The following is a 288,358-nucleotide window of genomic DNA, read 5'->3' as shown; positions in this document are numbered from 1 at the left end:
AAGCTCTTGAAGTAGGATCAAAGCTGTATATGTAGATGAGTTTGAAAACAGGAGAGTTTGCAGATGTTTCCTTATGAGATGTATTCTTTGTGTTATGATGTTACTTGTTAGACCTATGGGAAGTTTCTGTCCTTTATACCAATGTTAATTTCCTTGCATATTTCACTTTAATTGTCTTAAGAAAGCAATTTGTTTCATTTTGAAATTAGAATTTTAAAAGTGATATCCATAGGTGCTGGTGATACATTTTTATTTTTAAAAAATTACTATAATAAAGCTTATTTATTATTTTCTGAGTATTTGCCTCTGTTCTTCATTGACACTTAGAGTGGTGTTATGAACTTGCAAAATTTTGATTAAAAGTTTTTTGACTTCTCATGTTTGGTTTTCCCATTTCATTCTGTGTCTAAACAATACACCAATCACTTTGAAGCCTAATGAATTTTCAGATTTAAGGCCCTGATTTTGGGTTGTGGCAGACTTGACCTTGGTTTATCCCTAACGGTAGAGATGGTATCTTTATGAACCTTTGCACCTCCTGGATTCTGGGCAGCTGGGGGCTGGTTTTGTCCCAGAGACAAGTAATTGCCCAGTAGCCTAGAATAAACAGAGGGAGCACAGATTGTTCCAGCTGTGCCTTCTTCTGTTGTGCACCCTTCTGTGATTTCAGATAGTATTTCTTTCTAACATTCATTTATTTTCTAGATTTAAATGAGCATGCATGGTGGCAACAAATACTTGTTATGAGAAAATTGTCACCCATGCAGAAAACAGCAGTATATGGTAATTATTCATTTATATAAATAATTATATGGTACCACTAGATGGCAGCAGAGCCCACGGTATCAGACTATAATGCAGGGGTAGGCAACCTATGGCACGCATGCCGATTTTCAGTGGCACTCACACTGCCTGGGTCCTGGCCACCGATCTAGGGGGGATCTGCATTTTAATTTAATTTTAAATTAAGCTTCTTAAACATTTTAGAAACCTTATTTACTTTATATACAATAGTTTAGTTATATATTATAGACTTATAGAAAAAGACCTTCTAAAAACGTTAAAATGTGTTACTGGCACGCAAAACCTTAAATTAGAGTGAATAAATGAAGACTCGGCACAGCACTTCTGAAAGGTTGCTGACCCCTGCTCTAGTGTATGCCCCTGTTAGCTAAAGGACATGGTCAGTTTAAACATCACATTGTTTTGTTGGTGACACCTTTAGATTATTTTTAAAAAGAACTGTTAACACTGAATTTACTTTTAACTATTTATGCTGTTTATTTTTTGCATTCCTCTTGCTTCAGACAAGGAAAATAGAGTAGTCAGATTTGCTTTGGTTATGAATACTGCAAGTGAAGGTTTGGTTTTTTTAATTTTTTTTAATTAATGGAAGCATTCCTGTTAATCTTAATTTTGGAAAAGCTTGTTTTAAAAAAAAAATCTAAATTTGGGACCAAACTTGACCTGACAGCATCCCTTCAAACTGTGAATGGCTGAGGCCCCAATCCTACAAACACGCATTAATTTGTTCTTAACTCAGCACAAGTTGTCCCATGGAAGTAAATGGTATTACTCAGATGCTTCATGTTAAGCATGTGAATAAGTGTTCACAGGACTGACACCTGTTTTAATTGCTTGATGAAAGGATGCTATGAGAACCTTTAGGAAACCCTATATTCAGATTGTTGTCAACATTGAACCTGCATTATTTAGATATTCTGCATTACAGAGCATCTGAAAGATGGGAAGAGGAGTTTGAAGATTTGAAACATCATTTAGTGCTTGGCTTCCTTTCACTCACCGTTAGTACATTTTGAGAATTTTTATTTCACTGAACTTTTCTCAAGTTAGAAAAGAAACATATTTTTTTATTTCATTCAGAGGTTAGCCAGCACATTTTATTACATTACAAATCAATTTTCTGTTTTTTAAAGAAAGTAGGGAACATCTTTTTATGTGTTTGTACACTGCCTAGCACAATGGTACTGGTGTCTCTAAGTGCTACGTTAGAACAATTAATAATTAGGCATCAGCTTCCTACTTTATATTTTCATTTGGTTATTTAACTACCGGATAGAAAGTGCCTTGTATCCAAAATAAAATGTAGTATATATTGTGCTAGATTTATTTAGTATCCATAGATTTTCATGGCTCTTTATGGAGATTAAAAACAAATTCCCAACATAAGTAATTTAAGAGCTATTCTAGTGTGACAAGGTGATTACTTTCTGCTGGGAAATGTAAGGGAAGAAATTATATAGTGAAATTTTAATTAGAGAAAAAAGTACCTGATGTTAAGGCTCAAATCCATAAAGGTATTTTGCGTTCTAACTTCCATTGATTTATGAATCTGGGCCTAAGTCTCTTTGTTTAGGCTTTGCATGACTTAAAAAAAAAAGTAAACTTCCTAAAAAATTCAGTTTTGTTTTGTTTTAGCATTCCCTCCAATGTTGGTAACCCCAAGACTGAAGCATTATTACTCCACTGGGGTCCTAGCAGTCTGTTGATGGTGGAATTTCTCATTAGACCATTACAACTGGATCCCTTTACCCTCTCAGTTTGTCATATCAGCATTGTCTAATAAAACTGATTCTGCCCTGCAATCAGATTCATTCCTTTCTTCTTCTCATATCACCCCCATCTTCTAAACTGTCCACCAGTAAACTTCCTCAGTGTATCCTTTCCCTATCCCTCATCCAGTTATTTCTTCAGTCTTACTGAGGTACCAAACCATTCTCTGTGGAACTCACACACGTTCTTGAGAGAGAGAAGAGGTGAGTGAGGTAATACCTTTTATTGCACTAACTTATGTTGGTGAAAGAGACAGCTTTTGAGCGACACAGAACTCTTCTTCAGGTCATTGTGTAGAGAGCTCTGTGTTGCTCAAAAGCTTGTCTCTATTACCAGCAGATGTGGAGGAATAGAAGAAAATTCCTCACCCACCTTGTCTCTCTCATATGCTGAGACCAGCATAGCTACAACAACACAGCAAACAACATGATCTCTAGTGGGTTTTAAAGAAAAGGGCACCACAGCAAAATATGTATGTTGGTGGTTATGTTAAAAAAAAAGTTAAATAAATGGATTGTTTTTGAAGTGCTGAAAACAGTTTTTGGAGAGAGACATCGGACCATAAAGATCTTCCTCACTCATCAACAGGTTCTCATATTTTAGAATAATTTCAGGGAAACAAAGTTTTTAACACCAAGAAAAACAGATTTTGATTCCCCAAAGCTATGCTATTATTATGCTAACATTAAACAGCTAAGATAGGAAAAGCAGGAAACCTACCGTATATGTAATATATGTTGTTATAGGAAAACTGGTCTTAATATGGCCAAAGTGCTTGTAAATCTGCACTGAAGTTAATAGAAAAAAGACATCCTAAATATAAGGAATGAGAAGAAAAACCTGTAATGGATCAATGAAAATGCAGTTAACATAATGCTAACTGAAAATCCTAAACTTGCTTTTAAATTGCCCATATCATTCTTTTAAAGCCCATGCCTGACAGTGATTGTAAATAATAATAATAATGAAGGGTGGCTTCTTTGCACAGGCTCTTCAGAATCCACCCCAATACAGTTACTGATGTCAAGGTCAAAGTTAAGCTATCTGAGTGGTAAATTGCTCCAAATAATACTTTAGGGAGGTAATAGCCCCGAGATGCTGGAAGTCAGACTTTCTTGTTGAAAATGGAATGCACTTGAATCTGATTTCAGAGATAAGAACATGGTCCAAAGGGGAGGCCAAATTGTATGCAGTTGCATATTATATGTGTTTGAGCTAAGGAGATCCTGTGTACCACGCCACCCAGACCCAGTTGGCTTGTAAGCACCTGGAACCCAGCTATTGGGGCCACTCATAACCAACTGGTGCCATACAACATAATACTAGGCCAAGTTGCAACAGAAGGCAGTGCAGTAGAGGTAGTAAAGAGGAGGGAGTAGCTGTATAGGATACTAAAATTAGAAAATTAATGTGTAGTTGTGTCAAATTGTGAGCTCTTTGTTGTGCTGAGTGAAAACAAGTCTGGAGATGCCCAAAGATAGCCTACTATAATGCATTCAGACCACTGCTCTGCCCAGGTGTTTGACAGCTCGTTGAAAGACTAACACTAAAAGCCATCAAGAACACAATCTGAAGTGATCCACCTGGAAGACTCAACTGCTGTCTTCCTCCACCATGGAACAACAGTTTTTTTGCACTGGTGGGGTACACATGACTGGGCAAGGCGACTGGAGCTTTCCTGTGGGGCACATCACAGAGGAGAGACCCTACTAAAGACTGGGTTCTGTTCAGTGCAGGGTGTCTAACAATCACTATATGTAAGCAGAACAGGCAGGAGAGAGGGCTGATGATTCTTGGACTCACAGGAGGAGTGAGATCAGATTAGGGGAGAGTGCATCTGAGAACTTTTGTTGTTTTCAAAGCTCTGGAACTCTCAAGTGCTTTAAGAGTAAAGTTTCTGTGGTTAAAAAATTCCTTGCCTAAGCCTGTATTCCTTGCTTTCTTGCTATGTTGTCCCTGTGGGGGTTAAACTAGAAACACAAAGTGCCCAGCACCTAGGCAGAGCTCTGGGGGAGTGTAAACAGCTGGGGGGGGGGGAGGAATTTTGGAGAAACACTCTGCTTTCACAGCCTAGGGAGGTTGGTTGGCAGTGACCCAACTCCCAAGGGAGGACGTCAGACAGGCAGTCTGAGCCTGTGAATGAGCCTAGAGTCCTAGAGCTAGAAACAGTGACTAGAGTTCATCCAGACCCAGTTGGCTTGGATACATGTGAAACCAAATGATTGAGTTTACTCACAACTAGGATGACCAGATAGCAACGGTGAAAAAACGGGACGGGGGTAGGGGGTAATAGGCGCCTATATAAGAAAAAGTCCCAAAAAACGGGACTGTCCTTTTAAAAACGGAATATCTGGTCACCCTACTCACAACCAAATGGTGACCGTACAGAATGGTAGTGGGCCAGGCTGCAATAGAAGACAGTGTTAGTAGGTATAATATTTGGATTTTATTGAAACATGAGGACTTAGCAATGTCTCATGAAATCCTACTTAGAAAATCTAGTTGTCTTGGGTATTATTACCACTGCCTCCTGGTCTGTAAACTGGATGAAGGACCATATAAAGTAAACTAAGGGCAATGATGTTGTTACAGTTGGCAATGGACTTTGGAGAATTTATGTAGAAGGATGCTGCAAGGATCAAATGTTAAATCCACTCTTACTGTATCTTAATTTGGAAGTGTGACTACACAACATGCTGGGTGCAGTGTTGTAGCCATGTGGGCCACAGGATATTAGAGAGACAAGGTGGGTGAGGTAATATCTTTTATTGGCCCAACTTGGTGATAGAGACAAGCTTTCGAGCTTAAGAGCTCTGTATAAGCTGCAAAGTTTGTCTCTCTCACCAACAGAAGTTGGTCCAATAAAAGATATTATTCACCCGCCTTGTCTTTCTACACACTATGTTAACAGAATTTGCAGGTGCTGATGACAGAGAGAGAGGTTAGTTTGGAGTCTTGGTCAATCTGAGCCCCATTTAAACTTACTGATTGCATCAGGCATATGATTGTGAGATCCTTTTCCCACTTCCCTCTGCAAAACCTTTAATTTATGTAGAGATAGTTATACAACAAGAGGATGGATGCCAGGTGTTGTAGATCACCTCCATATTGTCTCTTTGCCTCTTCCTCTCTGATTCTCAAGCATCTGTGTTTTTAGAAGGTATTTACCCAAGTCCTGCCTCACCTAGGATTTTAAAGGTCACCCTTGTTTGTGATTCTATTTTCATTAAATTTTGTTACATCTTGGCTTCAGATCACACTGCTAAATTAGTTCATGAGATTCTAACACATCATGCTTTATGATGACATGTTTGTGATGTGAAAATCAGAAAGTTTTGTCCTCAACTTCATGAACAGTGATATGCATCCCATGACACAGAGACAAGAAAAAAGTTTTTAATGATTTCTGATAATTAAATCATAAAGTAGAAATCCATTCTATTAACCATATCACACATTGCTATTCTTCTATCAAGCTATATTCATGTGTGATAACGGTACATTTATTTGTGTCTTTAGCTGCACTTCATTACATTTTTGATTGCAAAAATAGCCTTCAAAACTCTACCAGAAACCTTTATTACCTATCTTATCCTAAGGAAGAAGCACAAAGAGAAATATTCCAGGGAGAATAATGCTTCCATGGCTTATAACTTTTAGAAATTACCTGCCGAGTGTGTAATTTTAAAGTGATTGTCTTCCATTAGGGCTACAATAAACAGCACGGTGGAAAAATTCAATCTGATTAGCTTTTCTAATGAGCTGTAGGAGGTCGTGGAGGCCAGAGCAGAAGAAAACTAAACATTTCATCATTCTGACTACAAACATGCCTTTGACTTAAAGAGATAATGAAGTGCATGGTCTTAATGAACCCGCTGCTTATCAACAAATTATCAATGACCCCCATGGGCTTTTGCTGTGCTGAAACTCATTCTTTCCAAGATTTCCTAAAATAGTGAGGTTGCAAACAGCATACATATTTCATCTGATATATAAATAAATAAAAGTTATAAAGGTCACTGGAAGTCAACCTCATAGTTAAGGTTGCAGAATGATTTCCATTATAACCTTGTTTCCATTTACTCATAAGTTGATGAAACTTCCCTGTTTGGTCTTCTGGTTGGTGGTTGTTATCTAAGAGTCAATTTGGCCAGGACACTAAGATTTAACACCATGAGTTAAATTCCATTGTCTAGTCTATTGACACAACCCCACTGACTACAGCCTCGTTGAAGTCAATGGCTTTCTATCAGTGCAAATGAGAGCAGAATTTGTTTCATGTGCTGCATGCTGGGTAATAACAGGAGACGATTCCATGTTTCTAAAATCAATTTGGCACTTTATTAAGAGTACTATAGAGAAAGATGGTGCAATTGTAACTATGTTACAATTCCAGCCATGTGCTGATTTACTGGTACCACCTCCCAATTCTTCCCTCCTGCAATCTGTGCTCCTCCCTCCCACTTCCATGCAGGTTACTACAGAATTTAACTAGATATTTGCATTTTACAACAGAAAAACTTATACCGGTACCTGAATGTTGTTTTTTCTAGCTAGGCGGGATGATATACATAGGGAAAAATAAATAGCATTGGAGTATAACACTATGTTTATGGTTTTAGCAACATCAGCATTTCCCAGTGAGGATTAACCCCATGACTGCACCTAAGCAGACTAATATAAATTCTTGTGAGACAGGGAACTAGAACTCGGTTTGAAGCATAAAGAGAAATTGCCTCAATCGCTGTTATTTCTGTGTTTTGGGACATTCTGCTCTTGGGATCTCTGTTCAATTTCTGCTTTGTCACCACCATAATCCTTCGTTGCTTTCTGGATAACAATCATATATCCTCCATTTAGAATACAAATTAAGAAACTAAAATGCTATAGGCAAGCCTTTCAGTTAAATGATCACTTATTGATTGATAGAGTACATTTCACTTGCATTTTTAACAGGCTGCTGTGCAAAATAATGTTTCAGTTTGACAGCACCTTTCATCCAAAGATCTCAAAGGGCTTCACAAACATTACTGACTCAAGCCTCATAACACACCCCTATCAGCTAGGTGATAGTATTGCCCATTTACAGTCGATAAACAAGTAGACCCTTCCCTGGACACAGTTGAACTCCTGAACAGTACACAGGTGCCATGTATCTTCATTTATTTGTCTTCAGAATTAATCAGATAGAGTCATTACTTAGGGTATGTCTACACCCAGCTGCTAGTTCGGCGGCTGGCAATCGAAGTTCTGGGTTCAACTTATCGCGTCTTGTCTGGACGCGATAAGTTGAACCCAGAAGTGCTCGCCGTCGACTGCGGTACTCCAGCTAGACGAGAGGAGTACCGCGGAGTCGACGGGGGAGCCTGCCTGCCGCGTGTGGACCGAGGTAAGATCGAACTAAGGTACTTTGAACTTCAGCTACGTTATTCATGTAGCTGAAGTTGCGTACCTTAGTTCGATTTGGGGGGTGAGTGTAGACCAAGCCTTAGAGATCTTGTGCTATATCCTTCCACCTATTGTTCCTGTATGTTTTTAGCTGAGAGCAGACTTTGTATTTATTGTTAGCCTATTCCCTCCATGGTACTGTAGAACCCTACCACTCACTGAGAGCAGACTTTGTATTTACTGTTAGCCTATTCCCTCCGTGGTACTGTAGAACCCCACCACTCACACTATTCTGCTTCCAGTTTCCTTCTTTGGTGTTTCAGATACAGGAGCTAATCTATTGGGAAATCCTGCTGGTTTTTCTGTAACAGACATAGACTAAAGCACATTTTTGATGCAGCTAAATGACCAAATCACAGGGAACTGGGAAATTCACGAGGCCTATTTTACATTTGTTTTTCAATTCACTTAAGAGCAGAACTGATGGCACGTCACTACAGAAAGTGAAAATGTAGAATCATTAGAATGAATTGACTTCTATTTTATATTATGCCAATATTTTCCGCTTAATTCCAGAAGCGTGGTTACATCTAAACAATGAAAATAAGTTAGAGGAAAAACTGTATTTTAAAAAGGTTTTATTTAAAAGTCCGTTAGAACTTAGCTTCCTTTTGTCTTTTCTTGTATGAGGACAAATAAAATCCCCAAGCCCCAACCAAAGACTTTCATTTTGGTTTCTTAGACTTTGAGTTATCCTACTTAAATGTAACTCTCAGGGAGGGACTTCATTTCATTATTTTTCTGAATGTCCATACATGTACCCATACTGTGGGCTACTGGCATCCAATACGTAACTTTGTTGCCTTAAGCTCTGACCCCGCAATGAGATCCATGCAGATGGACCTCTGTCTATCTCAGAGCCCTACTGAAGAGCTTCTCAGGGACATAGAGCTCTGCCTGAATGGAGCTCATTGCAGGATCTGAACTATATTCATTAAACTCTATTATACAAGCTTGTTCTTGTCCCCTTAGGGTCTTCAGTTGTCTGAACCAGTTGACCAAAGAACGCAACTCACTTATGTCTTTCACTGGATGGAAAAATATTAATATAGATGAATACTGACCCTCCTCCAGAGGACCTTTACTTTCCTGCTCTATAGTGATGTCACAAGGGCGTGAGGATGGGGATGAAAAAATGTAATGTCTTTAAAAACCAGTTTAATCTAATCTGGGGCCACAAAATAGAAACATCTTAATCATAATGCTATTGCATGATGTCTCTACAGGGCAGAGTTAAGGTTGTTTGGGAACCTTGACTGTCCATTACTTACCTTTAAAGTCTCTGGGTTTCTTTTGACTGTAGCCTTAATTCTGAATTATCTGGTTTATAATTCTTGGCTTGGGGGTAATTACATCATCCTCACAATGCTTTTTACCCTTACATTACTGATATATACATTCAACCTTAGCTCCATCTTAACACATTTTTTTTTTTTAGTCTGGGATAGATATAGCCTATCAGAAACATGGGCCCTCTTAATCTCAGGGGCCAATATCATCGCTTCAGCCCCAGTTCCTCAATAGGGTCCCCTGCTTGTCACCTAGATTATTATTGTATCAGGGTGTCGACTTTGCTAAATGGATATATGAAACAGAAATAAAAGCAATTATGTGAGATTTATATTGTTTTAAATAAGCAATTGGGTGCTGTTTGCACCTGAGAGAGAGAGTATTAACTTGCCTTTTTATTTGTGAACATTGTTGTTAGAGCTGAGTAGATGCATTGTTTGATTGCAAAATTGTTCATTATTTGAGTTTATTTTCAAATATCATAGGGGTTGTTGTGAATTCATTAAAAAAAATCAAACAAATATTAACAGAAAACTTTTACATTCACAGCTCTAGTAGTGGAACAATAACATTAATAACTCCCCAGTTTTATCTGTTTTGTTATCTTAAATGGTTGTCTCTTTGATTAAACTTTTTAAATATTATGTATTACTCCTTTTCTTATAAAAACATATCAACATTTTTCTTTCTATCCCAGTTGCTTGTGTTGGTTTAAAGGGGAGGAGGTAGTTACAGGACTATCACAGAAAGAAACAGAAGCCGTCAGTCACATGGGCTAAATCATTATCTCATTGAAGTCAATCGGAGTTTTGCCATCAAGTGCAGTTGGACCATGATTTGGCCTAGCTGCTTGGAAAGTGACTACTCTGTTTTAATTCCTGTTTATTGCTTATTTGTCCATGACATGATTTAGCCTGCAATGTCCAGCATGTGTGTTTTGACTACACTGCTTTTAACTACAGAAAACTCTGGAAATCAAAGGTGCTTCAAATGGACATACCAGGGTTCCTTTATAAAGCAAGATTAGCAAGTAATTTAATTTTTATCTCAATTACTGATTTACAGAGGCTCAGAGTCACTGTGGGGTTGAAGTTGGCAGATTACTTTTGAAAGTAGCTTCTATTAACCATTTTTATTGAAGAGAGGGAATAAGTCAACTTTTGCTGCTATAGACATTTTGCAGGTTATTGCTATAATCAGTGAACCACTGAATGCTCGTATGCCTTTAAATGGTTGTATGAACATGTTCTAAGTATGATACCTCTGAGATTCTGAAAGGATATAAACACAAGAGGTCAACTAAACCAATAGATATGTAATTGCATCTAGAAATGGACTGGGCTAACCGTGAAACTCTTAGAAAATAATTTCATTTTTTCTTTCAATTGCAGATAACATATTGCTCACTGCAGGATTGAAAGTGACATATGGCTCTTAAAAATGGTTTTGTGAGAAGTCTGTGTAAGCTGCTTCATTGCTGCTGAGTTTTGATGAGAGGCTTCATTTATAAGAGGCAGAAAAGAAAAAGTTGGGGCTTCAGCAAACTCTGTCAGGAACACATTTCAATGACCCTTATGAGAACAGCCAGTATTGTATTAGACACCATCAAAAGTGAAATGGAAACACAGCAGCAGAACAAGGACTATTTTTTGAGCAAACTTTTTAAAAAGTGAGAACTTGCTTTCCAGAGGTGCTGAGCACCCACAGATCTCACTGACTCCAACTAAAGCGATGCATACTCAGCACTTCTGAATATCAGATCCTAAGTAAATGTAATAGCAGACAATCAAGATGACCAAGAATTGATACCTATGTTTTACAAACGAATAGTCAAAAGGTAAAAAGGTTTGTCCCTATAATGGTGCTTCTCCACATTTATACAAGTGTAGCTGCCTAGGTTCAGAATTTGGCACATGGTCTAAATATAGGATGAACAGAAACCAAAAGAACGTGCACACATTTCTCTGTATATGTGCTCATTTGAGTTCAACTATCTGGGGGAGCAGCTCCTTGTTACACTGGCTTGATTTTTCCCCTTTTGCTTACATAAACAAACACACACACACACACACACACACACACACACACACTGTCTCTTTGCAGGAAATCTCTAATGTGGTTAAAACAACTTGCAGATATAAAATAGTTATATTATTTTTTGTTTCTTAACTGACCTGCCATCATCACTTCTATTAAAATTAGCTTTTTATATAAAACAGGTTTCCTAGAAAGTTGAGACACATAATCTGCCTTTCACCTTCCCAAGTTTTGTAAAGGGACTCCCCAGTGCAAGAAATTAGTCTACTCACAGGACTGCAGGGTGGGAAACTTGCTGCTTAATTTAACCCCCGTAGAGGGGGGGTAGAGGAACTCCCACTGCCTAAAACAGGAAAGAAGGGAAGGGTGGAGTACAGTTTCATCCCATGATACTCTGGATAACTCCGGTTCAGCCTATCATGACCACCTTACTAACGAGGGTTGTCAAGCCTCCAGGCTTGTCCTGGAGTCTCCAGGAATTAAAGATTAATCTTTAATTAAAGATTATATTGTGTGATGAAACCTCCAGGAATATGTCCAACCAAAATTGGCAACCCTAACTACACCAAGTACTTCGAATATTGAACCTATGACTTCGGTTCACACCTGCCAGATCATATAATGTCATAGAATGGTCATGATTAGAGCTCCCTTTTGGGTATTTAAAATCCAGATCTGAGTTTTGCAGCTTGACCCATCTCTAGATATTTCTGGTGCTTCCTACTGGCTAGAAACTCACAAGAACAGCACCTTCTCATAGTATTTTGGAACTTTGGCTTCCAGACCTCATCAGAACCAGGAAGTAGGGCTATGCACAAATGTGAAATAATTGTAAAATAGGAGTTAGCTTTTTGAAGCCTCTGCAAATAAATATTCACTTCAAATTCAGTTCATGTTGAAGGAGGTGATTTGGGGTTTGTATTTTTTAGAGACCTTCTTATCCCTGAAGGGGGAAATAATTGCAGCCTGCTGAAGCTGGGAGTTACATTCACATTTGCTGCCCTAGTCTAGCCCCACTGAATGTTCCCATTGACTTCAAAGAGGTCATGATTTGGTCCTTGATTTTAAGTCTTCCTTCCCAGTATTGCTCGCATTTGAAATACTTATTCAATCCTAAGCAACTAGTAACCTTTCTGCAGTTCCCTTTGGAGTTATGCCATAAAACAGTTCTCTCCCCATTCCAGCCTTGTACAGCAGAAGTTGTCCACGCTCTGAGAATTTATTTCGGGGAGAGCTGGGGAGTGCTGCTCCAAGTCACTGAGGGAAGGAATTCATTCTTGATTTTAAAACTAATTAAAATGATCATAAAACAAAGAACAAATGAACTTCTCCGGGGATTGGCTGATAAACACGAACAGGATGGTCATGACTTTGTCCCTTTTAATGCTGGCCTCCGTGCTTTGCCATGCTTGCATAGAGACAGTACTGCAATCCTTACTTTTAGAGGATAGAGAAAGATAAAATAATTTAAGAGTTTAATTACAATGGTCTCACTATACCAGTATAATTATATAGGTATAACTGTACACATTTCCTGTGAAGATATATAGTCCAGACTCTATACATAGCTTCCTTCTCTCTGCATTTCAATGTGCTTCCTCTTTCTTGTCTTGTCACTTACTACTTCACACACCTTTACCCAAAACAATACCTAGTGAAGCCCTCCACTCACATATTCTAATTCCTGGATAGACTTCCCTGTACCTTTGTTTTAGGTGGGGGCTGCTATAAAGGAGCTTAATTGTTCTTACAGCTATCTTCAATGAAGGGCTGCAGTTACACCCCCCAGCTTCAAGTATGTTTCATTCATCCCACAACTATAGTAATTATAATACACAAGCGGCCGGGGCCAAATTCACTGCTGTTGTACACAAGCACGACTCCATTGGTTTGATTGGAGTTGTGCCCTTTTACCAGTGGTTACTAAATCTATTTGCCCAAATACGTTCTAAAACTCTCAAAAAGTCTAGTCACATGACAAGCGACTGCTCGCTAGATTAACTGCTCACACAAATTTGTATGACCTGACTGACACACTGTCACTAATCACTTCAGGTCTGTTGGAACCTTGGGACATGGGGCTGTTTTTTCAGTCATGCAGAACTGTGAAGGTTGCATGTCAAACACTCAAGCTGAACAAAATGACTCACATGCCACTTTTTAAATATATAGCTCTATAAATCTCAGTATGGCCTTTTGAACTGCATCTTACGATATCACTGTGGGAAAACCCCTTTGGTGAGAGAAATGACACAGTTGATATTTATCATTGCAAAGTCCGTTGCAACATACCGTATCTTTCCATTGAAAAAAATGCTTTTGAATTACAATATTCAAACATATTCACACCCAAAGCGAAACCAACATATTTCTGGCTTTTTGCCAGTATCAGCATGTGTGTGAAATTCTTGATGTTTTACATTAGGTTTTTTTTGTTTTGGGTTTTTTTTTTACAGTAACAAAAGCACTTTTTCCCAACAGAAAACTCCTCTGCCACCTGGCACATGCCACTGGGCTTTGGGCTAGTGTATACAGAGTGGAATGACTCTGTAGGCCCCAGGGCTGGAAAGAGCGGTAGTACAGGGCTTTGTACCGCTTCATCTTAAGTACACTGCCAGTTAATAGAAGCCACCATGGAACAATCCTCTACCTCACCTGGGGACTTGACACCCTGGAAACTTGGTGACCATGTTTTTACTTTAAAACAACCAGGATATTAAATGCAAGATCTATATTAAGACAAACTGCACAGTTAAAATAGTCAGGAAACACGAGTGTTAACATTCTAATAGCCCAATATATGAAGCCACATTGCACATCCTGAGTATTTTGAGGTATGTATTTAGAAAGAGTTATATTAAGCTACACATGTAACCAGTAAAACAAGAATAGGCAGTACTGCATGTGTGCATATGTGGATGAGTTTACACTGACATAGAACCGTACATCCGTATTTCCCAAATCTCTAACTGTGCAACCTTAATGTTGCATTAACGTCTCTTTCTGTGTTTATTTGTAATACAGTTTTTTGTTTTTTTTTGTAATATAACATTTGCTTCCTTTGGGGAAGGAGACATTTCATCAAACTGGAAGAGAGGGCAATAGGCTTGGAACAGGGATCAGAGCCTTATAAGGAGCAAGTTCTAAGTTCAGTTGTAATACTTTCACTTAAATATTTCTGGTAACATGCATATTCATTCCAATATGACAGATCTTTATTTTGCCTAGGAAGGGTAAGGATTCCTCTGTTACAAGAAACCAAGAGTAAACCCTATAAAATGGGACCTCTGGCACAATGAAGAGTGAAGATGTTGGACAAATCCGCAAGGAACAGTTGTAACAGTAACTAACAGCTTTCAGATTGTTCAGATGTCCTCATACCAATAGTGGGATTCCTAAACCTTACTATGACACTGCTTGGGAGGCAGATCACAGCCTTCACTCTGCTTGTGACTTCATGCCTAGACAGTTACATGCTTTTTTCTCTTTCCTTTGAGAAGCCAGAATCTCTTCATGTGCACCAGTAAGTAACTGGCCTCTCTGTTTTCCCAAGCGCCAAAGCCTCTCTAAGTTCACCCTTCTTTCAGGTCCAGGACTCACAGGACTCTTCCCCTGGAATCCCCAAATCAAAAGTAAAAAATTAAACTGACTTCTGCCCTCCTCAGACTTGACCTTTCATCCCTCTTCAGTTTCCCCTGCTGCATTCCTGAACTGAATAGCTTCCAGAGCTCTCTCTCCCTAGAAGTCCAGATCCTGCCCTATTAGTGCTCACCAGTGGAGCTTGCCCCATCCCAGAAAGTGCTCTGTGTCTCTCTTGACCTCCTGACAGACTTCTTTACTCAGGAGAGTATCCCAAGGCCAACTCTCCCCCTCGGACTCCTCTTCAACTCTGCCAGTCTCACCGCCTTCTAGTACCAAGAGCAGGACTACAAAGTCCTTTCCCTCTCTCTCTGTAGCCAACCTTCTACTCTGAGCTTCCTTTCTTTATACTAACCACCCAGCTCCACCCCAGCTGGGATTCATCTTTACTTGGGTCTGGCCCATCCTCCAAGCGTAACTAGGTGCCTTAACTGAGCACGCCAGCTCCAGTTAACCCATTCATTATGCATATGGTGTACATTCCCCATCACAGTACCCATGACTAGACACATTACCAGAGCATTCTGAGTGGTGAACAAGTCCAGAATATTCCCCAACTTTAAGAGGTGGGAATTCTAAGCCTTTCTTATGGCAGGTTGGAGCATCCTTCCCCGATATGCCTGTGAACTTAAGAACTCCTTATGCCCAGAAGATTTAAGTGTAAAAAAGTTCTGTTTTACAAGTGAACTATTACAAAATTAATCAACCAATTAATTAATTAATTAAAAATCCCTATAAAGAACATATAATATATTAATGAAATTGCATTGGCATCTCTTAAGTCTACCGGGGCTTGCTTACGAGCTTATCATAATAGAATCTCTTCTCCTATTCACTGAACATGGTAACACTCATGGCCAAGAAACAATGATGCACGTCCGCCTGCAGCGTGCAAGTGGATGGGAAATGTGACAAAATGAGTTTGCCCATTTCTCATTCACACAGGCACAAGAAAGCAAATAAAGGAAAGTAAATGTAGGTGGGAGAGAGAGAGGACCCACACAAGGTTCCAGCATAATACAGTATGGCTTTAAATGGCTACAGTGTTTCTACTGACTGCATTTCACATTGACAAGGCAGACCTTTGGGTCAGCATATAAAGTACCTTGCACGTGCAGAGGATAAACGAGAACAAAAGACAGTGTGAAGCATGCATTGGCCGCACGCTGCCTGAAATGCTGAAAGCCACTTTGTAGGACACAATCTGCAGAAAAATAAAAAACTTTACAAACTTCTTTATGAGACAGTTAAATGGTTGGGGGCGGGGGCTTCCCTCTAACTGACTTATAAGAACAAAAAGAATCTGAGGAATGGGCAAAGACCTTAAGGCCCAACATGCTTGACCTCATTTGGGTTAATGGCACTGCTGGTTCTCTCACTATAACCTTCAGCTGGGGCACCGTCCCTAGAAATCATTTAAACTTTTTGCTTCAGTTGCCTTTGTTAGTGTCTTAGGCAATAATTTTATAATGCTTTTTTGTAAAATAGCCCTGCCGGAGTGCCCTAATGTTCAGCGTATGCCTCTTAGGTTTTAACCCTTTACTGGCAGTGGCATGAACATGTCTAAGAACTTTGTCAGTACCTCCCATAAATTTGCTAACATTCCTCTGGTCGCCTCCAAGTTGCCTCTTTCCTTTCAGAATAAGCCCACCTCCGTTAACATTTTCCCTCCTAGCGTCTTTCCTACTGAAGCGATTCTCACGCCTAATGTTACATGCTCTCCAAGGCAACAGTATACTTCCTGTGGGATGGTGACCAAGACCAGTGGCAGATTAGCCACTGGGCCAGTGGGGCCCGTGCCCAGGGGCCCCGGCCAATTGGGGGCCCCCAGAAAAATGGGCACCCCTGTGCCCTAACCTGCTCCGCCTGCCCAGTGCTCCTGCCAGGGAGCATGGTTGAGGTGTGGGGGCTTGCCCTGCCCTACCCACCCGGCGCTCCTGCTGGGGAGTGGGGGGGGAAGTGCCATTGCCCCGACCCCATTTCCCCAGCAGGAGTGCTGGGGGGGACTGCAGACAGAAGAGGTGGGGAGGGGCCCCCACTTGCTCTGGCCCAGAGCCCCACAAACCCCAATCTGCCTCTAACCAGGACTAAATGAATGATTCCAATTAGGAGATCTAAGGGCTTGGCTAGATGAACAGTTAGCATGCCACAAGCAGGGGTATGAATCTACCCTCCAATAGCTTGCCTCCCACTAACTGTCCATGTGGACCATTCTGCCATGCACTAAACATTCCCTCATGCACTTTGATCACCTGTGCTTCGAAATGGGAGTAGATCAAAGTGCAAGGGAGCAAAGCAATTAGTATGCAGCGGCACCACTAGTGCACTGTAGATTTACACCCGAGCTTGTCACGCCGTATTTGTCTAGACAGGGCCTAAAATCCTAAATATATACAGGAAGGGCCAAATCAGGAGAAGTGGAGAGCACCCACAACTCCTCTCAATTCAGGTTTGACCCGAACACTATCCCCTCTTTTCCTCAGTATTCCATCCTTCTGCTGATGTAACATAGTGTTTGTCTTTTTATCTGTGGTCATACACATTAATGGCTACAGTGATTTTTCTGTAACAATCCCCAGATCTTTTTCCTCCTTCATGTACATGATGGTGGCTGAATTTTGAACATACCCTCTCACTTAGTTCCTTGCCTTTGGACTAAGCATTTTACATGTCTACATTGAACAGCATTATCCCTCTCCTGACCCAGTCACCAGTGCCATCCAAATCATTCTGAATCTGGCTTTCTTTGTTTCATGATTATTTCCCTCTGTTTTTAATATCAAGATTATCTATGAAGTTTTGGTTCGTGTTCTCTATAGAAAGACAAATGCTTTCCTCTTTGATTCCTTTGCAGAGAGTGCTCAAGCCAACCTGCAATTCAATTTGCCACCACTTTTGTTCATGAAATCTGAACGAAATGCAAACTTGGGTCAAAACAGCAGTGAACACTTGGCAATTTGGCTTTAAACTTAGGTCAGCAGCTCTAGTTCAAGCCCAGGCTCTTCTCACGGTTTTAACTTGAGCTGCTAATTTGCATTAAAAGATGAATTGCTAAGTCTTCACTGCTATTTGGAGTTCGCTCACCTGAGTTAAGAACACACCGGGGTTTTTTTTTCAGTGCAGACAGACTGAAGCAGCGAAAACCCCTGTTTGAATCTATTTGTGGGCTCATTTTTTCGTTTTTAATAGTAACACCACTGCAACGCTAGAAGCTCCCACAACCTATTTACAATGGGGTCATAGGGGAGCAGAAGGGGTGGAAGTAGGCACTGGTCCTGATTCTGCCCTGCTCTTCCCCCTGTGTGGGACACCCATTTTGTACATATGTAACAGATCACCCAAGATGCAGCACAGAGGAGAACAGCTCCGTCTTGCCTTCCTAAGACACTACGTTGCTGAGGTGGCAGGGGAACATGTTGGGTAGTGGGACTGTTACACCTGCCCAGCAGTGTCCCCTTAGTGCAGGCCCACCCAGAGGAGCCCCCTCTGGCTATTGGGTTACAACCTTTCAAATGCAAAAAAACCCAGCCTCCCCCACCACAACCTCAACCCCCGACCACAAGACAAGTCCGGAACCCCCCCTTTCAACAGCTTCTTATAGTATCCAGAGCGATAACACATACAGGTGAGATTGATACCATCACAGGTCTCCTCACTCTCCTGTGACTCAAACCCTCTCTCACACGCACACACGTGCAGTGCACTTGCATGTTGGTGGGCAGACAGCTGCTGTATTGTCAACAGTGTTAATCTGTCAAGTATCAGGGGGTAGCCATGTTAGTCTGTATCTACAAAAACAACAAGGAGTCTGGTGGCACCTTAAAGACTAACAGATTTATTTGGGCATAAGCTTTCGTGAGTTAAAACCTCACTTCTTCGGATGCATAGAGTGAAAGTTACAGATGCAGGCATTATATACTGACACATGGAGAGCAGGGAGTTACTTCACTGCTCTCCATGTGTCTGTATATAATGCCTGCATCTGTAACTTTCACTCTATGCATCCGAAGAAGTGAGGTTTTAACTCACGAAAGCTTATGCCCAAATAAATCTGTTAGTCTTTAAGGTGCCACCAGACTCCTTGTTGTTAGTGTTAATCTGTTATCTCTTAAACTGCGGCAATGGTAACGCAACAGCATCTTTAGCCGGACACACAAATGTTTAACATTAGATATCCCAGTGCATTGTGATAAGAATGCAAATCTTTAGACCCATTTTAAAAAAAGAAACCAGCAGATTAAATTATTTTTCTGGCAATTTGTAAATCCATAAAAGAACTGGCCAGGCTGGTCAAATACTGGCCAGGTGGTAGCTCTAGCTCTAGCCCTCTCCAGTCAAATGAGAGCAGCCTCTTTTGCATGTGCTAAGGTGTTGGAAAGGGATCCCTGAATCTTCTTCCCCCAGTGCACCGGAACCGAAATTAAAATAATTTGTCCCATATCAGTTTCTGCACAGAAACTCCTGAGTTTTACTCCTGGCTGTAACACTGTCAGTATCGCCGTGGCCCTGGGTTAAGTGACAACCTTTCTGCCTCGGTTTCCCCATCTGTAAAATGAGAATAACTGGGTTTACCTACCTCTTAGGAGGTTTGGGGAGGATTAATTACAGGCTTGTAAAGTGCTTTGAAGATGAAAATGGCATTGTACAGTAAGTGCTAAGTATTAATTATTAAATGGCAGTCAGACTTCAGGAGCTTTATAACAGGGAAAGGTTAAGAGAGTGTAATAACAGAGATACCTGTAATGAAGCACTGCACTGCCCTCTAATAGTGCATGTAAAAGCTAATAACCCACAGCAACAATTCCCTCTCTGTGGCCTGTGCAGAATATTCTGCTCTTCTGCTATAATGATGACACTTAGAATTAGACCGACATAACCCACAGAGCTCTGGGGACTCATCATCTCTGAGATTTCACTTAATTATTGGCAAACTCTGTCATTTAGTATCCTGAGCAGGCTGCGCTATGTATAACCAACACATCTAATTTGATTTCATCTTGAATTGCTCCTATGAGTGGTCTTGAATGGAACCACATCTGGTATCTTGGCAACATCTCTTTTTTTCTTGGAGAGAGCTGTCCTTGATGCTATAAAATGGATCTCTCAAACAGGGGGTGTGTGAAATACCCCCCGCCCCCGAGAGCATGATGGAAGGCTTTGCTCACATGTACATTTGATCAGTTTAGGCTTTTAATCATTTTGTCTAGGTAAATTAAGTCCATGAATGTTTGTGTAAGTGAGTTTAAGCCAGGATGGCAGCTTTTAAAACGCATTGAGGCTTCTTTGTCTTTAACTGGAGCTTTGAAAACAGATTTGGCTGCTGCTATGCATGGTATGAAATGCTCCTGATTTCCCCTCTTTGCAATATACACTTATAGGGGAGAAAATCAAGTGTATGAATGAAGAAAAAAAAGACTTAAAAACATGTTCAGAACTCGATGGCTCAGTTTTGAAATGTCACCTAATGAAGTCCAGAATGTTCATATACTCAGGGCCAGCCTTGCGCACAAGGAACCACTTGGGGTTTGCACTTGGCCACTCACTGTCCAGCCTGCTCTCCCCTCCAGCAGAAAGTCTGCAGGGGAAGGAAACTCTCCCCATCCATATCCTCCTTCTCCCTTTATCTGCCAGACAGAAGCGGGAGGCAATTCATAACTCAGTTCCTTCCCCAGCACTTTGGACCCTGGTTTTGCTTGGGGACCTGTGGAATGTAAAATGAGCCCTGGTGAACGAATGAGGATAGAACAATTTTTTAAAGCAGAGACCTCACCTCTGCACTCACCTGCTCTGATTCCATATTGTGGGAAAAGCGTAACTGTAACATACACAAAAGCTATTTCCGTCACTTCCTGAGTTTCTATTTCTCCTTGTGAAACTGCAGAGTAAGAGCTTCCTCCGTGATACCCAGCTTCCTTGCCTTTCAGTTATGATAGACTTATGAAGTCATTAGATTTTCTTTAGAATCACACCCATTCCTAGTTTGCAATAAGAATTGGTCCCACAAATCTGAAACACGAGGATTTATTTCTTTATTTATTTTAGCACTACTGGCCCTCCACAGGGAATTCCAATCAGCTTTATAACGGGACTAGGATTGTGACTCTAATTATGGAAAGACTGTCCCCGCTCCATAATAAACTGCACACGCCTGCAGAGGCAGATTTGGAAGTGTTCTCCCAGCTCCAGAAAACAGGTCCCTGCTACCTGAGCAGAAGGAAGATCTCTTGGCTGGTATTTATCGAAATAGTCTGATGTTCCTTCTAATCTGCACCAACCAAGAGAAACGTCTTTGCACAAAAATATAGAGCCCCAATCCTGCTCCCACTGAAGTAATGGCAGAATACTCCCAATGACATCAATAGGAGTAGGAGCTGGCCCTGAATTAATAATAACTTCGGTTAATTTCTTCCTATTTTCTTCAAACATAGACAAAGGCACCTGTTTTCAAGGAAGTTTAACTAGCTACAAGTTTGAAGGGGTAGAAATAAACTGTTGTTGAGCTGGAAGGAGAAATAAACTTCAGGGGGAAAAATAAAAAATGAACCGGAGTTGAAATGTTAACGCCCTGTAACTCAGAAACCATTTGATTTGGGGTTGCTTTTTTCCAGACTACTCTTTTGCCTTCAGACTAAATACAGCAATTTTCAGGCCAAACCAATGTTCCACATTAAAGTTATAATGGGACAAGAATCAGGGAAGAGGGTCGCAACCTTAGTTATGGAGAGGCTGTTGCCTAGTTTATAAACAAATTTTCCTGTAATATCAGTCCTTTCTTTCCTCAATGGTGATCCACCATTTCTGTACCGAAAGGGAAACCTGTGCTATCTTTCATGGGAAGATAGAAGAGATCCTCTTAAAAGCTAGGATGACATAAGTCGTCATATGCAATATCTACTGACTCTTCCTCTCCTCCCCCACACCCTGTCACAACCTCTCCTAAGCAGACTGCATCACCAGTAACATTGGCATTCGTTTAAACCCGCAGTGTTTGAGTGGGCCAAGTGCATTCCCCAATCCCTAATAACAATAATACTTGGCACTTGCATTCTGGATTTACATCTTCAAAGCACTGGACAGACATTCATTAGTTAATGTGCATGAGCTAAGCAGGTACTAGCATTACAAACCCTCCTGTGACATTAACATGAGGACTCTGGAGCTGTGGGATGCTGGAAGGATGATATTAGGATAGTAGAGTGACATACTGTACAGTTCAACAGACTCAGCCAAGGAGTGGCATACCTTCACCCAGGCAAATGAGGAATTAATAATCAAAACATGGTCTCTTCAATTCGTGTTCTTTTATGCAATTATACCTTTCACTTAAAGGACATCTTCCTGACTGGTTACCCTCCTGCATCATTACAGCCTGCTTCTTTCAGGTGTGGGATGGTCATTACTATTTATAATTTTTTTGTGGCTGTGGTTTGGCACAGTATCGTTCCATGGCCTCTCAGATAATCTTAGGAAATAAAAATGGCATAGGCCCGATGTGATTTCTGATCAAGTCTGAAGGGAAGAAACATCTGGAATGAACCTGGACTTGGTTATGCTGCTCATATAGTTCACATCGAAGTGTAACCTCCCCAGGGTACGCTTCAGGAAGCCAGTGAAGTGATGCTATGGATGAAAATGGCACTTCCAATTTAAACATAGACTCCACAGTTCATGTCGGTGTACACCTAGTCTAACCAATGCTCGCAACATATTCCAAAAGTCAGGTTAGTCAGCAGAGTCCCAAGTCTGAATAGAGCTAGGAGACTTGTGCTTGGTTTTAGTAGCGATCGGCCTGATCCAAAACTTTTGAAATTTTAGATCCAAATCTGGATACAAACTGTGTCTAGTTTGGAGCGACCTTTCACTTCAAATCTGGCTAGAACACAGTAGCTGATGTATTATACAGTAGTTTCATACTAGGGATGGTGCAACAAGGCAAGTCCTCCTTAAGTGCCCCAAGCATGGCAGGAAAGTACCCTGTAAGTGCTCAGCCTCAGTTTCCCCCTTCCTGGGATCCCTCCAAATCCTCCTCCAACACTCTCTGGGGCAGAGAACACCCTTGTCACATCTCAAAGGCATCACCCTTTTTCTTTAGAAGAGAATTCCTTCACCCGCATTCCTTCAGCTTGTCCCTCTTCCAGTTCTCCTGTCTCTCCATGTATTAGTGATAGAATCATAGAATCATAGAACTGGAAGGGAACTCGAGGCGTCATCTAGTGCAGACCCCTGCCCTCAAGGCAGGATTAAGTATTAGCTAGACCATCCCTGACAGGTGTTTGTCTAACCTGCTCTTAAAAATCCCCAATGATGGAGATTCCACAACCTCCCTAGGCAATTTATTTCGGTGCTTAACTACTCTGACAGGAAGCTTTTCCTAATGTCCAACCTAAACCACCCTTGCTGCAGTTTAAGACCATTGCTTCTTGTCCTATCCACAGAGGTTAAGAAGAACAAATTTTCTCCCTCCTCCTTGTAACAACCTTTTATATACTTAAAAACTGTTATCATGTCCCCTCTCAGTCTTCTCTTCTCCAGACTAAACAAACCCAATTTTTTCACTCTTCCCTCATAGGTTATGTTTTCTAGACCTTTAATCATTTTTGTCGCTCTTCTCTGGACTTTCTCCAATTTGTCCACATCTTTCCTGAAATGTGGCGCCCAGAACTGGACACAATACTCCAGTTGAGACCTAATCAATGTGAAGTAGAGCGGAAGAATTACTTCTCGTGTCTTGTTTACTATACTCCTGCTAATACATCCCAGAATGATGTTTGCTTTTTTTGCAACAGTGTAAAACTGTTGACTCATATTTAGCTTGTGATCCTCTATGACCGCCAGATCCCTTTTTTGCAGTACTCCTTCCTAGGCAGTCATTTCCCATTTTGTATGTGTGCAACTGATTGTTCCTTCCTAAGTGGAGTACTTTGCATTTATCCTTATTTAATTTCATCCTATTTACTTCAGACCATCGCATACATCGCATATATCTTCCCATGGCTCCCTGGAAGGGTCCATGTTTTTGCTCCATGCCCTAGATCACTGTTCACAATCTTTTATTTCAAAAATCCCTTTCAATTCACTGAAGAAGTTAGTACATGAAAAGAAAAAGTGGCTGGTTTGCTATGTAGGAAAAGGGAAGTGATTTTGCTGAAGAGCAGTTGGGTTTCAGTAGGAAGTGATAGCTTTCTGATTGGCCAGCTGTGCTCAAACTGGGGTTTGTGAAAACTTCCTAGCATGCAGGCATCCCAAAAGTACCAGATTTTTTCTTTAAAACTTGCGCATTTCCTGAAAATCATGATGAACTGAAATGGGGAAAGGCTGCGATTTTTTAAAAGCATTAGCAGATAAAGTTCCTCAACAGCAGCAGCATCTGAGACACAATGTTCTTCCATATACGGAGCTGTATTATCATTTCAGGGCAAATGTCACAGATTTTAGATCAACAGGAACAAAGCCAACCTAACAAAAACAAAAAAAGTGATGTATTCCTGGGAGAGCATCGTGAATACGTCCTTTGTAACACTCAGCGTTCAGTCCGCCTCTCTAATTACAGCTGCCCACAAACAGGGAGCCGCCTTCAAAATGGAAAGATGTACTAAAGAGAAAACAGTCATATCAGTCACCTAGAGACAGTATAGATACCTCAGCAAACCCTCGCAGTGCTGCATGCTGCCATTTTGTTGCTGACAGTACTTTGAATCATAACCATGAGCTGGGACTCAGTATGTGATGGGAAAGTGTCCCCATGCTTATCTCTGGTGGCTGTATGCCTCCACCTATTGTGTCGTTATAAATCTACTTTATGTGCCATATTCCTATGTGAGAGACAGAGACCTGAGGCTAAATACACACACACACACACACACACACACACACACAAAATCACAGAGACACAGACTTGCATTCTAGCTAGGAAATATTACTTCATTTTGGAGTGCAGAGCAATAAGAGTGCATAACTCAACCACACCAGATTTCAAGACAGAGTCAGCGTACTGATTTGTTTTATTGGCTTGAGCTACAATACTTCTATAGTCTCTTTCACCCTAGCACCAGGAGAGGGTGCTCTTAACAAGCATTGTAAGAGACCTCCAGTTAAGCAGAAGGGGGAAGCAAAAGCCAGTACCATATTATGAATCTTGCACTTAATATTTGCAATTTAAACACACTGTTCTTGTTGGCCTGTTTATTTTCCATTCACCTGATGGGCACTCACTGATCTGGGATGCACCTAGGAAAAATTAACTTTCTGAAGAAAAGCATAAAAGCTCATTCTACAGTTAGCCTCTCTGACTTACAGTCAGGATGTATTCTGTTTGCCAAAGAAAACAACGATCCCCTCCCACCCCCCCCCACCACCACCAAGCTATTGCTTTAACTGCACTAACTGGGTTCACTACTGGTGCATTAGCGCTGTGACTCTGAGTTCATTATTTACTCAGAAATGTGGAGATGCACAAATCCTTGCTTTTATGGAGCAGGTGAGAATTCCAGGGTCTCATTCTGCTCTCCAAGTCCCCTCCCCAAATCCTTCTCTTTATTGCTTGCCTTTCACTACTAACCGGCCACCCCGTCTCACATCATCATCCTGTCACTTAGCTTATATTACAATTTAACCATTAAAGACAAATGTTTAAGAAGCCATTGGAACTAGGAGGACATCTCTGCTCAGTCGCTCTCCTTTTAGGTTGCATCCTGCATTGCTGTTAGCGTGTGCATTTAGACTGTGAGCTCCTTGGGGCAGGGACTGTATCTTCTGACCTGTCTGTGAACCATGTGTACAGATGGCAACATTGTCACAAGTGGTCTCTGCCTTTGGGTGCTGAGGCTGAGACACGCTGTGCCTGATTTTCAAAGGGTGCCGAGCATCCGCAGTTCCCACTGACTTTACTCGGAAACGCGCGTGCTCAGCACTTCTGGAAACAGATTGTCAGGTGTCTCAAGCTGAGTGTCTGAAAATCGAGGCGGCCAAATTCACTTATGACAATTTGGGCCCAGGTGAATAATATTGTTGGAGATGCATACCCAACCTTAGGAATTTTCCTTTGAGTGCTTAATACATTGGTTCCTAGAAAAGGCTGAAAGGAGAATCTAGATTCTCTACATTTTTGCTCTATATTTGAGATCTTGTTTTGAAAAATGCAGTCTGTGTTCAAAGGCACATGCTCACCCTGCAGTAAAAACATGCTTGCTTTTGCCCTTAAGTGAGCAGATGCATGTGCTGTGTACCAGGGTGAGTAAGTGGTTCACGGTCTGGCCCTGAGCTTCATTTAACAGCACAGCTGTCTGAGGGTTGACTCTTTAATAATGGTTTTTGTTTTGGTTTTCCCTCTCAGGCTGTAGCTCTCTCCACCTTTTGAGTCCCATCTTCTCCCCTCCCCTCACCTCAGGGAAATTACTTCAGGATTTTGCCAGGGGTTGGGGATGGGAGGGAGCACAGATTGGGGAGGAAAGGAAGAGAAGTATCAACCTTTTCTCCCCGACGTGATTCTAAACTGTTCTCGCTCATAACAAACCTTCTTGCTATTTACTAATTAGATTATTGCCTCCCACAAGTAAACATTAAAAAGAGGAAGGAGTCACTTTCCCTCTTAAGCATTTAGGAAATATGGTGCATTTTAGAAGTAAACCCTGAAGAAGAAGCAGGAGGGCTTTGGGCTGACCTGCCCCACTGAAAGCAATGTGAGTGGGATCAAGCTGGACCTGAGCCATCACTCTGAGTGGGAGCTTGGCCCACCCATAGATTGATTCCTCCAGTGGGAGAGGACATCACACTGACACCCCACCCTGAAGATTGTACTCCTGCCAGAGGAACGGAAAACTCTTCCCTTCCCCTGCCACGTAACCTCTGGGAGAAAACCGAAGAGAATAAAAACAAATATGGGCTGGCTCTGGGGAAATAAATTTAACAAAAATGAAAAAATGGCATCATGTGTGGTGGGGAAATAGTTCCTCCAGCTGTGCATATTCCTCCAGCTGTGTATATTACACCTCTTATAATAGGTTCTGTTCAATATTTTCATCAATGATTTAGATAATGGCACAGAGAGTACACTTACAAAGTTTGCAGATGATACCCAGCTGGGAGGGGTTGCAAGTGCTTTGGAGGATAGAATTAAAATCCAAAATGATTTGGACAAAGTGGAGAAATGGGCTGAAGTAAATAAGATGAAATTCAATAAGGAGAAATGCAAAGTATTCTACTTAGGAAGGAATAATCAGTTGCACACATACAAAAAGGGAAATGATTGCCTAGGAAGGAGTACTGTGGAAAGGGACCTGGGGGTCATAGTGGACCACAAGCTAAATATAAGATTCATAGATTCATAGATTCTAGGACTGGAAGGGACCTCGAGAGGTCATCGAGTCCAGTCCCCTGCCCGCATGGCAGGACCAAATACCATCTAGACCATCCCTGATAGACATTTATCTAACCTACTCTTAAATATCTCAAGAGATGGAGATTCCACAACCTCCCTAGGCAATTTATTCCAGTGTTTAACCACCCTGACAGTTAGGAACTTTTTCCTAATGTCCAACCTAGACCTCCCTTGCTGCAGTTTAAACCCATTGCTTCTGGTTCTATCCTTAGAGGCTAAGGTGAACAAGTTTTCTCCCTCCTCCTTATGACACCCTTTTAAATACCTGAAAACTGCTATCATGTCCCCTCTCAGTCTTCTCTTTTCCAAACTAAACAAACCCAATTCTTTCAGCCTTCCTTCATAGGTCATGTTCTCAAGACCTTTAATCATTCTTGTTGCTCTTCTCTGGACCCTTTCCAATTTCTCCACATCTTTTTTAAAATGCAGTGCCCAGAACTGGACACAATACTCCAGCTGAGGCCTAACCAGAGCAGAGTAGAGCGGAAGAATGACTTCTCGTGTCTTGCTCACAACACACCTGTTAATACATCCCAGAATCATGTTTGCTTTTTTTGCAACAGCATCACACTGTTGACTCATATTTAGCTTGTGGTCCACTATAACCCCTAGATCCCTTTCTGCCGTACTCCTTCCTAGACAGTCTCTTCCCATTCTGTATGTGTGAAACTGATTTTTCCTTCCTAAGTGGAGCACTTTGCATTTGTCTTTGTTAAACTTCATCCTGTTTACCTCAGCCCATTTCTCCAATTTGTCCAGATCATTTTGAATTATGACCCTGTCCTCCAAAGCAGTTGCAGTCCCTCCCAGTTTGGTATCATCCGCAAACTTAATAAGCGTACTTTCTATGCCAATATCTAAGTCGTTGATGAAGATATTGAACAGCGCCGGTCCCAAAACAGAACCCTGCGGTACCCCACTCGTTATGCCTTTCCAGCAGGATTGGGAACCATTAATAACAACTCTCTGAGTACGGTTATCCAGCCAGTTATGCACCCACCTTATAGTAGCCCCATCTAAATTGTATTTGCCTAGTTTATCGATAAGAATATCACGCGAGACCGTATCAACACTGTTGCAAAAAAAAAAAAGCAAACATCATTGTGGGATGTATTAGCAGGAGTGTTGTAAATAAGACACGAGAAGTAATTCTTCCATTCTACTCTGCGCTGATTAGGCCTCAACTGGAGTGTTGTGTTTAGTTCTGGGCGCCACATTTCAGGAAAGATGCGGAAAAATTGGAGAAAGTCCAGAGAAAAGCAACAAAAATGATTAAAGGTCTAGAAAACGTGACCTATGAGGGAAGATTGAAAAAAAATTGGTTTATTTGGTCTGGAGAAGAGAAGACTGAGAGGGGACATGATAACAGTTTTCAAGTACATAATAGGTTGTTACAAGGAGGAGGGAGAAAAATTGTTCTCCTTAACCTCTGAGGATAGGACAAGAAGCAATGGTCTTAAACTGCAGCAAGGGTGGTTTAGGTTGGACATTAAGAAAAACTTCCTAACTGTCAGGATGGCTAAATACTGGAGTAAATTGCCTAGGGAGGCTGTGGAATCTCCATCATTGGAGATTTTAAACAGCAGATTAGACAAACACCTGTCAGGGATGATCTATAAAATACTTAGTCCTGCCATGAATGCAGGGGACTGGACTAGATGACCTCTCAAGGTGCCTTCCAGTCCTACGATTCTATGATTGTCCAAAAATCCCAGTCTCAGGAGCTGTTTGTGTTTACCTGTGGGTCAGATTCTACCACCAGTTACAGCAGTACAAGCCTCGGGTAACTCCACTGACATGTAGATCAGACTCTGGCCCAGTACAGATGTGCAAAAGGGTATCAGTCTATTGCTGATTGTTATTTTAAAATCTCAAACTTCTGATTCTTATGTGTCCCACAACTTGGAAATAAACCCGACTCGCTTGTGGAGGGATTTTTTCTTCTTCTTCTTCTTAAGAGACACGGGACAGATTGCAAACAAAGAGCCTGCTCCTGCCCCCACTGAGGGAATGGGATTACACACAAAAGTTCATTGCATGTTCCTCTGTGGGATCTCTGATACGAAGAAATAAGTCAGAGCCATAGAAGGTAAGAAGGCGAGCACTGACATGCTAGCAGCCCGCTGATCGCCTTGGAGGGAAGAAATTCTGATATATTTGTACATATATAAATTCACCTTCCCTTTAATGAAAATGAACAAATTCCAAAGAGTTTCTTCCTCTGTCTGCTTTGCAATCTGCTTCAGCTTCATTTCACATGCTGTCTCACACAATAGCCTCCAGGGATTCTCAGAGGAAACATTTAGCTGCCTCACCTTCCATACCCAACTCTTGCCTTACTGCATGAAACTTATTTGCTTCTTTCCCAACAAACCAGCTTTAGTTATCACTGTAGTTAAGACTATGTCAACATGTCTTGTTCTAAGCTTTTCTTTTCGGGAATTTACAAGTTGGTTGTAAAAATTCCCTTTGGACTGAATCTTGGCATAGCCCGTGAAAGGCTCAGAGCACATTATTAAAAAAAAAAAAATTATTTGTTTTTAACCTGTTCGAAGAACTGTACATTTCAGTATTAAGGGTACACACTGTATCATCAGGCATAGAGTTAAAGTAACAACCCAAGCCACAGTTGTAGTGTGTAACCTCCATTAAAATAAGTCACCTTGGAATGTTCTGTGTTATCAGGCCTCTGTAGTATTGACAATACGGGAATTTTCATATACTGAGTAGTGTAACAGGAATGAGAATACCTCCTCCCATGCTCTTTACGCAGTAATAAATACACTGCAAATTATCCTATTTATCTACAGCTAAATCCTGTCTTCCATGCTAAGCAGCTGGTTTAAGGCGGGGAAGAGGGGCTCTCTGGAGCTGAGGAACAATTATTTACATCTCTATCTTAGGTACAAATATGGCTCCCCCCTCACCATCCCAGCACCTCACAATCACTAATGACTACCCTTGCAACACCCTTTGTGTCACAGAAGGGCTGTTATCCCCATTTTACAGATGGCTTACTGAGACCCCCCCATGTCTATACTGCAGTCATAGAGTGCAATCACAGTTTGCGTAGACCTACTCGAGCTTTAATCTAGCTAGCTCAGGTCCTGAGCAGTGAAGACATGGTGAAATGTGCTTCAGCAAAGGCTGTAGAAGCCTGCCTGGAACCCTGGGTAATTATTTGCACAGCTAGCCTGTGCTGAAACGTGTGTTGCCACAGGCTAGATTAAAGCTTGCTCAGGTACATTACTTGAGCTTGCACTCACACCCTGTGATTGCAGGATAGACACTCAGTGGCCTGCCCCAGGGCACCGAGGGCATCTGTGACAGAGCAGGGAATTGAACCCAGGTGTTCAGCTAGCACCCTAACAACTAGAGCATCCTTTCTCTCATGGAGGGTGGGGGGTGGCAGAGCAACTCATGGCCCTTAATATAGCACTGATGCTGCTGACTTGGGTTCAGGGGCTTGGGCTGCAAGGCTAAAAGCTGCTATGTAGACATTTGGGCTCAGGAATCTGGACTCTGGGACCCTCCCTTTGCACATGGTCCCAGAGCTCAGCCTCCAGCTCAAGCCCGGATGTCTACACAGCAATTTGACAGCCCCACAGCCAAAGCCTGGCAAGCCCAAGTCAGCTGACCCGGGCCAGCTTTAACTGCTGTGTAGATGTACCCAGTGAGTACAAGTGACTTCAGTGGGACTGTAGGCCTGATTCTCATCTCACCTTGGTGTAAATCAAGAATTCATGCCATTGAAGTCTGTATAAAAGCAGTGTGAGATCAGAATGGGGCCCAATAAGAGTAAAAGAAATGTACAAAGCATGCTTTTGAGTGATAGGGTCGAATAGCTTTTAATAATAAAAATCACATTGTAAATGGCCAAGAAATTAATCTTTAAAAAGGCTGCAGTATCCCCTGTGTATTAACTATTTTTCAAAGACATTTCTTCTGGATTTTTGGTTACCTCCTTTAATATGTGTTGCTAGCTAGCAGAGCTGTTATGCTCTGTGGAGTAAATATAATATGCATTTTTAAAACATTTATAAATATGTATTCACCCTATGGACCAGAATGGCCTTGTACGAGCTGGGTTCTGATCTGTCTTGAGAGTAATGCAATCTTTAAAAATAATTATAAATATACTGAGGTATATGCTCAACACAATGCACGGGGATTTAGCCACATAAATTTCATTAACACTAATGAGAGGTGTGCGGCTAAAGCCCAGCTATCAAGACGTCGTGCATAAAGAAAAGCCTGCCTAATGATATATTTACTTATTAAATCAGCACAGCTCTGAAGGGCATGAATGTTGATCTATTTTTATTTATTCTTTTTAAAAATGAAATTAACCCCACACACAGGTGGGCACTGTAGAACTGAAATTACTGACTGAACATTCATTTTTGCTCTATTCATGAATTTGAAAAAAAATCAGTGAAAATGACTCTTCAGCAGTTATTTTTGGCAATCGGCAAGTGGCAAGCATCTTCTGTGGAGGCTGCTTTGGAACATGCGTTGCAAATAATTCAGTGTAAATACGGTCCCGGTCGCTTTTGTACTAGAATAAACAGACACTAATGTAAAGAGGACTCTGGTATATTTTGGTATTGTTGAGGTTCTGGGCACACGCCACTCAAAGCTGGGAAATTCACACTTCCGGCTCATTTATAGTTCAGCTCACTCACTCTCTGATGCCTTTTAAAAACGTTCTTCTTTCAGGAATAGTGTAAATAAAGTGCAGAGTGTCCTTGTTAACTGAATGCCCTGTTTTTAGTGCATGCACTTGGGTCACAAACTCGGGGATTCTGTCACTACACTTTTGTTAATTTCTGGACATGAAAGAATGCATCGTTATTTTGGTTGTAGTATCAAAAGCAATTTGCTTATTTACTTCACTATATTACAAGTGGTCCCTTTGTTCAATGGATACCACATACGTTTGCTGCCAAGTTCAGGGTCTTAACATGTTGCTCCAATGTATCATTTGAAGACTTCGGTGCCATCTACTAGATCATTGTGTTATGGGGCCAAGTAAGGGCCAGCAGGGTAAAGGCAATTTATAACCCACATTGTGACATCAATCTAACCTAGCAACCTCCTTAGCAACACTGCCAAAGCATCACAATGTGGCCCCCATCACTCAGATGATATGAAGATAGCAGCATTGTTAGGGTGGGAGGCTGCCACTTTGGCCTAGCAACAAACAACTGCCTGACCTTGGGATCTATTGAAAGCTGAGAAGCCAAGCAGAACAGAGAGAGCACCACCAAATGAACCCCCCCGGGTTTCTGCCTGTTTCTTTTATTTAACCTAAACAAATTCTTCAGTGAAAAAAATATGGCTATCCATCCAGACAGTCTGCATGTGTATATTCAAGATTGCCTTTCCATATTGATGGGTCTTCTGCATTGTGATTCTGAAATCTTAAAATCAATACATACACACCAGGAAAAATAATCACTGAAAAAAATTCTCAATGTGACAAACAAGTTAAATATTATTATTACAGTGCACTAGCTATGCTAGGTCTTATATTTCAGGTGCTGAGCATTGAGCTCTAGCAGCTACAAAGAGGGTATTTGCCCACGGAAGAAAGCCAGTTGTAGCCAGTTTGTGGATAAGCATTCTGTCACTTAAAATAACTAAATGGACATAAATCACAGGTTTTCCTCTTCTCTTTCCTCTTGTTACTTATTCAAATGAGCCCCCTACACATGCCATTGTGTCAATTCTTCTCCACATGCAGCTGCTGATGTAAGGTAACATTTTTCTCTTTCGCTTATACACACACACACACACAAGCATAGAATCACTTTAATATCTGCTACTGTACATCCCCTGTTGGGAGGCTAACTATATTCTGGAGATGTAAGGAGAAAGACGACCTAATTGGTCTTTTCAGTAGCTAACTATGATATTCCTAAAATGGGGAGGAGGGACGTTGTATTTTTAAGTTAAATGCCACTTCTTAAAGTGTGGCCACACTTACAATGATTTGACAGGAAATTGAGAGAGAAACAAATACTAATTATAGGGGAAAAAGTCAAAGAAATGTTCTGAGAACTATGTATTTCTAGACAGGTGGCGCTGAGTCAATATGAGACGCTGTATATTCTCCGGGAGACTCAGCTTCTAGCCTGGTGCAGAAGCTAGCCTTCTAAGTGAAATTCAGCTAGTAATATCAACACAGCAGTACTTCCCAGTGAGTAATAACCCATCTTCTAACAAAGCCACCTTGTACTCTGGCTAGTTCAAGGACCAAGTTAGTGAGGACAACTCACCCCTCCCCCACTTTAGCTGGCCAGTGCAAAGAAGTGCAAATCGCAGCTGCCTTTACCCTGTTTAGCATTCGAGAGAAACCGATGACTTTAGTTTGCAGCAGCAAGACATGTCGTGACAACCATTACATTTTCATAAGTGTGAATTGTTTCTGTCAAGGAAATTCACACTTGTACAGACTGTGTGTTTATATAGATATGAGAAATCTCTACACCTAATTATAAATATTTGAAAGGGAATTTCTTTGAGCATTTAATAATTTCCATTTGATTACATGTTTGTTTTATTTAACACTTGGTAATCATCTTCAGTTTATAACCTGTCTTAAGAGAGTAGCCACAAGTCACAGTCAGTTGCACATTAGTGGTAGACTTTAAAGGGTTAATATAGTTAAACTTGAAAGCTGACTTTGGTGATATTGTAAAGTGCTTGCATAAGACTTAGGTACCTTAATATAGGCAACCATTAGCATAGGTTTCATTGTGGTATATTGCATATGTTTATTGGATCAAATTTCAGCTCTGAGCCCTGGCAAACCCACTGAACTTAAGAGGGTTGGTTGTATGATGTGACAGAGAGCAGAATCTGATTCATAAAGTACATACGTTCTATGAATTTAAAATGGGTTCACACAGGAGCCGAGGCTGGGAGAAATCTCTTGCGTTATTTAGTCCGGTTTCAGAAACTACCAGAGTTTTTAAATTGGAAAACTGGCTAATTTTGTAATAGTGAGTCCAATTGCATCCCCCTACAGGAAAGTCCACAGCAGGGGCTTCCTGGCCTAGGAGTGAGAGTTTCCTCCAAGTCCCCCTGCGAAGTGATGGGAGGAGGGTATTAGCCAAGGAACCAGTGGGTTTAACTCCTATCCCTGCAAATCAGCTGGGATTCACACAGATCCTGGGGGAACTGCTGCCTCTCCATGGCTTCCTAGCCCCTTGCAGTTATCCCCCACCGCCAGGCTGCCCTGCACATTGTCACTTTCCCTAGACACAAAAATGTCAATATAACCTCTGGCTCTCTTACTTGTCTGGGCTTGACAGGGAACAGTATGCATCCCCCCTGGCCCAAACTCTGGCCTTCCTGCTCACAGCCTGCCCCCTCTTTGGCTCCGAGAGCGGGGGGAGGGACAGTGCCACAGAGGTAACTGAGCCCCCACCCTCTGTGGGATGGAGTACGCCTCCCTGTCTGGACTTCAGAGGGATTTTGTGCATAGTGTAGTTTATCTATTTTCCCATGTATGGTAATCTGGCCATCTGTAGTAGATAACATGTGCAATGCACTTTGTAAAATATATGAGAAGCATCTTATCTCCCCACCTAGTACTCAACACACAGCACCTCTGCATAATACTCACATCACGGGCAGTCTGAGCTCTCTCCAGTTCCGGTGTTGGTATTCTCCGGGGGCTCCGAATCTGGCTAGGGCTGTTTTCTCTAATTGCCAGTGCAGTGCCATTCACGAGCTAAAACTCCAGTGTGATGAATAACAAGAGGGAGACCCAGTGGGACCCAGACACCAAGAAGGTGACTTGCTCTCTGTGCTTGTGATTATTCAGTATGGTTCATTCCTTTCCAGCTTCTGAAACAGAGTAATTGGGGCAAAGACCAAAGTCAGGAACAACTGTTCAGAAGAAGGATAAAAGATTCCTTCATGAATCCATTCAAGAATGAGACGATGCTTTCAGGTGACAGATAGTAGATAATGTTTTCACACCTCAGCTCTATTATGCATACATTTGACTTTTTAGAAAGCTGTAAATTTCGATTGTTTGTAACAACAATGGATTTTTAAACAAAAAGCTAAATTAATCCTTAAAAATTTAAATCTTTATCTCATGCTCTTAAAATTGCTGGTTCCCCCAGAGTGAGATGAATGAAGCTGGGCCATTGAAGCCAAAAGGAATTATTTATATTCTACGGAGGGAAAATAAAATCCCGTGTCTCTACTGAAGGCCAACACCAACCTGAGAAATAATGAATTTCTGGGGCAAAGATGAGGGAGGAAATCTGGAAAAGCTTGGGATGTTTGGATCCGGGGTCTTTGGTTGATTCATTAAAGGCAGGGTGGCAGGCCCAGATTCTGAATCCAATTCAGCTCCCAGATTTAGCTTTGCAGCCATCTCTGGTGTACAGCATGTTAAGTCCATATGTAAGCACCTAGGAAGATGCAGCGTCACTTGAACACATACGTGCTTTCGGGGTGGAGGGGGAAGCAATCCAGCATTTGAGAGAGGCTATATATAAATATAAGGATCTTCAGTGCCTGTGGCTGTAGTTAATGCCAAGGTCAACTTTTTCAGCTGACACTTGTGCCTTCAGCCTGGGTGGGGTGGGGGGTATTAGTTGTATTGTGCAGTGAAGCCACAAGATGTCAGGAGACCGCTGCTCTGTTTCACTAATGTGTTAGCTGGGTACAGTGTGTTTTAAGGGATGAAAAGAGGCTGCAAGGTTTTATCCTCATTTTTAATGCTGGTCTACTTCTTAACTATGTTGTCCGGCCTAGTTCCCCGCACCCCTTCTGTTTCTCAGTGCAAAGGAGCGAGCAAACAAATGAGAAATTCTCCATCTTGGGATAGCTGTTCTCAGCCCCTTATTTCCTTGGCTTGCTGACTCCCTACTTGTATGTCTCTAGACATGTTTCTTCCTTTTTAACTGTACTTTGGTTACTGGTGGACACTTCCATTTGAGGTCCTGTCAGTTGCAGCATATTACACAATCATTGACTAACCCACTGTTTTAAGCAACCTGCATCGTATTCACTTACAGTTCCCCCATGTGAAATTCAAAACTGGGCTCGTCACGTACAAGAGAGCAGCAGTTTGCTAGAACAATCACATTAATAAAAATTTGAACACAATCTTACAAACTGGTCATGAAACTGCTGGGACCTGCATCCGAATTCACCATGTTGTGCCTGAATGGCGTTAAAAATAAAGGAAAGTGAATAATGTGTAGCACATTGGCAGTATGTGTCCTTCTAGTGCGAACTGTGATGCTAGTTAACATCCTGAGTGAAATGTGAAAATACTGCAGGATTCTGCTTAGGGGATAAACCCTTTCCCTGCAGGTAGAGTGCATTCATTTGGGGCTTATTAGCTGTTTGTGCCTAAGGTAGATTGCAGTTTCTGCCCATAGTTCACAATGAGAAATACCCTGTTTGCATGGTTCAATCCCTATGCAGTAGTTAGGATTCGGGTAATTGCTGTTCCTTGGACAGAAATTACACATGGGCCAAGAGAAAGCATTCCTTTTAATCCAGACCGATCACAGAGCTAACATCTGGAATTTTTGTGCGGCATTATCCAAGGGAGCACTAATAGCAACCATTTTGTTGCTTTCTATTAGAGCAAGAACAAAATGGTGGCCTGGAAAACCTGCCTCATCTCTCTCTCACCCGCATACATTCAGACATGCACTTGTCTATACATGCAGAACGAAACCCTCTTATGGAGAAGTCTTTTTTTCCCACAGAACCGCCTTACTGTAAGCAGAGTTTACTGTAACCAGGACCTGCACAGTGCAGTGTGTGAAACAATCTGGGACCTTCAGGGCCCAGTTCTCCACTGCTTTGCTCCCTTTGTAAACGGCTCACACAGGTGCAGACTGGCTGCAAACTGCTGCTGTTCTGAATTGGTAACAAGTAACATTTTACACTCATTTTGCACAGGAGTAAATGGCGACACAAGGGACAAGGCAGCAGAAAGCCACTCCCACATTCTACCACGCTATAACTCAAGTTTTACTACAGGAAAAGGTGTACAAAAGATCATCCTTCTTAGGCAATCTCCTGCCTTAAGGTACCTTCCCTTAGATATTGAGTCTGGTTCACCAGGCTGTTACATCAGTTTTATGACAGCGTAACGCCTTTGATTTAAATGGAGCTACACTAACGTAAATGGAGTCATACCAGTATAAAGCTGGTGTAATGGAGTGGTGAATCAGGCCCATTGAGTGCAGCTGAACTCCGTCTTTGAAGACTAACTGTGCTCACTGAGTCTCTCAATCCCTTGAGTCATCACAAGTCAGGTTTCGCTGTATATCCAACTTCCCTAAAAAGTGCTAGTTCTGTGGATAAAACTGTGCACGTATGCACCAGTTATTCCTTTCACATTGCCCCACAGCTACCCCATTCCTGTCACATGAAATCTCATGTGCTATTTTTTGTGGTTGCTGCAAAAGATCATTTTAAAAGAGTGTAATAATCTGTTAAAATGATCATTCAAATTTGAAAGTAGTACAGTGTTCTGAACCCCTTGACCGCTTTGGGTGCGCACACCAGGTACGTTCTTGATTTTGCTACATGCTTTGCTGGCTGGATCTAGCTGGCTCACCATGCAGGTCATGGTCTTTGTCTTCTGTCTTCTGACTCTGGTCCTAGAGCTGGGTGGATATTGGATGAACAGAGTGAGGCCTCCTCTCTGAGATCAAGCAGCCGGTGTGAGCAGTTGCATGCCCCCCGACTCATGGCTACCTGTATACAACCCACAAGTGAAACAACTAGACCATGGGCTCTTCTGATGCTCCCTAGCCAAGACATAACTGACCAGTTTGCAGCTGAGCATGGCTCTTTGTTAGCATCCCCTACTGATCCCTAACACACACCACCACTAAATAATACTTTACTCTAATTATTCCAAAGGCATTTAAGGCTAAGCATGAAATGTTTTTCCTCCTATACCTTCTCCTCCCCATTTTTTAATGTGAAATGGGGGCTCCATAGGTTAAGACAGGGCCTATGGCAGCCATTGTGCAGGCTTCGGGCACTTGAAATATTCTTACCATAATGGAGTACTGGGACAGAACTGAGGGTATGGCTACACGACATCCACTTCAGGGGCATAACTACGATACTGCCTCTGTGCTGCTATAGTACCATCGTCTAGATATCTCCTACATCAACAGAAAGGATTTTCCCATCGATATAGTTATTCCTCCTGTCCCCCAGGCAGTAGCTAGGTCAATGAAGAATTCTTCTGTCGACCTAGCTGCAGAACTCAGGACACTCAATTTTTCACGGCCCTGAGCAAGGTAGTGAGGTCAATGTAATTTTTAAGTGTTGAGCAGGCTTCTGTATAAAAGTATGAGTGCCGGAGGTTTGGAACTCTAAAGATGAGAGACAACAATCTCTGTTTTTCTGGTCGTAAATGACAATGTTACAGCTGCAATTTTTTACTTATTTTTGACACTGCTGAGGGCCTATCGAGAGGTCAAAACATATGGTGAAGCCAGGATTATTTAGTATAAATTATTAGTAGGAAATATTTGGGGGAAAGGGGAAGGTGGTATGGAAAGAGATCATGTAATACCCAGGGGTCAAGCCGGTCAAAGGACAGATCAGTGATCAGAGTTCCCACAAGAGGTCCGATAGGCAGGAGATGCAATCCAAGAGGAAGGTACAACAAGGCAGCTGGCAGGGTCAAGCAGGGTCCAAACAGCTGCTAGCAGGCAATGGCTTGTTGTTCAGACAAGGCCAGAAAGAAAGCAGGAAGTTTATATATGGTCACCAGCCAGTCAGGGTGAAGACCATGTGCCCAATCAGGAAGCAGATCGCAGAACCCTAGAAACTGGCCCATCCAAGTCTGTGAATTCCCTGGTATGTAGACAAGTTGATGTGGCATGATGGCCCAAGCTGCTTCTCAAGAACCCCGTGGGTCTGGGCTCAAGACCAGAGTCCTGAGCGATTGGCTAAGTAAGGGACTGTGGCACTGTAGCTGTGCCAGCATAACTCTGTTGTGCAGATGCAGCCTACAGCAACAGTAGGGGTTTTCATGTCGCTGTAGGAACACCACCTCCCTGATCAACATTAGTTAGGCTGATAGAAGTATTCTTCGGTCAGCCTAGTTGTGTCTCCAGTGGGGGTTAGGCTGGCATAGCTACACAAGTCAGGAGTGTGAATAGCTATGTTGACCTACATTTTAAGTACAGACCAGTCCTTAGTTAGAATCAGTCACCTAATGGCATGAAATGCTTTCTAATGAAGTATCTGATCAATGAATGGATTGTTCAATCCATCACGGGCAGTGGCCATTCAAGTATGCACCCAGAGTCCTAGGTAGGCAGGGATAGCCTGTACTGCTGGGCTTCACTATTATTGTTACACAAGCTATCTTTGATCTAGCTTTCTCTAGCGCTGCTGCAGTCACACCTCCAGACCGCAGTGGAGACATGTGAATGAAAAGTGAATGAAAAGTATGCACAGTGTTAAAATGACACCTACTTTGCCAGAGTAACATGAAGAAATCTGACACACGGAATAGTTTATCTCCATTTGCTTATCTTCCAGTCCCAGTAAGGGTCAATGACAATGGATCTTGGAGTGGGAGGTTTAAATATGGGCTCAGGTCCTGGGTACTGGGATAGACTTTAACTCTTAGGAGACTGGTTCAGTTTTGGGCCTGGTAGTGAATGGAAATAATCCAATTGTTTGTCAGCAACTTATATGAAATGACTTGTAGGCCAACAAGTTCTTATGGACATGTGTCCAATCTTGGCCCCCTTTATGTCAATACCAAAACTCTCATTGATTCCAATAGGATCGTGACTTCACCTGAACACAAAAACTGTCCTTTCTATTCTAGAGGTTGGTGCTATCTGTCAGGACCGAGGCTCATTAGTGAAGTAGCACCGAGAAGCTTGCACTGTCCCGGTACATTCTGCAACTGCCGTGGCTAGTAGATTTAGATTTCGAGTGCAACCAATCTAGGATCTTTCACCAGCGCACAGTCAAGTTTTTTTTAAAAGCCTCTTCTCTTTTCATAACTTTAGAAAATATGGACTTTCCAGTTTTTTCCTCTGTTTTCAACCACTGGTCAGGCAACCAATAAACGGGTGGATACCACAAAGTGGAGAGTAGTAAATGTAAGCATTTACTTAAGGCTCTAATCATGCCCTCCTTTTTGTTAATGTTTCACTGCAGTAAATAGGAATACCCATATGAGTAAAACTTGCTATTTGAGTAATGGTGGCAGAACTGGGCTGTACAGCTTTAGGTATCTACAGAATTCAGAACTGCCATGCAATGGTTCACATCCTGCATTTGGTATTGTAATCAGAGTATTTCAATTAATTAAAATATATGCATATTTTAATGACAACGTAGGGCATATAGATGATTTTTACTGTGTTATCTTACACTTGCAAATTCAAGGAACATCAGGGAGGCAAGGAGTGCAGCCTTCAAGTCTGTTAAGTTTTAGAGACTGTATACACTTGCCAAGGTACAGCTTCACTGTGTTTTGCCACAGCAACCTTATTTATGTGGTCACCCTGTAGACCACAACTCTGTCAACAAAAGAGCACTGTGTCAATTAGCAGAGGGGTAGCTGTGTTAGTCTGGATCTGTAAAAGCAGCAAAGAGTCCTGTGGCACCTTATAGAGTAACAGACGTATTGGAGCATGAGCTTTCGTGGGTGAATACCCACTTGCATCCGATGAAGTGGGCATTCACCCACGAAAGCTCATGGTCCAATACGTCTGTTAGTCTATAAGGTGCCACAGGACTCTTTGCTGCTGTGTCAATTAGGATACCTCAGGAAATTACAGTGCTTCCATTTTATCTTAACAGCACATTTCCCAAAACTATATGGAGAAAAAGGACTAGAGACAAAGGGATGCCTCTTCCTAGGTGGATCTTGCTTTTATTTCAAAGAGAATTGGGGGATAAAAATAATAGTAATGAGATATGGAAATTGTTACACATCTTAGCAGTTATCTTTTACATGTGCTTGTGTCCCAGGCTCTCTCATTGGTAAGGTACTGTTTTGGCATGCCAGAATTAGGATGTGTGCCATACAGCATGGTCTGCAAACAGACTGGAGAAGTAGGAGATTGATTTCTATGGTGACCAAAACAAAGTCAGGTGTGCAAATAGCTTCATACAGTATCGATAGGTAACATTCCCAAGCATTCAAGTGTGGATTGTACCTCCACTTACAAATGAAGATTCTGATTCTACAGAGCCTGGTTCCCCTTTCTCCTACTTGATAGTTTTCTACGTATTTTGAGATATATTTCTAGTTTCTTGCAACAGAAGCCAGTTGGGGTTTTGTAAATTTACAATTAGTTATTAAACCAAGACAGAATGTTTTAAGGTGTTTAGATCCCTGGAAATTAACTAGATTCCTCTACTTCTACTGATTATGTTCCTTCTGTCCCTTTTGAGACCTTCCTTCCCTTGAGCCAATCGCACACCTCACTAAGCTGCACATCTCAAGCATTGTGTTTGGAGCCAGACAAAACTTTTCTGTCAAAAGTTTTTGAGTGAAAAATGCAGATTCCGCAACATTGAAGTGTTTTGCGAACGTATGTTGGTTCAACATTTTAGAAACAAAATATTTTGGTTTTGGGGGTCAAAATAACTTTTTTTTCAAAATTTCCTTCAATTTTTAAAAAGTGCAACAAAAAGAGAGCTTGAAATCAGAATGAAATATTTGTTCAAGTCAAAGAAAATTTTCCTTCAGCTTTTCAATTTGCTGAAAAATTCATTTTTTGGGTCAATGGGAAATGATTTTTATTATTATTTTTCTTTTTATTAATCAGAACCGTCAGCAAACCAAAAATCCCGTTAGTCACACATCTCTAACTGTGTCACCTTGTCATCGGTGTTGACATTTGCTTGCAGAGAATGTAGAAAATACAGGGAGACGGCAGATTTCCTGAGGATGGAAGTCAAGACTGAATCCAGCTGAACAGCTCTGCCTAAGCAAACTGCATCACTGGAGCCAACTGAAGTTGCTGCAGGCATTCCAAGGTGCAAAGGGATACTTTATAAGAAAGAAAGAACTTGAACATGAAGTAATGTCCCTAAGTGAACATTAACAATAACTGAATGATGACGTTGTTTTGACTGAACCAAAAACTCCTAAGTGATTATGTGTAGGATTGTCTGATTTTACAATGCAGACAAGTGACAGGTCAAAAAGAATGACACTGTTTTTCTGTCCAACAGAGTTTAGATCTAGGCATTAATTTATTGTCTTGTGGAAGAGAATACAAAGAAGCAGATTTTGCCAGATGAATCAGAATTTTCTTTTAAATAGTTGCAAACTATTTTTTCCAAGAAAAATACTGTCATTGCTATTTGATTATTCACTAATAGTATTGTTTTCAGCATATACATCACTGAACTTTGTATTAAATGCACTTGTGGGTACAGAATATAGTGATCGAGCACTTTTATTTTTCACTTTCTGGGAATGTTCTTCTTGCAAAACTAGCTGACTCAAACTGAGTGCTCACGTGATGATGGATCATTTTAAAAATAAATATTAAAAGAACCTGTGTTCCATCCGCTCAACCATTTCACAGAGGAACAAGGACAGCAATGTGTTAGGACTGCAGCATGGAGTAGTGTGGTTTCATGCTTCACATTAGCGGAAAAAACAAGTAGACGCCAGCACAATTTGTAAACCAATTACAGCCTCTGGAATTGATGGTCTTGTGCTGCCAACTAGAGTTCTAAGAGAATCAGGTGTTTGACTGCAGCAATGGCCAAACAAGGAGAGACAGTAAATTAAGTGCCATTCAGAACGGCAAAGAGAATATTAAGTTTCTTACTAACAGCGAGTCATTAATTAAAACTTTGAAGTTTTACTTAGAGCACAGAGCAGTATGTAGCATTGTGACCAGTTTGCTGGAAGAAGCAACGATGCTAGATTAAAAAAAAACCTCAAAGTCAAAAAATTCTCTCTTAAATGTAACCTTGGGGCGTGCATTGAAGAGACCACAAACTCAGTTAGCATTTCCCATTGGATCATGTGATGTACCTAACCCTGCCTGAAGACCATGCATTATCACGGACATTATTGGCTACACACATGACCTCACCAAAAAAAAAGTACTTCTGCAAAAAAGGAAATTTTCCTCATTCAGAAATGGGAACTAGGAGTTTTGCATTCTTCCCAAAAGAGAACTAAGCTTTTCTCTTGCACTAGTGATTGGATTAAGTAATGACTAATTAGATGAGGTCACCACATTTGATGTGGTCACATACGGACAATATTGATGGAGAATTTGCTCATTCTAATTAACAAAGTAGAAATCGTTTCATTTTCCTGAAATTAAGAGCCTTGAATTTGTTCCACTTTTGATCTTTCTTCGGTGGCTATGTTTGCTTTACATTAAAATAACTTGGAACATTCCCATTAAGGATAATCCCACCAGCAGCCACAGTATGATATTTCTATATTCATCTTTTCAGCATTTTAGAAAAGCAAGGTTTCATGTTTTAATAATCACAGTGTTTTTCTCCAAGGAGTTGTAAAAATTTATGGGGCCTTTCTATCCTATTTGACTTCTACATCTTTAGAGTTTGGTGCTAATGGCCCATTCAGCCAGCTTACTCTTTGACTCCCTTTTTATTTCTTTTTCATCTTCTTGCAAAAGAAAAATTGCTTTCACGGCGTACGCTGTTGCAGATCCTATTCAAGTGGTAAGTAATTTCAACCCAACTAGATGAAAAAATATAGTTTACCCTCCCCTCAAAATCACTTGGGGGCGGGGTCTTCACTGTACATGTGTGCATATAGACCCTTTAATTCTTAATTACAAAGACAGTAATTACTTTTAAAACAAGGCCAACAGATTTCCATGCATTTTTTATTAGGGCACTGTCTTTTTTTTTTTAATATCTTTTCTCATTTTCCTTCAATCTCAGAATCTCACTCCTGGATTCTGAGTAGCAAAGTAACAGGAATAGAGGCCAGATATTTGTTTATTGTGATATTTTAAAAGACTAAAAGAAGTGCCTCTGCAATACCCCTAAGAGCCTTCACAGGTGCTAAAATGTTGCACACAACATTTTAAAATACAGAAAATCATTCAAGCCAACGAAATCCAGACATTCAATGACACCCCACCTTTCCAAATATCCAGGAAAATACATCGTCTCAGTAGCATGCCCTGAAGGTCAACACATTTAAGCCATTTTGGACCAAAAGGGAGCAGTAATTCCAAAATGGAAGGAGAATGGCTTGCCAGCAACTCCCTGTTACATAAATCAAGTGGGCTCTGGCTCGATTGCCTCTGGTGATCGGTAGGTGGAACTTGTTCTCCTCACCTCCATCTTATTTTGATTGAACTTCAGCCAGTTATCCTTCACCCATGACGCAAGATTCAGTTGCACCAGCATGATTAGTTAACATGAAGGTATAGAAGTGAGTGACATCAACATACTGATGCCGCCACCAGTCATGTCTCCGCTCTATCTCACTTACTTGCCCCACATACATACCGAACAAGAGGGTTGATAAGATGGAACCCCGCAGCATCCTGCAGGACATCAATGAACAGTTTCCTGATACAGTCTTCTGAGACCTAATTATGACTGCAGGTGAGTCAACATCACCTCATGATTAGCAGTACTAAAAGCAGCCGAAACATCTAATACTATCACCATGGACACTTCAGAAGACCATTGACCCGTGTGATAAGTGTAGTTTCTGAAGCATATCCAGTACTGTAACCCTACTGACATGGGTCTAGAACAGAAGTTTTCAACCTGTGGTCCGCGCACCCCTGGGGGGTCCACAGACTATGTCTAAGATTTCCAAAGGGATATGCACCTCCATTTGACATTTTTTAGGGGTTGGCAAATGAAAAAAGGTTGAAAACCACTGAACTAGAAGATCTGAGGCAGCTTTTATTAATTATTATTATTATTACCATAGTGCCATAGTGTTGTTTTACCGTTCCAGATGTGAAAGGCCCTTGTTCACCTGCATACTGGAAGTAAGAATTTGTCCACATTTGTGGAATAATGAGGATAATATTTACTGCCCTGTATCTTAGAAGGCTGTCTGCTTAGAAAACTTAGCTACTGTCTGCTGAAAAGCACTATGTAAATGCTACATTTTATTTATGATACAGAGATATATTTTTTGCAATTATTGTTCATGATGTCAACGTTCTCTCTCTCTCTCTCCTACATCAACTTTGATCTTTACTCAGGTTTTAGATTAAGCAGAATATCACCTGGCAACATGTTATACAGTTTGCAAATATTACACCAGGGAAACGTGTTAGCATAAAGAGTTAACAGACTCTACCCCTTCTCCCCCGCAGAGATCCAAGCTGGAAGCCTGCTGAGCACCTCTTGCTGCAGTTACTTTACTAACAGCCTGAAAGTATGGCCATGATAAACCGGTATGCAGCGCTCCGTCCTCCCCTGCGTCTGAACTCCACTTTGCACAGGAAGCGGGGGAAATGTAAGGGAGCCAGTTACAGCTCCCTGATTCTGCACCAGCTTGGCCCCAGCATCAGTTAGAGATGGGGTGGCTTTAGTGTGGGTTCAATTGCACCCACAGAAATCACACAACCAAGGGTGCCAAATCTAAGTGGCGCTGCAACCCCATGTGCCAGGTTGCAATGTCTGAAGTGGCGAGCCAGGCCCAGCCTTGTGGGACAGGAGGTGCCGCTGTTGGATGAGTGCAGAGAGGGCTCACTGTCCTGCCCCACCACAGCCCATGGCCTTCCGCCACCGCACCAGGCCAGGATTAGGATTGCAGTGCCCGGGCAGTGGGTGCTGCTGTGGGTGGTCAGTGCCCTCCTTCACTACAACTCAAAATGATGTCCAAGAAGCTATTATTTGATTTACTGCAATTACACTAGAGTTTAGTACAGTGCACCCATTGAGTCAGGAGACTTCGTTCTCCCCTGGTTAGAGCAAACTGGGGGAAGCTCTATCTGACACTACTAACATATGATCCCTAAGAGAGGGTCCAGGGACCACACTGCATGGCATACGCCTTGTGTGCCTTCTTCAGCTTCTTAGCACTTCATGTTGTACTTGAATGTGAGGGCAATGCCATGTTCTTTCTGTCTTAAAGAAAAATAGAATACAAATCTTAATGAGAGAAAAGAAAAAATTAATAACTGGAGTTCTGTCCCCACACTATCAACCCTGGACTGGTATCCCACACCCAAAGCCAGTCAGAAAGCCACACTCATACCACGGTGCCAACGCAGACAATCAGGAGACTAACCCTTTCCAGACACTCATAACCAGTCTTCTTTCTGTCGGCAGCTGAATAAAACCCCAACCCCTTTATTCTTTGTCCCCTGAACTATAGTCACCTTCCATTACACGGTATGAAATGACTTGCAAGGCTTTCCATGGTGATCAGCATTAATCACAGAAGATGACTTTCAAAACTGACCCTAAGTGTTTATAACCTCATTTAAACCACATCAAACACTTGGCTGGATTCTCCTCTGACATACACCAGGGTAACTCCATGGATGCCAGTAGAGTTACTCCTGATTTCCACCAGTAACAGTGATATCAGGATCAGACGGGAGGGTGGTTTTGGAAGACAAGAAGAAAACAGTTCAAAATCAACAGAAGGGAAAGTCTCAGTGAAGCTATTTTCTCCTTTGTCAGGTGCATTCGACTGCCTCAGCCTCTCAAATTAGCAGAGCATCTGGTAGAGTAAGGCGGTCTGGCCTCCAAGGCAAATCCTCTGCCAACATAAAGCAACACATACTCCACACCCATATTTTTGCATTAACATTTTAGGTCATAATAAACACATTCTGCTCTGGTGCCAAACAAGATGACTCACTGTTGGTACAGAGGCTTGAATCCTCAGTCAGTGCCGTCCTGTTGGCAAAAGGACATATGGATTTTATTAGCATTCAGCAGCCTTTGTTACCGTTAGCCACTAGGTGTTGCTGACCTGCCAATGGGCACTTTCACAGGTGGAGAAGTAGCCACTCTGTAACTGTCACCCACTCTTGTCAGTGTGTTTGCACATTGCGTGTTCTAATTCATATGAAGGTGCAGGAGACTGAACTCATTGCTGGGCGTGGAGTAGCCCCTCGGTCCTCTTTAGCACCCACTGCAGGGAATCGCTCTGTTCCTGTGCAGGTCTCTTTTCCTGCGACTTGACCCAGTGGACAGGTAAAAGAAAATCCAACGGGAAATCCAGTGTCTTTACACCTAGTCCGCTCCACCTCTTGATCCCGTGGTCTTCTCTCACGGCTTTAAATTGTCCTTGCTCCCTCATGTCAGGGGGCTTCGCAGCACCTTCCTGCAGGGTGGTAGGGGAACCCAGGCTCACCCAGTACACTACACTGGGTTCCAGTCCAGGATCCCAAGGACAAGCAGCCATGTTTTGCTCCATCAGACACCTCACCATTGCCTCCCATGACTCCTTCCTACCATTAGCCGTCTACAGGCCTTCCCCCCATCCCCTTCCTGAGCTCTTTGTGACCAGAGCGCCCCCCCAAGACTTCTCCCCAGAGGTCTGGTTTCTACCCTTGTGTCAGGGTCATGCACAGGAGCTTGCTCCAATCCTGCGTCTTCCAGGTGTCTTTTCCCCTTTCACCCCAGGCTTCCTGCTCACCTGCAGGAGCCTTCCTGGTTCCCACAGGTCTCTCTACTCTCCGCTACCGAGAGAGTGACTGGTCACGGCAGAATTCTCCTCTCTCCTTACAGCCCCCCCTCTGCTCCCGACTTCCTCTCCTTATAGCACCAACCAGATCCTCTCCAGCTGGGTTTAATCCTTAATTAGGCCTGACCCACCCTCCAGGTGCAACCAGGTGATTAACTGACCCCTCAAGCCAACATTAACCCTTTCACCACCTGTATGGAGTAGACCCCATTGCAAAGAGTAACACAGAGTATCCAGAAAAAAAGGTTGATGGAAGAGAGTCAGATAAAGATTATGGATGAAATTCTGATTCCATTGAAGTCAATGGCAGAACTCCACAGAGTCCAGGATTTCACCCTACAGGCATATAATGAGACAGAGAAAGTGATGTTTGCATCTCTATGGATATTAAAAAGCAGCTTTTGCCATGCAGCTGCAGTGCAATATGTCCTAACATGCCAGGATCCTCTTTGCATGTAATTGAACCTCATAGAATCTTCCTTGTTCATCTCATCTGTCTCTGGTGACTATCTTCTTCACCATCTTAATTCAGAAGACTGCTTTGGATTGTCCAAGCCTGGAGCATTTCCTGAATCTTTCATTCAGTTCTGGACAATTTTCCCCACCCTTTTGGGGCTTGTTATTGAGGGCTCTTCTCTTTGGCTACATTTTTGCTGCAAGATAGGTGTGTTTGTACAATGAGTTAGCTATCTCCATGTAAAACCCTAGAGCAGACACGCACAGGTAGTTTTTACCTCAGAGTAGCTAGTCAAGATCAACCCCAGGTAGAGGGGTATAAGGTTGACCTCCATTAGATACATTGAGGTAAAAACTGCCTGTGACATGTCTCCAGTAGGATTTTACACTAAGGCTACATCTACACTACAGCACTTACAGTGGCACAGCTTGTGGTGGAGTGGAGATGCTTTAAGCTGACAAGAGAGAGCTCTCCCATCAACATAGCGCTGTCCACACTGGCACTTAGGTCAGTATAACTGATGTCGCTCAGGGATCTGGATTATTGACACCCCCTGAGCAATGTAAGTTATACTGAAATAACCTGTAGTGTAGACAAGGTCTGAGATAGCTAACCCAATGTAAGAACACATCTCTTTTTGCAGTGCAGACATAGCCTTTGTGTTCCTCTTCTGGAATAAATTCTATTTCTTCCATCACACTTACACCAGTGAATGAGCCATCTCACACCATTCCGCAAATAGGTTCCAAAGCATTCAGGCAAAACCAGTACTTTAAATTCCACCTAGACATCAGCTGGCAACCAGTGTACTGTTCTCCAATACATGTTACTTCATAATGCACTCCTACTGTTGGAATTGCTTCCTTGACCATCTTATCTACTTTACCTCCATCTTCTGATAGGTTAATCTTTCAGCATGCAATCTTAATTACTCCTATAAGCAGTACACACATTCATTCAAACAGGTACACACACAAAGAAAGTAAAAAAGCATTTATTTATTGTTGTATTTGCTTTTGTAATATTTATTTCTAACATGTAGACAGAGAGAGATTAATTCTAGGCTACATATAATCTGAAAATCCTCTCCACAGGTATTTCAGAAGACCTGCATTTTAACAAGCACTTGCTGGTTCTATGGTTTGTGATAGACAATGTAAAATACCACTTAGTACTCCTATCTTAGCAAAAACGCTAACCAAAGATGTTATAAGTACAAAAATAAAAGTAGAACTGAGCAAATCAGTCTGAAATTTGTACACGCACTTACTGATCACTTGTCTTCCGCCTGTGATATTGTGTACCCATAGTCTAATGGAGATACACCACTGCACAGACTATAACCGCTAACATGGCAGACATAGGTATTTTGCAGTGCATTAATAAAATGTTTGGTGTAAAACAAAAGAACTCGTCTTATAGTAATACAACTGTCCCTCCTTCTCCCAAAGAAATTAAAATACTATATCATTGTGTATATGATATTGGACTGTTTGCAAAGAGAATCTTCCAAATCTGAACCAGTGCTGGACCGGGCCACTGAGTTTACAGCTAGGCAGACAAAAACAATAGCTCTGAGAGGTTGGACCTAACCAATTCATCTCTTCACTAGATAGCTCTGGATTCATATTATGTTTTCAGGAAAGTTTTCTTCTAAATTAAACACGTGTTTCTTAAAAACTTGTGTTTTGCCTTTCAATTCCATTGGAACAAAGCTCCAGGAAAAATGAAAGTGAAATTCCAGCACTGTCTAGAATGTAATTATTAAAGAATTTTTTTTAGAGGTGGAGGTTTTTATATGCAAGGGTAAAAAAGTAATTTTCCTGCAAGCATCCATCATGCAATAATAATTCGAGCCGCAATAACCCACAAAAAGGGGTTGGAAATTGAAATAACCTAATTATGAAGAGGTCTTAGTGAGAATAGTCTAATAGTGCATAGATGTATTTACAGCTGAAGAGCTAGAAGAGATGGAGAAGCTTTTCAAATACATCTTGGCATAAAACAGTCTCCTTCATGGCCATTCTGGAGTGTCTGTTGTTGAGTGGGTTAGTGAACATGCCTTCCAGGGGCTTATGGTCTGATTGTAGAAGGACCTCTTTGTCAGACATTGGTACGACTACATTGTATATACTATTACCAACAGGTCTTTTTCCACTTGAGCACAATTCGCACAGTTGTCTAGGTCAGAACTTCAGTACCAATGCCTAAAAAGATGCATTTCAGTTGCTCGTAGGCAATCTTATGTTCTCATCCTCATATCATTAAGAAACAGTTTTTTCAGTGGGACGCTTAGTCTTCTCCCATTCGGGATGCAGTAAATCAGGCAGCAGACCATGCCTAGGAAATGTTGTAGCCACTTCTTGTCTTTGTGGAGCTGGTAGGTTAGCTATTGCCTGTATTTTCCTTTCACTCATACCTTTGGTGGTATGATTATTTGCCCCCATGTACTTTGCTTCCTTCCTAGAACTGCATTTGATTCCTGATTTAGTTCAAAATTTTCTTCCTTTGTACATTTTATACCCTGCCGTCCTTTGCAGTCAGATTATTTTCTATGTTGCATCTGCAATAAAGACATTGCAATAAGCCAATGAAGTGGCTCTCTTGTACCTCTCTGAAAGTTTCACTGCTGGAAAATTTCCCTTGCTGCCTAACAGCAAAAAGTGATTATTTAAATCTGCACCTGCATACAAGGTGCAGAAAGAGAACACAGTGTCGAGTTTAACTCACCCATACCCACCCTTTTCATTCACTATTGTAAACAACTGCTTTGCCTGCTAGGTGGCACTGGACATCCACTGCCGTTGGAAGAGGTGGTGCTGAATGGCTGTCAGGGCACAGGGGCACACCAGCTCCGGAGTCCTCTTTATTTTCTGCAGTGACATGTTCTTTTCTGTGATGGCTTCACTGCTGACGCACAGGGTAGGGATTCAGCTCTACACATCTCAGCAATGTCCTCCTGCCTTTTTACCAAGAGCATAAGCCAGCCATCAGCATAGCTTTGAAAGGCTGGCTTTAAAGTCCATCCATGGGTGGCAAGTGCCTTTAAACTCACTACAGCCCTGAAAACCCTCTGAGGTTTCATCTACCAACTCTTGTTTTGAACCTAAATATTTTGCCTGCAGCATCTTCATCTTGTATTTAATATTAAGGTCCACAAATGCTTCTCTGCCCAGAAACAGTGTCACTGAGACATTTATGAGGAAGGGCTGGAGACTAGAAATTTTATGGAGATATCCCATCTCCTAGAACTGGAAGGGACCTTGAAAGGTCATCGAGTCCAGCCCCCTGCCTTCACTAGCAGGACCAAGTACTGATTTTGCCCCAGATCCCCAAGTGGCCCCCTCAAGGATTGAACTCACAACCCTGGGTTTAGCAAGCCAATGCTCAAACCACTGAGCTATCCAGTAGGGGATATAATTCCAACTAGGTTTACTAGCTCTTCAGGTTCTCTGCTGAACTATTAATACACTACTAGGATGAAATCTGTTTGTTCTACTTGCATCGGCTCCAGAGTCTTCAACATATTCACCACGATCCACAGGACAAGGTCAGTGTCTTTGTATGTGTCTGTACAGCACCTGGCACAATGGGTCCCAATCCTGATTGGGGCCTCAGAGGGCTGCTGCAGCATATATATATTAAAAAATAACAGTTATAAGCACCAGTATCTGATTAGAACTGGAATGGTTATCCTCTTCAAGATATTACTGAGTACCAAACATCTCTCAAAACTTACTCATATGTGCCACATCACAGTCCCCAGGAACAATGTATTTATGGCAGAGTTGTCTTTCTCATTTGGTCTTGGCCCTGACATTGCTGCTGTCCATGCCTGAGTAGTACTTTTACTGGGCACATGTACCCAATGCTAGACATGCCCACAGTGGGTGTGTTTGGGGGGCACTGTTTGTTTGGATGGCAACATCCATGGCTGTGTGCCTTGTTTGGACACACTATAAGTATCTTGGTATCTCTCTTGTATGCCTGTAAGTCTTGTTCAGATGGAGGTGTAGTCATAGCCCTGTGCCCTACTTGTTCCAGCAGATACTCAGATATCAACAGTTTTAATGGAAGGTCCAGGTCTAGCTTTCTCATTAGCCCCTCTTTAGCCATATAACTCTTACATATATATTAAGCTGAACACAGATGTGTGTCCTATCGTAGCATTTTCTACTGTGCCAACCTCCTAATTTATAGTTTTTTGTCTCAGCTCCATTTGATATTTGTCTCTGTCTCCATTTCCTTAGAGTGGATGTGTCCAGAATGGATGGTCCCCAAACCTATGGAGATTTGGGATGAAAGTAATTTCTAAACTTGGCTAAAACAGCTTCCAGATTTGTTTCTCTTCCCTGCTAAATTCACATGCCACAAGGATTGGGTATTATCCTACAACTCCTCCAGCACAGCATGGAGTGAGATAGCTGCACCTCTCTAGCTTTTTGCAAGGCCACTAGCTTTAAAATACAGCTGGAAACCAGTCCCATCACCATTAGTGAAGCAGGAGTCTTGAACTGATCTCTATCTAATTCGCTGTGTCTTGTACTCACAGTCAGTTCTGCTGTTCTCTCCACTGCTGAGGATTTCTGCTCTTTACTGAGTGTATGGTGAGAGTACTGCAAGTCCAGACCCTTCTGACACTCTGTTGTGATCTGTCTTATCTTTATTTGTCTATTCAGGCCTCTATGGTGGGACTGAGAGACCTCTGTGGCAAAAACTTTGAACCCCAGGTGAACAACTATGAAAGGAACTTTATCATCAGACAAGGCTAATGTAGGCTGTGGGGCTATGATGGAGCTTAACTGCCTGGATCTGCACAAGAAGCCCCTGAAATACTTGATATTGCTAGGGCTACCATCAAATTCTCAGAGACATTACAAATTACAGGATCAACGTAATTAACGTAATCACCCTGCCCAATGTAAAAGGGACTTGGGTCCTGGGCGATATTGAGGACTTTGCTTCTTAGAGGCAAAACCCCCTTGGCACAATAATTTCCTCCTTTATTAATAAATATATAACATATCATATAAAAAGAAAACATTATCTCACACTTGCAAATATTCCAATTATTTCTATGTGGGAGCAAAAGAATCTTATATCTAATTGCCATAATATATGGTCATATATGTTGCTTCATTATTAGAGGTTAATTAGCTAAGTTCTGTATAACATTTTGAAAATGTAACACATTTGAAAATGTAATACTAAATATTATTCCTATTCAGCGTTACATGCATGTTGCTGGCCATGCGCATCAATGTGGAAAAGTTGAAGCTTATCTATCGGTTCACATTTTTAAAATTAAAGACCTAATCCTAAAATAAATTATGCACATGGTCAATTTAAGCACTTAGTCCCATTTTGTTCAAGGGAATTACTCTTGTGCTTAAAATTAAACAGGTGTAAATTCTTGCAGGACTGAGAATGTAAATCCCAAACAACTTTCCCCTCCAATATAGTTCCAATAAATAAAATAAATCTTAAATTCCTATTGACTCCTTGGGGCAAGGGCTATGTCTCTATTTGTATCTTGTATGATACAGAACACACTGGCAGTGCTTAAATAATGGTAATAATAAACTAACAACATACAGATTGCATTGTAAATTTTTCTGGTTTTGCATACAGCATGAAACTCATTTTTTAAAAAGAAAATCTCAACACATTTACAGGTTATATTCCCTATCATTCTTTTACAGACAGTCTAGATCTCACTAGGAGAGAAAAAAATAATCTTCACAAATGCCTTTTTAATTACTGAAAATCGGAGCGTGGGTAGCAATATTTAGATTGCCATAAACTAGGGCTAGGATTGCGGGGTTGAATTCGGAGGTGTGGGTGGTAGGGGAAGGGGGTGGGGGAAGCCTGCGTCCTTTAATGGGAATTACAAAGCTCTCTGTCCCTCTCTCCCAGCTCCGCTGCTGCAACATTTATTGCAAAAGCAGGAAATTGCTTATTACTAAACTAGCTGGCAAGAGGGCAGGAGCTGATGTGTTATTGGCGCAGCACTTGCTTAGCTGTTGCCTTTCTCTCTCTCCTTCTCTTTCTTTTTGTTCTTCCCCCTCTCCCTCTCTCTTCCCCCTTCTCCTCCTTTTCTTTTCTTTCTTTCTCCCCCCCCCTTTTTTTTTTCATTTTGGCTTCTATTCAAATGTGGGTCAGGGGTGAGCAGCTCCCAACGTCACAAGCTTGCAAGATGGCGCTGGGAGGAAGGCTGTGAGATGAGGAACAGGCTGGTATAGCCCGAGAGCCGAAGGGGAAGGGGGAGCAAAGCGGCTGCTACCGATGCAATAATAATAAAAAAAGGTAACGAGACAAAGTGGCCGTGCAGGGTCCGGGGCTCGCGGGGCTCCCCGGTCGGGGGCCGGACGCGGCAGGCAGGCTCTCCGCCCAGCCTGGCTGCCCCCTGCTCTTTATGTGCCCACTGCATGGGTGCAAGGGGGGGGGCCCACGCTCAGGGAGTGGGGGGTGTCCCCTGCCTTGCAGTGCCCGTGTCTGGCAGCCGCTGCTCTCTCCCCCCATGTGCTGTCCCCGCTGCAGGGAAAGGGGGCGGGGAAGGGGGTGCATTTGGATGGATCTCGGGATGGTAAATCGTTGCGATTTGGTCGCAGCGGCTGGAAAGTTTTTGCCCCCCCGGTGCTCTGCCCCTCTTGCTTGATGCCTGGCGCTCGGGGGGAGGGGGCACTGGGAAGCTTGCGGCAGCTGCTGCCTGGAGGAGCCCAGGGGGACCAGCAGCCCCCGGAGTCGCTAGCTGCCCTAACCCCCTCCCCGCCCCCTGCTTGGAGATAGCGATGGAGCCATTCTTGGGCAGGGAGGGAGCCGTGCATTGGGGTGGGGGGGTGTTTTGCATTTGTCTGTATTGTGCTGGGGGGTTCCGTGAAGATCCCCGTCCCCACGGTCCACCTATTTCCACCCCCCACCTCCCCGGGGGAGCGCTAAGGAGGGAGAGCGAGACACGGGTGGCAATCGCCGGCTTCGGTTCTTCTTCCCTGCCGCTCTCTGGAGCCCAGAGGCCAGGGTTCCTACCCCTGACCCCTTCCCCCAAACAGGCACCCCTACCGCTCAGTGGGATCGCATTGAACTTTTGCCCCATCTCCTCCTCTCCGCCGCCCTTAGATCAAGGAGGGACGGACGGAGGAGCCGCCGCTGCTGTGTGTGTGTGTGTGTAGGGGGGTGTCTCTGGCTTTTGTTACCGACTGCACCGTCTCCAATGCAATGGACGGAGCAGAGGATCGTACGCAGCCCCACTGTTTGGGGCTCGCTAGGACCCGGCTTCCCGGTGCATCCCCCTCCCCCATCCATTTAGTCCCCGAGCTACCTGGGGGAAAGATTTAAAGCCTGGCCAAGCTGCTGTTAAATCAGACCGGAGCGTAACATTTTATATTCCACGGAGTGGGGCTTCTGCCCCCCTTCAGCTGTATACCCCCCCCTCGTTACAAAGCAAGACCCGGTGGGATCCCCATGGCTAAGCCGTGAACTCTTCTTTTTCTCAATGGGGGCGCCGAGGCTTACGTGGGTTCCCTCTTCCCAGATCAATAAGAATTGTAAAAAAGTGTGAGTCAATCTTTTACCCCCGCCGAATTCTGAATGAAAATCTCTCGCGCCTGGGAAATGACCACGCTCGGCAGCTGCTGCGGGGCGATCTCTCGTAAGTCGCCCATTATGTTCGCTGCAGTTCGGGGCGTGTTGCAAACACCCAGTCGGAGTTGATAGTGACCATGCTACAGGGGAGAAGTCAATAATTTACTTCTGTTTGAACTTGTCCCACGTAGAAGTGGGCATCTTAGTGAGGGGTGGAGGGTTTTCCAGCGTGTCTGTTTATCCCTTTATCAGTGCTGCCAGCTGGGCGCTCTTATTTGGTCATTTTACAGCAGTGCTGGATACCGTGCATAGAGTGTGGCTAATGCAAGCAGAGAGCCTTTTATTTAGGCGCAGCTTTGAGTCTTTTGTGTAAATTATAATATACTCTGGGATTTGATAACTTCGGCAAACTTTTTGCTAGGAAGACTTGCAATTTAGAAACACAACAACAGCTACTTCTTGTTACTGAGGGAGCTGTAAGTTTGCATTCAATGTCTGTGAGTGTAAGGGTGTAGAGCTCTACATAAAATTAATGAATTATATATGAAACCAAGTATGTACCAGAGGGCTACTCAAATCCCACTGGATACGACTTAATTATGGAATATATTCATGCAAGAAGCCAAAAACCAATAAGAACATAATTTATTACAAAACTACTGTTTTATCTTTTGATTGAAGGAAGCTTAAAATACTGCAAAATGCTGTTTGAATTTGAATCATCTGGTTGAATGTATACACCGACTAAGGGAGAAAACAATATGCTACTCCTAACAATTGTTTTCACTGGAAAAACATCCTGAAGTTTGAACAAATATTGAATTTTGATGTTTAATAAATGCCCTGTACATCTAAATAGCACAGTCAGAAGAATTCTTTGTGACTTCAAGCTATTGCTTATGCTGCTGCAGTTCTGGAGAGAGAACCATAAATGGCTCCTTAGGATCATATCACAGTAGCTCTGCTTGGAGAAAATGACATATGAAAGGAAAATTGACTTATTTCCACAACTGCAAGTGGCCTCTTTTTTGTGCCTTTTCATTAGCAATCTAATCCGAAAAGCATTAGGAGCAATTATTTGTGGTGGTGCCTGACATTCTAGGTCTAATTATTTAAATCAGTTTAACTCTTGATGGTTGACCCATTAGGTCAAATCTGGCTGCCCTTTGTTGTAATATTTATTAAAAAGAAAGAAAGAAAAGAAACAACTCCCATCCCCCCTCAAACTTGCCACCTGCCACTGGCATATCATTTTAGTTATAGGGGAGGTCAGCATTAAGAATAAACTGCTGCTTACATTTGTTACTTTCTAGTCAAACGTGGTGAAAAGACACCAATCACAAATGCCTTGTTCTCTGGGGTCTAAAATATATTGCTTGATCTACGTGTGGTTGGGTGCAAAAGGGAGTAAGTGGCGAGTGTGAACCTGTAGCACGCGTTCTCTTAGTTTAGCCTCTCTATTCTGAGTGAAATGAAGAAAAAATACAAAAGCATCTCTCCCCACACTTTTAAAAACAACTCTCTTGCCAAAGATCTGGGAGAGATTTACATCTTCAATGCAATAACTCATGTTAGTATCCACATACATTGCTGTGCAAAATGACTTATAGACATGTAGATAGTAATAAATATCGTAAGATGCTTGAAGCACTTGTTATCACGTGGTGTGTTGTAGTGGCAGTACTGAATTGTTTGGCAGAGGCCAATGTGTGAAAGGATAAAGGGGGTGAGCAGGCATCAGTCCTGGAGGTTGCATGGCTCAATTTACTTCGATTAGTATCGTGTCACCCCTCCCCCCCTTTTTTTTAATTGCTAGTCCGTTTTGGTGTGGAATAGATTGAAAAGACCCAAACAGCCACTGCAATCCAAAAATACTGATCAAATTTGAATATCCAAATTTTGACTAGAGGATGTTGCTGTAAGTTCTTAGATTCCAGCATTTTTAAAGCTTGTAGTGATAAACCTAAAGTGCATATTACTAATTCTTATGACCTTGTAGAAAATGGAATGTATAGCTCTGTTTTGATTCCCACCCACACTCCTGGCTAATAGGTATAGAGAAATATGATTTAAAAAAAAAACAAGGAAAAATCATGGAGGAGGTCCTCAAGGAATCAATTCTGAAGCACTTAGAGGAGAGGAAAGTGATCAGGAAAAGTCAGTATAGATTCACCAAGGGCAAGTCATGCCTGACTAACCTGATTGCCTTCTATGATGAGATAACTGGCACTGTGGATGAGGGGGAAGCCGTGGATGTGTTATTCCTTGACTTTAGCAAAGTTTTTGGTACAGTCTCCCACAGTATTCTTGCCAGCAAGGTAAAGAAGTATGGGCTGGATGAATGGAGTATAAGGTGGATAGAAAGTTAGCTAGATTGTCAGGCTCAATGGGTAGTGATCAATGGCTCCATGTCTAGTTGGCAGCCGGTAGCAAGCGGAGTGCCCCAAAGATCGGTCCTGGGGCCGGTTTTGTTCAATATCTTCATTAATGATCTGGAGGATGGCGTGGACTGCACCCTCAGCAAGTTTGCAGATGACACTAACCTGGGAGGAATGGTAGATACGCTGGAGGGTAGGGGTAGGATACAGAGGGACCTAGACAAAATAGAGGATTGGGCCAAAAGAAATCTGATGAGATTCAACAAGGACAAGTGCAGAGTCCTGCACTTAGGACGGAAGAATCCCATGCACTGCTACAGACTAGGGACAAAGTGGCTAGGCAGCAGTTCTGCAGAAAAGGACCTAGGGGTTACAGTGGACGAGAAGCTGGATGAGAGTCAACAGTGTGTCCTTGTTACCAAGAAAGCTAACGGCATTTTGGGCTGTATAAGTAGGGGCATTGCCAGCAGATCGAGGGACGTGATCGTTCCCCTCTATTTGACATTGGTGAGGCTTCATCTGGAGTACTGTGTCCAGTTTTGGGCCCCACATTACAAGAAGGATGTGGAAAAATTGGAAAGAGTCCAGCGGAGGGCAACAAAAATGATTAGGGGGCTGGAGCACATGACTTATGAGGAGAGGCTGAGGGAACTGGGATTGTTTAGTCTGCAGAAGAGAAGAATGAGGGGGACTTTGATAGCTGCTTTCAACTACCTGAAAGGGGGTTCCAAAGAGGATGGATCTAGACTGTTCTCAGTGGTATCAGATGACAGAACAAGGAGTAATGGTCTCAAGTTGCAATGGGGGAGGTGTAAGTTGCATATTAGGAAAAACTTATTCACTAGGAGGGTGGTGAAGCACTAGAATGGGTTACCTAGGGAGGTGGTGGAATGTCCTTCCTTAGAGGTTTTTAAGGTCAGGCTTGACAAAGCCCTGGCTGGGATGATTTAGTTAGGGATTGGTCCTGCTTTGAGCAGGGGGTTGGACTAGATGACCTCCCGAGGCCCCTTCCAGCCCTGATATTCTATGATGATGCTTTTTAGTGGATGCACAGTTGCTTTAGAATCAGAATTCCTATTTGCATTGATTATGATGTTTTGCACTGCCATTGAGTTTGATGGCTGTATCGTGGCTTGATAGATAGCAGGTCTTGGTACTGCTAGAAAGATGGTTTTCAGTTTCCCCACCATAGGACACCAAACTTTTGGTCCACTAGCGAAATCTGACTTTATTGTCACTTAATGATTCATTGTACCCCAAAGCTGCTGCTGCATCTTGTGATTTAATGGCAGTCAACAATACTTGCCACAAAGTGATTCAGTGGGTTTCAACACAGCATACAGTCTCAGAGTGGGAGAAAATGGAATTGCATTTGCGATGCAGCCATTACATAGGCTGTTCTGTGACAGGCAAAGCTCGGTGAGAAGTGGGACCATTTCAGCATCAGTGGACATGCCTACCCTGCTGGGCTTGGAGAAAAATTAACAGGGCTCAGCTGTGGAATTGCTTACAACACTAGAGTCCTGGCCCAACCACAAGCAGAAGACTATTTTTAAAAAAAAATATTTTAAAAAGCCTTCCCTGTTGGGTTGGCTGTGGTTGAAAATGACTGACTGTATCACTGAGGCTGCTTAAGTGAGTTTACAATACACTCTCCATGAGGGATAGTGCATTGCAATAGAGATTTCTGTCTCCTGCACTGCAGCTTCGGTGCTAAAGCAACTATTTTAAGCTGCCGCAATGGTACATGTAATTATTTTTTCTTCTGCCTGGAGTAGTTCAAAATCTGCCTCAAAATATTCTTTCAAGTTGCATTTTCCTGTTAAATTGGCCCATCAAACTTCCACCAGAATGCCAATTTGAAGACCAGAATATTTTCCCTGAAGAGTATGTGCATTAGAAGCTAGCTGTCAAAATTTGTAAGAGTTAGTCACTTTTTATTTGCAATTTTGTGGAAGGAAAATTCACCCTCCATTGCTGGTTGTTGGCAAAACAAGAAAGAAACAAAATAATGAGGTCATCATGAATGTGAAACTGATATAAAAGTGATTGTTACAATAGCTGTAGGAGACAGACTACAACACTGCAATAATTGTACCTGCTTTAAGTGACAGGTGGGAGAAAACTTCGCTTCTTGTCATCAGTGTTTGGATGAAGGCCCAGTGTTGGCCACAAACTGCAATCCAGGATTAATCCCCAGTGTTTTCTTTCTATATATCAGATTTCCTATTTTGTTAATGAGCACAGCCTACTATGTACTTGAAGTCAGCTGTTCTGGAGTGCAAGCAACAGGGTTTTGCATTATTGAAATGACAACCCTCGTGCCTTCCTAGAGCCTATATTGTTTAAGGATGAAGGGGTGGAGAGTGATCCTGGTAATTGCTGATCCCAAACAAGGGCTTTACTTGCAGATCTGAGTTATTGAAAAAGTTTGGAAAGCAGTGGGGAATCTGACTTACCTAAGCCTACATCTCTTATATTTCAGGTTGCCTGATGTGCATATTGCAGGACTTGAAGGGACAAGGCTGCACTTACATAGTAACTAAAATTGTAACCTGAGAGCCAAAGGCCCTGTCTCTGCTAGTGAACAGACCTGTTGTAGAAAATGGTAGTCAGAAATGGGGCCGCTTCAGCCAATGCTGAAAGGGTTTCTATTGCTAGCATAGATGGAACAAACTGTTCATCTCCATCACACTTTCTGTTACAGAGTTGATGTTCTACCAGGCTCAACAGTCAGCATGATGGAGATACTGATGCATTCTGTCTCCCCACTCTGGCAATTCAGCTGGCGTTGAAAACTGTTTACAGAAAAGCAGGAAGTCCACTTCTGAAAACCATTGTCATCAGTGGATCATTTTCCTAATACCACTGGACCCAAAACTGGGATGCATCATTATTCGCTTTTTCCTTCCTTTGCAGAAAGCTTTGAGATGTATTGATAGTGCTGTCCAAGAGCTAGGTATGATTCTACCCATTAGTTAAAGCAGGTGTCGTCTGGCAGGACTAGGTTTTAAAAACTTTCCACTGTTGCCCTAGCTCATCCTCTGGTTGAGAGAGGTAGAAAGCATTGCACTTTAGCAGGCTGGCCTGAGGCATTATCTGTCCTTCAGTCTCTTGGGTAAAGGGAGAAGGGGTAACTTTCAATAATACATGAACTTATCAAACCAAAGCAGCTCTTCTTATATTCCAAGGCCAGAAGGGACCATTGTGGTCATCTTGTCTGACCTTGTGTAGAACACAGGCCATAGAACTTCCCCAAAATAATACCTAGAGCAGATGTTTTAGAAAAACATCCAATCTTGATTTAAAAATTGTCCATGGTGGAGAATCCACCACGAATCTTGGTAAATTGTTCCAATGGTTAATTATCCTCATTAGTTTAAAATAAGTGTCTGTCTTATTTGCAGTCTGAATTAATCTAGCTTCAGCTTCCAGCATTGAATTGTGTTACACCTTCCTCTGCTAGATTGAAGAGCCCATTATTAAATATTTGTTCCCTATGTACATACAGTACTTCTAGACTGTAATCAAGTCACCTATTAACTCCCTCTTTGTTTAGCTAAGTAGACGCAAGGAGCTCAATCGGTCACTATAAGGCATGTTTTCTAATACTTTAATCATCCTCATAGCTCTTCCTGGAACCCTCTCCAATTTATCAACATCCTCCTTGAATTTTGAACACCAGAACTGGACACAGTATTCCACCAGTGGTTGCACCAGTGCCAAATACAGAGGAGAAAACCTCTCTGCTCCTACTCGAGGTTCTCCTATTTACGTATCCATGAATTTCATTAACCCTTTTGGTCACAGCATTGCACTGGGGGCTCATGTTCAGCTGATTATCCACCACGTCCCTCCACATCTTATTCTGAGTGACTGCTTCCCTGGAGAGAATTTCCCATCTTGTAAGTATGGCCTATGTTCTTAGATACATACTTTTTACATGTAGCCATATTAAAATACATTGTTTGGTTGCACCCAGTTTACCAAGCAAACCAGATCGCTCTGTCAGTGACCTGTCCTCTTCATTATTTACCACTCCCCTCATTTTTATAATATCTTCAAACTTTATCAGTGATGATTTTATTTTCTTCCAGGTCACTCACAAAAATGTTATACAGATGAGGGCCAAGTACTGCTCACTGGGGAAACCTCCAGAAGCACCTCCTCAATGGTGATTCCCTGTTTAGTTATTTTAAGATCAATCAATTAGCCACTTTTTAATCTATTTAACATGTGCCATGTTAATTTGATATCTTTCTAGTTTTTTAATCAAAATGTTGTGCTATACCAAATGTCTTACAGAAGTCTAAGTAGATTACATCAACACTATTACCTTTATCAACCAAACTTGTAATCTCATTTAAAAAAAAAAATCAAGTTAATTTGATGGGCTCCATTTTCCACAAACCCATGTGGCATTAACAATATTATCACCCCTTTAATTCTTAATTAATCTAGTCCCATATCAGTGTCTCCACTATCTTGCCTAGGATCAATATCAGACTGAAAGACCTATAATTACTCACATCATGCAGCTTGCCCTTCTTAACTATTGTCACATTAGCTTTCTTCTAGTCTTTTGAAGTTCCCCAGTATTCCACAACTTCCTGAAAATCAAACATTAACTGTCCAGCAAGCTCTTCAGCCAGCTCTTTTAAAATTCTTAGATGCAAATTATCTGAATCTGCTGATTTAAAGAGGTCTAACTTTAATAGCTGCTGTTTGCAGCATTGCAGCTGTGTGGATCCCAGGATGTGAGAGAGACATGGTAGGGGAGGTAATATATTTTATTGGTGAAAGAGAGGGTTCTGTCCCCTTAGTGGCTGCTGTTTAATGTCCTCCTGAGATACTAGTGCAATGGAAAGAGTGTCGTCCGATGATATGACTACATTATCGGGGTTTTTTTGTTTTTGTTTTCCCCCTGACTGCAGAACGGAAATACTTATTCAACACTTCTGCCTTTTCTGCATTATTATTGATAATTCTGTCATTTCCACCAGTGGATAATACCATTGTTTGGATTCTTTTTGTTTCTAACATACTTTAAAAAACTCCTTATTGTCCTTAACTCTGTTGGCCATAGACTTCTCCTTGTTTCCCTTTGCTTATACGACTCTGGATTTTAAAAGTGATGCATGATATGGTGGCCATTGGAAATGCTGCATCACAGAAGTTAATTTACTGTGCTGCTTGACATTTTGCAAGCCCATCTCACCCCTAGGTTGCCTTCACCTGCTTAGGTATGCAGAAGATTCTCACTCATGAAATGTATGTTTGTAAGTTCTTAAAAAGCAGCATTCATTGTGCATGGATCCAGTCTTCATTATGCCACAAGAAGATGCTGTCATACAGGACTAAAATCATCATGCTTATTATAGTCTTTCCATGTGCTGTCAATATGCCACTGGCCTGTCTCTGAGTTTTGTGTGACCCTGTGAAACCTTTCCTTTTGTACAATAAAGAGTTCAAAGCCCTGTTTGTGGGGAATTTTTTTTTTTTAATTAAACTCTTTGAGTCTCTTGAAAAAAACCTGTTGTCCATTTTCAGAGGAGATCGAAAGTTCCTGATACTCTTTGATATTGCTGACCCGACACAACCTAGTTTTCAAAGAAAAATCTGTAAGTGCTTTGGGGCAGGGACCATGCCTACCAATGTCTGTATGACGCAGAGAATGTATCCATTCACTCCCTTCCCCCCCATACACATTTTCAGAGCTCTGCTCGTATATTTCAATCCTGACCTGTGGGTGATGTCCTGAAAAGATTTCCTTTTGTCAGAGACTGCCAGTTGTGTTGTAGCTTTGTGAGGTTCATAGACTGATGTCTGCTAGGACTAGTTTGAAAGTAACTTCACTTGTGACCTGAAATCCAGTTATACCCAAGTTTCCCAAAGCTGAAGCTTCTCCTTAAAACTGCTGAGTTGGTTTAATAAACGGTCTGATATTGTTCATTTAAAAAGGAGGGGGGGGAACCTTGTTCTGCCCTGAGTTGGTGCATATGAATGCACCACTGGCTTGTATGTCAACTTTTTTGGATGGTCTTGATTGGGACTTCTGGCTTTGGTTTGTGGCCCTGCCACAGACTCCATGTGTGACCGAGGGCAAGTCACTTAATTTCTCTCTGCCTCAGTTCCCCATCTGTAAAATGGGGATGATGTCCTTTGTCTATTTAGCTCTCAGCCCTCTGGAGGAGGGACTGTCTTTTGCTATATCTTGTCACATTGGGACCCTGACCTGAGTTGGGGGCCTTTAGGAGCCATCATAATACAAATAATAATCTTTAAAAAAACCTTTAAACTATTGATGCATCCTAAAGGGCTAAGTCAATTATGTTATGCAAAACATGCTGTGGGTGAAGAACTTGATATCCAGGCCTCTTGCAAGTTGTGCTTGTTAGCTCTGTTGTATGGTTATTAAATCAGTGTTGCAAAATATCATGAACATTTACCATCCTGAGTATCAAATCTACTTGCTTAACCTTACCACAAGGATGAAAATGTGAATGAGATTTTGTTCCCCTGTGGCGAATAGCTCTTTAGAAAGACTCTCTTGCACCACCTACTTCTTCCTGGAAATGTCCCCGAATAATTTGAAAGCAGTCATCTGTCCCCCTTTAACCTCTGCTAGGAGTGGTTTCTTCTCTTGTTTTTGTTTTCCCCTCTTGGGTTACGTGGTCCAGTGCCAGCGTACTGCGTGACTCAACAGCCTTAGAGATTCTTGGAAAAGCACTTCCGTTTGCTCTAGGTCAAAATTGTATTGGCAGCAAAACTGACTCTACTGTTTACAAGTTGGCAGCATTCTTAAGCGAACTCCAAGAAGAGCAGTTGAATGCGTGTTGCGCTCTGCATCTATCCAAGATGCGGAGGTGTTTGAAAATGCTGGCCTGTTGTAATGGGTGGGACTCATTGAAAAGGAAAGAGCATGGTCTAATGCAGAATTTCCCAAACCGTGGTCTGTGGACTACTTGATAGTGGGTTGTAGACAGCTGGCTGGTCACTTGGTGCTGGCACTTGTAATTTCCAGTTATTAAGTGTCAGCAGTTGCTGTAGTGCTGTTACTCAGTTACCAGTTAGAGGCAAGGTGGTCTGTGCTTGGAAGGCTACAAGGAGAGCTCATTGTTAACTTGCAGTACACAGTATGGAAAGAGTCTGAGAATCCCTGGTTTAGTGGCTAAAACAAAGGCATGGGTGTAATGATTCCTTTGCCACTGGCTGGCTGTGTAATTTTGGGAAAGTCACTTACCCCTCTGTTTCTCCATCTGTATAATGGGCATGATATTTGAAAGATGGGCTAGATGACCTCCTGGGCTTTCCTTCATGTTTTATGAAAGGAAAGTAGTAATAGCTGCTGCCATTGTCTAAGTTCTTCTGGTGAAAACTGCCTGATTATTTCAGGCTTAACACTGCTGGTTCAGTTGCCCATATCTACACGGAGAGCTGGTTATTAAGAAAAAAGTTCGAACTTGCAGTACTACTGCAGTGGGAAGCAGTTTGTTAAATGGAAAGCTGTTTCAGGGGTGGGACCAGCTACTGGAGGCTGTGGGAAAAGGAATATATACAGTAGCTTTACATTAAAACAGTCGTGGTTACAGGTTGGAAGTGGTAGAATACTTATCCTTATAGCATTTCCATCCAAAGAGCTCAAAGTGCTTTATAAACAGTTAAGCCTCACAACTGTCAGCTTGATGGTGCTAACCCCTCTGTGCCTGCATTTCCAGATCTGAAATATGGTGATCGTGTGATTTTTTTTTTTCTCAAGGTCACAGAGTGCGCCAGTGGCCGAGCCAAGAATAGAACCCAGGGCCTTAACCACACAACCGTATTTCCTCCCCACGTAGAGCAAACTAAACGGAAACACTTAACCAATCTTTTCTGACTCCTTTTCCCCTCCCAGAATCTGAGGGATTCAGATGAGTGGGATCTGTATCTGAACCATATGCAAGTAGGGTTTTGTGAAACGTAACCTCATCCAACAGAGTCCTGAGAAACCAAATCCACCCAGTATATTCCCCCTCTAATGGCAGGGAAACTAGCCGCATCCCTGGCAGAGCCCGACTTTACTGATGGCAGTGTACTAAATCTGCCCAGCACATCCAGTAGTAAGTGTCAGAGGCTTGGGGGTTCTCCCCCACTCTTAGTGAACTGGTTAGACAAGAGAGAAGGGACAGGAGTCCAGATAAGTCCAAGCAGGTTTACTGATGTGTAGTTCTGATATTCAAAATATTTGCTGACTCGCCTTTGTCTCCTCACTGATAGACACAGCATGGGTCTATGTACTGTCTGTCTGAAACTGCTTGATCTGCACCCTCTCTCTCTCCTCTCCCTGCCCTCCTCCAAAACCTCTTGAAGCAATAGCAATGCACATGCCTGTTTGAGGTTGAGAGAAAAGCTGCATTATTTCAATAGGTTTGGCCAGTCAAAGTGGTGAGTAAGAGGGTATCTTACAGCCCTAGGGCTGTAGATTGATTGGCTGAGGTCACGTTTTTTGTAAGTGAGAAGGTAGCAGCTGTCCTTTGTGGCATGCAGCAATTCAAGGGAAGTTTCAGAAAGTCCCCCCCACCCCCACCCCATAAGAACTGCTACATGACGTGCCATGTTATTGCCCCACCCCCACACTGATCTGTGCCTCACGAGGTGGGGGAGGAGTGATTTGTGTTGGCCAGGAGAGAGAACCCCATCTCTGCTAAATTTAATCTAAATGATTGGAAACTAATTGGGCATGTTTGTGCTAGAAAAACTTTCAGTTCCCACTCTTCTTAAAGCTTCCAGCAGGAGGGAATGCCAAGGCCTGAAGGGTATCCTGGCATTGCACTGACTTCACTGCTGTGCCATACAGATATTTCTGCAAGCCAGGGTTTGAATATTAAACAAGTGGTAATATGAACACACAACTTTTGCAGTAAAATAAAGACATCGGTTAATTAGTGCAAACTAGTTGTTGGTCAGAGCTAAATGTTCAGTGGAAAAAGCCCCTATGAGCATATGATGGAGTGTAGAGTTGCTCTTAGTGCCACAAATGGGTGTAGAGCACTTCGCAGCTGATAGAATGTACTCAAAAACCAGGCCACCTTCCTGGCTTAAGGAGCTTGCAATTCAAACGCTCAGATAGGTGCAAGATAGATAACTGATTGGGGTCAGACTCTGCAAACGTTTGGGCACTTCTCTGCAAGTCAGTGTGACTCTGCTGGCGTAAGGGCTTGCACAATCAGGTCCAAGGAGTGGAGACACTGTAGCCGTTGAGCGAAAGAGAACTGCTGGTGGATATTTGTATGTGTGTGTGTGACTTATGCAGAGGGCTCTTGGCAAAGGCCTGGTTCTCACACTGGTTCCTTGGAAGGCCTTGAGCGAGACCATTTATTTTCTGTGATTATTACTCCAGCTGTAAAATGGATAATTACAATTGAAAAAGCACTACAGATACATATGTGAATGCTCTGTACGCCACCAAGGCAAAAGTCAGGTCAACTTTTCCTGCTTTGTAACTGACACTCGGTGTGGTCCAGTCTTTTGGGCCAGGGGCTGAAGATACTATTTCAAAATGGTCCCTGGGTCACAGTTGATAGTTTGGGACAGATTCTCGGTCCTATTCTGCTCCCTGTGCTCTGTAAAGGGAATGGAAACCACCTGCAAACCTCCTGCTGGAGATTCTTCTCTCAAAATGTGAAGGAGCCTCCAACAGGTGTGGAGCTGCCATAGTCCCTAGTGCAGGAAGTGAGATGGGGCATGTGCCTGGAGCACATTGGGGCTGGGGCCAAGCATTGGAGAGCCTTCACTGGGTGTGGGTTCTCAGCTTCTCTTACTTCAGTCCCCACTCCTCCCACCCTGCTGCTTTCCGGGCTATCCTTTGCTAGGTGTGCCCCTATGCTCAGACAGAGGCAGCTAAGCTAGGACCTGCTCACCTCCTTTCTCCCAGAGCCTAGCCAGGAAGCAGATAGTAGAGCCAGAGCCACTCTTCTCCCTCTCCTGTGCCGCAGCGGGGGAGCTGCGACAGAAAAGGGGCAGCTGCCCATGCAGGGTATTCCATTTTGACATTACAGCTGCTCATGAAGCTGCAGAGGAAGTGGTGGGGGCAGTTGGAGAAGCGGCACCCTCTACCTCCTCTCTCTAGCAGTAGGACTGGCTCAAACACTTCAGTTTACAACTTGCAGGAGACAGTTTAGGGAAGGCATGTTTGAGTCCTAACCCTATGCACATTTTCTTCTTTGACCAGTTGGCCTCAGGCCACAGTTTAGAGGTTTGAGATAAGACATGACTCTTCCACCTGGACACGTATTTCAGGGTTTTGTCAGAGTGCCTTCCATGTAAAATAGATTGGCAAGAGTGATTCCCAGTGAGTCTCTGGCTCTTCTTGTCTGTCTGTCTATTTTTAAAAAGAAGAAAAAAACCCTAAAACCTACTGAATAGGTTTGTTAGTCAATGAATTACCAAAAATCCTTTTCTCTGATGGGCCTGTGGATCCAGAGATTTTTTTTTTTTTTTTTTCCTTTGGACTTACTCTGAAAACTAGCTTATTTCAAGAACATGCAACACTTACTTGACATAATGTGAAAGAGAGACAAGGTAATATCTCTTCTGTTGATGAGTGAGAGAGAAGCTTGCGAACTTACAGAGCTTGCAAGCTTGTCTCTCTCACCAACAGAAGTTGGTTCAATAAAAGATATCTCAACCATGTTGTCTCTTTAATATCCTGGGACCAACACAGCTACAACAACATTGCATATAATAATGCAAAAGAAGGATTTGATGAGAACATAAAGCCTTCATTTGAAGGGCAGGGAAATGGATAACTTATTATCTTACTTGCAGTTCTCCTGCTAATCAATCACCTTGCTAAACTTTTTTAATGCAAACATTATCACTTTGGTGTATCAAATGAAAACCACCTTTTAAAAAAATGGTACTTTACTTGTTTAAGAATGGCTTTCTAATGGGACCTGATTCTGCAAGGCACTAGAGTCGTCAAAATTGGAGCTGTCCCTAATAGAAGAGCAACTCTTCACTATGCAGTAATTAGTAAAATGGACTCTCTCTCATAGTAATTGTTTCTAATTCACTGGTATTTGAGTGAACAATCTCTCCCTCAAAAGCAGAATTTACAATGGACAACTGCACAAAAGTGTCAGACTTTATTTTAGAACTGTTTGGGAATGAACATCAGTTCTGTTTTGGGTGGTAGGCAGCTTGATGATTTGAGCAAGTTGGTTCCTAGAAGTCTCTGTATTTTTTCCCTTCTTTTGTTCTAGGAATTGAGAGGATGAAGTCAGCCACCTTGTTGATCCAGTTCTAGCAATATATATTCTGTCCAAGACTGAACCAGTACAATAGTGCTGTTTCACATGCACTGTTTTGAAATAAGTTGGTTTTTTTCCCTATCTCGGGGTCGGCAACCTTTCAGAAGTGGTGTGCCGAGTCTTCATTTATTCACTCTAATTTAAGGTTTCGCATGCCAGTAATACATTTTAACATTTTTAGAAGGTCTCTTTCCATAGGTCTATAATATATAACTAAACTATTGTTGTATGAAAAGTAAATAAGTTTTTTAAAATGTTTAAGAAGCTTAATTTAAAATTAAATTAAAATGCAGAGCCCCCCGGACTGGTGGCAGGACCCGGGCAGTGTGAGTGCCACTGAAAATCAGCTCGCGTGCCGCAGGTTGCCTACCCCTGTTCTATCCCATTCATAAAAAGCTTAGCTTAGCTCTGTAGTGGATGGAGATGGGATTTAAGTTCTGATGCTTGAATGACTGAGGTGGGTTGGGAGGAGAATTTTAATGGTGAAATAATTCGCAGTCCACTGAATCCAGTTCTCCTATGTCAGTCACCTTAATTGACTTGTCTCTTCTATTAAACAATTTGGTGCATGACTTAACTTTTTTACCATGCCAGTTCTTAAATTCCAGTTGACCATCAGATGTCCATGCTGACTTCCCCCCCCCCCCCCCAGTCCATATCTTTTAAAGTCAAGTTATTCCCTTTCTTCTAAATCATGTTCCTGTGTTTCCAATTCTGCCTTCGTGTCTGCCCTACTTTCTCCTATGTACCTTCCCGTTCTTAGCACTATGCTCATTCCTGTTTGCTGTCTTCCCCCTTTTTGTCTTCTCCATTCAAATTTGCATTGGGTCTTATGCTGCACTTTATATGGAGCAGCCAGCCATCTAATACGTACTGAACCACCCCATGAAGCATTGCATCTGTAAGGCACCCACAGTGCGTTGTGCGCCGTACCTGCTTGCGCCTATAGGCTGTTTGTTTTTGAACTACTCTGTGTACACTGGGCTGTAATAATACCTGACCACCGTTCAGATGGAGTTTGTCAGGGGTGTCCGTTTGCTGCTGCTTCTGCTTTTCTTACCTATTAGGAAAGCAGGAGAACTTGATGTTGGTGCATATGCTTCGTTCTTGCTGGATGCCAGTAGTTAAACTGAAGCCTTCAGTTGGACAGTTCATGTTTGTTCTTGTTCTTAAAAACGTCCAGCCTGCCCACCAGGGTGCATCTCTGTGTTCCTGGGCTGGCCTCCTCGGGGCTATCCAGGGCCAACTGATTCTCTCTTTTGGGGGAACCTGTGACTGTGGGCCTGATCCTATAACGTGCTGAATGCCCTCAGATGCCACTGACATCAGTCAGTTGAAGGTGCTCAGTATCTTGTGGCAATTACTTAGCTTGTAAGCCCCTGGGGGCCGGGACCCTCTTTTTGTTATGTTTGTATGGCGCTTAGCACACTGGGATCCTGGACCAGGACAAGGGCCCTAGATGCTTTGTTAGGACAAATAATAAATACTTAGGCCCAATCTCCGCAACCCACAGACCACATCAGCTCTTTCTTTGGCCATAGAACCAAAGAAGAAGGCAACATACAGTCCACATCTCTTTCCCTCCCTGGGCAGTACTGGGGCCTTATTTAATTTGGGTCCCATATATAAGACCAGACAAGAACCTCCCTGTAGGGATAACTAAAAATAAATGTGGTGGTGGGTGGGATTACAAAATATGAAAAGAAAAAATTGAGCCTTAAGTTCACTTTTGCAATTTAAAAACTTCATGTCTGAATTTCATAAGTTTTGCATGAAAATAGGCAAACATGCAGCACATAGAATCGTAGGACTGGAAGGGACCTCGAGAGGTCATCTAGTCCAGTCCCCTGCACTCAAGGCAGGACTAAGCATTATCTAGACATCCCTGACAGGGGTTTGTCCAACCTGTTCTTAAAAATCCCCAATGATGGAGATTCCACAACCTCCCTAGGCAATTTATTTCAGTGCTTAACCACTCTGACAGTTAGTTTTTCCTAATGTCCAACCTAAACTGCCCTTGCTGCAATTTTAAGCCCATTGCTTCTTGTCCTATCCTCAGAGGTTAAGAAGAACAAATGGTCTCCCTCCTCCTTGTAACAACCATTTATGTACTTAAACTGTTATGTCCCTTCTGTCTTCTCTTCTCCAGACTAAACAAGCCCAATTTTTTCAATCTTCCCTCATAGGTTATGTTTTCTAGACCTTTAATCATTTTTGTCGCTCTTCTCTGGACTTTCTCTAATTTGTCCACATCTTTCCTGAAATGTGGCGCCCAGAACTGGACACAATACTCCAGTTGAGGCCTAATCAATGTGAAGTAGAGCGGAAGAATTACTTCTCGTGTCTTGTTTACTATACTCCTGCTAATACATCCCAGAATGATGTTTGCTTTTTTTGCAACAGTGTAAAACTGTTGACTCATATTTAGCTTGTGATCCTCTATGACCGCCAGATCCCTTTTTTGCAGTACTCCTTCCTAGGCAGTCATTTCCCATTTTGTATGTGTGCAACTGATTGTTCCTTCCTAAGTGGAGTACTTTGCATTTGTCCTTATTGAATTTCATCCTATTTACTTCAGACCATTTCTCCAGTTTGTCCAGATCATTTTGAATTTTAATCCTATCTTCCAAAGCACTTGCAACCCCTCCCAGCTTGGTAGCGTCTGCAGACTCTATAAGTATACTCTCTATGCCATTATCTAAATCATTGATGAAGATATTGAACAGAACCAGACCCAGAACCGATCCCTGCAGAATTCCACTAGTTATGCCCTTCCAGCATGACTGTGAACCACTGATAACTACTCTCTGGGAATGGTTTTCCAACCAGTTGTGCACCTACCTTTATAGTAGCTCTATCTAGGTGGTATTTCCCTAGTTTGTTTATGAGACGGTCATGCGAGACAGTATCAAAAGCCTTACTAAAGTCAAGATATACCACATCTGCCACTCCCCCCCCTTCCCCATCCACAAGGCTTGTTACCCTGTCAAAGAAAGCTATCAAGTTGGTTTGACATGAGTTGAAGTGCATAAAATGAAAGTTAGCATGTATAATTATTCAGTATGTCAATCTCTTGCTGTTTGAAATAAAATATGAATTTTCTGTACCCTTCTAGCTTGCTATGACAAAATGAAAGTTACAGAGGTTTCTACTGCCAGGAAAGATGGGGGCCAGATACCTGCTCCCCTGTAGAAAAGACAATGAAGCTGCAGCCAAATCGCAACTGGAAAGTGACAGAGTGGTAGCTAATCACCACCAATGGGCAGATATCTAACCATGTGACGGCTGACATCTAATATTGGGACACTTGTCTCTGGGGACAGTTGTGGTGGCTGTAGCGTTTTTCTCTTTTAGGCGCAGAGAGCTTGTTGCCAAATAAAAGTTGTTTCCGTTTTAATCATTACATAACTTAGCACAACAGCAGTCAGCGTGAGGTGATCTCTGCAGCCTGCCGCACCAAGCTGGCCAGAACCCTCCGTTCCAAAATGGAGGACGAGCCTGGTGTAACGACAACAGCTATCCACACTGCGGTGAGGAAGAGAGAGTTAATTCTAACGTGAGATGTGGGGAAAGCCTTTCTAAAGGCCTAAGCGCCTTTCAAACGTGGAGTGTCATTGCCAGCTCTGATTGAGCTAGCACAGTAGCTGTGGCTGCAAGGTTGGAGAGAGGGGCTAGCCTCCTGAAGACAGGTCTAGGGTCTTGGATGGGATTCTGCTGGGGGTGGCTAGCCTGTCCTGGCTACACTTCTGTGTTTAGCACCCTAGTTCAATCAGAGAGAGCTCGGGTATGTCTACCTGGGCTGGAAATTGCACCTCCAGCTCACATATACCCCGTAGCTCCATTCTGTGCTCTGTTCGGAATCGAACAAATGCAGGCCAACAGAGAGCTGGGTGAGGGGGAAATGTGGGGAGCACAAGTATCACTTAAACTAAGCCTGGTGAAGAGCAGCTACTGACGGCTTTGGCGTGGCCTTTTTCACAGACAGCTGCACTCCACACAGTGTGGGTGTTACCTAGCATTTAGCAGATGTAGTTTCCTATTGATTTTTGGGTGGAACTGATTTATAGAGCTATTTAATGGAATTGATTCTTTTTATAACTTTCTTTTTCTCTAAGACCAGCTCTGTTTCTTGAGCATTCTCTACAAGTTTGTGGGTGTACAAATACACAAACACACCCTAGCAGTCCCTACTCTGACCTGTCCTTTACACTCTACCTTCAAAAAACCCAAACAAACAAACAAAATCAATCTAAATCTTGAATGCCTCCTTTTGACTTGCTTGATATGTGAACTATAATAAATTCAACATGATGAAATCCCAGTGGTGGGTATAACCACAAAGTGGTGCTCCATTAAGCCAGTGACGGTTGGGAATGTTTGTTGTGGTTGTGTCTGAAGTGAGGGGAGGGCTCCCTTTTAGCTTAGCATAGGCAGATATTTTTAATTCTTCCTGGCTCATGAATGAGGGAAAGAGAATCCAGAAATCACCCAAGATGTGTAGGATTGTGCAGTCTCTCCCTTTGTAAGTGACCGTGTAGGGATGACAATATTACTCCACTTACTGTCTTTCGCTCTCTGTCCCCAACATGCAGATTGTATTAAGAATATTTTATGACTACAGAATATATTTCAAGACAGTGGAAATATTTCCAGGTTTCTTTGTTTTTACTGTTTGCAGCCCTATTTTGTTAGCGTGTTGGTAATCTTACTTAATACAATAACTTTAGTGTGGAATTTGGTTGTGCATGTTAGACTTGGGATAGACTCTTGATTGGGTGGCATAACTACCAGCCTACCGCCCTGCTAACAACTCGGTGTTAATACACAAGAAGAGAGCTGATCGTTAGCCAGGACCCAAATGATGCAGGGCTTAGGTAATTAAAATCACCACCTGGATTTACACCCAGTAACTAAGTGGAAGCCGCCACAGAACCCAGCTGTCCTATATGATTTCTGTGAGACATGCAGCTAAGTGAGCAGGCAGCTGTATTCTGCACTAGCTGAAGTTTCAAAGTATTCTGCTGTAGCCCCCAGAAGAGTACATTGCAGTAATCCAACAGGGAGGTGACACAGACATGGGTAACTGGCAAAGACCCCATCCGAGTGGGAAAAATCCCTTGCTTCTTGCTGACTGCAGACAGAAAACCTCCGCCACAGATCATAGTTCACCATCTCAAGACAGTTCAGGATCCAGTAGGACCCCTAGATTGCACACTCAACTGCTTAGTTTTACAGGACTACCAAAAAACACATCGTGTGTACGCTGAATCTCCTACTACTGTGGGAGTGTGTGTCAGTGGGGCTTGGCAGATAAATTCTAAACAGTGCATGCATGATGTAGAGCAGCTAATAGCAGTTTGGTCAGTGGTCTTATATCTACAATTTTAAATACCATACATCATCAACTTTGGGAAAGGATTACAAAAATAAGTAAATTGCCCTGGCCCAGATTTCAGTGGTGCAGGGACTTGCATTCATACACCGGAAATTCTGTGCATGTATGATTGCAATACATGTTTTTAAAAATGTGGAAAAAGAACAGGAGTACTTGTGGCACCTTAGAGACTAACAAATTTATTAGAGCACAAGCTTTCGTGGGCTACAGCCCACTTCTTCGGATGCATATAGAGTGAAACATATATTGAGGAGATATATATACACGCATGAACAGGTGGGAGTTGTCTTACCAATTCTGAGAGGCCAATTAAGTAAGAGAAAAAAAACTTTTGAAGTGATAATCAAGATAGCTCAGTACAGACAGTTTGATAAGAAGTGTGAGAATACTTACAAGGGAGATAGATTCAATGTTTGTAATGGCTCAGCCATTCCCAGTCCTTATTCAATCCTGAATTAAAAATGTGGGTCTGCCTTGCAGTATGCTACCCGTACCTAGCTTCCCAGCAACAGTAACTACTGTTAGCCCTCTTTTGGCACTTTTATACAGCACCTTAGCAAATCCTAAAGGGCATTCTGCAGGGGGAAAAGGAATTTTATTGTTGCTTCATAAATGAAACCTGCAGCAGTTGGATTATACTGTTGTTTTATGGAGGTGTTTTATATACTCTTACCATGCTGTAAACTGCAGTTTGTTTACTTGGCCATCATTCCAGCTATTTGTAGTCTGAGTCTCTTGCCGATGTGATTCATAGGTTTTTAAAGCCAGCGGGGACCATTACCATCTTGTCTTCCCTCCTGCATAGTACAATCCAGAGAACCTCAGACAGTGATTCCTGTATCAAACCCATAACTCCTGGTTAAGCTACAGTGTATCTTTTAGAAAGAAGAAGAACAGGAGTACTTGTGGCACCTTAGAGACTAACAAATTTATTAGAGCATAAGCTTTCGTGGACTACAGCATATGCATCCGAAGAAGTGGGCTGTAGTCCACGAAAGCTTATGCTCTAATAAATTTGTTAGTCTCGAAGGTGCCACAAGTACTCCTGTTCTTCTTTTTGCGGATACAGACTAACACGGCTGCTACTCTGAAACCTTTTAGAAAGAGGCACCCAATCTTGATTTAAAGACTTAGTGATGGAGAATCCACTGTGTTCCAATGGTTCATTACCCTTGCTGTTAAAAATTTACCCTTTTTTTCCAGTCTGTCTCCTTCTTGCCACCACATGCCCATAGCATCCAGGTGGACTTAAGAATGCTTGCCTTAGCTGCAGGTTTTGTTATCTTTGTCACCCCACTGCCAAGCCTCTCCTCTCCATTCTCTGTAGGGAAATAGAAGAAATTCCAGACATTCTTTGGAAGGGAGAGGGTTAAGTTTAAAGAGCTGGATGTCTTGTCTTTCACTGCTGCTGGTGGAGGAGGGGGTTGAACTGAGCCTGCTCTCTGGAACTGCTTTATTATGGGTTTGATGACATGGCCTTGGCGTGTCCTTGGCGGGTTTGGTTAGATAGCTCTTCCTTGTCGAAGGGTCCTCAACACCAAGCCTGGCAGCAACAACATAGAAAGCATTTACTTCGGAAGATGAGATTTCTTTAATAAAGAGAGTTGCAGTTGTCTAGCCCCTACCTGTTTGAAGCTAAATTACACAGAAGGGCCACGTTAGTTTAGGATTCTGAAGTCACTAACGTTTTTGCTAGGTGCTGTACTAACATAGTAATAGACGAACTCTGCCACCAAGAGCTTACAATTTAAACAGACAAGACAAAGGGGAAGTAGAGGCACAGAGGTGAACTAATGGGCCCAAGGTCACTCAGCAGGTGAGTGGCAGAGCCCTATCTACTGAAACATGCGATCTCTCCTAAATCCCTGTATCTCAGTCCTTTTACTTGGGACTCTTGTCTTAAGGCCTTGTCTACATGGGAGAAATTGACCGATATAGCTGTTCCAAAGTAACTATCCCACTATAACTATTCTGGTAGAATTTAGCTTTGAGTGGATTAATTATTCTGTAATAGTCACTTTATTTCAGAACAGTGTGTCCACACAGGGAATTATTCCAGAATAGCTGTCTTTCCCCCCCCCCCCCCCCTTAAAGACAAGCCCTTAGAGAAAGAAGAGGCTACTGGCACTCGTCTTCCCATTTTCCTAGATGACTAAGTGAAAATAACTTACTTGTGGTCTCTTAGAAAGTTGATAGGCTTTACTTGACTTAAAGGAGATGCTACCTAATAAGAATTACCAATTGTGAAAGGACATCTAGAACGCCTGGTGCCCAGCTCTGCAAGTAGACCTCTCCCTGGGCTCTTGGATGTAACACATCCTAGTTGCCAATACTTCTCCAAGGACTTTTATATACTGGAGAAGACCTGTGGCAAAAAACCCCAAACATTAACTTGATGTGGCCATTCTGGGATGTGCAGTATGTGCCCTATGCGTCTTTTCCCCAGTGTCTTTATAGAATAAGTCTCCATCTGTAAGTGGGTAAGTGGCCAAGTCTTGGCTCCCTAAGCAAACACATAACTCATAGTTTCACCCACTGTAAAATCCATGGTCCCTTCAGACAGACAGCTAAAGTATGACTGCATCTCCAGTTCTCACTAGGGAAATCACTGAAAATGAATACCAGTTCTGTAGGTAGTGCATGCACCAATGCTCTCCCAGTTCACTGTACATTTTAATGTAACAATTGGATTCTCAGTCCTTCTCTGACTTCTTGCATGGGAGAAAGTTGAAGAAAATATAAAGGGCAGAGCAGCTGAGGTCTTGGTCACCCAGGTCCATCCATGAAGGCATGGACAACAGCTACCCACCTATCACTAAGTTCAAAAATATTATGTTCTCCAAGTTGTTTGGTGTTGATTCAAATGGAAGTCCTCAGATTGGGAAAGGAAGTGACAACAGAGAGGAGCCGAGCTGCTAGAGGGTATGAAGAGTTGGTTCCTCACCACTGTTTGTCCTGGCTTTGCTGCCTTTCGCCCCTTCAGGTATGTCTACTCTGCAATTAGCCGACTTGGGTGAAGGGGCTCAGGCTTAAGGGGCTGTTAACTGCGGTGTAGACATTTGAGCTCTGGACCTTCCCACCTCATAGGGTCCTAGTGCTCAGCCCAAGCCCAAATGTCTACATGGCCATTAAACAGCCTCCTAGCCGGAGCACCACAAGCCTGAGTCAGCTGGCACTGGCGGCCTACGGATTTTTAATTGCAGCGTAGACATACCCATAGAATCCAAGCTGCAATCAGAAAACACAATATGTGACTCCACTGTCTCATTCCCTCGCTGCACCAATATAGCAGGCTCCCTTTAATGGCCCTTTATTTAGTTACTAATCTGTGTAGGCTGCAGTGTTTGTCTATATCCTGCTGGTCACTAGCATTTTCTGCTTGTTGGGGTGGGAGGTGGGAAGTCAGTCAAGAAAAGATTTCACTGACCAGAAATCCAGATTTCTCTTTTGTCTAACATAGTCTAAATTGAAATACTGCCTGTAGCTGGTCAAAACCAGTTACACTTTCTGTCCAGAACACCTTTGGAAGAGCTTTCTCCGCTCAGCCAAACAAGTAGATATCTCTGCATTCATGTCTTGTACAGCTATCATGAGCCTTTGCTGGTCTGAAGATGCCCTGCCTGTTGCTTCGTACTCTCACTACCTAATTATCCTACAGTGTAGCATTAGCTCTGCCACACACACGCTGTCACCCAGGAACTTGAAGCAACTCTTGCTTTCCCTCTCCACAGCCCTGGCACACGTATATCCTCGGACTGCTTCTAAACTCTACCAGCTCGCTGGTTGGGTTGAGTGATAAGATGTCATTCTTGATAGTGCATCTCTTGAGCTACAACATACTGCACTGAGCCTCCCTGCTGTGTAGGGTGACCAGATGTCCCGATTTTATAGGGACAGTCCCGATTTTTGGGTCTTTTTCTTTATATAGGCTCCTATTACCCCCCCACCCCCCGTCCCGATTTTTCACACTTGCTGTCTGGTCACCCTACTGCTGTGTGCTCTCCGAACGAGAACTGGACAAGTTTTTCCCATACATGCCTCCCGGTGACAGAGCACCAACAGATTAAAACAGTGAATTCTCATTGGTCAGCCTCAAGAAACACAGAGACCACAAGGAATGTTTTCTGATTCAAAACCTCGTACCTCTCCGATACTTATCTCACTAGCGTTTAAGTTGCTGTCCTGCCTTGCCAAGTGCCCCCATGATGGCATTTGTTACTGCTTGGCTCCTAAAAGTTACCAAATGAAAACTAGCTTCCCGATGCCACAACATGGTAACGACCCTCAAAAATGTTACCTACCATTTGTGCTGTGATTTCACTGTAGTAAATGCTATAGCAACTTCCTTTAAAAAGCTCTTGTAATCTAGCTAACTGTTGCTCTGGGTGCTCGAGGTCCCCTATGCCCTCATGGTTTAACATCTATAGTTCGGGGGTGAGGGGAACTAGAATGGTGTTTACTGAGCTAATAAACTTCTCACTAAACACAATTCACAGGCTCTAGTTGGCTAATACCCAGGACCTCCAGCTCAATGCTGGCCCTATACATTTTAAAACAAAGCTTTATTTGATGTGAAAACTTTAAAAAAAAATAAAAAAAATAAACTACAGGATTTAATTCCTCTTTTTACTATTCTCCACGCCCACCCCTCCCAAGACATGAAAAAGCCTATAACTATTGAGTGCATTTTAGAATATTTCCATTACAATTCTTTGACTAATGCTAGTAGCCACCAAATCTCTCACCTCCCTCGGAGTCTAGGTTTGTGTGTGTGTGTGTGTGTGTGTGTGTGTGTGTGTGTGTGTGTGTGTGTGTGTTAATCTAGACGAGCCCTCATCTTTAAAGCTGCACTGGGTGGATATTTTTTTTCCTTATTAATATTTTAAAAACTGAGTCTGACCATTCTACCCTCTGTGGGCTGTTTGTTTCCGCTGTCTGCTATGGGAGTGGGGGAGGAGAAGTGAAGTAATCACTCACTTCATTTATTTATTTATTTATTTATTTAACTTCAGTGCTTTGAAATTAATTCCATGATCCTTCTTATACCCCCAGTTGAAGTAAGATTTCCCCCCCCCCCCCTCCTGCCAAGGAGAGAGAGCTTCACTTTAGCAGGTTTGTTTAAAATGTCTGTTGGATTAGTAGCAGGATTTTCCTCCTTTCTCCAAGTAAAAGCGTTCTGATTCTGCAGGTTCATTGTGTGGATGTTCTTCCTCGTAACATCATAGTGTTCATAACTCAAATGGGCTTAAAATGCTCTGCTTTTCCAAGGGTGCACAAATTATACCACATAGGTAATGTGCTCAATATTCAGCTGCTTCAGAGTTGGGGTGATGGGTTAAATACCCCTGGTGATGAGGACTATTCTCTACTAGATACATACATCGCTCCCGTTGTTTAGGATGCAGTGTTGCCTGGTTAGATCCAGGGTTTGGGAGTCAGTGAACTTGGGTTTCTATTTTTACTCTGCCCCAACTTTCTCCATGACCTTGGGTGAAACACCTGACGTGTTTTTGTGTGTGCGTGCCTCAGTTTCACCAGGGGCAATAACACATCTCCGTGTTCTGTAAATCACTTTGAGACCTGTAGACCAAAGATGCTATATAAATGCAAAGTACTAACCTATTAATGTTTAATAAGGTGTTATACATGTGCCTTGAGAGGACAACAGACATGGTAGTTTTCCCCTCCATCTAATGGATTTGTTACCCGTGTCCTTGTACAAAGCTTTTTGGGGAATTCTATAGACTACCCTTTTTGGAGAGGTGGAAATGAGATGTTCTGAAAACCAGTTTTCCTGGCCATGATGTACAAGTTTGACTAGGGTTGCCAGCCCTCCAGGATTGTCCTGGAGGTCTCTAGGAATTAAAGATTAATTAAAAGATTGTCATGTGATGAAACCATCAGGAATATGTCCAACCAAAACTGGCAACCCTATGTACAATTTTAAAGGATAACAGTAAGTAGTGTTTTTGAAGAGGTAAGGGAATCATTAATACACATATACAATATGGGTTTGTCAGTCACCCTGTGCCTGCTTAATTCTTCCTCCTGATTCCCAATCTTTTGAGGACTTCTTTTGTGATACAGACTCAGGGTTTTGTTTTATTGCTGCATGGAGATGTTAAATTTTTATGTATTGATTTGATGAGATAATGGAATAAACCCCTTGGTTCGTTCATGCAGCCCTTTTTGGTCCAAAAATAACAAGTGTTTTATGTCAACTCTTCTTCTTTAATGAATTAAATTGAAATATTGCTAACCATTTTAGGCAAATTTGTATCCAATAGTAACTGAGTTAAGAAATTCAAATGAAGTTAAACAGTCATCAGTGTGGACAATTATGTAGTTTCTCTGTTTTACAATAAGCAAGAATATCTTTAGTTGTAGGTTTTGGATTTCCTTGCTTTTATTAGCTAGTGTTGCAACTCCATTTAATGTTGATTGGTTTATTTGTCTCTTGTCTGTGGCAGTGCCTGCTGTTAGTTATCTGGCATGGGTAGTTGAATGAGGACTCGGGGGCAGGAGATATTTTTGTTGTTCTGTTTGTACAGCACCTAGCACAGTGCGGTTCTGGTCCATGTCTCGAGCGCCTAGGTGCTAGTATAATAGTTAATAATAATGAATAATGCAACAATGGCAGCTGATTTCAAGCACAGTGTCCGCAAAGCAGGGGTATGAGCGAGCTGGTTTTCCAGGATGCTGCTCTGGGCAGATATCTGGTAGCATGTTCTGTAGTGTAGAGTACACCTCACGAGGCCTCAGTCGGAGGGCTAATCTGGCTTGGAGCCAAAGCCAACGGGGATGCTTCATCCAGAGACATGAGTCTAATTTCCCCCAAATGGCAATTTCCTCAGCTGACTCAGCCTCCTAGCTCAAGAGGAAGACAGAGGCCATTGTCTTCAATGCCTTTCTGGAGTGGATGCAATGTCCTGGGCCTGAGGTTTACAAACTGGTGTATGAATTTGCACTACCGCTCTGCTGTGAGAGGTAAGGCTTATCCAAAGGCTAATAGGAAAGAGCGCCAAGAAAACTAGGTTTTCTAGCTGCAGAAGCACTCGTGGCACAGGAGAATGATTGATTGTTTTTTTTAAAGCTTGCTCTTGGGACCTTCATGCCTGACGCTGTCAGTATTTCTGCTTTAAATCTAGCATTTTACAGTAGTCGTCTGCAAATGGCCGTTTTGCTGGTCCTTCTTTTCTTTTGTAACACATCTACTCCAGAGCATCCCTTCTCCCATTGAGGGGGGTTTAAAGGGCCAAATTTAGCCCCCTCTTACACCTAAGCACCCACAACTGAAGACCAAGTTTGGCCCTTGGTGTTTTGAAGCAACCTACCCAGTGCCATGCTTTCCTGCTCCCACTTGCCTGAGTGCAGGGCCTGATGGGGAGCGAAGGCTATCTAACAGGGTTGTCAGTGGAACTTGCTATCTAATATTCTATGCTTTTCCCAGCATGTTCTTTCCTTTCCAGCTTGGAATGCAAGAATTGCTATGCCAGATCAGAACCAGGATCTGTCTGTCTAGTCTGGCATCCTCTCCAATAGAGGCAAATGCCAGATGCTTCAGAGAAAGGTGACAGGAACCATAAAAGTAAATTTTGTTAAGGAATAACCTGCCCATAGGAGAAGCAAGTAGTTGGTTTTATGCCCTGAAGCATGAGGTCTTGTATCCCTTAGATTTGTATTCAAATTTGTGTAGCTGGGTAGTCACATCCATTTTTAAATCATTTTTAAAAAAATTTTAATCCTCCTAAGCTCCCAGCCTTTTGTATCTTGTGGCAATGAGTTCCATAGGCTAACTGTATGTTGTATTTCAGTTTTAAACCTCCATTATGTCTTCTCTGTGAAGTAAACAGCTCCAATCTTTTCTTTCTCTACTCCTACAAAAGTCTTTTCATGCTGTAAATTTTTTTTACCCGTATCTCAATCTTTTTTTCTATTTCTGTTGGTCATGCCGGCTGCTCCACGCCTTAAAATAACTAGCTATGGAGATGATCATCTCATGAGACTGTGTTCCAGGATACTCTAAACAGACACCTCAATATTTTTCCTGTTCAGTAAATCATTGCATAAACTCTTCCTTCTCTCTCTCGCCAATGAACAGGAGGGAGCTGCTGATCCATTCCATTCAGTACAGACTTGAGTTCAATAAGTGAGTACCATCAAGCGTCTATTGCAGGACGAGATAAGAACTCCCTATCTTCTCTCCCATGCCTAGTGTTTTCCAGCAGCTAAACCCTTTATCACAAACTACATGCATAAACAGCGTGTCCTGCCACGTAGGAATATTGCTGGTTGCTGGTGTGAAATAGCCTCAAGCAACACAGCACAAGGGGGAGAGGCCTTGCCAGCTCCTTGCTTGAGAGGAGCAAGATCTTAAACAGCGCCTCCGTTTCTGGTGTTGATGCAGAAGCCAATTTTAGGCAGGACCAGTATCCACCTCTGGGGTGGCATATTTTAATTTCTGATTTGCTAATTCTTCTCCAGTCACTCAGTGCCCAGGCTTCCCCAGAATTCTGAAGCCGTATTGTATTTAGCTAACTAAGGACATTGCTCACGGAATGCTTGGAAATCTTGACTCGCTTGGGAGGGGAGTTTTCCTCCTGGTGGAATATTCCATTGGGGCAGGAGTGTCTCTTAACAGATTTATTTTTTAAATTGATAGAAATTCTGCCTCCAACCCCCCCCCCCACTTCACCACCACCATCAGGGGAAAAAAGCTGGTGATAATGACAATATATAAAACTAGCACATATTGTGTTTGGAAATGGTGCCCTGCTTCATAGCATATTCACCTTAGCAAATACTCTTACCCTAAACCCCCGATCAATGACTTGTATGCCAGCTGAGGTACCTTATTGCCCACCTGTACTTAACTGTTTTCTCTCCTACTATACAACAGTATAAAGGTGAAATGTAAGACCGCATGTCTTGTGATTAGAGCACGGAAAGGGGAAATTTGGGACCTCTTGGGTTCTTGCTTGCTCTGCCTTGGCACAAATCACTTAACCTCTGCCTCAGTTCACCCATCTGGAAACTGGGTATAATAAATCCTCCTCACTTCTGAAGAGTGCTTTGCTTTGAGGTCATCTGATGGAAAAACACTATATAATTGCGTGTATTTTAAGTTACGTAGTATGGCATTTGATAGTGCTGTACTACTGAGCTTACCGTCTCTTTGGGGCAGGGATTCTATTATGTGTTTGTGCTGTGTTCGGCCAAGGGGGCCTTCTCAGCATTACTAGCCAAACAAATAATACAACTTAAGATGTTTGAGAGTCCCTGTTTCCAGCAACCTGGCAAGAGGGTCAGTGGGCCCGAGCTAAGGAGTTCAGATCTGGATGCAATTCCAGAATCAAACTTCTCCAGAGATGGGGTGGGGGTGGTTAGTCATGTGGCCTGGTCCCCCTCTACGTGACAGTGATCTGTGAGCATCTATGTATTCTATGCTTTTCCCAGCATGTTCTTTCCTTTCCAGCTTGGAATGCAAGAATTGCTGTGCCAGATCAGAACCAGGATCTGTCTGTCTAGTCTGGCATCCTCTCCAATAGAGGCAAATGCCAGATACTTCAGAGAGCATCCATGTATAGGTGGTCTTTTTCTCTCAAGTCTGGAACTGATTTCATGTCCCCTTCTCCTCCTTCCTATGTTGTCATTCTTGGACCCAAAACCATATTGTACTCACATGCACATGACTGTACTGTTCATGGTTCCAATGGATTGAAATAAAATGGAGGGCAAATGCAGGACTAGTGGAGTTTGCCCAAACTTGTTCAGAACCTCCCAAGAGTGAGCCCAGGGAATGGCAAAGCCATTTCTGTCTAGTAGCAGTCTAACATGCAGCTGACCCTTTCAGTGAGGGTTTCTGGGCTTTGAGTGGCATTAGCAATTGGGTCAGCCTGCCCACTCCTTTTCTCTACTTGCGTAGCACATCTCCACTCCTCCTCTATCACTGCTCTAAGCCACTTGCTGTATAATCAAGACAAAATGCTTCAGTTGTTTGGATCATTTCAGAAGAGGAAAGTCATTTTCAGGGTCTAGGAATTTATTTTGTGATCTGAAAGGCTGTGTCTGTCTGGCAAAGGTTTGTTTATTTATTTAGATTGTGCAGGACAAGCCCAGGGTGAGGGGAAAATGTGACTTGCAGCTATTGCTGTGAAGACCTGCACAGTGAAACTCAGCTAGCTTTGCATCTGGATGTGAAAGCAAAACCAGAAGAGTTGCACATGAAACGATATTTTTCGATCGGAACCCAAGCAAAAGTTTGTGTCTCTCTGGATGGGCATGCTTTTCTGTCTGGAAACTATTTTGTAGTCTTGTTTTTCCTTTAGTAAGAAAGTGTGAAACTGGTCACGTGAGTTAAATAAACCCTTGCAAACGCTGCTTAAGCAACTTGCTGGCTTTGTCAAACTCAAGGAGTGCCAGGCCACGTGAACGCTGGCCGGCAAGCATTCCCAGCTCCATTTATTGCACGGTGTCCCTCCAAGCTGTAATGCTCTAATGGAAATTCCAGTAGACTCATTATAATGCTTTGTCTGGCTTCTCATTTCTGCTGGAGGACGAGTAGGCTAGGACCCACTGTATTGCTCCAAGACAGAGATGAAAATGTTTCAGCTGGAATTTCCAGTAGGCTGGTTGTATCTGTTTAAGAGCAATTGGGAGATAGGTACTACCTATTTCCTTTGTATGTGATTCGGGTATGGGGACAGGCAGACCTAGGGAAAGTGGTTCTTTATGGACCAGTTAATGAGTAAATGCTCTTCCACCTGGCAAAAGGTGTGTCTGAAATAAAGGCTGCAGCAGCTCATGAGTGCAAAAGCCCTCTCTAGGCTTGTACTGCTTCTGAAAGCCTGGTGCACTGTATGCGTGTCATATAAATAAAAATAAAACTTTTTGAAAACCCCATTTAAAAAACACCTCTGGCAAGGTACATGCTTAACTGAAACCAGCCTGGTGATGGCCACCTCATGTGTGTTGAAAGGGGACTGGAGGTGGGGGGGAAGAGAGAAGAAGTGGAGAGAAGAAGAGAGAAGAAGTTTGTAGCTTTCAGCTGCCCAAGCTCTAGGCATCACAACCTTGGGAAGTCCCTAGGGACTCTTGATATTTAGCCGCCTTGGTTTGTGTATGTGGATGGAGCGCTCGAGTACTAACAAACCTGCACGAGCAGACCTTCAGTCCACTAGCAAAGGATCAAACCTACTAAATACACTTTGGCATTGCACTGTTCTCCAGCTTCAGAAAACCAAAGGGCTCTCAGCAGTTGACTCAATGGAGTTATTTCCATCTGTGCCCTATTTACAAAGGCACTAATGCAGAAGACTATTAGCCACAGGCCATTAAGGGGTTAAATGAAATGCCCAGACCTGAGAGCCCATTCTGTAAGAAGGCATTGGCTAGAGAAGGGTTTTGCCGCAGACGCAGGCTGATGCACTCCCAGCCAAGATTGCAGGCTTATCAGTAAAGATAAACACAGTGGGGTTTCCAAAACCATGCGCTCCAGCCACTTATTTGAGATCTTTTTTCAGAAACCAGGCAAAAATGCAAGATCGTCTTGGAGATAGGAGCTCCTTCCAGGAGAGCTGCCAGCAGACTTTGTAGAAACAGAAGCCATGTATTATGTGGTTTGGAACAGGTACAGGCAATATTAGTTTACCTGCTTCAGAATAGCACTTGAGCTGTTGCAAATATTATGTAGGCTTAGTTCTGGCTTCTTAATTATGAGCCTTTTGCTGAGCATCCAAACCCAGGGCAATACCAGCCCTCTTGCCAGGGATTTTTGCTGCCTTGCACCCCAGGGTTTTGTCACCTGTTTGTGTACCACTCTCCATAAATACCCTGCAGGTGCTTGCTTTCCTTTTTGTTCTGGTGCTAGGAGAGGGAGGATGGGGGTTCACGATGCTTCCTCATACAGGTTGATGTAAAAATGTCAGAGCAGGTCTTGAAGAATTTCAGGATACTGAGTGTAGGCAGTTTGTCTGTAAAGACTGTCATCCATACAGTGCCTAGCTCTTATGTAGCTTATCGATAACTGGTTTCTTTCCCTCTTTTCTTCTTCACTACCAAAAGTGTCCCTTTGTGTGAAACTGGAGATAGAAAAACAAAACTAGAATGAGAGTAGCATCAGGCTTCTCCAAGTGCCAACCCCTGAGTCAATAATAACAATTCAGAGAGTGTTCCAGATGTGTTAGGGGACTGGCAGTTTCTCTCACCCCCAAAACATTTGTGCCATTCTGAAATCTCAGCCTGAGCTCCTCTGTTTTGCCATAGGGGCTGATTGACACATGTGTGTGCAGCCCCTTTATACAGGACTGGACTTGAGTTTTAAAATCCCAACATTTCTGGACTGTGACAGCAGTTGCTTTGGTGTTTCAGGCTATGTTTTAGCTTAGTTACTGGCAGTTTAAAAATAGTGTTGCAAACTATTGTACAAATCAACTGGTAGAGAGATTTATAAAAACAAACATTTATCCCAAATCTAAGAAAGGGCCTCTGAACTTGGGAACAGGGGAGGCTTTTGATTATAGGTGCCCAAACCCACATTAAAACAGATTTAATTTTCACATTTAGATGACTAATGTTGGGTTCCATGTGCTAAAAGGTGTGAGTGAAGAGGATAGCGTTGGTGTGAACATGGGATTTCCTGGCTCTGTGCTTTTTGTATCATAACGGTAGCATGCAGTGGCACTAACTGAAAAATGAACTAACTCACCCTATCAGGAAAAGACCAGCTCCAGCCAAAAATTCTGACCCATTAGGGGGAGACCAGAGGAAGAGTGTTGTTGCTAGTTTGTGTTTGATCTCAATTGCTCTTTATTGCTGACAGTAGCATGCTAATGATGTCAGTGGGTGTTGAAAGATGGGTAAACTTCTGCTAGGGCTGAGCTGCAGTTTTAATTTTTGTCATCTGGGCTGCCCTGTATTCATAAAGAGGAATTTCTTGTTAGACTAATCTTTGGTCTTTGAGCAGTTTGGAGCACTGAATCAAAAAGGCTCTTGGTATTTGACTCAGGTGGTTTTTAGTTTTCTCCCCTCTCCCCATTCTTGTATTTAAAGTCATGAACTGTTGATGTTTAAGGGAAGTGACAGGTTCGAAATTCTGAGAATAGTCTGAGCCCCGGTGATCAGTGGCCATCTGTCGACCACAGCATGTTCAGCTTTTGTTTGACTTCTGATGCCGAAATCTCAAGTGCCTCCTGAACGCCCATTATTTACCTCTTCCAGCAGGGGCAGATACCCCTGACCAAGGCTGGAGTCTATTTAAATAGACTTTCAATCCCCTCTTGGTTTGAAGTTTTATCCCACTGATGCAATTTGGGGCCCTTTCTACATTGGACACCTACATACTATTTGTATGTTTTGCCACAGACTTGCAGCATGAAGACAGGAGCAGCAAGTGAGCACTCAGAAGGGATGCTCAGCAATCTGTGATTTGGAGAGTTGACCTAAACAGTCTCTGGGTCCTTTTTATAGGCTTGTAAAGCAGGGATCTGCTAGAAAGAGCAGTAGGGCCACAACTAGGGTTGCCAACCCTCTCGGGTTCGCCAGGAGTCTCTCGGAATCGGAGTCTATCTCCTGGAGGCTACTGAAGCCAAACCGGAAGATTTTAGGCTGCTAAAAGTCCGGGGGCACAGTGGGGCTAAGGCAGGTTCCCTGCCTGCCCTGGCCCCGTGCCGCTCCCAGAAGCGGCCAGCACGTCCCTGCGGCCCCAGGGAGGAGGGCCAGGGGGTCTCTGCGCGCTGCTCTCCCCCCCCCCGCCCACGCCCCGCATCCCTGGCTCTGCAGCTCCCATTGGCCAGGAGCCTGCCTTAGCCCCACTGTATTGCTGACCAGGAGCTGCCCGAGGTAAGCGCTGCCCAGTCAGAGCCTGTACCCCTCACTCCCTCCTGCACCCCAACCCCCTCCCGGAGCCAGCACCCCAGCCCTGAGCCCCCTCCTGCACCCCAACCCCCTCCCGGAGCCAGCACCCCACATCCCAGCTCAGCCCAGAGCCCCATTCCACACTCCAAACCCCTCGGCCCCAGCCCAGAGCCTGCACCCCCTCCTGTACCCCAACACATTGCCCCAGCCCGGTGAAAGTGAGTGAGGGTGGGGGAGAGGGAGCGATGGAGGGGGCGGGACAGGGCAAGGGTGTTTGTGTTTGTGTGATTAGACAGTTGGCAACTCTAGTCATTAGTCCAGTGATTTAATCCTAACCCACTTTCTTGGTTGGTAGGCTCCAGTTGTGTTCTGAATGAAAAGCAGGGCTCTGTCCCTTCCTTTACAAAATGGAACTTCTCAATGCAGGTGAAGCATGTTGTGCTACAGATGGATCATCCTGGATGTTTCTGCAACTAAACACTTTTTTTTTTTTTTTTTTTTTTTTTTTAAGTGTTGTTGAAAGTCAGCAGTAAGCACTGTGCCAGGCAACTTTACTACACTGCTGCGGTGCCCAAGACCTGTATTATAGATCTGGGCTAATTTTGCCTTTTATAAATAGAGCATTGTTTTGCCACTAATTAATTCTAATTAAACTTCAGCTGTGTGCGGACATAACTGACAGTTTGTTTTGTTTTTAAAACGGGGTTTATTTTCTTTGTGAATGCATTTAAGTAGTTAGAGGGCAGGTGGAATACCTCAGTGATGGGTGCTGTAAATGGCTAGATGGAATAAGAGGAAACAAGATAGGTGTACAGGGGGCAAAAAACCTGCTCTTTTGAAAAATTATCCAAATCAAGGAGAAGAGCAAACTTCTAAGGTTCAGATATTAGTTTATCAAAACCTGATGTTTAACTCACTAAAACGAATACAGATGAAGAGCTGTGCCTGCCTGCTCCTAGAATCTAGTGCCTCTGGCAGTGCTGAACACTTTAACCGTGACACAGTACTGGACTAACGTCCAAGTACACTTCCCTTGCTGTTGTGCCCTTTCGTTAGCGATCACCAGAGGGAATTTAGATGCTGCTACAAAGAAGTTTGTTTGGGGAAAAATGTAAATCCTCTCATGCTCTGGTTTTGCATTGTATCTTCATGTCCGGGCCCTTAAATGAGATATGGAGATAAATTGGGTGCCAATTCACTGAATTCTGGGCGACAGAATGGGGGGGGGGGGGGGCTTGGAATATCCAGTTTCCTCAAATGCGACACTTTCCGAATTGACTGGGGGGGGGGGGGACGACACGACTGCTGTTCAGTGCCACCACTGAGGCTAGGTTTTTCTTTTAAATTAAGATCTGGGCCTGGGGAGGACCTCGAGAGGACATTTAGTCCATCTCCCTTCACTGAGGTAGGATGAAGTATACCTAAACCCATCCGTGACAGGAGTTAGTGTAACCTGTTTCTTAAAAGCCTCCAATAATAGGGATTCTACAACCTCCTTACATGACCTGTTAGGAAAAAAGTTTTAATATCCAATCTAAATCTCCTTGCAGCAAACTCAGCAGATTATTACTTGTCCTAGCCTCGGTGGACATGGAGAATAATTGATCAGTCCTCTTTTAAACAGCCTTTTTATTCATTTGAAGACTGTCATGTGTCTCTTCAGCCTTCTCTTCCCTAGGCTAACCATGCCCAATTCGGTCAACCTCTCCTCATAGGTCATGTTTTCTAAACTCCCCCCACCCCCTTCTCTCGACTCTCTCCAGTTTGTTCATGTCCTTCAAATGTGGAGCCTAAAACTGGACACAGTACTCCAGCTGAGGCCTCACCAGTGCTAAGTAGAGCGAAACAATTATCTCCCCCTGTTTTACATATTGCATTGTTAATGCATCTCGGAATGGCATTTCCCCCTCTTCCCTCCCCCCCCCCTTTTTTTTAAGCAACATCATATTGACTCTTTCTTTCAATTTGTGATCCACTATAACCCCACATCCTTTTGTGCAGTACTGCTGCCTAGCCAGTTATTTCCCACGTTGCATAGGGGCTTTTGATTTTTTGTTTTCCTTCCTAAATATTGTACTTTGAGCTTCTCTTTAGTGTATTTCATCTTGTTGATTTTCAGACCAATTTGTCAAGATCATTTTGAATTCTAATCCTGTCCTCCAGTGCTAGCAACTCCTCTGACTGTGGTGTCATCTGCAAGTTTTATAAGCATACTCTACTCCTTCATCAATCATTAATGAAAATATTGACTAGTACCTGACCCAGGCTAGATCCCTGTGGGACTTCAAGTGATACGTCCTACCAGTTTGACAATGAGCCGTTGATAACTGCTCTTTGAGTATGGCCTTTCAATCAGTTATGGTAGATGTGCAAAAGTCAGTTGGAAAAAGCTGACTGACTAACCATCTACTTTAGGTGTAAGGGTTTTTGTTTGTTTGATTCAGTGACCTGCTGCTACCAGTTCCATGTTTTAGATAACATGCCCCTACCTAGACGCTACACCACCCTTGACACTGAAGGTGTTCAAAAGTAGGCAGCATGGACTCTGGATACACGAAGCAGTTCTTTACCCATGTCATGAACATCCAGTACCCACACTAATGATCCTGTTGCCTGCGTTTTTTCTGAAAATCTCCCACCATGGTTGTAGCATGAATGTGAACAACACAGAACCACATGCGTTCTTCCTCACTGCCCTTTCTGGACCTGTTCTAAGCAGTTAGATGATGCAACTGGAAGTGTCTGAGTCGCGTCTACATTATGGTTTCCACTGCTGCCACCACCATTAATAAAATCTAGGTCCCAGTTTTCCTAGTATATATACAGCCAGTGCATGCACCTGAACCAAGGGTGAAAGCTTACAGCAAGTGTACAAGGCAACAAGCCATTCCAGCATTGTTCCAAAAAGCATGGTTGAGGTTTGCAAGTTTGTATGCAGGAGTACAGGCTAAACATTTTTAAAGTGCTTAAGTGACTTAAGTCTTCCCTGGGGACTACATCGTGAGATGCAGCAGGAAGGCTTGTGTGTTCAAATGACCCTTAAAGCTATGCTGGTGGGAGCTTTAACTCCAGGAAGGACTGTCAAAGGGATAGGGACCACCGGAAAAGCAGCCGACTGGCCCTCCAGCCTAACCTGTCCCAGTAAAAAAAGTTAAGTTATAGAAACACAAAGTAGGCATTCTGGCAAAGAACATGATAGAGAGGGAGGTGGGGTCTTGTTCATGCCCTAAGCCAGTGGTCTCCAACCTTTTTATGCCCAAGATCACTTTTTGAATTTAATGTCAACCTAGTATCTACTCCACCCCTTCCCCAAAGCCCTGCCCCGCTCACTCCATCCTCCCTTTCTCTGTTGCTCGCTCGCTCTCCCCCACCGTCACTCTCTTTCACCGGGTTGGGGTTTGGGAGGGTGTGTAGGCTCTGGGAGGGAGATTGGGCTGAGGCAGTGTTGGGGTGCAGGAGACGGTGTGGGGTGCATGTTCTGAGAGGGGGCGTCAGGGCTGGGGCAGGGGGTTTAGGGTGCTGGCTCCAGGAGGGGCTGGAGGTTGGCGTGTGGCCTCCTGCCGGGTGGCACTTACCTTGGGCGGCTCCCAGTCAGCACACAGCAAGGCAAAGGCAGGTTCCCTGCCTACCCTGGCTCTACGCCGCTCCCGGAAGGGGCTAACACATTCCTGGCCAATGGGAGCTTCGGGGGCAGTGCTCGCAGGCAGGAGGAGCACATGGAAGGAGACCGCCTCCCCCAGGGCCGCGCTGGCTGCTTCCGGGAGCGGTGTGGGGCCGGGGCAGGCAGGGAGTCTGCCTTAGCCACAGCCCCACTACACCACCGGAGATCATGATTGAGAGAGATTCTCTAGGATTGACCAGTTGGTGACCACCACCCTAAGCAAAATGTGATGGCATGGGAAGGATTCAGATTCAGAAGTGACTTAGTAGCATTAGTCCTCTTGACTTTCTTAGGCCATGTCTATGCTACAAAATTACGTGGACCTAACTTACATCAGCATACAGTCACAGCAGTTATTAAATCGCTTGTGTGCACACACTTGGCTCATGTCAGCAGTGCGCGTCCTCACCAGGAGCACTCGTATGGATTGTATTGTCCGTGCGGGGCCTTGCGGGACGGCTCCTGAAAGCCAGCAACAGTTGATGTAAGCAATGCAGTGTCTGCACTGACGCAGCGTCGACCTAACTACATCGACACTGACACTACGCCGCTCGGGGAGGTGGTGTCACTACGGGCAGGTCTACACTAAAAATGCTAATGCCACTGTCGCACTTAAGTGAAGATGCTGTGATGACCATGGGAAAGAGCTCTCCCATCGGCATAGTTAATCCACCTCCCTGAGAGGCAGTAGTGATGTCGATGGGAGAGCTTCTCCCATTGACACAGCGCTGTCTTTGGGGAATGGGGGGAAGGAGGTTGGTATAACTGTTCCGTTCCCCTCCCTCCCCCCCACCCCCCCGAGTTATACCAATATAGGTCTGTAGTGTAGGCCTGGTGCAGAGAGGCATTTATGTTGGCGGTAGCCAAATTTAAGTGAAGACATTTCCACAGCTAGGTTGACGCAAGGCAGCTTACCTCAACCTAACCGTGCAGTGCAGACCAGGCTAAAGTGACTTAGGAACTTGTGTCACATTTTTAAAATTTTACTCAAGGTCTCCTTTGCCTGGCTGCCAACAACTGTCTTCCATGCCTAGAATGGGAATCCTCTTCAGCAAGGCAAGGCTGCTAAGGAGGCTCAGAATTTTCCCCAGGAACTGGGCTGGGAGAGGCCTTTGATTCTGTTGCCTTTGATCCCCATTGTCTTTAATATTAAAGAATAGGACTGTGGGACCCTACAAGAAACAACTGGCAAACAGCCTCTCTGGAAACCACTCTTGCTGCCTGGGGCCATGCTACATTCCGGAGACTTGCTGCAAAGAGCTGCCTTCTCAGCATGCCTCCCAGGCAGGGTAGTGGGTGAGAAAGGCCTGCTATAGATCCCATTCTAATGTTGCCTCTGCCATTGGACTGCAATACTCACAGAGAGTCATGGCCGGAGCCTGGGACCTTTCTGAAGCGTGTTCAAAACAATAGGTTGGTGCTATTTGTGTTCTGGTTATGATGGCTTAAAGCAGAAGCTGAGCCGTAACACGTGTGTGTGTGTGTGGGGGGGGGTGGTTCAGTCATTCATGCTGCACAAAAAAGTATACTGTGTGTGAACTCCTGCCACGCATTACTAGGAAGCAAACATCTCCTGCATTTTAACCCTCCTCTCCCCCCCCCCCCCCAGTTGTTCAGTGATGTTTCTAGAGGAGGGATATTTCTTTAGATGAGAGAGAAGAGAAAATTCTTATTTCCCAGCTGATTTGGCCGATGTTCACAATGTTATTCTATTATTAATGTGGTGTGCGGGGAATAAAGATCTACATGAGTGAAAATGTGCCCTGCTAATATTGGAGAGATACTGTATAACTTTGCCTAAGGATAAAATGTAACTTTAATTGAAAGCTGCTGTAACCTGGTAGGCAATACTCCATCTCCAGAATCTCGTTTTAAAAAAAAAAAATTCAACACAGAGCCAACTCTTACCGCTGTCTCTCTTAGCTCTACATGTCCTCTTTGATCCATGCATGAACTTCACTATTCCAAAGAGCAGGGTGGGTAAAAATCATATTTTTAATAATTAAAAAAAAAACCCCTACAGTTTTATTTAAATTAGATTTCATTTAAATACAGGTTGTCTTTTTTTTTTTTCTCTTTTTCTTTTTTTTTTTTCTTTTTTTTTTTTTTACACCTAAACCTATTTAAAATTAAATTTGAAATTGACAACCTACATTAAGGCCTAAACTTCATTATAATCTATTAGAATAATTTAATACAAAAAAATTAAGCAGTATGTTTGCTGCCAAGTTTTAAAGAAAGTCAAACCACTGAGCTGCTGGAAGTTACAGGCTAAACTCCTGTAACCACAGTTGTTAAAGAGCTAAACCAGCTTTTAACAGTAGTCTCTCCTGCAGATGCAGAGAATATTTTCTTCATTTTAGTTCAGTTAATTAAAACAGTTAAACCAATTGAGAGCTGAAAATGCAGGAAAGTTTGTTTTCCTCTTCCAATCTATGAATTAAAAACTAGGTGTGAGAGGGTAAGATCTACTAGTTTTAAAATCTTGAAGGTCAGGGTGACCAGAAACTATCAGTTCAATTCATTGACTATTCATACTTCCTTCATTTAATAAATCAGTTTTCTTACCAACACATGTTTTGGTAAGAAAAGAGTTAATGTATCAGGCACTTTTAAAGTAGTTTTAATTTAAAAAAATTAATTGTATATTTTGAATTGAATTTCCATCCAAATAGAGCTTGACACAAATCACATTTCTTATTTGCGAAATTTTTTCTTGCATCTTTAAGCATTTTCTAATATAGTAAATGTAAAAAGTAAGAATCTGAATAAAGATAAAGTTGAGCTATATAATTTAACTGTGTATAGATATAGTGTAGTCTCCTGGTTAGCAAAGAGAAGCATCAAAGTTAGTGTAAAAGCTATATTTATTTGTAAATAACATGTTAAAAAGAATCCACCTACTTCAGGAAAATTAAAGTACAGTGCAAAATGCAATTTAAAAATCAATAATTTAAATCAGGGTTTCCTGCTTGCTGATTTAAATTAATCTACCCTGCCCAAGAGACAGACCCCTTGCCCATAGCCACGGGTTTTTATATGAAGATGTGTGCTTCCCAAAAATATATGAATTCAGCAGCAAAAAAACTACATTAATGCAGAGTTAAGGTTGCTTGGTGGTAGGTGAGCCCCTTGCAGAACACTGAGCTGAGCAAAACTTAACTTCTCAAAACCAGGAAATGCTCACTTAAGGTTGTCCATACAATCTTAACTCCGCCCTCATTTCAGCAATGCCTCAGTATGCCCCATTAACACACTGTTGCAACAATGTCCAAGCTCTTAGCATAGCCTGGTCACACTCACTCGCAGGATTCTATCTAACACTGTTAAAAGACAAAAAGGGCAGGGAGTGGTGGGGAGAGAAGTTGCCCAGGCTACTTCCCCTCTTTGTGCATAGAGGGACAAAGGTTCAGACTCGAAACATCATCAGTGGCAAGGTGTTCACTGGGGCAATGGTGTCAGCACATTCCCTTGAACTACTCAGGCAAGCACAAAGGCTGCCTAGAAATCGTTTTTTCTTTATTGGCACATGCACACTTCAGTCCTTCCAGACTGCACATCTGTGCAAGGGAAATGAACGTGTTCTTAAATACCATTCACAATTTGGGTCCTCCAAAGACTTAGTGGGTGCCATGCACTACCTCGGGTGAAAATTGACCGATTGGAGACCATTTTGACACACATTACAGCAATACAGTAGTTTGATCTTCAGCTCCATACAAAAATACCCCAAGACAAACCCTAGAAACTCTTTCAAAAAATTTTTTCTCCGTTATTGTATCTCTGGAACCCCGGGCTCAAACGACTCCAAATGTGGGTCACTAACCCTACTGTGCATTCCCACAAAGCATAGTAAATTTCAAGAAAATCCATGAAAAGAACAGGAGTACTTGTGGCACCTTAGAGACTAACAAATTTATTAGAGCATAAGCTTTCGTGGACTACAGCCCACTTCATCCATGGAAGCATTTATACCCCTGAGCATAAGCGCTGACTCCGTGGGTGCTCCAGGGCGGGAGCACCCACAAGAAAAAAAAAGGTGGGTGCAGAGCACCCACTGGCAGCCCCCCTATCAGCTCCTGCCCACTCCATGGCTCCTCCCACCCATGGATCAGCGCCTCTCCGTGAACAGCTGTTTCGGGGAGCCTGGGAGGGAGCGGGGAGGAGCAGGGATGCAGCCTGCTCGGGGGAGGGGGCGGAACTAGGCGGGGAGAGATGGGGCAGAAGTGGGGCCTTGGACAGAGCCAGGGGTTGTGCATCCCCCAGCAGGTTGAAAAGTTGGCGCCTGTGCCCCTGAGCAATGCAGTTACCCCGATCTAACTCCCAGAGTAGACAGCACTATGTCAATGGGAGGGCTTCTCCCCTTGACACAGCTACTGCCTCTCGGGCAGGTGGAGTACCGACACGGAGTGGGAGAAGCCCTCCTTTTGGCATAGGTATCATTTTCACGGATTATCGTCCTTTAAACAGGAGGGCTTGAGGGACGATGGAGGGGAAAGGCTCCTCTGCTTGGCCATCTGTAGCACTGGAAGCTCTGAAAGGTCCGAAGTGGCCCATTCCTCACGCTGTGGTGATCTGAGCTGAATGCGAACACCCCATGGAGCTGAACACCACTTGAAACAGCAGTGAGATGTGTGAACTGCTCCATCCCTCTCGTGTGTGCTTTAGAGCCTATGAAATAGATGACGTTTACCTGTTCTCTGCACCCCACTCAAAGGGGCAGATCCTGGCTCATGTGGGGAGGGGGCCTCTGACTCTTCCAAAAGGACAGGCTCCCCCCAGAACCAGCTCACATGGCGGGGGAGTAAGGAGGGGGTCCAACCCCTGTAGATGGGCATGGTCCCTCCAGATTCTGGAGTGCACAAGGGCAGCAACAAGAGGGGCTCAGACACTCCCAGAGGGGCAAAGCTCCCCATATCTGAGCTATAATAAAACCATGCAACACCCTATAGTTTCTCCCTTTTTTATAGAGCGCAGAACTGAGACCCGGCAAGTTTGTGTGTTGCTTGAGTTAATACGGTAAGTCACTGTAAATAGAGATTAGAATTTAAGACTTGCTGATTCCTGGTCCCTGGCTCTAAGTTTATGACTATTATGATGTACCTAGTTTCAGGCCGTACTTTATTTGTTTTCTCCCACAGTCTCTGAAGAAGCAGCACAAACTTGGAGTATTAAAACCCTTTTTGTAAAATGTCAGCTTGTAAAGGAAGGATGGCAAATTGTAATCCAGGTCTGACCTGGGCTATTTCCTCTTCCTCCGTTTTTCACATAGCCTATGGGATGAAGGAGCACAGCTGAGTGTGCTTGCTGTGCAGTTGCCACTTGCTCGCTGCAAACACCCCAGTTGCACAAGTGGCTCAAACTTTGATCTTTTTGTTGTGGAAATGAAATCTGAGACCAGGAAACCTGCCCTTAGTCACAAACAATGCGGTGGACATTACCCAAACCCAGCTGGAAATGCAAGTGCAGCCAAATCTGAGCAAAACAGACACTTTTCCGCCCAGCCTTTGCCCTCTGGTGTATATGACCTGCTCTTACCAGTGGCTTCCACTCCAACTTGCCCAGCTCTGTTTGTGAATGCAGGCCCTAGTCCCACACCTGAAAACACAAATCCAAATACTCCCAAGTGCTGTTGGGGATAATGTTTAAACCACGGGTGCAATTAAGCTTTTAAGCAGTGAGCCTATTTGGTGAGGGACACACCTATTGCCCAGGACAAGCAATGAGAAATTATCAGTCTTTCAAGCTGACAGACTGTTCCCCAAATACTGCTGGGAGGGCTAGAAGATGCCACAAGACTCATAACTTCTGGTATTTATTGTAATAACTCTGAACAGGCTCTGTGTGGATGGTCGATGCTGCCCCAGCAAGGTGGAGCTCTCTGTATTTGAATAATACATTGGGTAATGGATTGTGAAAACGGTGTTGCTGGGATCCAGGGCATCATCTTTACTGCCCCTTAAAAACTTGCTGTAAGCACCTTGGTCATCACTGGAGGAAGAAAGGGGGCAAGTCCAGTTCCCCTCTCTTACGAATTCAGTGATTCCTTCTGGCCTTGGAATCTATGTGGTCATCTAGACTGATCCCCCTGTGTACCAGGTCATAGAACTTCTCCAAAATAATTCCTAGAGCATATCCCTTAGAAAAACATCCAATCTTGATTTAAAAATTGTCAGTGATGGAGAATCCACCATGACCTTGGGTAAGTTAACCGCTGGAACAATTACTCCTTATTTCCAGTCTGAATTTGTCTAGCTTCCTCTTCCAGCCATTGGATCGTGTTAGACCTTTGCTACATGGAAGAGCCCATTATTAAATATTTGTTCCCCATGTAAGTACTATGGCCATCCACCCCTGAGTGACGTAGTTCTATTGACCTAATCACCAATGTAAACAGCACCATGTCCCCAGGAGAGCTTCTCCTACTGACATAGGTACCATCTCTATGGCGATGAGAGAAGCTGTCCCATCAACATAGTGCAGTGGTCCCCAACCCAGTGCGGCGCCTGTTGGGGCATTTATGTGTGCTCGCCTAGTGCCCAGCAGGGGAAAGAAGCCGCGGCCCTGCGCCTGCTGGGGACAGAGAACTCCGGGGCTGCAGGCACCGGTGTTCTCTGTCCTCACGGCTTCTCTCTGGATTCATATATTATGTAATATTAAATATGATTTTTTGATATTATTTAATGTACAAATTCAAAATAAGCCTTGAAAAATTGTTGGCGCCCGCCACACTCTTCTGAAAACATGAATGTGCTACTGGCCACAAAAAGGTTGGGGACCACTGACCTAGTGGCATCTTCACTAAAGCACTACGGCAGCATAGCTGCAGCGTTTTATGTGTAGACAAGCCCTTAGACTTGTAACCCAGTCACTGCTTAACCTTCTCTTCGTTAAGCTAAATAGTTTGAGCTCCTTGAGTCTATTGCTATAAGTTAGGTTTTTCTAATCCTTTAATAATTCTCGTGGCTCTTCTCTGAATCCTCTCCAGTTTATCAACCTCTTTCTTGAATTGTCAGCACCAGAACTGGTCACAGTATTTCAGCAGTGGTTGCACCAGTGCCAAATACAGAGGTAAAATAACTTCTCTACTCCTATGTGAGATTCTCGCATCCCAGGGTTGCATTAGCTAGTTTGGCTACAGCATCACATTGGGACTTCATGTTCAGCTGCTTATCCAAAATCTCTTTGAGTCACTGCTTCCTGGATAGAATCCCCCATCCCATAAGTATTCACCACACTCCCACAAAATAAAACTTCAGAGTTCAGTTTTAGAGTTTCCTTGTTCTCCTGCTATACACTCTGGAGCCATAAAGATCAAGAAGACCAGGCCCCAAATAATGCTTCCCCAGCTCTAGAGAACAAAGAGACCATAGGCAAGAAGTGTAGCCCACTTTTTGAAGTAGGGGTGAGGGTTTTGGTCTCTGTGGCATTGGATAAGTCACTTTTAGGTGCCTAATATTAGACAAAATTTCCAGGCTTCAATACTTAAGTAAAAGTAGACTTTTCTCCCCCGCCCCCCTTTTCTTCCAGAAATGACGAGCACCCACAACTCACATTGAAGTCAACATCTTTGGGTCAAGTATGCCCTCAATCACAGCCTTGCAATCTCGGTGACTTCAGAGGGACTGTTTACCCATCTGTCAAACGGGTATAATATTTATAGCTGCGCTCAAGGTAGGTGAGTCATTGATTGTAGAGCAATTTGAAATCCTCTGATTTGGAAAGTTCGAGGGGAGTGCAAACTAGTAGTTGAATCCCTTTTTCCACTGGGTAATGGGGCTTTGGATGGAGCATCAGAGAGAATACTAACCATGTGGTAGTATCTAACTACAAAATTATACTAGAAATTGGAAATTAACTCTTCCACATGCAACCTTCAGTCTGAGAAGTACAACTTATTCTTGTCTATTGAATATAAAATACACCAGAACATAGATGCAAGGTGCTCTCTATTGCTTGTCATCCCAGTGATCTCACACCACATTATAGCTTTGCTCTTAGTCCCTGTGATGTCATCAGAAACAGGATCTGTATAGACTTGAATGCTTGGACTAGGATTTAGAAATGTGATGTTAGCTAAAGTGTACTGACCAGTTTAGTCTGCACAGGGTCTTAGAAGCTGCATGGTTTGGTTGCTAATCAGCACCGAAGGGGGAAATTATGCTGCCCTTCAGGATCTGTGCTGTTTCTGTGCCTTTTGTCATCTTCCCATCTTCCTTTCCCTTTTCTCTGTCTTCCCTGTCTGTGCCGCCTCTGTTCTTCCCTACAGTAACTCCCATTCCATCTGCTCAAATGTAAGCCGTGATCAGCAATTAAATAGTTAATGAAGTGTTGTCGTTGGGCTTCAGGATTAATATCCTAATGAGATTAATGAGGGGTGGGCAGTCCACATCTTTCCGGCTGCTTGCAGACCTGGAAAGATGCTGCTGCAGGGCTTCACACACTTATTTGGATTTCTACCTTCGTAACCATGAAGGCTAGAAATGCTTTTTCAAAACAAAAGCTTCAGATTTTACAGTATCTGAATGTCAATGGCCAGACAAGTCCATCAGCTGAGCTTGATCTGGCCTGCAGATCCCATTGTTTGACGTCTCTGGTCTAGAGGAGGTGGGCTCAGAATTGGAGAAGTCTGGGCTCTATGTCCAATTTCCCTCTTTATTGCTTTGCGACCTTGGGCAAGTCATCTAACCTTGCATCTGTAAAGTGGCGAATAGCACTGCCAAGCGCTATGAGATTCTTGAATGAAGTGAACTATTTAAATACAAAGGACTAGTCGTGTTCTCTAGAGTCACAAATACCTTTTTCTAATGATTTTTCGGAATTGTATGCTGTGCTGAGGAGGGGAGCTAAGCAGGAGGGGGAAAAAAGGCACTTCTCTTGATAGTGAAAAATGCCCGGTCTTTTAGCTTTGTGCTTCAGCAGAAGCATGTGGGGCTTTGCTCTATCAACACCATGCGGGGTGCTGTTTGTTGATTGGGTGTCCCCTGATATCTGATGTTCTAAGCATCCCTGCATTGGCTGTATTTTGACTTCCATTTACATCTAGAATACCTGCTTACTTCAGCCAGCTGCAGCATAATACACCTAAAAATTGGGGGGCCAGGGAGAGATGGTTTTGGAATGCCTTGAGAGTTGACCAGCAAACAGGTGTGGGTGGCTAGAATTGCACTTGGAACCTTGTCTGGTCTTTGATAGGAAAAAGAACAGCCTGAAAGATTCTGAGGACTTGAGAATGAATTAAATGGTGACATTGCAAGAGTCAAGACTGTGATAGTTGGAACAATTAAGTGGGAAAAGGGATTTTTAGTCCGACTCAAGCTCTTTTCATTAATACATATTTAACTTTGGGGAGAGAGAGTTTTTGTTAAAGACTCGATACACTTGCACCTTCAATTAAGGAGTCCGCACTCTCAAAATACATCCTCAGAGACCCCCCTAATGACTAGTATCCCATTGCTGAGATTTCCAAGGAGGGAGGGGGACGAGGAAGACAACAAGCAGAGAAAAAACACAACTATACCTTCATTAGCCATCACAAAGAAGGAAAAAAGCACGCATATCTAATTTTTAGATGTTTTCTTTCAGCTGCTAAAGGCCATTAGCCCCTCTGATAAGGGGAGCTTAAGCTTCTGAAACAAAGCAAACTGGTTTGAGATCCTACACATTTAAAAAAAAATGCAGCTGCCTTCCTAAAGTGCTGGGCAGGATTCTGATTTCAGTTTTTCTACTGTAAAATCTGGAGTAATTTAACTGATGGGATGTAAGTGCAACCACAATCTGGTCCACTAATTTTGCTGCTTAATAGTCTGTTGGTGACCCATATATTCTCATTCTCTCTCTCTCACACACACACACCTTTTTTTAGACTGAAATTTTTGGCCTATTTAGTGTTGTTCAAGGGCCACTTAAAATTATACCCCATCTATCATCCAGCCGTGGTTTAGAGATGGCAGCGACTATAAAATGAGATTTCCATGTGTAAGTTTCAGATATTGTCACCAAAAAATGCAGTGGATTTCCCTCCCTCCATCCCCCTTCATCTGTTTAATTTCCAGGACATATGTCTCAACTGAATTTGTGTTGGAGTTTGTAAAATGGCCTGGATAATAGGAGAAATCTGATCACACAATTGAGGTTCAAAACCTAACCACCAAACAGAAGTTGCAATCCTTATCCACATATTGTCTCAATATAACATCTAGTGACATGTATTTCCCTCCACCCCATCATGAAAGTGGTATCACAATTGAAATGAGCCAGGACAGGTATTTCTCCTACCTCCCTCTTTCTGGTGGCTGGGCTTTCAGCCTTTTGCTTTCCACTGCACCCCCAAAGGGCGTGGGTATTAGGGAAAGGGGGGAGAGAGAGGCTCTCACACCTTGTTGTGCCTTAATGCTTACACTGCAGAATCTCTAGCTTATCCACCCAGTGTAGTTGACTGTATATGGAGGAGGGGGAGAGAGCTTGTGTTGCAACCTCTGAGAAAATTAGTTGTCTCTATTTTATCTTTTGCAGCTGCAGCACTTCTCCTCCTTTCCTTCCCCCCCCTTTACACGACTGGTATGTCTGAACCATATCCTTCAAAACCAGTTTTCTAAGCAGATTAGATGGGTAGCAGAGACAGCTATGCAATCAGGCAAAAATGTGAGCTCAAGCCTTCATTTTTTGCAGTGGCCAGAGCAATAAGCGTCTCACACCTGGATATTTTTTTCTCTCTCCTGTCTCTCCAACATGTTGTAGTCTGTCCATTGCTGTAGAGTGGAACTAAAAGTTCATCCTAGGCACTAATAATGTTACAATTTAATATTGAGCAGGGAGGTGATTGGCTCCCTGCTAGCAGAAGGAATTCATGTTTGAAGCAGTAGGCAACTGCTTCCTGGCTACAGTTATTCACCACATGAACCAATGTCCCTCCGGTATGTTCTGACGTTCTTGATGGGATTATCCTACCTTGGGTGACTGGTACTGAGAACCACATGCTCAGGCCAAGTCTACTGTGAAAGGTTATGTGGGCATAGCGGCATAGGTCATGGATATGGAAAAACCACACACCCCTGACCAATGTAGCTATGCTGACGTAGTTCCATCTACGCTGAGGCTTATGTCAACCTAAGAGGGCCTCTGCTGACCTAGCCAACGTTGTTCAGAAAAAATGCTTCTGTTGGCATAGGCGTCTATACTACAGCACTATGTGAGAATGTAGAAAACCCTCTTCAGTATCCCACTAAGTCAGCCGCGCTGACACACGTGGTTTCATTGGTCTTGCAACTGTTGAAACCAGGGCTCCCTGGTTCAACACCAAAAGACTTTGTAAGCATCAGTAGTGGGTTTCAGGTCTGGCTCCTTCTATATGCAAGCAACTATAAATTGCATTCAGGGTTATCTCTTAATCTCTGTTTGGAAAAACCTACTTAACCGCTCTTGCAGGGTGAACGGGCAGTTGGGATCGGTTAGAGGGCTGAGTGGCAGGTCCGGGGACAGGAGGATTGAGTGAGCTGCTGTCTTCCTTTCTGGAGGAAAAGGTGGAGTTGCACTTCCTAGGAGACATTTGCTACTTCTCTGGAGGATAGAAAGGAACCAAATGTGGAGTGGGCCAGAACTCCGTTCCCTTCAGTGAACAGAGGAGTGTGTGAGTGGGTAGGAGAAAGAAGGGAGAGATTTAAGATCTAGATAATATTTGAATTATTAAGCTAGAGAAGAGAAGCAGGGGACTGAGATTTCAGGGGAGAGAAAATAGAGAGGTGGGGGTGTGGGGAAAGGAAGGAAAGATGAAACATGCCCTAAAAACAAGGCAAGACAACCTACCCTATGATCTGTGCTAGGAAAGAAAGTGGAATGAAGCTAGAAAAGGAAAAACTAACATTTCCAATATTAAGTAGAGAATTGATATTAAAAACGTTGTTGTATACAATGCATAGTTATTGTATTCCTTTACATTTCAGGTAGCATAGCTTTGGGGAAGGCATGGTAGCAAAGGCCCCGTCCCCCACCACATATCTTACTGTAATCAGAAACAGAAAAATCAAATCTCCCAGCTAAAGGAGGAAATAAAAAGAAAGCTGGTCATATGTATCACAGCCATATTGAGAATGTCCAACAGCAGTAAAATACAACTGTAAAACATGCATTGAAGGCTTAAAATCATGAATAAAAACAAAGGTATTTTTTCCACTCTGGCTAGTAGGCTTAGTCCTTGGGCTAGTAGGTGCTGGGTTGAGAAATTTACTCTGGCTTCAGGGGCAATTTAAGTTTAAGATTCCATCAAATCCATACTCAGTCTGTATAAGTTAGTCTCCTTGTTGCCTTTATATTAGATGTGACAGATTAATATGTTTGAGGGCAGATCACTGCTAGACTAAATCTTTCTCTGGTTATGATTCCTTACAATTATAAAACAGTCACAGGGTTATAGGGTTTATAAAGAGGTTTATTACAGTTTCCAACATTGGAATTCTGTGGGCTAAGTGTTTTTTAAAGAAGTAAATCAAAATATATGCACATCCCATTTCCCCTTCCCTAAGATGTACAAGAATTAGGAATAAACTATACTACTTTTATAGAGGAAAACTACTAAAAATGACTGACTGCACATTGGTCCTTATGCAGCATCTTATTGTTTGCAGTGGCAGGGTAACCCTGCACCCATTCTTACAGTAGGATCCTCCATTGAGTCGTTATGGATGATCTAGACACATACATGTGGGGGTAAGAAAGAACTTGCAACATAAAGAACCTCCATACACACTCGCTTCTTCACTCACTGGGTTGAGGCAGTATCAATGGCTCAAGCAGTAGAAGGATGGGCTCTACCTACAGGCACCTATGTTGAGTAACCTCTGTAGCAGGGGGTCACAAAATTCTTTCCAAACCCCACAGTCTATTTTTGCCATGATCTCGATCTTCCAATCCTTTTGAGGTCATGGGGGGGTGAGGGGGTAAGGGTGTTTACTCTAATTTCTAAAGACCCTTTCTATAGGTGTGAAACAAGTCTAAAATACCATTTTAGAGAAATTTCTATGATAGAGAATGAGCTTCAATCAATAGCTTATTTTTAAGGTATCCCAGAATTCTACAGCACAGAGAGAATTTATTATAACTCCACAGAGAAGTTATCCTTCTATGTAAAATTTGATGGAACTTTTTATGAAGGTAATGACAGCTGGGAATAGGTGCCAAGGAAGGGATGCAGGTTGTAGCTAGTGGGTAAAGGTGTACGTGGGGTTGTAGGATACCTTCTGTGCCCCTCGAGCCTGTGTTATGCTTCCCAGAAGTGCCATTTACAAATGGCGAGACACAGAGCTACCTGGAAATTCTGTCAATGATTGTCCAAAGGAAAATGCAGTTTCTGCAAAATCAAAGTCTTCTATGGGGAAAATCGATTTTGTTGAAAATCTTCAGCTCCACCCCCAATTAGGAAAATCAAAATGAAATAATTTTGGGTTGGTTCAATGAGGGTTTTTTTGTTTGTTTGTTTGTTTTGTTTTTTAAACTGATCTGAAATATTTTGTTTCCAATCAGTTCAACAAAACATTAAACTGCATTTCCCTGACCGCGCATTCCCTTATGGGAGTTGTTGTTCAGGCCACCTTTATCTTCTATGGGCCAGGATTCCTGGAGGATTATGCCTTCCCATAATGAAACACAGATTTTCCTGTGACAGAGGTTTAATAGCACACTGACTGGAAATGAAACATTTCAGCTCCGTTCAATAAACTGAAACTAAATAACTTCAGTTTGGGGAATGTCTAACTGGTTTGATGGAAAATGTCAAACTGAAACATTACAACTTTTTGGAAACACACTTTTCAGACTTTCTGTTCTGCAAAAAGTTTCACAATTTCACCTTTGTGCCCTGACTCGGGATGAAGACAAATGTTGAAGTGTCAGAATTCCCTGTGGGATGGAAATTCTGGGTTTTGCATAGCTCTAGGGAGGAGGCAGGTGACAGCTGTGAGCTACAGGGTCAAGGCAGCTGGTTCCTAAAACCTGGTTCTTCTCTAGAGCAGAATATGAGAGGAAGGGAGGAGGCAGGAATGAGAAGTTGCTGTGGGGCAAGGGTGAAGCAGTGGCAACAGCCAGAGGAAAAAAATTGCTCCTTAACCTTCCTGCCCCCTTAGTTCCTTGGAGTCTAGTGGCTGCTAGGTTTTGGTGGTCTTGCTGTGCCCCCATACCCCTGCCTGGTATGAGAACTCTTATCTTCCTGGATCATTTGCTTAAACACAGTCCAGTATGATACACCATGGATGGTCAAGATGCAGGGCTTCATCTTCCTCAGTGAGGTGGCCTGGATAGCCCCTCTTTAGGGTCAGTTTGTGGTGCTTCTTGCTGAGAGCAGGAGTTTGTTCAATTGGATGCCCTGTGGTGCTCCCTCTGTAGCACTGTCTGTTAAGAGAATAAGACTCGAGAGGTTTCTGAGCAGTTCGCTGCCCTGTACTGAATGGAACTGGGTGCTTGGGCACACTCGTCAAATTTTGTTACCGTTCAAATTGACTTACTCTTTTTTTCCAAAGAGGGACTTGTGGCCAAGTGGTCTGAACACAGGACGGGAAGTGGGGAACGCCTAGTTCTAATCCTGGCTCTGACCAGGACTCTGACCTTGGGCAAGTTTTCTAACATCTCTCTGCCTCACTGTCCTATCTGTGAAGTGGGAATAAAAATACTTCCTGCCTTCACCTGGATGTTCAGATAAAATAGTGCCTGTGTGTATTGCACTGTAGAAGTATTTATTATTCATTATTATTATTAATTATTATCGTTCACAAAATTAGTGTCTTGAGTAGAAAATTGATACACTTCATCCATCAGCAGTGCCCTTTGAGAATGAGTAGCTGAGTAAAGAGGGACTTGTGAAAAGACAAACCCAGGTTACACATTGAACAGGTTTCTCCAGTATTATTGCCTACATTACCAGCCAAGCTCCCTTGTAAGTAATCATCAAATAATCAGCCTGGCTCCTTTTGTGAATGGCTTGAATCTGTGTGGTCCTTCTTTGTTAGGGCAGCTCGTGGGCTCTGAAAGCTTCTACACCCCCTGTTCAGTACTGCAGAGGCTGGTGGCACCAGCTGCTTGTGCCTGAAACACGCATTTGCATGAGACAGTGGCCTTCTCCCCCACCCTCTTTACATTTCAAAATGTATTTCCCATCTTTTCAACCCCTTCATTTTTATGCCCCTCTCAGAACTTTTGATGTACTTTATTTTTATTTTGCCACATGCCTATTTTTACCAAGTAAAGCTCAGAGGAGGGGGAAGTCTTCCTTCCTTCAGAAATAAAACCGCAGCCAGTGTTTGGAAATTTCTTAACAATAGGCCATATGGGAGTCCCAAACTATTAAGCTTTATTATTCAGAAGGCAGAAAATGTGGTTTGATATTCAATTGATGTACAGCATAAATGAGAGCCACAAACTAGGCTCCCTTGAGCTGGGATTCAAGTATTCTTTTGAATATAACAACTAATACTTTGGCCTAGTTCCACAGAATGCATCCAGCTTGCTGATCACAAGCCAAGAAACTGTAGGCTATTCCCTCTACCCACCTCCCCCTCCTTCTCAGAAGCACTTTCCTCTCCTGCCAGCATGGGCTCTTGCCCTGAATATAAATCTCCTGATATTAGTTGCTCAAAGAAGACAGAGAGGGCATAAGCACGGGCTGTTTGTTCTTTTCCTCCCCTTCAGAATAAAGTTTACCCTTTGCAAGATTCTGGTCAGGAACTACAATGGCTGGTCCAGGTGGGATCCTCTTGGTGCCTGTTTCTATAGCCACTGAGGAAATAGCGTATACTGAAACAGGTGAACATGCCTCTTCCCCAGGTTACTTTGAAGTGGTGACAGAGGACACATGGGAGAGGGATTTGTGGGATCCAGAGATTGGAACTGGTTTCAGTTTCCTTCTGTGACCCTATTTGATGTACATGTACTATAATTTTCCTCTCTCCTCTGTGTTGACTATTCCTCTTAGCTATGCTGTTCCCTGGGGAAATGAACCCACAAAAGTTGCTTCAGGATCCAGTTTTTTTATAGCCTTGAGCAGCCCCCAAACCAGGCAAATTCAACTGAGAAAAATCAAGTTTGTGTTTTAACAGATGGTCTGTAAATGTTGTAAAAAGCAATCACACAAAACTACATTAAAAGAACATTAGTAAGGTTGCTAAGTCAAGTTATGAAATGCCACTATTAAGGTTGCCCGTGTAACCTTAATTCAGCCTTTTGTGCATATGCATTGATTCAGGCTTTAGTTACATGATCATAGTATTTTTTCCTCATAGGATGCTTGTCTCATACATTGCAGATGGATCTGCTCTGGGGATGATTCAGGGTTATGTATGTCTGTAGGACCCAGGCTTTGCTCGTTGTAGCAGTTGGAAGGAGTGTAATGAGTGAGGCCGGGGATTGCAGGAAGAGAAGGGACAGTGTCACAGTTAAGACAGCTGACTGCTGGAGAATGTGACTATTGCTGCCTCTGCCAGAGTTCCTGTGTGATGCTAGTTAAGTCACTTAAACCAAACGTTGCCCAGTTGCTCACTAATTGTCTGTTCCTCATTTTCTGGGTGCCCAGCTTGAGACCCCGGGTCTGATTTGCAGAAGTGCTGAGCACCCACAGCTGCAACTGAAGCAGCTGAACTCTGCTTTGAACAAATGAAGTGCAATACGATAAGTGCTCTGCGGGCCTAGACCTCTCAAACTGTACACCCAAACTCAGTGTTAATTTTGACCTTAATCTGACTCAGTTTCCCAGCTGCAAAATGGGGATAGTATTCCCTCAGCTCACGGGGTGTTGTGAAAATAAATTCATGAATGTTTCTGAAGTACTGAGCCTATAGTGATGAGCACCATAGAAAAACCACTGTGGAAATTGATAACTGTGCCTCAGAGCAGGGTTTGGATAGAATACAGTGAATAAGGCACAGGGCCACACATTGTGCAATGAGAAAACAAAATTGTGAATAGCTGCTCATTAAGTGAGCGCCATCCATCCTGAGCACTGAATGAGGCAGGGGGCCTGTGGAAAAAAAAATGTGCTCATGCATATGTGTAAAGGGACCAAATTAAGGCTGCACAGGCAACTTTAATTCTGGCATTTCCTAAGTAAGGATGCCTTAGTAAACTGCTAAGTAAAACCTTAGTAAAACTGCTGGTAGTTCCTAGCTTCTGAGTGCTTGACTTTACGACATTAATGTCCTTTTAACATGGTTGTGTGTGTTTTTAATGGCCTACTTTAAATAAATAAGAATTAAAAAAAGCAAACTGAAAAAGTTGATTCCATCATATTGACATCTAAGTAGGTCATCAGCAGGGTTGGAACCTTTAGGTGCACCACACAGACCTCTGCCACTTCAGCAAACAGAGTAACTGATAACTGTAGTAGGCTGTTATCCTGTGTGGACCAGCACTAGAGGAGGATGGGACACTTTGCCAGTGAGTTTCACAGATATTTGACAGAGTCTGAGGGTTTGTCTATACTTGACAATTTACCAAAATAGCCATTCTGGAAAAAGTATTTAGAATGATACACCTCTACCCCGATATAACGCTGTCCTCGGGAGCCAAAAAATCTTACTGCTTTATAGGTGAAACCGCGTTATATCGAACTCGCTTTGATCCGCCGGAGTGCGCAGCCCCGCCCCCCCCGGAGCACGACTTTACCGCGTTGTATCTGAATTTGTGTTCTATCTGGTCGCGTTATATCGGGGTAGAGGTGTAGTAGTAATTAAGCTGCTAAATCCTGAAGTCTGAGCATGAGAACTCTTCCCTCCCCCCCCCCCCCAAAAAAAGTCTCCATAACTTGCCCAGATTTGGTCAGATTTTCACCAGGGCCACCCCCATGCTAAAAGTCAAGTTCTACCTTCAACACATTAGGGAGACTAGAGCTTTTCAAAAGAGACGTTTGCCAGAATTTAATATGGGCCAAACAATATATTTTCCCCCATATCCTCCCTTGGAAATGGCTGAACTATCTTCCTTGAAATTTTCTTAATAATAATAATTAATAATAAATCAGTCTGAGGCAGACACAGCATGGAAAACTTCAGCCCAATCAGTTAAAACCTGGTAAAATTATGAGCAACTGAAAACACAATCTTATGATGAAACGTATCAAGCAACCTTAATAGGCAATGCGGTCAGCCCCACTTGTAAGATTACATTATATAAAGCAAAATGGTGGTTTGTTAAGATATTTAGGTGTATCTGTATTCTGGGTTTTCCTAAATTCTTGTGCTGCAGGACTCTTGGCATGTCAATAAATATTACTACTCTCTGGTTTTATGATAAAATCCTTAGATAATCCAAGTTTGCGGAGGTTTCCCCCCCCCCCCCCCCCCTCTCTTTTTTTGAATCTGAGTTCCACAAAGGAATTTAGTTTGGGCTGCTGTAATTCAAACTGCATAGGTTGGAGGATTCCAAACTTGGCCTGACTTGTACTTTCCTTAAAAGCATGCAGAGTCCATGTAAAAACTTCTTTATGAATGTGTTAATGCAATTGCGCGTGACAAGCCTTCGCATAGCAGTGGACATAGGTTGTGCACACTGTAGTGAAGGCTGAATTTCAGTGTCTGTTTTTTTTTTCCTCCCGCCCGCCCCCCCCCCCCCCCCATTTCCCCTTTCAGTTGCACATAATACATGAAGTTTTCTATCTTGACTCCCTTAAATTAAAGGGATTTTTTTTATTTACACCTGCATCTGTTTAGTGGAGGGAGGGGAGAGAATTTGTCATTTATTTAATTTAGTCAATAATGCCTAGCATCCCTAATGTGCTAGGCATTTTGCCACCCTTTTTGGATCAGAAATCTTTTACCCTAATAACTTAATAATGGAGGAACATAGAAAGCTCAAACATCCCTTTGACTTGTGACCTCTCTTAGGTCTGAGGAATAAGCCAAATTGGAAGAAAATCGGTCCAAAGGTTTTAAAGTAGGAAAATGTCACATATGTATAAGGCCGTCTATGCTACAAGTACAACCGTGGCTTTTTAACTAGTTCTTGTCTCAACTGTGTGTGTTGTAACAGGCATAAGTTAATTTTATGTCCACATTGCAGCTCTCTTCACAGCACAACTGTATGTTCATTTCCTTGGTGTAGACACACCTATCACACTGGCTAACTCGATATAATTGCATTCTGGAACAATCCCATACTGTCTCAGCGGTATTCTTGGAAGACTTACACATAGAGCAGCATTAGCAGTGATTGGAGCATTACACACTGATACCCTATTACTATTAGTTGAGAGGGAGCAGAAATAGCAAAATTGCACATGCACAATAGGGTGTGTAGGGGGAGCTGTTCTATCCACGGTGCAAAAAACTGCATTGAACTGGTTCTAGGAAGACAGTCGTGTCTTCTGGCAGGGGTGGAATACTGTAAGTTGCCAAACAAGGATTAACCTTGTGATGTATGAACACAAAGTATGTTTGGAGCTGTTTATGCAGGTAACTGAGAAACTTGGTTTAAAAGTTGTGGACAGGACCTGTGTATTTAAATACCATTAACTTGTTTACGTGCAATACCTCTAACATACGAACAATCCCTACAATTACAAAAAATCTGTGTATGCTGTGTCAGGACAGGCCTGTCTAAGACTGACTATAAAAACCAACAGGCTTATAACTTTATTTTGGCCTGGAATTTGATATGAGCTTCTAAGACTGGAAGTGAATGTGTGTGGTTCTTCTTCGAGTGATTGTTCACGTCCATTACACATTAGGTGTACGCGCACCGCATGCACGGACGTCGGAAACTTTTTCCCTTAGCAGCTCCCGTCGGGCCGGTAGGGCCCCCTCCTTCCCGCCAGAGCGGCGCCCCGCTCCAGGGTATATATATCCCTGCCGACCCGACCCCTCCAGTTCCTTCTTACCGTCCGTGGCGGTGTTGGAACAACTCTGTCTCTCGTCTGAGAGTGTCCCTTAGCAATAGTCATACCCGAGGCCGACCAGCCGTTCCCGGTCCCGTGACCGCCGGTACCGTTCCAGGTCCAGGTCAGCGAGACGCTATTCTAGATCCTGGTCGCGGAGGCGCTACTCCCCAAACCCGGACCGGCACCATCCTACGGCTCCGCCGTGGCCTTCCAGGTCACCGTCCGTGGTCTCGGGGACTGAGTCGGACCGGTACGGTGGATATGGCCATAGGTCGCAGGCCAGCAGGGACTATGGCCATTCTCAGTGGGGCCAACCGAGCCAATGGCCATTCTGGACACCCTGGACCTACCACCAGCAAGGGCCCCCATCGAGGGCCTCGAGATCCGGGCCACCGGGGTACCGATCCCGCTCCCCGCGGCACCGCCCGCCATCGCATAAGGAGGCAACGGTCTCTAGACCACCGGAGCGGGAAGGAGTGGACTCGGCACAGAGTACGGTACCGTCCCAGTCCCACACTGCGGGTCAGGCCCCAGAGGAGCAACTGGTCGATGCCAGGTTGCAGGACAATGAGGATGGGCAGAAGGCCCCGACCTCTTCTTCCTCGCCAGATGAGGCAGTAGCAGGCACCATGGTGTCCGGCCCTCCCCCGATTGACCATCGGGCACACCAAGACCTGCTTCGCAGGGTAGCCCTCAATCTGGGCTTGCAAGCGGAGGAGACCGTAGAACAGGAAGACCCCATGGTCGATATCCTGAGCCCAGAGGGCCCCTCCAGAGTCGCTCTCCCGATCATACGGACAGTACAGTCCAACTATAAGACGGTGTGGCAAACGCCAGCCTCCAGTGCATCGACTGCAAGAGGCGTGGAGAGGAAATACTTCGCCCCATCTAGAAAGTTCGACTTCCTCTTTTTACACCCGTCCCCTTGTTCGCTGGTGGTCTCGGCGGTCAATGAGAGAGAGCGTCATGGCCAGCAAGCTCCGGCCCCCAAGGGCAAGGAAGCTAAGCGACTGGACTTGTTCGGGAGGAAAGTCTATTCCTCTGGGGGCCTTCAACTGAGGATCGCCAATCAGCAGGCGATTCTAAACAGGCACAATTTTAACTCTTGGGCATCAGTCGCCAGGTTTAAGGACTCCCTCCCACCTGACGCGCATCAGGAGTTCACGGCCCTGGTGGATGAGGGGATGGCGGTGGCCAAGACCTCATTGCAGGCCTCCCTCGACTCAGCCGATGCTGCGGCTAGAACAATCGCGTCAGGAGTCGTGATGAGGCGTTCGGCGTGGTTACAGGCTTCAGGTCTTCCACCAGAGGTGCAAACCACACTGCAGGACCTCCCGTTTGAAGGTTCGGGCTTGTTCTCCGACCAAACGGACGCCAGGCTACATAGCCTTAAGGACTCGCGTGCGACCCTTAAGTCGTTGGGTATGCACACCCCGGTAACGCAGCGTAAGCCCTTTAAACCCCAGCCACCGCAGAGGCAATACCACCCTCGCCCCCGGCACGAGCCTTACCGCCGTCGAGGCAGGGATAACAGGCGGAGACGTAACAATACGCCTAGCCAAGGCCAGAGTCATGGCCAGGGCAAGCCGCAGCCAGGGAATAAACCAGGCTTTTGAAGCTACGCCCGAGGACAGCGTACCACTTTCTATACCGGATCCTCCTCTGGGTTTCAAGGACCGCCTGTCCCATTTCTACTGGGCCTGGTTGCGCATAACATTGGACCGCTGGGTCCTGCGCACAGTGAAGGCGGGCTATACCCTCCAGTTTTCCTCGCCCCCTCCCTGCCATCCCCCTTCCCCGTCCCTCTTCAGGGACCCTTCTCACGAGCAACTCCTCATACAGGAGGTACAGACCCTTCTCGCTGCAGGAGCAGTAGAAGAGGTCCCACCAGACCTAAGGGGAAAAGGATTCTACTCCAGATACTTCCTGATCCCCAAGGCGAAAGGGGGCCTCCGTCCTATTTTGGACCTGCGCGATCTAAACAAGTTTCTGATCAAGGCGCGCTTCCGTATGGTCTCCCTTGGAACTATTATCCCATCCCTGGATCTGGGGGATTGGTATGCTGCCCTCGATATGAAAGATGCCTATTTTCACATCGCAATCAATCCGGCCCACAGGCGGTTTCTGCGCTTCGTTGTCAACCAGCGCCATTTCCAATTTACGGTCCTGCCCTTCGGCCTGGCATCAGCACCACGAGTGTTTACGAAGTGCATGTCCGTGGTAGCAGCCTTCCTTCGAAAAAGAAGGATGCGTGTGTTCCCGTACTTGGACGATTGGCTTCTCGCGGGCAGGTCGGAGGCCGAGGTCTGATCTCACGTGACGCTGGCCTTGCAGACGTTCGACAAGCTCGGCCTCCGGGTCAATGTGCCCAAGTCCACGTTAGTCCCCACACAGAGACTGGACTTCATAGGTGCGACCCTGGACTCGGTAGCCGCACAGGCAAGCCTACCAGAGGCACGGTTCATGTCAATTCAGAGAGCCATAAGCTCAGTCCAAAAATTCCCCACGACAACGGCAAGGTGTTGCATGCAGCTTCTGAGGCATATGGCAGCTTGCACACACGTGGTCAGACATGCTTGCCTAAGGCTCCGGCCTTTACAGTTGTGGTTCGCCCGCACGCACCGCCCCAACAGAGACCCATTGGATCAAGTAGTAACGATCCCAAACCAGGTGCTGAGCTTGCTCCGCTGGTGGCTTGATCACCAACAGGTATGCGAAGGGATCCCCTTCGCTGCCCCACAGCCCACTCTGATGTTGGTAACAGATGCATCAGACCTGGGTTGGGGAGCGCACCTGGGGGAACTGCGGACCCAAGGGCTGTGGTCCAGAGAAGACAAGCTGCTTCACATCAATCTGAAGGAACTAAGAGCGGTTCGCCTCGCCTGTCAGACCTTCCGCGCCACCATACAAGGTCACAGCGTGGCAGTCCTGACGGACAACACTACCGCCATGTTCTATATAAACAAGCAGGGCGGGTCCTGGTCTTCTCCCCTCTGTGGCGAGGCACTCCAATTATGGGACTTCTGTATAGCCCATGCGATACACCTCATCGCGACGTATCTTCCGGGGATTCAAAACGGCTTAGCAGACCGCCTCAGCCGATCCTACCGAATGCACGAATGGACGTTGAGGCGAGACGTCCTGCATTCGATCTTCCGGAGGTGGGGCTTTCCCCGGGTGGATCTATTCGCCACCAGGGACAACAGCCAATGCCCTCAGTTCTGCTCATTCCAGAACCTCAGCCGGGGATCATTAGCAGATGCCTTCACGATCCCATGGGGAGGGAGCCTGAGATATGCCTTCCCTCCGTTCCCACTCATACACAAGGTTCTCCTCAAGACCCGCAGGGACAGGGCGACGATCATACTTATCGCCCCGGCCTGGCCACGCCAGCATTGGTTCACGTCCCTGCTGGAACTGTCCATAGCCGATCCAATCACCCTCCCCCTCCATCGCGACCTAGTCACACAAGACAAAGGTCGCCTACTCCACCCGAACCTGTCTTCGCTACATCTCACGGCATGGTATCTCTCTGGCTGAACGATGCAGAACACAGGTGCTCTCACCGGGTTCAACAAATCCTCCTTAATAGTAGAAAGCCCTCTACAAGAGCGACCTACCTGGCAAAATGGAAAAGGTTCTCCCACTGGTGCGAGCCTCTACGCATACGGCCTTTACAAGCCTCAGTTCCATTAATCTTGGACTACCTACTGCACCTCAAGAATCAAGGCCTTGCGCCCGCCTCGATTAGAGTGCATTTAGCCGCTATTTCGGCTTTCCATCCAGGAGAGTTGGGAGTGTCAGTGTTCTCCAACCCCACAGTGACCCGATTCCTCAAGGGGCTGGACAGGGTGTTTCCCTACTCGCGCCCGCCTGTCCCGGCGTGGAATCTGAACCTAGTCCTAACAAGACTCATGGGTCCCCCCCTTTGAGCCCCTAGCCTCTTGCTCCCTCACGCACCTCTCGTGGAAGGTGGCGTTTCTCGTGGCCATCACGTCGGCCAGAAGGGTATCGGAATTGAGGGCCCTCACTTCGGAACCACCCTATACAGTGTTCCATAAGGATAAGGTGCAACTGAGGCCGCACCCCAAATTCCTTCCAAAAGTGGTATCGCAGTTTCACATGGGGCAGGACATTTGCCTACCGGTATTCTTTCCAAAACCCCATACGGACCCTCACCACCGCAGCCTACATACCCTGGATGTTCGAAGGGCGTTGGCATTCTACCTGGAGCGGACCAGGTCGTTCCGCAGAACCTCAGCTGTTCATTGCTATTGCGGAACGTATGAAAGGCTTGCCTATCTCGACACAGCGCTTGTCAGCATGGATTGTGCATTGTATACGCACCTGTTATGAGCTCGCCAATGTGCCAGCCCCGGAGATCCGGGCCCACTCGACTAGGGCCCAAGCGTCCTCAACGGCCTTCTTGGCGCAGGTCCCTATCCAGGAGATCTGTAAGGCGGCCACCTGGTCGTCCGTACGTACGTTCACAGCCCACTACGCGATCCATCATCAGGCCAGAGAGGACGCAATGGTCGGGCGGGCTGTGCTACAATCAGTTGTACCTTGACTCCTACCCACCTCCAATGGTAAGCTTGGGAATCACCTAATGTGTAATGGATGTGAACAATCACTCGAAGAAAGAACGGTTACTTACCTTCTGTAACTGTTGTTCTTCGAGATGTGTTGTTCACGTCCATTACACTTCCCACCCTCCTTCCCCTCTGTCGGAGTCTCCGGCAAGAAGGAACCGGAGGGGTCGGGTCGGCAGGGATATATATACCCTGGAGCGGGGCGCCGCTCTGGCGGGAAGGAGGGGGCCCTGCCGGCCCGACGGGAGCCGCTAAGGGAAAAAGTTTCCGACATCCGTGCACGCGGCGCGCGTACACCTAATGTGTAATGAACGTGAACAACACATCTCGAAGAACAACAGTTACAGAAGGTAAGTAACCGTTCTTTTTTTGGGGGGGGGGGAGAAGAGGTGCTCTTGTAGAATTTATTTTGTGTGAGAGAGCCCACGATAGTGCTTTTGGTATCCTACTCCTGACATTGGCATTGTTAATTCATAGTTTTCCCATTGACTTGTGGACTCTTCTCCCCCCCACCCTTTTTTTGGGGTGGAGGGGTGGGGGAGGGAGTGGAAGAGAATGGCATGGAGAAGCTCTAACTACAGCACTTAAGTTAGTCCAGGTGGCTACCTCCAGTCTCAAACCTAACTCATTCTTTCAATGAATCACCACCATGATTATCTTCCACGTGTAGGATTCTCTGGAACACACATTGTAAGCAGCTCAGGGCAGGGAGCTTTTGTCTGGTCTCTCTAAAGTGTTATGATATTTGCATTTAGATACTACAGTGATAGGCACCTTAACTGTTACATTTTGCATGGCCCACCATATAGATCTGTGTGTAATGTACTGTCTATAATATTATTTTCTAGTGGCTGGCCCTCAGAAGAGGGGCCTTATTATTATAAGCTATGGGGGAGCAGCTTTAGCCCAAGTGGTAGAGGTCATTGTATTTTTTGTTTGTTTTGGGGGAGCTGAAAGATCAGTGCACTAGTCCCAGCTATGCAGATACGTAATTTACTTAACTGCCTGTCTACTATGTTGGATTTGTTACAAAAGGACAGCGAGTTCGGTGATGTGGGTTCTAGATAATGCTCTTCTTTGGGACCTCGGCCAAATTACTTAACCTCTCCACCGCCATTTCTCTGTTCAGTATACTACTTTAATTTGTCCTTTTAATAAGGGTGGGGGGGTGGGGGGAGGAAAGTTGGTGCAGCAAGGAAAATATTAACTTGCTGGAAAATCCTAAGAATAATGTTTTTTAGAAGGTATGCCCAAACACAGCAAAACCGCTTTAACGTATCCTCAGGGTTTCCACTATAATCTTGTTCAACCTTTTAGTTAAAGATCCCCCTTTAGGAGGCAACAAACTCTCTCCAGTCCCTTGGATGGTTTTAGAAATATTCATGTAAATGGAAAAATATTTCAGGTCACTTCATACTTGTCAGTCTTTATAATTCATCTCTATAAAGGACGAATTTGAGTCCTAGTAAGTATTTATTCTACACCAGTTTGTTGGTGATTGCTTTAGTTTCTGTTCAAAATATTCATCCCAAATTGCAAAGTTCTCTTCCCCCCCCCCCCCCCCCCCCCCGGCCGTCTGTCCATGTGACTTATGGGTAAAATTTTCAGAAGTGCCTGTGTCTTAGCAGCAATAACTTCTCTTCACCAAGTATCATGCTGCGCAGGGCCAAAGATTATGAAGATGTGGAGGATCTTCTGGAGTGGTATTTTCTGTTGTCTTGTGTTTAACAGTGTTATTGGCTACACTTTTTAGGCTCTTGTCTTCATTGGGGATAGAACACTAGCAGAACTAGGGCCCGATCTACACTGCAAAGTTAGCAGGGTTGCCAACCCTCCAGAATTGGCCTGGAGTCTCCCGGAATTGGCGTTCATCTCCCAGTGACTATTGAAAGCAATCTGGGAGATTTTAATAGGATATTTTAAGAAAATTACATTGTCATGTTTGGGGGAGGGGAGGAAGGAGGAATCTCCTGGAATAGCTTCAGTCAGAGTTGGCAACCCTAAAAGTTAGGTTGACATAAGTCGCCTTGCCATAGAAACCTATGAAAAGATTGCACAGGGGATGCAGCAAAAGGGCATAATAGGGACCAGCAGCAACACCATATGAAAGCGAAGGAACTTGGCCAGGCATATCACAAGGCCAGGGAGGCCAACAATCGATCTGGCGCTGAGCCACACACCTGCTGCTTTTACAACGAGCTGCATGCCATAGTTGGCGGAGACCCTACAGACCACCATGAGGAGCCAGAGCCACAGATCCCTACTGTGAAGAGGAAGAGCAGGGAGATGAGACTCCAACAATGCCACAAGCCAGGACCTGTTTGAGACTTCACCCCCATCTAGCGAGTCCCAGCAGGCGAGCATGGACGAGCCTGTGGAGGGGAAGGGACCTCCGGTAAGCAGGCATTTTTCTTTAAATTGTTGAAATTTCAAGATGGCACCTGGCCCATCCCCTGGTTAACAAGACAAATGTATCTGCTTTTCATTGTTCTGCTCCTACCAGACGAGTTAGAGCTGGCACCTGCTCTTCATTTCCCCTGTTGGGTTAGATGTGGGGGCTGGCAGGGGGAGCCACATGGAGCTTGTTTATGTACATAGGGAAGTCCCTTGTATCCGAGAGATACTCTGCAGTAAACAGGTTAGAGGCATATGGACCTAGGCGGCCTTGGGCAGCCAAAGGCAGCTGAGTGTTCTATGCCTTTGTTATCCTCCTGGGCAAGACATCAGCTAAAACCGCCGCTGCCTTAGAAAATAGTGCCACTATCCAGTGCTGTTGCCCTGCACATGTAGCCATGGAACAGGGACCAGAATTTTGTTTCATGCAACTGAAATTCCTTCCTTGCCCCTGGTGGGCTGCTCTCCTTGTGGCTGGGCTCCAAAGCTGAAGTATCAATAAGCATTTCATAGTAAGTGTTTATGGGAACAAGGTTAAGGGAGTTTTGAAACTCTTTTTCCCTTTCCATTGGGACTGTAAATACTATGACACATCTGTCTGTTTTTATCAGCAGCTGCTGCTGTTGCAGCCTTGAGAGGCGCCCCTCCCTTGCTCACAGAACTCCTGGCCCTGACTAGGAGGAGAACAAGGAATAGGGAGGACATATTCAGGGAGATCCTGCAAGCTAATGCTGCACTGGACTGCAAACAAATGGCCTGGAGATCAACACAGCAGATGGCATGGAGAAGGAAAGAACAGACAGGAGACAGGCCCAGGAATCCCATCAGGAAAAAGAGAGGGAGATGAACCAGCACATAATGGGTTTTCTCAGGCAGCAAACCCAACTGCTGTAGATGCTGGTTGACCTACAGATCCAAAGATTCCAGACTCTTGCCCTTTGCCATCCTTGGAGAACTCCATGGTAGCAGCTCCCTACATGCCCCCCCTGTGGCATCACAGGCTGCATCCTTAGTCTTCCTACTCCACATTGGGTGACAGCAAGGAAAACCACAGCTGCATGTACACCAACCTTGGTTCTTACAGGTCAGTGTATGTGTAGCCACAACAGACTACATTTGTGCACTGAAATGGGCAGAAATGTTTGCTGCCTTTCCAATGTCAAAGTCCCATTCTGTTAAGTTTAAAGTTTGTATTTTATTGCCTGCTGTTTTTTGCACATTGTTTTTCTGCACTGGTTTTGCAAGTCAATAAATGTCTATTTTTGAAGAATACCATTATCTGAGTTGACAAGAAATATTGCAGAATGCACAGCAGTACTCAATGCACACAGCACTTGTAAGTGTACAGCAAGCACCGCATAACTCCTAGCTTGAGGGAAATACACATTTATAAATGTACAGCAAGTACTACATAGTTCCTAGCAGCACCAATTCTCCAAGCACAGAGAACAGTCCAGCACCGAACATTACTGTGGCTGACCATTGAAGGACTTTTTCAAAACCTCCCTCAACTGCATAACTCCATGCTGAGCTCTTGTAACGGCCCTTGTGTCTAGCTGTTCAAAGTAAGAGCCGCTCCACCTTGACCCTCCACCCTGGTGGCAGCTTTTCCTCTCAAATAGTGTCCACCACAACAGGCAGCTCTAACCATTGGTATTTTTCCTCACTGCCAGCATCCCATCAATCTGCCAACAGCGCATTCAGCAGTTATTTGGCACCTGCTGAGCCAGTAACTGAATCTCTCCTTGGTGCTGTCAAGGTGGCTGGTATACGACTTCGTGAGCAAGAGGGAGTCTGGGTCCCCCAGAGTAACTATGGGCATTTCAGTTGGGAAAGAATGCCCTTGTCTGCAGCTTTATGAACAGTCCTGTGTTCTTACAGATGCAAGTGTCATTCGCCTTCCCAGACCAGCCACGTTGGATATTGGTGAAGTGTGATCCACCAACACTTGCATACTCTTAGAAAGTAAGCCATTTATGTATTCTGTAGCAAGGTGGGCTAGTGCCAAAAGTGCTGCACAGGTTTGTGAGATTTAAAAAAAAAAAGGCAAAAAGATTATGGGATATGAATGATGTTCTGGGATGGTGAAAGTTGCATGCTGGGAACTTGACCCCCTAGCTCCCAGAGATTCCTGGGAGAGTGATTTCTACCCCAGAACACATTGAGAAAAGGCTTCATGCTAGATAGCAGCACATGGCACAGTGGGATACCTATCTATGGTGCACCACACTTTGCATTGAGAAAAGCACTCCTGGTGAATACGCATGGTGTCAATGCAAACAGCCAAGTATGCCAATGCACAAGTGATATATAAACTTTAGCAGCTGTTTGCCCATGTAACTTGCATCAATTAAAGTCTGTATTGTAGACCCGGCCTGAGTTTAAATGCATTTTTCGCAAACAGTTTGTCTGTCAAATATTCCAAACCTAGGTCTGGTCAGTACTGGGCTTCTGACAGAGTAAAACCTGGCCTGGAAGGTGTTCAGAACATGTCACTTTCTATGGCATCCTCAGTATCCAGCCAAACCATTATTGGAAACCTGTTTAGCTGGAACTGTGTGTTTAGACTGAGATTAAAAGTATTTCCTTGGCTTATGCTGAAGCTAGCTAACATGACATACACATCACCTCCCGGGGGTACCTATCGGACATAGGGGGTGGAACGTGCTGATGCTCAGTTCTTGGCCTAGAGCATTCCCAGCAGCCAAGCATAAGGCAGCCAATGCTAGCTGCTTTTTGGTGCACATGCATGTTTTCTCTCCCTGTGATCAGCATCCATGAGCAGATGGTCACTTGGTCACATTTTTATTTGGCAGCTGTTTTGTGAGTTATTTTACTCTACGAATTGCTCCTGTTCATTGTGTGACTGTTCAGTCGCTGCTAGTTATGATTGGTCACATAGGCTACCTGGTACTGTTTCTGTTCCCTGATTGGAAGAAGGTACTTTATCATCAGGAGGCAACCTTGGAGAAGGCGTCTCTCAGGGATTTAGCAGTTTTGGGAAAGGTTGAAGATAAGCAGGATCACGGAATCTTAAAAAATTGGAAATGGTTTTCCCCTTTCTGGGCTATACACAGTCCTTGCCTGAGGTATTATTCAGAGAGAGAAGTTAAGCTATGGTAATACTTATGGGCTGGGTACAAAGTTTAAATGTAATGTTCCATTCACACAAAGTTGTTGTGATGGGTGTGGTCAGGTCTTTGCCGGGCTCTAGCAAGGGTCTTGGGGGAGCTCCTGTTGTGCCAAGACTGAATTAGTCTCTGCTTGATTTATATAACAAAAAACTGGGAGTGTAGAAGATTTGTGTGTGTGCCAACCCTTGTCTGAGTAAAACCCAATTGCTCAACCATTCTGTTGGCAAATGAGCATTGTACCTGCCCACTGTGCCTGATTTGGTGCCCCTCTGGTTAACGCTAGGCAGACACTAATGTCTTCTAAAACCTCCACGGAATGAGGTTCTTGGGAGTCTACAGTCTTGGACTGCCCTCCCTATCTGACAGGATTGAACAAGCGTGAAAGTAACTACTCCTTTTTAAGCAGTTTTTAATTCTAAAGGCCTCAAGCACACAATATTGGTCTTATTCCAGTTTTAATTGATGGATATTTTTAGTCACTTACTCATGGGTTTTCTCCCTATCCCACCCTCCGACAGTCTTGTCTATTTAGATTGTAAGCTGTTCAGGACAGTGGGGCACTTACCTCAGGCCTGGACAGCACTCTCAACTCAGATGCACTGACCAGGTAGACAGGAAAAGCCCTGCGAACGTTTGAATTTCATTTCCTGTTTGCCCAGCGTGGAGAGCACAGGTGACCACACAGAGCTCATCAGCGCAGGTAACCGTGATAGAGGCCCAGGATCGCAAAAGAGCTCCAGCATGGACCGAACGGGAGGTACGGGATCTGCTCGCCATATGGGGAGATGAGTCAGTGCTAGCTGAACTCCGTAGCAGTAAAAGAAATGGCAAAATATTAGAAAAGGTCTCCAAGGCCATGAAGGACAGAGGCCATAACAGGGACGCACAGCAGTGCCGCGTGAAAATTAAGGAGCTACGGCAAGCCTACCACAAAGCCAGAGAAGCAAATGGAAGGTCCGGTGCAGAGCCGCAAACTTGCCGCTTCTACGCGGAGCTGCGTGCCATTCTAGGGGGTGCAGCCACCACTACCCCAACCGTGTGCTATGACTCAGTCACTGGAGAAACACACAGGGAAGAGGGTTCGGGGTACAAGGAAGAAGAGGATGGAGGTAATGTAGATAGCTCACAGCAGCAAGGAAGCGGAGAAACCGGTTTCCCCAACAGCCAGGATATGTTTGTTACCCTGGACCTGGAACCAGTAACCCCCGAACTCACCCAAGACCCTGAGGGCACACGGGGACCTCTGGTGAGTGTACCTTTGTAAATATTACACATGGTTTAAAAGCAAGCGTGTTTAATGAATAATGATTAATTTGTCCTGGCAATCGCGGCCAGTACAGCTACTGGAAAAGTCTGTTAACGTGTATGGGGATGGAGCGGAAATCCTCCAGGGACATCTCCAGAAAGCTCTCCTTCATGTACTCCCAAAGCCTTTGCAAAAGGTTTCTGGGGAGGGCTGCCTTATCCCAGCCGCCATGGCAGGACACTTTACCACGCCAGGCCAGTAGCACGTAGTCTTGAATCATTGCATAACAAAGCATTGTAGCGTATGGTCCCAGTGTTTGCTGGCATGCAGACAACATCCATTGCTCTTTGTTATCGTCAGGAGAGTGATATCATTCACGGTCACCTGGTTGAAATGGGGCGATTTTATTAAGGGGACATTCAGAGGTGCCTGTTCCTGCTCTGCTGAACAGAAATGTTCCCCGCTGTTAGCCACGCGGTGGGGGGAGGGGTGAAGTGATCATCCCAGAGAATTGGGTGTGGGGGGGGGAGGGGGGTTAGTTGGGTTTGTGCTGCATGTTAACCCGGAAACCACAGCCCCTCCTTTTACATTGCAAACCCATTTTAAATGGCCAACCCAATTCATGCTTGATATGGGAAATGAGGGCGCTGCTGTTTGAAACCATTCCCACATGTTAAGAAGGTTAAAAAAGCCAAAAGACTGTGGCTTACCATGGCTGCCTGCAAGCCAAAATATGTTGCCTGGCACTGCGTGAGTGATCTCTCACACGAAACCAGCAGGCCCTCACTATAAGAGGAAAAATGCGACCTTGTAACGAAAGCACATGTGCTGTGTAATGTTAACAGCAAAATTTAACGTGAAAGAGTGTACCCATTGTTCTCTAAAATGTCTTTTTTAACCACCTCTCCCTTCTCCTCCACCAGCTGTAAATGTTTCTCCTTCACAGAGGCTAGTGAAGATTAGAAAGAGAAAATGGAGGACGCGGGACGATATGTTCACGGAGCTCCAGATGTCCTCCCACGCTGAAAGAGCACAGCAGAATGCGTGGAGGCAGTCAACGTCCGACTTCAGAAAAGCACAATATAAACGAGAGGAGAGGTGGCGGGCTGAATCGCGGGATGAACAGAGCAAGTGGCGGGCTGAAGATGATAGTGGTGTTAGCTTGCAGACAGAAGGCAAGAGTCGTCGATGCTCTGGCTGCTGGAGCATCAAACTGATATGCTCCAGCGTATGGTTGAGCTGCAGGAAAGGCAGCAGGAGCAGAGACCGCTGCTTCAGCCCCTGTGTAACCAACAGCCCTCCTCCCCAAGTTCCATAGCCTCCTCACCCAGACGCCCAAGAACACGGTGGGGGGGCCTCCGGCCACCCAGTCACTCCACCCCAGATGATTGCCCGAGCATCAGAAGGCTGGCCTTCAGTAAGAGTTAAAGTTTTAAACTGCAGTGTGTCCTTTTCCTTCCCTCCTCCCCCACCCATCCTGGGCTACCTTGGCAATTATCCCCCTAGTTGTGTGATGAATTAATAAAGAATGCATGAATGTGAAGTAACAATGACTTTATTGCTTCTGCAAGCGGTGCTCGAAGGGGGGAGGGGAGGGGAAGGGGGAATGATGGTTTATAGGGAAGTAGAGAGAACCGGGTGGGTGGGGCGGAGGGTTCATCAAGGAGAAACAAACAGAAGTTTCACACTGTAGCCTGCCCAGTCACAAAACTAGTTTTCAAAGCTTCTCTGATGCGCACTGCTGTGCTCCTCTAACCACCCTAGTGTCTGGCTGCGCGTAATCAGCGGCCAGGCGATTTGCCTCAACCTTCCACCCCGCCATAAATGTCTCCCCCTTACTCACAGATATTGTGGAGCGCACAGCAAGCAGCAATAACAATGGGGATATTCTTTTCGCTGAGGTCTGAGCGAGTCAGTAAGCTGCGCCAGCGTGCTTTTAAACGTCCAAATGCACATTCCACCACCATTCGGCACTTGCTCAGCCTGTAGTTGAACAGGTTCGGACTCCTGTCCAGGCTGCCTGTGTATGGCTTCATGAGCCATGGCATTAAGGGGTAGGCTGGGTCCCCAAGGATCACGATAGGCATTTCAACATCCCCAACGGTTACTTTCTGGTCCAGGAAGAAAGTCCCTTCCTCCAGCTTTCGAAACAGAGCAGAGTGCCTGAAGACGCGAGCATCATGTACCTTTCCCGGCCATCCCACGTTGATGTTGGTGAAACGTCCCTTGTGATCCACCAGGGCTTGCAGCAGCACTGAAAAGTACCCCTTGCGGTTTATGTACTCGGTGGCTTGGTACTCCGGTGCCAAGATAGGGATATGGGTTCCGTCTATGGCCCCACCACAGTTCGGGAATCCCATTGCAGCAAAGCCATCCACTATGGCCTGCACGTTTCCCAGAGTCACTACCCTTGATATCACCAGGTCTTTCATTGCCCTGGCAACTTGGATCACAGCAGCCCCCACAGTAGATTTGCCCACTCCAAATTGATTCCCGACTGACCGGTAGCTGTCTGGCGTTGCAAGCTTCCACAGGGCTATTGCCACTCGCTTCTCAACTGTGAGGGCTGCTCTCATCCTGGTATTCTGGCACTTCAGGGCAGGAGAAAGCAAGTCAAAGTTCCATGAAAGTGCCCTTATGCATGCGAAAGTTTCACAGCCACTGGGAATCATCCCACACCTTCAGCACGATGCGGTCCCACCAGTCTGTACTTGTTTCCCGTGCCCAGAATCGGCGTTCCACGGCATGAACCTGCCCCAGTAACACCATGATTTCCACATTGCTGGGGCCTGTGCCTTGTGAGAGGTCTATGTCCATGTCAATTTCCTCATCACTCTCGTCGCCGCGCTGCAATCGCCTCCTCGGCTGGTCCGGGTTTCACTTTGGCATATCCTGGCTCTGCATATACTCCAGGACAATGCGCGTGGTGTTCATAGTGCTCATAATTGCCGCGGTGATCTGAGCAGGCTCCATGATCCCAGTGCTAGCTATGGCGCCTGGTCTGAAAAAAGGCACAAAACTAGTATCTGACGGACCAGGGGAAGGAGGGAGGGAGGGCCGAGTGACGACATGGCGTACAGGTACAGGGAATTAAAATCAAGAAAGGTGGCTGTGCATCAGGGAGAAACACAAATAACTGTCACACAGAATGCCCCCCCCCCCCAAAGATTGAACTCAAAACCCTGGGTTTAGCAGGCCGTTGATTTCACGGAGGGAGGGGAAGCAAATGAATACAGAAGAAATCTATATTTTACATCTTAAGCTGCCAGCCGACGGTGCAGCATGACTGATAGCCACTGCAGTACGACGACGACGGATACCAGTCGTCATATACCATCTTCTGCCAAAAGGCAAGGGGCTGCTGCTGTGTAGCAATGCAGCCCCACGTCTGCCAGCACCCAGATCGTCCTCGGCCTCTTCTGGGTGCTTAGCAGAAAATACTGGCGATTGGCAGGAAATAGCATACTACGACTGATCGCCATCATCATCATCGAGACAGTTGCATGTCTGCCCAGGTGCCCATGATTGACAGCCACTGCAGTACGATGATGACGGATACCAATCTTAATATACCATCTTCTACCAAAAGGCAAGGGGCTGGTGCAGTGCAGCCCTACGGCTGCCAGTCATGCTGCACCGTCTACCGCCAAAAGGAAGTTAGCTGCTGCTGCATAGCAATGCAGTACCACGTCTGCCGGCACCCAGATGACACATGGTGACAGTGAGCTGATCTGAGCAGGCTCCATGCTTGCCGTGGTATGTTGTCTGCACAGGTAACCCAGGTAAAAAGGCGTGAATCTATTTGTCTGCCGGTGCTCTGACGGAGGGCCCTGACGACATGTACCCAGAACCCCCCGCGACACTGTTTTGCATCATTCAGGCATTGGGATTTCAACCCAGAATTCCAATGGGCGGCGGAGACTGCGGGAACTGTGGGATAGCTACCCATAGTGCAATGCTCCGGAAGTAGACGCTAGCCTCGGTACTGTGGACGCGGTCCGCCGACTAGAGCACTTAGAACATTTTATGTGGGGACACACACAATCAGCTGTATACAACCGATTTCTATTAAACCGGCTTCTATAAATTCGACCTAATTTCGTAGTGTAGACATACCCATTGGCCTCAACTGAGGGTATTACTACTGTAATTCAGATTAATTGCAGAAAAGACTTCTGCTCCCCTTTTTAAAGAACAGCCCCCTTCCCTTCCCCCCCCTTAGGGAATTGACATCGACACTGGTAAAGTATTGAGGGGAAAAGTCATTTTATTCTAACACTGAACAAAGAACTTTGTTAGATAAGGAAAGCAGTATTATCCTAAAACTATTCATTCTTTCTGAAGTTTCTGCCCAGAACGTCCTCCAGTCCGTTTAAAGGAACAGTACACGAGTCTTTGAACCATCCACCTGTCTGCCCCCCACTCGCATGCAAACAAGAATTAATATAGATAGCAACAAATGTGTAGCTCCAAAAGAGTCACCAGATTCACTATTTGGCCAAATCTGGTGTTGAATTTTAATTTTCAGGACTTTCTGTTCCAAGTGTGCGCCATCAGAATCTCCCCTCCCTCATTAGTCAATTAAAAAAAGTTGTTGATGTTTGTGTGTTAAGAGTTTTGAGATCCCCATATGGAAGGCACTAGGAAAGCACCAACTCTTACACCACCCGGGGCATATGCTCTGGTGATTCACACCAGGCCTGCCCATCACAAGAAGCAAAAATACATGACAAATAAGCCACATGCCCCTCTTTCTCCTGCTTATTCAGTCCATAATACTAAAGTTCAGGATTTGATTGCCCTGCCCCACTCCATTTGAAAACCAACAATATTGTTAAACTTCACAGAAAGTGTGAGTGACCAAGTGGCATTTGCCACGCTTGGCCTGACACATGCTTGAATTAGGAAACCGTAGCTCAGTCTAATGTAGGATTTCTTTTATTGCTGTAATTACACCAAACAGGTTACTGCATGGCTGATCTTTAGGCATGGGTATGTGTTGGATGGGTGGGTGGTTGGTTGCGTTTTTTTAAATTTTAAGCCCGTCAGGGACCAGACTAGTAATTATGTACTTTTGTGGTTAACTCTGCCTCTTGATTGGCTGAAGTGTACAAGAGGTCTGTTCCTAAAACCAATCTGAGTGTACTACATTAATGACAGGATACAGTGAAGAACTATCATTCTACCAGTAGCCATCAGATTAAATAATCACTCATTTGATGTATGAGAAACAACATTGCTGGGCAAGAAACCTCATCACACTCTTGATGTAAAAACCAAACAGGTTCGCTTTGCATTGATTTAGCTGCAGGAAATAGTTAGCATGTCCTCTTGCTATGAGAGTAAAAGTAATAAGTGTATCTATAGTCTTTAAACTAGACAATGTGAGCTTTTTACTATTCTACACTAGGCATAATGGTGTGGGTTCTTTACAATGAGAAAGCTATCTTGTAAGAAACACCTATTTACTAGTATAGACAAGGCTCAGGTGGGGATAAATCTCATTCCTCTCTTCCTCATGCCAGCTTCTTACTCTCATGTTTGTTCTCTTCAACAAGCTGCAGGACTCATTAATTTTCACTCCTAGTTTTGTCCCAGTCCCTGACTCTTACATGGCTGTCCTCCTGCACGGTTTCACACTCTCCTGATGAGAAAACATTTTTGGGATGGATGCTCCAGCCAGTACTGTGGGCACACATGCAGACAGCCAAAAGGTAGAACAGGGAAGTTGCTTAGTGTCAGTTTCCATAGGAACCGTGTGATGAATACCTGTCTCCTGCTTTTTCATGTAAAGTGGGCTCTGCTCGGGAAAAAGGCTGTGTTGGGTTTTTTTGGTTTTTTTTTTTTAAATATACTTTCCCTGATGGCAATATATGCTTCATCTTTTTATACTCAGGATATGTTTTATATTTTTCCGTAACCTCCTCTCCCTAATCCAAGCAGCTAAAGGAAATGTAGATGGATAACAGGATTAAATGGTAACTATTGGAAATTTGTAGGATTTTTTTTTTTAAACTGACACAATGCCCATTTTCTAATAAGGGATATTATGAAAGTGTGGTAGAGGTTCCAGCTTCACCAGTATCCAGCACATCAGCCTCTCCATCATTACACCATGGAAAGCAAAGCAGAATGGAAACTGACGTCTGTTTTCTGGGGGGTTTGGGTGTGGTTTTATTATTACTTAGGCTTTCAGAATTGAACATTAGTAGAAGCTTGGAGGATGTTGTGGGAAGTGTACAGTAGGTGCCATTAAGAAATGGTTGCTAACCACCCATGGTAGTTAAGAATAGGAAACATCATAGCAAGTTTATTACAGGAAATATCGCAAATACTGCAATGTGAGAAATGTCAAAAAAATTTAATGGCACCCACTCTGCATGTGAGTGTTTATAATACACACACACACACAGCATAGCCTTGGACCTTCCTTTCTCCCCCCATTTTTTTTTTAAAGGGAGGGGGGAACAGCAGGCATTTAACACCAATATTCCATACGTCTCAGAGAGCAAATCAACTATAGGAATCCATGAGAGCAAAATTTAAGTGATATGGTGTTGTCAGCATGCTGGCATTCATGTACAGCTGTTCTATCTTCCTGTGCTCTATGTATTGAAAGAGAAAACCTAAGGGGTTGTTTTTTATTTAACCCTTTAACCGTATATTTGGTCTTGTAATTTAGAAGTGGGGAAAAAGTGATCTAAAAGGCAGTCCATCCAATGGTAAAATTGGTTTGGATGCTGAGCTGCTGGCTAAAATTATTTTAAAATTTGGGTTGTTTATACATTACATTTAAAAAAAAACATAATTTATGGCTATGGTTTCACAGTTATCATTACAGCCTTCTGAATAATCATTGGTGTTCAGTAGCTCATTAATTTTTATTCTTAATGGCAGTGGGATTTTTGCAGTTTCACTAATAAAAACTCCTTTCAATTATATAATGCATTCAGTCAAGTTTAAAGGGAACGTTGCTAGGAGTTTATACCCCCAAGGCTGGATATAAGCTATTGTACAGCTCAATTCCCACACAACTAGTAACTGGCAGCTAAATCCTTGTGCGTCAAGCTGAAATTAGCTAATTTTCCTCATAGAACCTGAACTCTCTTCCTCATTTACTTCGAAATGAAGACCCAGTGGCTCTGTGTGGAAACAGAAAGGTGTATGTACTATCCCAGTCCAGAGCTGGGCACGTTCGGTCAGAGTAATAAGTTGACCTTGTCCATGCAGGTAGGAGTTCCTCCAGGCCTGATACTTGTATTTGGCAAAGGAAGCGAGTGATAGTACTACAGAGCTGAAGACAATATATTTTATTGCTCTCTTAAATAAGTCTATATCTAACCAAGTAGCAATTCAGTATGAAAGATTCCCTAGGTTTGCATCCTGTTTGTTGCGAGGAACAGAAAAGTAGTTGGGTTGAAACTTCTTTCCAGGTGAGGCAGATGTGATCTTGTGGTTGGTTTTCAGTAGCAGAAATGTCTTGCGTTTGGCTTTATGGAAGTAAAACAGCAGACGAGCTGGGTTGTGTGTTCATTTTCTTGTGGAGTGACTTGTGGAGTTGAAGGGTCCTTAACCCAGCTGGCCAGTAAGGGTAGGTCTATAGTGCGTCTGGGAGCGAGCTTCCAAGCCCAGGTAGACAGACTCGTGTTAACTAGCATGCTAAAAATAGTACTGTGTATGCAGCAACTCAGACTCTCAAGCCCACCTGACCCCTGGGTTTGAGCTCAGGTGGCTAAACCAAGTCTCCGCCAGAGTTGTGACGTCCACACTGATATTTTTAGCATGCTAGCTTGTGTAGGACTAGCTCAAGGCTGGCTTCCAGCTACAGTGTAGGCATACTCTGCCAAGAAATCCCTGATATAGCAGTCACTATAATAGCAGTGAAAAGTGGAAACTGTTTAAAATCTTTGGGATAGGAAAAGCTTAACTGTTGAACTTTGGTTGTCAGAGAACATCGGTTGGTGGTTATGCCACAGATCTTTTCCTGGTCAAAGACCAAGTTGAATAAAGAATAAGGGTACAGCTGACAGCTGTTTGTGTAGGTGTGAATTGGGATCTCTTGAAAAGAGGGAAAATAGCAGTGATTAGAGCTGTGTGTGTGTTTTGCCTACACAAACCTCGAACCAGAACTGCCAGAGGATGCCCCAGCTCTAGGCTTCACCTGTGCAGACAGAGCCAGTTTGAGATTCTGTGAGATAAATGGATGCAGGTTTACTAAGGCCTAGACTGAAACCAAGGACTCCTCTCTTCACTGGTGACCTAAACTGGATTCATCTAACCTGCTCTCACCCAGCCCTAAAAAAGCTGGGTATCAGAAGATGATTGAACTCTGGACTCTGCCCAGCCCTACTAAAGGCATTCAGGCATCCATTTGCTTCACACCTGCAGGCTACTCATGATTTCTAAAGCTGTCTCTACTTTCACAACAGTACAGATGGACAAATATGCTCATCTGTAGGGCCCTGCCAAATTCACGGCCATGAAAAACACGTTACGGACTGTGAAATCTGGTCTTGTGTGCTTTTACCTTTATACTATACAGATTTCATGGGGGAGACCAGTGTTTGTTAAATCGGCGGTCCTGACCCAAAAGGGGGTTGCAAGATTATTTTGCGGGGGGGGGGGGGGGGGGCAGGGTCACAGTATTGCCACCCTTACTTCTGCACTTCCTTCCGAGCTGGGCAGCCAAAGAACAGCGGCTGTTGGCTGGGCACCCAGCTCTGAAGGCAGCGCCCCGCCAGTAGTGGTGCAGAAGAAAGGGTGGCAATACCATACCATGCCACTCTTACTTCTGCGCTGCTGCTAGCAGTGGCTCTGCCTTCAGAGCTGGGCTCCCCGCCAGCAGCCACTGCTCTCCAGCTCTGAAAGCAACACTACCGCCAGCAGTACCGCAGCCCCCTCTACAATAACCTTGTGACCCACCCCCGCACACACAACTCCTTTTTGGGTCAGGACCCCTACAATTACAACACTGTGAAATTTCAGAGTTAAATAGCTGAAATCAGGAAATTTATGATTTTAAAAATCCTATGACCGTGAAATTGACCAAAATGGATCGTGAATTTGGTAGGGCCCTACTCATGTGAGTTCAGACCGTTCAATCTGAATTAACCATTGGAACAGTTTACCTAGGGATATGGCAGATTCTCCATCACTTGGAGTCGTTTTTTTTAATTTGAGGTTGGATGCCTTTCTAAACTCTACTCTAACTCCACCAGAAATTATGGGCCTGATGCAGGAATCACTTGGTGGAATTCTCTGGCCTGTGTTACGCAGGAGGTCAGACTGGATGGTCACAATGGTCCCTTCCGGCCTTACTCTATAACCCAGTGGTCCCCAACCTTTTTCAGTTGTTCCTCACCTTACCCAGTCCACACCCCCTGGGGACTGGGATCCGGGCTGGAGCAGAGCAGGGGGCAAAGTGGGGCTGGGGGGTGCTCCTTCCCTACCTCCTGTGAGGGTTGACCCATTCCCTGCCGTGCCTCCCCAAACTTCCCTCTGCACCCTCCTTAGGGGGGTGTGCCCCACAGTTTGGGAACCAGTGCTATATCCTATGAATATCATCCTGGGACAGCTTGCCACCAATGGTTCCCAGACTCTCCACCACATACTTTGAGCTGTCTTTTGTGGGATAGGAGGTGATGCAGTGACAGTACATGTGTGTAGGGATGTCCAGCTAGCCCCTTTGTGGTGGAGGAGGATAGAGAAGTAATGACTGGCCACCAAACTAGCATTGCTCTTTGTGTTACCAAGAAGCTTTTACTATTCAATTTGCCCTTCTTTGGTATCTGCTGTAGGCGATGGCACTTACTGACCTGCTGCCTCAAGTCTCCTCTTCGTAACCTGCAGCCCCTTTGGCAAATGCTGGGTCTTGGGCCAACAGTTTCTTAAGAATTTAAATTGGAACTTCTCTATCACATCAAACATAAACTGCTTCTATTCACTTGCAAGGCCCTACAGTCAATCCCCACCCTACCTGCTATCTCTGGTTCACCGTCACGCTGCTGGTGCTTGCCTCTGATCGACCCATGATGCTAGTCTCCACTGCCCACGTGAATTTTCAAACACACACCTTAGTGCTTTCTCCCACGTTGTCCCCGGCGCTTGGTGGCATCCTCGCCAACATCCATAAGGCCAACTCATTAGTCACCTTCAAATCCCTCCTTTACCACAGTGGCTACAGAAAACTTGACAACAGGCTGCTGGTGTGCAGAGACCACACCCTATCCTGCTGACCAGTATTGTCTCCTGGATTACTTGTACTCCCCCATCTGTTGTCTCTTGTCTTACACTTCAGTTGTGCCCCCCATATGGCAAGGACCATCTTTTCGTTCTGTGTTTATACAGCATCTAGCACAATGGGGTCCTGGTCTAGGACTAAGGCCCTTAGGTGCAACAGTAAAACAAATAACCAATAATAATACCACCACCATGACGGGGGTGGCTTTTCACTTACTTTTAGATGTCTGTTGCTCACTTTCCTTTGTTGCAGATTCTTGTCACAGTTTAACCTCCTCCGAGGCCCTGTGGCTTCCCTGCCTCAGTTTCCACTCAGCCAACTTTTCAGTCACTCCTGCGGATGCACATGGCTCAGCCTTCTGGCCTTTTTGGGCTGAGACTCTGTCCTCTTCCAGTCTTTGACCACAGCACTGACTCTCACGCTTCTTCCCTCAGAGTCCTAACATAACAGAAAACTGATGGTTGGTCACCTGCTCCTCCAGGGCTCAACTCTCCCTCCCACAGTAATCAAAGTCCCAAATGTAACACCTGAATCTTCCACTCTAAGGGTCTGCCCTGGCTTTGCTCCCACTCTTTCTGGGGTCCCAGGGAACCCAACCATCCTTCTGGCTTCCCTCTGGCTGAGCTTGCCCAGCTGTGTTATTAAAAACCCTCTGACCTCTCCCCAGCTGGACCCAATAATTGACTAGGGCCCTCTGATCCCTAGTTAGTTAGGACCAGCTGGGAGGATGGCTGGCCTGCTGCAGGGAAGGCTGAGCCCAACTCCTCTTAAAGGGCCAGTCAGCCTGTGATAATCCCGTATATGCAATATTTGAATAGCAATTCCTGCTTGTGAAGAGAGTCCAAGCAGGTGTTCCCTAGTTATGTAGCTCTGTATCCTCCTTCAAGGTGATCTTCCATGTTTTCATTTGGCATAAAATGAGCCAAGGATTTGCAAGTAATAAATGAACAATAACCAGCATAATTATTTGAAATGCTTTGTACATTTAACTTGAAAATGCACTCGTTGTTATATTAGTCTAGGGGAGTGGGGCATGGCATTTGCTTCTGTATTTGTGCATGCACCAAGAGCACAAGTGTTTAAGATGCCACTGCAAATCTGTAGAATGTCTTTAGAAGGTCATATGGTGAGGGGCTCTGTACGCAATTGAGTGCCCCCCCCTTTGCAGGGTGTTACAGGATACCTCTGTGGGGTGAACTACAGCTGGTGTGCAGTGGTACTAAATAATCCCTAGAACAGTGTCCAAGGGACACAAGTGTGACATGGGATGTATTTAATGGGACACACCTGTTCTAGAAATGGTCATGGCTGTTGCATACCTTAGGAATGGAAGGTTTTAGGGAGGTAAAGAAAGGTTTGCTCATCTATCCACACTGTTTTCCCCCTTCTCTCCCCTCCTTCCTATTGAATTCGAAAAATTGATCTAATTTGTTTAGAATCCTAATGTTCAGGTTGTAATGGGCTGTTTTGAGGCTGAGAGTTGCATTTGAATTTACCTTACTATGTGTTTCCAGAGGGGTTAGCACAACAGAACAGCTACTGGACTGAGGCCTGGTCTACACTTAAAATGTAGGTGTGCTTTGAGAGACATAGTTAAGCTGACCTAACCCCCCAGTGTAAACACCACTAGGTTGACAAAAGAATTCTTCCATCGACCTAGATACCGCCTCTCAAAGGGATGGATTTACTACAGCGATGGAAAAACCCTTTGTCACTATAGCAAGAGTCTACACTACAGTGCTACAGCGGTATAACTGCTGTAGTGTAGACATACCCTGACTGATGGTTTGGGTGTAACCACTTCCAAGAAAAGGCAGGGGAATTCAGAGAATGTTTTATTATTATTCTTTGATAATTTAAGCATTCCTCTGTTTACTTATGGTTTTTATTAGAAGACCTCGAGCTTTGCAGTTTGCAGCAGTAAATTGTGCAAAAGTGATTATATTTTCACAGAACTTTGTTTGAAACAGTTTCATCCTATTGTTCCAGACCATTTTTTGACCCAAAAACTTCGGGGGTATTATGCCAAATCCTCATGAAATGGCCGCTTTCACATCAAAAACCTGTGAAATGAAAAGTTTCAAAGTTTTCTAACTTGAATTGATATTGGGTTTGCTTGAAAATGAGATTTCTTTTCCATGGAAAGGGGACCATTTTGGGAGTAGAAAAAACACTACATTTTGTGGGGCTTTTCCACACAATTGGACCACTTTTCTTCTGTTTTGAATAGAAACACTCTTTGACTTTTTCACACACCTAAAACAGAATGGGTCACCTTTTGAAAGCCCTAATCTGCAAGCTGGCCTGTGTGACTGGATCGCTGCAGATGAACACAGGGACTGGTCTGCATAAAGCAGTTTGCAGGATTGGCACCAAAGTTACTTCCTAACTGTATGTATGTATGTTTGAATTTAGCAGTGGCTTTAAGTCACCACTTTAATTGGTCAGTAAAACTCAGCATACTGGTCCAATAGGTCAGTTGCCTCTAGCCCGTAATAGCTGATAGGGACGGGGAAGAGAAATTAATGTGTCCTTTTTGCTGTTCTTGTGGGGCTTGACTAGCTTTTTGTGGCTATGGGCCTAAGGGCACCATTCACTTACCTGTGAAAACCCTGAATGGGCTGGAAGGACTGACGGAAATAACCCGAGCCTACAGGAACAAAAATATCCTTTAAAAAGGAAGTGTCCTTATAACAAGGTCCTAGGAGTCGCGACTCCCGGGGTCTAGACTTTGCTCTGCTACTGACCCATGCTGCGGCTTCCCCCTGGCCGAGCTGATGAACTTAGGTATAAAATGGGCATAGCACATTTCAGAGAGGGATAAGGCCAGAGGCGCTGGAACAGTTTGTATTGTGGGGGTGCTGAGAGCCATTGAACCAAACTGTAAACCCTGTATGTGATGGAACACACTTCAAGCCGGCAAGGGGGGGGGGGGGGACAGCATTGCAAATGCCCCCCCCCCCCTTCCAGCACCTACGTATGAGGCTTAATGGAAAGATGTCTCTAGCGCTTTTTGAGTTTGGTGTAAAGGCGCTAGAGAGCAAACTGAAAACGAGGTGGTTGGCAGAAGAACACGACAAAATAAACCCTAGTGGGGGCAGGTTACTGAGTTCCCTTTCTAGCCATTATGTGCTGGGCTTTCAGAAGAAGCTGAGGCACCAAAATAAGTGGTCAGATCCTCCAAGCGCTCAACTCACTAGGTGATGGCCATTTCTGGGAATTTAGCCCTTGGCTTCATGCCTTAAAGGATGAAATTGAATAAAGACAAATGCAAAGTGCTCCACTTAGGAAGGAACAATCAGTTTCACACATACAGAATGGGAAGGGACTGTCTAGAAAGGAGTACGGCAGAAAGGGATCTAGGAGTTATAGTGGACCACAAGCTAAATATGAGTCAATAGTGTGACGCTGTTGCAAAAAAAAGCAAACATGATTTTGGGATGTATTAACAGGTGTGTTGTGAGCAAGACACGAGAAGTCATTCTTCCGCTCTACTCTGCGCTGGTTAGGCCTCAACTGGAGTATTGTGTCCAGTTCTGGGCACCGCATTTCAAGAAAGATGTGGACAAACTGGAGAGGGTACAAAGAAGAGCAACAAGAATGAATAAAGGTCTAGAGAACATGACCTATGAAGGAAGGCTGAAAGAATTGGGTTTGTTTAATTTGGAAAAGAGAAGACTGAGAGGGGACATGATAGCAGTTTTCAGGTATCTAAAAGAGTGTCATAAGGAGGAGGGAGAAAACTTGTTCATCTTAGCCTCTAAGGATAGAACAAGAAGCAATGGGCTTAAACTGCAGCAAGGGAGGTTTAGGTTGGACATTAGGAAGAAGTTCCTAACTGTCAGGGTGGTTAAACACTGGAATAAATTGCCTAATGAGGTTGTGGAATCTCCATCTCTGGAGATATTTAAGAGTAGGCTAGATAAATGTCTATCAGGGATGGTCTAGACAGTATTTGGTCCTGCCATGAAGGCAGGAGACTGGACTCGATGACCACTCGAGGTCCCTTCCAGTCCTAGAATCTATGAATCTTAACTGGCACACGGGGATTTTGGTCCAACTTAGATATGTTCCAACACATCGTGTAAAAACAAATGAGGAAGTATTGAAGTGACAAAGCCTTATAATGGAGGGAAGAGCTCATGTTATATAGTCTCCTGAACCCTGCCACCTTTTAAACAGTGGGGTGTCTTCCCCCGCTCTCCCCCCAAAAGTTAATTGAGTGCAACACAAGTCTGTGTTTTTTCCCTCGGTCACCCCACCCCACAAAATGCCCTGCCCTGCTGAATTGCTTCCAAATACTGGCATCTCTGGGAAGGGGTTATAAATCACCAATTTAAAGTCTACAACAGGATAATTAACTAACCAGTTTGATGTAAATGGCTTAATGGGGCTTTACTAGACTCTTTGAACTTAAAGTAGCACTAAAAAGTAAACTGCAAATACCCTCAAGGAAAGTAATGCCATGCCTGAATGTGTCACTCCTGGGAGAGAGCGAGCCTGTTTTACTTGCTTGGAATCCAGTGGCTCATGTGACAGCAAACATGTCAATGGACAAAACACCCCTTTGAGAAGACTGCAAATCCTCTGGAACACCAGAGTTTGTGCCCTTTGTGGGTTACTAACCCCCTTTCCCTGCTTCAGAAAATAAACTGAAATCTCAGTTGAAGTGCAACTGTAATAAAGTGCATCTGGATTGAAGAAAAAGCCCTGAGGGGGGAGGGAACTATAGAGCCCACCCTCATTTTCCTGGGGCTGTATTTGCATTAAGGTCTTTTGGCAAGTCCAGGCAGGAACACTAAATCACTTGAGCTGTTCGACTTGGTTTCAGAAGACTTGTTACCTACTGAATCGGCTGATACAATGCATGGCAGCCTTGCAGCAGATTCCAGCTGTAGCTTCAGGGCCATTCGGGAGAACCTCTGAATTCTCCATCTCACTGGGCTGTTGCATCGTTTCAAGGAAGGGGCTAGACAAGCCAATAAATATCCTCACTGAGCTCCTGAAAGCAAAGAGAATTGTTTTTAAAAGTAAAGTGCATCCTGCATGGCTTGATCTTCATATCGCTTTAGCCTAAAACAAAATGGGGTGCTGGGGAGGAGACTTCCAGACCAAAGTGAGGTAGGGCTGCTGCCCCTCAGGAAAATCCCATGTTGCCCTTCGGGTGGAGATGCAGCTCATCCCTGCACAGGGAATCACATGCCTTTATTTAAATAGCCATTTTTTCCCCTCCTTCTGGCTCTCCATCTCCACTATCGCCTTCTTCCTCCTATTGACAGGAATTCTCCATAGCTACTCTAAAAAAAGAGAGTTGCAAACTTCATGGAAAGGAGCCTTTCCCTTCCACAAGATGAAGAATGATCTAGTGATTAAAGCATCAGACTGGGGCTTGGGATACCTGGGTTCTGTTCTAGTCTCTGTCACTGACTTGAAGTATGACCTGGGGGGAAGTCACTGATTTCTCTGTGCCCTGTTTTCCTCAGCTGTAAAATGGGAGTAATACGCTCTCCCTCACAACCGTGTCCAGGAAGGTTTGTGAAAAGCTTTGAGATCTGGTATGGAAGGTGATGACAAAATTCAGTACTGTACTCTCATTGCTCAGGTAGCTGCCTGCTTTATTGTAATCAAAGAGTAACTCAGTTTACTGTGTCATGTAGGAGAAGAGACAATAAAATGGCCCCAATTTGTTGACAGAAGAAGTTGACACAGTTGGCATTCCCGGCTTGCTGTGTGTGTAAGGGTGGGCATACCAGTAAGTCCTGGTTTAATTCAGGGTTGGCATATGTTGGCAGAGTAGTTTGGGAAAAGCTTGCCCAGAGCCTGCCTGCACTAGGCCAGAGCTGTTACTCTTTCTCAAATATCAAACTTAAAAAAACAAACTCCTCTCTCTTACTTATGCTGCTTGCAGTGTCTCTATTAGGTAGCCACCCCCACCCCAAGAAACACCAGTGCACCTTAGTATGCAGGCTTTGATATCTCAGCATCTGACTGGGAAATGCTGTGAATACTTGATCTTAATCCTTCACTCCCACATGCTGACTTGAATCCAAGGGGAACTTTTGTGAATATTCTAATTATTTCAGTGTCGTTATAACCATCTTTTTTTTTTTTTTTTAAACATTTCTTATCGGGCACAGTGTTCACCAGGTCTTTTATGCTGGATCTTTCAGATTCAGTGTCTCAGACGGGGAGGCAGAAAGGCATGTAATGGTTGTGCGCAGCAGGGGAAAGGAACCCTGCGGTGGTAAAGTGCTTTTTGTTTTGTGGAGTTTTTTTCCTTCTAATTTATTTTTTTCCTTCAAACTATTTTTAAGATAATCTGTCACTGAGTTCTCCTATAATTTGACTCATTAAAAGAAAAATACTCTTTACCCTTTCTAGGAAAATAGCAATTAATTAAAAATAAAAGTTGAATAACTAACCATTTTCTTTTTTTAATTAGCAATGATCCAAGAAGGATGCATTGGGGCTAAGGTTTGAATTCAATGGTGCTGAATTCCAAATGGCTGAGATCCAGCAAGATCCACTGGGATTTTGGCCATGTTAAGTGGAGGATTTTGTAGTAGATTAGCATTCTCATGAGACTTTCCACCATCCTTGGCAAAAGTCTGACATTTTCCTGTGAAATTTCAGCTGCCAGAACTGGAAAGAGGGATACTTACAGTTGTATTTGGGTTTTTTTCTTTTTTTTTTTTTTATTCAAACCAGGGAAAAAAGCATTAGGTGTTGGTTTCAATTTGGAGATTTAAATATCTCGCTCACGCAAAATTATGGAGGTTTTAGATTTTCGGTTTTGTTTCTTAATTACAAGCAGTCCTAAATGTAAAATTCAGATCTGAATCTGAATGTTCTTCTCTCTAAAGTTCTAATGTGTTAGATAAGCCCATGTCTTTTTTTTTTTTTCTAAATCTTGTTTTATATCCTAAAATGGGAATACTATTCATCAGTTTTCTAAAATTTGTATTATGTATAAACAGTCACTGTGGGTGTGGATTTCAACAGCTCCTAAGTCACTTACAGGATGTCTTCACTGCAATTAGAGACCCACGCCGTGCCCGTGCCAGCTGACTCAGGCTGCAGGGCTGTTTAATCGTGGTGTAGACAAGATGTTTGGGCTGGGGTTGCAGCCCGAGCTCTGGGACCCTCCCACCTTACAGGGTTCTAGAGCCCCAGATCTGGACATCGACGTTGCAATTAAACAGCCCCTCAGCCTGAGCCCCGTGAGTCCAAGTCAGCTGGCACGGGCCAGCTATGGGTTTTTAATTGTAGTGTAGACATGCTCTTAGGCTCCTTTGTAAATCTCAGCTTGTGTGTTTAGGCCCAATACAGGAATTTCTATTAAAACTACCCTAGTGATGGAGGGAATACAGAACTCCAAAGCTCTGTTTATTTCCTCCACTTTATTACTAAGACCACGTTTAAAAAAATATATATATTTTTCTGAGAGACACCAAGCCTGCTGTCCAAGATCCCTTTGGCTCTACAGTTTCAGGAACCGAAGCTATCCATAAGCCCTGCTGTTAGCACTGTAGATGTTTCTGTGGCTATCACTGATGTCTGTTCTTTGTATACCAGTTAAACCCAACAGAGCTATGTTGAGTTCTCCCTGTTAGAAACTCCAGGAAGGGGTGTCGGAGAATCTCTTTGCTAAATAGTCAGGGCACAATCAGTGGGAGAGAGCAATAGCACTGAAAATAAAAATGCTAACAGTAAAACGTAGTAAAAAAAAAAAATCACAAATTTAGACCAGTGTCTGTTTCAGGTTCTTGGGTGTATTCATTGAATTGCCTCCCAGTTAGAACAGGAGATGAGAATTCAACTCCTTTCCCAACATGTCACGACCAACCTCTGCATAGGATCCAGCGGTTGTGCCAAGACCCATTACCTGTTCAGAAATGAATATGTACAGTTGGGAATATCTCTGTGAGGGAGCCAGCATTCTCATATACAGCTGGGATGCATTAAACCAGACTGATGAAAAATTGGCTAAAAAAAGTTAGTGTTTTTTTTAAAAAGGAAATAACCCCTTTTGAAAGTGGAATGTTTCTCCAGGCTGCTCCCAGCCATCTAGGATTTCTCCCCTGTGTAAGATGACGAGGGGCCCAGTAAATACCTTGTTACAAAACTCTTATTGACTTCAGTGGGAGACCTGGATATGCAAGGACTAACTTTGTGAGAACTCAGAGATACGCGGACTCTTGGATACGGGTGTATTGTCGTTGTTACTCTAAGGTCTGCAGGAACCGTGGTATTAATAAGGAAGCTGAGGAGAAAAGCCTCTGAAAACATTAGCATCATAGTAGTCGGGCATGGAGAAGACCTACTACTAGTACATTATCTTCTCCTCCTGTCGCAGGATGGACTAGATCCCTGTTGCAGGATGTATGTATGGTGAGGCGGTTTTTGCTATTCTGATTCTTTAAAATGGATGAACAGTTTATTTTATTTAAAAAAAGACTAACATCTCTGATGAAGTCTAGAGAAATCACCTTGAATACTGTATAGCTAGGGTAGTAGATTGATTAGGCAATCAACCAACCAAGGGTTAAAGACCGCTGGATTGCATCCGAGTATGGTTGTTTCCTACCTAGTGTGGTTAGGGTTCTTGGTTAGTGCGGTTTCTTCACCTGCTTGAGCCTCACCAGGTGTGTGTTTGAGGGAGCAAGGATGCAGAACTTGTGTTGATGCACCTGCACTGTGGCACAATGATGCTTGAATTTAAGTTAGCCCACCTCAGTGGTAGGGTTGTATGTGGTTAAATGCTGTTCAGCCAAGGTCCTGCAAGTGATGGCAGTTAAATACTGGGTACAGGTGTTGAGAATACACCATGCCAAGAGTGAAGTTTTAGTCCAAATATATTCTTCCAAAGAGCACATCAGCATCCCTTCTAGAGAGCGCTTTGATGCTGTTACTTTATTTTAGTGGGCTCAGATGGAAATGGCAGAGTGGTAACAATACTTTTTTTCCCCCCGGTGTGTAGCATCCATGTTCCTCGAGGAGGTGGTTGATAGAATTTGTTCTCTTTCACTGGCCCAGATTCTGATCTGATGACTGTAAACGTGTTGGGAACAACTACTCCATTTAAACCAGTGCAACGGTTTCAGTCCAGCCTGCTGTTTTTACCACCCACCCCTTCAAGTGGGAAGGGGAGAGCGCTATAGGCAGTGACTCAGCAGTCTTTTATAGTTAAATAGCCTTTTAGTTCTTCACTCCTTCAGCAGCTTTTGAATACACCTATGTGAATTCTCCTCAGGAGTGCCTATGAAATCTGCAAGCCAAGAACTTGAACATGGCCCCACCTATTGCATGTTGTGAGAGCTTTCTTTGTCACAAAGACTGTGCGCGTTTGCACCTCTTGCTAGATTCAGCATTGTCACAGCCTCACCCCTCATGGTTGATTCTCCAGTAGCTCCTGTTTCTTCCAGGGTTATCCTCTATAAATAGAATCTGCCTCACCTCTCTGCTCCCCAGCACCCTTGGGGGCAATTGCCAAATGAGGTTGTGCTAATATAGCTTAAAGAACTACGGGAATCTATTCTGTCCTCATATAAAATGTTCCTTGAGGCTTCTGTCCTTCAGCAAATTAATAGGCAGTTAAAGTAGCAGTTGCATAGGTGGTAACTGAAGATGAATGACTTTTGAAATACTTAACCCTGGGTATTCGGGCAGTTACTAACAAAACACCCATAGGTAATCCTGATAATGGGACTTTCCTAGTTGCCCCATTCTCATGGTTTGATTTGTTTTGTAACCCACAGAATGTACTTTAAATTAACTTAATAGAATTGTTATGACAATATACCTGCCCAGGTCAATATCTACTCGCTTGCCTTTATTATGGTGGTGATGATGGAAAATACTAATGGCGTCTCACTCACTTCTCTAGGAAACAAAAAATCGCACACCCCAAGCAAATAGAATTTTGCAAGGTGTGCTGTTAGATCTGCTTCAGATTATGCCACGTTGAATTCAATCAGTATTTGAAACTGGTGCCAGAACACGTAGGAGTGAAAACTCAGCGACGCAGGAAGGTGGGGAGCTAAAAGAGAGCCATGGGGGGTAGGAGGGCGGGGAACTCTTCATCACTGTGCTGTAGACTCTGGTTCTACCAACTCAGGCCAAGATTCTCATGGAGTAACAGCAAAATCTGGTTCTCCAAATTATATGAAGCAAGTGGTATGCGCAGCATGATATAAATGCCTAGACAGACACAGATGCTTTGTAAATGAATCATTAGTGGTACACAGGTGCAGACTGGCAAATTAGACTATACTGGATGAAGGGAAGAGAAATCTCCCATAGTATTTTTAATCCTCCCCATCACCGCTCTGTTAAAACATTAATCTCAACAGTGTCAATAAAAGCAGATGTCCAGCATAGGAAATCTTCCAAATCACCTCTAAAATAAAAACAGGGGTGCTTGTTAGAGTAAGTCAGCTGAGGGCAACCAGTATCTCTAGCAGTCCTACCAACAGCACAGATTAAGGTATGGAACAGCCGTGTTTTTGCAATTTGACAGACAGCATCTCTGCTCCATGACGATTTATTATTTACTACTCCTTATTTGGTGTTCTGTAAAGTTTAAATGGTGCTTTACAAAGTAAGACATGTGCCCGGTCCTGAAGAATCTGTGGCCAGTTTAATCTTTCACTAGTTTTACTCTTTTGCCTTTTATTGGTGGGAGGGGGAGGACTTTCCAGGACAATAGTCTCTAGCAGCTCACTCAGAGGTGTAGAAATCTGTACAGGGCTGAGGAACCAGTTAGTACTTGGCAAACAATTCATAGTACATAATGGCTGTTCGAGGTAACTGAGCGCCAAAGGCACCTCCTTCATTTCTTGCTGAGGAGATGGATGATGACTTCGCTGTTTAATGCATTACCTCACCACTAGCTGCACAGACATTTGGGTCTAGGCAAAAATTTCATACCTGTGATAACAAAATCTATTTCTTTGTACGTTAAGTACACCCAACTTCAGTGCTCTCTGGTAGTCAGGACGTAGAAGTGTAATGACAACTTGGTCTAAGTTCTTATAGCTGCGCAAAATGTGCTCATATACCTTCTCCTCTCCTCAGCCCCTCCCATCACTGCCTTCACACTGGGTTTTAGTACAGCTGCTGCAGCAATGGGTGCATGGGGTTATTGCACTGTCACGCTGTGCAGTCAGCTCTGTGTGGAATGCTCCTCTTTTGACACAACCAGCAAAGCTCACTGAGCCCAGGAGCTTCAGGGGAGGACACAAAATAAATGGGACTTGTGTGGCAGAGTCAGTCTCCAGTTCTGCCCCGTTCCCTCAGCACTCCGAGGCCTGGTTTAACAAACTTTATAACTCTCTTAATTCTCTACTGGCAATTGCAACAATGCAAGTGGTAGAGACAGTCACAGTCGGGCAAAGGAGAGTGCCAGAGATTGAGTGGGGCACTCCCTCCCACTCCAGGATCCAGGGTACGTCTACACTATGGGTGCTGCCGCAGCACAGCTGCAGCAATGCTACTGTAGTGCCCGTAGAGTAGGTGCTTCCTGCATTAACAGAACTGCTTTTTTTCTGTTGGTGTAGTTAATCCACCTCTCTGAGCAGCGGTACTTAAGTCAATGGAAGAATTCTTCCATTGATGTAGCTGTGTCTGCACCGGGAGCTAGTTTAGCTTAACAATGGCTAACAGTGGTGTTCAGCGGTGTGAATTTTTCCCAGCCCCGAGCAATGTAGCTAGATTGATCTAAATTTTAAGTGCAGACCAGGTCTGAAAATCTAAAACCTGATTTTCCTCTCTTCTCTTGCCAACTAAACTCCGTAGCCACTGCTTCCTCCATCCTCCAAGCTGGCCAGCACACTGATGTCCAGCTCCTCTCTTATGACATTGGGAATGTTTGCTCCTTTCCCATCCCTGACCACCTCTTTATTTACTGTCACTGCTGGAGGGATAGTCATAGTTGGGTTTGCTGAGGGGTATGGCTTCACATTGGAACAGGTCTTCAGCAGAGTATTCAGAGCTGCTTACCGCAGCAGTGCATGTGCAGTGCCCACTTTCAAATCAGGTGAAACAATCACTAACACTGAGCAAAGAGTTAGTCTATAAATGATGGGTGGAAGATGCACCCCTAAGCAGCCTGTACATCTCAATGACCTAGAGCTCTGTGTCATTAGCTGTATCCTTGGCAGGATACGGGGCTACACTGCTGTGTGTGGTCTTGGATTCTCTGGGGTTTACCATGTTTCTCCTCTAGTGCCCTGTTGGAAAGGGAGTGAAGTAGGGGTTGGAAGAACGAATGATGGGATTGAAGAATGTAGCTCTCTTGGTTTGTAAGTTAGTCTGTGGCTGTAGAGTCTGGATGTTGATTTTATGTGATGCAGCATAGGGTCAGGCAGGCATCTTGCTGGTGCAGATGGTGGATTTGGTTGCCATTGTATGTGGCGCTTGGTTTGGCAATCACACTAGTTTTATGCAAAGGAAGATCATTAAAAGGGAAACCTGCCTGCCTGGAGGTTTTAGACTTCAGCTTTAACCCTATAACCCAAAGAGGAAATGTGCTTATTCTTGAAGCTCTAAAATAAAAGCATAGTAAATTCCATCCCCGTGAATGGGCGAAGAATCTCCTGGACTTCTTTACACCTCTCCTGAGTCACTTGCCAGCTTTGGCAGGGAGTTGTTCTATGCCCACTCGCCTAGCCTGCCATCCTAAGGTGAAACATGGCAAGCCAGGGCAGGTAGGGGAAACCTTGACCATTTGACTTGCTCTAGGCAAGAGTCCCTCCCTTGTGCCACCTCCTAGGACTAGAAGCCTTTTCTCTTCCTATCCCGTGTCATCGTTGCAGTCCTTAAAGAGGCTACCGCTTGAGGATTAGCTCTTGTCCTATGAATTAACCAATGAAAGTCTTTGAAAGGTCTAGGACATCCAGATAAATCTTAAAGGAAGAACTCTGTATATCAAGGCCCAAAGCTAACTGGCTGTAAGAAGCTAGATGAATTTTGGATACATAAGAACGGCCATAATGCGTCAGACCAAAGGTCCATCTAGCCCAGTATCCTGTCTTCAGACCGTGGGCAATGCCAGGTGCCCCAGAGGGAATGAACAGTCAGAACAGGTAATCATCAAGTGATTCATCCCCTGTCGCCCATTCCCAGCTTCTGGCAAAGGGACCTGGCTGGTAGGTGCGTTAGAGGTGTCTTTTGCTTGTGTGTGCTGGGTCTGCTTAAGGATATGGACATCTTTCTGAAATAAGAGGCGGTGTCAGATGACTGCTTGGCTTTAGGGCTGCCTTTGTCTGGTGGGGTTTTGTCGAAATGCAGGTTTTGGTGAGCTTGTTCAGCCAGTTGTGAGTTGCAGGAGTGTCAGCGTCTGTTGCTTGCTACCTGCTCCTCCTGTCTCTTGTGGTTTTTGTTTCATGGTTCTGCTACATCCCTGGAGTCCATCATGCTTGGCAAATATCACAAGGGTTTCACTGCTCTGTGGTTGCTGGTTCATGTGGGCAGCAGTAGACAAACGTGTTCTGTACAAGATTTCTGCTTAGGGATGGGCAGCATAGGCAGAGACCAGTGGGAAGCTTGGCCTCAGTGTGAAGTAGGAGGCTCCACCAGTGGGAAATGTATCTTTATTTAAACAGTTCTGTGTTGTTTCTATTAGCAGTTTTTCCCTTACAGCAGAAATCACTGAGCAGAGCTTCTTGCTTCACAGTAGCGAGTAGCAAATTGCTGTAATCTGTGTGTAAATCTGCATTTGGGCTGCTGTCTCACTCCAGATTCCAGAAATGCTTTAATGCCTTGCTCAGCACCCCCCTCCTAAGCTGGGTATCTCCACGTGCTTCACAGAGTTAGTGTTGGCACATGCAGCCACCATTATGTACTCAAGAGGTAAAGGTTCCAGTTCACGGGTGCTGAAACCCTTGTGCCTAAGCGAATACAGACACTCTGTTTAAACACAGCTTGGACTTTTCACACTGGCAGTGGTCTGTTTTTTAAATCGGTTCTGCACTGCTGATCCTGGTCCAGTGTAAACTGGGTCAGTAAGAGAGTAAATGCTTAAATTTCGCCTCTTTGATGAAATCTTATCAATAAACAATTTGGCCTGTTTTGACAGCTATAATCTTAATACAAAAGGAATGTTATTTCAGCATAAAAATGACTTAGTTATGAAACTGTAAGGATACAAGTGGTATTGGTTCAGCTTTCCGTATATTTTGGGCCTGAACCCAGCAGACGTCCAGGCAGAATGAAGAACCTTCTCTCTGCATTCGGTATCCTCTCCAGGGAGGAGCTTTATAGCTGCAAGGCCAGTGGTCCTCACTTACTATCAATCCCTTTTAAGGAAATTCATTATAGTGAAAGTGTCTTGCAGTTTGATTTTTCTGGGGCATGGAAATGATAGCCAGGATTATAACTTACTTGAGAAGTGCTATCAGATCATTAACTCCCAGCTGGACAGGCACACAAGGCAGGCAAAAAGAATTAGAGCTGTGCAAATGTATAATATTTTGCTCCCTAATGGGGGAGACGAACCTCATTGCTGAGAGTCCTGTGAAGCTAGGCAAGGTTTCTAGTCCATGAGTACCTATGAAGCTAGGCAGGGGTTTTATTTCCTCTTGGACAAGCTTTGTAGTTTGTAATTTCTACTTTTGCTGAGAAAGTTATGAAATATCAACGCAGTCCCTCATAAAAACTATGCCTGACAAGCCAGGTAGGCCTGAGCCCAAATCAAATGCCCTCTGGGAACTTTCCAACCATCCTTCCTCTTCCTGAGTTTTACCTTGTCCTCCTTTAAAGTCTACCCCCCCCTCCCCCGAATCTTTCGGGGGGGGAGGGAGGTGTACAGGAATGTCCACAGGCTTCCAGGCAGACCAATAGTAGGAGGGATGCTGGGAGACAGTGTGCTCCTAACCCAAGAGGAGCTGGGGAAGGGAAAGAGTGTTTGCCATGTTCTGCCCTTGAGCCCCTGGTTTATCAGGCCCAGACACACATTGTGTAACTGTGGTCATTTGACGACAAAATTTACAGCATTAGAAGTGCTTTGCGGGTTCTTCTCCTATTTGAGGCAAAATTTAGTTATAATTACTTCCCTGATTTCACAAGTGGTATATACCACTTTGACAAACAGCCCTATAAAGGGACCCATATTTAATGTCTCATCCAAAGGATTATCCATCTCAGTAATCCTTCTTTATTTGATTATGGTAACTCCGAGGGAGGAGGCTCTGCGGTTGTAGGAATTGCACTAAATTTCACAAGCCTGGAGCACCTGTGTAACAGTCACTTAAAACAGGGAAGACGCATCATTTTTTCTTGTAGGCAGGAAAGGGTGGTTCTGAATGATACAGTTCAATGTATAACAACATTCAGCTGCAGAACTGCAGTGTAGATGCTTCCTGCAACGATGGAAGGGGTTTTTCTCTGAGGCGGTAGCTAGTCAATGGAAGAATTCTTCTGTCCACCTAGCTGGGTCTACAATGCGGAGTAGGTTGAGCAATCTGTGTCACCCAGGACATAACATTTTCACAGCCCTTGACGCTGTTGTTCGATTGACCTAAGTTTTAGGTGGGGACCACGATGTAGTTTGCCATTAATCAGTTTAATCCTCAATCACTGAGACACAGTGAAAGTCCTAAATCGCCCGAGAGCTCCATTATCATTGTGGTACACTGAGGCCTGGTCTACACTTAAAAATTAGATCAGCAGAGCTACATCACACAGGGCTGTGAACATTTTTGTGCCATGATCACTGTAGTTAGGTTGATCTAATCCGTGTGTAAACAAAGCTACCTGCTGCCTCTTGGAGAGACTGATTAACTAGGTAGATGGAAAAGCCTCTTCCGTCAGTGCAAGAAGCATCTACACTATGGCACTACCACGGGATAGCTGCAGCACCATAGCTATGCCACTGTAGTGCCTGTGCGGTAGGCATGCCCTGAGGTGCTGTCTTGGAATAATGGACTCTTTCCCCTTTTATATATAACTGGGCCCACAGGAAACCAGATTGGCTTAATGCGATGGCAGCTCTATGACAGAGGATTTCAAGGTAGGGCAATGGCAGCTTTTGAAAGTGCTGCTTCAATAGCCATGCAAAAAGCATTGTGTAGAGCAGGAGCGGGCAAACTTTTTGGCCTGAGGGCCACATCGCGTTTCCAAAATTGTATGGAGGGCCGGTAAGGGGAGGCTGTGCCTCCACAAACAGCCAGGCGTGGCCCGGCCAACGCCCCCTATCTGACCCCTCCCCTGGCTTCTTGCCTCCTGACAGCCCCCCCAGGACTACTGCCCCATCCCACCCCTCCCTGCCCCTGTCCCATGACCGCCCCCAGACCGCTCCCCGCCCCTGACTGCCCCCCACTGCCCCATCCAAACTCTCCTCTCATTCCTGACTGCCCCCTGGGACCTCTGCCCCATCCAACCACCCCTTCTCCCTGACCACCCCCCGGAACCCCTGCCCCTAACTGCCCCCTGCTGCCCCATCCAACCCCCCCTCTCCTTCCTGACTGCCCCTCCAGGACCCCTGCCCCCATGTTCCCTGCCCTCTGACCGTCCCAACCCCTATCCACACCCCCACCCCCTGACCACCACCCTGAACTCCCCTGCCCTCTATCCAATTCCCCCTGCCCCCTTACCGCACTGCCTGGAGCACCGGTGGCTGGCGGCGCTACAGCCACGCCGCCCAGAGCACCAGGACAGGCAGCCGCGCCGCCCGGCTGGAGCCAGCCACACCACGGCGCAGCACAGAGCACCGGGTCAGGCCACGGCTCTGCAGCTGAGCTGCCCCAGGAGCTCACAGCCCTGCTGCCCAGAGCATTGTGCCGGCAGTGGGGCGAGCTGAGGCTGCGGAGGAGGGGGAACAGCAGGGGAGGGGCTGGGGGCTAGCCTCCCAGGCCAGGAGCTCAGGGGCCAGGCAGGAGGTTCCCACGGGCCGTAGTTTGCCCACCTCTGGTGTAGAGTATGGGACTCTGAAGATTGTGGCATGAAGCTTTTAACTATGTAGAAGCATTTCTAAATCGCCAATCACTGTAGTATCTAGTTGCTAGATATCCTTCAAGGGGCAAAATGAGGCGATGAAGGTGTCTTACGGACAGCTATTTCCTGGCAAGCATTACCGTGTTCCCATCTGAAGCTCTTTTGGGTTCTTGTAGTTCTGAGAAAGGAGCTTGCCAGGGAAGGGGATCCAAGACGTTTGCAAGGGTTTCCCCATAATGTTTGCACATCCCTACTCTGTGCAGCTCAACAGTCTGAGAGGGGGTTAATAGAAGCCGTTGTTGTCTTTGAATTAGGTGGCCGTTTGAAATGTACATTTCAATTTTGATTGCAGTTTTTTAATTGCATTTAACAGCGTCCCTGCTGGTTCTTCATTCAGCATCTGTGCAGCCACGTTCTATTGATGGCCTGTTGTGATTTCAATGGAACATCATGGGATGTACCTGGCACGTCAGGCAGCACTGGATGGAGGTGCCCTTAGTCCAATGTACCTGGCATGGTAAGCGGCAACAAAGTGGTTAACCTGCATTCTAATGCTCATAGTTTCAACACATAACAAGGTGCCCCTGCTTTGCTGCAGCTTTACGCAGACCTGATGTCCCTTTGTTTTCCTGGTATTGTCAACACATACTAGCCTTAAGGAATCCCTGCATTCTTCACCCTCTTGAGTTTTTCTGCCCTGTGTGCAGTTTGCTATGCATCAGGTATCTGGCACTGCTTGTTATCTTTTGGGCAGGGGGACAAGGTGCTGCAGGAATCTTCACACCTTTTTTGCTTTTCCGCTTTTCACATGTTGAGAACAGAAGCCAGGGGTCCCTAGCTGCTGAGCTTGTTTTGCCCTAGTGCTTCATGTCCAGACATCCCAGCACAGGCTACCAAACCAAAAGATGCTTGTATCAAAAACCAAGCAGAACAGATTCTGCAGCAGTTCTGAGGCATTTGCTTTAGTACACAGAGATTCCCTTTCTTTTTGAGAGCAGTTCTGCACAGTACTGATTTCAACACAGCAGCCCAAGTGTGGCTCATGTTAGTTTCTCAACATCTTACCCTACTGTTTGACAAGATATCACAATCCTCCCTTCTCTCCCCCATGCCCATTCCTACCGCTTCAACTGCGCAGCCTGTTCCTACTGTGCGTGCTGCTCGGCCCCTGCTGTGCACGCCTCTGTCCTTGTATTGCTTGCAGGGCTAATCTGAAATATATTGAGATGAAGTGTGAGACTCCCTCTCCGTGAACACCATGGTGCTGCGGCCAGTCTCCCACCTGGATCTCCTGGTGTTTCACCCCTTCCACCTACAGCTCTTGCTTATCTTTTTTTTTTTTTTTTTGAGAGAGAGAGAGAATGAAAAGGAGCACTTCATTGACACTGCTTCCAGCTCCAGCGCTTTGACTGTGTTCAGGAGATGGGAGGCTGCCATTTGTGATAGCACTGTCAGCACATCCCTAGGGCTGGCTTTGACTGTTTTAGAGCTGAACCCAGGCCCCCTACCAGGGTTTAATTAGGTGGCATTTGCAGCTCCCCAGGGGAACCTGTGAGGCACCACCAGTCTGCAGGGAGGTGAGCATCCATGAGAGCCCATGTTTCCTATGCCTCGTCCCAAAAACCTCAATGAAATGAACATGCGGGGAGTAATCCCGCCGTGCAGATGGTCCTGGGATGAAGGGAGCATTAGAGTAGGAATACATCCTGATAAAGCACTTTTTCACCAAAGCCTCTCACAAATAGCTAAGTATTCTCACCCCCATTTTACAGATGGGGAAGCTAAAGCAGAGAGAAGTGAAGTGACTTGCCCACAGAAATTTGGTGGCAGTTGGACACAGAGTGCATTCTTCTAACTGGTAAAGGCTAGAGGGACCCAAATAAATTGGTGGAAGAAGAAAGCAGAACAGGGAATAACCTTCCCTCTTCTGTTTATTTTTCATGTTCACTGGAGTGCACAGAGCTGCTGGGGACAGCAGGCAGTCAAGGAGAATACCACCTTTTCCTTTGTATATTAAAATGTGCATGGTAGGCTAAAGATTAATAGCATCTAATTTGATACATAGTTTCTAATCTCCGCTTGTTAGATTTTATCAATAGTAGAGTTATTTCAATAAACAGCTTCTCAGTTTCTAGCCTCTCTCCCACCTACAAATTCTCTAAATGAAACGAGTGATTCGTTAGGTCTGCTTTGGAACGATTCTTGCTTCACTGGTGTTCCTTTTAAAATATAAACACTGTCTAACACTCCAGTCTGAAACTCAGCAGTGAAATCAAATAGTGTCTCCTGCCGTAGGTTGCAAAGATAGTTAGTCTTAGGGCAGGTCTACACTAACCCCCCAATTCGAACTAAGGTATGCAACTTCAGCTACGTTACGTAGCTGAAGTTCGAAGTACCTTAGTTCGAACTTACCTCGGTCCAGATGTGGCAGGCAGGCTCCCCCGTCGACTTCGCGTACTCCTCTCGCCGAGCTGGAGTACCACAGTCGACACCGAGCACTTCCGGGTTCGACTTATCTCATCCAGACAAGACGCGATAAGTCGAACCCAGAAGTTCGATTTGCTTGCCGCCAAACTACTGGGTAAGTGTAGACCTACCCTTAGTTTCTTTGGGATTTGCTTTGGGGGATCGGTGTAATTATCTTTTTTTATGGTCCTTAAACAATCCTAAAGCACTGTAGTGGCATTTTGTATTTCATCCTAAGTAGTTATTTTTGGTTACTGTTTTTATGTGTTTTGACAGTCTAATTTTAACCAATTTCCTTTCCGGAGTCTTGATGGTAAATGGAGAGAGGATTAAGTTGTTCTCACTTTGTAATAAAGCAGCAAAGCTCTTAGGGCACGTGGTATGTTCTACGCTGTATTCAATGCCCATCAGACCAGAATATGCCCTAGTTTGGCTTTGAGCCACTGATTTAATACATTGATTATCAATTCTCACAAGCATCCAGTTCCTTAGGCAATATTGCTTATGAAGACACTGTCAGCTCCTAGTTAGCGTAGCTTTATTTTAACGATATTCATTGTGTATAATATCTTCTTGGAAGCATAACATTTCTGTTCTCTCCCACTTTTCCATTAGCTAGACGCTGGCTGTGGGTGGGGGCGAATTCCCTGTAATGCTAAGACTCCATTTTGTTTTCTTCCTTTATTGTGCATCAGACTCCTTGATGAGGTTCATACCTCTGGAAATGGTGCATGCTAAGTGGTTGCTGTTACTGCAGGGTCACTGAAACTGGGCAGGAGTCTTCCTTTATATCTGAGTAATCTCTACTACTGTGTGACGAACACACTTCTAGTCCTGTTTGGTCCTACACTGTATTCAAAGGACACTCCATTGCGTTTGAACACAAATGTCAGTAATAAGTCTCCTAGTCAGCAAAGAGAGTCTGCCATGTTTTTAAATATCTTTCTTAATGGAAAAGCATCTGAAATCCCTCTGTGCCCATGCTACTCCTGGAATGGAACAAGTTTTGCTTTTTATTTCCTTCCCCTAGAACAGAGCCAGGCTTCTTTCAGTGGGCCAAAAACAACCTTGGTGTTTGTGATGCTCCACAGTTGTTGGTTTTGGCTTTTTCAGGAATCTCTCTTGAGCATGATACAGTTGTAATGCTTTAAGATCCTGTCCCCTTTCAGAGCTATGATACAGGTGCACAAGGTATTTATTATAAAGTTGTAATGTTCACCATTTATTTGGAATGCTGTGGTATTTTTTTTGTATTGGATCTATGCTGTTACTTACTGTTTGGGAGCATCCTAGGGATTATGTGTAGTCTCCTAAATGCTGTGGATTGCTGAATAATTCCTGTGCCCATTTAGTGAACAAGAAGGTGCACGCTCTCAAGATGCATCCCTGTTTAGTAGGTGTTTGGAGTTGGTCAGTTCTGGACCAATGTCTGTAATGGATTTATGATGATTTGCTCAGCGCTTCAGAAGATGCAAATAAAGGCCAGGTCTACACTACAAATATCTGCTGGCATAGCTTTGTCAGTCAGGGGTGTGAAGAGGTGTGATCTGTGACCGACATAGCTGTGCCACCTGCTTTTGCTGGTAAAGTTTATTTTGCTTGTGGGGGCTGGAATAAGCGGTGTCCACACTAGGAGCATTTGCCAGTATAGCAAAATAGATTATAGCTATACTGGCAAAGCGCTCCTAGACCTGGCCTGGGACAGTGCTGCTCCATTGAGTTCACAACACCGTTGTTGCTAAATCAACAGGAATCTCTAGTCTGGGGAACTCTTAATCCGTTAGATTGCATTGGAGTGCCTGGAGTTGAAAATTGACTACTGGTTTTAAAATCTTCTGCCCAATCTCTGCTACTCCATGGCTGCTTTAGAAAGCTCACTGTTTTTCATGAGCCCTACAAAATAACAACGTGTGGTAGTAGTTACTTAATACTTGTGATGCTGATGCACAAAGACACATAAGGAAAACTGAAGCACTGTAATAAGAGACGTCATTAAAAAACACACACCATGCTAAAAAAGCTAAAGAAGACAGGCTGAGGAAGGAAGGTCACAGACGTATTTTCAGAAATCGTAAATAAGAGTTAAAATGTAAAACTTCCTTCCTCTTCTCCCCCCCCTCTCCCCCCACCCAGGTACTGACTTGCCCATTTAGGATAGTTACTTCCATAGTTGGCATTTGTGCTGTAACATGGAAATGAATATGCCAGCTACTTCAAGAGGGGCCTCCACAGCTAGTTCCCTGATATATTTGATATGATGTAATCAAAGGTCTTTCCCCTGAGCAACTGCATTAGAGCTTTCTCTCTGCAAAGCCTTATATCAAACAGGCATTTGCAATTCAGGCATATTGCATGTTCTGGACATCACTATTTCCAAGTGACACAAACTGTGAAATAAGTTGGGTTTTAGTTCAGTAACCTACTAAATTTCTCATTTGTCTGGCTAGGCAAGACCTATTGTTGTCTCTCATTTCCCTTCCCACATATCTCCTTTATAGAACAGCTTAAAATCACTCTCTCTCTTTGCGGGGTGGGGTGTTATGTGCACATAGAACAACAATCATACTGTTAGTGAGAACAATGCAACTAGCTGACCATTTGCTCTGATTGAGCAATAGGTATTTATTTCTATGTAGGTGTTGGGTTTAGTTATGTTGTAAGTAACATTTTTCTCCCCTTCCCTATCCATATGGCTCGATGACACAGAAGTTAGTCATATTTTACATGACTAGATGATAAATGTGGGTATCTGGTGCCTTTGTGTGCTGCTGTCTCTTCCTCTTAATCAGGAGTTCCGGAAACAAGCCATGAAAACCAGACAAATTGGATGTGTGCTGTGACTCTCCAGTATGGCTAATTACAGCATGCATAGTTTTTTTAAGTGCTTGTCACTATCAAATAGTGGAGATCCTAGTCTCCTAGGGCTTTCATGCAGCTAGTGTGTGCTTCCCTACCAGACACAAATGCCATATGGGGAGGGGAGAAGAAATGAATAATTACTATTTTGCTCAGGCTTGCATTTTATTCTTTGTCCTCCACCCTTTCTAGCATCCACCCGTCTCTGGGAACAGTGTTAAACTTCTGCACATTAGAGGCCGGATTCACCAGTAAGCTCTGGCTGCCTTGTGTCGCTGAGACAGCACAGAACAGCCAGAGTGTACCGGTGAATGTAGCCCTCGGTTTTTAAATTTAAATAAAAAGTATGTGTGCGCGAGCACTAATTTGCATTGGCTTATATTTGGAAGGGTTTTCTATACAGCCATAAGAGCTAGAAACTCAGGTATCCAGTGAAAGCTTGCATGGCACAGAAATTGCTGACGCAGGCCACTCTTGCCAGGGAACCCTTACCATTCATCACTGGCTAGTGGAAGAATGGATTTTTTTTCAAGCCTTGAGATTGACAACATCATTCAATATTTCTTTATCCTGAGTACGTGAGACTTTACCCAGAGGGATAAGGTGGGTCTGAACGTGGTAATGGGAAGCACAAGTAATAAAAAATATTAACTGGTAACTAACTTACTGATCTTAAAAAGAGAAAGTTTAACCCCTTCACTGCTACCAGAATGTTGCTACATTCCCGGCCTATTTCCTTGGAGAAAACCATTTGAATGATAGGACAGCTAGAGTGGGAGAGAAGCTTGTAATGCTGAACGAGACCTAGTGGAAGCAAATTTTCAATACAATTCTGGATTGCATGTGAGTATGGAGGGAACTAGAAAGATGGAGACAAATGGGAGGGAGAATATTTTGGAGTATTCTAAAGGAGTTGTCAGCACATTGGAACCTTCAGACTTTGCCCACCCTGTTTCCCTTCTTTTCCTTTAGAAATCCAAGGGCTGGTCTAACATGCCATTCCTGTACTGCTTTACCTAGATTGATCTGAAACTGGTATTGTTCAATTGGCACAGCTCCTAGTGTGGCCACAGTTATATCAGTGCAAAGGTACTTAAAGTTATAGTAATAAGCCTTTATACCAATATAACTGTTTGTGTGTCAAGTGTAGGGGTTATACTGATTTAACAGTATCAGTATAAAATCACAGCGTTAACTGAAATAGTTAAATTGGTACAAAAACTGTGTGGAACAGGCCCAAATCAGAGATGGTTAAAAGCATGAACACGCTCTGGCAGATGCTATATATCCAAGAGAACCCAGCCAGTGTTCTTATGGCCTCCAAATGCTCTGCTTAATTCTCTGTTCTCACTTCTCATGTTGCTTACAGCTGATTTTTGGAGGCCAGTCCTCATATTCAATGACTTCAATATGAACTCTCCCTGGGTAAGAGCTTCATATTGAAGATGATAGTGGTTTTATTCCAGATCTGGGTCAAAAGTTAATTGGAATTAATTCTTGAGGTTCACCAGAGGGAGAAGAATGGAGGATAATCTACAAACTAATTAACCAAGGTCTAGAGAGTGTGTTGACATGGTGTATGTTTGGTGTTTAATAGAGATCAGTGAATTTAAGCAACCATTTATAATGAGAAAAATCACAAACTTTTTTTTTTTTTTTTTTTAAAGAGGAAATTTACATTTCTATTTGGAGGAAGGTCATTAACTCCAGGCTGGTTACCCAAAACTCGTTTGGCTGGGAGGGAAAAGGTACTTTTTAAAATAGATGTCAGGGAAATGCCTCCACAGAATTTGAATGCTGAGATCAGTGAAGTACGGGGCTGGATTTTGCATGTATGAAATCCAGCTAATGAACTATAAAAGGAATTGGAAATCCAAATACAATGCGCATAATAGAGGGTTAGTGTCAAGTATTCCATGTAATACCCAGGAAATCCACAAATGTAATTGATCTTGATGTTCCCCCTGCCATGCATTTCAAAAGATAAAATAGTGCTTGGAAAGCTAGTGGATTTTTATGATGTTTAAAAGTCCAGATATATTAGCGCTCTGTGTGTATATAATAAAAATATGCAATATATGGATAGAAAAGGTGTTTGTGGTCTTCAATCTCACCATCATTCAGGGGACAGAATGAGAAAAAGGAAACAGTGTCATGAGATAGGCGATTCATCTGTTTAAACAAAACCCTTATGTACTATTTCATTTTTCTTTCTTTTTTTTAATCCAAGAAAATAATTTAAAGTTATTGAGAGCTTTTTTTAGCAGTGGTAACAAGAACATTTATCATTTTAAAGAACTTTAATAATGCTAATTAATTTGGAGCCCTGGTTTTGTCGTCCTTGTCATCATGGGGACCAGGATGTGGATTTGAATGGGGGGGGGTCAAACTCACATTTTATACTCTTAAAAGTTCCCTCTCTCCCCTCCCCCCGATTTCCCACCTCAATGTAATTAAATTGCATTGCATATGGAATAAATTGCTGCATGTAATATTTTTAACTCCAAAGACACAAACCACATATTTAAAGCAATGAAAGCTGCTGCTTATGATAAATATTTTACATGTTTCAAGTATACAAATAATGGTGAAACAGCTTGCTTTTTTCCCCCCATTCCCCCCACCCCCTTAAAGGAGTTCAAGCAGAAGAAAAAAAAAACTGCAAACTAACCATTGCTTCCCTGCTGATGCCTTTGGATAGGTAGTTTCAGCCTATCATGATTGTTTAAAAATATATATATTTTAAAAACCCTGAGGCTTTAGCATGAGAAATGTTTCTCCCTGTATTCGTAGCAGGCGCACAGCTTGCAGTGCTGGAATGCACCCAGAACTCCTTAGTCAGTGTCAAACCTAGTATTAAACAGCAGTCTGTTAAACCAGTCTATTAAACACAGGTTTGTCCAAGTGGAAATGGTGGGCTCACAGACCTTATTCTCTTGTCTTGCAGGTGGTGAAGAGAAGGTGAAAGGAAGAGAAGGTGGAGATGGAACTGCCAAATCATGCCAAACAACTGCTACTGCAGCTGAACCAGCAACGAGCCAAAGGTTTCCTCTGTGATGTGATTATTGTGGTAGAAAATGCCCTGTTTCGTGCCCACAAGAATATCCTGGCAGCCAGCAGCATGTATTTCAAATCCCTCGTCCTGCATGACAACCTGATTAACTTAGACACGGACATGGTGAACCCCACCGTGTTCCGACAGATCTTGGACTTTATTTATACTGGGAAGCTCTTAACGACTGACCAGCCCGGTGAACAGAACTTTAATGCTCTCCTCACCGCAGCAAGCTACCTCCAACTGCACGACCTGGCAGCTCTCTGCAGGAAGAAACTGAAGCGGAATGGGAGGTCTTTCGCTGGCAGGGCCGGCGGCCCCAGTGTTGGGAGACCCCCCAGGAGTCAGAGGCTTTCTACCACTTCAGTCATCCAAACTCGTTATTCAGGGTCAACTGAGGGCACGAAGGGCTCGCACTCAAAAGAGCTGCCAAAGGGAAAGGTCTCTGACGATGAGATCTTCATCAGCAGCTCTAACCAAGAGAACTCTCACTCCTTAAGCAGGGGAGCCAGCAAGAACGGTGGCAGTGCAAATGGAAGCAGCGGCGACCAGGAGCTCGGCCTCGACCTGTCCAAAAAAAGCCCGTCGCTCCCCACGGCAGCCTCCCAGGACGACACGCAGCACAGCGAAAGCCAGCACGGCTCTCCCCAATCTGCCTCAGCCCCCGCAGCCAACAGTGCCTCATCATTCGACGAGTCTGCAGCCGGAGCCCCCCAGAGCGCAGCAGACAGCAGCGAGCCCATGGAGATGGACATGAACGAGGAGAGCCACTCCCTGGTGGAGAGCGGCCAGCGTAAGAGCCTCCGGCACTCGGCGCGCAAGAAGGAGTGGATCAAGAAAGACAATGCTTTTGACCGGAAAGAGGGAGGCAAAGGTGGCGAGGAAGGCGAGGGGCTGCCCAATGGCATCCTGGTGGGTCCCTTGTCCAAGTCGGCTGAGCGGAACCTGAGCAACGCCTATGGCCCGGAGCAGGCGTTCCAGTGCAAAGAGGAGATAGAAAACGGCAAGGAGATGAGCGATGACAGCGGACAAAGCGAGTGTGAGAGCGGGGGGCACACCAGCGCCAACTACGTCTACCGGCAGGAGGGGTTTGAGCCTGTGGCCTACGGTGACAACCTGTATGTCTGCATCCCCTGCGGCAAGGGCTTTCCCAGCTCCGAGCAGCTCAATGCCCACGTAGAGACGCACACCGAGGAAGACCTCTACATCAAGGAGGAAGGCACGTACGGTGGCAAGGAGGAAGCTGAAGATTTGTCCAACCCTAACCAGCCCTACGCTGCAGAATCCCGGCCCTTTAAGTGTTCAGTATGCGAGAAGAGCTACAAGGATCCAGCCACTCTGCGGCAGCATGAGAAGACTCACTGGCTGACACGGCCCTTCCCTTGCAACATCTGCGGCAAGATGTTCACACAGCGGGGCACCATGACACGGCACATGCGCAGCCATTTAGGGCTCAAGCCCTTTGCTTGCGAGGAATGCGGGATGCGCTTTACCCGGCAGTACCGACTGACAGAGCATATGCGTGTCCACTCAGGAGAAAAACCCTACGAATGTCAACTGTGTGGTGGAAAATTCACCCAGCAGCGCAATCTGATCAGCCACCTGCGAATGCATACCTCTCCCACATAAGCCAAAGACTCCAGAATGAGCTTCGAGCCCATCCGCAGTGATTTACCTTTCTGTAGACTTGCTGCTTAAGAGGGCAACTCCCCTCCTCTGTTCAGTCATGGGCGGCCTAAACAAACGTAGCTTTAAGATATTTTTTTTTTTTTATATATATAAAAAAGAAACATAGGTCCACAGCCAAGCTGATGCCCTTCTCAAATCATTCCCCAGCCCTCCCTTTCTAAATCTCAATGGTGTGGCAAGAAATGCCATCTATTTTTGTGGGTGTTGACTTAGCCTCTCTTTTGATCCCTCCACCCAGGTAGCAGGAGTGAGGTCTCCTGCCTGTTGGATGGTAAGTGGGAATGGGGAGAGAAATTCCATCTGATCAACTAGGGCTGTACCAACTCTTTTTATTTCCCCCCCTCTCTTCCTTGGCACTCCTGTAGTGCTTTATAGACATTGATCAAGTGTTATTTCCCGCACTAACGAAAAGTGCAAGTGGAACGTGTCATCCACTGGCTACTCTGTGGGCTTTGCCTTTCCTTTTGCGTTCATGTTACATTACTAATGTCCCTACAACCAGATTCAATAAGGGCATTTCTTGCCACTCCTTAAAAAAATGAACCCCATTTTCTAACAGCCCAAGTGGCTACAAAACCACAAAGCATTGCTTTTGCTGTACCCAGTGCAGAAGCTGTGGACTGACTGTAACAGGGTTGGTAGCCCATTTAAATTCTGTGGGAAGCTGTGATGGGAGTTGTCATCCTTCCCATGAGGTGGAGATGGCTAAAGCAGTCTACCTAGGTGTGTGCCAAGTAGTATTTCAGTTAAGGAAATGGCAACACATTTTTTTTTCTTTTGGGTTTAGTCTTTAATCTTGGCATACCTAACCACATGCCTCACCCCTCCTCTCCACCTCTGCAGCCTTACCCATGACTGAACAGGGGTGTGGATGCCCTGGAAATTTCTTTCAGTGAGCAGGGGGTAGTCTTTACTTTTCTAGTAGTTTCGTATGAATATTCTTTGCTTAGAGGTACTTGTTTTATTAAAGGAAAAACCATTGTAATGTTTATGTGAATGTTTGAACTGGAAGGTCTGAGGTTAATTCTTGGGGTGGGTGGGGTAGGGAAAGGGTTTGATGTAGGCTGGACTTGCTACAAGTTCCTTAGGTACTTTTTTTTTTTTTTTTTTTTTTTTTTTTTGTGTGTGTGTGTGTATGTTTTTAGCTTTCCTCCCTCACTAAAGAGCGAGTCTGTGTGAACAGACCCGTTACCTTTGCTACCTCTTGAATTCATGAGAACAATAAGATGGTTAGTGAAAGATTAGGCAGGTATTTTTTTCTTTTATTGTAAGTAAATGTATAAAGTAGAAGCTAAATTAAAATTAAGGGATTTTTTTACCACCCCGTCCTTCCATCAAAAGTCAGCTAGAAAAATATTAAAGCAAAGCTCGGCCAAAGACAAAAATGTATTAAGCCAGAGACCCCAGTGGATAGATGCTTAGAATGGTTCACTCAGCAAACTCCTGGCTTTTTGTAGTCACTTTTAGATAAAAGAAAGGAAACTTCTTAGAGCTTTTGGGCCCTTTCCAGCTTTGTTTATTGAACCTGGATGCTATGGAAAAAAGGTCCCCTCATCCTCCATTCTTCCAGTACATCTGGGTCAGTGTGTAAACACCTGGCAGGACAGAGGGTGAGGGGAGTAGCAGCCTATAATTTACTAGAATCCAGAGTGCAATATGATGGGGAGGAGGGGGAAAAAAAAAAAACCAAAGTGTTTCATATCCTCCCTTTTAGAAAATTGCTCACACACACACACACACAAAATGAAAAAAGCAACAAAATGTTTTTGCAACATCTGCCTAAGACATCACAGCCAACAGCTGCTATTGGTTTAGGAGAGAAGACAGAGAGTTTAGCCTGCCGATTCTTGGCCCCTCGACTTTGTTGGCGTGCCCTTGTGGAAAGCTATGGCTTATTTCAAGCCTCCCATGACTGGTGGAGTGTGGTGGTAAAAATTCACAGCCAGTAGAATCATCCCTTCTGAACTGAGTAAGGTTTACACCCTTCCCTCCTGGCTCAAAACCATTGTCCTCCCTATCCATTGGGTTCACTGAACCCTGCCTGGCTTGTTTTCAAAACAAAACAAAAAAAAATTTTTTTTTTAAGTTTAGACCAAAAATAGACAAGTGAGCACGTTCAATTAAAACAAAGACATATAAGCTTCATTTTGACTAGTGTTTTTCTGTTAAGGTAGAGTAGTCCATGAGAAGTTTATTGGGTCATTTGAATGAACTGAGGAAACTGGAATCCAGGCTCCATGCAATAGACAAACCCCAAACCTTGCTGAGCCTTGGCCTGGTGTCCTATTCCAGAGAACACACTTGCCCCCACTCTTTTGCCCTCCCCACACCGCCATGGTTTTTCTAGTGCCATTGTCTTGTTGCTCCTAGACTCTGTCAGTGAGAGTCATGGGGCAGCTGTGGGGAGAATGGATCTCTTGATCCATGTGCTGAGATGCGCTGTTCTTTAGTGTCTAGCATTTCCATGTTTAAAAAAAATAAAAATCTTCCTCTGAGCCCTTGCCAAACCCTCCTGAGAAAGTCCCTTGAAACATTTGAATAGTGAAGGCCTCATCTATCAGCCTTCTCCTCAGAGAAGCCTTTAGCTGGGCCAAGGAACACCAGTGCAAGATTAGCATCTAGGCTTATTTTTTTTATCCCTCTTTCCGCTTTTGCCCCTCCCTCTAAAAGCCCTAAAGCTGAATTGAATCCCGTATGGGTTTAGAGTGCAGCCAGAGCAGAGTTCCCATTGCCGCTGGCTGGCTAAGAAACCACCGAGTCCAGAGTTTCAAAATGATTTTTCAGCTCTGTTGTTCAGGAACACACAGCTGTCGATGGGGCTTTGCTTCTTGCTTTGTGGGGCGTTCCCTCCCTCCCCTCCCCACCCCCCGCTTGTGGTGCTACAGTGAATGTCTCCATTCCGTGCTGCATATTCCTGAGGTGCATCTGCCACACGCTTCTATCCTCTCTAACGTGTCAGTGATGGGACTGGCCAGGCTATGAATTGCTAGAGCAAAGCTGGTAATGGGAAGGGGGGCGGGGGGGGGGGGAGTGTGTGTGGGCAGAATCCAGCTTTAGGAAACTAGCTCAAGCTGTGACTGAGCCAAGACATGGAATGCAGAGAGCATGAAGACCAGAGCTAGGCCCTATTATTGAGCAGATACCCCACTCCCCCCTTGTTTGATTAGACTTACAGGTGTGTGTGGGTGTTTTTGTTGGTTTCCTCCTTGATTTGTTTCTTAAGCCTTGAGAATCATTTTGAAGTTTCAGGACCCAATGCTATATATTTTTTTAAAGGAACCTCCTTTTTTTTTTTTCTCCCCCCCCCCCCCCCCCTCAGCACTTAAACAATACGACATAAAGTCTGTGTACAGCAAGAGTATTGTACAAAAGGAAATTTTCTTTTTCTTTTTCAAGTAGCTGTGTAGAGGTGTGTTCCATAGACTGAATATAAACAACATTTTCCAAATTGTGACAGTAATAATGATAAATAACTAATAATACTCAAAACTTCAGGGACTGTTTGAGGCCTGCTTGGGGGCCTAAACACTCAACTGCATTTGTACGACATAGTATTGTATCAAACATTTTTCTGTATTTTAATGAGAAAGCAAAACACTAGTTTCATATTTAAGATTTTAAGAGTTCTAGGGTTGGGGGGGAGGGAGTTACATTTTTTTAATTTTGTTTTTTTATTTTGTTTTTTTTTTTTAAGATACACAAAGAGCCTCAAGAGGAATAAAACAATTTAAAAACAAAAATAGAGGCCAGGCAGCTTAAATATATGCTTTAGTCACTTAGTTCCAGAATGTTTTCGGAGTAACAGGATAAAATAGCAAAAGTTGTATTAAAAAATAAAAAAGCTCATACCCAAATTCACAAAACTATTTTTTAAACCAAAGCACATTTGAATGAGTATGGAACCTCACTTGGCTCAGAAAAATACTAATATATTTATCTCATTGTTTACATAAACTTTTACAGTTTCAGACCTCAACAGATCTAGGGGCCAGTCAAAATTAATCTTTCCTTTTTCCATTGATTTGTCTTTGAAGACTATAACAACATTTCTTAAACTAGAAGTACCCCCCCCCCCAAAAAAAAGTCATCTATGAACCAAACTGCATTCCAACACTACTTAGGGTTTGGGAGATGTAATTAGGGAAATGGGTTTATTTTATTTTTGTCCTCACAACCCATAAAAGATGTCTTAGAAGAAGAGAGACACACCACACCTGCAGGGTTGTTTTGGGTGTGGGTAGCCTCATCTGCTGTGTTTCGTTGCTAAATTACAAAAAGAAAAGTCTATCATTGACAACTAAGGTAGAGTAGGCCTTGGGTCTGTGCCAATGGGAAATGGGGGCAGAAAGAAGAGAGTGGGTATTAGTCCTAAGGAGCCTGACTCTTCCTCTAAAGGTCTGGCTGTGTTACCAGCAGCGTGGGGAGGAATATATGAGACTCGAGAAAGGAGAGACTGATGGCGCCTGCAAATGGCTGAAGCTGCTGTAGCCAGTACATTTCCCTAACATTGGCCACAAGAGCTGGGCTAATCTCACATTCTATCCCTTTAGTGGGAGCTGCCAAAAGAAACCCAAAAGCCCAGCCCAGTGCTGTGGGGTAGCTGACAGAAGCCACAAAGATCACAGGAGACACCAAAGAGCTCTTGCCATGCAGCTTCTGTGAGTCTTTGTCGCTATGGAAGAGAAGGGAAAGTGCAACTTTCAACTGGGCCTCTGCACTGAATAAAAACTATTGCAGAGCCCACACAACTCCCTGATGGCCAACCTGGTTAGCTTTAATGGTCTGGGTTGAGGGCAGTAGTATATTGTACATATAGTGCCCTTCCTACATTCAGGATTGTGCAGAAGCATGAGCCAAATTGTTTGGACTGTTTAATCCTTCTGTTAATTAAGATAACTCTACTAATTCACTCCAAACCTTAATATCTTGTGTAGAAGAGCCCAGTCAAAACCCATGTGGAAACATATGCTTGATTTGCATGTTAGAATAGTCTAAAGATTGCCAATGACGATGGTTTGTTAAAATACTGCTGACGCCCAAAAAAAAAAAAAATTAAACTCAAAAAGTTCCCCACCCATAGTCTTGATTCTTTCTTTTTAGTTTATAAAATTTGACACCAAAGCCACTTCAAACACCTGAGGGAGGCTGATGGAAAATGAAACATTAATTTTGCCTGGTCTTAATATCTAACAAAGATGGTGCAAACACTATTTGACAGTGTTGTTTTTTGTATCAATATGTATGTGCAGTAATGAATGTATTTATTTCTCAGATTCTGTATGCACAGTTTTGCAATGAAATTCAGAACAGTTGCAAACACAAAGATGTGTCCGCAGGGTCTTCTCTACAGGATTTCAAGAAAAAAATAAAAAAAAGGAAAAAAAATATATTAAAAAAAAAAAATCTCAGAGACTCAGCATAGCCATAAACCATAACCTGTGAAGACAATACAAAGACTGGACTTTTGTAGCTTTGCATAGAAGAGGAATTTATGTTTTGCTGTATTTAAATGTTTCCAGTTATGTCACTCTTAAGATTCCTGTCTTTATTTTTTTTTTTTTTTCCTCTCTCTCGTGCGTGGAAAGCATTGTTTTAGAGCAGTGCAGGTTCAAAGTCTGGGTTAACAGTATTTTACCGTGTTGCTTCAGTTCTGAAATGCAGGAGTGTGGGGCTTGACCAGGGACACATCCAGGGCATGTTGTAAAGCAAAATCTATGGTTTCTGAGATGACTGGAAAAACGTGGCGAGGGGGTAAATGTAGGGGAGAAGGATGGTCCTGCACTGCTGATTAGAACTGGTGACTGATTATTGCATTCCCTTCCCTCTCCAGCCTGCTCTTCTACCATCTTCTTGATATTTGCTGTGAAAGCAGTAAGAATCTCCAAGGTGGGGAGTTGGTGCCCAAGATAACTGGAAGAAGTCTAATCTCAGCTGCAGCCAAAGAGCATCCTGGCATGGTGATGGAATTTGCAATTTAAGTTGAAGCACTGCATTCACTGTTGTAGCTATGTGGAGTCCAAGATCTATATAAAATATAGCTGGCTGTGACACTTCAGTCGTAAACTGATGCGTGTTGAAGCTAGACAATCATAGCTGGGGTGTAAAACAAAGAAGCCCTTCCAATCAGCAGTGCTGGGCTAAAGCCAAAAGGAATATTTTGGAGGGAGGGTGGTAGACCTCAAACCTGAAAGTAGGTCCACAGCAAAGACAATGCATGCAAACCACTTCCCCTTCACACACTCACTCTTGCAGTCTATACCTAGCCATATTCTCTAGAAGCAAAACTTGAAAATCCGATTCATTTAATTAGTTAACGAGTTTGTTACAAAACACATGGTTCTCCAGACTCTCTAGGAGCAGCATAGGCAGGCTGTGTCAGATTTCCAGGCCCCTTCCTTTCCAAGTGTTCCCTTGTTGTAGGTCAGGAAGAGAAACTGCATTTTCTCTCACTGGTTTCTGGCATTGCTTCTTTCCTTTTGAAAGGAGATGGTGCCCAGAACTTCACTGAGATCTCCCACTGGGCACTTCCAACTCTCATAGAGCTCTGAGCTGGACCTCATTGAGAGGCGCGACCCTGATTCCTCTCTGTCCTATGCAGACCTGCTGTGCTCACACTTTTCCGTACTGTAATTTACTGCTCTCAGAGATGCTGGACCATGAACTTAATGAGAGAGGGAAGTGTTTTTGATAGATTAATTCCACCCCACTCCTGCCATTTCCCTCATCCCATTTTTCCCCCCTTGGGTATTTGCCACATATTTTGTAGCCCAGTATTAACCATGTGGGCATTGGTGGGGCTGATGCTTATAATACTGAGCATTCCCTACAGGATGGAGTGGGGAAGGTTTAGAATAGGGCACCGCATCCTGCTACAAGGTGCTGATGGCATTGGGGAAACTTTATAGGTTTTGCTTTCATCAAACTGTTGGATGTTTTTAAACATCATTATTCACAAATAGCCAATCAAAGCACCCAGGATCACTGTTACTATAATTTCCCAAACAGCTTGGATTGGCTGTTTCTGAGGGGAGGGAGGAGGGTCTCGTTCTGGGTGGGTTTTCTTTTTTCTTATTTTAAATAAAACTGGAAAAGGGAGGCTGCATTATCTCCTTTTTAAGCCTTAACTATGTCAGTCCAAGAGCCCTGGATGTTTCCTGCGGAGGGACCAACACTCCTGCAATATTCTGTTCATTTCCTTCAAGAGCTTGAATTCAGGTCAGAGCCACATGCTGTTGTGGCTCCAACACAAGTGTCATATAAAAATATACAGAAACTATAATATGATCTCAGCATTCAGAAATTTACAGTCTTAATGTACAGTGATAAGAAACTGTTATTTTATGATCTTTTCATTAAAAGCTTGATTGAAAATTAGACCACCTGTTTGGATTTGACTTTTTCTCCAATACTGCATATATCTGTGCATGCATGCCCGCCCCAACATAAAATCATTTGTGTTTAAAACAGGAATTTTTGCCCTGCTGCAAGAAGTAAAATGTTCAACTCAACTATGGCATCACCACTGCACCTACATAAGCGCATATGCATGATGGTCATTAAAGTACAGGAAAGGATTTAATTGCACTTTCTAGGGCTAGACCCAGGCCTGTGCATGTGTATCACATCCCCACAGCCACTACAAAAGCACCTCAATCCTGACCCTTGCTGCAGGCCCTGAGCAAAGCAGGCTAGAACGGTCTACTAGGAATAAAGGTGAGATGCACAAACCCGTTTTCACTTGTGTCCTAACAAGAATTTTAAAACTGGATCTTCCAAGAGATTTGTGCATGGGCCTACTGCTGCAGTGCGACCCTTGCAGAATGTTTCCTCTGTAAATCTAATGGCCCAGATGCATACTAGGGAGCAAGAAAGCAGAAGATTGCATGCTGTCTAACACAGGGCACTTTCCTACAGGGAATTCTAGGTCCAAATTCTACCATCAGTTACACAAGTATAAATTTGGACTTACTCCAGATTCACATGGGTGTAATTAGTGATAAAACTTTGCCTATATTTATTTTAGATTTCAGCTGCAAGGAGTTGAAGGACCAAAGCTATTTTTCTAACATCTTTTTATACCATTTGATTATGGCCTTAGCAAGAAATGATGAGCTCTCTTGGATCTGAAATCTTAATGGCATCTCCTGTTTTCCATGGGTACCTTTTCACGTGGATGGTTTTGTTTCTAATTGCTTTTCTTTATTAACTGGACAGATCTGGTTACCTTCACCACCACAATGCAAGATCCAAGCTCAATATTTTGTGACTGCTTCTTCTGTCACGTTGCCTAGCACAACATAGTTTTACTTAGATTCCTGCTGGAGCTCCTTGAGATGCAGCGGAGTAACCCTGGCTTTGAATTAGTATATTTCATCTTTTAACGCAATGCTGACTATATTTTAAAGTGACTGACTGAAAGAGCTTCAAGTTTAGTCAGTTTTCTGACAGGCTGCAAAGTCAGCAATGCTGGTAAGAAAATCATTTTTATTTGTCCTTGGAGATGTTTTCCCAAGCAAGGTTAAAGAGAAGGACAAAAATGAACAGAAAAACAGATGAAGAGCTACAGAAAAAGCAGCTGCGGTTCTACAGTTCAGATGTGGTAATGAGCCCCTACTTTTCTACCAAGTACTTTTTTTCCCCCTTGCCCGGGAGCTTCTATTTGTTGGCACATCTTCCTGTCTGAAAGTCCACCCCTCAGTAGCATGAGTAGTTTCCAGCAGAGCTCATGGTTTCATGCTCTGTTTTACTTTCTTTGCAATGGTCAGTTCCTTTTAATCCCATAAAATCCTATAAATGCAATATAAAACTGCATGTGTAATGCACCACTGAAAGGCAACTGTCTATAGGGTGGAACCCTGTAGCACACAGCAATTTTACACACTGGTTCAGGACACAAAGAATACCCTAGATGTTTGAACTGCATGGGAATGTGTACCCTCCTTCCCTCAACACCACAGCTCTCCATTTTTATTTCTTCATTCCCACTTTCATCCTCGTGTCCCATAATCTACCCTCCCCTTCTTGAAAAAATAAATCACGAGAGCTGGTCAAATCTTATGCCTGAACATTTCTCTGTTGAAAATGGTACTTCATCAAAATCAAAACTTTCTGTGGGAACTTTTGTCAATTTTGACAACATTTTGTTTTGGGGGAATGAAACATTTTATTAAATTCAACACAGCTGCATTGTCCATCAGAATGGAACACTTTTCATTTGAAGTCATTGCTTCAACATTTTTTATAGTCTGTTACAAATTATAATAGAAAATGTAAAGTCAAAATTGGAACAAAACATTTCAGTTTTATCAGAATGAAACTGGGTGACCTGAATACAATTTTTCAAAATATTTTGTTTCAGTGGAAACTTTAGGGTTTTTTTGTTTTTTGCTCTCATTCTAATCTTGCACCTAAGATACACTTATTAGAATTTCCTGCAGAATGGAAATTCCAAGTTTTTAAACCAGTTCTAATAATCACTAATAAAACTTATAAAACTTTTATTTTTAGAATCACCTGTATCTTGTAAGGCTTTGTCAGTACTAGACAAGCTGCACTGGTTTAAACTAAAAAGATTTTAATTTAAATGGTGCACACCCCTAATGTCAACACACTTAAACCGGTGCAACCCTTGCTTAAATCAGTACAGCTTGCAATTTAAGCAAATACTAACCTGCTGTAAATGCATACACACTAGGTTTATATTGATTTTAACTAAACTGATTTTTAAAATCAATAACCATTACAATGTTTTTGGCATTGATGAGACTTAAGAAGTTTGCAAAGCTAACCAAAGAAATCATGTGCTCTCTTCGTTCTTCCTTCCACAATCCTCTCCCCCTCCTGTTAGTCCTTTGTGCAGTCTGTTCTTTGGGACATGGTTTGTGTCTTGGCTGTAAAGCATAGCACAACTGGGATGCTGCACGCGTGATTGTGTAGGGAGATTGGCACTCGTTCACTGGGTGCTTAGTATCAGATATTACCATTATCTTTCACCTTGCACTGTATAATACTCTCCCATCAGTGCTTGAACACAGACATTTGTTTCCACCCCATTTCTGTTAATTTCCACATGTCCAGTGTTACTCAAAGACTCTCTCATTTCTCTCCCCCCCCCCCCCCCCCCCCCCCGTTGGCATTCTTTCTCTGTACATATCTGGTTGTGTGGTGGGTTTTCTGCTGTATGAATAATCTCTCTTTTCCCCCGTGCTGGTGCAGCTCCGCTAGCTCTTCCGTATCTCAAGCCTCCATCCCAGACACACTATTTTTACTTGTCCACTAAGCTATTTTCTCTGGATCCAGCTGAGTTCTAGTGTCATTGCTCCATCATCTGTTCTGTAAAAGTGACACAGCTTCCACATCCATCGTTAATTCACTCTCCCTTTCTCATCCATTTACTGATCTCTGCCTGATGCCTCAGTTTGCACCTGGTAACGCTATCGCTTCACACTGTTAACTGCTTTAAGATGGTGTTCCCCTTATAACATAGTAAGTCTGACTCAGTACGCTTCCAGAATTTGGCACGTAGCACCAGGAAGATACCGGAATTTACCATCTTAACCAATATGTCCCTTGTTTCCCTATCACCCCCTCCTAGAACACTTCTTAGATTGTCTCTTTCCTGGATTCTACCTCTTTAGTGATCCTTACTCCTTTGGATCATCACGCTACATCTTTACCCTTGTAATTCTTCCTTTTCAGGGGTGGCCTGGATGTGATCTGTGGTTGCCTGTAACCAGGCTGTAAACTCGTTACAAACATTGAGAGGCCTAAATTCTTATGTTCAGATTCCATTTGGTTAGAACCTAGGGTCACTAGTTATAAGAGCACATTATCTCAGTAGTAGCAATGCACCTACACTCAGTGCAGTGAAGCAAAACCCATTCATCTTGCTGCCTTCTGTTGGCCCTGATAGCATCTCCAGGTGCTAGGAAGAGAGGCCAGCCTTATAAGTAAAAATCTGAACAGCTAGAGAAGGAGGTGGTGGGTGGTCTATGTCATTCCTTTGCTCTCTTGCCACTACTCTTCATTTCTTGCTTGGCTGAAGAAGAGTGCAAGGCTGGTGTTGGCACAAGAAGCATCTGAGCTCTTTCAAAATGCCATGGAGGGTTTTTGACAAGAGGATACTATACCATGGAAATCCTGACTCTTTCTGCTTGTTCACCAGCTCCTTCTTATAAAGTGTAATCAAAACCCTCCCCATCAGCTTCAAACTCAACCTCATGTTAAAACCAACAGATCTTATAAAATAAACCTTGGACTTGGTGCAAATAAAGAAATGCCTTAGGAGGCCAACTCCAAGAAAGTAGGAATCAAGGCATTTTTATTAATCTAGTAAAAACTAATACCCAGCTCCTGCCCCTTCTGTTGGAGTCTGGCAGGATGTATGACCACCAATCATCCCTGCCTTTGTAAAGCAGGAGGGCTCCAGGCAGGTGCCGGCAAAGCCTGCATGATGGCAGGGCCAGCTCCAAGCACCAGCACAGGAAGCAGGTGCCTGGGGCAGCCAATGGAAAGCGGCGGCAGATCCAGGTCTTTGGCGGCGAGTCCCTCAGTCCCTCTCAGAGAGAAGGACCGGCCGCCGAATTGCTGCCGAAGAATGAAGCGGCGCGGTAGAGCTGCCGCCGAAGTGCTGCCGATCGCGGCTTTATTTTCTTATTTTATTTTTTTTCTTCACCGCTTGGGGCGGCAAAAGAGCTGGAGCCAGTCCTGCATGATGGGGTGCACGTTTCTGATGTTCCCAAAATGATCACTGTGCCCTCCATTCTGGCATATGCCACAAACCTTACGGTACGTAGGCTATGGATGTAGGCCCAGCACCCTGGTCATACTGCCCAACCCTATGCTCAATACTGAGCACAAGGCAGCTATCCTACCCCACAACTGCGCAGACTCTTTCTCTGCACTGCCCCAGTGATAGATGTGTGTCTTGTGTGTGCTACTGTAGCATGGCTGATTATTCAAACACCGTTGAGCCACTGGCTGGATAGATCTAGCTATGGAGTAGTGAAGAGGACTGAACTCCAGAGGAGAGAACAAATGATGTCACGTATCACAATCCTGAGCTGCCCAAGAGCTGAGCAGCTGCCTAACGTGCAGAAATAAAGTACCAGTTTCTAGGATTGTGGCCACTGAAGGCTCCTCATTGGCTCTTGGTGTTTCCCTGACTGGCAGTGACCAGCAGTCAATTCCAGCTGTTCCCCTTGCCACACTAGCAGCTAAAGGCCAATGAGGGAGGATTGCACAACCAGAGCTTGATCTGTATTTTCCACGGCTTAGCCAGCAAAGCCCCTCCTTTTTCCAGCACAGCTGTTTTCCATCTTTGCTCAGGAAATGTGCACTGTTTTTTTATTCCTGAGGCTGGCGTTACAAAGCAGTCATGGCCAGGCTGTCTGGGTGGAATGTGCCACAAAGTGGGCATGGGGTAAACTCTGGATTCTTAAACACAATGCAAAGATGATTCTTGCAAAGGCTCATGTGGGGGTGGGGGGGGGGGTCAGTGCACAGATACTCAGATGAGGTGGCCACAGACAGGATTTTTTCTCTTGGGTGTGGTATCCAGACACCCCCTTTCTCCACTGTTATCTTTCCCATATTGATACAGCTCCTTTCTTTGTTACCAGATTTATAGGAACATACCACTAAGGCTGGGAGGTTTAAGAAGGCACCTGTGTTGTCTGACCCTATTTTTTTGTAAAAATAGGGAGGTCAGTTGGCCATTAGTTGCCTACCCTCAAGGTGGCTCTTGTGGGTGGAGAATTTGATAAGCTAAAATGTTACCCTCATCTACACTATTTAATTTACCGTGTTATTGGAGACAGCTGCAGCCTGGTGCCACTCCATAGAGTTAAACAACAATTTGGTCCCATCACCACAAGCAAGTTCAGACCAAAGCAGAGCATGGTGGGACAGTGGGGTAGGTGTCACGGCACCAGAGAAGACCAGGTGGAACAGGACTTGTTCCACCAGAGAATCCCATTGTGCTCGCTGTGGCCAGAAACACCCTGGCTCCATGTTCCCTACTTCCCCCAAAGCCCTGGTAATTAGCAGCTCTCTGGTTGCACTGACCTGGAAATGAGCCTAGTTTCCTTAAGGGATAAGGCCATAATGTTAATGTATAATGACTAAAAGAATACGTGTGCACCAGGGCACAGAACTACAGCTGCTAAGGGAGCCGTACCATGAATTTCCTGACTCCTGTGTGTGTAAAATGTCCGTCTCTTTCTGCTTGCATTTGAATACAGATAGTGGGTGCTACAATGAATGGCCTTGGATCACAGCAAGTATTTGCTCTGGAGCAGACCTCGAGGGGGGTAGGAGTAGAAATTACCCTTCAGCCTAAGGAAGGGACCATGCAAACACCTGGGCAGCAGCCTCCAGAAGGCTCATCTCGTTTGTAGCCCCTCATCACAGGGCCAGAGACAGCTGCTTGTAAAGCAAAGCAGCTGGGCCCTGCAATACACTATCTACCTCCTGCAATTGCCAGCCAACAGTGATCTGGGGGGGCAGGGAAGCTGAGCCCAACCCCCTCCCTATTTTTGGCTACCAAATTAAGCTAAAGCAATAAGGGCCACTCAAAATCAGTTTAAAAGCATCCACACAGTTTAACTGAATCAGTGCCATTGCCAGGGAGAGAGCAGCCCCAAGAAGAACAAGCCTCATAGGCAGCAGTATGGAAATCAGTTGCATTAACAACTTGTTGGCTTTTAGAGGAAGTCTTTCATTCAGGATGGGGGATGAGGCAGGGAGATGCGATCACCTGGCAACAATGCATCCCTCAGTCCGGGCCTTAAAATACATCCTGCTCTTCCAGTCCTTGTGAGCAGAGCGTGCCACTTGTGCAAAATCAGTTGTGTGATGCATATGAATGTCAGGAGAATGGAGGAATGCAAATTCTCATTTTAACCTGTGACTTACCTTGGTTTCAAATTAGTGCAAGTCACAGCAGATACTGGTACAAGGTGCACAGACTAGTGGTTTATCCTAGGGTAGTTACACCAGTGCTAAAAACCCATGTAGCCAAGGGCCGAGAGGCTATTCCATACTCTGCCCTCATGCCAGACCTTTCTTGTAGTCTATTTAAGGGTAGAGTGGTCTGGGGCCCGGTGGATGGCAGAGCTGTGTACACACAAACACACTGCATAGACTAGAACTGTACTTATGCTCCAACTACCCATTTCATTCACAGCTGTTGGGGTTTTTGTGCCAATAGATCCTTTGCAGGGGATTTTAATGTGCCTGCTCAGCTCCTTTACTGAATCACATTTACCTTCCAAACCTCAACCCAGCCCCCATAAACACTGGTCACCCTGCATACCTTCCTCTGTGGTATGTGAAGGTCTCTTGAATTTTTTGACAATCCATCCACTCAAACTCCAGTTCTGCCCTGCCTGTGCAAACTGCCTACAACCCAGAGAGACTGTGCCCAGAAAAGACCAGTTCCATTGATCGTAAACACCTCAGTGCAGGGACTTTTTGGTTTTTTGTTAGTACAATGCTTAGCACACTGGGGTCTTGGGCCACAACTGAGGGTCCTAGGTACTACCACAATACGAATACTAAATAATAATAATTTTGGAGTGTAGACACCAACTGACTTCTAACTTACTGTTGGCCACTGCTGTGCTGCTCTCTGAGTGAGGGCTAAGGCCTTGTCTGCACTTAAAAGTTTTACAACTTTACTCTGCCAGCATAAGAACTACATTGGCCAAAGAAAAAGAAAAACTTCACACCCTTTACCTTTTACAATGTAAAGCAGGCATAATCTACCCTTCCATAGGTGTCACGTATCCCACCTGTGGCCTCATGCATGCTCTAAGTGGCAAGCCTTCCCGTCAGCATGGCCCTTTCACACCCTAGGGAACTTGTGAGGCAACATTCTTGAGCAACAAAGAGATGCGTGACACAGTGGTACATAAAATAAACTTGTAAAATCTCTCCCCCAATTATCACTGTTTCTGAGGGGCTCTAATTTACCTTTCCCCCAAATCTAAGCACCTTTGATTTAAATCCACATCCTTGTTTTTCAAAATAACTTTTACGTTTCTATTTCTTTGCATGTGGCGTTTAAGGGGGAGCAGGGTTGTTTTGTTTGGGTGCCAAAGGTTGATTTTTTTTTTTTTTAAGTTTTATGGAAAGAAACAAAGTGTCTTTTGAAAAGCTGCTTTACCGGGGCTGCTTTTGCCCTGAAAACACACGCACCTGGAAATTCCACTGCTCAAGAGTAGCTGTAAAAAGATTAGTACCTAAATGTTCTCGCTGCGCCTGGGGAGCTGGGAAATCGGCTGTGTACCATGGTTGGAGGCCTCTCTCTGTCCCTAAAAACAGAATTAGAGAGGGGGGTCATTTATAAATAGAAAAGCAGACTGAAATGTCAGGTTTCTTTTCAAAGCAGGATGCCATTTAAATGCTTCTTCGACTTCCTCTGCTCCTTCCCCCCAGTCAAATAAAAGTGTAGTGACTCATGTGCAGAGCAGGCCTTGACTAACTGATTTTAAAGTGTATAATATGCCAGTATAGGGACCACATCATCCAGAACTTTAAAGGTCATATCCTATGAGCAGCTCACAGCAAGCCTTCTTCAAGCCATCACAGAAAAGCGGGCTAGCCCTGAAATCTCCTGCACTGTATCAACTTCCGTGAGATCTCCCCCTGCTTGTTCTACCTGTCCAATCTGTATGTTATTGGGGGTGTGTGTGTGTGGGTGTTAATGTTTTGGGTTTTTTTAACTTGAAAAAAAAAAAAGCTGCTGGAGAATACGGAGTCCTCCTACCCTCGGTGCACCTGAATCATAGCACTGTAGGACTGGAAGGGACCTCGAGAGGTCATCTAGTCCAGTCCCCTGCACTCAAGACAGGACTGAAGGGTGCCTTTATGAATACACACAAGTGTGTGCAGCATCAAATGAGTCACAAAAGCTAGGAAAACTGTAGTTGAGCTGCCCTTAGCAGAGCTGCTAGATGACACTATGCCCTAAAAAAGTAGCTAGGGGGACAAGCGGGGATGAGGTAATCTTTTTTATTGGACCAACTTCTGTTGGTGAGAGAGAGCTACACAGAGTTCTTCAGGTAAAAAGGTAGCAGCAGCCTGCAACCCATCAACACTAGAGCCGCCCATGTCGCTATCACCAGTGGAGCTGAACAGGGGCTAGCAAATGGTTGGGAATTTTTAGAAAATGTCCCTAACGGGGGTGCACTTTAAGGCTTTTACTTTTAACTCTTCCTGAGGTGTTCAGCCCCTAATACATACAGGGTGTTCCACAGAGTACTCAGGTCTAGGGTGCAGGGTGGTTTAGAAAGGAATAAGAGATAAGCTAGGGTCATGTCTCCAGGGTTCATTTGGTCACCAGGGAGGATATGGACCGTGAAGAGCTGGTGAGGGTGTGGTGAGTGAGAGAGGATCCTCAGAGCCCTGAGATGGGGGGAAGCAACAGCTGCTTCTCACCTACCCCAGGAAAATTAAACAAAGGGGTAATTAAACACTGGCAACTAAATTTCATTTGACACTTTTAGTTAGAGGGATAAATTCACCAGTGCTGGTATGTAAGGTACACAAGCACCCACAGCTTGGTCAAACTCTATTCCCTGCACATTCAGAGTGCTTACAAGTGCAAGCTTCCTTGTTTTGCCTGCACACAGGGGTAGTTCAGAGGCTCTGGGGCTGGCCACGCACTCAGGAGCTGTAATTTACTCCCCAAGCTTTGAAAGTTTAGCCCAACAATAGAGATGGGGCCCAAACCAAAATCCTGCCTCAACCTCCCCTTGCCTTTCCCTCTAAAGACGGAGTCTGAACTTTGGGCCTTGGCCCCCTCGCTACCAAAAACAACTGCGCTGATTGATTGATTTATATTTTTCCATCCCTCCTGAGCTGAGCCCTTGTTTGCCAAGTTTTCAGCCTAAAGCAAATTTTTACAGTCAAATTATAACCCCTTTGAAAAAGAGAAGTTTTTCTGGATATTCCACTCTCACGCCCATTACTCACCTTGTCGTAATGAGCCAGGGAATATGACATGGTTTTTAACTATATGCTATCCACTTCCCAAAGCTCAGTATCTCAGGTTAACTCACCTCGTTAATCCATTTCCTTTGCACCTTGGCTCCAAATCCTCTGTTAGGGCTTCTGTCTTCTGGGATAGCTAGTGGCGGGACATCTGTCCTAGGAGCTGTGAGGGAAGAGAATGGGTAAGTGATCATGTTTTCAGAAAGGAAAATGCAGGGGCTGGCTAGGTAGCCAGCTAGCATGCCACATATCATAGGATCCTCGTGACTCTCTCTGGCAGCATGATGCTATGCTGCAATGATGCATACGCACCTCACTTAGAAGCCACCTTTCACATTATCAGCGCTCACAGTAGCATCTTGTGTCTCAATATTTGATGTTTTACTTAAAGCCCCAGATATCACTTGATTACATGAGCCTCTCAGGGTCTTTTTTGATTTTGTTTGTTTGTTTTGGTAAGTAAGTTCCTCGCCCGCGTGGTTGCAGACAAAAGCCTGAAAACACAACTCTAACGGCTCAAGAACCAGAGAGCACATTTAAAATAGAGACATTTTTAATCCAGTCTTTTGACTTTGGGGGAGCCTGATTCATGAATTTTGCATGCCTAGGGTGACAAACCTTTACCCGTACAAACATATATGAAGGCCAGACCCTACCCTGATGAGCTTACATTCTATGAACCTGATCCTCCACTCGCAAGAGTAATCCTATTGGAAACAGTGAGCAAGGACTGCTCCTGGAGGTAAGGCCCTCAGGATCGGGACCTAAATTAGACAGTTTACACATGAGTAGTAGACTCAGCTGGGGGGGTGGGGAATAATGGCACACTTATGAGCCCCTCATCTGCAACTGTGGCCTTATCTACACTACAAATGCTTTGCCGGTATAGTTAAACAGCCAGAGCCTCCTAGTGTAGATGTCTGTGCTGGAAAGGGAGTTCTGCTGCTGCTATGGGAATGCCACTGCACAGAACAACATCAACTATGCCAACAGAAGGACTCTGCGTCTACGCAGAGAGGTTTGCCGGCATAGCAAAGTGGGATATCACACCCCTCACTGACTTAGCAATGCCAACAAAACTTTAGTGTAGATCTGGCCTGAGACATCATTTGGCCACACCATACACACTGTGGTTAACACTCTTCGGTCAGTTATTATTTCACTGTTCACCCTTGAACACTCTACAAACAGGGGATGAAGAGAGGAGGGTATAGTGTCCAGTGACAGAGGGGTGCCAGCAATGTGTCCATCAAGTCAGAGACAGATGGGCAGAGGGTCCTCCTTTCTTTTCTTTCAAATGAGAAAAAACAAAACGCCAGGATTGTGCAGCATTCGATAGTAGAAAGGGTTCAGTGAAGCAAACACGACTGCCTAGCAAACTATTACTGCAGGCACATATCAGAGAAAAACATATCCTGTTGACGCAGTGGGAAAAGGAAGACAGTACCTCCACTATTATCTTAGATAGCGGCGATGGGATGGGCTACTCCTAGCTCAAAGGAGGAACCAGATGACATGAAAGTAATTGTATTTGAAAGCTGATGCCCAAATAAATCTGTTAGTCTTTAAGGTGCCACCGGACTCCATGTTGTTTTTGTGGATACAGACTACCCCCTGATACTGGTATTTGTTTAGGCTCTGGTTTTCCACAAGAGCTGGTTGGGTGCTCAGCACGTTGGAAAATCTGGTCTCAATGATGGGCGCCGAGCACTTGAAAATTTGTTCCTTTGTGCTCCATCACATTGCGTCTGGCAAGCACGTACCATCAAATAGAACAGCCTAACAATTTAGCCAAGAAAATGGATCACTCGCCACCTCACTCTTCCCTCCTCCCCACCCCCAATACCAACAACAAATAACCTTGTTAGCATCTCAAAACCAAGCTAGAAGGAATGTGGCTTAAAAGCAGAACCTTTACAGGGTTCAGAAAATGGTCCCTCCAAACTGAGTTGCTTCAATGTCTCAAAGTGTCCAAGAGGCATGAGCTAATGTTCCTTCTCTTTGCAGAGCACCTACTGCTTGATACCATTAATTACTCTTCTAAATTATAATCCTAGCAAGTACAGTTTTGCACAGTCATCAAAACTCCAGTTACCTCAGTAGAGTTACTCCCAAGTTACACTGGTGCCAGCATGACAGGAATTAGCCCCAAGGGATTTAGTTGAGAAGGAAAATAGGGCCTCATCTTTCAAGGTGCTGAGTATCTTTATGGAAGGTGTTTGCCCCCTCACAAGATCCCAGCTAGAGAGGGCAATTACCCACAAGGCTATTTGGTGACACTCTGCCAGACATGGCTAGAGCACTGCCCAACTCTGGCTCAAAGGAGTTTTGTGGTGAGAAGGCAGGAAAATGAGCATCTGTTGTTTCCCCGTGCTTGACTTGGAGCCCAGCTCTTCGTAGCTGTGGAAGGGAGCTACTATGATAGGTGAGGCCCCAGCTGCAGATTAATTAACATCTAGACAATAGAGTCCATGGTCTCACACACACTGGAACTAAGATGTGGACAAATGTCAGGGTGACTGTGTTGCTGAGATTTACATGAGCATGGAGGCCTCCACAGGCAGGGACTTTTCAAGGTGGTTCCAAGCCTCAGTAACTGCAAACTTCCAAAGCCTCTGTTGTTTTTTGCTTTGGTCAGTCAGGGCATGTCTACACTGCAGCTGGGAGTGAGTCTCTCTGGCTAGCAGACTTGTGTTAGCCGGGCTCACACTGGTGTGCTAAAAATAGCAGTGTGGACACTGACGGAGGTGTGGGCTAGCCACCCTAGCTCAGATTCACCCTACCCCGCAGGGGCGAGGGTGGAGGACTAGCCTGAGCGTCTGCCAGTGCCACAAAATCCACACTGCTACTCACTCCCAGCTGTAGTGCAGACATACCCTTAAGTCCCAGCAGCTAAGGGCAGCAGTGAGCTGCCAGGACAGAGCCTCAGAGAGGATGTCTGTGACTGATAAAACAATTCACGGGAGAACAAGTAATAATTTGTGTTCTGATTTTACTTACAAGTCAAAAACCACAATGCCAACCATCAGTGGATGTCAGAGTCATGAGCAGAGGGATAGTTCAGTGGTTTGAGCATTGGCCTGCTAAACCCAGGGTTGGGAGTTCAATCCTTGAGGGGGCCATTTAGGGAACTGGGGTAAAAATCTGTCTGGGGATTGGTCCTGCTTTGAGCAGGGGGTTGGACTAGATGACTTCCTTCCAACCCTGATATTGTATGGCCACAGACATCTCAACTAGACTCATGTAAAAAGGGTCAATAACCTCCCACCCCTACAATCTCAGCTTTCATTAAAGAAAAGGTTGCCTCCCTCCTGGCTGTAAAGACAAGCTTGAAAATGTGACCCAAGAGTTACTGGGGCAGTGACATCTGCCTGCCTCTGCAGAGATCCTGAGTGGTGTGAATAGCCCCATTTATCTCCATGTGGTAGTTAACGCCAAGATCCCCTGCTCTGGAGGGCCACAGGAAAGGAGGAGAGCGCAGTCGACCCAGCACGTCCAACCCATGGCATATGTACTGTGGGGTCCCAGATACTGCCATCCCTGCATCTCTCCCAGGTTGGAGAAGGGACCCTGCTGCAGCTGAGAGGAGAAGGGCCTCTGCTCCCCCACTGCCTCTATGGGCAGGAAGGCTGACACTCCACGGGGGAATTATTTTGTGGTATGCCCAGAGCTCATTGATTCAGCCCTCCGAGGCGTGTCATGCAAGCAAATAAACACACAGTCCTTGCCCTGAAGAATTTACAATCTAGGGTTCGAACCCTGCAAAGATTTAAGCACATGCTTGGTTTGGAACTACTCATAAGTGAGGGTTACAAGCAAATAAGAAAGGGGCGAGAGAGGCAGGGTGCTGGTGGGTGTTTATAGCAAGCTGCTGAGCAGTGGAGGGCCAGATAAGGCTGCAGACCTTGTTTATCAATAGGAGGTGGAAGGCTCTACCAGCTATGGGGCTCCAGTGAACTTTATAATTCCTATAGATGATATTATTCTATGTAATATCCCTGCATTTTAAATTACCCTTTGAGTAATGATCTAATCAAGCAGAATTCCTTTGGTATTAATCAGAATACCAGACAGGCTCTTTGCGGTTAATGTTATCAATGTGGATGTCATAAGGACTTTGACAGGATTACCACTGGAATTCACCATTCATTAACCAGACCATTATTTAAAATGGCAGAGGCAGGGGAGGGGTTGAGTGGTTTTGTTTTTAACACGGGACCCTGTTTGTTTGGAGGTGGGGAAGCTCAGGGTGGCAGAGGCGATACCTCCAGCAGTGTCTTGTTGCTGTCTGATTCAGAGATCAGAATCAGCTGCCCTGGCAGCACTGTGATCTCTCTCCCCATCTGCACGTCTTCACTCTCATCATCTGTTTCCCTGATTGGGAAACTATCAGAATAGAGCCATGAGGTTATCCTGGAGAACCCTCTCCACCACACATGAGTCTGAGGCTGTAACCCAGTGACAGAGACAGGCAGCTGAAACCAGTCTGCAGCACTGATCAGCAGATCCATGTATGAGAGCTAAAGTACTGAAGCCAGGACACCAATAAAGGGAGCTCTGTTGCAACAAATGGGGGCCTGTTAGAAATTCAGAAGCAGCTGGGATTCAAGGTGAGAACAGGAGGATATTTAGCCAAGGGGGGGGGGGGGGAATCTTATTTTCTTTTCTCTTCCCCTAAAATCCAAAATGAGCTCTTTACTGTAGCCTGGCTCCGCACGACAGGAAGACAAAAGATAAACACTATTGGGCAATGGAATGGAATGATCAAATAAGTAAAAAGAAACTAATATGAAAACAAAACTTAAAAACAGGGCGGTTTTCTATTCAAAGGGCTAAATACAGTAGATATCAATTATCTAGGCTCCCTGCTGCACTCCAGGATACTTTACATGGGTTAATATTGGTGCAACATTTCCAAACTCTAGCGTCTGGGAATAAATCACTGGCACCAGAAAGAGGCAAACAAAGGCACTTGGCATCCAAAATGAAGTGTAGAAAGACAAAACAAAAGGTGAGGGGGAAATTCCCTGGTGACAGGGTATTTTTTCATTCATTCCCCATTCAGGCAGGAGGGGGAAGAGCCAGGTTCAGTGCTTTTTCTATTGCACAGTGCAGCCCACCTAAAATGATCCAAACAATCCAGCTTCTTAGGAATTTAATCTCATCTGCACTGCACTGGGATTCCCAACCCTGCAGGGGTGACATCCATTGAACAACACTGAGTTCCTGTAACCAAGGCAGCCTGATTGTGCAAGACCGATGGAGTGTTCTCCAGAACCATGCTTACAGAATCCTGTGAGGTGCTGTGGGCCCTGGACTCCCACCAAAGATGTGTAATGCCTTTGCATACTACTAGTCCTGTCGCACCATTCAAATGCACCAAATACTGTCACCATGGTAGTGTTCATTTGTATTGTGATAATTCAGATGAGTTGTGGAGACACAGAGTGTTGCAAAACTAGAACAGTCAGGTGCATTCAGCCCGCAGAAAGAAATATGGTACTGCTTCTAAAGTAAAGTGCAGGCTGTAGTGTACACAAATGCAAAAGCATTTAGCATTGCTTTCTCTCCCCACTGCCCTACCTGCTAATCTACAGGGATAATTAAACCAGAGTCTGCAAGCACATTCAGTACTGTAGAGTTAGACCAACAGGAGTAGCATAAACGTTCCACACATACTATCACGATATTGATTTAATCCCACACAGAACTACTCTACTTTCAAACACACTTAAGGAAGTGGGGATAGGGGAAGGAGACCCCAAAACTCAAAGATGACTTACAAAATGGAGCCCTAACAGAACAAGCCAAAAGCTCCCATCAGTCTTTCACCATCTACACAATAGGAGTGGAACTGACCAGGAGTTCAAGTTGAACTGTTTCAACTGCTAGCCCATAATCTAACTTTTCACAGCTCCTATGGAAAGCCTCATGTCTCAGAGTCCAAGGCCAGGTGTGAAATTCCTCCTCCTCAACTTGTTCCAGGAATCCATCCACTGAGAGACCATCCCAGAAGAGGTACTCCTTAGTGGGTATCCAACATAAACCTGGTTTCCAGGCTCGCAGTCCATATTCTAATGCCTTCTTGTTCTTCTTAAGCACATCACTTAGTCTTTGGTTTTTTTAAAAAATCCATGGGATCTCCCTTAGCTTTTCCTTCAGGGAGCTTGCTCCAAAGAGGTACACCCAAAAGGTAAATGAAAAGCCAAAAAAGTGTCAACATTAAACAGAGACTCAACCTAGAAAAACTGCTCCTGATATTCAGGACTGTTAACCACATGCATCTTGCCTGAACAATTTCCAAACCATAGATGATGTTTAATGTGGAAAAAACTATAAATGTACAAATAGTTACTTCTACGTCCAAAACACAGAGTTCCCTGCTTACGACTTTGATGAACGAAGTGTGTTGTATTCTGGCAACACACTTTTGGCACACTCAAGAACCTTTTCATGGGCTGGAAATTCATGGCATCACCCATCAGCATAGCCATTACTTACAATAGACGGGCGGTTTTCTATCACGGTGCAGGCTCTCTCTTGTCTCTACATTACACAAGACAATACACTCTCCCCTCCCAGTATTGCTGTGGGTAGAAAGACCACCAGAATGAGCTTAATGAACATAAAAAAAATTGATGTCCATTGTGTTCTATTGTTCCCACAATTCTTATCTTCATTTCATCTGTGTTCTGTATTGTCCTCCCAGTCCAGCAAAAGACAATTTCTGAGTTAGCTGTGCACCAGTCAGTGGTGCCTAGCTTACAGTAGAGCAGATTTGTGTACCTCTCAATAAAATACAAGCTCTGAGGAAACAGTGCTATTTTCTTCTCTCTCTTACTGATGATTTTCAGAACATTTTCAAGTACATTCCACAGCTACATTAAAATTAAGGCTTTAAAGCAAACAAGTTGCACTGGCCTCCAAGAATGCTCTAACTCCACAGGAGAAAAGCTTCCCTAGTCTGGCAGATACATCACCTTGCATTCTTCCAGTGTTTGCTGAATAGGGAATCCAACATGCAGAGCATTTAATTCAGTGGACATCTTTTGACAAGTCACAACTAAGAAACCCATTTAACACTGACAACAACAACCATTACTCCAACCGAGTGCAAAAAATGTACTTGTCAAGTTTGTTATCAGATCGTGCAAAAAATTTATGAAGTATCTTCCTCTTATGAAGTCTGAACTGAGAAACTTTGGGGGAGTAAACTGAAGACACATGATGCCCAGGCCATGAAGAACATACAAGAACTACTCTTCTAGCCTCCTATCATAAGAGAAAGCATTCCTCCTTGGGATGGGATGGGAGAGGACAGGAGAAAGCTAGAGAGCAGGGCTTTGCAAGCTTTTTTTGTAAGGCACCCAACATCTTAATAGAGAAACTGGCCTTCTGTGATCAATCAACGTCCCTGTGCCAACTACCCCAGTTGCTTACATGGAGAAGCAGTATTAAGAAAATATTGCAAGTATTTGCTTTTTGTAACTGTGGTTTAGCAGGTGGAAAGGAGAGAGAGAGAAAACCATGTGACCTGTCAACTCTTTGCAGACCACCAGTGGGCCACAGACTGTGGCTTGAGAAATACTGCTGTAGAGTCTTGCTGTTCCATTGATATTTATATCCCAGCATAACAACCTCGAACTTTTGTGACTGAGGAGCTTTGTGTGTTCACCATCACAAAACATGCTAAATCATTGTGGTTGTTCAATGTCGGCAATGACCACTATACCAACCGAATGTCTTCCGCATAGAGGGCCAGATCCTCAGCTGGTATAAATCAGTGTAGCTCCATTGTCTTGCAGTTTACACCAGCTGAGGATGTATCCCAGAAACATGTTGCTTGTTATAAGAAACACTGGGAGTCGAAGCAACTAAGAACACACATATTTACTTTTTTCCCTTGTACATGTGCATGGAAACACCACTCCTAGAGACCCAGGCTTAACAGACTTATTGTCAACGCTTAATGATGCATAGTCTTCCCCTGCAAGGTTGGATTGTTGAAAGATATGCATAGCTGAAAAAATTCCATCAGCAGTACAGGATTCATTTAAGCACATGCCCCAGAGATTTGCTGAGGCATTACCCCTATTCATATAAAAAAATGCCACCAGTCAATGGTTTCTTTTAAGGCAGATCCTGAGATTTTTCATCATCACTAATAAGGAATGGCTCAATTTTCCTCTTCCCCCTCCTGTCCTTCATTCAATAAACCAACTTGATGAATGGCCAAGTGCTAAAGAACCAGGGCTAGCCCTCTCACTTTGTGCTATTATTTTGTTGTCAGGGCACATTTTCAGGGACAACTGCCCAACACATGCAGTTACAGCCAATGATAACTGTAGTCAGAAAGGAGAACCTCAGGACAAACCCTCCCTAACATGAGAGCTAATGGGCAGTTCCAACGTAGGCAGCAAAAGTCCAATTGTTTGGTTCATTTAAAGCTAGACTGGACAAAGCACTAGCAAGTATATGGTTAGAAGCAACCCTGCACTGGCAGGGGGATGGACTAGGTCATCACATTGGGCTTCTCCATCTCTGTTTTCTAATTACTGTAACACCAGAATGTTTTGTCTTGTCGCCATGAGCACCTACAGCAGTGTGTCTGAGCTCCTATAGAAACTGGGGTTGGTAATGGAATACAGTGCTCTCTACTGCTAGGCCTCCAGCTTCAAAGCAGCCTGAGAGGATAGTGATGGGAAGCTGTTACCATGGTGCCCTCTGTGAAATAAGCCTATGGAGTCATTCCAGATGCCAGAGCACAAGGGTCCAGAGCACAAACACATTAACACAATGGACCCGAAGGGTCTGACCCAACTTCCACTGGAGTCAATAGAAACATTGGGACTCTTTCTTCAGTAGGAGATCATCCTAGTTATGACCTGACCTCTCAGCAGACATGCCAAACGCTGGATGGGCACTAGGTGTGCTCCCTCCAGGTCTGGTGTGAAGCACATTGGTGGGGTGGCTCAGGGAAGCTTGCACTGTTGCTGCCCAGGCTCTCCTTGGTGGCTCAGTAAAAGCCTGGGGTATCTTGTTAATGTGACCTCATATCCTGTAAGCTGATCCTGTGAAATGAGAAATGTGACAAAGAAGTGAACTATTGAATGGAAAAAAGAGTGGGTGCACCAAGCTCTGTAACCTGCCTGCCCGCCCAGCCTTCTTAAATGGATAAAGGTATTTTCTAATGAAACAAAGAATCTTGTACACAGATCCCTGCTATAGGAATACAATCACTGTTTGCTGAATTTGTGTGTAAAGGCACCAGCCTTTTATGCTGCTGGGAATGGTGCTGCTCATGAGGTTTGCAGCGTGAAGAGGCTGGGTTTTTTTAGCCTCTTTCTCTATTTCACAACAGTTCCTGGAAGTTTCTGAGTTCCAGGAGAGCTGCCTGATTTCCTCAGAGCTGCTGCCTTGAAGCTGCATCTGCAGCACTGTCAGCCCTTGTATTTCAGGAATGTGAAAAACTGGCACGGCAAGGTCTGTGATTCAGCCAAGATGATGCGTCGGGACATGACTGAAGTTAATTAAAAGGGAGCTTAAGAAAGATAAAGAAAAAAAATTGCAAAACTTCTTAAAGAGCCAATTAATTATTGTTCGTGGCCACACACGCCAGCCAGGCCACACCATGGAATCTCTACCACCCTGACCACTCACCTAGGAGCCATGAAGAAAAGCGACACATAGGTCAGCATTTGGAAGCGATGGGCCAAATTCTCTGGGTGCTGTAAATGAGCAAACCTCCTCTGAAGTTGATGGACTGGCACACATTTACACCAGCGGATCATTTAGCCCCTCAATTTGAAGTTCACCCTTGGAGATAGTGGTGGAGCCACTGATGGCAGGACTGGGAGAAGGGAATTGTAGGAAGACCATAAAGGACTATCTACATGAGATCTGGGATTATCGTGTTCATGCACACACCAGAATGCACCAGAATGTTCTACGAAGCTGATCCTCTTCAAAGCCCAGGCCACTTATATGACTGAGAGAGATCAATAATGGTCTGCCAGTATTTCCGTCAAGGGGCTCTCACAAAAAGCATCCCCTCAAGCTGTGTTCAAGCCTGATGCGTGTGCTACAGAGGCTGGGGAGGGACTGTTCATTCCTTTAGTTTCCCAAACACATTATCTTACAACCATAACGCAGGTGGGAGGTGATATCAAACGGCAAACTTGCATTGAGCTGAGTTGCGCGAATGGTTTGTACCTTTGTTCCTGAGATTCATGCTGAATATAGTGATAATATAGCAATGTCCAGCTGGGGTCACCTGAAGGTGAGTGAAAGATGAAAGCCTTATGGGGGACCTGGTGGGAGATCCCCCCCAGGGAAATGTTCCCAAAATACTCGACACTTGATGCTCTCAAGGGTGATGCTCTGAGGCCCAGGGACTAATCATCTTCTACAGGAATGATTCAGCAGCATCCACAGGGCATGAATTCCAGTCTTCCCTTCAATTTGGTGATGGGATTTTAACAGGAAGCTCCTGGGAATTCCCTCTACCACAGCACTGAGGTAGATGGATTAACAAGAACAATGGTGACATGGGGTGAGATCTGCAAAAGTATCCCGCATTGATCTAAATCTGCTCCCACTAAAGTCCCTGGGACTTTTACCATTCATTTCAGTAGCCTCACCCTGCCCCCAATAGTGGGCGCTTCTGAAAAACCCTCCCCTCGTGTTGGCCTGTTTAGAGCCAACTAACACAGAGGACTTGAGGACAGTGTCTATCCTGAACACTTTCCCCTCCCAGACTTGCCTGCTTCCTCCCAATCCCCTTTACCCATCTGGGATTTTTGAGGACACTCCCGCTTTTTCACCAAGCAGCAGCTCACAGCTCCATTGCGGACCTAAGGTCCCAGAATGAGATGGAGGAAGCAAGGTCTACACTACGAGCTAGGGGTGTGATTCCCCAGCCTGTGCACACATACTCGTGGTAGCTCCCACTGCGCGAGCACAAGTACAAATAGCCGTGTAGCCGTGATAACACAAAAGCGGCAGTGGAGGCAAGGCTGAGCACAAATCTGCCTGAAAATGGTGGGTACATACAGTGCCGCGCTGCTGACCAGGCTGCTGTGGTTACACTACTATTTATACTCGCGGTACCTCTCATCAAGCTTCCGTGAGTATGTGTACATGAGAATCACACTCCAAGCTTGTAGCGTAGACATGGCCGGGGGGAAGGGGTTGCACACGTATGTGTGGAGTAAGATATAAAGGACCCCAGCCAGCTCCTTCTCCGCCTATGAATGGGCCTGTCAGGCACCACACAGCCATCACATCGCTTCACTCCCTTCCTCTTCAAGTAAGCCTGAAGTCTTCTGGGACTCGGAGAAAGTGAGCACAGTAAGTTACACAGGGACAGGGGAGTGAGATAGGAAAAATCTCTGCTATGACTCTCAGCTAGCCTGTGGGGCTCTCCCGAGACGGTGGAAGGAAGAGAGCAAGGAGGAGGGGCCCGCAGAATACTGGAGAGTAGATGTTCTGTTGGCAGCTTTGTTATTGGAGCCATCAGCTGCTTGGTGACAGAGACCTTGCTTGCATGTGGCTCTAGGTGACTACAGGCCTGAGGCAGGGAGATGGGCAGGAAGCAGAAGGACTGGGAGCAAGAGAAAGAGTGACTCAAAGTGGGGGAAGATGGTCTACTTACAGTGCCCACCATCACCATTACAGGATAGTGTCCATTTTCAGAGCCATGCTGAGAAGCGCATGGCTATAAATCCAGTAGCCCCTCTTTCCAAATCAGTTCCCTGTCTGTGATTCCTCACATCCTTAGGAATTCCTAAGGAGGGGCTTCAACCAACCAATAGCTCAGTGATTTGAGCATTGGCCTACTAAACCCAGGGTTGTGAGTTCAATCCTTGAGGGGGCCATTTAGGGAACGGGGGTAAAAATCTGTCTGGGGATTGGTCCTGCTTTGGGCAGGCGGTTGGATTAGATGACCTCCTGAGGTCCCTTCCAACCCTGATATTCTATTCTGACCTTCCAATCCAGCAGAACCAAGTCCCGTAGCACCACACTGGGACACCAGAGCAGCACTGATACAACAGAACACCACCTTCTGCATGGCCAGTGCATTTCATTCAACTCCTTGGGGTTTCCTGATCCAAACACTGCCCCAGTCTAATCCAGCATAGCACAGAGAGAGTGGAAAAGATCACTGCACAAGCGGCTCTGGCTGCAGACTCAGACCTGGGTGATATGCAAGGAGAGCCAAAGATGTTGGAGCAATGTCATTGTTTGCCCTTTTACTGCATGGACTGAGCAGACTGTGTTAGGGGTTAGGTTTAGTTTGGGTTTTTTTTTTTTTTTTTTTTTTCATTTTCACACACTAAAGAGTAAAGTCCCTCCTCCCCCTGCTAGTGACTGACAAATGTTTAACGGGGGGCTGGAGTTTTAACAGTTCAGTGGCTTTTGGTAGCTATGGCAGATTCCAAGACGGGTGTGGGTGTGGGTGGCACTGCTGCTCCCCCTGGCTGGATGGGCCCTCCTACTGCTGCAGGCCTCACACCTATTCACACAACCCTTCCTGCACGTACACCTTGGCAGTCCCTGTGGCACTTGCTGGGTGGGGGTGGGAAGCCCACAGAGTCACTTCAAAGGCATGTTGAGCAAACCAGTCACATTCAGTCTGGGTTTGGCTGAAACTTCCCCCGCCCTTCTCAAGCTATTTAACCCGCCAAGTGCCAAGCCCTTGTGCATGCCAAGGGCCACAAGGAGCAGTGGGAGATGTCCCCTGGACATTAGACACCTCCCAGGTGCCTGTGTGCCCTAAAGGCGTTAAAGGGAGTGAAATGCCACATTGCAGACCCCATCCCCGCCTCTGCTCCCTTCTCTCAGCTCTCTGACACCCAGGGCTCCAGCTACACTTATCTGAAAATCATCTTATGCAAAGTGCTTAAAACACAGTTTAAACCCACCTCAGTCTAGGGCAGACTGGACACAGTTTGGCCCCTCTGCATTGTCTGGGGACTCTGGACTAAGCCATGTCAAAACAAAACAATGTTTTAAATCCCTTCAGGGAGCACCGCTCAGGGTCCCGCATGCCTGAGATCGGAGGGGCCTGGAGACGCTGGTGATTTCAGGGAGGGCTCCTGAGGTGGCAGTAGCTCTGCTGACGCTGCGCTGGTGTGGCAGTGGGAGATTTCTCATGTAGAGAGCCAAGCTAGAAGCAGTCTCTGCAGGTCAGCACTGAGGCAACATAGGAAAGCCTGCACTGCCCTGGCACATACTGAACCTGGATGGAGGGGGATTTCAAGCAGTAACTCCCCCGGATGGGAATGTTCTTCTGCACAGCTGTGAAAATTAACACACACACCAACATCAGCCACTCCCTGCCCCAGTATAGGTTCCCTTAACCCAGCAGGGGAGAGGAGCTAGAGATTCCATGGAGTCCAGCAACAGACTACTTCCCATCGGTTATCTGAAAGGTGCTCTGATGCAATGGAGATGGACATCAGGACAAAACCCTAAGATAGATCATGCATAGGGACCCCTGAGAATTGCTTCCTATAGTGGTTGCTGTTAGATCACACAGACTGGGCCAAATGAGTCCACTGTATGTGCCCAGGTTTCACACCTCCCAAATTCCCAGGGTGCCTGGAACTGGGGTGTTATTCCAGTTAAGTATCTATTTTTGTCTTTCTAGTCCTCTCACAGACCAGAGAAGCTAGAAGCAGGGGAGGGGGGGGATTTGGGAACTCCAAACTGACACCTTGTTGGATCCTCGCCCAAAATGGTTTCAGATTAAGACCTTCAAACCAGCAGGGTAAATACTTCTCTGTGCCCCCAGGGGCTCACTGGGAGACACAAGCAGGGGGCCTCTACTGAAGGCTCAGCCTCTCAGCTCTGACACAAACACAGAGGTACACCTCTACCCCTATATAACGCTGTCCTCGGGAGCCAAAAAATCTTACCGCGGTATAGGTGAAACCGCGTTATATCGAACTAGCTTTGATCCGCCGAAGTGCGCAGCCCCGCCCCCCAAGCTTTACCGCGTTATATCCGAATTTGTGTTATATCGGGTCGCATTATATCGAGGTAGAGGTGTATGTCCACCAGGGGTTGATGCCTGAAATAAGGGTCGGACAACGCTTGCTTACAGGACGGCACAAAGCCTGCAAACACCACAAGGAATGGCCACTTTTCAGCTGCACATGAAGGAATTACAGCCTGGCTCTGCCCCCCTCCCTGACCAGACCACACCCCTTGCTGCATGGCAGGAATTAGAAGCCTTTCCCAGACAACCAGCCCAATCTAATCAAGTCTGACACACAAGCCACCTAGTCAAAAGGCCTGCCTCAGGCACATCAACCCTTCTTCAGCACCACAGCGCCCCCCCCGCGCCCCGCCCCAGCATGGTTCTGTGTGCACTGCTCCCATCCCAGCAGTAGTAGAACCATGCCAGCCCCTGCTGGCTGGCAGTGGCACAGCCACTGGTTCTTGCCACTCTAGGTCCCCTCCTCCAATCCAAGATGATGTGCGATCTCTACTAGCATACCATGTGCTGCAACCCCTCATCATCAGCCCTCGTTCCCAGCAACCAGGCACGGAGAGAGCCTTCCCCTTCCCAGCAGCCAGGAGGGGAGTCCCTGAATGATTCCACCCTGAGGGAATAATATATGTGGCAAGTCATTAGGTGGCATTAATTAGTGGGGTGGAGTTTTAAAATATCTGTGCTTATTGTAAGCTATATGTTTCTCCTCTTAAAGTGTTTCTCCACCCCACAACATGCCAGCCCACATGGACAGGAACAGGGTGCTGCCCTGCCCTTCACAGCACTCAGCCAGCTCACAGGCTACCTCTTCTTTCTGTACCTAGCTCTGAATGTGCCACATCTGTCTCTTTTGCTCCTTCTTCCCTCTCCTGCTGTAGCAAACTTCTCCTCTGACCTAATGGGCCAGTTCCTGCCCCACAGCACACAAGCCATTCTGGCTATGTCTACACTGCAGCTGAGAATGAGCATCGTTAGTATTCATTTAGTCCCAGTGCTTAATTTGTGCCAGGACTTGCCAGGGCAGAGCACCAGCACCTCTGGGCTCAACAGTTCATAGCCTCAGCACCTCTGCGCTTGCCACGTCAGTTATGAAAGTAAAAAAATTCCTTGAGCCCCAGCACCTCTTTCATTACAAATTAAGCCGTTTACTATCTACGGTGTGGTTAGTGCTGCTCTAAAGAGCTTAGAGTTCCAGGGCCTGGTCCAATGTCCATTAAAGTCAACCGGAGCTGGGGGAGGCCGTAAATAGCAGAGGCTTCTCTTTTGCTAGCCCCCTCTACCCCCGCCCGTGATTTTAAGAGAATTTAAATGCCCTTGGAAGCAAAAGGTTCAGGCTGTCAGACTAGCTTCAGAATAGCTGGAGAGATTCTGCATGCCCTCGGACTGTCCCCACTGCTCGGGCCAGCAGAGCTCACCATGTTCCAGGCAAGGACAGTAACTAGCAAACAAGAGCTGAATAAGCTTTCGCTGGAAGGGAGGCAGAAACTCAGCAAAACGAATGGCGGGGAGGGAGAGCAGCACTTTGCTTTTAGAATGACTGGTGCCAACTCAGTCTCCAGCAGCCAGGAAACTGGTCAAAAGCCCCATGACCTGAGCACAAGATATCCAGGCGTGGGAGCCAGAGGAGAAAGGGACTTGGCAGAAATTCTGCTGTAAAGGGAGGAGTAATTTCTACAGCACTGAAGTCAGAGGGGTCTGGGTTTTCACATGTCCCACTGTAGACCTGGTCATGTCTCCAGTGTCCCAGCACCCTGCTGTTATGCAAACACAGGCTTTTTTAACTCTTCACCACCACCTCCATAGTCGGTCTGATCCTCTGAACAATGCATGAAAGGGAGGGAGAGGAATCTACTTGGGGGACTTTAAGGACTCCTCCTTAGCCAAAGGAAAAGCTAAATGTCTCCTGCACAGTGCACAGGTCTTGGGAGTGCAACAATGTCACCTGCAGCAATAATATCATTCACCCCATTGCCCCTGGCCTCCTCCCATACACCCTCTACGTGCACTTGCACTCCAGACATGGTTGTCCTCTAAATGGCGCTTTAAGAAAACAACCCTCTGTGTTCCTCCATCTCCCCTCACTCCCCTCCCCTTCAGGAGGCTAGGACGCATGGTATATTGCAGGCTGTAAATAGCTCTCCTGCCCTTGTTAGGGTCAAGATAAAAAGACAGAGTGTCACACAGCTGATGTGCAATTTCTCAGGCACCATTCATCTTTGCCTTCCTGCTTGAAACTAGGTAGGTGCAGGGGATACATGAAGGTATAGTGTGGTATAAAGATTTCATTGGCATGAGCTTAGGATGGCTATAACTCTTGCAAGGAAATTTGGCAGTCAGGCCAATATCACAGCATGGCATTTATTTTCTTAATGGTGCCTGCTGTACGTACACGAACACAGCACAAAAAGAGAGTGAGGATTGAATACAGGGCGGTTGTTATGACTGACACGTTCATGAATAAAGAGAAGAGGGATAATGCATAAATAGCCCAGTTAGTGGGTGGGATAAAACTGTACCTAGCTGTACTGTAGAAGACTAGGCTGATATCAAGGCTTTGTGGTAACCCTATCTGCCATGAGGGCAGGTTCTGAGGGGTTCATATCCAAGCCACTAGCACTTTAAGAGGAGAAACATATAGCTTACAATAAGCACAGATATTTTAAAACTCCACCCCACTAATTAATGCCACCTAATGACTTGCCACATATATTATTCTTTTACAAATACCACCCTGTGTTAATTCAAACAACAAACTAGGGCATTTCTGAGTTCTGAAGACATCTATCCAGCACGCTGCCACACATTAAATCATTTCTATGCATCATATTACAATAGTCCGCATTTTATAATACTGCATTCAGATGCTCAGGTGTGCATGCACATACTCCTACACACAGGGATATGTATATGCTTGAATTTTTAGTTGTGTTTTAACACATTATCTAACATGACTGTAAATGTCTGTGTAGACACAAACATTTGTTACTAGATATGTATAACCCCAGCTGGAAGTCTAGGACTAGTAACATTCATGCTCTGGAATAAGTGCCTCTGTAGTGTGTATTTACAGTCGGGTTCATTAACATGACTAAAAATTCCTATGTTGGCATACCCAGTCCTTTCCTCGTACCCCTGCCCCCCACACCCACCATGGAGGAACGTCAAAAAGGTTCAGATAAGAAAAAGCTTTCAATGTTTATTTTTTCTCTGAAGCTCCTTTGTTTGCTGTATCAGGGTTGAAACCCCACAGGAAAAGCCTCGCTAGCAGCACTCCCAGTTCAAGATCTTTTGCCCAATAAATCTTGCAGCTGGCAAATTTCTCTCTTCTGCAGAATCCTCTCTCTCTGCTCCTCCATGCAAATGTTACTGTTAAAAGTGATGGGATGGCTGCCTTCTGGCTATGATCTGGTGACTCCAGCCAACATGGGGTGGGGGTGTGCAGAGTGGGTTAAGAAGCTGATGGGGAAGGAGAGACAGCTCTCCAGGAAGTTACATTTAATAGCTGATGACTTTAAATAAGAACTGGCCTAACTGGTCAAAGCCCACTCTTTGCACACCCACTGGATTCTGATCCTCCCCTTCCATCTATTACATTTTGGCAGTGAATTTAGTGCTAATCAGAGGCACCAGATTTTTTTTTTTTTTTTTTTTTTTACTCTCCTCCACTTCCTTTCTTGCTGGCTTTGCAGTAGGAGACATTCTAGGCAGGATATGAATAAGGCAGGGAGATGACTTGGTGACTAGGTTCAGGGACAGCATCATGGAGACTTCTTAGAGGAGGAGTGAAGGGGATATCAAGATTGGCATTAATGGAGGAGTTGAGAGGATGGGGGTAAGATGAAAAGTCAGTAGGTAGGGGCTTCATGGCAGGACCCTGAATGGAAGATCAGGGAATTTAACCTCTATGCGCAGTGCAACAGGGAGGCAGTGTAGAGGGACTCTCGAAACAATGGGTGAAAAGGTGACTTTGGTACTGGCATTTGGGATGGCCTAGAGGGGAATGAGGTCAGCGCCAGGCAGACCTCTGAGCAGGAAGTGGTGCTGTAACGAAGGCAGGAAAGAGACCACCCATTTGGCTACTGGGACAGAAATGATTTTAGAGACGTATCAGGATTTGGCCATAGCCTGGATGTGAGAGGAGGAGGCAGCTCAAGAGTCAAAGTTGATCCCCAGGTTGTGGGACAAGGAGTATGGTGGAACTGAAGAGTAAAGGATAATGTGGGCAAAGGAGAGGGCTTGAGAGGAGAGAACAGGAGCTCTGCTTTGAGCTAACCTTCTGCTTTACTTTAAATGCACAACATTGTGACATTGCAACACACACACACAAAGTATCCATATGTATGCAATTGGCTCCAGCTATTTCTTCGTTTTTTTTTAATTGGTCCCACGTGAAACATCAACAATCACATCTGGAAATTTTTATACAAATGGCAGGAAAGCCAATGACTTGGGTCACAAATATTTCACGCTTTCCCTCTGCCAGAAATACAGGACAAATGTGGTATACATCTGCCTCCCTATAAATACATACTCTTGCGGTTGCAAGGTCCTCCACCATTGCGAAGACTTCTAAATGCAAAATCAGAGTTGGCTGATTCACCTTTCCTCTCCTCCATTCTTTATTCCACTATAACCAATATAGGGAGACATGGGATCAGCTGTGGAAAACTGCAATTCAGAGAACTTCAGAGACGGTAGAGACATCCCTATTGATCACGCAAGTGAACTGCAAAACTTTCTGTATGGACAAGTGCTTACAAAAGCTGTTGCATTCACAGCCCTATGGAATGAAGTCCTGTATTTATTCACAGAACAGGATCCTCAGGGCAGTTCCAGCTTCTTCACGCTGCCCCACACGCCAGTTAAAGACGACATCCTCCACATCAAGGCAAACGGGGAGATTCTCCATGCTTCATTCAGCCTTTCTGCTGAGTCTGCCAAAGCATAACAGTGTGGCAGCAGTTACTGCATTTATCCATTAGGATCAGAACTGAGATCACCTTTTTTTTTTTTTAATTATATGCCAAAATGTAAGTGGGGCATTGGCAGCCTGTTACATTGCATCACGTGGTGTATCACTGCTGTAACATGGCATATGAAAACACCATACTTCAGTAGTGAAGCCCTCTCTAGGGCACTGGAAACAGGCCTCCAGCACAGGATAAAACCAAGGTCAATGATGGCATTGTTATCTGGCAGACAAAAAGTACAGATGCATTTAGGGAGTATGTGAGACAGCAACAAAGCGATGAATTAGACAAGTATGTATTTCCTGAAATCACATGACCCCAATTTACTGCACCCAGTTTCTCTCCAACTTCATTAATGAGCAGGGGGTCCTCAGGCTTTCACCACATGGGCATTTCCGTGTAGCAAAATATCAGACATCTCCATTTCTAGCCATTCTCTCAACGTTCCCATCTATTTAGAAGGGCTTGAGGTCATCATCAGGGCTTTGCTTTTCAAAGATGTCCCTCTGCAGTAGACACGCCCATCCCCTAGTGTGATAAATGTTGAGTGAAAGGCCTCAGAAATATCTTGGGGGGAAGAAAAGAACTTAGAATTCAATTGGAACAGCTTAGATGTACATAAAAGGTTGAATCCTGGGCCCTGCTATGGTACTTTTGCATGACTCTAGTGGTGGGAAGGGGCCGTAGAGCCGGCTTACCTGGCTGATTGGGAATTCTCTCAGTGTTGGGAAATCCTTGGGTGGCACAAAGCCAACAGAGCTGGCATTACACCACCCTCTCCTACAGCCCCAGGCACGGCCCAGACGAGGTTGCTTTAAATTGCACAGTGGGCTTAATTGACACCCATCCCGCCTCAGGATCAGGGAGTTGCTAAGGTGATTTAAAGCCAGATTTTCTCCCTGCAGCACTGAGCAGAGCTTGATTGCAGCTGAAGATTGATCCCTAAATATCTCTAAATACTATACGTCATTCTTCATGGCATAAGAATCTGTAACAGACTAATAGGCCCTGTCTGTCATTTACGCTGCTTAAGCTATGGCATTTAGGCGGAGCACCTAGACAAGTTTTTCCCCTATCACAAGGTTGTCAACTAAACCCCGTGGGCAAGCACTGCCCTTAATTGTGCCATTTCCATCAGAATTCTTGTTCAAAGATTTGTTCTTCAAACGGAACAGCATTGCAAGAGGTACACTTACCCACAGAAAACCAGCAAAATTATAAAGGCAACACATTTTAAAACAGGTAAGAGAAAGTTATTTGTATGCAATGTTTAATTAACCATTCCAATTTACCTCTGTCCGCATTACTGTGCTATTTGGCTCTATCTTACAGCAAGACTTTTCTTCAAAAGGATTAGACACAAACGATTAAAAGGTAGCACATGAAATTGTATTAGCCAGTTTAAAAAGTGGCCATCCTCGTGCAGCAGGGAACACCCTCTGTCAGACTAGGTCAGGAAGACATACTTCTGTACAGATGCACCCATGACAAAGGATTGCACAGTTGGCCAGTTTCAATATGGGATTTTCCTTGGCAGTCACTTTGATGGGTCACCGTCACACCTGCCTAGACGGAACGTAGAACTAAAATGACTATGAAATTCCTCATTCAGGTCTAGAAATATACATTGCATCTTCTTCACATGAGTTTCCCCTTGAGATCTTGTTGAGTTGTCCTTGGCTTAGCATGAATGGTTAGTTCACTGCAGAAGGGCAGTTACATGCAACTTATCGAAAGAGAAATATAACTAATGTGAATACAAATGCTTGGAACTTGTATTTAGAGTTTTGACCCTGGAAGGCTGAAGGGTCCTGCCATGCTCTGACTGATTCTCTGCAGCCCTTTCCATGGCACACAGTAAAGTGGCCTCCCCACACATCGCCACCAGCATTCATCTGGTTTGCCACACATGTGTTTTGTTGTTGCTGTTCTTAACATCTTTTGAATGGTCCACCAGATGAAGAGATGAATTCCCTTTGTCCCTTGGAGATGGAGTTTCTTTCATTTCTTACATAAGGATGCAGGCCAAACTTCTCTTAGCGAGAACAGAAGATGCAGGCCCAGAGGGTAATGGCGGATTTTCATGGGATGGGTTACCAGAAGTCTTTGTGCAATCATTTATGCCCACTGGTGTGTGACTGGTCACAGTAGTACATTTTTAAGGGCATATGTATTTTGTGATAGTTCAATTGGAAGACGTAGCCATCTCTTTCAATCACCTTGCACTCAGCTGATGGACTCTTTTTAAAACTAAGGATGAACGAAAGGAGCCTGATGTGTCTACTTTGCATATGTGATTATGCAAATCAGGCCACCGCTTCTTATCCCATAGCAGCAGACCTGCTGTAGGTGACTGCAGAAGTGCCTCTAGGTCTATGCCACAGTGAAGAAGATTGGATTGTAAGGAAGGACACGTGTGTGTGAAGGCAGGTCCACACTGTACATTCAGAATTCACCAGCACATACATAGGAAAAGTGAAACGTAACCTTCTGTGATCAGAATGCTTCAGTGTGGGGCGTAGGGAGAAGATTAGTATAGGAGACAGGAAAAAAGAACTATATCTATTCTATAACAGCATTTGCTTGAACATATTTCAGAAACATAATCAGCAGCAATAGTCACCACCTGTGATAAAAGCCTTCCTTGCTGAAGGTAGCCCTGCTGGGCAATCTGATTTTACAGCTGGTGCAATATGGGTTAATTGTGACAAACCCAAGACATGCAAAAGGTAACCACAGGAAGGTACAATTCTAATGTTGTCCCCAGACTCTGGGGCTTAACAAGACGAAACTTCTGTGCTACCTCATGGATGCATACTGTCTGTCCTGATGCCAGGCAATCATCACTATGGTGCATGCCCACTGCATTTTGATGGCATGCATATTCTGCTTTGTTGCACCATGCACCCCACTGCCTCTCATCTGCACTGTGCATCATCTGCCGCAATGCCATACTGCTAGGGTTACCATACGTCCTCTTTTTCCCGGACATGTCCGGCTTTTCGGCAGTCAAACCCCCGTCCGGGGGGAATTGCCAAAAAGCCGAACATGTCCAGGAAAATGGCGGCTCTGTTTAAGAGCCGGGCTGCCTGAACGCTACCAGCTTCGGGCAGCCCCCGTGCCTCCAGACCCTGCGCCGCCGGAGCCCGGGAGGGGAAGTGCCCGGCTGGGGGCGCAGGGTCTGGAGGCAGGGGGGCTGCCCGAAGCCGGTAGCGCTCGGGCAGCCCGGTTCTTAAACAGAGCCTCCAGCGGCTGCGGCTCTGTGTAACTGACACTGTGTCAGTTACACAGAGCCCCGGTGGCTAGAGGCTCCAGCCCCCGCGGCTCTATTTAAGAGCCGGGCTGCCGGAGCGCTACCGGCTTCGGGCAGCCCCGTGCCTCCAGATCCTGCACCCCCAGCCGGGCACTTCCCCTCCCAGGCTCCGGCGGCGCAGGGTCTGGAGGCACGGGGCTGCCCGAAGCTGGTAGCGCTCGGGCAGCCCGGCTCTTAAATAGAGCGGGGGCGGCTGGAGCCTCCAGCCGCTGGGGCTGTGTGTAACTGACACAGTGTCAGTTACACAGAGCCCCAGCCGCTGGAGGCTCTGTTTAAGAACCGGGCTGCCCGAGCGCTACCGGCTTCGGGCAGCCCCCCTGCCTCCGGACCCTGCGCCCCCAGCCGGGCACTTCCCCTCCCGGGCTCCGGCGGCGCAGGGTCCAGAGGCACGGGGGCTGCCCGAAGCCGGTAGCGTTCAGGCAGCCCGGCTCTTAGAGCCTAAGAGGAGCAGATCCTCCAGCTGCGGGGGCTCTGCTCCTCTTCGGCTCTGTGTAAACTTATACAGTGTAAGTTACGCAGAGCCGCCGGAGCCCCGGAGGGGAAGTGCCCGGCTGGGGGCGCAGGGTCCGGAGGCATAGGGGCTGCCCAAAGCCCGAGCGCTACCGGCTTCACAGTTTGCTGGGCAGCCTCCAGACCCTGCGCCCCCGGCTGGGCGCTTCCCCTCCCAGGCTCTAGCTGCGCTGGGGAAGCGCCGGCTGGGGGCGCAGGGTCTGGGGGCTGCCCGGCAAACCGTGAAGCTGGTAGCACTGGGGCAGCCCTTTCCCTCTGGCTGGGAGTGGGAGGGAGGAGGGGGCGGAGTTAGGGTGGGGGAAGGGGCGGAGTTGGGGCGGGGCTAGGGGTGGGGAAAGGGGCGGGGCTAGGGGTGGGGAAATGGGCGGGGCCATGGCCCGTGGAGGGTCCTCTTTTTTTATTTATGAGATATGGTAACCCTAATACTGCTCGTCTCCCACCATGATCCACATACACTATCCCCCCCCCCCCATGCCATATATATGCCAGAATGCCATTTGCTCACTACCTGCTTGCTCCACTACTATACACGATCACCTGGCTGCATGGTGCACTGCGCATCTCAATACCATCCAATCACCACCTACCTGGATGGAATGTGTTTTAGTTTATTCTGTTACCAGAGAAGCTCCACGTTACTGGCTGATTGGATAGATGCTGTTTGGGCAGAGGCACCTAAAGAGTTAATGCAAACCCATTCCAGCATATCTCAGCATCTGTAGGAAGTGGAACATTTTTAATGCTGTGAGGAAACTGCTGTGTGGACAACAGCAGCAGCGCTCCGTCCCCAACAGGAGGAAATGGTAGCAATATTCAGGGATGCATGGAAAGTGCTGACTTTTCACAAAGAAACTTTTTTTTTTTTGGAAAACTAAATTATCTCTGACTGGGGCTAATAAGGCACCTCTTGCTTGGAATAAAAACTTCACTAGCAAATGAGCGAAGGACTGTTGCTTCTGGAGAAAGCATTAACATGACCAGCCTAACTCCTGCAGAGAAGTCAGGACCAATCTCCTCTTGATCTTGGACAGAAGTGGTAGCATTTTTACAGCTCTGCAAAATGTTCCCAATCAAAGCTAAGAACCACATGAAATTCACCTGGATTTGCATTTTGTGTCAAGCTTGAAACCAAGTCCAAATTTGGCAAAGGGTTCAGTCAACGTATCAAACCAATCTCGCCCAATTCACGAATTTCCAACCCAGGGCAAACACAGTGGTTTTGGTCAAGTTTTGCACTGAGGGTTTTGCATGCATGACACAAACTCAAAGCAAAAAATCCTATCTGCACCAGGAATAAGTGGTGTGTTTAGCAACGCCTTGGGTTGCCAGTGACCTGCTAACACCTTTTTTAAACACACATTTATTTACTCAGCACCTAGTGCAGATCCAAGCATGTTCGTTAACATGTGTTCACTAACATTTGCTAAATACACCTCATTTCCCTAGTGTAGATAGGGGCCAGGCAATGGAGGGGAGAGGGGAAGTTGAACCAAAAATATTTGCAAAAAAGTTCTGCAAAGTGAAACTGCAACATAATGCACTGCCCCAACTACTGTCCTACGAAACCTCACTTCAAGCCCGCAATGGCCAGATTATCAGCATGAAATCTACAAAGATCCCTCACCTAAAAGATTGCATCTACCTCTGCCTGCCCCATCTTCAGCTTCCATGGCTCTTAAAACCAGAGGCAAATCAAGGGGTCTGGTTTGTATCTTCACTCTCATCTTGTAGATTAGATGCCAGCTTCCTCTCTAGTAGCAGCAGTACTTAGACATCGGGTAAGTAACGGCTGAGAGTTTCTGTTTTATAGTGTGACCATATGTCCCGTTTTGGCCAGGACAGTCCCTTTTTTAAGCCCTGTCCTGGCCATCCTAACCTTTTTGACAAAAAGTGCGCATTTGTCCCATTTGCTCCTGCCAACTGATCAAGTTGGTAAAAACAAACGGGACAAATGCCCACTTTTGTCAAAAAAAGGTGGAGTGCGGAGGAACGTGCAAGGGGGACGAGCAGCTATGCCAGCCCTGTGCAGGGAGGAGGCAGGGCTGGCGCAGGAGGCAGGCAGGGCAAGAAAGTGGCTCAGGTCAGCCCAGCAGGGGAGGGCAGGGGGAGGGCTCAGGCCAGCCTCATGCAGTGTCCCGTTTTCCCTTTGGGAAATATGGTCACCCTATTGTTTTAGTATCTCTGAGGCTCGGAGAGGAGGAAGCCCCGGAACCCGAACCCCATCGCCTGGGACACAGCACTGAGTTGACTCTGTGCTCAGAGAAATGTGGAAACAACATCCCTACAGTTTCAGCAAAACTTCTCTAGTAGCTCACTGTTCTGACTGCTGAGCTCTTGCTTATTTATATTTGTTCCCCATAATGGCATTCAGGGTACGTGGTGCTGGATTCTGATCAGCCCTACCGGCTAGCACGTTACTGCAGGGACTGCTGCTGAAGAGGGGAAAGTCAATCGGAAGAAAGGAAGGAATGCACACTGAGAGGAGTGGCACACCTACAGCCATATCCGGCCCTGGGCAGCACTGCAAGGGGGTACAGAATGCTGGGAGATGTGTCCTCAGGTACAGAAGCAGAATGCTATGGGGTGGACACTTGGCTGGTCTCAACAGAAGCAGCATGTGCTGCCTACTGGAGCATAGCATACATAGTGAATACTCACCCCCATGCCCTCGGCTGCCAACTTATGCCCCTTTGTGGTACAAAGCCAATGCATTCACTGACGCTCTGCCCTGAGAGCTAGCCCTTATGGGCTACTGAATGATCCTGGCCTGAAGCCTGCAGGCAGGAAGGTTGGAAGAGGCTCCCTTCTTCACACTCTTGCAGAAAAGAGAATCTACTCACGGACGGATGTGTAACCCACACACCTTCTGGGTGTGGTGATCTGTCCCCTCTACTAGCACTGAGACCACTTAGAGACGAATGAGTCTTCTCTACAGCCTTAGCTAAGGGACATGCAGGGCCGCCCAGAGGGGGGAGCAAGTGGGGCCCCGGGCCCTGCAGGGGCCCCCACGAGAACATAGTATTTTATAGTATTGCAACTTTTTTTATGGAAGGGGCCCCCGAAATTGCTTTGCCCCAGGCCCCCTGAATCCTCTGGGCGGCTCTGGGGACATGTGGCTTTTAGCTCATGCAGTAGAGGCTCATGCATTTAGCTCCAGAGGCCCTAGGTTTGATCCTGTCCGCCAATGACTGGGCTCAGTCAGTGTTACAGACGGAAAGGGAGAAAATGTTAGCGTGTTCTGCAGGAATAGCCCCAAAGCAGGTTAGCTGCACTGTGATCAGCTGTACTGTTTGGGAAAGTCGCTATTTATTCACACGGGAGGTCCTGATGCATATCTTCCCTAGTCAGCTCTGGCAAACCTCCCCAGGAGGTTATCATCAAGTCCACATAAGCCTCCTAGCACTTCCTCTTTTATTCTGTGCTGCCTTTCTCCTTTACATGTCCCTTCCCCCACTTCTCCCCCAGTAGTCACCATGATCACAGCAGCCACTCACCCTATTACCAGAAAGGCAGCTCAAGACTGTACAGTGCTCTGGGAGCAGCTGCCTGTGAGACAAAAGTGCCCTCTCACTGGCTAGGCCCAGGACGAGAACATCATCAATGTGTTATTCTCAGAGCCTCCAGCTGGACCGAGAGGTTAGCGTCGAGAGGTCTCTTCCCAGCCCTGGCCATCTCCCACTATTCACCCAACCACTGGCCCAGCCCAGCAGTGTTTTTATTAGAAAACACTGAGGCAGCCTTTCCAAGGCTCAGAAGAATCATCTTGTAAAGATCTGGGCTTGAGATGCCAAATGATCGCTGCTTTGGCGGAGTCTGCACATTCATATTTTATTGGTCACAAACGCTTTCCAGATGCTGGCACGCTGGCTGCAGATTGCAGCTCTGGGGACTTGGCTCCCAGCCCTAGTCACTTTGTTAAACTCTTGACCTGCCGTGGGTTAAAAGAAGCAGGGAATGGGACTGAGTCACCACCAGGGCATTGCTGTGAAAGAGAGAGAGCACACGCACTATACAGCAGAGACCATTTCAGCAGCTTTCTGCGCTCAGCTGGCATGGAAAACATTTAAGGTGGTCCACAGCAATGCTCCCAGCTCAGTTGCTAAAGGTGGTGAGAACTGTGGTCTAGGCTAGCAATTGGTTTGAGAGGAGGAGCAGCTCATGCAGTAGAGGCTCATGCATTTAGCTCCAGAGGCCCTAGGTTTGATTTCGCAGACCATACCCTTCCCAGGTTTCCCCCTCCCCCTGCAGAAATGGTTTCCCCCACCCTGCTCCAATACCCAGCAAGCCCCTCTACCACCTATCCAGAGCCGTGTGCAACATACAGGCTGACAACTGAAGCCAGGAAGCCTCGCTTGGATTCAGGTTTCATGGCAAACCTGAAACCGAGGCCACCAGGTCTACATTACAAACTAAGGCTATGGATACACTACAGAGCTTACAGCAGTGCTAGTGCAGACACTCTAAGCCAATGGGAAACAGCTCTCCCGTCGACTTAATTACTCCAGCCCCCGTGAGCAGCGGTAGCTATGTCGGCAGGAGCAGCTCTCCCATCAGCATGGAGTTGTCCACACCGGTGATTAGGTCGCTGTAACTTATGTCACTCAGGGGGATGGTTTATTCACTCCCCTGAGCAACGTAAGTTATACCAACGTTAGTGTAGTGTAGACATCGCCTTACATCGGTATAATTCCGTTGCTCCGGGGTGTGAAAAACAGAGACAGTTGGACTAACCGAATCCTCAGTATAGACAGCGCTGTGTCGACGGCAGGGCTTCTCCCATTGACACAGCTACGGCTTCTCCTGGCGGTGGATTCTCTACGTCAATGGGAGAACTTCTCCCATCGGTGCAGTGGTGTCTTCACCGAAGTCCTATAGCAGCGCAGTTGCACTCCTGCAGCATTTGAAGTGTAGACCTGCCCTAAGTCCCCACTTCATCCAGAAGTCTCCTCAGATTTGCAAACCTTTCAGGGAAAAGACTGGTTGTATGTAAGGTTGTCGCATGGCATCCCAAGCAATGGGGAAAAGAGCCGTGAACAAGAGGAGAGAAAACATGATTTGGTAGAACTGTTTGAAATTTTTTGACAAAAAAAGTTTGCCCTTCTAAAAATGGGGGGTTTGTCAAAAATGAGTTTTTTATACAGGAAAATGTCATTTTTCAATACATTTTTGGACATTTTGATAGGAAATTCTTGAACTATATGAAACATTTTGTTTAGTTTCTAACTAAATTTGTTTTATTATAATTTTTTTAAAGTTAAAATCAAAATGATTTTTTAATTTGAATTGAAACAATTTTTTTTTTGTTCTGTGTTGAAATTTCTAGAAAAAGAAAAATGTTAAACAACGTTTTTTGGGGGACAAGTGAAGGTTGGGGTTTTTTCTTTTTAAAGCCAGCTTTATTGATTTCTGAGTGACCCTTTTAGTCAGGATCCACATCGGAAACAAAACTGGATAAGGAGTCAGGCAGCCCTTCTTTATGGATTGGTTTCTACTGGAGCTGGGTTCCAATCAAACCCCCATGTACAGACACCAAGCCTTGGGGAACTTTGAGACCAGAGTCAAGCTTTGTGACTCAAGTCCATCTGTAATTTGGGATGTGCCCACCCACAGGCTATTCTTCATTGGGTCCTTAAGGTTTCCCGTTCTGTCCACTCCCGGGCTAGTCCCCATGTGGTCCTGTGGGTTACTCCTTCACCTGGGGCGGACCTCTTTTTTAAATCTCTGTTTTCCTCCACAACACCTTACCTACATACAGCCTTACTGAACTGGAAAAGGCCAGGGTACATGGTCTTCTCCATAGATGGTCACTGCTACTCCTGAGATCCCCTAGAAGCAGATAATGAAATACACTGCTGTGGGGTGCTCAGCAAGATGGTGACTCTCCCAGAGGAGCATGAAACCAATCTCTCAGGAATGCAGGAGGATGTTGAAGTTCCACAGCAATGAATTAACCCCCTTCTACACTAGGAAAATGACCTGTGGTTGGTTAGCACAAGAAGAACATAAGAACAGCCATACTGGGTTTGACCAATGGTCCATCTTGCCCAGTATCCTGCCCTCTGATTGTGGCCAGTGCAAGACGCTCCAGAGGCAATGAACAGAACCGGCCAATTCTCGAGCAATCCATCCCCTATCATCCACTCCCAGCTTCTAGCAGTCAGCGGCTTTGGACATTAGGCTAATAGTCATTGATGGACCTATCCTCCATGAACTATTCTAATTCTTTTGAGCCCAGTTATAGTTTTGGCCTTCACAACATCCCCAGGCAACGAGTTCCACCAGGTTCGCTCTCTGTTACCTGTTCAGCTAGAGAAGAAACTTGTTAGTACAGATGGAAGATTTGTTGCTTTGCTGCAACAGTGCTGGAAATGTTTTGTCCCTGCTACATTAACAGCCAGGGGCAGATTTTCAAAAGGCACAAATGGGAGTTAGGTGCCCAACTGCCATAAAGTTTCTCTGGCAGTTGGGTGCCTAAACTACACATGGTGGCTTTGAATATTTCCTCCCAAACTGTAGCCAACCCCAGCTGGGACCCATTGTCAGCAACCATTCATTTTTCTAGGGCAGGCAGGGGCCTCAGTATCTTGACTATAACGGGAAGGGAGATTAACGACCCAGCACCACTCCTCTATATGAGAGGTGTTAAAGGAGAAGGCTTTGGCATGTTGACTGAATGTTCAAAGCAAGGCATGGGCTGCAGCCCATCCACTCCCCTCAACTGAACTCTGCATATCGCTCTCCTCCTCTCTTGCTGGGAACGATGGAACATAACTCCAGGATTATTTGCACATCTAAAAGCCTCTGCAGTTCTGTGTTAGTGTCAAGATTTTATCCCATGCAGCTGGTCCAGCTATGTTAATTAAATCATCACGTTAGAGCTAGGGGCTTTATTGAGCAAATGTTACCACAGGAGATGGATCACACCTCGGAGAAAGACCAGGTGTGCTGCCTGGACTCCAGAGAGCCCTGCCAAACTCATTTCATCTGTGACAATGATGCCAATTCCAACTCAGCCCCCAGAGGTTAATAAAACAGTAAAGCAATTCACAGTAAACCTAAAACCCTTCAGGTTCAGCCAAGTGGAAATCCAAAGTGACTCTCACCCCAAAACAAACAACAGGGGGGGGGGGGAGGAAAGAAAGAGAAAGTTTTCCATAACAATATCCAATGTACAGCAGACAGGGTTTCTCCAAAGGTATTATGTAATGTCTCATAAGGGCCGTCAGCTGAATTATCAGGTGAAATACACTCTGACTAAAGAGAAAACCAGAAGCACAGGTAATCAGCAAGCGTGGGAGTGTAACTGCTTTGCAAGCCTTAGCGGCAAGGGAACTGGTTCAGATACAACGAGATGTCACTAGCGATGGGATCATGCTACAGAATTCAGATTTGGGATTCAAACCCTACAAAGCCCGTGGCTGTTTGGATCTGAGGTTCTGGTTTAGGCCATCTCTATTAGTGCCACAAACCATCACCCGTGAATTTTTGGTACAGGCATAGAATTATTTCAATGACTTTTCTCCCCTCCTTGTTTTGTGATGCCTCTGCATTCACTAGTTTTGCTCTGAGGCTCATTGTTTGGGCCTCCATAGAGACCTTACAAAGGAGAGTCCTTGACCCTCCTCTTGCATCTTGATTAATACAACCTCCTTCTCTTTGTCCTTGACAATCAATTTTGCCCCACTCATCTCTATTTCAGATACTGCTGCAAAGATCATTTTCCTAGCCTGTCACTTTGACCATGTCAACCTTCTCTTTGAATCCCTACACTGGCTCTTCCTTCTCCATCACAACAAACATAAGACACTTGTCTTCACTTTCAAAGCTCTTCACAGTCAATGCCCACCCTACCTACCATCTCTCATTCGCCATCACGCCATCGATGCTCATCTCCGATTGGCCCATGCTGCCAACCTCCACTGCCCACTTGTTAAATTTTCAAACAAGCACCTCTGTGCTTTCTCCTGTGTTGCCCCACATGCTTCGGAGGCATTTCTTGTGAACATCCACAAAGCTACCTCATTATCCAATTTCAGAGCCCTCCTCAAAATTCTCCTTTGTTCTGACCCCTACAAAAAACTTGACAATGATTAGGTTGGTGTGCATAGACCATTGCCTATCATTCTGACCAATATTGCCTCACTGTTTACTTGTATTCCCCTCCTTGGTCTGTCTATAGCCATCTGTTGTCTCTTGTCTCATACGCAGATTTTAAGTTCCTTGGGACAGGGTGGGACCATCTTTTTGTTGTGTTTGCACAGCACCTAGCACAGAGTCCTGGTCGATGACTAGGGCTTTTGGTGCTATGGTAAAACAAATAATAAGTATAATAGTTCCTTTCTCACTGTAGCCTGAGGCCGGAATGACAAGGACACATTGCAGATGAATCCATGCCACTCAGACATGATTATTGTTTACTCATCCATTCTTCTCCCCCTCCCTTTCTTCCTACCTATGAAGAGTCAATCCCTTTTATGGGGGAAATGGGCATGGGGGGAGGGGGACGGAAGATGACTTGCCTAATGGCTTTCGGGGTTTGTCCTTGTACCAAAATGGTTTGAAGTCATCTGGGCTGAGTGTTTGAGCAGGGAGCTTTGCTTTTATATTTGCATTGTGGTTTTAGTACAGCACTTACATGCTTTGCAAGAGGCACCTTACATACGGATTAAATGAGCGAACACATAGCACTACTGATGTGCACAGTGCTTACCAGCAGGATAAACACTCAAATCAAGACACAGAACTACAAGCAGGTACAGTACTATCAACATGGATAGTGATTACTGAAGCTGCAGGTGGGTATTAGAACACACAGACTATGTGGAATGAGGTGAGTGGTGGTGTTAGAAGAGAAGGCACTTGGCAGCAGGAATAAGAATTAACTTTCAGACATCTGGCGAGAGAGCTAGTGCTCGTCTTGAAAAGCCCCAGGGCAATAAAACCAATCCCAGACTGCAATGTAAGGAAGTTTTCTCAAGGAAAAAAAGAATATTGCTACAATTTTTATCTGCTGATTCCCATTCTACTGACAATTCTAGTAATGTCAGAGTAATTACACACACAGCATCATAAAACTACACCACAATAATGTAAATCCATAATAATCTCCCACTTACACCATAATCAAATTGCTGGTATTGTAATCTTATTGTGGTAAAACCAGTTAGACTAGCATATGAGAGCATCAGTGAGACTAGAATACGAGAGCCTTGCATGTCGTTTGGATAAGATATAAGACTGAGCTCCTGGCTTGAGATCCCATGACACTTTATAAAAAGCAAGAGCCTTAGACTCAGTATTCTAGCCAAATTCCTGTTTGTGAAATTTCCTACAATTCTCAAGTAGTTTCAGCTGGAGATGTTTTTAAGGCCAGATTCTGATCTCAGTTACACTGGGGTAAAATTAGCAAAACTCCATTGACTTTTGTGAGAGCGACTCCAGATTTAAACTGGTGCAACTGAGATCAGAATCTCAGCCCCTACTGCCCCTCCTAAAATCTATTGTGTAGTATTGCTGGCTAGCTGGTGTCTGCATTTCACTTGAGAGGCAGCTGCATCACAATAGGGAGTAAATAATCCTCATATCTAATCAGTTGAACTCTTTTGGATCCTACAGGATGAAAAGTGCTATACAAAAAATAATTAAAACAAAGAAATACAGTTCTTGGGGCAGAATTTTTAGAGGGAGATTCACATGGCAAACATCTTGGATCTCATTTAAAATGTAAATCCAGCTATTGTACCTTTTACACATTTAATACAATTCCCTTGCCAATTCTGAAAGTTATCAACATTGGCTATTTAAATGATTGATTTCTAACAGCTCTTCTGCTCCCCCTACCAGCTGCTCTTATTACTGCAGATTATCAGTAATTGGCAGTGCAATAAATAATGTGACATTGCTATTATTACATAGTCAGATCACGCCATCCCACGTGAAACTTGCCAAAAGAGGCTAAGGGGAAGGAAAACTTGGAAAGATTCCATCACAGTTTCTCTTTGAGCATGCTGTCAGTGTTTGGATTTACAGCCCTGCCCCATCTGGGCCTCGGAAACCAGCATGGACTGGTGGTATAGGATCATTCTGCGGACCTGGGAGGACCAGCAGTAGCAAGAGAACTTTAGGATGGGAAGGGTTACCTGTTTTGATATTTGTGCAGAACTGACCACAATGTTTCAGCAACAGCATATCAACATGCGGTGCCCCAAACTCATGGAGAAGGGGAGAGCCACTACCATCTGGAAGCTGCCCATCCCAAAATGTTACAGTGTCTGTAGCCAATCAGTTCCGCATGGGGAGATCAACTGTTGGGGCCATTCTCATGCAGGTCTGCTATACCACTGATAATGCTGGGTAATGCTCAGGAGATTATTGATGGCTTTGCATGCATGGGGTTCCCAAACTGTATTGCAGCAATTGATGAAAACACACGGGCCTATCATTTGACCCCCCACTCCCCCTAGCACCCGAGGGCAAAGAGTTTATAAACAAAGAGATACTTCTCCATGGTGCTCCAAGGATTGGTTGACCATGCAGGAGGTTTACAGTGGTCTGGAAGAGTCTATGATGCTAGGATCTTTTGGAACTCAGCTCTATTTAGATTAATGGAGAAAAGACTGGTTGCCCTCAGGACCACTGTGGACATTAATATTGTGGAGATTAGTCCGGGTAGTCTGGGGGACCCGGCTTAGCCTCTGATGCCCTGGCTAATGAAGCCATACACAGGTCGCACTATAGTTATGTAGAATCCTGCCCAGTTCATTAAAAAATTGACAGGTCACGTGTCTCCTTTTGTCCCTTGTTTTAATGTACTTTCTCCTGAGCTGCTTGCTCTTTATCCAGCATTGGTTGGCAACCCGGTCCTGGCCCCTCTCAGATATCTGCTTTGCAATGTCCACAAAAAGATCTTTACTTCGGTGCCTGGCCTCAAGAGCTTCAACACTTCTCTCCAGATGGTGATGAGATCCAGAGTCCTAGCACAGCTCCCAGCGACTGCGCGGGGCATTTTATGGGACCGCCCAAGTGCTATTGAGGTTCTATCACAAGAACACTGATACACTGGGATCCAGGAGCAAATGGGCAACATCTGGCTCCTCATCAGCTTTTAAGGAGGGGGTGAAGGGTCATCCTGGGAACTTGACAGCAGAGCAGGGAGGGCCCAGGTAAACAGACAGATTAGTAACAGCTGACCTGTAAAGCACTCTGGGATAGCTGTTGGAAGCATGCAAAAAGTGGTGCACAGCAAGTGCATCCACACGAACAATAGATGCAACTAATTCAATCTGAAGCAAACCCAAGTACACTTTGCAAGAGGACGCTAGATTTCGCGATCAATGTGGAGTTAATGCACAGTGATGGATTGTGTCATGTGTATGTAAGCATTTTCAAACCAGATTAACTCGACATGTTCCAGTTTAAACCCCTATGTAGACAAGACACTCATCCATGAGTTAAGTGATACATCACAGAGGGACGAGGCTGGAGGTTGGTGGGGGAAGCTGAGAATAAGATCCCTCAGGGTAACCAACCTTTGCAATTATGTTGAAACACTTCTGGAAGGAGAAGTCTACTTAGGTTCCCTGACAGGAAGAACTCCTGAGAGTAAGGGAGGTGGGAGCTCCCCAAACCAGTCCCTGGAATGGACTAGGAATGCATCTGACTACCTAGTGCGGCTCCATTCTTTCCCCTGGAATTTAAGGCAACAGCTGCCCAGTGGAAGGGAACAGTTAATTGCTTGTGACTGGGACTTACTTGTGATCCATGTGTCTCTTATTCTCTTGTCTTCTTAAGGTGGCTGGCCAATGTATTCCTCTCTCTCATGCATTTTCACCTAGTTTTTTCTATCACTCACTCCCTGTGCCAGCTTGTGATGTGGGGATGAACGAAGAAAGAACAAAGATGTCCAGGGAAAGTCTGGTCTGGATGACTAAATATCTGGATCCGGGGCAGAGATTGGCAAGGATGCTCATCAGAAACAAAAACATCTAGAGTCTCAACTATAATAGGTCAGCTCTGCCTCAGAGCATGATGGGAATCAATCCACTGACAGCACAATGGAGAGCAACATCAACTTCCCTAATGCTGGTACCCTCTTGTGTTAAGTTTCAGCCTAGGGCATAATTTAATGGATGGGTAATAAACCCTTGAAATATGGTTTTCTAATAGAAACAGTAGTAGACCCTTGACACAGGTATATTGATATAACAATTATGCTGTATAGCATTGTTATACCAGCTACCATAATACATTGTAATAAACTAGAACATACCAGGATATTTTACATTAACACTAAAGTAAATATTATGCTGAACTATTGTGTATGCTGCCGTCTACTTCACATGCTTCTACCTAGCAAAACTACAGCAAACAATTTAGCTATTTTAATACACAGTGAATTTAATTTAAAATGTAACTGTTAACAAAAAGCAAGCTGCTTTAGAGTCCTGGTACAAAGGCCACTGAAGTCAATGGAAAGAGATTAAATAAATATACTCTTTAAGATTGCCATTTGCATTATTCCCAGAATGCAATACAGGAGATGCTCTTGATTTCACAAATTAAAGTAGTGATACAATGGAAACATGAGAACTTTTTAAAACTGGGAGTAAAATTATTGGCTCTTTAGCGTGTGTGAAGGAGTAGGTAGGAGAAACCAGGGCTAAATTAACAGCTAAATAACCACAAAGAGGTTTATTTTCACAGTAATACATGGGATTAGAGATTGTGATTGAGCACACGCCTGCGGTGACAAAAGAGGGTGTTCTATTTGTTTAATACAAAAACCATCTCAAGAAAACACAGAGTAAACATCCAAAATAGAATTATGCTGCTGTTCCTGTTGTAACAACAGCAGACATCTTAGTTGTGCCATGATCTACCATAACCCTCAATGGAGCATTAGACTATCCCACAACCACTTCTCATGCCCTTCACTTATGCACATAATATGGCAACAGAGGGACTAGAATAAGCTTTGAGAAAAACCTAAATGATGTCAGAATACAACATTCTTCATGTGCCAGAGGTGAATGACAGTGACTACTGAGAGGTGCTTCCCAGCTATCAATTACTGCGTATTTTTTAAAATATGCAATTGATAGGCACATCCAAATAGGAAAGTAAGCCCAAATCCACCCAAGATCAACAGAACTGAAAGGAAAAAAAACTTTCATTGCTACCCTTAGAAAAAAAGGTACAACAATATTTTATCGCAATGGTCCCAAATACTGCATTTCAGGGTCTGAGGTGATAGCTGAAAATACTGTTGTATTTTTTATAGTAGCACAATTATTTTTTGGCTCCCCCCACTCCCCAGTTTTGGTTAGTGTTGGTTGATTCAGGTGTTTACAGCTGGGTGTATAGTAGCCTTTTTAAAATGTTGCTGATTCTTTCTTGGTAATCTCGCTGTCTGATGTGGCCTATTTAAAGGCTGCAGTATGCAGGTTGGGAAGATCCCCTGACTTACAATGGTGACTGAATAGGATGCCTTCCTGTTCCATGAAGGACTCTATCTAATATCCTTCTCTTTTTCTTGTTGAACAGCTGGATCCATGGAATACATGAAAGTCTAGGAAAGCCATCGCTTGAACAAACAAACAACGGCTCCAGCACAACCTCTGAACAATGCCAATTGGTAGGGCAGGCTTTAGCATTTTTGATAGGCCTGCAAAATGTTTTGCCTTCAACCCCTACAATCCACTAAACAAATAGAGTGAATGATCCCCCCTCCTCCCCACCCAACCCTCCAAAAGAATAGTAATAAAATAGTGAGACTCATCCGCTCCAATCTCACCCGCTCTGCATTAAAGTGGCTGAACCACATTGTCTCTGTTTTCATAAACGAACAGCTTAACCACACATCTCTGAGAATCAGGAGCATCCCTGCCAATTTTACAGAAAACAGTGTGTTTTGCTCTGGTTTTTGAGTTGGAGAAATTGGCAGCCAGCTAGGTACGCACATACACACTTTGTAGGTACACACCTAGGTCTGCTGTACCGTAATGGAGTCACCATGCCCTCCATGAAATCCTCTAAAGAAAACAAGGGTGTGATTTTCCCACTGCCTTGTATAGTCACTCACACCTGTGCACAGAGTGCATGGAGCACTGTCATTTTGACTGGGTAGCATCGTGTGGCCAATTCACATTGATTCAGGGAGGAAAGAGCTAGAAACTTACACTGTATGCAAACTGAGATTCCCCCCTACATTTCACCCTAGGGTACTTAAGGAACTAGGTGAAGCAATCTCAGAATCACTAGAACTCATTGAGGATAGGTGACATCCCAGAAGGCTGGAGAAGAGCAAACATGGTACGTATCTTTACAAAGGAGAACAAAAAGAATCCAGGGAATTATAGACCAGTCAGCCTAACTTTGATACCTCAAAAGATCCTGGAACAAATCATTAAACAATCAATTTGTAAGCACCTAGAGGATGGGTTATGAGTAATAGCCAACATGGATTTGTCAAGAACAAATCATGTCAAACCAAACTAATTTTCTTCTTTGACAGATTTACTGGCCTACTGCATGGGGGTGGGGAGGAGAGCAGTAGATATGATATATCTTGATTTTAGAAGGCTTTTGACACAGTCACATGTGACATTCTCATAAGCAAACTAGGGAAGTGTGGTCCAGATGAAATTATTATAAAGGGATTGCAAAACTGGTTGGAAAGACCATACTCTAAGATTAGTTATCAGTGGTTCACTGTCAAACTGGGGGAGGAGGAGAGAGGGGTGTATCTAGTGTGGTCCTGAAGGGCTCTGACCAGGATCCGGTAGCATTCAATATTTTAATTAATGATTTGGATGATGGAGTGGAGAGTATGCTGATAAAGTTTGCAGATGATGCCTAGCTGGGAGGTGTTGCAAGAACTTTGGAGGACAGGATTAGAATTCAAAATGACATTGAGAAATTAGAGAATTGGTCTGAAATCAACAAGATGAAATTCAGTAAAGACAAGTGCAAAGTACTACACTTAGGAAGGAAAAAATCAAATGTATAACTACAAAATAGGGAATAACTGGCTAGATGGTAGTACTGCTGAAAGGGATCCGGGTTATAGTGGTTCATAAACTGAATGATAGTCAGCAAAAAAGTCTATCATCATTCTGGGATGTTGTGATGGGATTAATGTGGGTTGGGGAGGCCAATATAGTACCTGGCTGCACCTGGAGGGAGAGCCAGCCTGCAGCGAACATGTTCCCAGCTGGGAGAAGCAGGCTGGTTAGTATAAAGCCAGGAAGTTGAGAGTAGAAGAGCTGGCAGGGAAGAAGTATGCAGTCATTCTCCAGGGGCAGAGAACTGTGGCGGAGGAATTGCAGAGGGGAGAATAAGCCCTGGGATCCCAGCTCCCATTAATTCATACTGCAGGGATCCTAGCTCTGAAAGAAGGGTCAACCCAGAGAAGTTACAGAGGAGAAAGGCTGGGTAGGAAGAAACCCAGGGAAACAGCAGCAAGGAGTAGCACTGTGCAGCCCTTAGCTGCAGGGCCTCTGGGCTGGAACCCAGTGCAGAGGGAGGGCCTGGGTTCCCCTACCAGCCACTGGGAAGGTAGCATAAAGCTCCCTGATGTAAGGGGAATAGAGATATTCACAGCCCTGATGCATGGACCATGGAGCTAAGAGTTGGGGCTGAAGACATGTTATAAGGGCATTGGACTGTTATCTTTGAAACTTTATTACCGTGGAAGAGGAGGGCTATATATGTATCAGAGGGGTAGCCGTGTTAGTCTGAATCTGTAAAAAGCAACAGAGGGTCCTGTGGCACCTTTGAGACTAACAGAAGTATTGGGAGCATAAGCTTTCGTGGGTAAGAACCTCACTTCTTCAGATACAGGGCTATACAATGACCCCTGGCCGGAGGACTAAGTCACAAAGAGGGGGCACACCATGGCACAAGCAACTGATGGAAAGGGGTGCCAGACCGGAGGTGAGCTAATCCCCAAACCCAGCCACAAGGAGGTGCTCCAATGATGAGTGTACCCTGTTACAAGTATATTAACAGGGGTGTGGTACATAAGACCCAGAAGGCAATTGTTCTACTCTACTGGGCACTGGTGAGGCCTCATCCAGAGTACTGTGTCCAGCTCTGGGTGTGAAACTTGAAGAAAGACAGGGACTTACTGGAGAGACTCCAGAGGAGAGCAACAAAATTGTTCAAAGGTTTAGAAAACCTGACCTATGAGGAAAGGCTAACCAAATCTGGGCATGCTTAGTCTTGAGAAAACAAGACTGGGGGAGACCTTATAACAATGTTATAAAGAGGACAGTGATCAACTGTTCTCTATGTCCACTGAAATAATGGACTTTATATGCAGCAAGGGAGATTTAGGCTAGATATTAGGAAAAACTTCCTAACTCTAAGGATGGTTAACCACTGGAACAGGCTTCCAAGGGAGTCTGTGGAATCCCCATTATTGGAGGTTTTTAAGAACAGGTTTGACAAAAACCTGACAGGATTGGTTTAGGTTTGCTCAGCCGTGCCTCAGTGTGAGGAGATGGATTTGAGGTCCCTTCCAGCGTAACATTTCTAAAATTCCTAGGTCTCCCAAATTAGGGAGGAGTCCCATGGCTGTGGGCTTCACAGACCCACACAAGCCAGCTCAGTCTTGGGGGGGCTGCAAACAATCCCTAGACTAGGTGATTATTTCAGGTCAATAACTTCAGTAATTTGCCTACCTGTCAAGCAGCCGCTTCAGTGCAGAAGGATCTAAAGAGGAGGTTAAATGCTGGGGGGCTTTGCTGACTCGAGATTTGTGTTAACAGCATTGTGGCCAGTGCTGCTTTCCTGGACAACAGCCATCTCATATGGGGACCACCTGACTGGTGGTTCTTCTCATTCAAAACAGCTGGCTCCTGCAACAGAATCAGTGGTTAGATTTCCCCCACCCCTTCTCCAAGCAGGTAGTATTTAGATGGGGGCTCTATTTCTCCACTATTATTAGTAAGTCTATGTATTTAACATGTGGAATCTTAAGCTTCAGGTCATATAAGCTGATTGTTACAAATGTTGAGTAAAAAATTTCCGCCCCACGTACAATATTACACGATTTGCTAAGGGCATCAAATGTTTTTCCTCTGCTGAGGCATCAGTTCTTGTCTATGATCAGAGGCTGGATACCACACTTGAATGACCAGTACCCTTATTCAGCATAATGGAACTTAGGCCCCATTACTTTAGTCATGTCAGCACCCTATGGACGTTGACATATTGAGCAAGGCTGTCACACAACCCTTACAGTCATAGGCATCAGTACCCACAAATATCTGAAAGGAGTCCCATACATAACTGAATGAAATGGTGCTTCTAGACAGCAGCACTGGTAGCTGCTGAAGAGTCTGCATGCACATTCCTAAAATGCTGGAGGAGCATGCTTTAAAAATATTGCTGCATGTTCTTGTGGGTGCATTGTATTTTGATTCACTATTTGCATTGTGGTAGCACCTAATAACTCCAATCAAAGACCAGTGCCCCCCATCATGCTCTGCACTGTACATGCATCACAAAATGAAAATTCCTGTCCCAAGGAGTTCACAATCTAAGTGCTCAAATCAATTTAACATCATATTCCATTCATATTAATCTTTTTGCATCAAAAGACGCTTGTTCCTTGATGGCACAGTACTCTGACACTTGAGCAAATAAAAATATGGTCTAAAGGACAAAAATGTTAAGTCATATTAGGAAGCTATGAAAGCAGCATTAAAATCTCTCTCTCTCTCTCACACACACACACACACACACACACACACACAGAAAGAGAGAGAGCTGGGGAAGACAATTCAACATCCAACAGCCTTATGATGTGAATTTGCCATTATGTCACAGCACTGACTGTACTAAGGTCAATCTGTGAAACAAACAAGCTGAAAGCTCCAGTACAGGCAGTTTGCCATTTGTTTTGCAGCAGGATACAGTAGGTAGATGATGGAGGAAAAGGAGGAGGACTGGGCTAATTTTGAGATGGATAAAATGGGTATGTGTATTTCAATAACAGTACTTTGCATGTATAGATCCGCTTTCCTCCAAGGACCATACAGCACTTTAATTAATTAACTAATTAAGTTAATTAAGCCTCACACCACCATGTGGGGCAGGAAACTCTTTTGCAGATAGGACAACTGAGGTGCCCAGAGAAGTAAGGTGACTTGCCCCAGGTTACACAGTGATGAAGCCAAGAACAGAACCTTGGTCTTCAGTCTACAAGCCCCCTTCTCTAAACACCCCCCTTTCCTCTTAATGGAAGGACAAGGGGGATGGACTGATTGTGAGAAGAGGGAAGCAGGGACACACGGATTTTAGTAGAGGAGCAGATTGGAACAAGGGATTAATGTGGTTTAACAGGTCATTTGGGGAAGAAAACTGCCAATTGTAAATACCCCCCTGTTCAATAAAGAGAAACTAGTGAGCAGACCATGTGCAGATCTCACTAATTTCACAGTAAAAATGTTTTCTGGAGTGACCCCATAGTTGCCTGTACTCCTATATGCATACAAGCCCCCTTTCCTCCTGTCCCTTGGCCTAGTACCAGCACCGTCTCCGGTGCAATGGGCAATGACATTTCTGAATGCTTTGCAACCCTTGCCAGAGGTGCTGGTGCTTTAGAAACCTGGACATTCCAAACAGCAAGAGTAGGGTTCTTTGTGGGGTGTTTTTGGATTGGCTTAATATGTCTGGGGGTGGGGAGAGAAAGGCAGCATCACCTACCATTTTTATCCCCCTTAATGCAGGACATGTCAATCATCCATCTGGTCTAAAGAAAATGATTATTGAAATTCCATGTCAATCTCCAGATCTAATCTCTATAGTGCAGCTTAGCTGGGGAACTCACCAAAACCCAACAGAATGTTTCCAGGGACAGACAGATATGCAAAGCCAGGGGAACAATGAGAGTTGGAAGATCCTTCGCAAGTGAATTACATTAATACTGAGCAATAATTGTGCCAGACCACCTTAAATGGACACTGCACATCTGCTCTTCCTCCCTTCCCCCCTCCCCCCAGGTTGTAAACCATCCTGCAATATTTAAAATAGCATTGTCCCCCCCACCCCTTCCAAAGCCCATGGACCCATTTGAGTGGCTGTGTATTCGCTCTGTACTGTTTGTTATTCCTGAGGACATGCACATAGCTGAACATACTAATAAAAATTTCATCAGAGGTCTCCAAAGGGTGGAGGGAGGATTTGTAAAACTCTTCCCCCCACCCTTCATTATTTAGCAGGGGCTGCAGCAGGCTAAAACAAATGCCTCTGTGCAACAAAAAGGAACAGCTCTGCTGCTGAATGGGATCAGACAGCAATAGGTAATGGGGCATCATCCCCTAATTCCAGTATAAACAAACAGGAGCATATTTCTTGCAAATCCCCAGCAAGCTGAGTGAAAGAAAAGAGGAAATAAAAATAAAATGCCTGTACAAATCATGCTGGTATAATACTTTTGTGCATGTATTATTGTATTTCCTCCATACTCATTCACTGGAAACCTGCTAGATATGGACCCTTAGTGCATAGAGATTATAATAGTGATATGGAATAATACTGAGATTAGGTATTCATTTATGAAGGGTTCACCGGTTTTTATTTTATTTTAATTTAATGCTGGATTGTCAGCTCTGGGGATTGAAATCCTCTATTTATCCACAGATCATATACTGTATAGAATAGGCAACATTAGTAGTTACTTCCATCCATGAGTTTCAGTCTTGACCTGAAGAGATCACCTACAGGAACGCAAGAGCGGTTGGGTCTCCATGCCTATTCCATCCTCCTGGGTGTTGTCTTTGCTGAAATTGTTAACAAGGATGACTACTAGTGCCAATTTTGGTAGTGGGTTTTGTGGTATGGAATGAGTCTGAGACCCTCCACATTCATTTCCTGTAAGGTGCCAGTCAAAACTAGGAGGGCACCGCTGCAGCTGACTAGTTATCTTCAATTACTTATTTGTGGGGATGCCAAATTCTGGTTCTGCAGGGTGCTCCTTGGCCACAAGCTGGGCTCAGTACAGCACCTCTGGATCTGTCACATTACTTCCACTAACACTGTAATGGTTAAAAAGGAGCCAAACAATGCTGAATTAGGAGCACTGACCACAGTTATCAACCTGACAACGCCTGCAATTATACCCCCTACCTTCCATGGGCTGGGACATTGTCTCAGAGCTAAGCAGCTAGGTCTGATCTGATCTTTGATGGGTAGCCTCCAGAAATCCCCAGTTGGCTGAAGGAAGTAGTCTTGGTGGTTCGTTTGGTAACACTTTTCCCTTTGAGTTAATACTGACCCAATACACTGGCATGGTTCTGAGGGATATTCTGCTTAGGAGCATAAGTACCATTGACTTACATTAGGTCTTGTGGCTGGGAAGAGGAATCCCTAACTCTCTTTGGCTCTTCTGAAAATTCCAGCCTGTGTTCTTAAGTCAATTAGGTGCTCTGGAAAATTGCACACCAGCTTTCAGAAAGGCCTTAAGAGTTGAGACTCTAACTACTTATGGTTTTTGCAAAAGTCTTAGTCCTGGTGTCTGGCCAAGTGACACTTTCTGTAATTTTGTTCTATTGATCTGCAATTCCCTCTGGATATAGTTTTCTTCACTTCCTGTCTAAAGCTGTGCACTGCTGAACAGCTGCTTTGTCCCACCCTAGAGGTGGCTGTATTTCCGTGGTGAAGTCACACACATTTTATTTTCTATGGGTCTCTGCCTTCTGAAAACATAATATAGTGGCATACATTTATAACTCAATACAACCAGAAGAGAAGTAAATCAAAACAAAACAAAACACACACACAAAAAACTCCACTAGAAAACAAACAGGATATGAAAACATATATTAAGAGTACCAAAAGCACAGATCATTTATCTAATTGTAAATCAATGACCTATCCACGTCAGGATCTCTATTAAAAACATGCATGAGGAAATTACTAAAATGCAGGTTAATGCCCTCTAAGAAACAGCCATGGTACTCCATTTAGATACACATTAAGGATGTTTTATTATAACACATTTGGAGATCTCATGATCTATAAGTATGTATTGAGGAAATGTAAACAGATGAGTTACAAGGATTGACCTTAAATATGGGCCAATTTTGCCTTCAATAAATAAAGGTTTCCTCAGTATTCGCAGAATGCCCCATATTTATTACTATAGCAAACACCAAGAGACTATTGCAGATATCAATAAAATAATAGTTATCTAAGCCAAGTGACAAGTTTTTGAGGAACACCATTGTCTAAAACCCCTGGAAAACAGGATTTATATAGAAAAATTGCTGGGGAGTCTACTGGTGATGCCTCTCCCAAGCTTCATATATATGTTATATATACAAAAAGTGGGCGTTCTGGATGCACAGAGGGTCAGAGCCCCCTATGCTATTAATATTTGAAATATGTACTGTACATCATTGGAAAGTAGAGTCTAATCGACCCCAGCATAATACCCCCCATATTTTACCCCAATATAATGAGTATTAATGCTCTCTGTACAGTTATTATATAAGCAAACAAATGTACAATTTTCCTGTTTTATGTACACTAGCGAGAATTAATGTACAAAGAAACTAATTTAAAAACAAATTATTTTCTAGAATATGACTTGTTTACACTGAATATTCCACACCCATTCACCAGACAAGAAGCTTCACTAATGTGTAAAGTAATGTTCGTTGCACATTGCAGATTTTGTTGAATATCTTTTAACATTTCCCCATATGCCTCTGGAAGTGTCTGAATTTATGCCACAATTGAACTGGGCACCAAATTCTTCTCAGAAACCCTGGCTTAGGAGAGCAAGGTATACTTACAGAAATTAATTTGAACAATCAGCTGACAGTTCAGCTAGAGAACCTGGAGTCAAGTGCTATTTTTTCTTGTTCTGGGAAGGACGAGGTTTTTTTTGTTTGTTTCTTTTTGTTTTTTAAGTCCACTCCAGAAAAGCACTAAAATCCCGGCCCTTGACCTACTCTTCTAGATGAGGGGTGGCCAACCTGTGGTTCCGGAGCCACATGCGGCTCTTCAGAAGTTAATATGCGGCTCCTCGTATAGGCACCGACTCTGGGGCTGGAGATACAGGTGCCAACTTTCCAATGTGCCCCTCCCCCCCCCAGCCTGTTGCATGCCACGGAACAGCTGATCGGGAGGTGTGGGGAGGGAGGTGGAGGCGCTGATCAGCGGGTCCGCTGGTGGTTGGGAGGCACTGGGAGCAGGGGAGGGGACGAGCTGATGCGGGGCTGCTGACGTATTACTGTGGCTCTTTGGCAAAGTACATTGGTAAATTCTGGCTCCTTCTCCGGCTCAGGTTGGCCACCCCTGTCCTAGATGAAGTGTGCTAGTTAATGGGTCCTGCTCAATATCATCACAATCATAGGTAGTAAGGTTAAGTGTTATTACCCCATTTTACTGATGGGGGGAAATCTGATGGTCAGGACTACAGGGTATAACTGTCAGAGCTGGGATTAGAACTCAGATGTTCCTAGTTTCTAGTATAGAGCTGGGCAATTTCCCCCCCTTGGTGAATAGTAAACAAAAAATAAAAAAATCATTTTGAGGAGGCACCAAAACTATTTGCAAATTCGGGTGAAATGTGGCAAATCGTTTCAGCCAATAAAACCTTTGAAAACAAAAATTTTGAAAATGTCAAAACAAATCATTTCAAAAGTGTCAATTTGAACCAGGCTGACAATTTCAAAAATGTTGTTTCAGATTTATTTGGGTTTTTTTGGCTGAAACAATTCGCTGATTTGGCCCAAATTAATTTCCCCCTGTTTTTGTTTCTGCAAGAAGATCCCCAAAATTTAGTTTCAGTTGGGAACTAACCCCATTTTGGGGGGACTTTTCAGTTCAGCCACCAAACTGAAAAATCAGTTATTCGTTCAGCTACAGTTCCTAGCCGTCACTGTGTTTGTACAGATATGCTCACGTCAACATGTGTATGTGCTACTGTGTGCACCAGGCTCTGTATGTGTGTCAATATAGGCATGGGTTTGCATGCACATCATTTCATGGCTCTACGTCAGTATATCCATGCATGCTGCTGCACTGTGGTAAACATAGCATATTTCCTGTGTATTGGTACATATGCAGATCAGGGTGTGGGGGCCGAGTCACTCAGGTACGTGTACTTGTGCAATGCTGTGATGAGCCAGTGAGCCATATGAAAATGCATCCGTCTGACATTACATTGAGTGATGCAGCTGCATCACCTCTCCTGTCTCTCAGGAACTAGCCCTTGCACCCTCCTTCTCCCCACAAAGCTAAATTTGGAGTGACAAAATTCAGTGCTGACCTCACCACATCCAATATTTTAATTGTTATCATTTGACCCTCTGGCCCATGCTTGTTCAAGGCAGCTTTATTTTTTATTACCATCTCAATGCGCTGTGTGACAGAACTTGAGTGTGTCCTAATTTAATTTTAATTAGTGCCGACTTTTGCTTTCCTCACTAATGAAACAATGCTCATTATGAAGTGTAATTGAAGACCCCTAGAGGGAGGGGCGCCTAGAGACCTCATTGTGTTGGTATCCGGCATCCTGCCCAATAAAATTCCCCTCTGAACGAAAGCAGTTTTATCATTAATTCATACTGCAGGGGAGCTAGCTAGCTGCCAGCTGCTGAGCTCATACTGCTCCTAGGAAAAGCCCAAAGCTTTTTCTCCTGAGAGACAACTCCAATTTCTAATGATTAAAACATAGTATAAGTCCTTCACTCTTGTTGTTTAAGAGCATCTTTGAAAATGGACTGTTTTGAAACTACATCCATGCATTAAAAGCAAACAACATTGATGAATATTTTTACTCTTAAATTGAGATTGAGTAAAACAAATATTGAGCGTGGTTGATTTTTTTTTTTTTTTTTTTTAAGGAGAAATGTTGCTGTTTACAGCTGTTCCCAGATGAACTGAGAAGGTATGTGGAGAAGGCAAGTAAACTCACAACAGACACGTGAACCGGTGGTCAGTCAGGCGAGGTGTTCAACAGGCCATCTTTGTAGGTAAATATTCAGTGAGATTTTTAAAGCTGCATCGGAGATCTGGATGTCCAAATCCTCCAACCAGTTTTGAAAATCTCAATACCATACCTGACATGTGTCTAGGCCTGATAACTGCACACACAAGTTTAACACCAGGATTGCATGTACTTTTTTATAGGCAGATCTAAGGGCTTTTTAAAAATAAATAAATAAAATCTGGTCCTGGAGGTGGTTTCTCTAGGACGGATCCTTGGTGGGCTGTGTGAGATGAGTTGCATGTATCAGTTCAGTTTCTGACAGACAGGTGTTCATCTCACAGGTACAGCCTCACAACTGACATCGTTAGCAGTCGCTGCAGTGAACTGAGAGGCAGAGTGGTCATGGAAGCCACTAGAAGCACCCCCATCAGCTCAGGGAAAAGTGTGCAATAGTAAAATTACAGTTTGTACAGTACAGCTATAGCGATATGCAAGTATGGAATACCTACTAATACCACAGTTTTGAGATAAACTTCTATATGATATAGTATAACTCTAGTTTTTAGTATAATGACACATTCATTTAAAAATATAACACAGCTATGACTAATAGATCAAAAATAATGGGTCAAACCCTGTTGTTCTTAGAGAGAACATAGGCAAGATTGCCATTGAGATGAGTTTTGTCTGAATAGTGTCTGAGTCAGGACTGGAGGTTTTGACCCATAGATTTTAAATACAGTACACAATTTTGCATTTGTTATCCTTTACTAAACTTATAAGTTTACATTAACTTGTGTGACCCAGGGACCCCCAGGTGCCAACTTGCAGAAGGCACAGGGGGTGCATAAGGTTTCACATGGTCAGATATATGCATGACAGTTCACCAAAGGGTGGCATGTGAGGTCTCTACTGAGAGCCAGTGGTCCACTAGTCATCATAATCACTGCAAAATTTGTGTACAGAAAATATTTAAGGAGTTATGTACCTAACCTTAACTAAAAATGATGGTCTGAAGGTGTTGGAGTGAAGGCAGGTCACCAAGAAGTGACAAGTCTCAGAAATGTTCCTTTCAGGCAGGAAGTAACAAACACCTATCTCCCTGTTTGGTCATCATATTCCTCACACTGTATGACAATTTGCATATGGAGTCCAGGGCGGAATGAATGATTGAGAAATCTACTAGAGGAAATTTACAGGATGAAACAAACAGGGCACACCCCTACTACTTGAATAAAGACAACGGATTTTTATGATATATTTTGGGTGCAGGGAAACACCCAAGATGCCTTCACTGAGGAGGCAAATGGACAGCATGCTTGTCTTGGGAAAGGAGGGTCAACAGCCAATGTGGCTGTAAAACGCTGCAAGGATTTTGAGTGACTATTACTCTACAAAACTTGAGAGTATCTTATTACTAAAATCTAGGCTCTAGAACATGTGTTATGATTTTTATTTGATATGTAACCATTTGTTTCCAATACTTTTCCTTGCTACTACTGGAATCTCTATGTTTTATTAAATAAACTTATACTTAATTTCACTATAAACATATCTAAGTGCTGTGAGTGAAGCAGAGTGGTGAGGTGAGGTGGAGATGGGAAGCTGGGGTGCACTATTTCTTTGGAAGCAGTGAATCTGTGAACACTGAGCATGTCCAATGGACCAGAGGCTGGACACTCCAGGAAGATGTTCAGAAGGCTCGAAGGTTAGAGTGTGCCTATTGCTAACTAGGGCTGTCAAGCGATTAAGAAAAATAATCACGACTAATCGCGGTGTTAAACAATAATAGAATGCCATTTAGTTAAATATTTTTGGATGTTTTCTACATTTTTAAATATATTGATTTCAATTACAACACACACTACAAAGTGTACGATGCTCACGTTATATTTATTTTGATTACAAATATTTGCATTGTAAAAAACAAAAGAAATAGTATTTTTCAATTCACCTAATACAAGTACTGTAGTGCAATACCTTGCAATGCCAGCTACAAAAGTCCTATGCGAACGCCTGTTCTCACTTTCTGGTGACATTGTAAATAAGAAGTGGGCAACATTATCTCCCGTAAATGTAAACAAACTTGTTTGTCTTAGCAATTGGCTGAACAAGAAGTAGGACTGAGTCAACTTGTAGGCTCTAAAGTTTGACATTGTTTTGTTTTTGAGTAGTTATGTAACAAAAAATATACATTTGTAAGTTGCACTTTCACGATAGAGACCACACTACAGTACTTGTATGAGGTGAATTTAAAATTATTTCTTTTTAAAATCATTTTTACAGTGCAAATATTTGTAATCAAAACCAAAGTGAGCACTATACATTTTGTATTCTGTGTTGTAGCAGCCATGTTAGTCTGTATCCGCAAAAAGAAGAACAGGAGGACTTGTGGCACCTTAGAGACTAACAAATTTATTAGAGCATAAGCTTTCGTGGACTACAGCCCACTTCTTCGGATGCATATAGAATGGAACATATATTGAGGAGATATATATACACACATACAGAGAGCATAAACAGGTGGGAGTTGTCTTACCACCTCTGAGAGGCCAATTAATTAAGAGAAAACTCTGTCCACATATCTATTCCAGTGACATCATCATAGGACCTAATCACATCAGCCATACCATCAGGGGCTCGTTCACCTGCACATCTACCAATGTGATATATGCCATCATGTGCCAGCAATGCCCCTCTGCCATGTACATTGGCCAAACCGGACAGTCTCTACGCAAAAGAATTAATGGACACAAATCTGACATCAGGAATCAAAATACTCAAAAACCAGTGGGAGAACACTTTAACCTGTCTGGTCATTCAGTGACAAACCTGCGGATGGCTATATTACAACAGAAAAACTTCAAAAACAGACTCCAACGAGAAACTGCTGAGCTAGAATTGATATGCAAACTAGACACAATCAACTCCGGTTTGAATAAGGACTGGGAATGGCTGAGCCATTACAAACATTGAATCTATCTCCCCTTGTAAGTATTCTCACACTTGTTATCTAACTGTCTGTACTGGGCTAGCTTGATTATCACTTCAAAAGTTTGTTTTCTCTTAATTAATTGGCCTCTCAGAGGTGGTAAGACAACTCCCACCTGTTTATGCTCTCTGTATGTGTGTATATATATCTCCTCAATATATGTTCCATTCTATATGCATCCGAAGAAGTGGGCTGTAGTCCACGAAAGCTTATGCTCTAATAAATTTGTTAGTCTCTAAGGTGCCACAAGTCTTCCTGTTCTTCTTTTTGTGTTGTAATTGAAATTAATATATATGAAAATGTAGAAAAACATCCCAAAATATTTAATAAATACCACTGGTTATTCTATTGTTTAAGAGTACAATTAAAACTGCAATTAATCACGATTAATTTTTTTTAGTTGCGATTAATTTTTTGAGTTAATTGCGTGAGTTAACTGTGATTAATCGACAGCCCTATCACTATCCTATAGAGTGACAGCATGGCCTGCAAGGCCTGGAGGGGAGTTCTTCTGTTGTCCCAGACCAGAATGTGATAGCCTGCTGATGCACTAGTGGGGGATTAGATGCTTAAGTGGATTTTTAACCTGGCACATTCTGTGGCTAACTGGAGGAGATGCTAATAAGTATCACTGTGAACCAGACATCTCATGCCAACAAATTCACTAAAAATCATAATGGTCCTTATTACCAGAATTATTATTTAAAGAGACTTCCCAAGAACCAGCAGTAGTGTGGCATATGCCTTCATGAAGGTATTTTATGGCTGGGAAGAGCTTCACCCCATGTGCCAAAAATAAATACCTGAAGAGTAAATGCCCCAGCCCAAGTTTACGGGTTTTTTTTTCCTTGTGATTTTGGTGCTTGTGAACATAAGCGACTATGGGATCAAATCCTGATGCCCTTGATTGTAGACCAAAGAGCCAGGAGTTCTTCATACTTGTTATCATAAGGGAAGTTTAAACAGAAATTACTTGCTTTTAATTTAAAATTAATTCTCAGCAGCTCCTAGCAATGTGTGGGAAACCATCTGCATTGAGGCTAGAGGAAAGCGTGTTTTAAAGGCACAAGTTTAATAAGACTAATAATGTGACTTGTACCATTCTTCCCTGTCTGTCTAGTTCTGAGGCTTGCGAGGCTGAGTTGACCCTCAAACTAAGCTTTTCACCTTTGGTGCAGAGATGTACCATATGGCTAGCTCTGCTCACATTATGTGTTTTAGTTGTATCATTACTCATGGTAATACGAAGTACATGATACAAAATCTAGATTGGTGGATAAAAGCAACACAGCGAGGGCCATGTATAGCCCTCAACCTTCTCACCCAGCTTCCCTTGCCCTAGTCTGCTACAGAACAAGAGTTGTATCTGACCCTTTGTGATTAAACATACTCTGTTGTTGGAGTCCAGCTCTTCCTATGTGTGTCCAGGAAATGCTGATGAGACCTAAACCTGCAGCTTTAGAGAAAATGTATTCTAAATGGTGCAGAGATGCCACCTCAGGCTGTTTCTGTGCATGCCTGTGGCCCACGGTTAGCTTTTCTAGTGTGGTATAATACAGCTAGCTGGTGGAATGCTGAGAGTGAGGTAGGCTTGGCTAATTGGAGCACTGGGAGGATGTGAACTGCACAGTTTCCATAATGAGTAGAGAGAAAAGAAAGTTTACAGCCCCTAATGTAATGACGTCAGGACAAGATTAATAGCAGAACTGCTGCGTCTCTGTCTATCAGACGCTTCATAATGAAAGGCACTGAGTTTCCTTAATGATATTTTGCTGATGATTGGTGCTGAGAGAGTCAGTAGGGCATAACTCCCTCCCTGAGCCTCTTCAAACTTTTTCATCTCCAAGGCTCAAACATGTAACACACATATGAACACACACCGACACATTGTAAGGTGAAATTCAGTTATGTTCAGCTCCTGAACCAGTGTGGAAATGGAATCATAGGAATGTGTGCTAGTGCATGGATATTTCCCTCTTCCCTTTCTGCTTATATCAGGTCAGTTCAGAGAAGTTAACAAAGAATCAGTGGGACTTGGGGCTATGCAGACATGCTGGATTTGTAAATATGCTAATTTTTTCATGTCTAGAGACCTGGGAACAGAATCTGGACATATTCGCCATGAAATTAAGTTCGGTCTCAGTCCACTCCCTAGTGACTGTGTCTGTCCACATAATTAGAGCACCACCCCATTTAAAACAATTCAGCCCTTGTGGCAGTTGTTGTACAGGAATGGAATAGCAGGGAGTACTGCAGCTGTGGATTGAGGACTGTCCCATATGCAGGACTCTGCTGGGAAAACTTATCTGTAACTAGTGTTATAGGACCAAAACCTGAAGCTGATGGTTTTGTCACCGATTTCAATGGCATCAGGATTTGATCCCATTTGATCAAACTGCGATTAATCCACAGTCCTATGGCTATCCTATAGAGTGACAGCGGGGCCTGCGAGGCCTGGAGGGGAGCTCTTGTGTTGTCCATGACGAGAATGTGATAGCCTGCTGATGCTCTGGCTCTCATGTTGGCCCATCTTGTGTTAACTGCTCTGGCTTGTTGACAGCCAATGAGAGGAGCAAAGAGGAAAGTTAGTACACTGGACTGGGACTCAGGTCTCTGTTCTGCCACAGACTTCCTGTGTGACCCTGAGCATGTCACTTAGGTTCTCATTTCCTGAGCTGTAGAATGGGGAATGGAATAAGCCCTTCCCACATAGGCTGTTTGTTTGTTTGTTTGTTTTCTAAGGTATATACAGCATCTAGCTAAATGAGACCCTGATCTCAGCTGCAGCCTAGCAGAGCTATAGTAATACACAAAAACAGAGGATGCAGAACACTGGCTTTGTGGTGCCAGTGACACCCTTGTTTTGAATCTGGGCAGCCTGTATCATATCCTGCACTTACAGGAGCATGGCACGTGCAGGCTAGTTGACACCCCCTTGTTTGGGTTGTAGATCAGGGTTTACTTCAGTAACTGACCAGTTTCTGAACCATTTCTGCCTCACTAGTGGGGGATTAGGTGCTTAAGTGGATTTTTAACCTGGCACATTCTGTGGATAACTGGAGGAGATGCTATCCTCTATGGAGTGACTAAATCATGCCCTGTCAAAGGATGAACGCAGTGACCTGGAAAAACTCCATTATAGTTCTTGTTCTCTCTCTGTGGGCTGAGCTGCTCGTAACCACTACCACCATAGGGGCTCTATTTGCTTCTGCAAAATTTAAGTTTTCGTTTCTTTAAATTAACTTTCTAGCACTAATGGCTATGGAGCAAAGTTACCTAGTGCGAACTAGATACCAAGTCTGCAGCCAGATACACACACCTCTGCAATTCCTCCCATTCATTTCAATGGGAGGTTAACTCGACAGCCAGTTACTGCCAAGATCATTAACAATTTCACTGCCAAACATTTTAGTGGAAACATCCAGCTATTTTGGGATTGTGGGCAGAGCCTGAGTAGAGTACCACACGATTTGTACTGGTATTCTGTGAGATATAGCACAGAGTAAGTAGTCTACCTTGCAGCAGCCATCTTTAGCACATTTGCTCTGTAGCAAGACAGCACATAAAAGGAAGCTTTTTCTGCTGGCCCACAGCTGATGCATTCTTAGTTATATGGTGCCTTTAAGTTTCAAACCTGACACCATTTTTTATGGTCCACACTTCCTTCCCCAAAGTTTGGGAGATATCTGGATCTGAGAGGTTTTGGCGTAGCCCCATCTCTGATATGGATACACAGTGAGAGACACGGACAATGGGGTATTTCTTGCTACACAGTTTTCTAAGGTCTCACTGCTCTCCTTCTAAATGAAACATGAACTATGCATATGTGCACTAGCAAAAGGGCACATTCCACTGTGCCCAGAGTGAGCCGTTATGGCATTAGGCCAAGGTTACAGGCACTATGGAGAAGCCAACTGATGTGTGACTCCATTATGGTTGTTACCAATTCAAATGAACTATTTTTTACCACTGTCACAATGGACCAAGCGAAGAATTCAGCTCTGATAAACTGCCTGCATGTGATTCTCTCTGTCTCTAGAGCAATAGGATAATAACCCACACAGATATATAGCAGGCTAATCTGCTTTAGGTATTACTACATTTTCCATGTTGAGCTATCAAAGACAGGTAGAGTACAAGGGGGCTGGGAGGGCTCTCTCTAATCTTCCAATCACTGTGCTCGTTTCTAGCACTGAGCCACTACTAGGGTCATTGTGCAAGTTGGTGCTATAAATTTAAATTGGTTCAACTGAGCTCTTGGCGCTTATTTTCTCCCCTTCAGATGCTGTTCTAGAAGTCAAGCCAGTTTACACAGCAGCAGCTATTTGGTATGTAGTAGCTATAAGCTCCATCTCATTTTTCCCTCTGTGCATTGCACCTTTAAATTTCTGAGAACACTAACTTTTGGCAACAACAGCAGCCATTTTGTTCTCAAAGTTACTGCTCTTAAGAGTAGGTATTGTACCTTTAGGAGCAGAGCACATGCTAGTGAGAACGAGTTAGAAGCAGCCCAGAGTCAGCTTCACCAGATAATCAGCTAGAGCACCTAGCTCTCCTTTGTCCTAAAACAGAGTTATATAATTCTGATAAAGTCTTACTTCTAAGAGTCCAACTGTGCTTCCTTCTTAGGAATACACAAGACAACACATGGTACCAGAGTGAGGTAGAAGTGAGCACTGGGAAAAGAGGACTGTAGCAAAGGAATCATCTAGCACAGTGGTTCTCAAACTGTGGGTCAGGACCCCACAGTGGGTTGCGGCCCTGTTTTAATGGGGTCGCCAGCATAGGCACTGACTCTGTGAGTGCTCCGGGGCTGGAGCACCCATGGGGAAAAATTAGTGGGTGCTCTGTACCCACTGGCAGCCAAGCTGCCCTCCCCTCCCCATCTCCTCCTTCCCCCCGAGCGCGCCGCGTCCCCGCTTCTCTGCCTACCTCCCAGTGTTTCCCGCCCAGCCACCTCCAAACAGCTGTTTGGCAGCATTAGCATGCTCCGGGGAGGAGGGGGAGGAAGGAGCAGGAATGTGGTGCGCTCAGGGGAAGAGGCAGGGCCAGGGTGGGAATTTGGGGAAGGAGTTGGAATATTGGCAGGGAGGGGGCGGAGACTTTGGGAAGGGGTGGAGTAGGAACGGGCCAGGGGCAGAGGAGGGGGTCTTTAATAGCATGGAACTAAGTCAGGCAGAGAGAACAAGTTATGACACAATTTTGCAGAAATTTGAAGAGCATTGCATACTTTAAAAGAGTGAAGCATTTGGAAGGTACAAGTTTCACCTTAGAATACAACAGGAAGGAGAGTCCTTTGAAGAATTCCTAATAGAACTAAAGCTAATGAGCCCAACCTTCAACTATGGACAGTTAACAGATTCAATTATAAGGGATCAAATTGGAACCGGAATCAGAGATCCAAAGCTGCACGAAAAACCATTGGAAGATGTGGAACTGGCTTTGGATACAGCAATAAGACTGTGGCAGGCTGCAGAAATCACTCTTAACAAAATAAAAATAATGGAACGAAAACAGGACACTGCCACTCTGGATAGACTGCCAAGAGAAAAAAAACTGGTAAGCAGCCAGTAAGTCAGCCCAGAACAAAAACCACAGAGAAGCATGGGGGGGGGGGGGGGGACGACTAAAACAAAGCACAAGATTTTGCAAGGGACAGCTTCAAGGACTTCACAAGATGCGAACATGAACAGTTACCTCAGCAATTCCCAGCTTTTGGTAAGTGCTGCATATTTGTAAGAAATACAGCATTTGGCCAAAGGCTGCAACCAGGATCAACAACTGCAGAAGAGGAAGCAAAGCCTGCATGCTGATTCAGTAATCCAGGAAGAGAGCACAGACAGCAGCATAGATGAGTTCTCTTCGGGAGCTGTAGCTCAAGGGGAAGGAACTGACGAATGGGCAACTTCTTTAGGGACTAATGGGACTCTTATAATGTACAAACTGGACATTGGTGCTCAGGGAAATGTTGTTTCAGATATTAGAATTAAAAGGCAGACACAAAAATCAGGCAACATGGTGAGCAAACAGGTTAAATTGAAAGCTTATAGTAAGGAACTCATTCCTACCAGAGGTACGTGTGTATTAGAAATAAAGGTAAAAGATCAAATAGATAAACACGGTAACAGTAGAATGAAGCACCTATATTGGTTTTTAAAATATGCCACGCCCTTGGGCTTATACAAAGAGTGCACATGGTAGAGGAGATAACGGACGCATTGTCCAGAGCATTTGATAAAACTGTAGTAGAAATAGAGGTGGAGTCAGACATAGTGCATGTCAGACTGATTAAAAAAAAAAAGAGAGAGAGAATTGTCCAGTCTCAAAAAGGAAGTGGAATGAATTTGCTGAGGCTACAGCTAATGATGAGACTTTACAGAGGGTAATTAAGGCTATTACCACAGGACATTACATACCAAGTCCATATTTCCATTTCAAAGCAGAACGGTCCGTTATTGATGGCATATTGTTTAGAGGAAACAAAATAGAAGTGCCTAAGATGTTACAAGTGGACATGCTCACAAGAATACATGAAGAACAGCTGGGCATGGAGAAATGTAAATAGAGTCCGAGACATACTGCACTGGCCACAATGAACAATGAGAGAGAAAAAACAGATAAAATGTCTGAAACCTGTCAAAAATATCAAAAAATTGAGAAAAGAGCCTATGTTGATAATGAACAATTAAGGGCATGATCTAAAATTGGTGTGGATTTATTTACATATGCAGGTAAAGACTATGTTTTGATTTTGGATTATGATTCTCTCAATCCAGAGGTTGTTTTATTAGAAAAATACTACATCCAAACATGTAATAATGCACATGAAATCCATATTTTCCAGCCATGGAATCCCTGAAATTATCAGGTCTGGTAATGGTCCGTAGTTTGATGGACAGGATTTAAAAAAAAATTGCTAGAGAATGTGGAGTTAAACATGTATCCTCAATCCAACGGTTTTGTAGAGAATAGTGTAAAAATGTTCAACAACTTTTGAAAAAAGCCAGTGACTCAGGTACAGATATATATTTGGATATACTGAATTATAGGGCAGCACCAGTGAATCATGGACTGTCACCTACAAAGATTGTTTAGCAGGATGTTGAGAACAAAACACACTAACTTAATAGTGACCTTAGTGGCACTACAGACTTAGATGTGTATAAACAACATGACAGGTGTAAACACAAAGTGCATTATGGCAGAGGGCCCAGTGTGTTAGAGCCTTTGAAGCTCAGAGATGCTTTGTGGATTCATGATGGTACTTGCTGGGCTCAGAGGGCAGTAGTGACTCGTGTGGTCACCACACAATCTCACGAAGTACAGACGCCTGCAGGACATGTGTTTTGAAGGAGCAGGAGACATCTGCAGCATCTTCTTGAAGAAGAGGGGGTTAAGGAGGCAGATACTTCACTGGCAGCTACAGGACAAAGCACTGAGGAAACTGTACTGAGGATCATTCAGATCAGCAAGTGGAGCAGTCTGATTCAGCCAGTGCAAGGACTGAAGGGATGCCTTGTAGATCTAACAGACCACGCATAGCCCCTGAAAGACTAATTGAACACTGCTAACAAAGTTGGTTGTGTTACGGTGTTTGTAGAGAAACAGTTTGTATGTAAGTTAAATTAAGAACTGATTTGCTGGAAAGGGGAGATGTTAGGAGTAGGTAAAGTCTCAAAGCTTCATAACCACCAGCTAAATGACTCCTTTCCCTCTTTAAATGGGCTCATTCTCTAGAGATGCTATTTCTGTAGTGTCTTCCCAGGGCTGCTCTTGCAAAACAGAGGGGTAGCCGTGTTAGTGCCACCAGACTTAGGGTTACCATATTTCAGCGAGCAAAAAAGAGGACGGGAGGAGCCCCGCCCCTCCCACTTCCCGCCCCCCCTGACCTCCCAACCCTCCCCCCGTTCCTTGTCCCCTGACTACCCCCTCCTGGGACCCCTGCCCCTAACTGCCCCCCAGGACTATCTAAGCCTCCCTGCCTCTTGTCCCCTGACTGCCCCAACCTTTATCCACACCCCCACCCCCAGACAGACCCCTGGGACTCCCACGCCCCATCCAACCACTCCCCACCCCCTGACAGCCCCCCCCAGAACTCCCAACCCATCTAAACCCCTCTGCTCCCTGTCCCCTGACTGCTCCGATCCCTCTCCGCACTCCTGCCCCCTGACAGCCCCCCCCAGAACTCCCAACCCATCTAAACCCCTCTGCTCCCTGTCCCCTGACTGCTCCGATCCCTCTCCCCACTCCTGCCCCCTGACAGCTCCCCCCCAGAACTCCCAGCCCCCTACCCCCCCCCGCTCCTTGTCCCCTGACTGCCCAAAACTTTCTCCACTCCCCCCAAAAAGCCCCCCCCCCCGTTTCTTGACTGCCCCCTCCAGAACCTCCCTGCCCCTTCTCCTGCCCCCCCTTACCCTGCTGCTCAGAACAGGGTGTTGGGCTCTTTGCGAGCCGGACACGTGGCTAAGCTCCCCAGCACAACAAAACCCGGTCCCTGGCCCTGCACAACAAAACCCGGTCCCTGGTCCAGACCGGGTTGCAGGGGAGAGCTGCCCTTGTATCAGCACAAAGTGCTCTCGCTCCCGTTTTGCTACGCTGCATGGCAGAAACCGCTCCCAGTTGCAAAAGGGGAGGGCTGCATTTTGTGCTGAGACACTTGCTCAGAATGCAGGGCGGAGCTCCTCTCCAGCTGCTCCGGAGTCCAGCCTGGGACTTTCCTTCAGCCCTCCCAGCCACTCGCTCTGCTGTGCCGGGGGAGGGGGAAATCCCGGACATTGTGAGTGCTTTACAAATTCCCCCCGGACGCTATTTTTAGCACAAAAAGGAGGACATGTCCGGGTAAATCCGGACGAATGGTAACCCTAACCAGACTCCTCGTTGTTCTTGCAAAACAAGAACCCTGAGAACTACCTAAAAGGGAGAAAGGGACCATCTATATCTCCACAAGAATTATCAGAAAGAAAAAAAATCTGTGACCAGGATGCATCTTACATGGATGAGTGACAAAGTCAGAAAAATGCTGGAGGAGGAGATGAATTGAAATCTGCTTGCCCTGTGTGGTGCCGTGTTCACAGAGTTGTCTGGTCTCCTGCATGCACACAGCAGTGCAGTACTTGAGTGTTAACGTGGCCTTGGGAAACCCAAGTCAATTGGTCCACCACTGGTTGGAGAGCTACTGGAAGGATAGTTAGACAGGATCGTTTGAGGCGTGTCTGTGGATAAGGAGAGCAATCCATCATTCTCTCTCTCCCTCATCTCTCTGCTCCTCCTTTTCTCTTCTGCCTTCACGCACACATCTATCTAGTAGTGGGGGTGGCAAGCTCCACGGTTATGGCAATCTAAACGGCAAGTGGGCTGGCACACAATTGTCCAATGAGAGTTAATGCCAAGAATAAAATGCAATTATTTTCAGAAAGCAAACAGTCCATAGCAAAGGAAGCAGAAAGCTCTGCCGCTGATATAGCATTATAAGACTGTGATGCAAACCAAAGTGCCTGCATCCAGCTTACATCAACAGGGACATTTAATAGCATAGACTGTGCATAGAAAGCTTTTAAGGCAGCAGCTGACAGCAGCTGGGAGAGACTGAACTGTCAGCTCCAGAGTAATAAATGTGAGCACTCAAAAAAACAAACTCCAAGCATAAAATCACTTTATTCTTTTTTCTCATCATCTTCTCCCCCCCCCCCCGCCCCCTTTCTCCTGCTTAGGATCCCAGGCAAAAAACTAAATGGCCATTCTGCGTCTTGATCAGTATGATGACCAAGAGTTTAAGGAGGTTAAAACTTGACACACCACATAGGAAACGTGTATGCTCATGTGCATCGCCCTAAGGTGCTCTCCAGCAGTGCACACCCCTCGAGTAGCAGACAGGCAGTAGGTACTGGGTACAAGAGAGGAGGTGGGGGGCCACAGAGACACTGATCTGCTCTGCATGCTCACTATACAAAAAAGTACATTGTGCAGCAGTGCTAGGAGAGTGTATCTGACAGCAGCCCCAGAAGCTTTAACTTACATATTTGAAAGCAGGACCCATTTGCAGAAACTGCATTAGGGAAATCAAGTGACTTGCCCACCATCACCCCAGAGTTGTGTGGCAGGTCTGGGAACAGGATCTCCTGAGTCCCTGTCCTTCCACCATAAAAGCATCCTCTCTCTAAAACTTAGGAGCACTGATTTAATTTAAACATGCCAGTGTAGGGCTGAAAGGCAAGCGCAAAGGGGATTTTTCCAAAGAACTCCAAACAAGTTCATAAGCAAAATGTAACATATCCCTCAGAATACAGCAGTTTGCTAAGCCCCGTAAGTGTCTGATATGCCTGACTTTGGCTGCTCATCAGCCAACCACATCCAACTCTTGAGCACAGTTTCTGAGCTCTCCCCTTCTCTGTGCTGCAGAGGTTCAAGGCAACAACACTGTTCCAAAGGTGTCTCAGTGTCAGTATCTCTGGTGGCAAGACTGCAGAATGCACACTTGACTGCACAGACAAGATCAGCTGTCTCTAGCTCTCTTCTGCAGGGACTGCTGGAAGTGTTCAGGTGGTGGATGACAAGAGTCTCCGCCCCAGTCCCAAACAGCTGATAGATGACTGAGTGCTGGGGGGGGAGGGACGAGAGCAGCTGTTCAGAGCCAGGTGCCCAGATGACACTTGCACATCTCCAAGGGCTCACCATTTCAATGAGCATTATTAGCCTTTTTCAATAACAGATGTAAGTTCATTTTGCAGGGTACTTTCCTTTTGCATTCTCAAGGTATGCTCCCTGTAACATGACCCTCTCCTTATCAGGAGTCCATAATTCCTATGATTCATGGGTTTGTTTTGTAGCAGGAATTCATGGTTGTATCCTACACATTTTCCACATTCTTTTGGGACTCTTGAGACCCCAAAGCTTTCCCCCTTTCCTGACACACCTTTATTCTTTGATGCAATGGAAGTGATGCAGTGGTTAAGCAATGGAATAAATTGCCTAGGGAGGTTGTGGAATCTCCATCATTGGGGATTTTTAAGAGCAGGTTGGACAAACACCTGTCAGGGACAGTCTAGATAATACTTGGTCCTGCCTTGAGTGCAGGGCACTGGACTAGATGACTTCTCGAGGTCCCTTCCACTCCTATGATTCTATGAATCCCTCTGAAGGCTACTGGGCAGCTCGTTTCTTTAGGATTTTATTCTCATAGCAGCATTGCTCACAGGCTTCATGCTCTTTCCCCAAAACCCTTTCTTTTTTGTGTGACCCCCCCTAATTGTTCTCTTAAAGCAAAAGTTAAACAGGACTAGCTGATAGGCCCTCACTAGCCCATTCGCTCTTCCAAATACCTCCACCTCATCTCCCCTCTCCTTTCTAAACACAGTTCTGTTCCTTTTGTAACCTGAGTGTTTTAAATCTACCCTTACACGTCGCATCCTGTATGTCGAATATTTTTGGTTGCCCTTTTGTGCAGTATACCAAGTGGGGATGTGGTATTAACTCTCATGTAATGGCATGTCGGTAGTCTCCATATTGCCTTTTGCCTTTTTGATCACTGCTGTCACTACACATTGTAAAGATGAATAAAGTCAGTGTTTACAGCATCACTTGTACTAGCTTTTGCATGAGCACAGGCTCACTGACAGCTGTAGAGATGCTGTAAAGCCAGGGGTGCTGCACCGATCGGCACCTGTCCCTTTCACAGAGGTAAATCCCCATAGCGCTCCTTTTTTCTTGAGGAGATCAAAACGGCTGCCCACTGCTAACTTCCTTTATATTTAGATATGGGCCCAAGCCAGACATTCAGAGCCAAAGTTCCTCAAAGGCTCAGGCTACGCAGGCTTTGGTTCTGGCTCATCCCAACTTTCTATGAACAACAAGGGAACGGCCCAAAAGATTGAAGCCTCCCCTTTCTGTGAAATCGTGACCATGCTAACAATGGAGACACAGCTGTTCATAACCTCGAAACTGACTTAATATGCCTTTTAAAGCAAGGAATAAGGAGATAAACATACCCAGACTTTTAAAGAGACACATCCCACAAACATATGTACAATGTGCCCAACTTACCCCAATATGCAGACACCCACCACAGAGTTACATTCAGCACACACACATGTACTTTAACCTTGGCCCACTTTCAAACTGAAGGAAGATTTAAAGTTTCTAATTTTTCCCTTCCCTTGATGAAGGATTTTCACTTCCTCAACCCCCTTGGGAGGCGCAGTCACAGCAGCAGCAGCCGTGCACTGTAAATCTTTGAAACTAATAATTATTAAACACATAAATCTATTTAATGCACAGAACCCCAAACACGCTGAGTGGATAATGTGCTTTAAAAAAAAAAAAAAAAAAAAAAAGGGTTGATGCTATCAAACTGCTGAAGTGCAGAGCACACCTGCTGCACAGCGCTGATGGGGAAAGCAGCAGCACATTCTCTTGCCCCTCCTACTGGAAGCCTGGCTGCAATGGGTGGCGTGAATCAACTCCACATGCCATGGAGATGGGGTGAATATGCAGGAACGAGAGTGCAATGGTACTGCAAGCAGCTGAAAGCAGGGATCTGTCCTTTAACTAGATGGATGAACTCAAACGCTTGGAATGTTAAAAATTGCCTCACCACGCAGTTTTGCCAAAGCAACTCCTCTATGACCTGCAAGAAGCTCCTGCGCTGTAGAAGCTGGGCTGGTACATAGCTGTCTTAAGGTTCTTCAGAAAAAGGACCTGCAACACTTGCTGCTATTCCAGTCCTGAGGAGTTGCTTTTAAGAGAACCTTAGCAACACCTAGTATGCTAGTCCTGACCCCCAATTCCAGCTCTGCCAATGAACATTGTTTGACCTGCAATTCCATTCTGGGGCTCCTAATCAGCTCTAGCAACGCACCTCAATCCTTGCCAGCCATGAGCTCATTATTACCGTGCGAGGTTCTTCCAATGCACCTTACTCTTCTTGATATTCCTATCCTGGACTTTTCCTAAGCAGAGGCTTCCAATCACGACAAACTATATTCTGTTCTTAAGGAGGTGGACAAGCATGCTCTAGGGAGAAACTGGGCTGAAACCACCACACTCGTTTCACTTATGATTTAATCCAGATGTGAATCAGGGACTCCAAGGGTGAGTGGCAAGTGCGTTCACCCAGTGGCACCCCTCACCCCGGGCATGCTTTTTCCCCCTTTTTCCCCAGGAGAGGAAGCCAATGAAAATACATCTGAGTTCATTTCCCAAATCTCTGCTGCCTCTTGTCAGCTTTCTGACTGAGGAACTGCTGCAGACTGTCAGGAAATCAATACATAACAAAAGGACCTTGCCAAGCTAGAATTATAATTCAGAAAGGAGGCTGATTTGCTAGAGATTTTGTGTGTGTGTGTCTCTCTCTCTCTCTATATATATACACACATATATATTTCAGGAGGTTGAGTAACTTTTTATTTGAATTCAGATAACTCTTTGGGCCGTCGCATGATGCCAGTAACCTGACTGGGAATTGCATGTGTCCAGTGGTGGGAGAACTGGACCTCTTGATTTCTCTTACTGGCCACAGCTCTTACAACTCTTCTCCTTCTCTGTCCTAAGTTCTAGTGAGTCACTCCACGGAGAGGGAAGGAGGATAGTTTTGTGGTTAAGGCACTGGATTGGGACTCATGGGACCAGGGTTTGCGTCCTGGCTCTGTCATAGGCTGCCTACATGACCTCTGTGTTTTAAATCTGGACCAGTGGATTTAGGTGCTCATCTCATGATAAGTGACAGACACATAAGGGTCTCTCATAGAAGAGCAATCTCTTCTCAGCCACACAGTACCCAGTGCACTCTCCTCCCTGAATTAGAGTTGTTAAGCATTGTGCATGCCCAGCGGAGAGTCACTTAGGGCCCGCTACTCCATCAGGGCTGGCTGGCAGCCAGAAAGAAGAGGGTGCTGCCTCCTTGCAAAGGAATGGAATAGGTGCTGAATTTGCGGTTATGACCACCAGTTGCAGGATATAACTGCAGGGTCTGGCGCACAGCACTCTCTTTTCCTGCAGATTAACAACTGTAGCACTTCATGCCAGCAGAGAGTTTCCATGCTGGGCACAGCCCTACGTTCTGGCTTCCTGCAGAGACAACAGGGGAAAGAGGACAGGCAGCATTCAGCAGCCGCAAGAGAATTAAAATCCCACTCAGCATTGACTTGAAGCAAAGCGAAAGGGTAATGAGCCTTTGCAGGTTGCATCTTCCATTACGTTTCTCTCTCCCATGGCCTGTGGCTCCCGCGAGCCCACTGATTTTGCACATTAATACCTACAGTAGCCTTTTGCAGGAGGATGTGGTGGGAGCATTTACAACTCATCTGTCTTAGCTGGCACTTATCTGGCCTCCCTTAGGGAGGTCCAGCTTTAAGCAAAGAAGCTTCCCTTATGGAGCCTGATGTGAAGCAGCAGTTTTAGATTGAAAGAGGAGCTATTCACTTGGAAGGCAGCACTTCTGTAGATCTCTTTTTCCACACGCCCCCCTTGTACAAAGGAAAAACAGCCCAGATCACCTGCCCATTCCAATGGGAGCTTTGCCATTGACTTCAATGGGAGCAGGATGGGGCTGCATGACCCAAGTTTGGAGAAGGGGTGGGAAATGGAGAATGGGCGAGCTTGCACTGCCAGTTGGGAGTGTTTTTCCCGTGCCTGGGTCTGTACTCAAGCTAACCTATGCCCCCATGTCTGCACTGCTATTTTTAGCTATGTTAACACAAGTAAAGCTAGCATGGGTATATCTAGCTGTGCTGCAATCACACCTCAGATTGCAACAAAGACACACCCACTGTCGTCTAGTCCAGTCCCCTGCCATGTATGTCAGGACTAGCCTGAACACACCCACATTAAGTTATTTTGTGTTTTTGAAGCTGGGAGTCAAGTATGGTGGCACAGGGCATTCCTTCCCAATTATGTATTTCAAATCAGGTAGGGAAAGTTTCCTGCTCCTGGCATCATAGAAATTTAGGGCTGGAAGGGACCTTGAGAGGGCTTCTAGTCCAGCCCCCTGTGCTGAGGCAGGACCAAGTATTCCTAGACCATCCCTGAGTCACAGAGGTTTGTCTAACCTGTTCTTAAAAACCTCCAAATGACAGGGATTTCACAAACTCCCTTGGTAGCCTATTCCAATGCTTAACTATCCCTATAAATTATAATTAGTTTTTCCTAATATCTAAACTAAATATCCCTTGCTGCAGATTAAGCCAATTACATCTTGTCTTACTTCCAGTGGACATGGAGAGCAATTGATCACTGCCCTTTTAACAACAGCAGTCTTCAAATATGGTAAGGGCTATAATAAAGGCCCCCCTCAGTCTTCTTTTCTCAAAACGAAACATTCCCAGTTTTTTAAATCTTTCCTCATAGCTCAGGTTTTCAAAAGCTTTTATTATTTTTGTTGCTTTCCTCTGTCCACATCTTTCTTAAAGTATGGCACCCAGAACTGGACAGAGTATTCTAGCTGAGGCCTCCCCAGTGCCAAGCAGAATGGAACAATTACCTCCTGCATCTTACACAGAACACTCCAGTAATACACTCTAGAATATTAGCCTTTTTTGCAACTGCATCACATTGTTGACACATTGTGTAATTTGTGATCCAGTATAAGACTCAGATCCTTTTCAGAAGTACATTTGATTTTTCCTTCCCAAGTATAGTACTTGGCACTTATCTTTACTGAATTTAAACATGTTGATTTCTCCAATTTGTCAAGGTCATTTTTAATTATAACCTTATCCTCCAAAAGTGCTTGCAACTCCTCCCAGTTTGGCATCATATGCAAATTTTATAAGCATACTCTCCACTTCGTTATCCAATTCATTAATTAAAATATTAACGAGTACCAAACCAAGGACAGACCCCAGCAAGACCCCAATAGATACATCCCCTCCCCAGTTTGATAGCAAACCATTGGTAAGTACTCTTACAGTCTTTCCAACCAGTTTTGTACCTCCCTTACAGTAATTTAATTTAGACCACATTTCCTTAGATTGCTTATGAGAATGTCACATGGGACTGTATCAAAAGCCTTAGTAAAATCAAGAGATATCACATCATCTGCTTCCCTGGTAACCCTGTCCAAGAAGGCTATTGAGTTGGTTAGGCATTATTTGTCCTGGACTAATCCTTGTTGGCTACTTTGGATAACCAAATAATCCTGTAGGTGCTTTCAAATTGATTGTTTAATCATTTGTTTTCCCCGGGGGTCCTCTTTGTTCCCCTTTTTAAAAAGACTTGTACTATGTTTGTCTGTCTCCAGCCTTCTGGGACATCCCCCATGACTTCTCAGAGATAACCGCTAATTTTTCCAAGACTGTTTCAGGTAGTTACTTAAGTACCCTAGGGTGCAAATTGAATACATCTAACTTCTTTAAATATTTCTAACCTGTTCTTTCCCTGCTTTGGCTTGCATTCCTTTTCCTTTTTGTTCATACTACTTGTGTTAAGTATCTGATCACAATTTACCTTTTCAGTGAAGACTGAAGCAAAGTAGGCATTAAACACCTCAGCCTTCTTGATCCTGTCTATTCTTAGTTCTCCTTCCCCATTAAGTAGAGAGCCTCCACTTCATCTTTTCTTACACCTAATGTATTTCTAGAACCTTTTCTTATTACCCTTTACGTCCCTTACTAGGTGTAACTCATTTTGTGCCTTTAGTCTTTCTGATTTTGTCTCTACATGCTTTGCTATTTTTCTGCAGTCCTCCTTAACAATTTGTCCAGGTTTCCACTTTTTGTGGAATTAATTTTTGATTTTCAGGTCACTAAAGAGCTCCTGATGGAACCATATTGGCTTTTTACTATTTTTCCCTATCTTTCCTTCATATCAGGATAGTTTGCTGTTGCACCTTTAGTATAGTCTCCTTGAGAAACTGCAGGCTCTCCTGAACTCCTTTATCCTTTGCATTTTCTTCCCATGGGACCTTAAAGTGTTAAAGTCTGCTGTCCTTATTCTGCTGCTCTCACTCCTTCCTTTCCTTAGAATCATTAAATCTATCATTTAATGATCACTGTCACCCAAATTGCCTTCCACTTTCTGATTCAGAAATTTGTCCTGCATGTTAGTCAGAATCAAGTCTAATATGGTTGTCCCCATGGTCACTTCCTCCACTTTCTGAAACAAAAAGTTGTCCCCAATACATCGCACGAACTTGTTGGACATTTTGTGTTTTGCCATATTACCTTTCCGAAAGACGTCAGGGTAGCTGTCCCCCATTACCACCAGATCTTGTGTTTTAGATACCTCTTATTTGTTCTAGAAAGCCTCATCCATCTCCTTGTCCTAATTTGGTGATATATAGTAGACTCCTACCAGGATATCTCTGTTCAGCTCTTTTATCTACACCCCAAGACTTTCAACTGCTCTGCCTTTCACCTCCTTCTGAATCACAGTAGGCATGTATATACTCAACATATAAAGCAATCTCTCCTCCCTTCTTCTCCTGCCTCTCCTTTCCGAATAAGCTATACCTCTCTCTACCGACATTCTAATCATGAGATTTATACTATGCCGTCAATTAATTCATAATTTAGTTATGGACTAATACTTCCAGTTCTTCCTGCTTATTCCCCATACCACTTGCATTTGTATATAGACATTTAAGGCCTGATCTACAACTGAAATTTAGATTGACCTAGCTACGTTGCTCAGGAGTGTGAAAAATTCACACCATTGAGAGACATAGTTAAGCCCAACTAAGCCAGTATAGACACTTCACTACTGCCTCTCGGAGAAGTGGTTTTACGATAGTGATGAAAAAAACACTTCTGTCACTATAACAAGTGTCTACATTCTGGCACTACAGCGGCACAGCTGCACCTCTGCAGCTGTGCTATTGTAGCATCTGTACCATAGACATACCCTATGATGTTGAGCAGATTCCCCCACTGTTTTCCCTCTTGCTGCCCTTATCATCCTACTGTAATTTTCTATTCGGAGATGAAAATGACCATCTCCAGGGCAACGGACTGGGTTGCCACAGAGAGAGGATTGCAATTCCAGCATAGAAACAGATGCATGCAGTTCTGGATGCAGAGCTAAACTTGCATCTAGAGCCATCTCTTGTCTTTGGGAATGAAAAGACCAAGGAAATAACAGAGGAAAGAGAGATGTCAATAACATAAGCAGGACTGGCTCCTGCTAGAAAGTTTCACAAAAGGCTTCGGCAGATCTTGAAGTAGACTGCACCGGAGCATCCCATTCAAATTTGGGAAATGAAAATTCGTAAATTTGGGGAAATGTTTTAAACTTTAGTTTAAAAAAAAAAATCCTCAAGTCTGTCTGTCCCCCGTCCCCTTTCCTCTCTCCTTCCCTCCATTTCCCTCCTCACTGCAACAGAATACAACCCAATTAAGTTAAAAAGTTTCATATATTTTTGAGTACTTGCACTGGAGAAGTTCTAGGTGGCTCTGAATCATACTTTACCGACACTCCTATCTTTAATGGAAACATGCTGACTGGAACTGGCTCCACTTTGAACTGGCAGATCAAATGCTTTGAGTGACAGGTTGAGAAAGTGAAACTGAATCATCTCCATATTTTGTTGGAGGATGTTTTTTTTCCTCGAGAAAATATGAAAGTGAAATGTGGTGGACAGGTCCAAGGAGACTGAATTTAATCTTCTTTTGAAGTTGTTGGTGGATGGCAAGAATAAATGTGAAATGGATTTTTGGACAGCTCTCCTTTCATTCTGCCAAGCTCATGGAATTTGCTGAAACAAGACCACCAGCTGTTTTGCTTGTATTATTTTTGCAGTAGGATCCAATACATTCCTTTCCCCTCTAAAAGCTACGGACTCCATTCCATACTAAAGGATGGGCCTGAACCAAAACTCTAGATCCAAATATGCCAGCATTTTGGATGTGTTGAAAATCTGAGCTCAAATTTTGCGGCCGGCCCTGGCTTTTATAAATGAGCCAAACCAAAACCGATTCAGACACCGCAATCTTTAGGATGTCCCAAATTCAGATCCTGGTCAGATTAGTAGCTTAAACCCATCTATAAACTAAAAACATTAGCTTAATCAAGAGCCTCATGTCTAATGATGGGCAAGGTAAGAAATATGTCCCATTATAAGAAAACATCTTTGCCCAAATTGAAATCAAAACTTTTTGGAGTTTCAAAAGAGTCCAGACAACTCTTCCATCCCACTTATTTTTCATTTTTGTGCCCATCTAGATTTCCTGGTTCAGGTCAAAGTTAGGCCTAATGGTACTTTCTGCCCACTCTTGCAGACCCAAAGGTGCCGGATATGTACCTGAACCTGGGTTCTTAGGCTAATTTAAAATCAAGCATTTGAACCTTTGAGGGTCACCCATCTCTACTTGTACCCTGCCATGGGTGAGAGATAGGGAGGGCAAAGAAGAATAAAATGCAGGGGCTGGGGAAATGGACCTGGACAGAAAGGAAGCAGAGGAAAGATTAGAAGACAGAACACACAGTCTGGTTACCATTCTCACATTGCTGGAGAGAGAATCATTGAACAGGCTCTATGGTGTGCATACCTTCAAATGCAGAGTTTGGAGACATTGCTGTGAAATCACATGGGTAAATGATAATCATGTTCCCGGTGCACAAGTCTTTCCATTTGAAGTGAGACTTAACTTGTACTCAAGATCTGGGCACAACTATCAACACGAGAGAGGTGACTCTCAGAGATGAAACAGATGGTAGAGTATGTACAGAGAATTTCAAAAGATGATCCATCCTGTAAGTCCACAGATCATACAAGGTACTTGGACAAGCAAGTCAGTAAAGGTCACCAATTTGATCAGAAGTGCTGCACGTTACATCTCTAATGCAGGGGACAAGGATAGCCTGGTGAGTAAGACATAGCATTGGGACCCAAGTAATCTGGGCTTAGTTTCCATCTCTGCCACAACCTTCCTGTGTGACCTTGAGCAAGTCACTTAACTTGTTTCTCTATCTGTTAAATGGGAATAATACCTCCCTGCCTGAAAAGGGGGTGTTGAAAAGCTTAATTCATTAACATTTGGAAAAGTGCATTGAGAGCCTCAGACAGAAGGCTGCCATAGAAATGCAAAGTAAGCACTTTTACTTGCTATGCTGCCACCTAGTGGCAAAATGGTACAAGCAGCAACTGAGTAAATATGGCTGACTAACATTTTCAGACACTTTGTGAGACCTGTGGTCTGCTTGCAGGCATCTGATTGCTTTCAAGCACCTTGAATTTGAGCTAAGGCTGCTCTTCAGGAAATCCCTTTCTCCACCTGCAGCTGCTGCACATTCCAATGAGCACACAGAGCCAGGAATGCAAGAGAACCACTGTTATTTACTATTCATACATAAGTCATTGTTATTACCTCAGACTCTGTCCCCTCCGTGCATCCTAGTCAGTAAAACTTCCCCTGCTGTGTCACATATGCATTAAATATCCATCCCTGTGATCCACGCATGATTGATCTCCCCATACCGCATTACAGTCATGATTAACCTTCTCCCGCTACGTCACATATTCAATACACCCCCTTTACTTCCTTCACTCAGACAAAATGAATCTCCTTAGTATTGTCAATAATAATTTTCTTTATATCCTGCATAACAACATGAGGCAACCTGACGGAGCACTCAGGCAATAATTCAATCTTAGCTTCCCACCGACGTTCATTAAACTGAATATAACTTCGCTGGAGCTGCCACTAAATTATACTCTCATATCCTTGTGGGGATTGTATATTATTCCCCAGGGAATGGTTGCAATGCCACTGAAGATGAAATAATTTGTTTTTAAAACCCAAAGATTGTATCCAAAGCGCATTATTCCTTCATCTCACTACTCATTTTGCATATTAGTAATTAGCAGACATTCCCCGCACCGACCGTATCATTTTGTGGCTGATAACACTGTTCTGTGGGAGATAAGGTGCAATAGGAGATAAGGTACAATCCGTTTTTAGACCAGGAGGAAGCTGGCTGACAGCCTGCAACTGACGTGAACAAGGTGAGGTCTTCATTAGTGGCAGGCAAACCCAGGAAATTCAGGTTTGGGTGTTAACCACAAAGCTTGACAAAGGCGCGGGGTGAGTGGGGGCAAATCAAACCTCCACATTTCCTCCCTGTGCTCTGGGACAAGTCTCCCCATCCCTGCATCTTGAGAGCAGGGCTCTCTGGGGCCAGCAACCCAGCTGGATGGCGTGTTTGTGTTGCATGATCCCCATTCAAATGCTATAGCATCACAACACTGTTCCTGTCAACCTGAGCTCCGAATGTCTGGTTTTGGGATCGGCTCTGATTTTACCCAGCCCTAGTTATAACACGAGACTCCTCCGAGTCTCCAGGCAGGTTTCTGGTAGTGACTTTGGCAGCTTTTAGGCAGGACTGCTACCTGAGAAATAAGAGCTTGCAACACTTTACGGACTCTGAGAAGACTATTAGAGACCTGTAGAATCGATCTTTAAAGCGACCAAATGAATCAAAATAAGATCAATAGAGGGGCTGATCCTGCCTGGTGCTGAGCACACTCAACTCCCAGTGGCTTGTAGGGGGAGTGACCCCCCCTATATATAGCACAGCTCTGCCCCACTATACATCAACAGTTCCCCAAACAATGTCACTGTCAGCAAGATGGCTGCCACCCAGAGGGCAGCTGAGAAGAATCATCCCTAAGAACAGTGTCAGACCCAGTTCACAGAAAGCTTCCCACCTCCCGGCCTTTGGGAAACCTCCCCTGAGCAGAAAGAGGATGCTCAGGAAAAAAAAAAATCTGTTCTAGCCTATGAAGTCCATGTCTACCTCTGCTAGGGGCTGAACAGCAGCCAGCCCGCCAGGCTCCTGCTTCCTCTGTTTTTCATGGGCTGTTTGTTCCTGTGATGCTTGGGGACTGATCCCAAAGCGTCCCCCCCCCCCCCCCCCCATCACTCTCCTGCTCTTTACACACTGCCCGCTGTTAAACTTTATCCTGCTGGATACCATGTGTTTGATATTAATTACAAGTCCGAGCCCCATGAAAGTGATTGAAATTTAATGAGATGCAGGGATGGAACCACTGAGCCAATGGCATTCATTAAGGGTTGCCATGGAGACCTGTTTGCCAGGCTTGACCCACATTAAGTGCCACTGGTCACCTCCCAAAGAGGCAAATAAATAAATAAATAAATAAATAAATAAGCAGAGCAAATTCCTGAAAGAGGCTGAGCACCAGGCACTCTCCTGGGCGTCACTGGGCATGGCTGATGCTCAGCAGTGTTCCGGTTTCAGCCTGTGGGCCTTTCAAGGCATTGGGATCTAACAGGAAGCAGGACAAGCTTGAAATGGCTCCTAAAGCTTGGGAGAGATGCACCTTCTGAAAGGTGGGCAGCAAAATCCTCGCCCTTCCCTTAAATCCCGACGGGGTCAGGGTGGTGGCCCCGTGCTGTGGAAGATCACCTTCTCCCGTTCTCTCACTCAGTGCACGTTTGGTGCCCTGTTTCTGGAGTGCTGCCCGTCCTCTGGGCTAGTCCAGCTGGGACAGTGGGGCCAGAGAACAAAACTTTACGTTCCAAATTTTGGGAAAAACTTCCAAGAAAATGGAGTTTTAAGACTGATTTTTAGGACAATAGTGAAAAGAGAAAGGTTGGGAGGAGCGGGGAGGGGAGATAATTTATAAGACAAGCTAACCCAAGACTACAAGAATTATCACCATAAGCACAACTCAGAAAATGGAGAGCGACAGCAGCAAATGTATCTGTGTTCATCTGGTTCCTCTAACCTATCCACAGCCCTGGAGAAAGATCCCCATTTCCAGAAATGGATGAAGTCTTATCCTTAAAGCCTACAAGGGTTCAGATAATTTGAAGACATGAAAACTCAGAGCACACAGAAAAAAAATGGGGGTGGGGAAATGTCAACTGGATAAAGGTATGATCTCTGTGAAAAGGGTCATGTTAGAGCTGGGTGAGCCATTTACATGGCCAAAATAAATACAATCCACGTAGGGCTACCTTGTCTCACCCTCTGAAGTCCTGTGTATGGGTGTATAAACCTTAGAAAAGGGACCAAGTTATTAGTACTTGCATCTTATTTAACTTGGCCAACTGCAAGTCCAGCCTTGTTCTAACATTCGACCTTTTTGCAAAGGTCATATCTTTATGCTGTGGATTTCACCCCACCCTCCATTTCCAATATTTTTGTACTTCTCAAATGCTTTTTGATCAGATATTGCTCCTCTTTGTTTTCTTTAGAAAGAGAAAATGTTGAGAAGGAAAAGAGAATCTGAACCCGCTGCCTCCTACACCAAAGTCAGCAAACCTTATCCTTCTGCCCCAGGCTGCCTAGGGTCTTTGGTTCAAATGAAAGCGCAAGAATTTCCAATGTGTTTAATTAGTCACTGCAGGGAGCCTGGTACAGCCCAGCAAATATAACAGCAACATATTGAAACTGGCAAAGGAAAACGAGCTAAACATTTTGTGAAAGGGCCACACAGTTCAAACCCTCTTCTGTATGGATACAGAATTTAATGGAAATCAGCCCTCAGCAAGCAAGGCCTTGTTCCCACAGATAGCCCGAAACCAAAGCCTTGGATCCAGCCATCCCCCAAACTTTCAGGGAGTTCAGGCCTAGGTTTAATAGTTCTACACCGTAACTAGCATACTGAAGTGTGTAATAATAATAAATAATAATAATAGGAGTACTGCGGAGTACTTCCCTCTTCAAAGGCTTCAAAGCCTCTTTATAAATACCATGAGCATAGTATCTGAGCTCCTTTCTTGCTGTTAGGACAGCCTTGATATTACTAGTGGGGAAACTGAGTCGGGGGAGAGATTCCATCCCCTGCATTTGCTTTTATATGCCATTCTGGCAGATACAGAAGCCATTAATGCACTACAGTTGGCTGGGAAAGTATAGCACAGCTCCACTTCCTCCAGCACAATCCACTGGCTACGCCCCGGATGGCCTAGCGATGCACATGGGTGAGTGCAACAACGCCAGTGAGGACACGCTCACTCTGGTATGGCTGTGCAATGCGGCTGCTCACACAGAGGCTAAGGTAACCCCAGCGCTTAGCCCCAGACTGGGCCAATCACCCAGACTCAGTCTGCAATGAAGACATGCCCTAGAAGTAAGCTAATCTGTGCAGGGACTGTATGTAAAAATGACACACAATCATGCAGACCTTCGTCCAGGGGAGGTGACCAGATAGCAAGTGTGAAAAAAGAGGACGCTTTTTTGGGGTGGGGGGAGGGAGGATATAGTTACATACAAAAGATAAAGCCCCTAATATCGAGATGCCTGGTCACCCTAGGGCCCAGAGAGCAAGCTCTCCACGAAGTTCTGCAGAGGCGAGTCACTCCCTCTGCTGGCGGTAGGTTAAGCATGGGTCTATGAGCAGCATCAGCCAAAAACTGGGTCCTAGTCAGTAACACTTGTGTGCCTTAGCTGGGCTCCAGCCATTGAAACGAGGCGAAGTACAGTTAAACGCACACTCTGTTCATAGCAAACTGGCTCTTCCTTGGGGATTCAGTCATTTATACCCATGGCCATGTTTTACGGAAGAGCAGATCTGCCTCTTTCTGTGGTATTTACTCCATCGTCACCTTTTCAGCATGCTGGAATTCGAACCTTTGATCTAGTTAGTTTCTTCACCACACGCCGTAGTATCCAGTGTAAAAAGTTGCCCGGCACTTCTATAGATGTTTCGTTTGGCCTGTGCGAAATCTGTTCCTTTAATAAGGCCTGAGATCCACTGCTGATGGAGGGCAAAATTCTGATCCAAGTGACACCGATGCAACCCCATTGAAGTCAGAGGGAGCTTTGTGGCTAGTAAAGTAGGGATTTAATCTCAGCAAAGTGCTTTGAGCTCTCTGGATGAGAAGTCCCACAGAATCCCCAGCTATTGTAATTACTGTGATTAGCACCGAGAGCCCGCAGACCGTGAGAGGGATTTGAACTAGATATGCGAGCCCATTACACAACCCTCTACCCCAGTCTCCTCCAGTGCAGGTACATTTGGACACGCTAAATTCAGTGTGGCAAGGGGGAAATGCTCTCTTTTCCAACAGGTGCCTGAGAGCCAAAAGTATCCCAGATCTGGGTGAATGTGCCAGTTGGCTTTTAACCGCAGTATCAGGTTCTTGCAGTCTCTGCGACACCAGGCATTGCCCTGGGAGGAGGAAGCAGGGAAAAAGGCACTGAAAAAGTCTGAGAGAGAAAAGCAGCATACAATGAGCCACCTCAGGCTGCTGAACAGCCCTTTTGGGGCCCTCTGGTCCCAGAGCAGCACCAGCCACCACTCCCATTTCTGGCCGAGGGACTGGCCTCATCCCCTGGCTGCTGGGAAGGGGAAAGTGCCATCTGGGCCTGTGGATAGGAGAGGAGATACACCAAATAGGGTAGGCAGATGAGAGAGAGAGAAAGATGGGCAGGCAGAGAAAAAACAAACCCCCTCCCCAGTAAATTTGGAGGACTGCTCCTTCCCAGTTCCTCCAGCCTAGCCTCCAGAGGCATTCCCCGTCACCACATCTCCGTTGTGTTCCTTTACAGCTCCCCCAGCACTTCCCTGCTGCAGCTGCCTGCAGAGGGGCAGGAATTCAGCTCAAGCCAACTAGAACAGAAACACCAAGAAGAAAAATCCAGCCGCAGAGCCCCCTCCCCCCCAATTCATCACTGTCAGGCTGCAGTAATTAAGTATTTGCATCCCTGATTCCACACACACAGCCATTCCCTACCCCCTCCCCTCTGTGAATTAACAGCCCACCTTTATTTACATTTCAACATGCCTGCCAGATATTTGTTTGTGAGTAGAGGTTGCAGAGGAAGGGGTGATGGTTTCTACTCCTGGTATGATATAGAAAGTTCCCCCCCCCCAGGGCTGCCAGCCATGTTTCCTCCCCCCACAGCCTCCCTTCCCCGCCCCCTGCAGTGCAGCTGGGTGTTGTTATTGTGGGTTTGTTCTGTTTGTTTGCATTATTAACACTTTTATCTCCTTCCTCTGCAAGCCCTAGTGGAGGCGTCTGTCTCCATTTAGTATGCAGGCCTGGTTGGCCAGTTGCCATAGCAATGCATTGGAGTCTTCATAATGCCACACGAAGCAAGATCAAGAAGACTGGATTGTAATAAAGCAAAAAAAAAAAAAAAAAATGCATCCCTCTCAGCCCACCCCCCACCCCCACTTCCCAAGAGCATAGCTTTCTCTGGGCTTGCATTAAAGATGGAGCACAACCTCAGCCAGTCAGGCTGCCAAAAACACTAACCACCCAGAAAACAATCGTTATTCATTCCCAAGCATGGCAGCGTGTGTACAAACTGCCTCTGCACCCAAACCACCAGGTGGATGTTTATACATAGTATGCAATTCCTCTCTGTCCATAATACTTACCCAGCGCCCATTTATAGACACGGCTTGTTCCTCCTCCCCCACCCATTTATATATTGGGCTCCCTCCCTACCCATGTGCAGACACTGCTCCCTCTGCCCCTTCTCCAAAATACCTGTTGCAGATGTATTTACATGGCTCTCCCCACACCAAACACACCTGGAGCAGCACAACCCCCACTTCCCTTACGCCAGGTACCAGGTGCACAGTTATATACATAGCTTCCCTCAACCCCAAAGGAGCAAGTGACTAAACAGAAATTTCAGAGGCTGGCAAGAGTTCTCATTAGCTGGAGGCTGGACCCTTCTCCTCCCTTTATTTCCCAACAGCAATCTACTTGGTTGCATTGTCTGAAGCTAAGGATGAAAATGGCACAGAGAGGACACTTATAAAGTCTGTGGACGATACCAAGCTGGCAGGGGTTGCAAGTGCTTTGGAGGATAGAATTAAAATTCAAAATGATCTGGATAAACTGGAGAAATGGTCTGAAGTAAATAGGATGACATTCAATAAGGACAAATGCAAAGTACTCCACTTTAGGAAGGAACAATCAGTTGCACACAAACAAAATGGGAAATGACTGCCTAGGACAGAGTACTGTTGCAAAAAAATAAAATAAACATCATTCTGGGATATATTAGCAGGAGTGTTGTAAGCAGGACACAAGAAGTAATTCTTCCACTCTACTCCGTGCTGATTAGGCCTCAACTGGAGTATTGTGTCCAGTTCTGGGCAGCACATTTCAGGAAAGATGTGGACAAATTGGAGAAAGTCCAGAGAAGAGCAACAAAAATGATTAAAGGTCTAGAAAACCTGTTTTATGAGAGAAGATTGAAAAAACTGGGTTTGTTCAATCTGGAGAAGAGAAGACTGAGAGGGGACATGATAACAGCTTTCAAATACATTTGAAATAGATTCTCCTTAATCTCTGAGGATAAGACAAGAAGCAATGGGCTTAAACTGTAGCAAGGGTGGTTTAGGTTGGACATTAGGAAAAACTTCCTGTCAGGGTGATTAAGCACTGGAATACATTGCCTAGGGAGGTTGTGGAATGTACATCATGGAGATTTTTAAGAGCAGGTTAGACAAACCCCTGTCAGGGATGGTCTAGACCTAAGTTCCCTGTAAACTGTGTGGCCGCGCAGGCACTCAGGGAACCCACCCGGGGGACCTGCCGCAGCCAGGGGAGGGGCGCCCATCCCCCGGCCCCAACCTACTCTGGCCTGAACCCAGCCACAGCCCAGCCAGGCCCGGATCCAGCCCCGGCCAAGGCGCCCCTCCCCCGGCCTGAACCCAGCCCCAGCCTGGACCTGCCGGGGAAGGGACACCTACCCTGCGGCCCCAGACCCAGAGCTGCCAAGGCGGGAAGATGGCCCTCTTCCCCCCAGCCCAGGTGCTGCTGACCCCACCCCAGAGCCCACACCCCCAGCACCCAACTCTCTGCCCCAGCCCTGAGCCCCTCAACCCCGGCCCCACCCCAGAGCCTGCACCCCCAGCTGGAGCCCTCACCCTCCCCCCCGCACCTGAACCCTCTGCCTCAGCCCTGAGCCCACACTCCGAACTCCTCAGCCCCACCCTCACCACATGAATTAACAAAATTCAATCCACACATGGATGGAAAAATTAGAGGGAACACTGGTCTAGATGATCATAGAATCATAGAATATCAGGGATGGAAGGGACCACAGGAGGTCATCTAGTCCAACCCCCTGCTCAAAGCAGGACCAATTCTCAACTAAATCATCCCAGCCAGGGCTTTGTCAAGCCTGACCTTAAAAACCTCTAAGGAAGGAGATTCCACCACCTCCCTAGGTAACCCATTCCAGTGCTTCACCACCCTCCTAGTGAAAAAGTTTTTCCTAATATCCAACCTAAACAATTAACAATAATACTTAGTCCTGCCATGAGTGCAAGGGACTAGACTAGACGACCTCTCGAGGTCCCTTCCAGTCCTACGATTCTATGGCCCACAAGTATAAATCAAAGAAACCACCATGCCCGGTGAGGGAACAGAGATGAATGAACCTATACCACAAAGGAGCTGCATGGCTGAGCAGCCAGCCGCCGAGCACACACTATCCTAGAGGATTTCACTTCCAAAGCAGGGACCAGAAGTGCATGGGCTGAGAGGACAACCAGGCTGATATTAAACCAATCCATCTGCAGACTAAGCCTAAGGGTCCCGTTGGTGCAATGAGGAGAATGTCAGCAATGCAGTCTGTGCACATGCCAAGATATATTTGGCAAACAGGCGAGACTCATGCGCTGTGGGCTGACAGGTTGTGAAAGCTAAGGGTGGGCAAATACCTTAGCCAGCCCATGCTCTATGGATGACACTGCTTCTATTCTATTGCTCAGCTTTAGTTAGGGGTGCATAGTTTGGAGCCAAGAACGCCAATGAAAGGTTAGGAAGAACTGCACTGTCATATCCTAACAAGGTGTGAGACACTCTTAATATGCGTCATAGGAGAGGGCCACCTCTTTCTCCCCACCCCACTAACTCCTCTAGAGATGGGACTGGCTTTCATCCCCTGAGCTAAGAGCTGCCAGCTGTTACTACTACAAACCTTCTGTTCTTGCAGGGGGAAAATGTAGCAAGTGTAAGGTGTGATGTGAATATTTCCTAAAAAGCTCTTTACTGAGATACAAGTTCTTCCCCTTTTCTACTCCCCGCTTCCCCATTGCACCAGATCTCAATGAGAGATGCACATGCATTGATACTCACTGACATTTCTGGAGGTTGCAATCATGTTGTGCTTTCCTGACAGAAGAATACCCTTCAGATAAACTGAGCACTAGGATTGTAAGAGCCCTTTTATTCATTTTAAATGATATTCCCAGGCCTAAAAGTATTTTATTAAACTGGAGCAAAAGCTGCAAATATCAGTGACTCACTGAAGAGGAAATAAACCTGAATTGAGATTTGTAGTTTTCTCAATGTAAAGCGAAACTTCAAAAATAAAAAAGCCCAAACATTAAAGCGTATAGAAATATGCAGTTACTGTCATCTAATAACTTTAACTCTGCCCACCCCGCATTGACAGTACACCCTAGGTACTGTCAGACCTTCCTTGTCATCTGATGAATGATTTTTGATAACAGAAGTTTTTAAAAAGACAGCTGCAGATATGTTCAATCCCTCTGGTTTCTCAGGGCCCAGATCTCCTCTCACTCACATTGTTGTAAATCAGGAGCAACTCTGCTGTCAGCGAAGTTACACCAGTGAGCGGAGAATCAAGTCAAAACTGCTCTGAAAACAGGAACCAACTCCTTTGCCAGGAGGTGGCTCCCAGCCCTGCTCCATCTAGGAGAATTTTCATCTATTTCTTCTCTTCCTTCCTCCCCAGTTTTCTCCAGGTTTAGACATGTACATTTTCCTGTAAAAATGTTAAAGGAGCAAATAATTGTTTTATTCACATTGTCTAATCAGTCTGCATAAATGAATAGATGGAGGGAACAGCCCCAATGGCTGGCATGTTGCTAAAGGGGAGATTTAATTTATCAGAAGCTCCTCACTCGGTTGTAAGCCCTGCTCAGCATATTAAGCTGGTGTCTTACATCTTCTTCCAGTGCAAGAAATATTCATTTCCCACATCATAAAGACCCAGCCATGAATAATAATATTAATAATTAAGCACCTGACTCGAGGGCTATACTTTGAGCATCATAACACTCTAATCACTTGCTTATCCCATGATAGTTACACTCTTCCAGCTTATTTCTATGCTGTGCCTTATTGGTTAACTATTTAAGGGAAACAATTTATTTATTGTATCCTGTCGGGAATCCTAAAGGGACCAAGGGTTTGAGACCCCAAGTCTGACCATTCTCAAACAGGTGGAGAGGGCACTCCAGACCTGAAGTGCCCCCTTTAAAACACAATACGCTACTTGTGCATCCTTGAGAAAGGAGGAGAAAGGAATCCACTCACTGCTTTGTTGGTAGGGGAGCACAAAACCAGTACTTTGCACTCCCTGCATGGGGTTTGGTGGCAGCGGAGTATTCTTACAGACAGTGGTGGCAAGGCTCTGCTGACATCAGTCAATCTTGCTGGCAAGGCAGGGCAGTATGTATGTGGTAGTTACTCATGTTGTGACTAAACAGAAAGAACCATGTTAATTTCAGCTCCATTCAAAACACAAGGCTGGGTTGCTAAGGCAGGGGGGAAATGGGCAAAGGCAAAACCCACACCAGACAATCTCTGCCACATAGAAATAGACAGAAATAGGTAAGATCACACCACCCCCACCTGCTACTGGGCACAGGATCACCTGAAAGGAACACTTGTAAAGAGATTGTGTCCAAATGTTACACCACTTCTTTCCCTAAAAGTTATGACCCCAGTGCTGCCACCCTTCTTGCACCAGCTGTTCCATAGATTTTAGTGAGACTGCTATTAGATCAAGTTCAATACGAGTAAGGGTGGCAAGATCTAGCCCTATTACTGTTGCATATGTTCCTCTAATACAGAATTATTTATCAGCTGTTCTGCAGCAAGGACTACAATGGCATTAAAATCCTAGCTACTCAGGAATCCATCCTCCCTATTCCCCACAACATAAGAACGGCCGTACTGGGTCAGACCAATGGTCCATCTAGCCCAGTATCCTGTCTGCTGACAGTGGCCAATGCCAGGTGCCCCAGAGGGAGTGAACCTAACAGGTAATGATCAAGTGATCTCTCTCCTGCGATCCGTCTCCACCCTCTGACGAACAGAGGCTAGGGACACCATTCCTTACTTAATAGCCATTAATGGACTTAACCTCCATGAATTTATCCAGTTTTCTTTTAAACACTGTTATAGTCCTAGCCTTCAAAACCTCCTCAGGTAAGGAGTTCCACAAGTTGACTGTGCGCTGTGTGAAGAAGAACTTCCTTTTATTTGTTTTAAACCTGCTGCCTACTAATTTCATTTAGTGACCCCTAGTTCTTGTATTATGGGAATAAGTAAATAACTTTTCCTTATCTACTTTCTCCACATCACTCATGATTTTATATACCTCTATCATATCCCCCCTTAGTCTCCTTTTTCCAAGCAGAGAAGTCCTAGCCTCTTTAATCTCTCCTCATATGGGACCCGTTCCAAACCCCTAATCATTTTAGTTGCCCTTCTCTGAATCTTTTCTAGCGCCAGTATATCTTTTTTGAGATGAGGCGACCACATCTGTATGCAGTATTCAAGATGTGGGCGTACCATCGATTTATATAAGGGCAATAATATATTCTCCGTCTTATTCTCTATCCCCTTTCTAATGATTCCTAACATCCTGTTTGCTTTTTTGACCACCTCTGCACACTGCATGGACGTCTTCAGAGAACTATCCACGATGACTCCAAGATCTTTTTCCTGATTTGTTGTAGCTAAATTTTCCCCCATCATATTGTATGTATAGTTGGGGTTATTTTTTCCAATGTGCATTACTTTACATTTATCCACATTAAATTTCATTTGCCATTTTGTTGCCCAACAACATCCTTGAGAGTTGCAGTCCTGCACACGCGCGTGCACACACACACACACACACACGACCCTGCTAGGTAAGCTTTGGCTGTTCCTAGATTTCCTACTGCGTGTTGTTGTCCCACAAGGACTCTCTTACAATGTATCCGGCAGCATATATAAATGAGCCTTGGGAAAAAGAGCTTCATTGAAAACAGGCAGATGCAAAAGAAGTCAGGAAAGCCATGAGTCAGAGGAAAGCTACAATGCAGAGGACAGAGCAAAATGGGTAAAATCTGGTGTTTTGAGAGCCGACTTTATCTAAAATTTAGTGTGGCAAAGAGGATTTAAGAAAACAACATGAAAGCAGCAGGACAGAGGACGCCTGGGTGATGGGGCAAAAAGGCTGGTGGATCTGGAAAGATCTGCACTGTTTCTTTGAAGAAGGAAAGTTTCTGCCTTAGCTATACCCATCAGAGAAACTGTATTTGTAATTGTTCCCTGAGTGCATCCCAAAAGTAACACAGACACTGGCTTATATGGATGAACTCAATCTGAATGGTGGTAAGGGCCTGCTTGGTTTGTCTGTCTAAACATTATATCAAAGGAGTTTTTTTCTTGCTGATGATGGCAACCTCGCACACACACACCCCTCCCCAACTTGAACTAGTGGCGGAGGAAGGGACACCTACCCCTAAGACAGACTCTAACCCTATGCATGTACCACTTGCCCCACTTCAGCAAAAGTACATCCGTTTAATACAAATGGTGACAAACAGCCTCGTCTTGCAAGCTTTACTGACATAAATAAGCTCATGTGAGGACTGCTAACATGAGTAAGAGCTTGCAGGACTGGACACCAGTCCTGGGTGGTGTGTTTGGAATAATTATACTTTGAAGTCTGGCAATGGTGTAAGAAAATACCCTGCTTTTTATTAAGAGTTGTATTGAACTAAGCAAGCAGGAGAGGCAGTTCCTGTTCAGATCAGTTTGACAAAAACTCTGCCCATCAGACTTCAACAAGATTATCAATAGACAAGTATTATTACATCATGAGCATTTACTCTGATTAGATTTCAGTGCCTTGAGGGACTAACACATGCATAGTAACATCTCAGGATGCATTAACCCTGTTTGTAGATGTCATACATACATTAGATTTTTATTAAGGAAAGAAACTTGCATACAATGCCCCAGTAAAACATGAGTTACACGGCATCAAATAGGAACCCTAGGAATGTTGTTTGAATGTTATTTAACTCTAAGTGCTTGTCTACACTAGAAACATGTATTGTGTTAATTATACCAATATACAACCCTTCCCAAGTGTGGACATACATCAGTTTAAAGGAGTTTTACATAGGTACAGCTATTCCTGCACAAGAAGAGGAGAACTATACGGTTATTAGTCACCTTTATACCAATATAACTCCAGGGCTGGAGCACCCACGGAAAAAAATTAGCAGGTGCTTAGCACCCACTGGCAGCCAGCTTTCTCCCCCATCTTCCCTCTCCCCCAGCGCCTCCTGCCCACTGGCAGCCCTGCCGATCAACTCCTCCCTCTCCCTCCAGGCTCCAAGCACCACAGTCAGGGGCTCACCACAATCAGCTGTTCTGCGGCATGCAGGAGATGCTGGGAGGGAGGAGGAGGAGTGGGGACAGGGCACGCTCAGGGGAGGGGGTGGAAAGAGGTGGGGCAGGGGTGGGGACTTGGGAGAAGAGATGGAGTGGGGCAGGGCCTGGGGCGGGAAGAGGTAGTATGGGGTGGGGAGCTTGGGGGCGGGGCCTGGGGCGGAGCAGGGGTTGAGCACCCCCCAGCCTGGAGGAAGCTGGTGCCTATACTTGTGTGAATAAGTTGAATAAGCCACCCCTCTGAGCAATGTAAGTTACACCGACCTAAGCACCAGTGTGGACAGCACTATGTCAGCGGGAGAGCTTCTCTCCCGCTGACATAGCTACCACCTCTTGGGGAGGCAGTTTTATTATGCCAATGGGAGAGCTCTCTCCTGCCAGCAAAGAGCATCTTCATCAGATGCTAGCGTTTCCAGTGTAGACCAGCCCTACGGCTTTTACAAGTGTTAAAAACAAAACAAAACAAAATCCTCAAAACAACAACAGCCCCATCCCTAACTGTCAGTTATACCACTTTAAGGTGTATGTAAGTGTAAACCAGATCTAAGTCAAATTATTTAAAAAAATTAATATCCACTGACAATCACTATTTTAACAGCTCATTTGTTCATTACTCAAGCTTAACTGATGCATGGTTTATGCAAACATGTTTTAGCATCTGGAATAATTGCAATCTCTTTGCTATGACTATTGTAATTCATTATACATGCTGTGTGACTGGTCACCTAAATCACAATGTATTGTTATTGCTCCGTGACTGGATGACACTCAAAACCAAAACCAGCCTTCAAAACGGCTGCCAAACCCTTCTACCATGAACACTTTTACAGACACTCACATAAACAAGGGTCAGCAGCACTCTCTCTTCCCCCCTCCGCTGGCCCACAATAGCTGTGAACAGAACTGTGCAAGTAGCAGTATTTGAGGAAAGCGAATGGGGATCTGATATACCATGGTGATGAGTAAAGTATAAATACTTTTGTCTGTATAATCTAATGTAAACTATGAAGAAGCTGCACATGCCACTGAATATCCATGAATGCTGTTTGTCAGTATTTGCCCATCTCTATCTGGGATATGGCGGGCCCCTTATCTCCAATTATCTCAGGCTTCTAGTCGCTTTCAGGCCAGCCACAAAGAGGATGGCACCTTTATAAACTGATCATCATACAAGCAAGTCTGTCACATTCCATCCAGGAGAAGGCAAACTAAACATACCCATGAGGCCAGTGAATTACAGCCTGGAGAGCCCAGGAACTAGAAACCTAGAGTGATACTGGAGAGGAATATCCACTGCTTTACTTATAGTCATCTCACTGTGACCCTGGACACACCCTCTGCCCATCTGTGTGGCTTTCACCTTGTACTTTGAGTGCAAGCTCTATTACGAGTCTGGAGCAAAGTAACAGCACACAACTCCATCTACTACTGTACTTCTACAGGAGATTTATCAGCCTCCCTAGCACACTGCAAAACCCATCTTTTTTGTGGGCTTCTGGACCAGAGGTAAATTGATGGGTTGAGGGCTTAAAGGACTAATGGGTTTGTAACTGGTGCTGTGCCGTTATTATGGGACAGCCGAGGAAGAAAATGACTTGAACTGTAATTTAAATGTGGTATTGAATGCTGTGGTTTAAATAATGGGATGTGTGATGCCACAAATAGGCACTAGAAATTTTAACAGGAATAAACAAGAGCAGCTGGGGGAATAGCTGATTGATACAGATCTCTGGACTTCCAAACTGTGTCAGTCTTGTTCTTTTAACTTTATTCTCATGTTACTACCTTTTATAACTAGATTAGCCTACCACTCAACATAGGCAAAGCTACCTCATTCTGTTCCCTCCAGGGTTGGTCCTACTTTCAAATGGGACTCTAAATGCATTTTTGTGGAGCTCCATATTTGTTATCTGCTAGTAACTTGAGGTCAAGTTGTGCTCAGTTTGAATATAAAGGGATGTTTTTTCAATCAGTCGGTGAGGCAAACTCAATCCTGGGCTCAGAGTTATGCTAGGTTCTTTCCTTCTTATGGATCCTCTCCAGCAATAAAGATTCTACAGGCCAAGTTATGTCACTAATGCCATCTCCTGTCTTCAATGGGGGCACACAGATCTAACTGAATGGAACTTGGTAAACCAATAAAAAATAAGGGGGTCTTTTGTGCCAGGAACTCTACAACCATGTCATTACAAAAAGGCAGTCCCTGCCCTGAAGAGTTTACAATCTCAGTTAATGACAAGACACAATAGGTGCATGAAACAAAGGAGGGGGAAAGGGAGAAGACAGCATGCTGAATAAACTGATCATGTTTTGCATAATAAGCAGCAACCTCAGTTTCCAACACCACATCTGAATGCAGACGGGAAATAGAAGAGACCATTTCCACACAGCCCCTTGTCACAGTAGAACCTATTCTTTATTTGTATTTATGGTACAGTAATGCTGAGAGGCTCCAGCTAAGACAAGGGCAAGACTGTTAGATACTGTACAAACATATCATGCCGTTCCTGCCCCAGAGAGCTTGCAATCTAAACAGACAAGACAGGGAGGGAAAATGGGAACAAGAGAGTTGAAGTAACTTGCACAAGGTCACACAAGTTTCAGAGTAGCAGCCGTGTTAGTCTGTATCCGCAAAAAGAAGAACAGGAGTACTTGTGGCACCTTAGAGACTAACAAATTTATTAGAGCATAAGCTTTCGTGGACTACAGCCCACTACAGCATCCGAAGAAGTGGGCTGTAGTCCACGAAAGCTTATGCTCTAATAAATTTGTTAGTCTCTAAGGTGCCACAAGTACTCCTGTTCTTCTTTTTAAGGTCACACAACAGGTCAGTGGCAGAATTGAGAACAGAACACAAGCCTCAAGTCCCAGTCCAGTGCTCTACCCACTAGACCATGCTGCCTCTCAACCGCTCTAACTCCCATTTGTTCCAGGAGGTATTCCAGATTTAGTGACTATCCCTCACCACTCTCTGTCCTGTATTTCTTTGTGTCATCCTATACTGTCTCAGATTATGTCTTTAGTATATGGGAAGGGAGTAGTTATTTGCCTCCCGCCATGCAGTGTTAGACAAACAGGTAACCATTAACACTATCCTGAATCACTTTTTGATACCTGGTAGGGTTACCATATCTCATAAATAAAAAAAAGAGGACCCTCCACGGGCCATGGCCCCGCCCATTTCCCCACCCCGAGCCCCGCCCCAACTCCGCCCCTTCCCCCACCCTAACTCCGCCCCCTCCTCCCTCCCACTCCCAGCCAGGGGGAAAGGGCTGCCCCAGTGCTACCAGCTTCACGGTTTGCCGGGCAGCCCCCAGACCCTGCGCCCCCAGCCGGCGCTTCCCCAGCGCAGCTGGAGCCTGGGAGGGGAAGCGCCCAGCCGGGGGCGCAGGGTCTGGAGGCTGCCCAGCAAACCGTGAAGCCGGTAGCGCTCGGGCTTTGGGCAGCCCCTATGCCTCCGGACCCTGTGCCCCCAGCCGGGCACTTCCCCTCCGGGGCTCCGGCGGCTCTGCGTAACTTACACTGTATAAGTTACACAGAGCCGAAGAGGAGCAGAGCCCCCTGCGCCGCCGGAGCCCGGGAGGGGAAGTGCCCGGCTGGGGGCGCAGGGTCCGGAGGCAAGGGGGCTGCCCGAAGCCGGTAGCTCTCAGGCAGCCCAGTTCTTAAACAGAGCCTCCAGCGGCTGGGGCTGTGTAACTGACACTGTGTCAGTTACACACAGCCCTGGCGGCTGGAGGCTTTTCTCCTCTTTGGCTCTGTGTAACTGACACTGGGTCAGTTACACAGAGCCCCGGGGGCTGGAGGCTCCAGCCGCCCCCGCTCTGTTTAAGAGCCGGGCTGCCCAAGCGCTACCGGCTTCGGGCAGCCCCCGTGCCTCCAGACCCTGCGCCCCCAGCCGGGCACTTCCCGTCCCGGGCTCCGGCGGCGCAGGGTCTCCAGGCACGGGGCTGCCCGAAGCCGGTAGCTCTGGGGCAGCCCGGCTCTTAAACAGAGCCTCCAGCAGCTGGGGCTCTGTGTAACTGACACTGTGTCAGTTACACACAGCCCCGGCGGCTGGAGGCTCCAGCCGCCCCCGCTCTATTTAGGAGCCGGGCTGCCCCAGCGCTACCAGCTTCGGGCAGCCCCGTGCCTGGAGACCCTGCGCCGCCGGAGCCCGGGAGGGGAAGTGCCCGGCTGGGGGCGCAGGATCTGGAGGCACGGGGCTGCCCGAAGCCGGTAGCGCTCGGGCAGCCCGGCTCTTAAACAGAGCGGGGGCGGCTGGAGCCTCCAGCCGCTGGGGCTGTGTGTAACTGACACAGTGTCAGTTACACAGAGCCGCAGCCGCTGGAGGCTCTGTTTAAGAACCGGGCTGCCCGAGAGCTACCGGCTTCGGGCAGCCCCCCTGCCTCCAGACCCTGCGCCCCCAGCCGGGCACTTCCCCTCCCGGGCTCCGGCGGCACAGGGTCTGGAGGCACGGGGCTGCCCGAAGCCGGTAGCGTTCAGGCAGCCCGGCTCTTAAACAGAGCCGCCATTTTCCCGGACATGTTCGGCTTTTTGGCAATTCCCCCCGGACGGGGGTTTGACTGCCGAAAAGCCGGACATGTCCGGGAAAAAGAGGACGTATGGTAACCCTAATACCTGGTTATCTCTGTAAGCAGCAAGTTCCACAGAAGAGCCTGAAGCTGATGCAACCCTAAAATCCAAAGAGCAAGAGACCACGAGGTTCAAAGAGAGCATGTGTCCTGGACGGGTCAGATAAATAGTGCCCAGTAGCCGGTCAAATAGACTCCAGTATGTACATTATTTATGGAGATCATTAGTGAGTCAATGGCTGTTAGACATTTCCTCTTCAGGCTTTCCCAGTTCTATGTATACTGCATATGATCTCAGATAGGAACTGGAGCGTGGGGCTGAGGATTGGGAAGATGCATTGTAGTCGGTGGGGGCAGGGGAGGGGAGACGAGACACCGGTAATGCAGGAAACCTGAAAAAGCACCTGCCCACAGATGCGCTTGATTATAGACAGTGTCAGGAGTCCCTCATTGTTAGGTTGACCAGATAGCAACTGTGAAAAAACAGGACGGGAGTGGGGGGGTAATAGGCACCTATATAAGAAAAAGTCCCCAACAACGGGACATCTGGTCACCCTACTCATTGTCATGATCTCTAAATTCTTCTGTGCATTAAGCCCTAATGAATTTAGGTCCCTGCTATCTCTTGTGCCTTTACACACTGCCACAGCGGGGCTGATCTGAGAGCGATCCCTAGATCTGCACAGTGCCTGAGAAAACAGAGGAGCACTATACCATACTCTGACCTGACAGGGCAACAAAGCCAGCTTCCATCTGACCACAGGGGGTGAGAGTTCCAGAGCGGGGCCCTCCCCATTCTGCAGATGGAGAAACCAGAGGGGCCCAGGAGAGGTTCCGTGATTTACTCAAAGCAGCACAGCAAGCCAGGATTAAAAGTAAGGAGTTTGCTGGCTCCTGGCAGCCCTGAGACCACCCTGCCCCACCCCCACAAGCCTCCAAGCTGTGATGCCAGAATCAAAGCTGTAGTGCGGGCAAGGAGAGAGTTAATGATAGGAGGATTTGGATCTAAGATGCTTTCGAACTTGGCTCCCCGGAGGTAACTACACAGAGACCCCTAGCTGCTGCTTTCCCGAGCTAATCTGTGCCTGGCATGTCTGTGCTTTAAGTGACAGCAAACGCACAGCGACTTGGTCCCTGTAAAATAACTGCGAGCCAGGCCTGGAGTGGCTGCCCCAATGCACTGCAACCTTTGCAAGAAGACAGACAGGGGAGAGCCCTGAGAATAAGAGTTTATCAGAGATCCCTGGACCTGCCTAGAGCCTGTCAACGAGAGCAGCCCAGCGCCTTGCCCATAACTGCTCCTGGGATACTGCTGTTTAAAGGCAGCCAGCCAGCCAGCCAGCCAGGGGCTGGGAGTACCTGGCTACATGGCAGCAGTGCCAGTGCTACCCCATGGGGACCCTAAGTCAGGGTACCACCTTTGAAATGAAAAAAACAACACACCCACCCCTCCCCGCACAAGCCGGCCACAACCCCAACCACAAGGCAGCTCTGCAATCCCCCTCTTCGTCAGCCAATTATACTATCTGGAGAGATAATACATGTAGATAAGATTGATACCATTGCAGGTCTCCTCATGGGGTGACTCAAGCCTTCTCTCACACACACACACTCGTGTGCGATGCACTTGCGTGTTGTTGGGGAGGCAACTGCTGTATTTTCAACTGTTTTGATCGGTTGTCAGAAGCGGGAACACTGCAGTATCATTAGCTGGACACAAACGTTTAACGTTAGATATCCCAGTGCATTGTGATAATAATCAAGTATCAAAGGGGTAGCCGTGTTAGTCTGAATCTGTAAAAGCAGCATAGAGTCCTGTGGCACCTTATAGACTAACAGACGTATAGGAGCACGAGCTTTCGTGGGTGAATACCCACTTCTTCGGATGCATGTAGTGGAAATTTCCAGGGGCAGGTATATTTCCACTACATGCATCCGAAGAAGTGGGTATTCACCCACGAAAGCTCATGCTCCTATACGTCTGTTAGTCTATAAGGTGCCACAGGACTCTTTGCTGTGATAATAATGCAAATCTTTAGACACATGTTAAAAAAACCAGCAGACTAAGTTATTTTTCTGGCAACTCCATACAAAAATCAGCCAGGCCGGTCAAACACCGGCCAGGGGGTAACCCTAGCTCTAAGCAGGAAGATTTTTGTCCCCCCTCCCCCATACATACTAATAATTGAGCTTCTCCAGGCCTTAAACCATTGCTTCTCTGCTTACGCCTAGTGCCGACTCTGCATGGCAGCCACCTTCCCTAAGGCGGGTGGATTTGCAGGAATTTCCCACCCTCAGCGTGGCCCAGCCTGACTCTTTCCAGCCACTGTCTGCCCCAGCCTGGCGCTTCACGGGTTAAGAGGAGGCGAAGCTATCAGAGACTCCCCAGTGGCTGCGGTGCGCTCACGTGGGGCCGAGAGCCCCGTGTTGTTGCCTGTTCTCTGACCCCAGGCATGTAAACACAGCCGCATTCTGGCAAGGCGCTGAATGCCCCTGATTATGGAGCAGTTCTGGGCCCGCTGCCAGCCGGGAAGACCCTGGCGAATGCTTCCCTTGGCAGGCTGCCCAGCCCTGCACCGACATGCAGGCAGGCAGGCTGCGAGACAGAAGCACCCGCAGCCCCGCGTGGGGTTTTCCCCCCTGCTCCCTTTCCAGTTCCTGCTAGCAGCAGGAGCAGAAACAGATGCACGAGCAGCCCTGGCTTTTGCACCATGACAAAGGAGAGCAGAAGGCAGAGCTGCACGGAAAAGCACAGAGCCCCTGGCCTAGAGTGTCATACCCACTAGGTCATTCCAGCAATGCTGGAACAATTTTTATACTTGGGGGGCTGAGAGCCACTGAACCAAATTGTAAACCCTGTAGGTAATGGAATCCACTTCAAGCCAGGGGGTGCGGTAGCACCCCCAGCACTCCTAGTTCCAACACCAAAGCATTCCTGCGTGATCCCAAGGCATCGCTGGGAAAGCTGCTGCTGCTGGGCAAAATAAATTTTAGACCAAAATAACTCTCCCTCTTTTACTTTAAGGAATAACCATCAAAATCAGCAATTTGCTACACACGTTTGCAAAAGCCTGTCTCTCTCCTGCCCTTCAGGACTATTTTGTCTTTTTAGCAGATGTGAATGTAAGGAAAGGAGTATCATTCAAGTAGCCCCCTTGCGTTTATAAACAGGTTAGGCAGTGAGAGCCACTGGGAGATTCCCTGACATGCCACAAACCCATATAACCCGCATTACATTTTGCAGAATGCAGCACTGCATTGCTGTAGCAATCGGCTCCCAGTGAAGTCAATTGGAGCTTGGTGGAAATGAGTCAAGCTCTATATATCCGTAGATGTTACATGCTCCCTGCTACAGCACCTCAATATTGTATAACCAGCACCATACACAGTACACTTCATACAGTCTTTTCACAACATTCTGCAGAATGCATCACACTCCTGGTATACACAGCAGTATAGACTAACTGCAATGCATTCTCATTGCACTGAGCTACAGCATTTCAATATAATCTGCATCTCATAGGCTACGGCTGAGGTTTTCAAACCAAGGTAGGAGATTTAAACACTTCTTCCATATCTCAGCATCATATTGCAGAATGCAGCCTCTTGCTATACAAATCCACCTACTGTAATTACAAATAGATTCTTTGCAATAGCATGCTCTATATATAACAAAAAAGAACAAGGTCACATACTACCCTCAGTCACAACCGTGGAAATCCAGAGTAACTCAACTGAAATCAATTGGATTACTTCAGTTTTACAATGGTGTAACAACTGACCAGAGTCTGGCCCATAATCTGTGTCACATGGGCTGTCTCCAAGCAGTGTCCTGCAGCATATTGCAATCCTGCTCATCTACAGATCAGTATAATCTACACTATGCTGTGCTGTGTTACTGCACATTAATATAACAATCCACACCAAAGTATGGTGACAGTAGTTAGTAATTATGTAGCAGTCGCAGACTCTATGCACTGTATTATAAAGCAATATAAAATGCATCAATATGGTATCTTTAGATTCTCTCCACAGTATACTGCAGGAGCTAGCAATGATCTACTGTAGCTGTATAAATCAGTATAATCTCTAATTTCAACACATTCTCCTTGCACTATACTCCCTGCTCTGTGGTGCTGCAAGCCATAACAGCACCTGCCTCCCAATACACAATGGGCCTGATTCTACCATCACCTTCACAGGTGTGAGACTCACTGAGCCAAATTCTCCCCTCACTTGCACCAGTTTTACATCAGAGCAACTCCACAGGCACCACTGGGGCAATTCTGGATTTACACCAGTGTCAGTAAGAGCAAAATCACCCCAATTGACATCTGTGGAAGTTGAATTAACAGGACAGAAGTTGGTCCTCCCCCATTGTCTTTCTGTCTCTCTCTGTCATGATATGAATTTTCTGCAGCATAGTCTGCTGGGGTTTCCAAAATGTTTTTCAAATGTATATAGGCCTTGTCTACACAGGAAAGGTTTTCCAGAATAACTTTAGGGATTTTTTGTTTGTTTTGATAAACTACCCTGTGTACACCCACAAAAGTTCTTTTCTCAAATTATCTGGCGTCTTATCCTGCACTAATTTATCTGCTTTGGAGGTGAAATAATTCTGTTCTGGAAAAAGTTTTTTCAGTGTAAGGTTTGCGTGGACCCATTTGTATTTTGGAGTAGCTGTTCCACTCTGGCAGTCGTCCCACTGCTGCCCCACACTACATTGCTTCACATTGGGGTCGGCTTATCTGTTTACGCCTTCTAGTGCTCTAAGCGCATCTTGACCGGATGTCATCTCCTCATTTAAATGCTGGCATGCAGCCAGGTGTGTCATTTGAAATCCCAGCTGGTGGTGAATTCACACCCATTATAACAGCTATGCCCTGTCCTTCCATGTGGACTCATCATGAGGTCCCCTGCTTCGTGCCTCTCCGCAGAGGGGAAAATGTACAAGCCCATTAAAAAAAAAAAAAAAAAAAACAGTCGCCACACACAGCTGGCAGAACAAATGAAGGAGAAGGGGTACTCCCAGCACAAAGACCAGTGCCGCTTCAAAGCAAAGGAGCGCCACAGAACTATGAGAAAGCAAGGGACAAGAACAGGACTTCTGCTAACGCTCCCACTACATGCCCATATTACAAGGAGCAGGACTGGATTTTTGCAAGGGGAGGACACCACCAAACCCAAGCATGAGGTTCTTCTGGCCAGTTTGAACCTGACTGTGGAAGGCAACCCAGCGACCACAGACGCTGACTAGGAGGGGATTCCCGCAGACTACCAATATTACTTCAGCACACCCAACCCTGACCCAGAGATTCAGGCACTAGAAATGCCCTCCAAACCCCAGGCAGAGAGCCACTCCGAAGCAGCTGTGGAGGCAGCTCTCCTAGTAAGCATCCTGGCCCAGATTTGTAAAGCTATGTAGGCGCTGCTGAGCTCAGCGTCACAATGCCTCACTGATTTAGGAGTCTAAACTTCATTTTCAAAAGGGATTTAGGCACTTGGGGAAATGAGATTTAGACTCCTAAATCAGTTAGGCATTGCAACACGGAGCTCAGCAACGCCTAAGTAGCTTTAAAAAGCTGGGCCAACGTGCTTGTAGAAAAATGACTCACCCATTGGCACACCCCCAGGTGGCTGAGCATGGCATTGAAGGTCCTTCACCCTCAGGGGCATCCTTCCGACAGCAGTTCACCCCTTCCAGGGTATCGACATCTCAAATAAAACAGCGTCCAACCCAATACTGCTCACGCATACCACATCTTCCACACCCCCTGGACTCCTCAGCAAGCCTCACTTTTCTTTCAGAGTAGCAGATTCCCAGGTTTCTTCCTAGCGTCCCCAATAGGGCTCAACCCCAAACAAAACCAAAGCACAACTGAAGCCACTTCTGCCCATCTGGGCTTGAATATGTAGTCCCTCTGGGTTTTCCCAAAGCTCCAAGCACAACGACCCACAGGGCTACCTCCCACAGGGCCGTGCTCCTGTTTCAGAGCCCATCACAGGGCTGGCCCCACTCTGTGGTTCTTTTCACAGGGAAAGGGCATTTTAGACCCCTTGTTTTCTCCTAGGTCTCCACCCTGCTGGTCTCCACTCCTTTCTTTATCAAGCAGCCCCACCCCACAGCAGGGTCTGATAAGGAATTGAGTCCGACACCTCTCCTGGTACAAACAACATGGGCTAATTGAGCTTACAGGCTCCTATTAACTCCTTGTCAACCAATGTGAGGTTTATAGACCCCCATCACAGTGCAGTATTACATGCCACTGTATAGAGAGAATTATACAACTTTGTTCTAGGTTCACAAGCATCCAGCGTTGTCATACAGCACTTCCACATTCTCGGCGCACGCTCTGCCATCATTCCGCAGCTACTCAAGGTATAGTTAAACAACTCCTTTCTCCAGTCCAAGTGTCCAGTAAAAGGCTTCAGAAGCCAGTGAAGCAGAGAGTAATCTAGGTCTCCCAGAACAACAGGAGGAATCACACTACCATTAATGTCCATAGTGTCCTGGGAGCAAAACTTCCCTTTTGTCATTGCAGTAAACAGGGCTGAGTTTCTAAAGACCCTGGTAGCATGGACCTTTCCAGACCACCCCACTTTAATATACATGAACAGACTGTGGTAACTGACCAGGCCTTGCAGCACCATAGAGAAATACCCCTTTCTGTTGATGAATTATGAGGCCTGGGGCGAGGGACAAAGAATAGATATTTGGCCCACTCCTGGCCACAGGACAGTTCTCAAACTCCAACTGTGCAAATCCATCAATAACCTCATGCAGGCTGTCAAGCTTTATGACCTGTACAGCAGCACCCTCTCAATAGCCGTGCATATCTCCACGAGAAAAACCCTGACAGCTGACCTACTAACACCAAACTGGTTAGCTCCTGTCTAGCAGCAATCGGGGGTGGCAAGCTTCTAGATGACAATAGCCACACACACCTCCATGCGGAGGGGAACTCTGATGTTGGGGTTCTACTACTGCAGCTCCAAGGTGAGCTCTGCACAGATTGCTAGGAAGGTAGCTGTCATTATCCTGAAGTTTTCCTATCACTGCTGGTCATCCCAGGTCTGCGTCACTACCCTTTCCCACCAGTCACTACTAGTTGGCCGAGCCCAGAAGTGGCACTCCACTGAGCGAAGCAGCTCCAGGAAAATATCCTGCAGAAGTAACTGCTCGGTTTCATCATTTTCTTCTACCTGCATTTCCACAGAATTGCCATGTCTGTCTCCCAACCCATCCAAAGCCATCCAGCTGCATGAACATCAGTGCACAGTGCATTATCCTGTTCCTATAGTATGAATGACTGTCACAATCATGGTGCTCAGAAGTCTTCTCTCCATGTTGCCTGAGAGAAATTCAGATTAGTCTCTCACTTACAAAAAACAAAACAAAAACAAACCCAAAACAAATAGATAAATTATGAGAGTTTGTTTAGTTTGACCCCAAATCCCAGAATTCCAGTAGGTTCCAGTAAGCATCCCACAATGCACAACGAGAAAAAAAATATGAGAATGCATAGAGCCCAACAGTGGAATATTGGACCATGGAATATCTGCTCAGCATGCTGTGCGGTTATTTTCAAAAAGTGCAGAGCTGTGTGGACACAATGATTCACAAGGGAAGTAGCTTAAGCAAGCATAAGCAGAGCAGTGTGGACGCTACACTTTAATCTGCTTTAGTTATAGTGGAAAAAGTATATTCCCCCCCAAAAAATCTTTCCTGTGTAGACAAGGCCTTGGGCTCAGTGTTCAGTGGACAAAATAGAAGAAACATATGTCAATCAAAGACACAGAAAAGAAATGCTATGCATGTTTGAATAAAGATGTTAAGAACTTAAGAATGATCATGCTGGGTCAGGCCAATGGTCCATCTAGCCCAGTATCCTGTCTTCAGATAGTGACTGGTGCCAGATGCCTCAGAGGGAATGAGCAGAACATGTCAATTATTGAGTGATCCGTCCCCTGTCGTCAAGTCCCAGCTTCTGGCAGTCAGAGGTTTAGGGACATTCAGAGCAGGGGGTTGCATCCCTGAACATCTTGGCTAAGTTTTTCATTAGGTGTCTGTGGTTTTGATTGCGCCCACGTAGGCCAATGGCATGTGCCCAAACAGTCCATATTCTAAAGCTAGTTTTAAAGTCACGGTTCAAACAACACATGCTATCAGAACTTGGTGCTAACATCACCTTGAATGTCTCACACTTGGACATAGTTTATCCTTTTTGTATTAGTCTAGCCAAAAATGACCCTGCTTTCAGGTGTTTTTTAATGAACTGTAAGATGTTAGATGGATTAATTTTAAGGATGTAGGTGGGCAAAACTAAGACAATGGTCTATTTCCATCCTGGAACATTACTAGATTAAAAGTTTATAAATCACTGGAACGTTCCCTCTATTGGAATTAGCAGACAATGCCATTTTATAAAGGAAAAAAGTCTGAGCTCAGCAACTCTGACATAGTTTCTGTACGCATCCTGTAGTACACTGGCTAGCATGTGTATGCACTGCTGCCCTCCCTGTTTTAGATGGAAGGACAGATCTGATCAAATGCATGTGATTATAATGCCCTCTTGTGTCTGCAGACCACACAGGGTACAAGTTCTAACACTACTGGGCCAAATTCATTCCCAGAACTCCATTCACTCCAGCTGAGTCATATCAAGGGTGAATTACCCCATTTGGGTTGAAGGAGATCCTCATTTAGCACCAGTGAAGCCTGCACTTTGGGAGCAGAAAAGCCTGCATTCCATCAGCAATGCCACATGTGCGTGCTTTAGCTGGCGGGCATGTTTTTCTTTGTAGCTGCATACTCATTACACTCCAATTCTGGGAGAGGTAAATCACTGAGGCACTTATACATTTATTAGGAAGCATGAAAAATTAACTGTAAACTCAGACAAGAGTTCAGAAAAATCACTTCCACTTAAAATACAATTAACAACCTCCTCCTCCCCTCCCCCAAATTTAACAAAATTGAACAGTCCAGTCAGTGTATAGTAAGAATAACTCTACTAATAGCAGCACCCACTGTTCTAAATCACTGTGGGTTAGGAGCTGGCCCCTGCTGATTTCAGTGAGAGCACACACTGACCCACTGAGTCATGGGCTGGAATGATACACATTTCAATCATTAGCACAAGACCTGGTACCATCGGAGACATTTTCGCTGAGGTTCCATGAGCAGATCTGATGATGCCCACAAGCTATGGGGTATGTGTGTTCCCCTTTCTCTGTGTTAAAATTCCCCTAGTATAGGTGTGAGAAACACCACAGCAGCCAAACTATGGAATAACCTGCCCACAGGGGAAGTTCCTTCCTAACCCTGTCAGTTAGAGTTTAGTTTATGCCCTCAAGCATGAGGGGTTATAGCCTTTAAGGTTTCTTTTTTAGCCTTTTCAGTGCAACTGTGGATGTTCTCATTATCCATATTAATATAGACACTTATGGGAATTAGGCACCAAACTGACATTAACTGGGAATTAGGAGCCTAACTGCCTACTGTGTTTTTGAAAATTCCACACCTCACCTAGTTCTTTTTTTAATCCTACTAAGCTCTTGGTCTCAGTGAGAGCTTGTAGCAATGAGTTCCCCAGGCTAATTAAGCATAAATTCAACAAACCATTTCCTTTAACCAGTTTTCACATGCTACCAGGGCCGGTGTAACCATTTAGGCCACCTAGGCGGTCGCCTAGGGCACTAGGATTTGGGGGGCGCCATTTTCTTCGGCAGTGACCGCGGCGGCCGGATCTTCGGCCGCCCCTGTCGCCGCCGGCATTTAGGCAGAGGGAGCTGGGTCAGTGGAGCGCGGGGAGGGCCGCCTGCAGCAAGGGGGGGGGCGCGGCGGCACACAGGGGAACTCCCCGCCCCAGCTCATCCCTGCCCCGCCTCCTCCCCGAGCACGCCGTGGCTGCCTAAGCTGATTGGCGCCGCAAGCCTGGGAAGCGGGAGAAGTGAAGCAGCCACGACGTGCTTGGGGAGGAGGCGGGGCAGGGGTAAGCTGGGGTGGGGGAGGGTGCCTCAGGGTAGGGGGTGGGGAGCTGCCGCAGGGGGGGCACCTCAGGGGGGTAGGGGAGAGCTGCCGTGGGGGGGGGCGCCTCAGGGCAGGGGCTCGGGGATGGGGGGGGGGGCACAAGGTGGAAGTTTAGCCTAGGGCGCGAAACGTCCTTCCACCGGCCCTGCATGCTACCTTTCAATTTCATTGAACATTCCCTTCCTCTTATGTTAAGAATAAGAGGAGTGCCTGATTGACCTTCTCCATATTGTTCATTACTTTGTATACCTCTAGCATGTCCTTTTATTATTATTCTCCTCTCTAAACTAAACACATACAGTCTTTTTACTCCTTTTACTCCATCTTCACATGGAAGCCCTCCTGTATGCAGGGCCGGCTCCGGCATTTCTGCCACCCCAAGCAAAAAAAAAAAGCGCAATTGCGGCGGCAATTGGAAAAAAAAAAAAAAAGCCGCGATCGGTGGTGGCAATTCAGCGGCAGGTCCTTTGCTCCTAGAGGGAGTGAGGGACCTACCGCCCCCAAATTGCCGCAGGTGCCGCCCCTCTCCCTTGGCCGCCCCAAGCAACTGCTTGTCAAGCTGGTGCCTAGAGCCGGCCCTGCCTGTATGTCTAATAATTTTTATCACATGTCTCTGAACCCCTTCTATTCTTGCAGTATCTTTCTTGAGACAGGATGATCCAAAATGAACACATTACTCCAGGTATGGGCATATCATTCATCCATTTGTACAGTATCATCACATTATGTAAAGAAATGTATAGATTTTGACCCAAAGCAGTGCTGCCTGCCCAAGACTGCTGATAGAGACTCAATCAATAGAGGGTGGACTTCCCCATTCAGCTCAATACGATGTTAAGGCTGCACCTTAATGATGGCAACACGAATGTCAGCCTTTTGAACTTGTTCTCATAGTGATCATTAGTAAAAGCATAAAAAAAAAAAAACAACAGAAAAGTTCAACCAAGTTCAAATTCAGTGCAGAAGTAATTTTTTCAATTAAAAAATATTGTAACCATCTCTTCATGGCTTAATCTGCAGCAAGAGAGATTTAGATTAGATATGAGGAAAATCTTTCCAACTCTAAGGGTAATTAAGATCTGGACTAGTCTTCCAAGGGAGGTTGTGCAATTCCCATCACCTGAGGTTTTTAAGAAGAGATTGGGCAAACATCTATCAGAGATGGTCTAGGGGTATGCCTGGTCCTGCCTCCGCACAGGGCGTGGACTTAATGACCTCCCCAGGTCCCTTCTAGACCAATATTTCCATGATTCTACGTGAGTGTTGAATCCAATAGGAAAACCCACATGTTTAAAAAGTTACACACAGGCTTCAGTACTTTGCTGAATTGGGGGCTAAATCAGTCGCTAAGTCCCTGATATTGTATGTGTTGGCAGTCTCGGCTGAAACATGCCACAAATACCTGATTAATGCTGACTTTGCAGACCTGGCCTCTGTGCTGTGTCCCAGCTACTGCCCACCTCCAATTCCTTTGTGCTTGACCTCACCCCCGTTGCAGCTTGGGGGTTTGCACTCTGCAGTGGTGAGTCCTGCAAGCTACTATTGCATGTTAGATGTCACGCAGATGAACAGGAGACAAGGCCGGGGCAGCACACCAGGCCCCACCACAGCTCTGAATAATTTACATATGCCTGGAATGATGGGCAAAACAGCCCTTGCCTAATAGTTAAGTAATATCTTAAAGAGGAGATAATAATGAGAAGTGCAAGAGGAAACAGACAGCATGACCTGCCTCCCCTGGCATCAGCATTGGGATTCTCTCTCCATTAGGGGCACCAAAACCAACATGCCCTGCATTTATCAAGTGATCACACTGTAGTCATTTAAGCCAGGTTTATTACAGAATTCTCTGCCACCCCCTTTCCCAGGATTCACAGCTACAGAGCTGTTTGGATTCAGTGCAACCCCAAGCAGCAAAATAGGATCAAACGACTTCCTCCCTAAGACAAGGGCAGGAATAGAGAAAATTTATACAAAATTAATCCAGGCTGGTGACAACCTAAAGATGGCGAGGGGAGTGGGAAAGGGGAGACATTTATTCATTTTCATGACAATAGCCATGGAGAAAGAGACACTCTCCTGGCTCTCCCTGGGGATTTGAATTGAATTCCCAGGGCTGCCAATCAGATCAGGACTTTAACAGCATTTATTCAGCAGGGAGACTGTCTGGAGCCAGCATGTCAGCATCTGGATGCTGCCCTGAGTTTACACCAGCAGAGCAGCCAGGAGTCACAAATTTGCCCATGTTGCCAGCTCTCATACAATGTGGGATCTTGTGCGTGCACACACATACACACAGACAGTTTCCTATCTCAGTTACGCCAGTGTAAATCCAGAGTAACTACATGAAGCCAGTGTACACCCATCGCTTTTGGGTATATGGAACATTGTTACAGGCCTATCTCCCACAAGGCAGGACTTCGATTCTGCCTCACTATAGGTGCAGTTTGATCAAGTTCATCAGAAGCGGATCCCACTGTAACTCTTGTGTGTACTGTTTTGTGGGAAGGAAATCCCAGTGTAAACACAGGAATAGGCTCAAGACTATTCTATCATCAGATTCCAGAGACAACCTGATCCTAAGGGGTCTGATTTCTGCAGTTTAACCCATTGACACAGACCGTTAAACTGAGGTTCATGTGATTGTTGAGCCATTGCTACCAAAGTAAATTCTAATTACAGGCTGCAGATAAACGGACCCAACCAGAGCGTACAGACTCAGAGAGACAACCTCTGCCTGCCGATAGCGTATGTGTGTGTGGGCGGAGGTGGGGGGGCAGAGTGAGGGCAGCCAGCTTCAGCAGTGTTACTGAACATGCTCAGTACAAGCCAAGCAGCAAATCTGGGGTGGGGGACATGACTCCCGCATGCCCCCCCAATACTTCGCTTCTGCAGATTCATAGGGCCAAATCCTGCTCTCAGATCCACATGTGCAGCTCACACTGACTTCAATGGGAGTTCCCTGTACACACCTAGGAGCAGAATTTAGCCCACAGATATTAGACGTGGCAAAGTCGATCACCTCCAATAGGCTAGTGGGCGCTTCCCCTAAATAAACGAACTCCAGGATATTTATCACTATGAACAAAGTTTAAGCAGCTTCTACAGAAGCCTATGGGACCACAATCTGCCATGACAGTCTTTCCCTCACTGGCAGTTAGATCCTTCCCTGGCTGCAGTTTCATTGTTTCCATTGTTATTAAGCGCTCACCCTGAGACAGCCTGGCAGAAAGGATGCCAAGCAGCCCGGTGTTCTTTCCTGGAACATTTATGACAGTAGCAATTATAGATGTAGGGTGTACGCAGGATGGAGCATGGCCAAGGAACTGGAATGAATTGTTCAGATTTGTACTGTGGGGACCTTGCCAGTGATCTCAGCAGCCAGGAACAGAAGATTCCTGATTTCACTGGCAGCTATAGATCCTGTGGGAAAGGGAAAATCCAGACCACAGGTCCTGGCATGAGCTTCAGATTATAAAACGTTTATTTTGACAGAGTGAAGCAAAATCCCAGGAGACAAATGTCAGTCTAGAACTAAAAAAATATATATATATATATATAATCTGTATTCTTGAGCTCCAGCATACAGTGATCTACATGGGCACGCATGGGTCTGCAAAGGGATTTCTGGTATCTGATGTCCCATTCCAGGACATTTTCATTGAACTAGGAGGTACCAAGGGGATGTCACGCAGCAAAGAAGAGTTTAGCTCAAGTGAGTCTGCTCATGGGTACAGGTTTCAGAGTGGGAGCCGTGTTAGTTTGCAAATTAATTCTAGTTCTGCAGTTTCTCATTGGAGTCTGTTTTTGACTTTTTTTGTTGAATAATTGCGACTTTTAGGTCTGTAATTGAGTGACCAGGGAGGCTGAAGTGTTCTCCAATGGAGAACATAGTGTGGCTGATGTGATTAGGCCCTATCAGAGGCTCGTTCACCTGCACATCTACCAATGTGATATATGCCATCATGTGCCAGCAATGCCCCTCTGCCATGTACATTGGCCAAACCGGACAGTCTCTACGCAAAAGAATAAATAGCCACAAATCAGACGTCAAGAATTATAACATTCAAAAACCAGTAGGAGAACACTTCAACCTCCCTGGTCACTCAATTACAGACCTAAAAGTCGCAATTATTCAACAAAAAAACTTCAAAAACAGACTCCAATGAGAAACTGCAGAACTAGAATTAATTTGCAAACTGGACACCATTAAATTAGACTTGAATAAAGACTGGCAGTGGATGAGTCATTACACAAACTAAAAACTATTTCCCCATGTTAATTTCCCCCCTACTGTTACTCACACCTTCTTGTCAACTGTTTGAAATGGGCCATCCTGATTATCACTACAAAAGTTGTTTTTTTCTCCACCTTAATCAATTAGTCTCATTAGAGTTGGTTTGGCAACACCCATTTTTTCATGTTCTCTGTGTGTGTGTGTGTGTGTGTGTGTGTGTGTGTGTATCTTCCTACTGTATTTTCCACTGCATGCATCTGATGAAGTGGGCTGTAGCCCACGAAAGCTTATGCTCAAATAAATGTGTTAGTCTCTAAGGTGCCACAAGTACTCCTCATACTTTTTGCTCATGGGTAGTTAGGAAGAGTCCATCTGCATGGGTCCAATTGCAGAGGCAGGGCAATAGTATTAGCAATGTCACAGAATGATGGATTTTAACCCTCTTCTTTTAGTACACTAGTCATTTTCTTGTGTTATGCTGGAATGATTTGGATGACATGTACAAATAGGTACCTGGTATCCATTGGAAGTTCCTGAGCCTTGCTTTCAAAAAAGATTGTTCTACATAGAAAGTAAAATAAGGTTCCTGAGAAAAGCATCCTGGGTAAGGATATACCAACAATTGTCAGAAAGGCAGAGCATACCTTAGGAGAACCAACAGTCTGATCCAAACTGAGAATTCTGTATTATCGTTTTTCACCCATTTAAGGTCCTATTTTCACTTCAGTTTCCATAGCAACCTCTTGTCCTAAATCTGCAGCACTTATAGCCTTTTAGTGTCATGGGTTCTTTCTTTACAGCTCTAATTACACCCTCATCCACAAGGGGAAATGGCTGGAATGCCATTCCCACCACAGAAACATGCAGGAAGTGCTGCTCTGTAGACAGAGGGGATATAAAACTGAATCATAAACCTTCAGACTTTATCCTTTTTCGACAATTCCCCTATGTCACAGCTGCATGTTTTATGGTTGGATTTTTGAACATGGGCCATGGCAGACGTGTGCATGTAACTTTAAGAGGGGAAAAAAGTTTAGGGTTTGGGTTGAGTTTTTTCTCTGTGTCTTTTTATGGTCTATTCCAAATACAGAAGACTAAAGAAACTGGAAAAATACTTTAAAAGAATGACTCTGATGCCAAGTGGATATTTGATCCATACTAGTGCTGTCGAGGCATGATGTCCTGCGTGCCCTAGAAAGCACAGCTCTGGGATGAAACTCATACGCTCTGTGTTCACTGAACCCACCCTACAGGTCTGCGTACATTTTCTTTTCAGCATTGGAAGGGTTAAGTTTCCCACCTATGCATTTCATTTAAATTCAATAAGACTCTTTCAGTTTGTTAATATGAAACACATAGGGACCTTTGTCTTCCTACCCGTCTGTAAAATGCCTGTTGCACTTTGCAGATTATTAATAATAATATATTTCTGGCACTGTCATCCCTTGCTATAGTTCTTCAAAGCAATGACAGTAAAAACATAGTGGCAAGCAGCCCTGTAGCAAAGAAACAGTGATTGAACAACAACTTCATAAACGTTTTACAGAACCATTTGCTGAAACATCTGAGGAAGTGTGTCAGGGTTAGTGCAGATAATTAGAAGCCAGTACTCCTGGGGTCTATTTCTGGCCCTGCTACTGACTTGCTGTGTGAACTTGGGCAAGTTGCTTAAAAATTAAATTTAAAAAAATGAAAATGGAGATCAATAAAATAAAATTGGACCGTGCCCTTCTTTGCTTCTTTATGATGGATAAAGAAAACTGAAAGTTTTGCTGAAATTTTGCTTTCTGGATACAAAAGTTGTACTTGTAACTATAGAGAAATAGTTAAAGCAGTACAACATCTCTAGTGTTCACGCAGTTATATTGATAAAAAGGTGGGTGCTTTAAACTGGTATAGCTTTTCCCTTAGGGAAAGGGGAGTAAGTTATACTAGGACAAGTACCTGGTATAACTGCATCCACACTAGGGGCTGTATGGAGTTAACTATATTGGTACAGAGTCACACCCCTAAACTGACAGTTATACCAGTACAAAAAACTGGGTGTAGATCAGGTTATAGAAGTATCAGGACTATCAAGTCTTGTCTTTCCAGTATTTGCTGAAGGACTCCCTGTAGAACCAGAGTGGGAACTTTCTCGACCCAGAAGGGTGAGGCTGTTGAATCTTTTCTCTTAAGCCTTCGTCAGGAATTTAATACTCAGGTGTTAACAAAACCAAAGATTTTTAAGTGCCTGGCTAAAAAGTTCCTGAATTCTGGGCCTGATTCTCCTCATTTACTTCAGCATAAGTCAGGAGTAACACCTTGGAAGTCAACAGAGTTACAAGATGAAACTGGTGTGAGTGAGTAGACGATTTTTGGATCCACTCTTCTGGTTTCAGAATCACATTTTCCAGGTTTACCATGCTATTTTCCCCCTCCCCTCTGTTGCTAGGTGAAACATTCACACAAGCAGCAACTGGGAGGACTGACTAAAGCCTTGATCCTGCAAAGGCTTATATACCTGAGTACCTTAACTCCTATGAGATTCCCATTAAGTTCAATGGGACTAACTACCCACATAAGTCTTTTCATAGCTCAGCCCCTACAGACTGATTATACAGGGGAAACACTGAAACTGACTACACAAAGCATTGTCACATGCTCAAAGTACACTGAAGAAGAAGATAGGGGAAATATTTTTTGCTCTTTAGTTTGAGTATTCTTAGGTAAAAATTTTACAGAAGGAAGGGTGATAAAGTTGATGATTCACATTAACTTTAAAAAAAAAATCCCCCTTCTTATGCAAAGTCCTCTTGGTACATCCTGATTCTGTGAAATAATCTCCAGCACATAAATTACTGTGCAGATATAGAATTTCGGCCAGGTCTATGTTACTTATCCTGCACAAAGGGTATCTAGTAAAATTAGAATGGGAGGCCCACAAACTCAGAGCTTGTCTAGTAGACACCTTCTCTAGCAGCAGTTTGAACTGGGCGGGCAAAAGTTCAGTCTGGCACAAGTCTGGGAGATGCCTTGACCCTGGGCTGAAGAAATGGAGTTTTGCCTTCTAAATCTTTTTATATTTAGGAGCTGCTCCAACTGTTAGCATGTCTGGTTAATCCTGTGATCTGGCTCTCTGGGGCCTTCCAAGAAGGGTCTGGAAAGAAAAGAACAACCAGGGCCCCTCTAAGTCTGAGGTAATATCGCATTACAATTGCAGCGCTGCTCCACAGCTCAGCAGTGACCAGGAACAGCCCTCACCCACCAAATGCACATAATACAAAATTTTAATTAAAATGATGAAGAGAAACAGTAAGCAAATGGAAAAAAAGCAAATGCATTGGTATAAAATGCCTTGTTGGTGCAGGAATTACTGTCAGTGAGTCTAAGAAGATCATGGTTATGAGATTTCCTGAAGGTTTTGACCAAGGTTTTCAAAAATGATTAGTGATTTTGGGTGCCTCAGTATTTAGATGTCCAGTTTAGTCTTTGACAACCAGCCCCCAAATCCAAATTAATGTTAATATTGGGGCACTAGTAATGAAGAAGGTAACTTGTATTTAGATTATAAAATCTTTGGGGCAGCGACTGCCTTTTCATTCTGTGTATATACAGTGCCTAGCACAATGGGGCCCCAATCCCCTGTTGGTGCTTCTCGGCGCTAACTAACTGCAATACAAATAGGAAACAACAATGGCAACAACTTAAAAATTATAACATCGGAGCCCCACACCTGATCCTCAGAGCAAGTCTGGCAAAGGTATCACCATGAATAGTCACTTGGATTTTAGGAGACGTTCTGTTATGAACTGGGTGAAACCTTGTTATGGGTTGAATTAAAACTTCATTGAGATTGAGTATGAATGCACCCTTCAATTAATGTAAATCTCAGGATGAGTTAATGAGAAGCCCCCACTGAAGACAAAAGAGGATTGTGAACCTGCCCAGGAGTTTGGACTGCATGGGCAAAGGGCTTTTGCTGAGTATTGTTTGGGGGGCGGGGGTGTAAGCAGAACACACAGAAACTGAGAACACACAGAAATGGAGAACAGACAAGGGCCGAGAGAGAAGCAGAGGCAAAAAAACAAATAAACAAAAAAAAGGCAAGAAATCCCAGACTAGCCTGTGAGCACTGTTCCCCTGGAAAAAACTAGGGAGAGAGCTTTTGGGTCTGGCATGGTGTTGGCTAAAGAGGTTTGGGGCTGCAAACCAAGAAACTGCTCCTCTCCGTTCTTGGTTCCTTCTGCATTTGAGAAGCAAAACTTTGTACTGTGCATTCCTTGTAAATAAACAAGATTGCATCAAATAAAATACCAGACTCCATCAATTTCTACTTCCAACTGGAACATCACCAGAGCTCCAAAATTTGACTAGCTGCCAGGGCCGGCTCCAGGCACCAGCTTAACAAGCAGGTGCTTGGGGCGGCCAAGGGAGAGGGGCGGCACCTGCGGCAATTCGGGGGCGGCAGGTCCCTCACTCCCTCTAGGACCTGCTGCTGAACTGCCACCGCCGATCGCGGCTTTTTTTTTTTTTTTTTTTTTGCTTGGGGCAGCAGAAATGCTGGAGCCTTCCCTGCTAGCTGCTTGGGTCAAAAAGGGGCAACAATTCTCTTTGACCTTGCTTGTGACCCTTGCAAGTTCACTTTCTGCAAACATTCAAATGATTGAGGTCTACTAGTATGATCTGTTGTGGAAAGCACATCTCAAAGCCATCTGCATGAGTATTCACAGAAACCAAATACTAAATTAACACACCAAAATGTTGTTTGTGTGCTCATCCTGTCAGCGAACTCTACCACCATCATGTGACTTGCCTGGCCAATCATAACCAATCAACACAGCTTGAATAGCAGTTATTGGTTATAAGGAATTGCTCACAATCAATCCATAATGTTAAAAATATTGCATGGAAACAAGCTACTTTTGAATAATGAATAGAGCCAAGGAGAACACAATCAGCTCCTCTATGAGCAGGAAGCTATCACTTGTCACGAGCTACACTTGTCAGGTAAATTAGCTCTTGTGAATTTTTCCACATCGCTAGAACCGCTGCCCACTGCTTTCCATCACCAATGGGCTGCCATGATTTACAGTCATTTTTCTGACCATAACTGGGCTTTCGAGTCCAACAGAAGAAAGTGTTAGCCCCACCAGCCATAGCTCTTTGTCCTCGAGACCCGTGTACATCTGGCTGCAGTTCTCTACTGACCTTACCCTCATCAACCTGTCACCCACCCCAAGTGCCTGCAGATGTTTCCCAGCTGCATGAGAGAGTACAGTTATGACTTTCAGTTTTGCTGCTAATGACCCTTGGAAGGTTTCCCTTGAAGGAAAATAGTTCAGACCTGCTCCACCTAAATGCTAATGTGAAGGATGGGGCATAATTTATGTCTCTCTTTCACAGCCCTGCCCTTCCACATGAAATGAGAGGAACTCCCACATGTGATGAGCAGGATGTGGGATCCAAATCACTGCTTGGGCACAGACAGTTTCTGCAAAGTGAAAATATTTCCAGTGTACACCTTGGGACGATGAGAGGAGCGGTCACCAAACTGCTTGTTTCCATATGCACTGGAGTGCATGCCAAGGTACAAGCATCCCCTACAGTAAACTGCACTTCAAGATCATCCAACCAGGGACATGGTGTTGGCTTGCAATCATTCTGGAGTAACGCAGCAATGAATTAATTATCTTGATGGTGAGGAAATCGAGAGGGCCACAGCCAATAGTAGCTGGGAGATGGTACTTCACATACAATCGAACTATTATAGAGCATGGATATGAGTCCCATCCCCTCTAATATCGCTATAGAAATGTATCCATCCAATATAAACCTAATTTTAAAGTTACTGGCACAGACTCTCAGAGTATGCCTACACTAGAAACGCTACAGCAGCACAGCTGCAGCTCTGCCACTGTAAAGCTGTAGCATAGACATTTACTGCAACAATGGAAGGGTTTGCTATAGTAAATCCACCAGTCCAAGAGGCGATAGCTAGGTCGACAGAAGAAATCTTCTGTTGACCCAGTGGTGCCTACTCCGGGGCTTAGGTTGGCTTAATTACATTGCATAGACTGTGAAATTTTTCACAGTCTTGAGTGATGCAGTTAAGCCGACATAACTTTGTAGTGTAGACCAGCCCTCAGTTAAACTAAGTCACATGCAGAGCTAGGAACAGAACCCAAAACTTGAGATTTGCAGCATCATGTTCTAAGCACACCACCATATTCCCCCCTATTGGGTGAACCTGCTGGGTCCAGAGAGAAACATGAATTATGAAGAGGTGCAAACAGGTGCTTTATTGGGAATTTATTAGGCACTGAATCACCCAGGATTGTCCTCCGGCAGAAATTGGATCCCTTGGTGGCTGGGCCACTGGTCACATCCTGTAAGGATTTGATGTTCCAAAACAGTTTGATCAGTTCCCATGAAACTTGTACCACACTAGGGACTAAGAGAAAAATGCAGGGAGAGGAAATGAAAGGAAGGAATGAGAAGGCAAAACAGACAAGGGATGAGAAAGCAACAGGATGGAGGAGATAGAATGGCAAGCAGGTGCCCTCCCTTGTCCCTCATTGCCAAGGGCAACCCTCTTACCATCCTCAGGGGCTGGTGAGCAGCCTCTTCCTCACCATGCCAGTGATGGCAGGTTAATTCCAGAATTAGCAAAACCAAGGAAGATTCCCACCCGTCTCCCTAGGCACCATTTCAGACTATGGCAGCGTCCTGGAGATGCTCTTCTCTGCACCACTGGAAGCCCTGGGCCTCACATGGCTTCACCTCACATTCATTTCCCACATCCACAAAGCCCCGATAATCCCATCTATTTACCCCCACTCACAAAGACATTGCTCCTCTGGACCGGCACTGAACTTGCTTTAGAGCTTTGTTTGCTACATCAGCAAAATACAAACCTTCAAAGAAACAGCCAGCAACTAAGTGCCTTCGGGGTGGGGGAATGGTTTATGCCCAGTGCAAATCTAAACCAGAGAGAAGTCCCCATATAACAGCATCCCATATAATGGAGTCCTGTACATGAGAATTCTCTACGGAACCAGAATTAAAGAACCAAGGAAAAGAATAAGCAGGGGCAGGAGTGCCCTGACTTTTCAAACACAACAAAAGCCATTGATATTCAAAGTCTGTTGAAGAAGCCCAGAGCTCACAAAGATATTCTTAATGCAGCCTTCACCATAATCACATAATCCAATAATCCACAGTTAAATCAAAATGCCTTTGTCCCTAAAAATATACAATATAAGTGTTAATGTATATAATAATGTATATGTGGTACCATGGGGAGGCAGAAAGATTTTTTTTTTTTTAAATCTTTCCAGCTGCCCATCAAAGGCCTGGTCCCCACTTAGTCCGGACTTCGGACTAAGGTACGCAAATTCAGCTACGTTAATAACGTAGCTGAATTCGAAGTACCTTAGTCCGAACTTACCGCGGTCCAGACGCGGCCGGAAGTCTCCCCCCGTCGACGCCGCGTACTCCTCTCGGCGAGCTGGAGTACCGGCGCCGACTGTGAGCACTTCCGGGATCGATCCGGGATCGATTTATCGCGTCTTAACCAGACGCGATAAATCGATCCCAGAACATCGATGGCGTGCCGCCGGACCAGCCGGTAAGTGAAGACTAGGCCTAAGTATTTGTAAAACACCCATCCCTGCGGTAACTTCACAACCACTCTAGAGATTTCTTTAAATGGTTCTGACCTGACACCTTATCTTTCGGCTGCCTCCATCTCCAGTGCGTGGATCCGGTTACACGAGGCAAGAACAATGTTCTAGGACGAAAGAGGGAGAGAAAAAAAGTTTGTTCAAAGGTAACTGAGTGCTCCCCTCCCTGTAGGCCTGACTGCTGAAGGCATCCTGCATGGATGACTTTGAAGTGCTAGTTTACTTTTTAGGTGAGGATTAGGATTACAGGCCGAACTAAAACTCACAGGCCCTTAGAGAAGCAAAAGTATTTAATAGAGAAGTGCTGGGCTGATGATACCTGCACCCCATCCTCTTTATCCACACAGTGTACTATGTCATCCTAACTCACTGCAGGTGTGACATTAGTCCCAGGAGTACTTCCTCAAGAGAGTATCTGAGCTAGCAATTAGAGATGAACCCCACCAGAACTCCAGATCTGATCCTGCACGCACTGCCTTTGGGAAAGCTCTGATCCAAATCTAAACTTGACAGTTCAGTCCTTCTCTAATGGGACAAACGGGATCCCTGCATCTGAACAACCCTGTATTCAGGGAAAATGCAGACCCTACATTTGTGGTTTGGGCCCTAGAAATGTCCCAGCCTCAGTTTGTGCCAACAACAATTTCTAGCCCAGTGCATCCATGTTCA

The 288,358-nt window shown here is 44.7% G+C and overlaps 2 protein-coding genes and 1 long non-coding RNA gene across 3 annotated transcripts in view; 2 read left to right on the top strand and 1 right to left on the bottom strand.

Annotated features, from left to right (window-relative positions):
* The window catches only part of RIMBP3C (RIMS binding protein 3C), a 7,696-nt gene extending 7,400 nt beyond the window's left edge, over positions 1-296 (top strand). Inside the window, exon 1 of the mRNA XM_042841559.2 lies at positions 1-296. This exon is cut by the window's left edge and continues 7,400 nt beyond it. The gene's annotated coding sequence lies outside the window, so the exon portion shown is untranslated.
* A 54,097-nt stretch (positions 297-54,393) lies between these two features.
* HIC2 (HIC ZBTB transcriptional repressor 2) lies at positions 54,394-168,479 on the top strand. Its single transcript, XM_042841561.2, has 3 exons — positions 54,394-54,795; positions 100,180-100,323; positions 159,309-168,479. Exon 3 carries the CDS (start codon positions 159,345-159,347, stop codon positions 161,043-161,045), a length of 1,701 nt encoding a protein of 566 aa, XP_042697495.1. The 5' UTR covers positions 54,394-54,795; positions 100,180-100,323; positions 159,309-159,344; the 3' UTR covers positions 161,046-168,479.
* A 7,776-nt stretch (positions 168,480-176,255) lies between these two features.
* On the bottom strand, positions 176,256-287,808 carry LOC122172286 (uncharacterized). The gene is made up of 3 exons (XR_006172439.2): positions 287,726-287,808; positions 178,169-178,263; positions 176,256-176,419 (listed from the first exon to the last, which is right to left on the bottom strand). It is a non-coding gene; the product is annotated as an uncharacterized LOC122172286 (long non-coding RNA).
* Positions 287,809-288,358: the final 550 nt, after the last annotated feature.

Source organism: Chrysemys picta, chromosome 15 (genome assembly GCF_011386835.1).
Source record: "Chrysemys picta bellii isolate R12L10 chromosome 15, ASM1138683v2, whole genome shotgun sequence".
NCBI lineage: Eukaryota > Metazoa > Chordata > Testudines > Emydidae > Chrysemys > Chrysemys picta.
This window is presented reverse-complemented; position numbering and strand designations above follow the sequence as displayed.

What these genes read in the sequence shown, in the direction of transcription:
- HIC2 (XM_042841561.2), top strand. Translation starts at nt 159,345, where the DNA reads ATGGAACTGCCAAATCATGCCAAACAACTGCTACTGCAGCTGAACCAG.